Here is a 268887-nt window from a genome sequence, read left to right as displayed (position 1 = left end):
TCAGCAGAGGATTATGAATTAATTCTGTACATCATCTCGCCGTAACTTTTGAACGTATAGATGCTAAGTAGCTGCTACGAGCTAGGATCATATGGAAACTGAATATGCATGAGGTTTGGGAAGAAGCGCTGGCTGAATGCGGTCTTGGATCCTGGCCGCTTATCGGCGCATAGGGTGCCACGGAGTCTCCCCACAGGATAGATCACAGAGGATGGCGTCTTCCGCTTAGAGCCCCACATACACATCACACAGCCAGAGGCCTCTCTGTGAGGCATAGCAAATCCAAGGCTCCCATGGCGGGGCTGTATGGCAGACTAATATTCACAGTGTCTTGCCTCTGTGCTCCCTTTCTCTCGCGGATCAAAGGCTGAGTAGATTCCATGTTGTTTGATGTGCGGTGAAAACACAAGGCACCTGCAGAACGCCAGCTCCTCCCCAACACATGCACATGTTCATGTATAACACACACATACAGGCAGACACACTAACACATGGGCATGTTCATGTATAACACACACATACAGGCAGACACACTAACACATGGGCATGTTCATGTAGAACACACACATACAGGCAGACACACTAACACATGGTCATGGACACATACAGATATGTATATAAAGATAAATAGCTGAATATACATTCACACAAGACACAGTGCATAAGCAGATACTTTACACACATATATATACAAATGCAATAAATATATGTATAGACACACTTGAAAACACACACACACACACACTCACACAAACACACACACACACACTCTCTCACACACACACACACACACACACACACACACACACACACACACACACACACACATACACATACATACATACATACATACACACACACCAGTATCATGCAACTAGCTGACTATCTCAATCTACTTTCACATTAAACTGAGTCAATCCCTCCTCTTAACTCCATGACTGTTAAGAAAGAATATGAAGATATGTACAGTCTCACATGCTTAAAACCCTAAAGTAACCACAGTCTAACTTAAATCCCTCATAAGAGAGAAAAAAAGAATGTAGGATTTGTAAGCCCACTGCAGTCTGCGCTTATCAGCTCAAATCCCTCTGTTGGCTGCCGTTCCAGAAAGTTTTGCGCCAGGCCGCTCCGAAAGCACTGAGTGGTGTAACCGCGGTGACCTCAGTGCCACAAGAAAGTATGGCAGACCCTTTCTTTCACTGAACATTTAATCACGTGCCGCCTCTACGTCTGTTTTTGCAGCTTACCCTGATGAAAAAGCGAACTTGGCCTCCCTTGTGAAGACTTACTTCATGGTAAAATCCTCCTTTAAGGCTGTGTTAAAGTTACATCGAAAGAAAGGCGGTGTTAGCATTTTCTAAACTGAGATGCTTAAGTGTAAGATTGTGTAAGAAGTATTCGGCGGGCCTGGATGACAGCACAGGTGGAAGAAGCAAGTTTGGGGCCTGGCAGGAAGGCTTGTATAATGAGACACACATCACTGTTTTTCACAGATCCCTGTGAAAACTGCACTGAGGAGCAATAGGCCAGGGGGTATCAAAAAGGAACACATTATTTTGATGAGAGTGGGGCATTCAGATCAAAGGAATTCCTTTGCTTTCACACACAGATACTGCGGGCAGTGCTCACACACACACACATGAACATACAAATGCAATCTTACTTATACCTTATGGAGAAACGCCCACCTCCCAAACACATGTACACACACATACACAAAGGTGTGTCATGCGGTGTGACTGCTTGAGTAGAATGAGCACGCGCCCCCTGTGAGCGAGCAACCGGGACCAATCAGCATGGTAATTAAGGTTTGTTCGCCGTGCTCTCATTCCTCACGAATGTTTCGTTCCTTCCTCCTCCTTCTCCCCTAGATTCCTCTCTCATCCCTCTCTCCCCCACCCACAATCAGGCGAGCACATCTGTCCACATCCATGGCACACTGATCTCACCTTTACTTGTGTGAAATGCATAAAACCAGTGACAGGTTGTGATCTTTTGGTCGCATTTTATAATAATAAACTTTATTTATATAGCACCTTTCATGCAAAATAATGCAGCTCAAAGTGCTTATAAGTGTCTTTAGGTACTGTGTACATAATAAGTAATTAATTAGCATCATGTCCAAGTTAGGGATGGGGTTGGGGTTAGCGTCTAATCATCTAAGAAGATGTGTTAGTTTTAGGTTACGTTTATTAAAGCTACACAAAACGGTTAACTAATAACTAGAGATGCATCTCCTGAGACATGGGAATGAAAACAGTGCACAGGAAATTGGGACAAAATTGTGTTGAAGAAACTATACAAGAACACATATATCGATGAATAGAGATATCATCTGTCATCTTTACATGACCATAGTCACTCTTCATACTAGCTATCCTAAGTAGTTAATGAGTGGTTAGTTATCGTAGATATCACCCTTATCAGTTTTGATTAAAAGAAACAAAACATCAGCTATAATGTAGGCTGTAAATAATCCGCAGAGTTGGTGGTTTCTTATTTTATTTAAAAACTGGCAGAGTGAGTGACGTCACAATATGCGAACAGGGAATTGCAACCATTTTTACATGAGCACTGCAGGGGATCCGAACGAATGTGTCAGAGTTGTCGACATCTCCAAAGAGCAAGGAGCAGAAGCAGCACCAAAAATGGGTGGAATAAAGAAAAAAAAGAAAAAAACTCTAGAAAAGCAATAGTGTGATTGGTACGGAGGGAATTTCAAAAGGATTAAAGGACATAGTTAGAGAGGCCCACAGTCTCCATATTTTACCTGAATGCAACGTCTTTTTAATTCCCTGCGTGAAAGATCCAGCTTAAGGCCAAAATACTACTGTACTGCGACTGCCGCAGCGGCTGGCCACGCAGTTGTATCGATGGACTCGTTTTAATTTATGGTTCTCCAAGGGTTGTGCTTGTAGCAAAGCAATTCACCGCCAGAGTAATAGGTGGAGCAACGTTTTTTTTCTCAAAAACGACCTTAGAGAAGCCTACTTTCCCATGACATCTGTGGGCGTGGAAGTCGAAGGCTTGCGTAGCCTTGTTGGATAGTTAAAAAAATTGGGAGACGCACGCAAGCACGCGAGAAGGGGTACGAAAGCACACAAGGGGCACGCAAGGGGCTCTTGCGCTTGCATGTTTCTGAAAATGGACAACCATAAATTTAGCTTTAGAGTGCATGAGAGAGGTCTACCCTGATGTACCCATGACCCTGTGGGCTCCTCTCTCCAGAAACATCTCTCACTGACCAAAAAAAGTATTTAAAGGAATCCAATCAGGCACTTAGCAAACTCAATGGCTGCTAATCAAACCCACGTCCACTTCCCCTCTAACCCTGCTCTCATCCACACTCAGCCTGTGCCAGATGTGCATTGTGGCCTCTAATTGGTCCAAAGTGAACTGCACAACCCCTCACGTGTGGCCAAATGTTTCAATGTTTTCTGGGCGCACAAGGGCAGTGGCAGGAAATCCAGGCCCCGGAGCAAAAGTTTGTCACACTCTCTCACTCTCGCTCTCGCTCTCACAACACCTAACAGAGCAGCTCTTTCCCACGCCATACAGGCCGACTGTAAAAGCCCTCTCCCAAAATGCACGTGTTCAGCTCCCACTGGTATCAGCCTCCACCAGCTCTCTGCTGGCCATTCATATGTGTAGATATGTAAATGTCACAATGTCATCTATATTAATTGCAATTAGTGGGAGGCTACTTATGTATCTGTGCACCTGTGTGTGCGTGTGTGTGTGTGTGTGTGTGTGTGTGTCTGAGAGAGAGAGAGAGAGAGAGAGAGAGAAGTAGAGAGACACATAGCTAGAGAGAGGGAGACTGAGAGTCTGTCAATGTCAGTGTTCAACTATGTGTGTCAGTGAGTTTATGTGTGTGTGTGTGTGTGTGTGTGTGTGAGTGTGTGTGCGTGTGTGTGTATGTGTGTGTGTGTGTGTGTGTCTGAGAGAGAGAGAGAGAGACAGAGAAGTAGAGAGACACATAGCTAGAGAGAGGGAGACTGAGAGTCTGTCAATGTCAGTGTTCAACTATGTGTGTCAGTGAGTTTATGTGTGTGTGTGTGTGTGTGTGTGTGTGTGTGTGTGTGTGTGTGTGTGTGTGTGTGTGTGTGTGTGTGTGTGTGTGTGTGTGTGTGTGTGTGTGTGTGTGTACCATTGTTTGCCTGTGTTTATTCCTGTGTGTTTACCATCCATGTAGGTATCTATCACTCACCGCTCCGGCTGCGCAGCATCCGGGCGGAGCCGTTGGCCCCGTGGGAGGGGTGGTTATTCACGTTGCTGTCCACTGTGTTCACTTCTACTCCCGGCTGCTTCAGCAGCTCCTGCAGGGTCCTGGCAAAATAAACACATCTTTGCTCTAAACACAGTTCCAATAGGATAGGAGTAGTGCCACAGTCAGGGTTTGGTGCATGTTTTGGGGATGTGCATCACCGTACATGGAAAAGGAAAACTGGTCTGTCATTATTTAAATGTTGTTATTGTTAATAGCAAGGGATTTGAGGTCAGGTATGTTTGTGTCTACAATATGGTAAAATCACTTAGATTTATTGGCAAGCCATTTAAAAAATGTATGGATTTTAGCATTTTATGCGTTAGTCTTTGGTTGGAGTTTATCCCCGAATCCCAAATACATCTACTTTTGTTGTGTTTAAATACACAGAGCTGAATGTTAAGATTAGAGAATGGGGCTTATACCAATTAATTAATAAAGTGTGGTTTGGACAGCAGCAGGAGAAAGAACAGAGCGACTCTTTAAATACAGTTTCTGTTTCTGAGCTCTTATGCTTGTTTTCACTATGGTGCAGGTCAATACCACTCTAAATCCACAGAGACCATACATCCAGTCAGAAAAAAAGAACAGTCTTAGCCGTGTGTGAAAATAACTGCCTCAACATGTCAATACAATTAGTCGAGTTAAGTGAGGAATGGCACATCCCTGTGGATCAGGTCAATTGGTACTATGCTGACATTCTAAAGTAGACAGGAGGTTGAAGTTCAAATTGTATTTAGTATTCCCCCTTTGACTTGCCTCAAAACTACATATTCTCATAACAATATCATAATGGATGATTCAGGGACATGAAATATTCACTATAACCTACAGGTTTAATATTTCTGTGGTCAGGAATATAACCTCTAATGGGGGTCCACTTCCACACCATCTGTGTGTGTGAGTTTGTGTGTGTTTTCACCTTCCCTGCGGGATGTGTTACTGTACTGCCGTGTGAAATGGGATGTAACCCATCCCCCACTCCCGACACACACACACACACTTTGCTGCACACGGCTAGCTATACAGGTTGACAAGATCCAGTGTGATGTCAGGATCACTCCCTATTTGTGACCTGCACCCATGAGAGCTTTGTCCAGAGAGAGAGAAAGAAAGAGAGAGAGACAGAGACAAAATGAGGACATCGGTACATTATTACACAGTCCGATGGTAGAGCTGCGGGAGCAGGACCATCTGTGCCGCAGGAGATATCTACCACTGTACTGTTGAGGAGTCAAGCTAAAAAAAAGGAAACTCCCCTGAGGCACAACAGCTTCCATGAATGTTTGAAGCCCCCTTGTGTGTTCATGTGAACTCTGTTCAAGAATCCTCCCACGTCTCTGCTAAATGTTGCTACATCAACCACATTTGCTTAACTGAGTGAAAACTGTCCAAAGGTTCAACCAACTGAGTTAAAGGGAAACTTCAGGATTTTTATCCTGGGCCCGATTTTCCCATATTTTTAGGTCCATATTTTTACAAGGGACAAAAACTCGGTCCAGTATTGAGTGAGAAAGCTATAACCGGCAACCACAAAACAGCTATACAATGGGGCAAGCATCTGCGTCGAAGCAAAACGCTTGTTTCCGCCACCGACAGGCTCATAATGTTATTATAAGGGTCTGACTACATGGAAAAGATCCCTAGAGAGGGCCTAAGGCCCAGGGTAAAATATCCAGAAGCCTCCATTTAATTTGAGGAGAAATGACTGAAGCCCCTGACACATCAAGCTGATGGTCAGCCGCCAGGCAATGTGAGGCCATCGATGAGCGTCTGCAGTCCTAGTCTTTGTGATGTGTCCCGCACCATTGGCATTAGTAGGAGCCCTGTCGGTAGCTTTTCAAATGATTAAGCATGTTGAATCGACTGAAAAGCTAGTAATCGGGGCGAGAGAGATTATTTTGATTTAATTTATCTCTAGCTCTTGACACCGGTTCAGGAAGGCCCCTTGAGCCTGTCGCTGTAGTAGGCCTATCCGTGATTGCACCCATTTAGTGCGGTTTCTCCTTATTTCTACTTTTCCACAACCAAAACACCAAGGGCTGACAATGCCTGTGCCATTTGCAACTTCTTCTCAGACATATTCTCGATTAGAAGTAGCTATATTACGAAGCCGTCTGTGGAGAGTGCAAGTGGTGTGAAAAAGGTAAGCAAACGTTGCTTTGTTCATGGTTTGGTACGGAGACTTATCTTCTCTCTTGCAGGCGCAGAACATACGTGCTAGTTGGTCGTTGGCTGTAGTCTTTGCGTTGTGTTCAAGTGCAACTTTCGGCCCAGTCAAAGACGACATCGCTGTTAATTCTTTAATGTCGGTTTGGTGTGGCCCTAGCTTAATACAACACGACAGAACTTATTCCACAGAGAAGATTGCGAAAGGTATTCTTTTTTTTCACTGTATGGTAGTGACATAGTACTTTTGCATGCTTTGTCATGCTTACAGGAATTAAGTCTTTAGGTATCACCTCTTTGAGGATTACTGTAGTGGAAAAAGGGTTTTTACTGTTAATTGCTTCAGTTATGCCATTACGCCTCAGGTAATGTAATTATTCTTGTTTTTATCAGTAATCAGAATTGTCATCAGGAACCCCATTTCCAAGGGACACACTCCAGCCTCATTAGATCTCCCTTGACGGGCCTACAATGACCCCTAACCCCCAGCAAGTCAGTCAGCCACGTTCTCCTGCGGCCACGGTGATGCTGTCATACTTTCACCCCTGTCACCGTGGGAACAGGGAATTCTCACGGAACACACCTACCACAGAGACCTAGAGTAAACACCCAAGGCCAAGAGCCAGCATCCCCTGTGGGCAAACTCCCTGGTGGGTCGCTCATCTGATGTTGGGATTCCAGATAACAGAACTTGGAACGAGAACAAGCAGGCGCCACTCGACAACAAAGACTGTCATTCAGGAAGGCAGGTACCCCTCGACAGCAAAGACCTTACTAGGTTGTAAGACCTTACTTTCATCATAAGGCTTTTCATCATAATTATGCGCCAATGGCTATCAGTGTACCACTTATAAGCCTACTTGGAGAAATCTGTTGTTGTTGTCCCTTTGCCAAACTGTAGCTGCCCACGAGGGACAGAGGTGTCGCTGTGAGTGTCAAGCCCAAATATTATAGTGCGTAATGGATGCCAAAAAAATGAGCCTTCAGGCTATGCCAGCGCTGGGTCCCTCATGACAGACTCAAATTTGTGTAATAGTGCCCCGCAGGCAAAAGATGCACTGCTGCCATGCCACTGAGGACCGAGAGGTTCTGCCTAGTACTGATACTATTCCTTTAGTGAGCAGGAGTTTCACTGCTGAATGCGGCTGGCCTGTGGACTTAAGTCAGCTCAATGGATTGATTATTCCCCACCCCATCTCTGGCTCGCTCTGACTTCCCCTCAAAGTCTACAGCGCTCCCTCTGTTTCAAGCTTAACCTGTGTCTTTGTAATTATTTAACTCATATATTCTCTGTCGTGCTAGCTTGATCTCTTTTGCACTCTCTCTCTCTCTCTATCTCTTTATCTCTCTCTCTATCACATTCACACATACACACACACACACACACACACACACACACACACAGCCTGAGGCTCTCCATCCTCTCTGAGTTGCTAAATATTTAGCTGATTCTGACACTTCGGTTACATCAGAAAAGCATGTCGACATACCTACAATCCAACTGTGCAAGGAAGTCCTTTTATGTTTTTATAATGCCAAACGTATCCTTTAATTGGTGGAAGGGAATTGGTATCTAATTGGACACTAGTGTCTTAAAACAAAGCCAAAAGCTGTATTTAGAGCATTGTAGTAGCCTTTACTTCACATTATGAAAGGGGAAAAAACGTTACATTCCACTTCAAACCTCAGTACTCTCCTAGATTAGTTGCTAGTACACTCCAACACAAGCCTTCCCTAACCCACCCCACATCCTCTGGCATTATGTAAAACACAACTATCTTTGCTCCTGGGCCCATGCGACATTATCATCCTTTTGTGGAATGCAGCATCTTATCGCATTATGAGGAGGAAAGCTGTAGACTGCTTAATGCTTCGTAGCAATAAATTATCCCCCCTCCCATGTCCATGTCCAGATCTCTGATATCTAATTAAACACACTCTCCCCTTGTCCTCATAGGAGAACTCCGACAGCCCGATAAGTCCATTTCATAATCACTTTGCATATCCAATTAACCTGACATGAGCATTAACACATTGGACTGTGAACGAAAAATGTTATTTAATACGAAACTAGAACAGACATTTATCGCTCTCAGCTCCTGGTGTGTATTCTCTGTCAATCCTAATGTTCCTGCGATAGCATCAGCTTCACTATCACTTTCCCACTGGGCAGAGTTTAAATTAGCACTGCCAACTTCCTAATAAAGAATAATGATATCACAAAAAGGGAGAGAATGAGAGCAAAGGAGCTAAGTATACTCTCTAATGCACAACACGCGCCGATAAATCTGGACGTCCTCTTCGCCCTTCGCTAATATTGGGCATCAACCTCTTGCCTTATTTGCCCTTACTTTCTCTTGGTCTTTGTCTCTATCTTTCTTTCGTTCATTATTTCTTTCTTTCTTTGTCTCTGTCTCTCTCTGGAAGGCAGTCAATCAGTCAGTCATCCAATCAATTGCCCCTCCTCGCTCCTCCTCTCTGTTCTACCCCCCCTTCCTCTCAACTTCATCGGCAAGCCGGTTTAACTTCGCTCAGCTTCATCTGTCAGGTGGGATTAGGCCAGTGGTGCACAGCTCCTGACAAAGAACCGCTCCCTCCATGTCCCTCCCTCCCCGACACACACTGCCATTAATTACAACATGATATGACAACTCACCTTCCCTTCATCCCTCTCCAGTGACAGATTAATGACCATTTTAGTTATGTATAATAATGGTAAAAACGGGACAATCAGATGCAATTATCATCCGTCACATCAGCTTTCATTCAGTCTGGTCATCTTTTTGTCACACATTAATGGTTCTTTGTCACAGACATGGATTAAAGGACAGTTTTTTTTTAAATTCATGGATATTTTTGTTGAGATAGAAAGAAAAATACAAGAAACGTCTTAGTATCATTTATTTGATCGTTTAAGTCCCTCTTGTCACGTCAAGAATGAACAATGACTATCAAAGTTTGGCATTGTGTAGGGGAATCAATTCCTTCAAGCTTAGTTTGACGTTTATCCTTGTTTTATGTGAATGCTACAGCAGAAATTCATGATGAAAAAATTCTTTAATCTAAAAATCAGCCTATTTAATTTCCCTCGCCCTGATTTTCGAAATGCCTTGATGACGTTTCTATCATAAGGCAAACCTGGCATATTCTCAAGCCTTCTTTTGTAAACAATTGCTAATACTATCTGCGCAACCACAGCAGTGATATGCTAATCTGAACACAACGTGTGATTATCTCCATGATACAAATGCAAATGGAACTAGAGACTGAACTGTACAGCTTTTCTCCTGCTCCTTCCACAGCACCAAATACGATTCTGTGATCCTCAATCCAGCACAATCAAAGCAAACAGTGGAACACACTTTATTTTAACTTCCTCTTCCGTCTGGACAGTCTGGGCAAATATTAGCTCCAGGTGAAGCTCAAGTCTTGAGCCAAGTGGACCTACATTCATAAAGGGGACAGCGACACTGATCCCTGTTTGTTAACGGATTGGCCCCAAAACCTGACATCAGTTTGACAGGGCGCAACGGGGCTCCAGAGGCTGAGAGCAGAGGGGAAGGGTGGGGAGCCGGGAGGCAGGAAAGGCCAGCGAATGCCCACCGCGACCCCACTGCAGTGGGTGAGCAGATTAGACGAGAGCACCATCACCCAAATCAGAGAGACAGAAAAGACCCCCATGAAGATGAGACACTTGCTTTCAGTGTCAGGATGAGTTAGGCCAGTATGGAGCCATAGGAGAAAGTGCAGAGGGTGCAGGGGCTGGCGGGGTGGGGGTGGGGGGGTCGGAGGTTAAGACATGGAAGGTAAGAAAGGGATGGCTGTAGTTGCAGAGGATGACTGTGGGTAAATTAGAAATACTGACAACTTCTTGCAAAGTTATTTTTTTCTTTTTTAAACAGCAGGTTTACTCTGACTCATGCACTTTTGATGTTATCAAAAAAAAAGAAAAAAAAAGAAAAAAAGTCAGTCACATTGAGGCCCGAGCATCAATGGATAGAATATTTAAGAAGTGTTGCTCATCAAAGAAAGAGAGACAGAGAGAGAGAGAGAGAGAGAAAGAAAGAGTAAAATGCAGAGGGATGGACAGAACACAAGTGAATGAGTGAAGTGGGAGAAATCGCAGAGGGATGAGTCTTTCCTGCCTTGACGCACGCGCATATGTTTTCCGTGCGCGTCCTTACGCAGGGCTGTAGATCTGTTCTTTCACAGGGTCAGAACCTTTCAGTGACTTCGCTACACATTATATAACATGATAACTCAAAGGCCCTATGTCCTTGGGGAAGAGCGTACATATACACTCAGCGCTTTCTCATGGGCGGGGGTTGGGAGTTGGGGTGCTACACTACACATTCCCTGGCCCAGATTGTTAATCTCTGCCTTTCTCTAGGTGCAAAACAGCATGGAGGCCGTGCTGTTGCCTGTGGCCATCCCCACGGCTGTTTTGATGTTTTCTCTGAGTGGTGATGTCAGCTGCACTCCCTGGCGCTAAATGTCGCCGTCATGACTCCTCCTGGCAATTTCAGCAAGGTATACTGTATTTGACCAGTACTCTGGAGTTCATTTGGTGAAGGTCATGGCTCTCAGATAGAGATATTTATTAACAACATGGACAGCACATGCTCTCTGCAGTATATTCCCATATACTGTATGCTTGGGCTTATTTTTTTATTCCAATCTTTGGATTCTGATAGACTGTCGTAATGACAAGGGAGAATGCACACGGGTTTATTTTACTGAAATAACTCTCACCTGCTAAAGAAGAAATACATGTGAAATTGGAACAGTCTTGCCTGCAGAGGGGCTAAAAGGGAAATTGAGTCCATAATTAATCAAACGGTCCCCACAGACATTGAAATCACTTTGGACATTTTGTTTTCCCCATTTAGAGCCACCGGCTTGGAATACCAACTTTTTGTGGCACATTTTCAAAAAGCACATTTGTGGATACAATTCATAGCATTAATAGTCTAAAATATGAATGTGTTTGTTTTAGATAAATGAAGGTCTAACATTAGGAAAATATGCATATGAGCTATCCCTGTGGCTAACAAAACATGCCCAGGGCTGTTATTTGATGCCATTGCAGTCTTCTGTACACATTTTAGCAACCCAATATAAATCGTTCTCTGTGAACCAGAGACTACAGGGAAAATCAAAACTTTCTCCTCATCTCTGAAGAACCTGTGGCTGCTCATGCATTAGCCTGGCAAACACCTGCACCGTCTGCACCGGCAGATCTGAGGTCATTCAACAGAGGAGCACTAGCGAGAGACTCTTAAACTGAAATTTAGCTTTAATCTCTTTGCTCGGCGCTAATCTGAAGAAAACTGTTAATCTTGTAAGAAGTGTTAATCTTTGAGGATGTGTTAATCAGTAGCGGGGTGCTCTATTTTAGAGAGGTGGTAACCTTCTGGAAAAAAACTGTTAATCTTCTGAATTGTGAATTCGGAATATTTATTCTGGGGGAAAAAAGAGGAGGATGTCTATTAGGAATAGAGGGAGTCACGTGAAAGTGGGTTTTTTATGAAAAAAGAAAACAAAACCTTTTAATGATTAAATTATTGCAATAGCCCAGCTCATTATCAGAGGAGACATCCATTGGAATTCAAAGTAACTGAGCCAGCCGTGTATACGCCTCCTCCCACTGTCCTCTGATTTCTGGGAGATGAGGAAGGGGGGAAAAAAGACAAGGACAAATACAGAAAATGAAGGAGAGCCCACGACCATGAGGGGGAGAAAGGTGACTACAGCCAGGAGGAATGGAGAGAGAGAGGGGAGAAAGAGAGAGAGAGGGGGGAGATGAAGCAGGAGTCTCTTTGTTCCATATTTCTGTTCTTGGCAAAGAAGTCCTGGGGGTGGTGTAACCTTGAGCCAGATATTTACACTGATTGCATTACATTTCCAGTGTTATTGCATTACTTTTCAAAGAGAAGCTATGATCTGTGAGAGGATATGGGGAGGTTACCCACACCTATTATTTTCTTTCATCGTTTTTGTTTTATCGTCACTGTTATCATACGACCACCAAAGAAAAAGCTATTATTTGATTGTTTTGCCCAAAGGGAATTCGGAACCTTCAAGACCCCCTCTACCTTCTAGAATGCAAAACTGTTATGTCATCCTGGGACGCACAAACGTGCGGCTGAATGCTAAATAAGAGAAGTCCCCTGAGAGAGTGAAGAAGAGTTTAAAAATCCAACGCAAAGACAACTGTGCTTTCCATACTGGCCCAATGTGACCCAAGTGAAGTGACACGTAGTTCACAAATAACAGAACTCCACTGAGAGAATTAGCAAGTTCAGAGTCCCAAGCCAAAGACAACTGTAGCCTACTTTTCCTAACTGGCATCAGTTATCATTGCTGTGGGGATATGTGAAGCGGCGGTCCACAAAACCACTTTCACAATTACCCTCACCACCAGAAGTCCTAACTCACACACCCACAAGCCAAGCACTGGTCCCACTTCCATCTATCAGACCCCCCTCTTGCCCCCCGGCCTCCCCTTCCTCACCTGGTGTTGCTCAGGTCATTCTGCCCCCCTCTGCTCCTCTCCAGCCCCAGCTTGGTGAAGATGCCCACCAGCACCATGATGGCCACCACGCCGCAGATGATGTAGACGATCATGTGGGTGCGGTCGCGCTCCACTTCCATCGGGTCGGTGACCGCGGCCTCGGGCTTTCCCGTGTTGGCCCAGAGCGGCGTGTCGTAGTTGGAGCAGGAAGTCTGGTCCAGCCGCTGCTGGCGGAACTGGCAGCAGAAGCGGTAGAAGCAGGTGCCGCAGCAGTACAGGAAGACGCCCGCCGTGCAGTTGAAAGGCGGGTCCCACTGGCCCATCACGTCGTAGTAACCCCGGCAACGCATGCCCGTCGTCGGGACCGTGTCCTCCTCCACCTCGGCGGCGGTGGGGGTGGTCAGGGTCAAAAGGGAGTCGTCCACCGACTCGGTGGTCGCCGGAGTGAAGGAAGCCACGTCCGTTTGATTGGTGGTGGCGGCCATGTCCAGGTCGGTGGTGGTGTCCTCCTGGGCCAGGGACGCGCACCCCAGTAGGGACACGAGGAGAACTCGGAGCAGCACAGAGTCAGACATCATTCTAATCCCCATCACCCTTAAACACACACAGTTCACAATTCACCAATAGAGAGATCCCTGAAGGGGGTAAAAGGAGCAAGGGGTTAGTAAGTGTGTTTTTTTAAGCGGTGTTGGTCCACCTGAAAATCAAAATTCCTCCCCAGAGACGTTCAGTCTTTTCCTCATTACGGTTGTTGGTGGTGTTGTTGTTGTTGATGAAGATGATGATGTTTTAATTATACGATGACACAAGCTCAGAAATGGTTTTCCAAGCGGGAATATTACTCACATAGTTGAAAATGTCAGATGAGTAATGCAAAGCCAAAATAATATTTACAAAAAAACTTACATAATTTAATATCCTTGTTGCTCAACATCCAAAAAACATCAAAAATTAGAGATAAGGCATTAGCCCCTCAGCAAATTTCAACAGAAAAGCAGCCTCTTCGGGTTACTGAACGACTCATCTCACGTCAAAATTGATCTCAGTCAGAGCATCCCTGAGAAAGTTGTCACTTCAACGCTACTGCCTTACCGTAGCCTTCTCAGTACCGCTCACTAAAAACACATTTGTCTTGTTTACCTTTAAAGTACACTTCAGAATTCTTCATGGACCTGAATGTAAATCCCCTAACAGTCCTCTCTCCCGCACTTGTGTTTAAGTTCCGTCCCTTTCCCAGGAAAAACATCCTCACCTCCACAGTTTTCGACTATATTTCCTCCCTCTTTCACTTCTAGATTATCCCGAGAACGTCAAAGACAGGTAAAGGCTCAAACAGGTGCTTCGCTCTTTTTAAATCCAGTTATTGCTGCTCAGGGTGCCGGTGTTAAGCTCCGGGGAGAAAAAAAAAAGAAAGCAACAGTTCTGAATCCAAATGAAAATCCCCTCTTGTATGACAGAGCAGTCTGCACTCCACTTTAGTGCATCACACAGAGAAAGAGAAAGAGAGAGAGAGAGAGAGAGAGAGAGGAGGAGAGCGAGTGAGAGTAGTAGCGTTCACATCCAGCTGCTGCTCACATTATCCCGGGAGGGAGAAAGAGAGAGAGGAGGGGATGAGAGAGAGAGAGAGGAGAGAGAGAGAGAGGAGGGGATGAGAGAGAGAGAGGATAGAGAGAGAGAGGAGAGGGGAGGGGAAATTGCAACTTGGCTATTGAAGGATGCTTCCGAGCCTTTGTGTGTGTATGTGTGTCTTTTTTGTGTGTGTGTATGTGTGTGTGTGTGTGTGTGTGTGTGTGTGTGTGTGTGTGTGTGTGTGTGTGTGTGTGTGTGTGTGTGTGTGTGTGTGTGTGTGTGCTTGTGAGTGTGCATGTGCTAATACATTTCTGTGTGTGCACTCTGATTACATTTGCACGCTATATACGTCACGTTTCTGATAACTCTCATGTCTATAATGACCTCCCTGGTCCGTTCACGTGCGTCTGACCCCGTCCCGCTTTCCCTTCATGTCAGTCCTTTCCCATTCCCCCACTCACATAAACCGCCACAGGCTGCCATCCACACCTCAAGATAAATACATTTGTATGGAAATACGGCTTGTGAGTCTGTTCCGCTGTGATAAGAGTCCAAAGGGTTGTTGACTCTGAAGTCCCCTCTTTAAAATTTCCCACCTGTCATAGCTCAAAGTGATAAGTCAGAGGCGCAGTCACTGGTAATCGTTTTGCACAGCATGTGTTGGAAACAAATGACTAGAGTCAAAAGTGAAGACTGTTTCTGTTTGTGTCTGTTCTCTCTCTAGTTTATCATTTGTCATAAATGTTTTTTTTTACCTGCATATGCTCGTATATAAGGAGGGAGCTATCACTTCAGGTTCGTATGAGTAACACAACAAATGTTTACATTAATATATTTCCCCACACCATTCCAAGAATTGATGATTTTGGTGAAGCACTGGTGATTGAAAAGTGTTTTATTTAATAAAACAAGTAGCTGCACCATTCATCAAGATTATATAGTGATGGCAAAAAGTGTTCAAAATAACATCTGCTTGTCACGTCAACGCTTACTAACCTATATGATTCTACAAACAAGCCCATTTCAGTCAGGTCTTTGTCATCTGGGTGAGACTCCAGACAACCCTCGTGTCAACCAAGTGACTTCACTCGTCTGATGTAACTGCTGTATGACAACCCTTTTATTTATTAACGTTTCCCCCCTTAGCTCAACATTGTTTCAGTCCCATTCTCTGTCACAGGATGAGCAATGAGGAGAGTGCAGGTGCATGTGCAGGTCCAGGTGATAGCCGACCTCCTCCTCTTCTGTCCCTCTCAGACAAACGCTCTCTCATCACCTTCCTCTGGTGTCCATTCCCTCCTGGGTTCTTTCCCCCCCCCCCTTTTCTCGTCTTTTGTTTGCCTTCTTTCATCTCCTCTCCTCTGGCTCTTTCCCTCTGTGTCATCCCTCCCCCCCCCCCTCTTTATTGGGCCTTTATCACTCCCTCCCTACCTGTCTCCAGACTCCTTTGATTCAAAAGATGAGTGGCAAAGCTGCAAGAGAGTCTGGTGGCAGAGTCATGCTCGGGCTGCTTGTGTGAGTGTGTATAGTAGGTGTGTGTGTTTTCTGTGTGTGTGGGGCTGCTTGTGTGAGTGTGTAGGTGTGTGTTTTCTGTGTGTGGTCTCGTCTCTAGTCTCTGATTTGCTCTCTTTGTTCTTTGTCTTTGTACAAAAAGGAAGGAGAGAAGTAGGGGAACAGGCCAAAAAGTGACTGTTTGTGTGTGTGTGTGTGTGTGTGTGTGTGTGTGTGTGTGTGTGTGTGTGTGTGTGTGTGTGTGTGTGTGTGTGTGTGTGTGTGTGTGTGTGTGTGTGTGTGTCTGAGAGGGGGGAGGAGTGGGCTAAGAGAATGTGCACCAGGACAGACACGGTAAGTGATGTCAGCCAGCCCAAAGGCATAGAGAGTGGAACAGACAAGACAGACCTCAAGGACAGACACACAGAACACAAGAGATAGAGAGAGAGAGAGAGATAAAGAGATAAAGGAGAGAGAGAGAGAGAGATAAAGTGGGAGACGGGTGTGCTGTTTTGCTAAAAGGTTGCGATGTTGTGAGGTCTGAATAATCGCCTCTCGCATTAACGTTCATCTTGAACTAGATTCTGGAGCAGAAGTGCCTTTAGGTCCCGGCAGCAAACACGCTGAATGTGCCCCCCAATCAGTATCGCACAGAAGATGGGGAGGAGATGCTGCTGAATTTTTAATCCTCTTTCTTATTCGTTGACATAAGGATCGCTTACAATACCCCCTTATTTTTCCAAGGGCCAAGTTCTCTTATTCCGGCTTGAAGTCAAGACAAAGCTGCAGTAACACGCTCTCGTGCTCAGTCCCCTCAATGCCACTGTGTGTCCATCCTCTCTGTCTCTCTCTCTCTCTCTCTCTCTCTCTCTCTCTCTCTCTCTACTGATTGTCCTTCTTCCTCTGGTCATCTCATTTCCTTATCTTGTTTATCACTCTGGGTCAAGCTGTTGCCGTGGCATCAACTCCTCACTGAGAAACTGCGGATCTCTCTGCATCTTATTCCCCCCTTTCATGTGCATCCAGACCCATAAATCCCCCCCCCTCCTCCTTTTCCACCCTTACTTTCTTCCCTCTGACTACAAAAAAAGGAGCACACCGCTGACTTACACCACGGGAAATGCTTGGTGTCGGTTACAACGCCTTGGATATTTCAGATAAAGTTGCTGTTGCGTGAAATATGCCCAACTCTCTCAGATTGAGAGGGGTATTAACAGATCCACTGCACACTGCCAATGTCTATTTGGGCTGATATGATGGGAGAGAGAGAGGGGTGAGATGGAGGTTAGTATTAAATGAATGGATTGGGGGGAGATAAAATTCAGCCATTTGGAGGGAGAGCAGCAAGCCAACGCGGCTCTTAGGAAACTGGGAGATGGGGCCGTATGGATGTCTGGTAGTGGGACGCAGAGCAATGTCCGTCTCTCAATATTATTCCATCAAATGCATTTAAAGAGTTATATGTTCTATATTCTATATCACACCTCAAGTTCTGTTTTCATTTCTGCCTGCGTTTAAGGAGGAGTGTGCTGTCTGCTGTCATGACGGTGAGGAAAAACACACAAACCCCCTCTCAGTCTCAGAGAATGTTCTTGAAGCATGGCTTTCTTGTTGCCGTAGTAAATAAACACAACCACGAGTCCCTAAGAAATTAGTGTCTGCCGATGTCCTTGCTGAGTAACGCTTCCAAATGTGATGGTTGTGTAGCTTGGGTCATTAATCTTTCCTTAAGTCACGGATCAGGGGGAACAGTGTAATTAGAGCGCATCAGTTAATGAGCAAAGAGAGGACGCTTTGATGCTACACAGGGGAGATGTGGGAAATAAAAAAGCCAAGCTAGTGGACTTTCACCTTTGATCTTTTATGAAGGAAAAGGGTCAAAGGGACCACGAGCAGCACAGTTCACCATTTTGGCAGCCAATAGGGTTCACTCATAAGGGTTCCTCACAGTTCTCATTGTGGTGGACGTATTATGGAAGTTCTGAAGGATAGTCCCACCAATAGTTAAAAAATGACATGTCATTCGTTCATGCTTACAACATGTGTTGAGAGAATATGCACCCCTAAATAAATCTGTGATTCATTAATGGACATGTGAAACATGTGAAACAGACCAAATACTGACAACGTAAGCACTAAGTTAAGAGGTCTTACAAGTCACGCTTTGGATGAAAGCGTTTGCCAGACACCATAACATGTCATGATGCACGCTGTGTCAGGCTGATTCTGGATCATCCAGAAAACTGTGCAGTTCATCACTTTAGTGAATGGTGTCATGAGGTCATCTGAAGAGTACGTCAGTTGGGAGATGACTCATGACTTCAAAGGTGAGGACATGTCCTCCTGGACAGAGGATTAGTCTTTCATATCGTTAGGAGTTGTGGGTGTCTGAGGCCAAGCACCTGTGGTTTGATATCTTGGAGCCCAGATCTGATCAGTGACTGAAGTTTTCACCCTTTCTCTTTTGCTCCTCTCTTGTCTTCTCTCTCCTTAGCTGAACCTAAGACAACCAGCTGCACTGTCCTCTGTGGACGTTCTTCAGCATTCTTCCAGTCTTCTGACTGATCTGATCTGAACCTGCTTGTTAACCTGAATACGACTCATGCACGCATGGTTCTACACAGAAATGACAGAGCCAGTCTACTACGTCTCTTGTGGTAAAACAATTTTAAAAAGACAAACCTAACGCTATAGGTTGTGTGTATTATGCCCTAATGCTGTTAACTGTCACCACAAAAGGAACAGGCCTCAAAAAGGTTCATGGGATGACATGATGATGTGAAAAAAATATAAAATGACATAATTGTTCCCTTTGCTGTCCTTGCTGTAAAATGTCTTTCAGCCCAACCTAAAATGGCAACATCTACAATGGGGGGATTTTAAAGAAATGTTAACCCTTCTCCTCAATTCCCCAACATCCGAAAGAACAGTCTTTTCTTCCTCATGCAAGAGCCTCCAAGAGCCTCCTGAAGAGGAATATTTCTGAAAGGCATCGCTAACAGTGCTCCTGCACGGAGTCAAATTCAGATCAGTCCTCGTGGCACGGCAGTGAGGTTGAGCTGTCCTTCTCTGGCATGACTAACACAGTGAGGAAACACTTGCCATTACAAGGGTACAAACCACTATGGTGTGGTATAAATTCAAAGCATCATGCTATTCACAGATTCACAGTAAGAAGCATTAATCACTGTGTGTGTGTTTTTATATATATGTGTGTGTGAGAGTGTGTGAGTGTGTGTGTGTGTGTGTTGTCAGTGAGATATTCCTGTCCTTTTTTAATGAAGTTGTAAACTGGAACATGGAGTGATGCCAGTGTTGACAAAGACAAAAAGAGAGGAAATTGTCATACGATGAAGAAAATCCAACAAGCAAAGTAATTTACAGAGGTAATTGGATGACAGGGAGAGCCTTTGGTTTCGCCTACTCCACGTCCTTGAGAGAAATGCTGCTGGTAGACAAAGCCAATCAACTAGCTAAAAGGTTAAAAAGGGAGGCCAGCCTTAATGGAAAAACAGTAGATTTTGACACATGCCCTGTCTGCCCATATTCATCTTTCTCTAGTGTGGTTCAGTTTTTGCCCTTTACTTTTGTTTCAAGAAAAGCTTCTCTTATTATCTATTTTCTATATTGTCATACTCCATACCCAAAGAAAATACATTAAACCAAATTCAGCTGAGTTATTTTAAAACTTAGATCTAGCCGTGTGGTTTATCAGACCATTTCCTACCAAATGCAATTATTAGGGAATTTTTATTCACCGTGACTAAAATTCATTTCTGCATTGGATTTATTTATAGTGCTTGATTTTTATGTTTGTGGTATCTCATCTAAAGCCTTAACATCAGAATAACAGTTGATTCAGTAGTTCTCTTTCTCTTTCTTTTTCTCTTTCTCTCTCCTGTTCTCCCCCCTCCCCCCGCCCCCAGCTTGATCCTCGTCTGAGAGCTCAGTACTAATGCATTGTAGTATTGATGTGGTCAATCGCTCGTAATGTTTAACCCTGATTTAACTCCGTGTCTATAACTAAATGCGGACTCACAGCGTCCCGGCCCGGGCCACAGCCGTGCCCCAAACACATGACTACAGCTACGCAGATCATCATAAGAGAGATCACCACAGATGGATTCATAGAGGTGGAGAGCTTCATGGAGAGAGAGAGAGAGAGAGAGAGAGAGAGAGAGTGAGAGGGAGAGTGAGTAGTGGAGGGAACTCTCATTAAAGATCACCGTATATGCAGAACCTCCATCCAATTAGGGGAGGGAAGCAGAAAGAGACAGTCACAGCCCGAGGCCAAACCAGCCGTGACTACCACTGTATGACAGAAACTCCCTGAGAAAGAGGAATGAATAGCTATAAGCATTCCTTTCAGGTCAGGTAATCCAATGACATCCTTATGTCATCGCAATGAGACAATTCCGGTTGTGACCTGGTGTGCCATGCACTGTGTGTCCTTGAAAACATTAAGTTTTTTTCCCCATTTGGCGCTAATAGTTGCATGGCATTTGCTTTGCATCCACAGTCGAACAATTATAGCTTTCATTGTGTGCTGTGTGAGAGGATCAGAGAGGAGGAACAGAATTACACATTCAGCGCTCCTGGCTCTGCTTATGGCAATGTCTCCGCACGTTTAAACAGACATGAGTTAAAATTCATGGAAATTTCTTTTGTGATCAGAATTTTTTTTTTTTTTAAATAGTAAATATGTCCACTCGATGCGTTCATTGACAATTAGGAATGCTCAGGTGAGTTGTGTGTCTGTCTGCAGGGCCTGTGGACGGCCTCTGAGGGCCCTCTGTCAAACGTGACCTTTCTCTGGTGAAAGGAGATGCTAATGGCCAGTCACTCAGATGGCCTGAGCTCTTTATAAGCGAGAATGAGTTCTGGAGGCACCTAAAGTCCATTGAGGAAAGCTGTCAATCACTGCAGGTGTTTTACTTTTAGTTTTTTTTTTACATCATATTGGCCATTTCAATTTCAGGACGCATTCTTCACACTCTCAGACCATAGGTGTATATCAAGGTGGCTGTAAATGCTATTTTAGACCGGGTCATTGGCTCATGAAATCTCCACAGCCTGCGCTGTCAATCAACTTCTGAATGGCCGACTGCATCTAAGGGACGGATTCATAGATGGTTATATCTGTATATAAAAAAGCCTACTGATAATAAGAAGAGCAGATATTCTCCAAGGCCCATTCTTGATTTTTGAGATGAAGTCCTACTTGTGTGTCTGCATCTTCAAGCTACTTAAAAAAGAATTTACATTTCTTCAAGTGGGTCCACTTCAGGAAAAGCTTTTGACCTTGTATTTTAGTATTCTTTACAGGATTCTATAGGCAGTCCCTCCGGGATCTTGCAAGGGTTTGTTGTGTTCGTTATGGCCAAAAGTGACTGAATTCTCAAAAATGGTGGTGATTTTGAGGGAAATAAAATCCATTCCAAATAATTCAGAAATTCCATGGCTTTGGAGGGTTTTTTATTTGAGGAAATATTGTGTCACTATGACAAAATTGCAATACGCAATTCCGTTTTATTTGTATGTTTATAATAATTTGTTCCTCTTGCCAGTGGATGGGACCTCTATGAACCAGCAACCACAGGACATTCCCATCCCAAACTGTCCACTATTGACCTTCTTGGCTCCATATCTGTCCATCACTGAAAACTACTCTTCAACCGAATAGCCCCATAATCAGTATCCTGTCATGCAATTTAAAGAAATGTGTCCTTATGGGGTGAAAACATGGATGGTTGAACAAAATGGAAGATCCTGATTTTAGTCGCTCAGTACAATATTGATATGATTGATCCACCACTTTTCCTGTATACTTTTGCTAAGTAATGGTGTTTGTCCTTCAATTGCTAGCATCAATGTGAGAGCTGGATTACTGGACTAAATTGATTAGCGGTGTTTGCAGTCTCATTACATTCATTTTGTGAGGATCATTGTGTAATTCACACCATGCCGCACACCGACATTTTTTCTCAACACAAAAATCCACTTCATACAAAAAAAATTCTGATCTACGGTAAATCAAAATACGCTTAAATCCAGCAAATGAAAAGTGTTACTTTCCAGATGCTGAGCTACTGGTGCTGTCACCTAACATGAGAAGAGCAGTAAAAGACAAGAGGGAAGCGTTTGAAGCTTAAGTTCATGTAAAGCAGCTTTCGAAAACATGTGACAACAGCACTGTACAATCTGTTTGAAGTCATGAACCAAATGCATACAGAACAGGTCGTCCTCACAGAGGTCATAACTGACATGTTGGTGAAGATTAGATCTTATGGCCGCTTAATTCTCATCTCCACCAAACAACAGCAAAGCTGTTCCAGGAGGGAAATGGTTTAACCCTCATATCTGTATAACCTCTTACATGTATGTGTACAGTGAGTGTATGGGTACAGTCGTTCAAGTAGATGAATCCGTTTCCCTCCTGGGAGTTTTGCCTCTTTCATAGATTTCACCCAACTCTGGGTTCACATCCTCTTCTTTTCCTTCCGAAATCCAGCATCTAAAAATACTGTAAGCTGTGTTTTTGTCTCTGCTATTTTGAAGTCCCAGGAATAATCAGAATAACAAGCATGGAATGGATAGCTGGGATTGCTATAGCACTTCAAACATGAGCTGCCTTGTGGAATAAGCTTGAAAGGAAAACAATAATGTTACCCCCTGTGAAAAAAAGATGGAGAGCTGACTAATGTAACACACAGAGAGACCATCTCTCTCAACAAACTCACACTTCAAAATGTCGATTCCACATCAAATACTTAATTTCTCTTAGACCTCCTGTCACATTTCTCTCACAGCTAAGTGCTACGGCTCTGCTAGCACTAGTGTTTGATTAGCTCTGCTAAGACGAGGAATCAGTTAGGTCTTGACTCTCTCGGTTCTCTGGTATTACGGCTTCTTTTTCACAGAAAAAAATGGGTCATGAGCCATTTTTGGGAGTTCATAACAAAGTCATTGACTAAACGTAACTGATTTAACATGTCGTGTTCCCTTTCGTTGACTTTCAAAGTGAGTTGGGATTTGTTTAAAAACAGGCGCTTTGAGCCAACCATGTGTAATATGACTGTAGGCTTCACAGAGAGAGAGAGAGAGAGAGAGAGAGAGAGAGAGAGAGAGAGAGAGAGAGAAAAAGTGAAGGAGAGTGGAGGTCAGGAACAAAGGCGGCAGGAACGAAGTTGCATGACAGCACAGAATTACTGAAGGGAGGGAACGGTGATGGTGGTGACAGTGACAATGAAGAAGAGGCACCAGAAAGTGATTTAAAAATAGTGATTTATTTAGAGTGAATGATTCAGACGAAGAGCTGTTCAGCAGGAATTGATTTGCAATGGGCTTCACAGAGAGTCCTGCTTAATCTCTTTGTTTGGATGCTTCTGGCAACCTTAAGGGTGGGGGGGGGGGGCTTGAGTGGTGGCTTCGAAGAGATTTGGACGTGTGAAATAGGGAAGATGGAAGGAGAAGGGAGAGCAGGCATGCTAGCGTGGATGGGGGGATGGCAAAAAAAGGAAAAGATAAAAAAGAGGGATTAGAGCTCAGAAGAGAAAGAAAAGCTCATTTTTAACACAGGAAGAGATTCGTCTACCTAAGATTTGTGAGTCTTTGGGAGAAAGTGGGGTTACAAGCGGCAAGCCAAGTCCACGTCAGTCCCATAGGCCTCTGTGTTCTCTTAAAATCCTAGAAGTTTTTAAATGTTTGTTTGAAACACAGGGTGGTCAGATATCTGCTGGTGCATTGATAAACGTCGTCCCTACGGGAGAAATGAACAGGTCAACTAATTTTTGAAGATACTGGAAACGACCTCATGCATTTTGGAGTTACTGTTGAGCATCAAATCCCTGAGCCACTGTATTCCAAAACCATCAAAGAGCAATTTACCAACCTCACAAATAAAATCTAATTTGGAATCCCTTTGTTTCCTCATGCAAAAGCTTGCAATGGTAATTAGAGCTCTACAGGACTGGCAAATGGATTAGTTCATTTTAATAGGGGCTGTGCAGCTATTTCTGTGCCTTCCTGCTATTGGTTTCTTCATACAGTAGCATGATGTCAATGTAAAGCATGGCACTCGTGCCACTGTAGAGCGTTCTGCTCTTGCTTCCTTTTCCTTTCATGCTTGAGCTTTGCCACCCTGTCCCTCTGCTACGACCCGTCATGACCCAGACCGTAAGTATGACTCTGATAAGACTCTGTTGGGTAACTTTCAGGATTATCCACTACAGAAATCTCCATTCATTTTCACAGACAAATACTTGAACAGGCTATTCGTGTTCTTTTTCCAGTTTAAGAGGATGTCAGTGAGCTCATTTTATATTCAACCCCCCAGAAAATGACCTGTTTCTTTGCCCTTGCCATCCTTGGTATTGGGTTTCCTTTGCAGGGATGATGAGTGAATCACTATGCCGTGTGGGGGAAAGGAATTTCAAAAGAATTTCAAGTCCCAGTGGGGTGAGAGAGTCAGTGAAAATGGGGGCTCCTGAAGTGGAGAGCAAAGACAGCACCTGTTGCCAAAAGCAGAAGCAAAGCTTCCCCACATCTGCGATTAGAAAAAAGAGGTCACCACAGAGCACCTGCAGATTTGGCAGGATTTCCTTCCAACCCTGTGCTAGTTTTTGCCCCAGCATACATAGTCAGCACTGCCAGTCTCTGGATCACTTCCCCTAATTCACCTTTTGTAGCTAATCGATGGATTGCTTTTTAGCTGATGAGATGAAACAGTCATGTTTGGAGCTGGAGATCATTGGCTGAGGAGCCCACTGACCAAATGAGAGGATGTAGCTGACTTGGTGGACTGGGTCAACGGTACCAGGAGCTGACCCAGAACATGGATCTGGCCCACATTCGGCTCACACCTGGCTCAGCCCAGGACCAGGTTTAGTTCCCGAGTCAGCTCCTCTCTGGGATGAAAAGAAGGAGAACCAGGGGGAAGACAAACGCCATCGGCCAGCGAAGTGCTCCTCAGCGGGAGGAGACTCCTCCAGATACACCCCCACACCCACCCCACCCCAGGGCCAGAGAATTCCCCTCAGTACCCGTTCTCTCCCAGCCTGAGGAATGAGCTTGAGAATGATAATCAGGCCTTAATGAGGAGATATCTTCCTGAACACGCGCACAGCCCCCGGTTTCACTCTCACTCAGTGATAAGTGGGATCTTGACTGGCCAGATTAACTGCAGTGGTGAAAAAGAGTCATTACCAGCATTATCTCCTGCTCACATTGCTTGCTATGTATTGGGCTTGACTCGATCTAATCACACTCATCTCTGGTTCTAATGCATGTTAAAATTAACAATATATTACCCCATTAGAGGCAGTGCCAGCGCATCCCTAATATTAAGTGACTCTGGAACTGGTCTGTATTCAAGCCAGATCTGGACTTTGATACTTTCTTGGATGTTAACGTAGAGATAATGGAAGGAAAAATTTGGTGTTTCGAGAGATTTAAGAGCTATACAGATCAAATTACCAATGGCAACACTAAAGAGCATGAATAGTTCCTTTTGCATTCACCAAGTGCAGTTAGTGTTCTACCACTCTCTGTTGGACAAAGTGTTCCAAATCTATGGAGGGGTAATCTCTGACTAATAGATATAGTCACATGTACATCTTACAATCAATCATTAAAGCAATTAAAGTAGACATGGGAATTGGTTCACCAACACGAGCACTTTTCTATTTATTTTTATGGTATTATTTTGGTTTACACGGCCAAGAATGTAGTGCATCACTCATATCTAGCCAGCCCAGTTCCTCTGCACACACAGCAGTCACTGTGCTCCAGGGAGTAGAGATACGGGTATGTGTCAAACTGCCTTACAGTTTCCACGGTACTCAACTACCCAGGGAGTCAAAAAATTTCATTTCCTAATGTCAAAATCACTCCAGTGTACAAAAGCTTACCTCCCAAGAAGCTTCCATAATGCACCATAAAAACCAGCAAGCATCATCCCCAGTTGTCATTCACAGACACTCCCGTGTCACACAACATTAAAGGTGTGCTCTGGCCATGTTCCCCTCCCCCGCTTCTCCAAACATAGTTTGCTTAGTTTGCTGCTGTGCCTACACAGAGCACTCACATACGGTACCAAGTATAGTGCTGATGATAATGTCGACACCAAGACGAGCCCAGCATGATGATATCATACAACTTAGCTGTTCCAAGTGGGAGAAGAAAAGGTCCTGAATTTTAAAGTGTAAGTTCACCCCCAGCTGTGAGTCTAGCTCAGTCCACTGCATAATTTTGAAACATGCTGAAAAGTAGGCAAGGGGCTGGGTCTTCACTCGTGTGAATGATGAGTCTGAATCAGCAAATGACAATGAGACTTACACTCACGGGCAGGGGCTGGAGGAGGTGGGCCGCCCATTTCGTGATGTAGATATGTACCAAATGGTCGTAGATACATCAGCATTGGCCTTGGAAGCAGCTGGCAAGGTTCAGGATGATCTAAAACAGTAGATGACGTGTTGAGCCATTTTCAACCCATAAAATGCAGATTTTTATATATCAATACATCAATACTAACATCAACATTGATGTGTTTCATCATCCATATTATTTAATTTACAGCTAAAAATAAACACACTTTGCATCGAATCACCTTCATGAAACCCAAGGATATATACAATTAGATACAACAGTAACAAATGATTGCAAGACAGTTCTGGCAATATTTCTACTCTTCTCAGTCACAATTCATGTCATTTGAGTACGCAGTGAGAACATGAGTGAGAGATCTAAACAATGCACTCATTAACTACAAACCAAACAGGTTGACTAATCAAGACCTGATCATGGAATGCAGGTTTTAATTGTGGGAACAAAAAAAACTGATTTAACTAATGAGTGCACCCTCTCTGTGTTGGTGTGGTGAATGGTAAAATCTGATATGAATATTCAGCATCCAGTTGTTGAGCTGAGATGAAAACCTGCATATTGATTTAGTGAGTGTGTGCTTTGGATGCAATGCATGTTTCTCTTCGACACAGGGCATGGTTGTGTGAGTCATAAACCTCACTTTGATGAGGAGCAGATGTTGCAGTAAACATCAATCTTTTTTTCTCATCTGCATCTAAATATTTCAATTAAAGTTTACAGATTACAGTGTCAGTCCAACACACTCTATTGCTGCAGACATAACTCTTCAAATAACATAGCCTACAAGGAGTAAAAGACAGTGCCTTGTCATCAACAGAAAGAATACGCCATTGAAGGTATTATCATAAGAAATTATGAATGCCTTGAAGAATGTGATGCTCTTGAACATGAGGCCATGATTTTTATAAATTATTATTATTTATTTATTGCACAGATCATTCTCTCATGTATGCCACTTGACTGTTAGTCCTTGACAAGACACTACACTGTGTTCAGCTCATGACTGCAATCAGAAAGTGACCACTAATTCACTTAACTAACTCCCAACTTTCTTAGCCCATCTTTGTCAGAGTGTAATGTCCTTCCGTTGTGTTAATTCCTGAGATGGGGAACACTTGAAGAAACCCCTGCCTCTGCTGGTTAGGACAGCAGTCAGTCAGTGGTCCTAGTCGTTTTCTCTCAACGGCAATAGAGCAAACGGTCAATCAAACACTAAAAAAACCACCCACTGATCATTTTGATGGTCCACTCCACACTAAGGATGCGTTTTGTGTTCTCATGTCAACTGGCAACTGTCAATATCAGCCCATTCCAAACACCATGTCAAAATGGCAGTAGGTTGGATCTTATGCAGAGGTGACGATAGAGTCGAGTGCTATTAGCAATGTGCTGGGCCTTACAGCCCACCCCTCCCCCCCGACCCGAGTCATCATTTTCCCCCTGGCTGGGCAGTCTTTCTGCTCCACAATATGCTTTTTTGTGTGGAAATGTGCACAAATTGCCCCCACCCCTCCCCCCCACGCTCATGCACTCTATGAAGAATGGAACAAAAAAAAAAATCTACAGATGGCTATCACTGGAGCATTGCGTAACCCAAGCGTAGCCACAGAACAGCTATACTCTAAAACACATACTTGCGTAATGGGTCAATTGTTGGCAGGGTAGAAAAACCACCCCTGTCCCATCTCAATTAATGGAGACCACTCACCACTTCTTGCGCCCAGGGCGAGCCAGTTAGTTTCGGCACTGCAGCTGAAAATGACTCAGATCTGGCTAGTTACCCGCCTGAGCAAAATGTTTTGAACTGATGACTGATTTTTAGAAAACATATGATACATTTTTGTGTTACTGTGTTGTTTACAAACATGTTTTCCTCATCCATTCTACGATGTGGCAAATGGCATTTATTTCAGCCTTAGTCCGTCATTGCCTGATATGGGTCTTGCCTGATATGGGACCGGATAGTATAGGACTTTTATTTTACTTTTATTTATGTTTATTAGTTGGGATTTATTTTCCCCTTCTTCTTGTAGTAATGTTTATTTTTCACAATTTTTCAGTGTACTCTGTAGTTGTGTGTTATGGGCTCTCCTGTGCCGGAACATGTAGTCCCAGAGGACTGTAGGCATTTCCATGTTCTTCAACTTCAGAGATCTTTGTTTTCCTGTTGAATCATATTCCTTATTTTTTTTCTATCTATGTCAAAGCTTATTTTATATGTGTTCTCACAATACTGTCCTACACTCAGTAGTTGTCACTTGTGTGTGTGCAAAAGTGACTTGCCAGAGAGCAGATGCAGAGATTCCAAATTCCAAATTTTAAGCCCATTATCCATATGTGACTGAAACTTGTGTGACTTTACATGTGTGTGTGTGTGTGTGTGTGAGAGAATGTGTGTGTGCATGAGGGCGTAGCTATGTCCTCCTGTTGTGATCTCGTAAAGGGGAGTAGTTAATTAGTGGCGTGGCCTCAAGCTTTATCTCCAAGCGAGGCTTTTGTGTGTGTAGCTCGTGGCTCAGGGATAAGTGACATGTGGACAGCCACCCCGCGAAACACTGAGTTGTGGCAGTTGCCTGGCAGACTCGTTTGTCCTCTAAACTGCGAGGCAGTTTCTCTTTACACACAAATGAGTTTCATTTAAACCCATAATAGAGCAGAGGAAATTTTGAAAGTCATTTCAAGACATGTTAAGGCAGATCATTACTGGCTCATGTAATGGTAGAAGACCAATTAAAGCATCATTAGCATGTTAAGTGGGCTTGACATATTGGCATCAATGTGGCCAAACGAGCTTAGATGTGTCGGTCCCAGGAGTAAGTTAGTACGTGTTTGAGAGCTATAAATGAGACGCTCAATTCTGCTGATCTGTCTTGCGAGGCCAATGGGAGAGGAAATAGAATATGGCAGTGGTGATGCAATTTATCAGCAACCTCCTGAAAGTGTGCGTGTGTGTGTGTGTGTGTGTGTGTGTGTGTGTGTGTGTGTGTGTGTGTGGACTAACAATATTTTGTTATTCTTTTTATATGTAGATAGTGCATGAAGTCAATGTGTAGGAGCTAGATATAACAATATGTGTATATGTACAATATATTCAATGTAGTATTCCAAGAAGTCTAAGCATGTTAGATTCTGCTAGAATTGGCTACAGGTGAACGCCACGCAACGCCACACCACGCCCCAGAAAGTCAAGTCACTTAATTTTAGTGCCAACAAAAAACAACAAATTGTTAAAAAAGTAAACTACTTTTTCCACCAGCACATCGCACACCAGGACACAGGGTGACCAGGAATCATGTTTATCCTTCTATCTCAACCCTGTTTTGGTGCCTCATCTTGCTATTAATATCTATGCATTCCCTTGCACTGTTTCCCCACAACAAAACTCTTTTCAGAGAAATAAATGGTATCAAAACACTTTTCAGCAGGATGGCTGCCCTGTGTGGCGAAGTGCAGACCGGGTCAACCTGCCTGTACATATACTGTACTGTACACCACTGCTTAAACTGGCTGGCAAATCTGAGCAGATCTCCTGCACCCCCTGGTGGTCATGCTTTACACTACTTCCTCATGTGGGTCAGGCACAGTGGCCTGTTGAACTCCTGTGTCACACCCTTGAAAGTAAACGGAAAGGGGAACTTTAGGGGAAAGGGGAAACGTTTTTTCCTGGATTTGTGTTCTAACCTCCTCCCGTCAACACTCGCCCACAGTAGACAGAGTGCTCATTGTAGGGTTCTAAAAGTAGACACTGAATACATTTATTGAGCAACAAAGCCATTGTGTTTTTCACTGAACTGACTTCAATGCTTTTATTATTTACTGCTATCCACCAGGCCTTGTGGGTTACACCAGTAGGAATTGAAGATTCCTTATGGTTCATGTTGCCTTTGAATGTTGAATGTCAGTCAGTTGTCACTGAAGGCCACTTTTTGAAACAGGCCAGGACCATATATTCCAATTTCCATGAAACTGCCTTATAATAAAATAATTTTCTAGAAGCGAGAGATGACTGGCACATCAATAACAACCAGACTCAAATATTTTGGCTTGGAGTATTTATTTTCGGTATCAGTAGAGGTGAATAAATGGATATAGCCGAACAATAGTAAAAAGGTTTCAAAACAGAGGCACTCTTCTATGCAACATTCAAAGAGGAGGTAAGATATTGAGGTTATTACTGAAAAAACACCAAGTGGAATGACACTGAGATGACAGTGTTGCATTATATAATTAATACATGTTTGTATTACAAAGTTTAAACATTTAGAAAGTCAAGTCTTGGTCAAGTAAGGGAAAAACATGAATCCTTCCTGAAATAAATTACAACACATTTTCACTACAACAACTGCCTGCAAATGACAGCGCCGTTCATGAAGTATGCAACATATTATGGCATGTTATCGTGGTGCACTTGACAATGCTACTTTCTTAAACGAGTTCACATGGTCATAATACACTCACTGAGGCATAGGATGAACAACAGATCAAATGCTTAAGTCAGTGTAAATATATTAAATATATTAAATTGTAATAATAAATTTAAAAGCTATTAGTCTGGTTTGTCTTACGTTTAGCTTACATAAAGCATTAATGTTGACTGCTCTGTTCCAACTTTTAATGCTTGGAGCCAGACTGTATGGCTCTTGTCCACTATAAAGAATGTCTGTGATAACGACGTCTCTTGTCTAAGTTTATCGGCAAAAAGCCACGTGGAATTTCCCAGAATGCAACAACCAAACACCTCAAGCGGTAATCAGGTAGGCTTCACTGGTGGATATCAAGAGACATACACTGAAGCCAGAAATCAAACTCTAATTCTTTGCCACTCAATTTCAATAAAGCCAACAGTCAAGAACAGTATCTGTTTAAATTCTCAAGTAGAAACACCACATAGAGTGCTGTCAATATTTTCTATTAAGAATGCAAACGTCATTTAGGAAAACACAGAATCCAAACACTAACAGTAATAGCAAATCGTGATAAGACTCGAAAACATTGGTAAGTGGGTGGAGGTGGTCAGTAGCATGAAGCATATCTTAATATATAGAGAGCTTAATATGGGATGTCTCTTACAAGCAAGAATTCCATGACGACCCTTTCAGTGACATAACAGTCCATGACCAAACCCAAAGTGATTTGGCCTCAAGTCTAATTCATGGTTCATAGGCTGACGGATAGCATATTGTACACATAGCTTGGTCAGGAACACTACTCTTACATTCTAGTATTCCTGTTTTGTGGTCTTAAATGTTTGCCAGTGTAGAGCATTGCTTGGTCACAAACCAACAAATTCCTGATACTACATGGCATATAATGTCAGTCAAATATATCTCCTAAAATCCTCAAAACTCACGACCTGGCACTATCCTCTTGATACTTAACTTTAACCATCCAGCTGTCTTCTCTGCCTCTTTCAGAGTGGTGATATGGTGCAAGAGAACATAAAATACTGATGATAACAATGATTATAAATAGTTAAACACCCAAAATGAGATGAGGAACTAAGTAGATATTACTGACAGTTGTAGAGTGGTGTATAGAGGAGAGGAAGCCCTACAGCTCTGACCCTGCAGTCCTGAAGTTTCTTTCCAAGCATACATTCATCTGTGTCTGAGCTGCTCTGATGCTGTAAGGATCAGCCACACCAGACCACCAGGTAGAGGGGTAACACAGGGGGGGGGGGCTGTCTACTTCTGCTTCTGCTTTCCTATGACACTTTATTAACAATCACAACACATAATTAACAGATTGAGCATAGTTTCGGTCACGTCTCCACTGGGTAAGAACAGCAAGGGAAAAAGATGTTTGCTGCTTGTCAATGTTTTGCAAGCACACTTGCAAAAATGATCTGGTCACACTATTCTAACTGTAAATTTAGGATTTGAGGATTTGTTGACATGACCCCGGCACTTTCACAGTAATGTGGTCTGCATGACTGATGCGTTTGATCTAAACAAACTTTAGAGGGCACAGAGAGGTGTGAGGTGCTGAGGAAGTTGCACTTGGGCCCTGTTCTAAAGCAGCACCAACAGGTCAGCTTCAGCATCTCCTCATATGAATGTGAATAGAAATACAATACCAGCTTGGCACAACACAGTATGGTTACAGTACTGTTTGGCTTAAGCCTGTTGGTTATAAACTAGCTAATACGACTTCTACTCTACCCAATGTGTTAATATAATCAGTTACATGTTTTATTTAAACAATGCTCTACGTAAAAACAGACTCCAGAGAGAAGGACAGGTTTTGGTCAAGCTGCTGGTGGTGGTTAGGGTGGCTATGCTCACTCCGCTGAGTGGATACTGCGGATGGATCAGAGCTGCAGGACACTCTCCTTGAACCTGGCCTCTATCTCTGCCCGTAACGCCCGTTAATGGAGTTGCTCCCGGGTGGGGTGATGGCCACGGAGTCCAGCAGGGGGCGCAGTGCTTGACCAAAGGGCCTACGGGGAAAGGAACGGCAGCAAAGATTACTTACGAGGCTGCTAGTCAGTTTTTATACAATATGTACAAATAACCCAATTCTCTGATGCACGGCTGTATTTTTGAAGGTGTGATGCATAGCTGTATTTCTGAAGGGGACATGTAACCATCTGTAGTGTATACTTGTGGTGGAAGGGATATGTAGTCCTGTTGCGTCCTGTTACCTAATGCTTTTCATATATTGTTGGTATGGGGCTGTGAAGCACTTTATGCTTCCATGCTTGATATGTGTGCTATAACTTACTATCCCCAATATGTGTTATACATATTTAGAGAAAGGCATGTGTTTCTCTTAGTTTCCTGTATGCAGTCTAATGAAAACTGGGGGGGGGGGATAAAACACCCTCACTCTGATAATCTGATGCAAATGATTGCGCCATCAGTCATGACACGTAATCCCCTCTAATCAGCTGTGTTCCTGTCACACATCAACACAAATTGCACAATTCAGTCAACGGTGAACGCATGCCCACTGCAAGGTGACTCACGTGGAGAGAACTTCAGACGGCAGGTCCGTGATGTAGGACGGGATCTTGCGGCCGGTGAGAAACTGGGCCACTTCGTTACTGAAGGTGTTGCAGTTGTGCTCAAACAGTTTGTAACTCTCTGCACTGTGATGGGTGAGGAGACAGACAGGGAGAGTTGCTTCAGTGAGACGCTTTCTGATGCGTGTTCTATATCAATATGTTCATTTTGTACAAATAAAAAAACTTAACTATGTCATTATGAATAAGGCGAATGGACAAAAGACTGGCAAAACTAAAACGTCGAAGGGCTCAGTGTCCAATCACAATAAAGAAATGTAGGACAGACAGAAGACAACTAAAGACATGTAAACCACAAATGGGATCACACTCAGATCAGTTCAACTGAGCCAACAACACGAAAGACCAGGGCACCTGCTTTAAATATCGTACAACAGGCAAGTTCAAAGTTGTGCAGAAACGGTGCACTTTTCACCAAAGATGTCCTTTTAGTGCCTCTTTTGTTTTGGATTGTCTGTAGAATGAAAAAACTAAATTGTTACAAAAACAGCTATGTTATAGAAAAGCCTCTAGGGGGACATCTCCGGCCTCTGGAAAGCCAGTCTGTGTCATTAGGTTTAAAATTCTGACAGTTGCAGAATGCATTATGTTGAAAGAAACAATGACTTTTCACTTGCTTTTTGGTTACCCAACAGAGACTGATCAAAATGTAAGGCAGGTCAACACGCCTAGAGAGATGCAGTAATCAATTCACAAGTTACAACCAAATTGCCAGACTCACCTATAAGTAGATTCCCCAAGACTTGTTAGGTAGTTCATGAAGAGATCATCCGTCACCTCTGTCTCTCCTAAATCCACAACAGAATCAGGATGCCCCAGAAATGTACCACCCTAACACACACCAGGAAACAAATCCAGACAAATCAGGCACCTCCCTTTTCTTTCACAACTTATCCCACCGTCCTATTCCTGGTCTAACTACATCAAAACATCACTAAAATATTTGAGAGACCAATTGTTTAGTTTACTGTAGTTTGACAAATGAATGTCTCTTACTGGTGGACAACTGGAGATGCCTTCTCCCCCATAGAAAAACTCCTCTCCATGGATCACAACTGCCGTGTGCCTGGGATGGAAACACACAACACCTCACCCTGTTGATACTGGATCCTAGTGTTAATGTTGGTGTGTTATGATGTTAGTGTAAAGTTTCAAAGCTTTCTTTTATTCAAAATACTTACCATATGCCGTCCAGCTGTTTTCCTGTCAATGAACAAAATAATTATCAACAATATAGGCAGGCACAGGAGGCTAATATTTTGCGATAAGCTATGGCAGTTGTTTCCTTGATACTTATTATCAAAGAACAAACTGCCTAAGAAGAATGCGTTCTTTCACTTTCTCACTATCTGACAGTTGTAGTCAGCTATCTTCAAAGGTGGTGTTAGCGAAGGGAAGAAAGTAAGTTGCTAACTAGTTAACTTGCAACAGCAAATCTCACAGTGTTGGCAGCCTAGTTTTAACAAAAACAACTTAGAAAAACCACTATGCCCACATCTGACCCACCACTTACCCAACATCACTGAACTGAGTTGACGAGCCATGCCTTTGGACAGGTCGTAGATGTACAGTTTAACACTGAAACTTGTGTTTTCCTGGTCCATATTACAGTATGAAAATATTTTTAGTCAGCTTACAAACGTTGACAACGTTACCAAACTGGAGAGACCCTTAAAGGTTTAGCCACCTCGCTAGCTAACGTAGCAACACTTAACTTTTGCTATCTCAGAAGCTCAAACACATTTGTGATACGACTGATATTAAGAGAACAAGCCAATAGAGACTGCACGTATTCGACCGCTTTTGGTACGATTCTTAACCTTTCTATGTATCTAAGTACACACAAAATATATTTAAAACGATACAATGTATCCAGTATTAGGTCAATATTTGATGTAGTCCGTGCTGTGTCACAGTGACTCAAACTCCGTGGTGTTACTGTTATGACAGAACAGACCTAGGTTTCTAAACAGGAAGTAATAGAAGTGCCTCTAGGCGGCGACGTGCTCTCTTTGAGTTCCAGGACCTGACACACCAACGAGGAAGACGTCGCGCTCATTCAGCGCTAGAAGCAGACTGAAGCTGCGCAAGTCTTAAGTTGTTTTGATCTCTTATTGTCAGGACTAGAGAGACAATTGCTTAACTATTGTAGCAAGCCACGTTTAATGCTATCACAGGCTTGAGGTATGTGCCATACATTATCAGGTTAAAAGAATTAGCAGATTATCAATTCTGTGATTACTTGTCTCAGACTTTTACTTGTTTGTGCTGGCCCTGTGCAAATCAAAAGTTAGCTCTATCTATCACATGCTAGCGCAGCAACATTAGCTGCAGCAAGTGTTATTTCTTCCCGTATTTCTCTCTCTCTTATAAAATGTTATAAAATGAATTACTTTATTCATGAATATTGTTGTCTTTTCTCTAAACTGCTCTGTACAATATAGCCAATGGCTGAATGGGGCGCGTATTTTCGGAATGAGGACGAGGAGTTGGAACAAGAGGAAGGCGATGAGGGCGGAGGTAGTTTTGGCTGTTGAATTATTAATACGGAACCCGTTATTGAAATAAAAGTAAAGTGAAACTGTGATGGTTTTCAAGGCAAGCATAATATAATTGTTTTTTCTTTCAATTTTTCAGTCGATTATAAAAACACTGGGCGTGACAGCCTTGTCTTCCTGGTGGATGCGTCCAAAGAGATGTTTATAAAAGGGGAGGATGGAGAGCCGTCCAACTTTGACATGACAATGCAGGTATATGCTACTTGCGTCTGGTGCATTTCTTTTTCTCCTTACTTGTGGTATTCTTCTCAACGACATGATATTTTTTACCTGTTATGGTTTGCCGTGTACATGCATGTTTGTGTGTGTTTCATGCTTTGTTGTCTAACATCTATGTTTGTTTGTTTTTAGTGTATACGTAGTGTGTACATGAGTAAAATCATAAGCAGCGATCGAGACCTGGTAGCACTGGTGTTCTATGGTACAGAGAAGAGCAAAAACCCCAGAGAGTCCTTTAAGCATGTTTACATCTACCATGACCTTGACTCACCAGGTGAGAAGCTGTCCCTGCCCTGCTCATTGTTCTGGCTATCCCTGCGCACCTGGTTAAAGACACTGTAATGCTAATAGTCTTGATCGGCTAAATACTGTGTATTCAACAAGTTCAGTTTGGTATACAGAGCAGAGATACAGTATATGGAATGACATGGAGAGCAGAGAGGCCCCAGAAGCAGGATTATAAACTACTGACCTACAGGATATAGCAATTCCGATACATTCAAGATGTTTATAGTACCAGATAATTGCCTACTCTTCCTGTAAGTGACTCCAATTGTCAATTGCCAACTGGACTCGATTTGTCACCGTCATGCATGTTTCATGCTTTCTCAGGGGCCCGCCGGGTCCATGATCTCGACAACCTGCGGGGGGATAAGGGTGCCCAGCTGGCAGCTCAGGAGATGGGCAGCGGGCAGACGTCCCTGGGTGATGCGCTCTGGTGTTGCTCCAACCTGTACAGCGACATCAAGCTGCGCCTCTCCCACAAGCGCCTCATGATCTTCACCAGCCGGGACTCCCCCCATAACGATGACAGCAACCGAGACAGGACCGCACGCACCAAGGCTACAGACCTCAAAGAGACCGGTGGGCTTACTCTTTGTTTGAAAAGCAATGCAAAACCACAGCTCCAGCATGCAAGTCTGTCCTTTAAAAAAAAAAAGACGGAATTTGTCAGAGGTGCTTCAAAGTAATTTATTTCTGACTATTTAGAAGATTTGGTTCCAACCTAATCAGGCACCGCGGGATGTTTGAATGTTAGAAAAACATGAGTTAGTTTATTTAACTGGTAAACCTAACCTTAAACCCTCTATAGGCATGTAACCCAGATGTATGTCTTAATATTCTGGCTAATGATCCTTACTTACTGTTTTTCACAGGTGTGATCATAGATCTGATGCACCTGAAGAAGCCAGATGGATTTGATGTTGGTCTGTTCTTCTGCGACATTGTGAGCCCTCCTGAAGATGATAGTGAACTGGGTCTCCAACTGGAGCCTTGTGGGAAGCTGGAGGACCTCCAGAAAAGAGTCCGAGCCAAAGACATGAAGAAGAGAGCCCAGAGCAGGCAAGTCAGAAATATCCTCAAGGCAGCCATATACTGCACAGCAGACAGCATTAATGTAAAATAAAAAATTAAGCGAACTCTCTGTTAATGCTGGCCAATGTTGTCTTTTATAATGACATTGCAAAGTTTGTGGAGAGATTAAAAATTCAAGTTTGACATTATAATCACTGTTCAGGAACGGTTTACATATTATGTTAAATTGATTGACTTAATATAAAGCTCTCTGTGTCTGAGGCTTACAAACTATCTGTGGCTCTCAACTCTCACCTAGGTTGACATTCTCTTTGGGAAATGGTGTGAAGGTGGCAGTGGGTGTCTATGTGCTGGCAAGAACTGCCACCAAGCCCCCAGCCGTCCAGCTTTACAGAGACACTAATGAACCTGTGCGAACTAAGACCCGTCTCTTCCACACTCAGACTGGCAGTCTTCTGTTGCCTAGCGACACCAAGAGGGCCCAGGTAACTTAAGTGGTGTATCTCCACTGATAATTTGGGTATCATAACATGAGTACTTGTTTAGACAACATTTTTACCAGTGTAAAACTATATAATATATTTACAAAAAACATAAACTTGAATCTTTATCATTTAGAATTATATAAGGGGGTATTATTTAGAATGTCGTGTAGATATGAAATGTATTAAACTGGTGTAGACATGAAATGTAATATATATTGTAATTTTGCACTTCATGCTATGATTCATTGTTTGCTTGTCTATGATAATGATATCTGACTCACATACATCTTTGATCTGCTCTTCAGGTCTACGGACAAAAGCAGATAGTGATGGAGAAAGATGAGGTGGATGAGATTAAGAAGTTTGATGATCCAGGCCTAGTTCTGATCGGGTTCAAGCCCATGAGCAAGCTGAAGACGCATCACCACATTAGGCCCGCAGTTTTCATCTACCCTGAGGAGGAGCAGATCTCAGGTGAGTCGGACCAACAAATGAGCTACTTAAGCAAACATGACATGACTTAGCAGTGGAATAAAAACATATGGTTCACCTAGAAGTAGTTTGACAAATTAATTTAAAATCTGCCTGTCAGTGGTATAATAAAGAATATTTTTTTTCTAATAAACATTTAAAAAGTAAGCACATGCAAGTAAATGAAAAGTTATGTATCAAACAGAATAGCCACAAAATCTGGACAACGTAAAAGTGCATTGGGTTATCCAGATGTTGGATGTTGGTTGACACATGACAATCACCTGAATGCCATATCTGGATGCTTGATGAAGGTGTTGGTTATGTAGCATGTTATCTGTTCTTATTTGAATAGGCATGATTAATGAAATGTTCTAGTCAGTCTGTATGCTTGCTGTGAATGTACAGATATCCACTTAAATTGTAGACTCTAATTTGTATTACAGTACATCACTGATTTCTAGAATACCTTACCATTTTATCACACCATGCTTATTTTTTCTGCTTCATACAGTCCTCCTGTGTATGATCAGAAATGCAATGTCAAATGTTACAGTATGCATCAGTTTGCCACTTTGTCAGGTATATTTTTATAGGCAAGGATCACCCTGTGAAAAATATATTGTCAAGACATTGGTTAGCATGCTAGCAAGGATGCTAGTTTGTAAGGTTTTGGTTGCCTTTTAGGTAGTTAGCGTGCTAGTTTTCAACCAAAACTTCTTATTGTTGCTTTAAGTGTAAGAATGATGGAATAATTTTGAATCGTGTTTATACGAACCCAGAGTTCTTCTCTTACTCTCCCCTGCAGGCAGCTCCTGTGTGTTTGTGGCTTTGCTGCACCGATGCAGCGAGAGGAACGTGTTCGCCCTGTGCAGGTACATCCCCAGACGGAACACCCCACCTCGCTTTGTGGCGCTGGTGCCCCAGAAAGAGGAGCTGGACCAGAGTCAGGCCCAGGTCAAACCCCCAGGTAAGTTACCATCTCTGTGACGTGCAGTTGTACGACTATTTGTGTTTGAATCATAGTCTTTCTGGCTCCTATTAGTTGAAAAAAATCTTGTATTGTTTCACTTGAGGCAAATAGGTTAAGTTATTTTTCTCTCTCTCACACACACACACACACACACTAGGAACAGTGAGCAGTGAAATTCAACCTCTGCATTTGACCCATCCTCTGCATTTTTGAACCTATCCTATACTTGGGAGCGGTGGGCACATACACACTAGGGGCAGGCACAGTGGGCAGCAGCTGCACTGCGCCCCTGGAGAAGTTTGGGGTTCCTTTCTCAAGGGCCCTACAGCTGTGGATGTTGAGGGAGGCGAAAGCGCTGTTAATTCACTCACTTCTCTTACCTTTAGGCCACGGCTGCCCCCGTCTTATGACCATGTTATTACTCTTACACTCTACCATTCTAAATTGACACACATATTTAGATAAGTATATCACCAGAAATGGTATTACATTTGTGCTTTGTGTAAGAAAACGTATTTTTCACCGTGCCTTCCTCCAGGTTTCCATGCCATCTTCCTGCCTTATGCAGATGATATACGTACCTTAGATGTACACGAAGGTCCCACGGCAACAAGCGAACAGATTGACAAAATGACAGAGATTGTGCACAAGCTTCGATTCAAGTACAGGTACGCTTACATCTTCTCTACAAGCACAGCTCATCTGTGAACTAACCCAGCTATGTTTTCTCATTGCAGAAGAGGTTAGGTGTTGGTGAGAACATCAGTAGCCCTACCCAAAAATATTCTAAAAAAGAATATCTCTGAGATACGATACCCTCTCCTGTTTCTCATTTAAGGTGTGATGCATTTGAAAATCCAGTACTGCAACAGCACTTCAGGAACTTGGAGGCTTTGGCCCTGGATCTGATGCAGCCAGAAGATATTGAGGATTTCACCAGTAAGGCTTATTCATAATCATTTCTATATACTCGAATAAATCAATCCCACATGCACTCAAATCATGTCAACAAGCTCTGACCCAAGCACTCAATCTTTGTATTATAAAATGCACTTGCTCTTTTTTTTGCCATTACTCTTCCTCTCCAGTGCCAAAAGTCGAAATGATGGATGGGCGTGTTGGACTGCTTGCTAAAGAATTTAAGGAGCTTGTTTACCCAGCAGACTACAACCCAGAAGGAAAACCCGTTGCCAAGCGCAAACTCGGTGAGATTTCCTCAATTTCCACACAAAAGAATTCCTTTACCCTATGATAACTGTGAAAACCGGTTTGAGAACTTCTTCTACGGTTCATGTTTAGATCTGTATTTCTTTGTCACCCTCTTCACAGCTGAATCAGGAGGCGGGGCAGAAAAGAAACCCAAAGTGGAGGTGTCCGAGGAGGAACTTCGTGCTCATGTAGAGAAGGGTACCCTGGGAAAACTTACAGTGCCTGTGCTGAAGGAAGCCTGCAAGCTGTTTGGAGTTCGCACCACAGGAACTAAGAAACAGGAACTTATTGACCATATCACGGCTTGTATAGCCAAATAAGCTGTTTAAATAGCCACTTGTGTATGGTATCAGGGTATTGAGTTAAACAAACAAAAAAACATGTAAGATTCAATTGTTAGTTTTGTTATTGCATAGTTGTTGATTGTAATAAAATTACGGACGGCCCATTTGTGTGATGTTTTATTTACCTATCATTGTCACACTATCCCATCTCGTATTTCCCGCCCTTCTAGTTCGTTTGGTTGTGTAATAGACCTACCTAATTAATGAAATGTCTCAACTTCCGTATAGCACTAGAGTAACTTTGACGAATGACTAAAAAGAACATGTTTGGACATTGAAAGAAATACTCGTTTTTTGTAACGATATCCATGATTAAGAAGCACAGTACCGCGTTCACTTATGTAGCCTTAAGAAATTCGAAGAGCAAGCTGTAGCACATGATTGGGGCGGCGCTTTGTTTAGGGCAAGCGTCGAGAAAACATGGAATGTGACTGCAGACCTGACAGCCCCTGTACGACGAGCTCAAATTGCGGAGATGAGTCCAATATTGAAGCATCAGTCAAAGGTGAGATTAACTGATAAAATACCAAGTTTTTCAGTGACCGCAACAGTAACCATAATTTGTTTAGGGCATCAGATGGAGAGAACGACTCAGTAAAAAGTGAAGGCCAATTAATCGCATTGGCTTGTATTAAAACTCAACTTCGAAAACAAAATATTCTACTGGAATTCGTGGGCTGGTCCGACATTCTGATGTAGGCTAGATCGTGTGGACCCGTGAACAGCATCATCAACAGTCCGACTGTATTCGAAAGGGCTCTCAACTCACAGCTGATACAATGGGCTCAAAACGCGAGCGATCACTGACTTTTGATTGTGTTGTCTTTTCTCTAAGATGGTATTCAGTGTTGAGGCACAAAGTGTAGCCTACACTCATACACTGAATTTAACCCGTGCCTAGTCAGACTATCCAAGTTGCCTTATAGAACTTATTTTCTCACTTGGCAGTGTTCGGTAACCTACAAATAGGTTATCCGTCTCTTTACCTTTACGTCAATCCGTAGGCTGCGTATCTGAAATTCTCTACGTTATCCTATTATGTAGCCGACACAGAAGCACCAGGGTTTATATACTCCTGTTGCTCATATACCTATTCCCATATGCCTCACAACTAATGTCGGAGTATTCTGACTCTCGTTAAGAACGTAGTGTCCATACAATTTGATAACATAATGATAATATAGTCGTAGTGTCCAACACTAGGAGCTGTGAAGATATGATAGTGTAGTACATTAAATTCCATCTGTGGGATGAACTGCATGCGTAGCTGTCACTGTCAGCATCAACCATCTGACAACTTCAGAAAGCATGTACGTTTGAATGGCCAGCTTGACAGCTAGATCCAACTGGCTGGTCTATGTGTACACCTGTAGGGGTTGAATGTAGAGAAGTCAATTTTGAAATTGGAACAGTTTTTGAAAAAAGTAAGATTGAACCTGTTCAATTCAATCCCAGTCTCAAGATGCTCCTGAAACCTTCTCTTCACTCCACACTTCAACTGGGGGTGCAGTGAAGTTGTCTCCTGGACTATTTATAAGTTGACAGTTTCCTCAGTGATTGAAGTGACCAATTCATATAGAAAGACAATACAAAAATAAAAACATGAAAATTAAAATAGAACCCTGAAATGAACAGAAGTTGGAAAATCCCTCATTACAATACATCCTTACTGTGTGTGCTGCACAACCTGAAATGGCAGGATGTCTTTTGATTGAATTTACATAGCTATAGCTTTAGCATAGCTTTATTATGCTCTCTCCTCCTTAGGTCTGTGGATAAATGCCAACACCTTGTTGACGGGATTGATTTCAGTTGCGGGCTTTCTTCTCTTCAGATGCTCACAAGGTCAGTATCATTATGCTGCTGTGTGTTCATAGTTTCACAGACGCACTGTGCCATGGGACATAAGGCAGTGGAACATGAACAGTATTGCATGATATGCATTAATGTGTCCAAGCCTAACTGTCTTCTTTGTCACAGCAAGTTATATCACTATTTCTATGGCTGCCAGCCTACATAGTATCCTACAGCGACTTTTGAAGCATTAGTCTTATGAGAAATATAATCAGTAGTAATGAAATGTTCTTGATATTGCCCGATATTTCAAACTGAGTACTTTGAGTCTTGTTTATTTCTCTGCTTGTATAGCCCTCCCAGGATGGTTTAGTTGGCCAATTCGCATCATATGTTCCCTGACTGGTAGGTAGTAAATACGTAAGAAACTCACATTGTTAAGATAACGTATTTACAGGGTTTTTGTGCAATTTTAAAAACGTTATCTTCAATCCTTTAAAGGCATATCATCCGTATGGAGTTGGTTGACAAATCTTGTTAAAGCTGTCCGTGGTATGTACCAGTTTTGAATGAGGAATATATCTTATATATTTTACCCTACATATGATAATATGTCTTATGTATAATAAGGAAATACCCGTCTTTGATCTGTGCAAATTGATGAGATGATGTTTAACCTTTCATTATGTGCTCATCGTGTTTACCTATTGTCTGCATTTTGTCATATATTTGTGTTATCCAGCACATGCACTGCTTTTGTCCAAAGTTCAAAATAATCAATTATGAAGCTTTTCTTATGTTTTCGAAGGATCAGTTCCTTTCCCACACAACTTGTGTAACTTTCTCAGTGCCAAATAGATTAAAGCATAGCATCTAAATAGCATCTAATAAGGTCTATTTTTCAGGGCTCCAGACACTATTTAAATGGCTTGGTCGCCTATGGCACTTCCTTGTTGGTGAGTATTGCTTGTTGGTGGAACTTTCAATGGCTTGTATGGCATTGTAAATCTTAGGCTTAGACATATTGTTGTCGTTGTGCAAGTCGTAATAGTACCAAGAGTGGAGGTTTTAAAATGTATTAAGTCAAGTAAATCATTTTTACAGTGGAGAGCAACCCACATCAAGTTCTGGAAAAAAAAAGAAAAGAAAAAATTAGGCTTTTGACAGGCTTTATTAATATGTCTGCCTGTGCATTTACACCATTTTTATTGTTTATGCGTTTATTTGAAAAGGGACAGTATACATTGATAAACATTTCCCCCCACAAAATGTAAATGCACCGGAATTAGCTAGGTTAATTCGTTTTCATATGTTGCCCCTTGGCAGGGCATGACAGAGAGATACGGAAATAAAAGAAAGAAATAATAATAAAAAAATGATATAACTAAAAGAAATAATAACAATAAAAGAAGATAAGAAACAGTTTGACAAAACAGTGCAGTTAAGAAAACTAATTGTAAAAACCAGACAGACATACAAGGTAAACAACAGTGTGACAGTATTAATCCATTACATTTTAACACCATATTTTTCCATTAGACAACGTGCGAAATATGTCTGGTTAACAGATCATTGTTCGTTTTATCATTTGACAGACCATCGTTTACGTTTGTCATTTCATTTTTTATTTTGGGTTTTCTCATCACACAGCACTGCTTGCAAAATTCAGCTGGGTGCCAGCTCTCTTCAAAGCCATTGCAGGTGATTCCCAACCACAACTACCATCTGTATGTCAGTGACAATATCTTTCTCTGTATCTTCAATCTTTTTGTGTGTGTTTTCGCCTAGGTGTACTGATATCCATAAAGCAAGGGCTGGAATTTGTAGTGAATTTAAAGCAACATGTAAAAGGTAAGCCAGTTCAAATGCAGATCGCAGAGATTTGTCGTTGTAAACTGTGTGTTAAACATTTAGATACGTCCTTAAGTAAACTTTGTGTTGGTGGAGTTGGTTTTATTCAGCATTTCCTGTTCGTGTGGTAAAGGTGGTAATAAAGAGCTCATGGGAAGCCAGGATATTGAGTAAATATTTTTTGATTCCCCCAGGGCCATTTAAAAACAAAAAGGCTCAAGCACGACAATCCAGGAGTCCACCTCCTGACCAGGGTTTGCGACTCATTGTGGTCGGGCCACAGGGGAAAACCCGGAACTCTTTGGTCAGCATTCTGCACGGCTCTGGCACTTCCCTGACACATGAAGACACTCAGAAGTGCAAGAGGTGGAGAACAGAGATAGATGGAAGAGAGGTAACAGTGGTGGAAACCCCAGACTTACTGGGCAAAACCCTGGAGCCAGCACAGAGAGCCCGAGAGGCCTTACGCAGCCTTCAGAAGGCCAGCCCTGGTCCGCACGCCTTCTTGCTGGCCCTTCACTGTCCTGGCACTACGGCGGGAGACTGCAGTGACGCGGCTAATGCCTTGCATGCCTTAGTGGAACTTGTGGGTGAGGGGGCCCTGAGTCACGTGCTGGTGGTGCTCCTCACTGAAACAGAGGGTCGTGGAAGGGCGCGCAGTCTGTCTCAGTTGCTGGAGGAGGATGCAGGAAGCCTCAGGGAGACGCTGTCCATGTGCGGTCAGAGAGCTGAGCTTGTGGACGGCTCGCAGGAGAGCGACGGCGGGGACGCGGTCCCAAGGCTGCTGGAGAGGGTGGTGGAGATGAGGGCCCTGCAGGGCCACTACGTCCACGAGCTGCAGCGCAGGGAGGAGCGGATCAGGCAGGAGCTGCTAGCTGACATGGCCCACGTCCTGACACAGAAGCTCGAGGGAAACTGGGGCTAAAAGCAGACATACGAGGCCCTGTCAGACAAACAAGGACCCTGAATCATGAGATTTGTTCGGTTGATTTAGACTGTTTGATTGTGACTACAAGCTGTCTGTTTAGTCTGTACACTGGATTTTACACTCACACTACTGGCAAATCTTAATTTGTAGTATTTTTGAAGAATGTTAAAATTCCTCCAATGTCAGGAAAAGTGCAATGTGTGTGTGTGTGAGAGTGTGTATGTTTTAAAACGTCTGCATAGTTTTCATATGGCAGAGCAAAGTAACAGTTTGTAAATCTGGCATTTGTACATCATCTTGCATTTTCTGTATATTTGTGTTAAGGACCCCTTTAATAACGAGATGGTTCATCTCAAATTTATCCTACTAATAAATTGTCAGAAAATGTTGGTGTTGTAATAAAAAGGTGAAATGAAAAGAAGACATGAATCACCACTGATTCATCCATGAAAGCAAAGTTGTAGGTCCAGTCCAAAGCATCTAAATATTTTCTTTCATCCACTAAACTCCACAAACTATATTTAATGCCACTGTGAATGACGTGCAGTTTGCGGAGTTTTTCGCACACAAAAAAGTGAAGTGCACTACAGCGTGTGTTGGCCTTTAGGCCAGGCTCGGCTGTGATTCCAAATAAGCCCTTTTAAAAATAGGAATCATATTTCGCAGTGTTTAGGGAGGGACCACAGTACGCATGTAGTGCGTGACGCAGACTGTGACAAGCCAGCAAAAGGCAAATTACGTTGTGCGCATGCTCATGTTAGAGTGCTATAAGGAAAAGTGGTAAAGACAAAGGAATAAACAACCCAAGGAAAGAGAAGAGAACACAAATCAGAAGGATATTACCAGTCCATACACAGCTACTCCGCATTAAGACACAAGTAAGTGAAGTGGTGATAAACCACGAATGTGTGTTTTGGTCGCTTTTGCCTAATGTAATCAAACGAGTAGGCTACTCTACACACCACTACGAACAAATATATTAATGGAATAAAAGCTGCAAATTACCATATTTCGTATATGTTTTGCATTTTAGCGTGTGTTTGATAATCCTCCGTGAAATGTTAGGTTGTATGAAACGTGGCTGTCCTGGCCTCTTGATTTCTGTTTCCTACCGTGGCTGCTGCTGCTAGCAGTCATAGCCAATCAGCTGGTTGAAATGTTTGACCCCCCTCATCACAAACGTTATCTGCTTTTAAGTTCACTACTACAAACCTATTTCATCTCGTTCTAACTAAAGTAGTTTCCTCTATGTGTTGTGCTTCTGTGGTGTTTACAAATGTTGTAATTTGGCTTTTCTCTGTAAAACCACGTTATGAGACCAATAACATTTCCTTCGTTTCTGTCTCCTCAGCAACATCTGACTTGAAGAACTTTTGACTCGAGTTTTTGCTCCACGAGCCAAGCTTTCGCTTCCCTTTCAGTCCATTCAGAGGACAGCTGAAACTGTCATGTTAGTGTCTGTGATAACCACCGACATGGGAAGAACTGCAATTCTATGAGTCCTAAAGCAAAAGTTTGCAACAGACACAAAATGGAGCCATACCAAAGAAGATAAACACAGTTGAAAGTTCACCGCCTGGCTCCAAGCTGTACCATATCAGTCCCTCTCTCCTGATAACATCATCAGGTCTGAGTAGCCAGGGAGACCTGGCTTTCCATTTTGCCAAGTGACTACCATCCCCTCCCCTTGCCACACACCCTCAGGCAACTGAAAAGTTGTTGTGGAGATGGTAGTGTTGGCATAGCAGTGGAAAGGAATGGGGAGTGCGCCATGTTCTGGTAAGGGGAGGGGGGTAGGAGGTCTTCAGGAGCTGGGTTGTATGCCATGGAAGGTGAGCAAGCAGAAAGGGAATGAAGAAGGTGCTGGCAGTAGGCCAGACAGGGAAGAAGGGACAGATTCCGCCGTGCCCATCACCCCTCCGCCACCTCCTGCCATTTACCACGAGAAACAGCGGCGGGAGCTCTGTGCCCTTCACGCGCTCAACAACGTCTTCCAAGATGGAGCGGCCTTCACCCGAGACGCGTTGCAGGAAATCTACCAGAGGTAAGGAAATGGGAATATTGCAGGTTAAAACAAAGGGGAAGAGGGCTTATCAGCAGGAGCACAAGCTGTTCAATAGTTCACCTGGGAATGTGCTGCACTGCACTTTTTAGGTTTCGTAGCTTGAACACACCTGATTCATCAGACTCATTACAGGGTTTGTAATCAGGAATGTTAAGTTCATTAAATAGATAGACCTAAGACAAGCAGTACTGTGCATCCCCAAGAACATGATTAAGCACCAACGCTACAGATCACTAATTCACAACCATCCTCCTGGTGTCTCTCCAGCGCTGTTATTGAATTTGTCCTGTCAGCTTCTGCATACACTGATAAACTGTTAACATTCAATTGATGCTGTTGAGGGAGGTCTGAAACGAAAACATTTTGGCAGTAGTCCTGAATAACGGTGTCTGAAAAAACAGCTGATATATTGGCTGTGCCTTTTTTGGTGGTGGTGGTGAACGGTGTTATAAGTAGCCAGCTATAATATAATATAATAATGCCAGCTATTACAAACAGAGATTCCCAGCAGAGCAAAACAGTGGGAAATTATCCTTTTGGCAGAATGCACATGTTTAATAAAATAGCAATATACACTTGGACTTAAATAAAGAAGCTGGCAGTGGAAGAGATCTTAACCTCATCTGTACTCTCTCTCTTTCTCTCTTTCTCTCCTGTTTTTCTCTCACACATCCTCACTTTCTTGCCTGCATATTTGTTTTCTTTCCTCAAGACTCTCCCCCAGCACTTTGGTGACGCCACACAAAAAGAGCATGCTGGGTAATGGGAACTATGACGTGAACGTCATCATGGCTGCCCTGCAGACTCGTGGCTTTGAGGCCGTGTGGTGGGATAAGAGAAGGTAATCGCTGGTCTCAGTCTTCATTATAATGCCACTGTATTATTATTTATTTATTTAATGTTTCAGTACACTCAATACATATGCATGGTCTCTGCCAGTCATCATGTAAACACTCTTGTATCTATAGGGATGTTGGAAGCATTTCTCTGCCCAACGTTACTGGCTTTATACTGAATGTGCCGTCAAACCTGCGCTGGGGTCCGTTACGGCTGCCACTGAAAAGGCAGCACTGGATTGGAGTGCGGGAAGTTGGGGGTGTCTTCTACAACTTGGACTCCAAACTGCGGAGTCCTCATGCCATAGGAACAGCTGACGATCTCAGGTACTAGGAATTATTTTCCATTTTGAGGGGCTGTTGTAGTGCAAAGTCATTGGGCCATGTTTGAAGGTATATCACAATGCTGAGGATTCATGGGTATTGAGCTCATCACTTAGGTTGTTTTACTGCTAGGCATTGAAGAAGGCCATATGGCCACAATATAGGGGCATCACAAATGCTGCATGACTTCAGGTTTTTTAATACAAGCTTGAATTTGTGTTGCTTCATGTATATTACCAGCATTCAGTGCTACATCGTATGCCTTGCTCCTCTGTCAGCTCCTTTGAACTGATGTTCAGAAGTTTCTAAAAACCATTGTACAACATTGGTCAATACATTCTCAAATGTTATCAGGTGAAAAATAACCTTCAGTACCTAGAGAATCCACTAGGAGGCTCTACTTTGTAAAATCAAAGTTGGTTATCATTTCCTTCCATCCTAGCCCTTTCCTCTGATAAAAACATGAAGGAAATGAGGGAGAAATGCAAGGAGGATGGAGCAATCAAGGACAGACATACATGAGAAATGAGATGTGCTTGCTCACTCAAGCATCACTTTTAAGATCAATTACTGATGACCCAAGAGCATCACCTCTTGGTAGACCTAATGGATCTATAATTATATACAGATTAGATTAGATTAGATTCAACTTTATTGTCATTGCACAGAGTACAGGTACTGAGGCAACGAAATGCAGTTAGCATCTAACCAGAAGTGCAAAGTAGAAGAGTGCAGAGTATGTGCAAATGGTAATATAAATATAGATAAATATAATATGGTATGATATACAGCATATTTAAGCGTCTTTGAGAACTTTGAAAAGCTTTATAAATGTGATGTAGTATTATTATTATAAGAAGTCAATCAAAACCTAACTTGTACTGTAGCCTATGTAAATGTCATTGGAGAGGCAACAGATAATAATGAATAATACGGGTTGTTGCAATGATTTGTGCCTACATTGACACAGGTCAATATTTAATTGTATTATTCAGCATCATTATTTTCTTTGTCTATTATGCCAAATGCTAACATCACAATTGCAGAGGTCTCGATTCAAATCCATAAACTAAGCTACACATGTTATAACATGGATTCCAATCTGAATAGAGTACAGAAGAATACCAGTTATTACAGTGCAAAAGAAAGACACTATTGCACGTCGGCAAGTATTATTCATATAAACCAACCTTCTAAAAACAGCATGTTAAGAAGGGAAAGCTTCAATTATTTTAGGCCTAATTCAATTCAGAATTAGTTTATGTCGAAGTCTGACATTGTAGACAATGTTTCCCTAGATAGAAGGCATACCATACTACAGCTGTTGAAATCTGATAAAGCATGGAAAATCTCTTAACTAATCCTGTTAATGAGGTGTGATATTTTGCTGCCCTCATGACATGTTTTGAATGTTTTTTTTGTTTTTTTCAATACGATCATGTAGGCAACATTTGACTGATAATTTCTCTTCATTCATAAACGGCTACATCTTATTTTAAATTGTAGGCTGACAGATATGAAGAAAGCGTAGGAAAAACAGGGGAGAGGAATTTTCACCTTGGGCTATACCTCACACATTCTGAAATCTTTGCCTAGAGGCACCAAAAAGGACTCTTCACGCCTTGTAACCACAGACATAAGACCCATCTTTAAAAAGAGTTCTGTATAGGATGCTTTTGTGTTTCCTCACTCATAGGTCTTCTGTCCTCCTTCCTCCCTCCTCGTTCCTTATCTCCTCTGGCAGCCATTAGAGAAATGAGACCTCCATCATGACATCACACTTTGAACAATTTCCAGGGCACGAGCTGAAGGACCGAGGAAGGAGGACAGAAGAAGCATGCAAATAACGGTATGGGATGCACCTCAGGTGTCATGTGAATACATCAAGGTCATTCTGTTTTTTTTTTCCTTTCCCTCTGTGGCAATGACAACAGGAAGTTCCTGCGTCACCAGCTTCGAGGGAAGAACTGTGAACTCCTTCTGGTGGTGCCAGAGGAGGTTGAGGTCCATCAGACATGGAGGTCTGATGCCTCTTGAATGTCTCTTACAGCTTTTTCGTCTCACTCCAGCAGTGGCTCAGGAGGGAAGGTTGGTCCAATCAGGGAACCTTTTTCCTAGCAGTTAGGATTTCCACTCCACCAATCACAGAAGCACACTGGCCAGCCCCTTCTTCTGTTTACACGCCCACTGCTGGACTCAGGCCAATCAGACGGGAGCAGTGAAGGTAATGGACACACAGGGATTTGCAAATCACATTCAAGAATTCACAACACTATACTTATTGATGACGATTATGTTTGGTGTTTGGAATTACAGTATGTGTATGTATATATATATATATATATATATATATATATATATATATATATATATATATATATATAAAACTATGGAGTATTTTTCAATGTTACTTTTGATTTTCTATGGTCTAATTTGAAAGTGAGAAGTCTTTATACATCTGTACCACATCGTTGTCCCTGTAGCCTTCTCCCTCTGCCTCTCTCTCTCGATGCGTCAGCATCTCTCCTCTCAGTTCTCAACCTCTTGTGTCACTGCTCACGGTAGGATTTGTTTGCTAGGCAAACAAGACACTCTTTCTCGCCCCAAAAGACAGAGGAGTAATTTCACTGAAGTGTTTTTAGCCTTGTTCCAGCTCATCCACAACTGCTTGGAAAGAAACACCCAGAATTGCCTGTGTAAAAACGTTATCTTTCCATATGAAGTTATATAGTTACTGATAAGAAGTACCCTGTGTAATGCAGTAAAGCATGATGACGCCTTCAATGGATGTTAGATTCACATTATGGGAGGTTCTGTTACAATGAGATTGTTACTCTAAAGCCTCCAGTGCATGCAGATCAGCTCTGTTGATCCCTTACAACACTGTACTGAATTCAAAAGTTGACCAGTAAGTTGTGTAGGCCCTTCAGGAATACCGATATCTCTTGTTCACTTGCCAAAAATGCCATATTTTTTTAATTCATGGATGAGAACTTTATGTTTTTACAAAATGCATACAAGTTAGCTTTGTCAAAAATGTACTTTGGGTCAGTCAATGTGAAAGTTCAAAACAGAGATTGAAGTTGACATTTGTTTTGTAAGTGGCAGCGTTTCTTGCCGAAATAAGACTTGTCATTGAGAAGGCTGAAGCAGTGATGATGATGATGATGATGGTGAGTTGTTTGCAGTGTTTGGTATTTGCTGTTGTTTGGTATTTGGCACTGGGTTATCAAACAAGGAATGGAACTGATATGGCCTCAAATGGTGACCTAAAATATATAACTCTACTTGAAGAGGAGTGGAATACCGGCCCTTAAGTTCTCTCCTCCTCTTGACTATATGTAGTTTCTCATTTAAAAGAAATGCAATATCATATGTAGTAATGAGAGCATTCCACTCTATGAGGTGGCTAAATTGAAGTCCCAAAGAACCATGATTGGACATCCGAGTTCAAAGGCTCAACATTCCACACTACACATACCATGGTGCTTTGGGAAAAGGGTAGTAATGTTTTTTTTTGTTTGTTTGTTTGATTGATTATTTGCCATGACAATCTGTCACTGTTGCCCTTTTTTATTTGGGGCGTTTGGTTAAAATGTACTTGTGTGTATGTTTTGTTTTTCGTTACGCAAATAAAATGCTTGTATTGGCACTTTAATAAATGTATGCTGTCATCCTTAAAGATTCCAAAGTAAAAGCTTAAACCTCATAGCATGTCTCTGCGAGGGCCTACTACCAAAACATGTCGCTCAATGCGATACTCTCGTTAAGGTCTTTAACTTACTGTCCCTGTTACAGCAGCAATATTTATACAGTTAGACATCCATACGCGGAAGGCGATCTGTCAGTGACGTGCGCGAACCAATGTAACCTCAGTTTCGCGCCGGCAAATTGCCGTAGATGAGATTCGAGTGGCGAACGCGCTTGGGTAGCACGGGGACGCGCCCAACAGTGCAGATGTGTCGCAGATTTGAAAAGTCATTCCATACACAGATAGATATAGTAAAAGCTGATGGAACAGGCAGCAGAGCATCGAAACTGAACCGAAAAAAGATCAGGAATTAGAAGGGGAAATCTTTAGTGAATGCTTGTATTGCTCTGATTGTTACTGTTATTTTGTGGAGGAGAGGAACGCATTTAGCGAGAAAACAGCAGCAACTATTTTCTGGGAACATACGAAGAATGAACTTGACAGGAATGGAGCTGTCAGCTATTGGGGAACAAGTGTTTGCTGTGGAGTCCATCATCAAAAAAAGAATAAGAAAGGTAATAAGCCGCTAGGGAACACCTTTGGTAAATTTAGTGAAATGACAGCCACATATTTCAAATTCTAACTAACAATATAGCAGTTTTCTATACAAATGCCCTGCGTAGGTAACCAATAGCACGCACGACACACTAGTTTAGTTCTGTTACTGTTTTAAGCCATTAGATATATATGGGGGCGGGAACTCGGGAGTGCCCCTTTAAAGTAGGAGTGCGTTGCCATTGCATAAACCTACATGCTACGGTAACCCAACAGACACGTGAATTTGGTTACACAACGTTAGGAAACCCTTGTGCTGCGTCTCGTTAGCTACGTTTGAATCTGTATTTCCTGCAACGTTATTCTGCGAAGCGTAATAAAACGGCATATGCGAAGAGATAGTGAATTCAGCTGTTTTGTCCCACTGGCAGCATGTACTGGTGAAGTCTGTCAACTCATTTCTAGTTTACAAATGTCATGTAACCCGTTATTCATTTTACTACAGGCTATATTTAAGATGACGTCGCAGAAAACTGGTCACAAAAATGGTTGTCATTGGAGTAGCTTTATTAATATAGGCCATTAATATTTAATGTGTCTCTTGCTATGAATTACATGACAGATATCTATAGGCTAGTTGTGAAAAGTCAATGTGGAAGTAAACATGCTTCTTGGAGCGTGCGCCGGTAAACGTCATGATGTGGGAACGGGAACTGTAGAGGGGATGCACGCGCCGTTGATATTCTCATTGCCTACATTTCCCACTTTTCCTTGCTTCGCCAACACAAGGGCCTCTCAAAATATTCTAGAATGTTTGGATGTTGTGAGCTATTTGCGGCGTTTGAGCGCCCCTAGGATGTGCTTTTTGACGGGCAGGAGTGCGCTCGTGTTCGATGATGTCATACCAGGAAATTCACTGGGATAACGTCACCTTCCATTTGCCCATAGACATATAAACGTTTGCCGTTTTACTTTCTCCTCATCTTCCATAGGGGCATGTGGAGTATTTGCTGAAGTGGAAGGGATGGCCCCCTAAGTAAGTAATATAATTTTTAAGATAATAATGTAATGGACATTAAAGTCTTATATATATTGTATTACGTTGGGGGAAATGATTAACAACCCCCTCCTGTATCATAGGTACAGTACATGGGAACCTTCTGAACACATTCTGGACCCACGTCTGGTTCTTGTCTATGAGGAGAAGTGAGTTCACGTAACCCTCATTGGAAGCCAACTTCTTGCACTGTAAAAGCACTATGAAACCCTTTGTTACTGTACATGTTTTCGCCCTTCCCTCCCCTCTCTCCTCATCTCGGTCTGTCTCACCCATACTGCAGGGAGCAGAGAGACAGGGCACTGGGTTACCGGAAAAGAGGACCGAAGCCCAAAAAGCTGCTTCTGCAGGTTCACTCAAGTGCCAACCATATCCATTGTGTTAACGGAGTTAGGAATATTAGTTCCTCTCTTCTTTCATGCTCATCTACCGTCTCTTGTTTGCTTCTAGAATGTCTACGCCATGGATCTGCGAAGTGCACACAAGCCTCTGACACAGCCCCCAGCCCGCTTGCGGCTCTCCCTCACACGAACGCTGGACCCAGAGTCACCCACCTCCACAGACCAGCACTACCAGTTGGCTGGAGGGGGTCTCTATGACGGGCTAGCCCAGCACAAGAACAAACAGAGGCTGGCACAGTACGTGTGCGTTCCCAGTCACCCACAGACACCCACACCTTCCCAGGGACTGTCAGAAGAGGACTGGGAAGAGGAGGAGGAGGAGGAGGAGGATGAGGATGAGGAGGATGGTGACAATGAAGATGATGATGAGAATGGGCCGGAGGAGGCCGAAGGGGAAATGGCGATGCAGGGAGATGCTCTTAGCAGTAAGTGTGTTAGTTGGTCAGGCAGAGCACACATAATCATCACACTGACCTTGATCACAATTGCCTCGGGATATGGCAGTGCTGTTTGTCAACCCTCCAGCACTGTAGGTGGCTCTACTGGGCATACCACCAGCAAAGCTCCCGAATCCAGCATTAATTCATAGTTTACCATGTCAGTTGATCAGATGTGTGGGCTCTGCTTCACAGACAAGGACTAAGCTTAACCTTTGTCGTTGTCTGGAGAGTAAGGTCAATGAAGGTTTATTTTACTTCAATAAATCAGGTTTTTACAAATCATTGGCGTGTTTGTTTGAGAATAAAAGTCTTGAGGTTAACTCTTTGCCAGTTAATGACAGGCCACTCAAAGGAACTTTAAAGTAGTTGTCTGGGGCTGCTGATAAACAAGCCAGTGGTTATAGCTGAGACAAATATAGACTATTTGGGGGCATGTGAATTAACCTGTAATATGTGAAGAAGCCTGTTGTAGCGAAGACCAGGGTTCCCATTTTATTCCCATTACCATAGTCTGGGTTTGTAATCCTGGGGGGTTCTCCCATCCCAACCCTTTCCCTTGCCTTAACCTGGGTCCGTATTCCAATTTCTACCCTTAGGGTTAACCCCAACCCTCCCACCCCTTACCCTGGATAGCCTGTGTCCTGCCATAGTATAATGAGATTGATGTTTAGATAATTAGTGCATCGTTCAGACGCTTGAGATATGCATGTGACATTTTTTCGAGGTGTATCTTGAGGTGTATCTGTTGTTTTCTGTGGTATTGACATGTGTCTTATTCCATTGTGAGAATGGAAGGGGGGGGGGGTCTAGAAAGCCAGACACCACTGTTGAGCCTTCTGATGGTGTCATGGGCTTAATTAATTGAAAAACTGACGAAGGAAGGTACAACCCCAGTGAAATGCTCACGAAGCCACCTTTGTTATTGTTGTTGTTGTTGTGGTAAGTATGGTTACGTTTCGTATGAAGGTTGTTCACCCTGTTGTTAGAATGCTTAGGCTAGGTTGTTGGGTATGAGTAATTGCATGTGATGGTGAGAGATATGGCAGCTGTGGGAAGTCCCCAACCAATAGCACAAGGAATTTAGCATTTCCTGTGTATAACTAAAATTACCTGTCCAGAGCAGCCAGTGACTGCTGTGAGTAGGGCAGCTGACAACAAGGTAAAAAATACCATGTGACGGCTTGGAAAGACATCTGGCAGGAGGGAATAGACCTCACTGGGGCTACTTTGGGCTAGCAACCTGCAACAGCATCTGTGGCAAATACAGCCAGGTAGATGCACCCAAATAAGCTACAGAGGATCAGACCAACAGAATACCATTGAGAGCAGGGGTAATGGATGACTCACAGGCAGACTACATGGCTTCAACTATGAGAAAGGGGATGAATATGGATACAGCCATTTCAGGGGATAAAGTGAAAGCTCTTCAGATGTTTGTAGAAGTGGATGGAAGAAGGAAACCACTGAAAGGCTTGAGGATCCACTAGAGGAGGAAAAAATGCCTGGATAAAAGAGAATAGGGCCACTTTATTGTCAGTCGGTCGAAGTATAACCACTTGAGGCGGTTGAGTGCCAAACACAGAATATCAGTACCACTGCTACAGCTGAAGGAGGATATGGCACACCTGCACAGAATGGTGGACATCATGCAGCTGTTGAACTGCAGGGACAGTTCAAGCAGATTAGGAAGGAAACAGAAACCAAAAGTTAGATGACCAGGGGTTTCTGAAGTCAAAGCATGGAGTTGCATTAATGATGATTTTTTTTAAAGATTTTCAGAAGGATTGAAGGGTACAGCAGAGAGTAAGTGGAATCGCATGGGTGAGGTCCTCTATAATTATGGCATGGAAAGATATGGAGTTTGTCAGAAAGCTATGAAGGAAAAGCAAGGTTAAGTCAAGATGACCGGTCGAAATAGAAAGGCTGATTCGAGAGAGGAGACCACCGAAGAAGCGAGCAGATGAACAGAGAGAAGGTCTTTGGCTTTGGCTACGCTAAGGAGGGCGGAGCTCCTCAGATGGAAGAAGAACAAGCTAGGGCTGCATACAAGGATATTTTTGTGAAGTTTGTGAAGTCTTTATTCACTCGAGGAACCAGGACGTTTGATAGTTGAAAGAAAGTACCTGGAGGAGTATCTTTGGATTTGGATCGGTGCCTAACAGTCTGTTGTGGAAGGCATTCAGTTATTTTCAGGTCCCTGAAAAGATTTCAGCTTTGGTCAAAGCATATTTTTAGGATATTCAGTTGTGCTTCAGTACAAGTAACTACACCACATCCTGACAGCATTTGGAGATAGTTAACATCACTGGATGCACCTTTTCACCATTGGATTTCACCATGGCAACGGAGTTAATGATAAGGGGCATCTCAATGTGTTGTTAGTGGTGGGAGACTGCAGGATGTCACCCGGTTGCATCCCATCTGAGTTTATATAGACAACCTGAAGACACTTACAACAACTGCTCCATGCACCCGTTGGCTGTTAGCCAAGTTGAATTACAATCTGAAATGGATAAGGATGAAAGTGAAACCTAGCAAATGTGGAAGTTTATCTTATCAGTAAGGGGAAACTGGTAGAAGAGAGTTTTTATATCGATGGTGAGGTGACTCCTCCTATTGTAGAGAAACCGGTGAAGAGTTCAGGCAGGTGGTACAATTCCAGCTTGATTGACCGAGGACAGGTTGAAGAGCTTAGACAATTAATTGTATAGGCTAGCGGTACCATTGATAAGCCCTTCTTGATTGGTAAATTGAAATTGTGGTTCTTTGTTGTAATTTGGAGAAATTTGAGAGAAGCAGACTGGACCACTGTGACCAGACTGGAATTGATTTTGTCACAGTTGAAGGATCCAGTGGTCAAGAACACTGCTCCAACAATGAAAACAGGGATGGGGTGAAATCCACAACAAGTGGTTTAACATACACAAGGTGCATTACAGCATAGAGATATCATTGGGCAGGTGCAGAGTGGAAGAGCAGGGTTTGGGTTAGGTGACAGTAGGAAAGCATGGGGTAAGGCCACATTACTAGAGAGGAGGCAGATGGTAACCAGCTTTGTTCACAAGCAAGAAGAGGAAACTGGACCAGAAGCTTCTCAGGCACAGCAAGGCCAATGGATGAACTTGTGTAATGTTAAGAAGAGAAAGATCATCTGGAGAGAATTGTGGGCTATGAATGCTAACCACATTAAATTCATTGTTGGAGCCACATGTTGGATTATAATAATAATAATTTAATAAACTTAATTTGTATAGCACTTTTCCTACAGGTAGCGCAGCTCAAAGTACTTTAGTCACTCAGACCAAGGGAAAAATCAAACCAGTAAAAAGAAGAAAACGATTTAAAATCATATAAGTAAGAGAATAAAAAACTTTAAAAGAATAAAAGTAAGTAAAAGATAAAATAATTTAAAAGGTTCTAAAATTGCATTTCTTTTGGCTTTGGGAGCAATTAAGAGTATTTCTGTTTTGTCTTCATTTAATTTAAAAAAGTTATTGCTCATCCATTGGTGGATTGCAGACAGACAGGTAGCAGGGATTATTAGGCTTGACAGAAATGTATAGTTGTGTATAATCAGCATAGCTATGGAAGTTAATATTGTGTTCTCTGATGGTATTACCAAGTGGTAGCATAATTGTTATAGTATAATGAAAAGAGATGAGCACTGAGACCGCTTCCTTGTGCAACACCAAACAATATGTGTCTTTGATATTTGTATATATCTCCAAGGCTAACATATATTGTCTCTGTAATGTAAGTTTGAAACCAGTTAAGGGCACAATCAGAGACAACCCCAGTTTTCTAGTCGATTGAATAACATATTGTGGTTGATTGTATCAAATGCAGCACTGAAATCTACCTAAATACGAATTGAGACCTTGTTTGCGGCAGCAGTCTACATCTACAATCTATGATCGATTACTATTTTAGTGAGAGCAGTCTCTTTACTGGGTTTACATTTAAAACCTGAATGGAACTTTTATTTACAAAGTTGTTTAAAACTATGAGCAAGATACTTGAAAAAAGTAAAGGGCAGGTTCGATATAGGCCTGTCATTACTGAGCACAGCATTATCTAGATTTGGTTTGTTCAGTAGTGGTTTCACAACAGCAGTTTTTAAAAGCATTGGGGAATGGACATTTTTTTTTTTATTATTTAGTCAGGAAAACACCGGTGAAAGTTGACGGTTTTCTCTGTCTTACAATCTTACAGAGTTCAATCATATGTATCCCTGGTGTTCCTGACAATACCAGCTCTAATTGATGTTATTTTGCTATTGAGAAATTGTGCAAATTCTTCACATTTACAGGCAGAAGCAAAGCTAAGCAGAGCCGCGGCACATAAGGGGGGGCCCATCTGCTTGAAGTCGGCCGGGTAGAGATAGAAAAAGGGAGAGGGGGCAGTCAGGAACATGACAGACGAAATCATACACGTATCAGGATCAGCATGCTAGCATACATGTGGTAAATGTACACAGCATACATGCAGTAAATGTACACAATACATACATGAAACACAACATGGTATATACATGATGCATACAAAATTGATAGAGGATTAGGTGGGGAAAGAGCACTCAAGTAATGTAGAACAGTATACAGTGTGTTCATAAGGCTGAGTTTTGTTGTTGTTGTTGTTTTGAGCACACAGACACATCAAACGGCTACAGGACCATATGTGTTCTATATGACAAAAAGTGTATTTGATTATAATCAAGGACTGCGCCTTTTAAAAGGATTATTTGTGTCATGGTCTTAAAAGGTGTTAATGCAGTTAACATTTCCCAGAAAAAGCGAGCTGTAAACAAATGGAATGTATAGTCTGAAACAGGCAAATGGTATGCATATCAGACATGGGACTTTTTTCTACAAGCCCAAAAAATGTAATGTCAAGAATCGTTTTCATGTTCTTTGACAATGAAAGCTACATACAGTGGGGAAATTAAGTATTTGAACCCCTGCCGATTTCGCAAGTTTGACCACTTGCAAAGAAATGTGTGATCTACAATTGTAATAGTAGGTGTATTTTAACAGTGAGAAACAGAATATCAACAAAAAAAATCCAGAAAACTGCATTTTATAACATTTATGACTTAATTTGCATTTGATGCAGAAAATAAGTATTTGAACCCCTAGCAAAACATGACTTAGTACTTGGTGGAATAACCCTTTTTGGCAAGCACAGACGTCAGACTTTTCTTGTAGTTGGTCACCAGGTTTACACACATCTCAGGAGGGATTTTGGTCCACTCCTCTTTGCAGATCCTCTCCAAATCCTTAAGGTTGCGTTTTCAATGGGAGGGAATGAGGGAATGAGGTTTAAGCCCAATATTCCACGTTACATGGCCCCATCCATAGTCCCCTCGATGCAGTGGAGTCGTCCTGTACCCTTGGCAGAGAAACAGCCCCAAAGCATAATGTTTCCACCTCCATGCTTGACGGTGGGGATGGTGTCATATTCAGCATTCTTCCCCCTCCAAACGCGGCAAGTCGAGTTGATGCCAAAGAGCTTGATTTTGGTCTCATCTGACCACACCCTGTCTCATAATCCTCCTTAGAATCATTTAAGTGTTCATTGGCAAACTTCAGACGGCCCTGTACATGTGCTTCCTTGAGCAGGGGGACCTTGCGAGTGCTGCAGTACTTCAAACCATTACGGCGTAGTGTGTTGCCAATGGTTTTCTTGGTGACTGTGGTCCCAGCTGCCTTGAGATCATTCACAAGCTCCCCCTGTGTAGTTCTGGGGTTATTCTGCACCTTTCGGATGATCACCGATACCGCACGAGGGGATATCTTGCATGGAGCCCCAGACCTAGAGCGATTGACAGTTGTTTGGTGTTGCTTCCATTAACGAATAATCGCACCAATAGTTGTCTGCTTCTCACCAAGCTGCTTGCCGATGGTTTTGTAACCCATTCCAGCCTTGTGCAAGTCTACAATCTTATCTCTGACGTCCTTGGTCAACTCTTTGGTCTTGCCCATGGTGGTGAGGTTGAAGGTGTGAAGTTTGATTCTTTGGACAGGTTTCTTTTATACACGTCACCAGTTGAGATCAGGTGTACCTTGTTAGGCCTAATGAGGACTAATCTGTGTGCTTCTTGGGCACATAACTGGTCATTGGGAGCCAGAATTCTTGCTGTTTGCTTGGGGGTTCAAATACTTATTTTCTGCATCAAATACAAATACAGTCATAAATGTTATAAAATGCAGTTTTCTGGATTTGTTTGTTGATATTCTATTTCTCACTGTTAAAATACACCTACCATTACAATTATAGATCACACATTTCTTTGCAAGTGGCCAAACTTGCGAAATCGGCAGGGGTTCAAATACTTATTTTCCCCACTGTATTTCACCATTGCAGCAATGTCAATAAATTGAAGCCTGTTGGACCCCAACTCCACCCCTCTTACAAAAACTGAGCTCTCCCATTTTAATCGGCCCCCAGTGCATTGGTTTACCAGTTGTCCTCTTGATCTTGAGCTTGTATTTGCTTTTCTCAGGACCTGGATCAAAGTGCTGGTCACCCATCGCTCAGCCAGAGGAAGTGACTGCATCCCAGATATCAGAGGGCTGGAGCCCATTCACGAGCGCAAAGGACATCACTGTGACGGACGTCACCATCAACTCTCTAACTGTGACTTTCAAAGAGGCCCTGACCGCCAAGGGCTTCTTCAGGAGCTGGGGGTTGGAATTCTAAGGAGCTCTGGCGAATGATGAAAGGACAAAGGAGAGAAATGGAGAGGAGGGTGTGGGTGTGCGTAAGGAAGAAAAGCCTAGGCCTTTTAAGCCACACACATTTTTAAAAAGGGTCCTTTTGTATGACACACCCTCCCTCAAACCTTCACGAAGGTATTTTTGCAGTTGAGACACAGTACACACTTACGTAGGTGCGCATAGCAAACACAGTTAGAACCGAGTTAGTCAGCAGATTAATATCCTCATTCCGCCCACTCTTTGTTGTGCCCGCGTGCATGATGGCCCCAGCGAACATAACAAATGGAGTTAGAAACTTTTTCAGTTCCGGAGGCTTGTTTGTAGAATCTCTCAATCTAGTTTGGGTAGTACCCTGCCCTGTTTTCAGTGATGTTTACAACATACAAGACAGACGAGGGACCCAGTTATTTTTAGAAGTGCTGGGCTGTGCTTGTATTACCCGTCAGTAGTTTCTCATAAACAGAATTCTTTCACAAATCTATCTATGGTCAAATAGTGTCAATTCTGCTTCAGTGCCAGGTGCAATGCTGACATGCAACTTCCTGCATCAGTATCACAGAACTGATAGAAAGAGGGGCAGTTGTCATTTTTATATCAGAAGTTTGGATGAGAAATTGTTCGTTTACACGGTGTTGACTGTGTTCAAGTCTAAAACACTGGCAGTGACTGTTGCACTGAAAAAAAAACATTATCAACAATTATCCACAGCATGTGTCATTTGCAACTTCATTAACAACTTCACATTATGGCTATGTAGGCCAAAGGTATCCATCCGGGTAATAGAATGTTAAAGAACGTTTATTAAAATCACTATTAAAAGAAAATGAACAAGACATTTCTGGGGACACCACCCGACACCAACCTACAGTGCTGTGTTAAACTGTTCCTTGGCACTTTATGGATGAACCAGCCTGCTGCACCCCAGAATTGGGAGTAGGGGCATATCTATTAGGCGTAGGGGCATATCTATTGGGCGTAGGGGCATATCTATTGGGAGTAGGGGTACACCTCTATTGGGAGTAGGGGCACACCTCTATTGGGAGTAGGGGCACACCTCTATTGGGCGTAGGGGCATATCTATTGGGCGTAGGGGCACCTCTGTATGCTGTTGAGAACACCATCTTCTCTGGCAAGCATTTTTCAGTGACATCTCAAGTAGTCATGTGACTAACATCTCATGTCATGTGATGATCATGCAACGACTTTGTGTGTATTTTTGCCAGTTGGTTCGTGTCACACCTTTACAACTGGTGGTGGTGTTTGGTTGAACGCTGAATTGTCTTGTTCATTTCTCTTTTTAATAGTCCAGTGATTTTAATGTTTTTAAACAACTTCCCATTATGTTCTTTGGACGTGTTGCTGTCACATTTGAGTATTTGTTGTTAATATTGTTACTTTGAAGCTTTCTCTTTCAGACATGCAGCTTTAGCAAATCCACAGGAGTTGAGCACACAACCATCCTTGTGGCATCACTGTTCGCGTAGTTCCATTCAGAAAAGGGCATGAACATCCAGTCAAACCCACAGTAAAATCTGTTATCATCTATAGGAGGGGTCTGTTTGTAGAGATTAGGAGTTCAGAACGGCCTTAGCTCAAGGGCACTTTAATCCTGAGGGTCCTGTGAATTTTGAATGTATTTTATTATTCAATAAGGGAGAGTTATTGTTGCTGAGACGGGTGGACTGACAAAGTGGTCTTTCAACGGAGGTGATTGTGTGTGCTGAGGCCTGTAATGTAAGGTTTGCTCAAATATGACGTTTGAAGCAAGCCTACTGGGTTTTCAAAGAGCACCCATGGAAAGTCTTGATATTGTGCAGTATAAACATTTTAGTCTTTGTATGTGGATCTTGTTACAATTGTTGCCTTTTATAGTGAAATAAACTTGTGTCCACTCTTTCCTCATGGCAAAGTCTGAGTTTCCTTGCCCACAATTGTACCAGTAGAATGAAAAGAATGATTGATGGAGAACTCAATTAAAATGTGTCCTTTTTAGCGGTTGTTTGTCTGTCCAAAGTCCTTTCTTGGCTCAACCGGCAGGTAGGACGTTCAGGTACAAAACCAAACTTTGACACATCCCCTGAAAAACCATAATAAAAACTTAATTAATTTAAAGGACTGCTCAGAAATGCACTGAATATGAAAGCATCTTCCCTCCTCACAGCACATGTCTGTATGTCAAAGGAGGTTGTGATCAGTCTGCTCACACATTACTTAATGCATTCATATGGCAGATGGCGTTCATGCCGCCAGATCAGATGATCAACCACACACACACAACATAAACTAAAGCAAGAACCGCACAAACCACCTGGTATATTTTCCAATGGTACAAACATACTTTAATGTACAATTAAATAATTGGCAAAGAAATCTGACCACCAAAATAACTTAAAAAAGAATAACTACTGACACTGGAGCAACAGTTAATTAGTTCTTTTTCGCTTCTGCTCAGCAAGCACCATAATGTGTCAACAAGGGGAGAAAAAAAAAAAAAGAAAGTGGTCAAAAATGTTTTGAACACTAAACAAATAGCACATGGTCTTTTTTCCAGTCTCTCCTTTGAAAAATAGAACAAAAAGAAGGAAAATAACAAACCAAAAAATAAACTGTTCAGTTGCCATGGTTTGTACAGTGATTCAGTATCTATATGTTTTTATATATGTAAGTATAAGACATTTCTTCAAATGGCATGATAATTTCTCAGCAATCCCCAAATGGGACGTATACTGTATAACCGCAGTGCCATCTTGCATCCCCAATACATCTTTGAAAAAAAAGAAAAGAGAAAATCATTTAATTTATCAATTTACGTAGCTTCAAGTTTTTAACTTTCAAAAAATAAAATTAAATAATATATCTATATATAAAAGACAAGAGTTATTTCTCCATGTTCTTATAAAATAAGTCTCAAGGCATATTGCCACGGATTCCGCTGTGGTTATTTCCCAACCCTACATCAACCCTTAGAGAAAAATACTAATCGACCAATTTTCGATTCTATTTATATTAGCAGTCCATCTTATTCCTGAAATACACTGTGGGTCTCCACGATAGCATGTCAACACATTTTCTTTTCTGTGTGTGTGTGTGTGTGTGTGAGAACAGCTAAGTGTTTATTGTGTGAAAGAGAGTATTGGATACGCACCAGTCATCATTTCAAGTGCTGAAATGTACACAGAGAAGGCGCATTGGTGCTTGTTCAGCCTACACTCGACCACTCCAAAAACACGCTATGCTTCATTTCTCAGGTGAAACCCCTTCCCTCTAAACTGCCTGTACTTCGGCTGCTCCTACCAGCATGAATCGGAGGGGAAAACGCTGTTAGAAAAAAGTTAGTTCTTTGCCTACCCATCAGTTTTGAAAGTCTGTACAAATTTTTTGTTTTATCAATTTACATTTTATTACAAAACAAAACAACAAAAAAAAAAAAAAAAACAGTATTTAATTATTAAAGTCCACAGTTTGTTTTTCTTTGTACAGTAAAAATTATTAAATTAAAATCCCATAAACTCAGCACACAGGAGAAAACGAGAGGAGAGGAAGTCGGAGCGATACTTCCGGGGGGAAGGAGAGAGAAGGAGAGAGACAGAGTGAGAGAAAGAGAGCGGAGAGGGAGAGAGCGGAGAGGGAGCACAGTCAGTGAGATGGCAAAACAAACCAAGAGAGGCAGGGAAATAGGACCGGGACAATCCTTCCCCCTCCACCCTCCCAGATGTGGAGGGACTGATTCCTTGCGACGCTCCCTCCTCCTTTTCTCCCTTTAAAAAAACGGTTTCCTTCCTTCTCCAGGTCTTTTCGGATAGGCAACAACACAATGTCCTGTACTGAAGCCTTCCTCTAAAGCCAAACGCTGAGGCCTGCAGTGCACCTAGTGTCAGCAGTAATTTCATGGTTCTAGTGAGAGAGATGAGACGGAGAGAGCCAAAGACAGAGCGAGAGAGAGAGGAGCGCACATTCATGGGAGAGGGTGCTCTAATGCAGGGGAGCAGTGACACGCGTAGGAGGACTGACGTTTCCCACGCATCCCAGCAACAGCCCAGCATCAGTTCCCTAGCAACACTATCAAAAAGTTTTAGATAAGCCCCACACCCCTCATGAAAAAGGAAAAAAAAAAAAAAAAAAGAAAAAAAAAAGTTAACTGAAAAGATGAACTCATTGTTGTCCTTGCCTTATTCCGGTCCTTAACAAAAATATATTCTTTGTGAATTGTAAGCAGTCTCAAACTACATATGGCATAAACCGTCAAAAAAAACACAAAGTGTAATGGAAAAAAAACTTGATATTTAGACCAATGAAGATGAGTAATATAATAAAAAAAAGTAACTGCAAAAATGAATACAATCAAGACTGCTTTATGGAGAGAAAAAAAACCCAAAGCTATTATGTTCACTAACTTTGCTCTTTAATTTTTACGCCACTTTTAAAATCTTAAAAAATATTTGTAAAAAAGGCAGACATTTTGACCCCAAAAAATAGTACTTGTGTCATATACTAAGGAAGGATATTGCCCAACCCTTTTCACCCATACCCATTTGAACACAATTGGCAAAAATATATATTAACAGCAATAACTTACCATTCATTTATTTAATTAATTTTTCGACTTGTGTATTTAATGAAGCATCTCCCATAGGAAGTTCAGTTCTTTTCATTTATATCAGAAAAATATTAAATAATAATAGGACACCCTTAAACTGCCCTCACCCTACGGTGCCTGTGGCAGTTTCCAATAGCATGGAAATGCTACATAATGTCTAAGCCATTCATATTAGTCCCCAGATCCTGGTTGTTACCGGACAGCACGTCGTTCACCCCAGGCCCATGCAGTGCCCCCATGCTCCCTAGCTGGGACAGCATGGCGTTCTGATCCGACCCAAACGGGCTTTGGTCCATGGCGTTAGGCTGCTGTTGTTGCTGCTGCTGTTGAGGGGGTGGTGGAGGCACCATGCCAGTGTTGTGGTGCTGGGGTAGGTGTCCGGGGTGCGGGGAGCCTGTCTGGGGGGAGATGCGATGGGGCGAGGGTTGCGGCTGCATGCGAGGGGACGGGCTGGAGCGTGGCGGCTGCGACTGGGGTCGTGGCGAGGGCTGCGGCGAGCGCACCTGGTTGCTGAGCGATGTGGGCAGTTGCTGGCTCTGCAGGTGAGGCGACTGGGCGATCTGCTGCTGCTGCTGAGGACTCATGGGATTGCTATGCTGTGCCGGAGAGCCCCCGCCCAGGTGCTGCTGCAGCCTCTGCTGGATGGCCTGGAGGTGCATCGCTTGCTGTGGGCCGCCCTGTGGGGGTTGCTGCTGCTGGACTTGAGCCTGCGGATGTGGGCCTCCACCTCCAGGGCCTCCTCCGCCTCCTCCTCCATCAGGCCCCTGAAGCCCAGCCATGGCATTCTGCTGCTGCTGCTGTTGTTGCTGCTGCTGCTGCTGCAGCTGGAGCTGGTGTTGCTGATGCTGGAGCCTCTGTTGGAGAGCTGCAGCCACCTGCTGGTGGGACATGGTGCTGCTGTAGCTCTGCTGTCCTCCTGGAGCCCCCTGTGGCTGCTGCTGTTGTTGCTGGAGAGCCCCAGGCTGAGGCTGGCCAGGCTGGTTGGGGTAGCCTTGCTGCTGCTGCTGAGGGAGAGGCTGCTGGAACTGAGCGTGGTTGCCCATTTGCTGCTGCTGTTGTTGTTGTTGTTGCTGCTGCTGCTGCTGCTGCTGCTGCTGCTGCTGCTGCTGCTGAAGCAGTTGCCTCCTTAGCAGTAGTTCTCTGAACTGGGGGGAGATAGTCGGCATGCTGGAGCTTTGGCCTGGCATGCCTCCTTGTTGTTGTTGATGCTGCTGCTGCTGTTGTTGTTGTTGTTGTTGTTGGAGAGCTGCCATTTGCTGCTGCTGTTGTATGTTGCCAGCCAACAGGGGGCGCTGTTGGAGCTGCTGTTGTTGTTGTTGTTGTTGTTGTTGCTGCTGCTGCTGCTGTTGTTGTTGTTGTTGTTGTTGCTGTTGCTGCAGAGAACTCATAGAGGCTATGGCTGCTCCCTGGCCCATGTGCATACCCGGCTGGGGAGCTCCGGGGTTCGCGTTGACTTGCTGGCCGTCCATGACTGCCGGGCCGCCACCGGGCGATCCGGGCATGCCTGGGCCGCCTCCCGGTCCTCCGCGGCCAAGGTACCTGGGCACCCGCTGCTTGATGAAGGTGGCCATGAGCTGTGGGTTGGAGCGCAGGATGTTAAGCACCTGCTGCTGCTGCAGGGGGGAGCTGGGTGAGCGCAGGGTTCGAAGAAGATCCTGGAGGGCTCCCTGTGGAAGGTTGCCTGGACCGGGCCCAGGCCCAGCTCCAGCAGGCCCGCCGGGGCCTCCCATCATCCCCATGGGCCCAGGCTGCCCTGGCTGCTGTTGCACCTGCTGCTGCTGCTGCTGCTGCTGTTGCTGCTGCTGCTGCTGCTGTTGTTGTTGCTGAGTGGCCATCTGCTGTTGCTGTTGTCGCTGCTGCTGGGCCGCCTGCTGAGCCGCCAGCATGGCCGCGTGACTCATCTGGTTTATCATGCCCGGTCTCTGCTGGGCGGGCATGCCTGGACCGCTCCACTGTTGTTGCGGGCCACCCTGCTGCTGCTGTTGCTGCAGCATCTGAGGTGGGAGCTGGCCCTGAGGTCCACCCTGCTGGGAAGGCATGCCTGTGCCCGCCATGGCCTGCTGCTGTTGCTCCATCTGTGCCCGAGCCTGTGCCGCTGCAGCGGCCGCCGCCACCTGCGGGGGCATCCCTTGGCCGCCCACCATTCCCGCACCCGTGTGGCCCACCTGGCCTTGAGGCTGGCCAGCCTGATGGTGGTTGTGTGGGGACATCATACCGGCCTGGTTGGCCTGCCGCTGCAGAAGCTGCTGCTGGGCATGTTGCCTCTGGGTCTCGGCCACGCGCTGGATCTTTAGGGCCACCTCCAGAGCGGCCTGGGGTGGCCCCGAGGGCTGCGGCTGCTGCTGCTGGGGCATGGAGGGCTGCTGGGGCATCCCCGCCTGAACCATCCCTGGCTTTCCCATGGACACTTGGCCCGGGGGCCTGGCAGCATACATGGGGAGGTTGTTGGGGTGCTGCATCTGTTGGACCGATGGAGGCTGCTGCTGCTGCTGATGCTGCTGCTGCTGTTGTAGTTGTAATTGTTGTTGTAATTGTTGTTGTTGCTGCTGCTGCTGCTGTTGTTGCTGCTGCTGCTGCTGTTGCTGCTGCTGCTGTTGGTGCTGCTGCTGCTGTTGTTGCTGCTGCTGCTGTTGCTGCTGCATCATCTGCTGCTGCTGCTGAGGGGAGTTCATCATGCCCCCTGCCCCGGGCATCTGCTGGAATCCAGGCATCTGGTGGTGCTGGGGCACCCCAGACTGCTGCTGCTGCGGTTGCATCTGAGGCTGTGGAGTACCCCCTCCACCGCCACCCATGCCTGGCTGGGGCCCCGGAGTGACCGGTCCTGTGGGCGTCTGCGGCGTAGGTGGCTGCGTGCTGGGCGTGGGTGTGCCTGGTGCACCGCACTCCTCGGACCCCGGTGGCGCTGCCGCCAGCGCGCCTGCACCCGCACGCTGCATGCTGGCCATGCGGCGGCGCAGCATCTGCGCCTGCTGCAGCCGGTGCTGCAGCTGTTGCTGGCGCAGCTTCTGCTTGATGTTCAGGCAGAAGGGCACGGGACACTTGTTCTCCTGGCAGTGCTTGGCGTGGTAGCAGCAGAGCGCGATGAGCTGCTTGCAGATGGGGCAGCCGCCATTGGTCTTGCGCTTGCACCCCTTGGTGTGTTGCACCACGCGCTTCATCTTCTGGCACGAGGGCAGCGAGCAGTTGGCGTTGCGGCACTGGCAGGCGTGCACCAGTGACTGGATGCAGCGCTGGATGCTGAGGCGCCGCGAGTCGCCCGGGTTCTGCACGGTGGCCGCTGCCTGATTGTTGCTCTCGTCGTCCAGGCCCAGGCCAAGCTTCTCCATCTTGTGCACGTGGCCCTTTATGTTGTAGCAGGCGATGCACAGATCGTAGTCCTGGGAACACAGAGCAACCAGGAAATGGTGTTAAACCATGTGGATTTCAAACAGTGCCAACACTAAAAGCTTTGGACCAAAGACAGCCCATAACTGCATGCACACTACATTTATAATTCCTTTCGCCATTTATTCTGCTCAAGAATAAATCCACCTTTCACTTGTCTTGGACTGGCCTCTATGCCACCTTAAATATTTTCAAAACAAGTAAAAACCACACGCCGTTTCTCACGCATCCTCCAACCTGACTTTCCAACTCCTCAATCAATAAGCCTACCGTCTCTCCAACTGACTACAGTTCTATGAAAACATTAGGATGATAAGTGGCCATTTCCCTCTGTGGGTCCTCACCTCGCAGACGGTGCAGTGGTAGCGCGTCTCCACGTGGCCCTTGCACTCGTTGCAGGTGTAGACGAATCGGTCCTGGCTCTGGTTGTGCAGCTCCACCAGCATGCACATGGAGCTCCACTTGGAGCGCCGCAGCGAGGAGAACTCCAGGTGCTTGTCGCGCGCTATCGTCAGGAAGGCGTCGCGCCCGTCCATCAGGTCGCACGCCATCAGCCCGTCGGGGTCGGAGATGGGCGGCAACGTGTTGCAGGTGGGTCCGGCGATCAGCCGGATCACGAAGAACACCTAACGGGAGGAGGGGAAGGGGAAGGGGAGAACAATCAGAGCGGTTGAGAACGTGTTCATTTGGTGTACTTCATAGAAACACCAAAGTCTACAACAGGGTGGCAGCAGAGCCAAGGTTGCACATTCAATTCACAGATAACACTGTGTACTAAATTAGTTCCCACGCTTTGAGCCTTGCGGCTTAAACAATGATGCGGCTAATTTATGGATTATGATACCTGTGACTGTATACGGTGGCTTTGTGGAGCTAGCATGGATGCTTAGCTTCACGCGATTTCTCAGTATCTCTCAATAACTTAACTAATGTCAAAATAACCACAGTCTACCGGCGTAGACAGAACACAACTCAAAACACTTTAGAAAATAAAATAAAAGTTTACAACAATACAAATCCAGTCTTTTCAAGTTCTTTAGCTCACTGATTTCAAACTAGCGTCTTTCTTCTATCTCGCTGTCTTCAATCTAACGTTCTACCTGAACAGGAAGAACTACCTCATTTCTGATGACTCTTGCAACTGTGCTCTTTTAAAGCAACAGTGCACTTATCGTAACTGGCAAAACTAAAAATATGCATTACTATTGTATTACTTTTGATATTCATTTTAGCCTGTGTAAAGTTAATTTGTTTCAATGTACTGGTAGGCACCTGCGGCTTATAGACATGTGCGGCTTATTTATGTTCAAAATATATATTTTTTTTTTATTCAGTGGGTGCGGCTTACATTCAGGTGCGCTCAATATTCCTGAAATTATGGTACTCTGAATAGCCAAGTCCCATTGCCAAAAATACTTATTAGTGCTGTCAAACGATTAAAATATTTAATCGCGATTAATCGCATTTATGTCATAGTTAACTCAAAATGTATCGCGATTAATCGCAAATTTTTATCTATTCAAAATGTCCCTTCGTTTATTTATTTTTTCCATCATTTTATTTTTATTTTAATGCCCTTATCAACATGGAAAAGTTGATTGGCTTGCTTTATGCAAATGTTTTATTTGATTGAAAACCAATAGTGCCCAACAGGGCGGTACAAAATAAAATTATTAAGTGCACATTTCAGGTAAACAAGGGCTCAGCCTATAGTGCAGTTAAACCATGGCTTAATATTTTCTTTTTTTCAAGTTTGCTGGGAACATAGCAGTCAGGCCTCTTATTTCAGAAACATTGAACCGTAACAGTTAGGTTACCAATAAAAGGTAAGCCTACTACTTCTTTGCTTTCAGCCAGCTGCCTGTTGACATTTTCAGACAACAGTGAAGTTCGCTTCTTTTGCACAACACAACTTTTAAAAGTAAACTTTCCATTCAGAAGCTTTTTATCATCCATTTCGCCGTATCGCGCTCACCATTCACTCAAACCGTAACGTTAGCCTACTACACAGTTTGCGAGGCCAAAAAGAATGTAAATCTAAATGTTTTTTTTAATTTAAATCGCGTTAATCTCACAATAATAAAATTAACGGCGTTAAAATGGGTTTGCGTTAACGCCGTTAATAACGCGTTAAACTGACAGCACTAATACTTATATATACCCATATTCAGCAAAATAATTACACTGCCAAACATAGCTACAGGTGGGTTAGTGACCTACCCTGACAATTTCACAGTTTCAAGTGTTATAGGCTGAATATGTGCGCGGGGGGAGGGGGTGTGGCGGCGGAGGTTACAAACATGAAAACAAAACGGGGGGGTACGTAGCTGGAGATTGAATGTCTGAAGGGGTACGGGACTGTTCAAAGTTTGGGAACCATGAATCTAAATCAACATATGTTGCCTAGGATACCTCTTTGTGCTTCTCCATGCAGGCGTAGAGCTTCTGGGAGAGGTCGTTGGATACGTTGGGCATCCCGGGTTTCTTCTTGTTGGCTCGGCTCAGGCTGCTTTTGTTCTTGCTTGTCTTCTTGTTGTTCTTCTTCTTGGCGTTCTTGCTATCACCTTTAGTGGCCTGTAAGAATCATAATAAAAGACATTCATGTGTTTAAGTTCTGTGGCACCTTTTTTCTTCGGAAAAAAGAAATCAAAAGATAAAAGCACTTGACATGGAATGCAAAAAAGAAAACAATGAAACAAAAGTCGTGATGTTAAAGTTGTTGTTTTTTTTTTTCTTCTTTTTTTTTTTAATACAAATCTGACAATTCTACATTACAAGTATTTATTGTAATGGAGAGACACCACTAAAAAGATTTTCCTCTTTCAGTCAGACAGTAATGGAGACAGGCTCATTACTGTGGCGCGCATTAAAGAGGATGCAGAACAGCAAAATAGCCAAACCTGTTTCTTGGATGCCTCTGATCCAGCCCACCTCTCAGAAAGCAGCTTATTCTGGAACGGATGGGGCCGTTCCAGTCTGAACTGCAAGTTGCGCTGATTTAGGATACCAGATAATACATCTCTAGCTTTTATTAAAGGAGCCCGGGACATGCATGACACTAAGTAAATAAGTGACGGCTCCCTGCCATGTTCCCTCCAGTGCCAACAATGCACCAGAGACATGCATTAAGGACCTGGGAGACGCCAGCCTGGTCTAAGTCCATCAAAGATAGAGACTCAAGGTCACACTCACGTCTACGCTCTCGTTGGAAGTGCTGTTCTCCTCCCTCTTCCTCTCCTCCTCCTCCTGTTCAAGCTCCTTGATGCTCTCCTCCAGGACGTTGGGCCAAAAGTCACCTTCGAAATAGGGCAACTCTTTGGCACTGGTCAGGCGGTCCTCCGTGGCCTGTTTGAAGATGTCCTGAGAACACAAAACAAAACATGGCGGTCAGAACAAAAACAAAAATAAACAAACAAACAAACAAATCCTTGAAACCTCTTTTGAAAGTCCAGCGTGTGTCTATAACGAGCGTCACACTCATTGCTTACCTTGTAGTCATGCACGATCCGCTCAGACACGGCCTTGTCCAGCATCTTCTTGTACCACTCCTGCAGTCTCTTGGGCTTAGGGATCTTCTGATCCATAGGGTGACAGTGGAAGATGTAGTCATCGCCCTCACTGGGTGGGCAAGCCCATATATGCCCCGTGGTATACCTACACACACAGCGAAGTCATTAATAAGCTTAGGACATCACTGTCAGAGACATGGAGAGACAGCTTTCAGTTTCTATGCCTGTGGAATACTCTGCCAGCAAAGAATGGCTGAAACGGTGGAAACCTTTAAACGTGCACTTAAGACATACCTCTTTAATTTCGCCTATCACTCTCTGTAATATTTATCTGTTCTCAGTGGTCTGTAGTTGGTCTGCTGTACATGTGTGCGTGCTTTCGAATATGTTTGTACTAACATGATTTTCCAGAGGGATGAAAAATCCATGCGTCTCACACAAGTGTTTGTAAAGCCCCCCCCGCCCCCCATTTCCTTCTGTGAGGCGCATTGTGTTACCTCCTGGTATGAAATGTGGCGTATGAATAAAGTTTAATTTGATTCGTCAAAGCCAGGGCTGGAGTCAGTCAGGAGAGGTCAGAGGTCAAGCAGGGTTGCAAAGCTTGGTTTACTCACCCCAATTTCCTCACGTACTCCAAGTACCCGATGAGGATCTCGTGGTACACTGTAGTCCTTAGAACCCGTGGCTGGAAGAAGTGGACACTGTCCAGGTAGGATATGTAAACTCGCCTACGGGAGAGGAGGGGACAGACAAGGTCAATAAAAAGTCAGCATAATGGATTTACTTAAGTCCACTGAAAATGAAAATCACCAGAGTCGTAAGGTACCGCACTTATTTTCCTCAACCGACTCATTACTCTAGAGACGCCTTCATTGGTCACTATGGTATAACTTCAATTGAGTGAAACTTGCCTCTGATTGGGTGGTGGGGCGTCCGAGCCATACTCCTGTACATGCATGCCAAAGAAGCAGACGTCTGCCCCATCGATGTCCTCAAACGCAAACAGAGCTTTGGACCGGTACGGAAAGGACTCTGACATTTCTCCACTGTCCACAAACCTGCAGCCAGCCAGACACACACGCAAACACTTCATCAATCTCCCCATCCATGATAAAAGCAGTGATTCTGTGCGGAGATTAGACTACAGGCCATCAGTTGATCTCTGTCTGTGCTCACCTGGACTTCATTCCTGGTTTGACCTCCACGACCTTGTCGGAGACGTGAACCACGCGGATGGTGACGTCGCCGGACTCGGGATGAGGCGTCCGTCTCAGGTAGTCGTTCACCCGCGACTCCAGATAGCTGCCGAGTTTATTCTGTGGCAGCCCTGGTGAAGGACATAACAAGAGATAATGTCAGTGAGGGAAGGAAGAAGAAGTTAACACAGATGCTAAACGTGATGGTCCAGCGACATATAGCAACTCTTCCACTCTGCATACATGGTCCAGGAGGAAGGTCAGGGGCGTACTTACTTTTGGCTGCATATTTGTTCTCCTTCCGTGTTTTATTCGATTTCTTCAGACAGCCATTACATACGAATCTGTAATACACACAAGATGGACAGTGTGAGTTCAGACTAGAGCAGCTGAAGACGTGGTGAGATGTAACACCAAATCGAGAATGAGCCAGAACACAGAAAGATCATTACACTCACCCCGATGGCCAAATCGTATCATGGTGCAGAACGCAGATTTGATGCATTTTACGCCCACAATCCATACAGGTTGAAAACCTGCAGAGAAACGCACAGGAATATCCAAGAAATTAGATGAATGGGAAAACGTAATTAAAATATAAATGACATTACAAACTATTACACAGATTTAAAGGGCTACGTGTATTTTGTTAATATGCCGAACAGAACTGCCCACACCATACACCCAGAAACACAGATGAATTAACTAGTAACTAAACACGTACATTTCAGGATCCAGTGTGTCATTCTTCTTCTTCTCAAACTGTTCTTTATTGATGGACCTGAAAAAGTAAAAACACAATATAAACAGTCCTAACAGACACAAACAACTTTCAACAAACAATATGTCTTTACACGGACATACTCCATAATGTTGAAGGACTTCATTCCATTTATGAATTCAGATTGACAAAAAAAAGATAAGTGACTAAGTGATTTGTTCTTTTGGAAAAACAAGGGTGTCTTGTAACCACTCTAAAATATCAAGGAGTTACTCTTTTTTTCTTAGTATCCAGGCATAGGTCCATCTGAAGGTTCTTCTGTTTTAGGTTCAGCCAAGACTTTTGGAAGCCACTGAGTCAGAGTAGTCCAAATGACCACAAGGCCCTTATAAGTCATACAATTAGTCAAAAGCTTTTGCCAACTCAATCTTCAGGAAACTGAACTCCCACAGCAGCATAGCCAAGACTCTGAAAATAACTACAGCCAAAGGATAGGATGGGATATTTCTGAGTCTTTCAACACAACAGGACCTCAAGCCAATGAAGCAGGGGGGAAATCAGATGGGAAATGTGAAGGTAAAAAGCAATTAAGAGAGAAAATGGTGATATATATTACATTGATTTATCATCACTCATTTTCTTGGCCCTCGTTTCTCTAACTAAACCTCTAAATTTAGTCACGACAGTCATATCCATTTGATTTATATGTAGATCATGAGCAAAGAGGCCGCTTCTCCAACCCTTGTTTCCTTGTTTTGAAATAATGCTGATGGTTTTCAGGTGTAATTATTTTAAAAACTGACATTTTTCCACAAAACCGAGCTGCATTAATCCCCTGGCAATTTAGCCTCTTCACTCTGCAACCCAAATGCAAATGCCTGCTCCAGCACATGTATGCGCCTCCACAGAGCCTGATGAATACTGGGCTTTACCCAGGACGCTTTATGAACCGCTGACAGGTTGACATTTTGAGGAGTGGAGCCGAATTTCCTGGACCCTACTCTGCTGTTCATGGAAAGTCTCCATTGAAAATGTAACTCAGTCCTGGTTCCTAAGTGTGTGTGTGTGTGTGTGTGTGTGTGTGTGTGTGTGTGTGTGTGTGTAGGGGGGTGAGGTTTAATTACTGGAGTTGAACCTGCCAAAAAGACTGTCTGGGGATGAAGGAAGGAAGGGGGAGGAGGATGAGGATGAGGATGGAGAAGAGGAAGAGATGGTACTCACGTCTGAGGCTGGGTGGGGTCATCCCCCAGGGACACACTGTCACCCTGGATCTCGTTGAAGCACTTCTCGCAGAAGTGGTACCTGTCAGCGATAAGCCCAAATTTTGGTGAACTACACCGTTCGGCCAAACAGCAATCACAGAGAGGGCACGAGGACGCAGCCACCAATCAGGGCAGGGCGGGGCAGGGCAGGGCGGGCCAAAGGGTAAGCAGGCACAGACGGGGAGCGCAGGACAGGGTCGTCGTCAGAGCAGCCAATCATGATGCAAGATTTACAAAGGGAAGGGTGGGAGTTGGGATAAGCAAGGAGGGAGGGATGGGTTGATGGTTGATTGGATGAAAGCAAGCCATGACAAGCAGACAGAACAAAAAAAAAAAAAGGGGTGGGTGGGGACATTAACAAGGACGGGGGGGGGTTAAAAACCAACAGGGCATGGATGGGGAGGGAGGGTGGGGGAGACAACACCACGTAGAGACACAAGACAAGCAGAAAGCCAAAGCAAAGCACAGATTAGCGTTTGTACAGGTAATGAAGGTCAAACCAGCACACCTACACAGCAGTGGCACAATCTGGGGGGGGGGGGGGGGGGGGTGTTAGGGGAAGCGGGACTAGGCGATGGGAAACAGTCATTTAAGGACACATGAGAACACTGAACACACAAGCAGCAGAAGCAAGGCTGTTCCGCCAGGCAAGCTCATTTTAAAGTTGGTGCCCTCATTGTGCCTGTATCATTGCATTTACTCTGCTTTAGCTCACTTATTAGTTATTGATCATCTCCCTTGGGACCAATTCATTCATCTTAAATGTGTTTCAGATTAGTGCCATCATAAAAATGACAACAGAATAAAAAGTACCAACTTTTAAAATGGCGGGAATATTGCAGACAGAACAATCACATTGAGAAGTTGATTGGTGGATAAAACCTCGGCCCAAGATTGATAACATAACAACTTACATTACATTCGGCATAACATTTTGACAATTATGAGACCAATGTCATATGTATATCATTCAAAACATTGAACTTCAAAATTTCAACAAAAATGTGTTCTTTCCACAATTATGACTTAGCACAAAACTAATATTAACATAATTAATAAATATAACTTTGGGCTGGACTGTTACACTGTGGTGGAGACTAGATGATAGTTGGCTTGGACCACGTTTACAAACAAACAGCCATGAGTTTGTACTATACAAGTCGTACTGAATGTTATGCTTACCGCGCAGGCCTACTAGCAGTGGAGTAAGGTTGCACAACCCAGCTATGGGTCTGCTGAGTCAACTCTCATACTTACCCTTTAGTCCAGATGGACACTACGGGGCTTTACACTGTGTGCCTGCGAGTGTGTGCGAGAATGTGCACGCATTCGTGCCTGCATGTTTAAGTGTGTGCGTGTGTCTGTATGAGACAGAGAGAGCGTGCACATATATGTGTGTGTGTGTGTGTGTGTGTGTGTGTGTGTGTGTGTGTGTGTGTGTGTACTCATACCTGTTCTGATAACTGAAGTAAGCAGCATCTCGTGGTATAGTGCAGAGCTGCTTGCCATAGCAGCATAGAGTTTGGGGAGAGAACTCCAACTGTAAATGGTGAGAACATTTAAGAGAGGGGGAGAGAAAGAAAACGGGAAGAGGAAGAGAAAGACAGTGAGTGGTGAGCAACCCTTCCTTGTGCTTGTGAAACAAATGGTTTTGGTAAAAGCTGAAACAAAAACAGGGCTGGGCTCGTCATCCATAAAAACGTTGCGCAAGCAAAAAGGAACACACGAGACAGCGGCTGCCGCTCTGAGCTTCACCCCATACATTTTGGAACGCATAACTTCGGCAAAGGCTCTTAATTTTGCTACTAAATCATCTGCATACACCAAGTTCAAAAGCCTCTCTCAGCGCCTGAAGCAATCACTACTGAGGCGTGTTAACTGGCATGTGTAGCCAGTTGCTCTGATGGTATAGCACAACCCCCCCCCTCATCAACAACAGGAGCTAATGCGGTGAGCTCTCTGGCATTTAACGCTCAGCCTGGCATGGCTCTCCGCGGCTCACTGCTCCGACAGGTGTGAGGAACCGCAGCCCATCCGCTGGGACTCGGGCCGACATGGACCTGGATGGCGGCGCGAACGCCACGTCCCTCTCGCGAGCAAGGGCAAAAAAGGCCAAGTGCACAGCCACACGAGGGGAATGGGAAGAGCTGTCAGCTTGTGCAGGTCTCAAATCAAGCGAACACAATGGTACGTGTGTGCGCTAATATCTAAATGTAAAAAAGGGTTTCCTACAATCACTCTCCAAAGGCCTTGTAGATCTCTAACACACATTCTACACTCTGTCCACACACACACACACACCTTTCTCCCACAGCAGTAGCCCAGCCCCTGCATGACAGGGTCGATCTCCTGCTCGAAGACCTCGGCCAGCTTGGAGCAGTATTTGTAGACGCGGGAGGTCTTGCGGTTGTAGAGCCAGGCGTTGTTGAACATGAGCCAGATGTCATCCACGTACTGCCAGGGCTCCTGGTACTGACCCGTGTCCAGCTTTCGCTTGATGGTCGACAGGTCGACAGGGTTCTTCACAATATCGAAGTAGTCCTGGGGAGAAAACAACGCCAAAAGTTTTTACAAGTCAGAGGAAATGTAATCAGAGAGCTGTTCCACTTACGCAGCACCTTCTCTTTGAGAATGGCTGAAGAGTCTGCCAAGGTACATAAAAACATGATGCTACTAGCCATTTGTTTTAACTCCATGTTGATAAGGAACCTGATAGTCAGTTATTTTCTTTAACAAGTCTCCACTACTCAATGACGGTGCATCGTGCCATCTTATGATGGCGCTCATAGGAACAGATACATTTTAGAGTACTGCTTTAAACTTACTACCAACTCTGGTCTGTGTGATTAAGTTTGTCCCTTCTCGACTGCTGTACACTAGACCTTTGGTCTAGTTTAATTCCATTTTGAACTCTTAATGTCCTTTTAAACGTGCATATTTACACCTATTCGAACAATTCTTCTTAATAGACATGATCTTTAACAGACAAAATTGATGCAAATTCTGTGCCATTAAGCCTGATACCAAATCAGCACTTCAACTCAAAAGTGTATCTTAGATCAGTGGTACGTACAGGAATGCCCAGCAACCCTGGATCCACAGGCTGACGGAAGGGCAGAGACTCTGGATCCTGGCGATACAAAGACTCCAGTGTGGGCATGAGGGCTTGCCGTAACTCCTCTGGCTTGAAGACTGCACACAGGAATAAAGTCAGATGTTAGAGATCAAAAGTCAATGAAATTAGTAGGACAACCTGAAAATAAATCCTTACGTTAAGGAGATTTTAGGAACAACCATGAATGTACCATAAATAATAGTTAATGATACATAATTGTAAAAAATAACTATTCATAACCATTCATGTTACATTCATCTCTGCAGCTTTAAACGCTTGTTTAGAAACATTAGTGGTAAAGAAAGAAGAATGCAGTACACTGGAACAGTCCAGGATAAAAACAGTGGATGTTTAATAAAAGGGCACTCAGTCGTACTCTTCTTCTTGCTCTGAGCTCCGGCAGGAGAGGAACTGGTGGTTGATGTCGCTGATCCATCCTCTTCTTCTTTGGGTTCTATCTTCACTTCCGGCTTCTTGTCTTCCGCTATGGATGATTCCATAGCGCTGCCTTTTCCACCGTCACTTGATGGCTCCTCCTTCTTTATCTGAGAGGGCAATTCAATTTAACAGATTTAACACACGTCCACCTAACAATTCAACATATAGCCAGTAATACATGCTATAACCGATGCCATTAATAGACACTAAATGAACCAAAATAAGGCCACATGATCCTCACATCTGGTTTCTCCTCAGTCTTCACGTTGCCCAGTTTTCCGATCCTGCCTCCCGTGGCCATGTCCTCGTCGTCGTCCTCGTCGTCATCGTCCTGCTGCTTCACCTCCATCTTGGTGTTGTGGCCGGATGTCGCCGCGTCTGCCTGCTGGGAGGAGGCATCGGTGCTGCTAACGGAGGCCGGCGTGGCTACCTGCCCGTCGAGGTGGAGCGAGCCTTTCTGGGACAGCTGGGAGGAGAGGAGCAAGAGTCAGGATGGAGACAGAGGAAGAGATTCCAAAACTAAGCCCCCTTCACACATAAAATGTAAACATTTATTTGTTTATTTATTTTGAGCCCCTGTGGCACCCTTTCCTAATGACATAACAACTAACAAAGATGTTCATGTATCCGTTTAACCTGGCCTGTAAAGATACTCACTGGAGTGCGGGGCAACTGGGGTCCATGTCCGGCATTGGGGGTGGGCATACCGGTCCCTGACCCGACCGAGCCGGGTCCCCCTCCCATTGACTGCGGCTGGCGCATCTGCGGAGGCTTGTCTGAGCCGGGGCCCTGGGACATTGGGGGGAGGCCGGGGGTGTGGGGCTGCGGTGTCTGGGAGCCCGGGTGCCCCTGAGGCGGGGTAAGGTGTGGGGTAGGGCTGCGGCTATGGCTGCGTGCGGGTGAGGGGGAGTTCTGGCGGACGGGCGGGGGGCAGTGTGGCATAGTAAGAGGCTGCTGCTGCTGCTGCTGGGGGGGTGTGGAGGAGGCGGAAGGAGGGCCTCCGCTGCCGGGGCCCGTGCCCATGCCTGAGGGCATCATGGAGCCCACGCTGCCAGGGCCACCGGCGCCGACCGAGCCGGGCTGGCCGAGGGGGCTGTTGACGGGCATGGAGGGAGGAGTGGACATCGGAGACTGCTGCTGCTGCAAGAGAACAAACGATATACAACCGTGACATAAGTGATGTTGCCAGTCAAGAGCAAAAAAAAAAAACTCAATGATGTCTTTGCCTATACACTGTACCAGTATACAACATCTAATAAACAGGACTAGATTAGACAGACACAATCTAGAGTTACAAACACAGTCATTTTTTTTTTTTGTAAACAACTCAATGCATCATAGACATAGAACTAATGTGCTGACGTTTGACAAGTCTGAGAGAGAGATATGCACATGACGACATATCAGAGGTCTCTTACCTGAGCCATGCCAGGCTGAGTGCCAGACTGGCCCATGTTGACACTGACGTTGCCGAGAGCTGGACCGCCGCCAGGGAACTGGCCCTGCACTGGAGGCATGTACTGGTTCTGCAGCTGGGAAACGTTGGGGGGCTGAGCCATTCTCGCTCCTCCCATTCCCATCTGCTTAGGAAGGAAACACACACACACACACACACACACACACACACACACACACACACACACACACACACACACACACACACACACACACACACACACACACACACACATTTTTAACAGTCAGCTTGTTAACTCTACTGACATTTGCACACACATTTGTCATTGACATTTGTCACACTGACACCACTGCACACACAGAGAGACAGACAGATAGAGAACCGTGTCATTAGCGGCACCAGCTCTGTGAGTAGTGACCAGTGGTCAGCAGCCACGGGCGGAGGGGGCTGGTCAGGGCACTCACCTGGCTCATGGGGCTGCCGAGCGGCAGCGGCGGGGTAGACCTGGGGCCCATGCTCATCTGGTTAAAGGGAGGCATTCCTAGCGACCCAGGGAGGAAGAGGAGGTTAGACAGAAACAAATGCTTTCGTAATACAGTCGGAATCGAACTCTTTCCCCACATTTTTTAAAAAAAGGTAAGGAACCCCACTGCACAGATCCTGTGTAAATAAAATCCTACTGGTACAATGGCCATTCATACCTGCAGGGTTCCGGTTCACCATTTGGTTGGGCCCTGATAAAGGACCATCTACAGATAAAGAAAGAGGAAGAGAGGGTTACAGGACACTGTGTGTATTGTGAATTAGTGCAGGTGGACTAAGACAGGGCGTAATGTGTTTTTTATTGGTGTTAGACTGAGAGGATGAAATTGCATGTACACTCACTAGGGGGCAGTCCCGTTGGTGGCGCTGGCTGACCCATGCCAGGAGGGACCTGCGGCAGGCCGCTGGGGGCCATGCTCGGGTGAGATCCGGGCACGCCCTGCTTCTGCAGACGCGTCCGCCGCTTCTCTTCCAGCTCCTTCTGGATCTTATAGATCTTCTCTGCCAGGAGATGGTAGTACTCAGCCTGAGGCAGAAAGGAGGAGAGATAAAGAGACTTAAGTTTAAAATCTTTATTCTTTATTTTGCACGCAAACCATTTTCAACCAAACAAAAACACACAACTTCACTCAGGCCATACACCAGTGGCCAGTCATACCTGACACCACACTACTGGTGAACACATATAGGAATGCAGCGTTTGTCTTGTGTCTGAATGAGAGGAGTTGCTGGACGGTGGAGGACAACCACTTACCCTGCTGTTGGCAGACTCGTACATGTCCCCCTCCACCTTGCGTGCGTACGCCACCAGGTTCTCCATCCGCCGGTCCTTCAGAGCTGCGGGGTCTGGTGTAGGGAAGATGGCCTGAACACTGGAGGGCAAGAAGAGGATTAGTGAACAGGTGGGATGAACTGGAATAGAAATGTAACTTAAGAAATGTGACAGTTCATAGAGAGAGAGAGATGATGAAGGTCGGTAGTATACAACTTCTGATGTAAGAAAGTGTGCGTGCGTGGGTCTGTCTCCATGGCTTACAGCTTGTGGACGAGGTGATTGCGCAGATCCTGTGTGATATCCTCATGCCAGCCCTTCCTCATGCCCCCGGTGGAGGCCGGATTTGCTGTGGGCATGGTGCTGTCATTCATCAGGCTACAGAGAGGAAGAGAGAGAGAAAAGCCATCCTGTCAGCCACTACAGGCCTATTGATCATGAACAAAGCAGCTGGGATAATATAAATCAAATTAATTTTCTAAAACTTTTTTTGTGTGTTTAAAATGTCTACCAACATAGGATTCGGCCTAGCTGCTGTTTACCTCAATAACTTATTGTTTCTACAGTTTCAGATTCTGTAAAAATGATCATTTCTAATAAACGCTTTACAGCTATTAATGGGGAAAAAGACACAGGTCTATCTCTATAGGGATACAGTCAGACACTTGTTATAACATTATGAGCCTGTCAGTGGCGGGAAACAAACGTGGATGCATGCCCCATAAGATTACATTGTATAAGTTGTTTTGCAGTTGCCGGTTATAGCGTTCTACCGCAATACTTTGTCGTTTCTGTTCCTAGTGAAAATTTGGACTGAAAAATAGGGTCCAGGTCAAGAAACCCCAAAGTTTCCCATTAGCAAGTTAGCAACATAAAATGCTAAGCTTAGCTCAAGCTGATTGGCGTCTGAGTCAGCAAAACAAGACACTCGTCTGCTTCCTATTCGAGAGTATATCTTTTACTGCTGTAACTTGCGCTACTGTCTGTTCAAAATATATGCAAAGAAACCTGGCTGTTTGCATGAGGGTTTTTTTGTTGCATTTTTCCCGTTGTATCAAACTCGTAACGAACCGTGATGTCCAACCCATGGTGTGAACTGAGCCCTGACTTCTGTGTACCATTACACCCCTACCATCCATGTTGTAGTTTGAAAGGGGGTGCAGCCAGTTTCTACCTCACCTAAACATCTGCTTATTGTTTGGAGGCTTCAAAACACACCAGGTTAGTTTCTTCAAAGTCTTACAAGTGTTTCCATGAATCCCAGACCTACAGGGCATCTGTGTTGGTTGATTGCAGGATGATTAAATGAACAGACCCACCTCTGAGAGCTCATGTTGAGGTGCATCATGGTGTCCTGCAGAAGGTTGCCCTGCTGGCTGGCTGACTGGTTCCCCACTGCTCCATTCACTGGGTTTCCTCCTGAGAACACGAGAGATATGTGAGCAGAGCGAAGATGAGCAGAGCTTCTACAACACACACACACACACACACACACACACACACACACAGACGCCTGATCTACTCGAGAAAGAAAAAAAAACACACAGAGGTTTTCTTTAGACACCAGCGTGATGTCTAATATAATAATTTCTGATCAATGATCCAAGTAGGGTTAGTCCAAAGAAATGTCACAATCGTTGTGGCATCGGGAAAGTTCACCTAGTTCACCAATTCTTCACATCTGCAAGCTCTCACCAAAAACAAGAGGCCATTTGGGACACAATTCAGTTTTCCGCTCTGTTCTCCCCAGTGCTATTAACCAGATGATTAGATTCCCCAGCAGGAAATGAGGATTCATTAAAAAGTGATTCACCTGCTTTTCGAGTCCTATGGTATGGCCGTCAGAAACACCATTTAACGTAAGAGCAACTTGCTCACAGATATTACAAAAAAAAGTGTGAAAACAAACACTTAAAGTGGAGTGCTCTATCTGCGTCATTCTTCCAGGAGTTGCTACCCAACCCTAGTGTTGCCCCGCACCCACAGAGAGCCCTTACCCATGGCATTGAGGGGTCTGGACGAGGGCTGGTTGGGCTGAGAGGGCAACTGGTTGCCCTGGTAGGTGAGGCCCAGGGCGGCATAGGCCCTCTCGATGGAGCTGGGGTCAATCTGGCCCGCTGTGCTGAGGTTGGGGGCACTGGGTTGGCCGCCGGGCACTGAGCCCAGCCCGCTGCCTAAGCCCACCCCTGCAGAGCCCACAAGAGCTGTGAGGGGAGAGGCAGTAGGAGAGGGGGAGAGAGAAAGAAAGAAAGAAAGAAAGAAAGAAAGAAAGAGAAACAGAGAGAAAGAAAATATGGGGGAAAAGTAGAGGAAGAAAGATTTATTGAAATTTAGTAATTTAGCAAAACACTAAAAGAAGACACACAGGCTAAACAACAAACACATATCATTATGAGAAAGATTATGGTTGTCTCAGTGACAAAATCTGAACCGAAACAAACATTCTAGAAAGACATGAAGGTCTGCTTTTGATCTGGCATCTCAACTTTGGCAGACGCTATGCTTTGACATATACTTGTTTTAGACACAGAGCACAGCTGCCCAGCTCCAAGATGAATGACATAATTCAGGTCCATCTCCAGTGTCAAGTTGCCCCAGTACATTCATCACGGTGATTTTATTTAAACATCTACATGAAGAGTAGAATCTGATCTGGAAATGATCCTGCCAAGGTCCATTCAAACGCCCGATCAAATTCCCAACTAAATCTGTGCTTTATTTTTATCGAAAGTGAACTGATATGGGTGGATCTCAAAAAAATACAGGGCATGGTAGTTGGCATCGGATTCCCCTTCAACCCATGCGCGGCTGCCAAAGTTGTACTAAGAATATGCTGAAATGTCATCAGGGAGAGCTGGCTGTCCCTGCAGCATGTCAAGAAGCGAGAAGCGTCTGGAGGTGGAGTACACACACTCACACTGCTGATTCCTCTTGTCTCCGGCATTTTTCAGCGGCAAACACACGGGGCAGTCGTGCCGAGTGCAGTTCTTCCAGTGGGAGATTATCTGTCTGGACGAGGCACAGTGCGCCACTGTGGAGAGAGAGAGAGAGAGAAAGAAAGAGAGAGAGAGCGAGAGCGATAAAGGTCATAGGTTAGGATCAGAAGGATAATGATGGTGTGCTGAACTACAACGGAATTAAGACAAATTTACAAAACAGTATGTTATATATTTCTTTTGAGTTGAAGGATAAATTAAACTCCTCTAAAAATGTAGTTTTTCCATTTCCATATCCCACACAAGTTCTCACCCTGGCAGGTCTTGCCGGCCTGGCAGTGGGTCATGTGGTTGAGGACGTTCTTCATGGTGCGGCAGTGGGGCAGATTGCACGGGCGCATCTCGCCGTTGGCCTGTTCTCGCCGCTGGCACTTGTGCGCGTGCAGCAGGAGCACCAGCTGCTGCTGGATCAGCTTGCGCTTCTCCGGGTCGGCCGTGGGGGGCACTCCAACCCCACCCACCCCCGGGGACGTCCCGGGCACACCAGCCGGACCCAGGCCACCCTGAGCGTTGGGCACCATACCCACTTGTCCTGACGAAGCCGCTGTGGACTGCTGTGAGGTCTGTGGTAAAGGTGAAGAGGGACAAACACAGAGGGAGGGAGAGAGAGAGAGAGGATTACATTGCATACTGCAGTTCAGTGGCCAGAAGTTGAAGGTGTCTGCTCTGGTTTCTATCAGCGAACGTTTCAAATGATTCCACCTGAAGTCGTTTATCTCTGTTTACACCAACACAATTAACTAAATAAAATGTAGTGTAAAGCGTGTTCCACGGCCTAAATTAATGCTGTACAGCAGATAGAAATTGTGTATTTCTACAGATACTGTGCATTTCTAGTCAGCCTCCTTGACATGAATGAGATGAAAAATGTCAGAGTAACATTTCTGAATTCAACGTTTTTCATTGAGCTGTACAAGCTCACACAATACATTGCCCTTGAAAAGTGTTAACAAATCAGCTCAATATACAGTTGGAGAGGGTGTGATGGAGAGAAGAATGGCAGGGGGAGAGAGAGAGTGAGAAATGGCACTTTCCCACTTCAAATGTAAACCATGCCAACACTAAACGGTGAGTAAATATTGAAAATAACACTAGACAGAAATGGTACGAAATTCCAATTAACAATTAATCCATTCATATGATTTAGGGTTTATCCAGTACAGCATGCTATCAAAAAATATTGTATTGGGCCCGGAATAATCTCAGAACTTTTTTAATGTAAAAATGAGAGCGAACAGAGGCAGGCAATCACTCCTGCTCACAAGCAGAACATGAAAAAAAGAAAGAAAGAAAAGAAAAAAAGAAAAAAATATCAGCACGGCAGTTGTAGGGTCAGTTCAGCTTGGGAATTTCCTGCTGCTAATGTGCTTGGAACCCAAAGCACAACCACAGCTCTGCTCAGAGCTGTACAGTACAGTGGCAGAAGAGAAACAAGAAACAAGAAGCAAGAGAGCGAGAGAGAGAGAGAAGGAACATTTGCATGCTGGGTTGTAGCTCACCATTCCAGCCATCCCTTGCATGGGCTGGGTCTTCTTCTCCAGGCTGAACTGAGCCAGGCTGTTGGGCAGACCGGATTTGTTCTGGAGCTGCGGGGCCAGCCCAGCTCCTCCCAGACCCTGGCCTGCGGACTGGCCGTACGGGCCTCCATAGGGGCCCGCGTTTCCCATCATGCCCATCTGAGGAGGAGCAGGGGGGTGGAGATGGAGTTATGGAGAGGGACAAAAAAAAAAAAAAAAACAGCAGTTAGCTTAGGCAACATTTTAAAAGGTGTTTAAATTTCTTCAGCTAATTCTCACAAACTCACTACATGGCCATTAGGGACAAAATGTGAACTGGACCGAAATCATCTGCATGTTATTACATCCTGATAATAGTTTCAATTACACCAAACACAACTGAAACAAGGGGAAAAAAAGAGTACAGAAAGTCAGACGAAAGAAGCAAACATCTCAAAACTCAACCTATTAATCGGTGTCTGTTAACAAAAAGAAACACCACGGCCGTTTATCAAAATGTAGTACGGTACAACACAGTAGGAGGCATCGGCTGGAGACCCAAGCATGTGACGCGTCAATGACGCCATAAAAAACAAACAATAAAACGCAACTACTTTCACTCTGGGTAGGTTAATTCCTCATTCTGCACTCTGTGTGCTACTTTAAATAACAAGGCTGCTGTACCGGAGCCTGAAGTGAAACAGCCATTTCGTTCCAGAGGGGCACTAATTCACCCGAGCTTTACTGCTCATCTGCAGCACCGGGGCGACAATTAAAACCGCCATCTTCTTGGGTCTGCACCACACACAGACCACTCCTCATTAATTAGACAGGTAATTTACACCTCCATTAAGACACCAGAGATTAGACTGGACAACTCAATTGTAACACCGGCGAGGAAGATGAATCTCATCTGGTCGACTTTGAGCTCTCTTAGCAATGGGATCCTTGTATCTCCTGTACAACACAAACCACAACTTCCTCGTTGGAGGAGGTTGGACGGGATGGAAGCTTTTAGTTTGTAAGAGGAAATACACAATCAACCTAGCCTGACACACACCACTACTAGTCCACAGCAGCATCAACAGTTTTAGGTCTTCATTACTGTCAATGCACAGATCGAGCAAAGAATTCTGCATATAACCACCATTATTATTATTTCACTACTTCAGGGAACTACCTCAAGGCCTACTTAGAACACAAACATAAAACAGATTGGCTGCCGGCCCTGTTATTACTTTATGGGATTCACAGCCTTTTCATTTGAAGCTGGCTGGCCAACATCTCCATTCTACTCTGACATTCCCAACACTGAACTATGCCCCCTTTCCTTTGACTGAATGGATCCGCCCACGCAGGCTAGGCGGCACGCCTGCAGGGACTCCTACCTTGTTCAGTGCTCCGGGTTGCTGTGCTCTCAGTGCATTCTGGCCGGCCACTCCTGACTGCTGCTGCTGAAGCGTCTCTGCCAGCAAGTTGCTGTTGCTGCCCATGCCCTGGTTGGAGTAGCCCATCCTGGGGGAGCCGTTCATCACCTGCCCCCCCATCCCCATGCCCTGCTGCTGGGGCGTGGGGCCCACTCCCTGCTGCTGTTGCTGTCCGGCGCCCTTCTGGGCGCCCATCATGGCTCTGTTTATGCCGCCCACCATGCCAGCCATTTGCTGCTGCTGCATCAGGTTGGACTGCTGTGGGGACATGTGCTGCTGCTGAGACTGGGGGCCCATTCCCGGGTGCCCCGGCGACATCTTCATGTTGCCGAGGAGCCCCATCCCTGGCCCGGCCTGGTTGGCCCCGGGGCCTCCCTGCTGTTGGCCCCCGGAGGTGGGGTTCCCGGAGCGGAGGAGCTCAGAGAGCTGCTTGTGCTTGGCAGCGGCATCCTGGCCTCCGGCCCCAGCCATGCCCAACCCCATGGCTCCAGAACTGGAGCCCGGGCCCAGGCTGGTGTGCAGCTGGTTGAGGTCGCTACCATTGGCCAGGCCCAGCTCCGAGGAGCTAATAAGTTCATCGGGGAGGTCGTGTTCCAGGTCAAAGAGAGAGCCAAAATCTGCAGGAGGGAGGGACAGTCACATAGACGAAGACACAGAAAGATAAAGATGGAAGGGAGGGGAAGAGCAAAAACTGACATTAGTTTGGGGTCCAAAACCATGAAAGGGTTTCCATCAAAAATTACTGACAATGACGGACATCACTTTTGCACATGATATAATGCAAAGTCCAGAAGAGCTGCAAGGCCATAATGTCGTCAAAGACTAACTTTTGCCTTGTAAATGAAAGTGACAGAAATAAATAAATAAATAAATAATAATGCAAAAAAAATTATGCTTATTCCAACATGCACTCCAAGTCTTTTGCCGTTCCACAGACGAAAGACAAAAAAAAAAAAAAAAAATCTCTTCATGGCCCCCTCTGTGTGATGCCCGAAGCTCAATCGGACGTTTTGCAAGTAGCGAGCAGGAGAGACACTTCCGCCATTGGGTGTCCCGGGGCAGAGCCGACACACAGAACAGGGCCAGTGTGGGGTGGCAGTCCCCTGGGCCGTCCGTGGTTTAACCGGGTGCCAGAGGCTGAGTGGATGTTGTAAGGTCGTGGCACTGAGCCGTAGGGAGGTAAACACTGGCGCCCTGCTAAGAGCAAACAACACTTACGCTCACACACACGTACGCCCACGCACGCACATACACACACACAAGTACACGCTTCAACTGCTTACTTAAGGGGCAGACCTTAAGAGTAGGAGAGATTTCTAGAGTAAACAATCATATTTCCCCGACATATCAGGACATAAACAAGCAAGCAAGACCACCAACCTGACAATCACAAGCCTTGCACTTTGAGTACTGACAGCAGCACGTGGGATTTTTTTTTGTCAATCAAGTCAGAATAGTTATGATACATTTGGCTGTTAAATGATGGTACTGCACAAACGGTGGTCGGTCATCCAATCATTTGCTTACGTTTATGAAAAGCACACATGCAGAAAAAAGAAATAAAGAAAAGCATGAATGTGACAATATCCAAAAATCCATGACTTTCCTCTCTGCCTGCCAAACACTTCCCCACCTTTAAAAGCCCTCAAGCAGCTCTCAAGTAAAAGGAACCTGCTCATGATGAAACACACATTCACACACCCATACGCATACAGAGCTATTGGGATCTTTCAAAGATGCGTTTCAATACACCTGAACTGCACACAAATCACACAGAGTCCCATCCCACAGGCAGGGAAGCATGCCAGGATTGCTTACGTTATAAACCGCTCTCCCTCTATCCTTTTCTCCCTCTATCCACACTGAATCAGTCCACAGCATGAGAGGTGGCGACACAAGCGTGCCTAAAGCCGATTCATGCACATGACAAGCGTTCTTCTGCAATATCTGTAGGAGCTCAACAATTTACTTGCTTTTGCTTCTTAAGAATTTTATCATGGCACTGCCTTTTTGGGGCCATTTAAATATCATAACCACTGCAAATTACCATTCTCTGAGTGTGTGGAGAGCTGTTATCTGATGCAAAATAATTGCCAATGCACCCCCACACACGTACACACGCACGTACACACGCACGTACATACACACACATACCATCAACACAGCCAGACTAATATGAGCCAAAATGCATACATCACTTCAAACGTCTTGCTGACAAATGGGACTGTCAGCCATTTCGGATCACAACCCGTGTCCCCTGCTTTTAGAACTACGAGGAAACAATAGGATGAAAGGCTCAACTTCATAACTTACGAGAGTGAAAGGCATAATGGGGCAGTTCCATGGCATGGAATGAATCTTGCTAATACGATGGTGTGGACATCCCATTTGGATTATTATTCCAACAAATGTATTGTCGGCCACAACATGTGAACAGGAATTAACGATCCAAACAGTGTTAAATTATGCATAATCGGTAAAAAAAAAAAAAAAAAACCGAACATCTGCCATGGACACGGATAAAAGAATCACAGTGGTCTGGCATGGTGAAGCAATGGCTAGGGCTATGCGCAACACAGATGAACATGAGTGTTTACAATAAAAGACGAGGGTGTCATTAGCATGCAAGACTACTTTTACACACTTAAGACATTAACATTATTTGTTCATAACTTGTAAATGAATCATTATGCACTTTATTTTGTCAATTGTATCATCGGGGACTAAAGTTAACTTATGAGATACCCACTATCTGAAACACTTTTATACAGCAAAGTCCACATCCCATTCAATACATTCACAACTTCACTTTCCTGTAATTTTGTGACACTAGGCATGGATCCCTAATTTCAAGTGCAAAAATCGGAAGGGAACTCCATCCCAGTCGATTGAAAGTGAACAATAGAAATCAAGATGCAAAGAAAAAATGACCGCACATGACTGGTGATTTCTGAAACGAACTTCACGCACTTTTTCGTTCTCACAAGTGGCCTTATATACCACAATCCACTCCACTCTAAGGACTTCGGATGACCACTGATGAAGTTTGCTTTAGGGTGGCATATTAACAGGGTAACAAGTTGAAGTTTGTCGTGTTTGCAAGCTGCGATGATCAAGCTCAGTTAGCTTGAAGCCATCTACTAGCCAGCGAACTAACAATGGCTGGGTGCACTGCTAAGAGTTGCATGGGCCTGCGACACATCAATCTGTTATTAGCTAGCAGCTCGTTTGGACTGTAGAGCTAACAGAAACCCATAATGCTTGCCAACTTAGAAAACCCTATCCGATCACGACGAGCTTGTACATTTCTCCAGTAAACAGTGATGAGTGAAGAAATTACACTGATTAGCAAAGTCGAACAAAGTTTCCGAGATGATTGACTTGCTAGTTGGCTAACTAGTTTGCTAATTAGCGTCGAATGCCAAAGGCTAACCTAGCCAATAGGCTTTTTGTCGCTCATGTTGTCGAAGCGGTGTAGCCATTCTAGCTAGGTTAAATAGCACCTAAGCTAAGACTATGCATTGCTGATTGACGGACAAAGTGTCATTACCAAATTCGCCTGTGCTGTTCTCAAAGATTTGAGGCAACACTCAGTCAGCTAGTTGGAGGAGTTGTAATGTTTTTATGGTCAGGTGAGAAAATATTATCTACAGTGGCTTGAAATTGAACTTCAGAAGCAACTTGCAAATTACTCAGCAAGCGTCTTTCATAAACTAACGTTGACTAGCATTAAGAAAACAATTTTGAAGAGCGAAAGCTCTGCCTTGAAAATTGACAATTCTCCAAGACACGAAGAGTGGATAACTGGCAGTGACTAGTCAGGGAGCATTCAAAACAATCATGGAAGTAATGCAATAAATTGAGCAGCTTAACCTCTACTAATAGTCAAAGAGATAACACAAACTGGCTCATCTGGCTAACAAGCTAACAGCATTAAAGAGCTAGCGACCAAAGCGCTGGCTAGTAGGCTAGCTGGTCTACTGTGTCAAGCTAGCGTAAGCTAGTCCTGTTTAAGTCCCACATATAAGCTAGCAAGCTTGGTAGCTAGCTAGCTAGCTTGCTACGACAAAATAGAAACAATCACTCGTCATTCCTTCAAATAAATATTTTAAGAAGCATTGATTATTAAATATGAATTGATTAAAATATACGAGACAACATTAGGGAAAATAAGTATTATGTTTACCGTTTCCATCGCTGGCGGAGACAGAAAGTGCCGGAGAGGATAGTTTAGGCCTCTTGGCTGAAGGCGGGCCAGAGTCCAGAACGTTCTCGGCCATATTTTTTACGAATTAAAAAATATATATCCACAGAGATAATCGCCTTCGCCTCTTTTCGAAGGTTGTTTTTCGTTTATCTTCTTAAAATTTGACTTTTCCCCCTCCTTTTTGGGGACGAAGGGGGGGAAAGTCCCGTGTACAAAATACTCCTCTTTCCTGGGTTCGCCTCTCGATTTCAGCTTCGGCGTATCAACCCCCCTCCCCAGTCGGATTTTTTGTTCTTTATAAATTTCTGCAAGCGGCGGAGGAGGGAGGGGGAGTCGGCGAGAGAGAGCCACACGTAGCGGCTTTCGACCAACTCGTAAACAGTTTTCATGTAAGGAAATTGTCCCAAAGAATATGCTGTGTTGTGTGTTATTTGCCTTTTTAACCACTGTTCGAAAGGAAGTTAAGGATTATTTGGGGATCCTTATTACGCCGTGTGTTGGTATAACAGTATCCGAAAAGACGTTGAAAGCCAACAGAATATGTCCTTACCTCTGTAAACTATTTCTAATTATCTTTAATTCAAAGTTATTTTACAGTTTCCTCATAGGCCTAATCGTTTTTTATTTATTGGTTTATGGTGCATTTTTGCACCAACATGCTATTTTTTGCACCCAGCTCAATTGGAATTAAAAGGCAGATTTAGGCTTCCCTGTCTCAACACATGATTGTCATTTGGATTATAAGACAAATAATAAAACACATGTGCAGTGTCACGGTGCCATCATAGCTTGGGACCACACAGTCAAAAAAAAGTGTATCCTATATTTTTTTTACTTAACCTTCATCCAAACTAATGATTGTGCTGTTTATCCTTTGAAGCACCAGTAGACCAGGTCTGTGTAACTGGATTGCACATTACATGTCACATTAGGCCTATCAAGAAATTAACTCATGTTATAATGCAAGCAACATTTTGAAAACTAATACATACAATTCTTCCAAGAGCAAAATTAGGGCAATATTTCACATGTCTACCTTTTTATTCTGTCATAATTAGGCCAACAGTTGATAAATCTATAATTTTGCTTTTACTCATCCTTCTATAGGCTTATCCCAAAGAGGACTGCAGTATTGGCTACAAAGGGCCTATTCTTTTGATTGAATGTCATATTCTCAAACATTTTTTGCCTCCCAGATTCAGAAAACATCTTGATCTTGCAGTAGTACCATAGTGATTTATACTGCTCAGTTTAGTTGACTTGTACAAAGCTGTTCTGAACAATTCTGAAGATATGCTGATACGACGCTAAAATGCTGTACACCAAACGTGCATTAAGTAATTATGTGAGTGTTGTTCCCAGTCGATATAATCCCACAGTAACCACAGTAAGACCCAATAAGACAAAATTAAAGACCGGCAAAAGCACCTCTGGAAGATGAGTGAAGTGTTCCTGAAATCTGGGCAACATGGGTATAAGTAAATGGTACCTTGCTTTTCCTTCATACTCACAATCTATACAAATACTATCAGAATCTTAGGCAAAAAACTGAGCTATACACTGCTTTGTGTCTCAACTTTTGTCACAACGTTTTGCATTTATTTATTTCTTGGATGCTTTTATCCAAAGCTAAATACAGTAAGGTAGCGTATAGCCCAAGCAGTAGCAAATTAAGTAGATTGCATGTAAGATGATTGTCATAATGCTGGGTTTCATTTCCACAAGTGGCATAAAGTTGCGGGTGTATAACATAAGGCCATAGGTGTGCAGGAGGGACTACAGGAATGCAGTTAGGCCTACATAGACTGGTGGCTGAGAATTAGAATGTACATAGACTGGGGCTGACCTAATTTAAATTATATAACATTGGAAATGGGAGTTTCAAAATAAATATTTCAAAAGTTGGTGACTATTTTGGTTTGAGTTTGTACTAATAAGTATATATTTTTCTTTCAGCAGTTTGTTTGGTGAATCAAACCAAATCATTTTGTGAAGATAACCTTCTATGTAGTTTCTGTAAGATTAAGTTTTATGAAGGATACAGAAGTGTCGAAAGCACCCCATCAGAGTATCCACATTGGTGCATTGACTATTGCTCTATAGCACTCACTAAAGGCCCTTAGTCCAGACTGCACAACTTTTCAGTCGATGACAGTAAAGTGCTAGTCACACGCTGTTGGGGGGGGGGGGGGGGGGGGGGGGGCTTATCATGCTCCCATGAGGGAAAAGACTGGTTGTGTATTGAACAAAAACTAGTTGCAGATGTTCGCAGACTATAATCTCAAGGACATTGAGCAGATTTGATTTCTAAACATGTTAGTGACTCCAGTTGTGTAATCTGAATTGAATTATGCTGAATTGAGTTCCCTCCCCCCCCCAGATATAGTGTTAAATGTGAAGTTGCAGACAGTGATGGCAAAGGACGAGTTTCCATCCCTGACAGTCGCGTAGTTTTTATTTTATTTTTATTTTATTTGGCGATCGCACTTACTTTCTGCAACTGAGCAGTTGTGTAGATTGAAAGGGCCTGAACGGCTTTCTGTATTGAGTGTCACTGGATCCTTACTCTAAACAGAAACAATGTTCCTCCAGCTCGTCCCTTGGATGTATATCGAAAAACTACAATAGGTAGTACTGTAGGATGAATTAATTGACATGATATTTGACCTTCCCCTCATGGTCAGCCATTTTTTTCACAGCCCACTATATCACCCATACTCTGTCAGCCTTCCATGCACAAAAAGGCCCTCTTTAATAAGCTGACTATAGGTATTTATATTTAGTGGACTTGTGAAACACTGTACTATAAGTGTGTGTCCAGAATAAATAATCACCTGGTTGTTGGATAACATAGTCGTCCTGTTAGTTAGCATGAAGCAGGTCCAGTCAGGATACACTAGGTGCAGCAATGCTAGTCCAACTTCCCTGTTTCCAATGTTTGATTCCTGAATGTAGCAAGTAGAATTTTGTTTTAGTTTTTTTCTGAAAGAAATGTATTTATAGAAAGACATTAGTTCTCATACCCTCTCAGTGAAAAATAGAAACAGTTATATGGACGTGGTCTTGTATCAAGTGGATTTCACAGGTGAAATCTATTAGAGAATAGCTTTCACATGGTATGCTGTATTCAATCAGTCAGAGACTTGTCTACACAGACTGAAGCCTCATGACAAGGAGGAGTGGATTTTTCACATCTTTACTTACTTTGCAAAGGCATTCCTATTCCGCTGGCCTTGTGTGAATGGTTGTGGGATTTTAGTACATTCCACTACAGTGACAGGTGGTCATAGTCAATATTACAGTACAAATGTAAAAAATTACTGCAAAAAAAGATCTTAAATCAAATAATTGTCCTTATATAATTGTCTTTAGTACTAACACATTTTTCTTAATCACGTATAACACATTATGATTTATCTTCTTTATAACTCTGATTAACATAAACATAACATATCATAACATTCCCTATGCATGAGTATCTTGTTCAGTCAGAAATTTCATATGAATAACATGGCCCTCAGTTTATTTGTGGGTAACAGGAGGATAATAGATATAAGGCAGTGTTACATCTGTTGCCTGTACAGTGAATATGCTGTCTTTGGTGTTGATGAATACATTGTCCATCTAAGCCTTTCCCCACAATTAAGTTATATGAATCGTGTTATACACGTCTACGAACTCCGTATTGCTGCTTTAAAGGTTATTTTTAGTCTGTACAGACTTTACCAGCATTAAAGACCCCCAGAGTACCACATTTCCTCAACCACACTTGAAAGATGGTGTCAAGTACTCCTCCAGCATCTTCTCACTTGTTTTGTGCCTCGCAAAGTCTTCTCTGTGATCTGAACACCTCAACTTAGATTTCTCTGTCCATAACATCTTCCACCCAGTATCCGTTTTCTTGTATCCATGTTTTCATTTGCCTGTCTGAGATATGGCTTTCTCTTTGAAACTCAGCCAGAATTCCTCTTCACTGATGAAGATAAGACTGGTGTACTCTAGGCACTATTAAACAAAGCTGCTAGCTGAGGACCTGTAAGGCATCTGTTTCTGATGTTATCCTCCTGCACAGTTGTGCACTGGGGCCTCACACTTCTCTTTCTGCCCTAGTTAGGGCCAGTTCTGTGAAGGATGTGTTGCAAAATATCTTTAATTTCTTTCATGGTCTCCTTTCTATTATAAAATTCATAGTGGTCATTAAAGCTAGAACATTGTGTTAAAGCTTTTGAGATATCTATATTGTCACTTGTCACATGTCTATAATGATACTTGATATAATAATAATTATGTAAATACCAACCATTTGGTCAAGCTGACAAAGAAGAAAGACAAAGATTTTTAGTTATACACAGGAAAAGATGTTAAATTCCTTGTACTATTGGATGAGGACTTCCCACAACGGTCAGTCCTCTCACTGTCACATGCAAGTACACAACAACCTAACCTAACCAATATAACAAATGCCCAACCATAGATCCTGAGCAGCAGGATACAACAACACACAACTGGCTGGTGACAGCCACAACATATGCCGCCTGTTGTATCCGGGATCCGTAAAGGTCACAGTACAACATGCGTTGTACAAGGCTGCTTTTCACAGTACAACATGCGTTGTCTGTAGCCCACTACTGCTAAACACAACAACATGACCGCCCAACCAAAGCAGCACGATACAACAACAGCAAAGCTGTCTTTGAGAGCATTCACTGGGGTTTTCAAGCAGGCACCTTCCTTCATTAGTGTTTCAATGAACTAGGCCCACGACACCCCTAGAAGGCTCAACAGTGGTGTCTGGCGTCCCACACCTACCCCACTCCATACTCATGATGGGGTAGACACATGCCACTACCAGAGAAAACAAGCGATACACCTCAAGAAATGCTCGACAAGAGTTCACATATCTCAGTGTTAGCTTAGGTTAATTCATGGCCTCAAGTATTCTGCAAGTGCCTCAGCCACAACCATTGCCAGAGTAACTGGTGGATAGGTTGGTTCATTGGTTTCTGGGCAGTCCACTGGTGAGGTAGAGACAAACGGCCCACTTTTTTGCCACTTGCCTTAAAACATTTTAAAAATGTCATAAATGTAACTTTACCCCTCAAAACTGACATGTTACAATAGGACACTGTTACAAATGTCAAGGACCTGTTTGTCCTCAATTCATTGCAACTGCCCTCAAGGTATTCATTGATCTTAAATGTTAATTGAAAATATGTAAGACAGATATGTTTAGAGTAGTCATGTACAGAGTATTGCAAGATGGTCCTGAAGAATGCAGCCTAGTATAGACATCTCAGGTTCAACTGTAGTTCCTGTACCCCAATCATTGCTTGACTCCAAAATTACCATTTACAGGCCACTGGATGCACAGATAACTAGGACACAGGTGGCAGGTCTTATACTCTGACACAACATTTACACTGACGGTTGACAGATACGTTAACATAAAACAGAGCTAAACTAAGGCATCAAACAACAATAAAACGTGGACGACATGATAAGAGTTACTCACAATAACACCAGACACAAATGGGAAGGTAAAATCACATTATTCCAAGAATGCTGAATTACCGAACACCAGTTCCTCGTTCGCAAGGCATGGTGGGAGCTGTCTCACCCACATACACACATGGAAGAGCAAAGCCCCTTGCAGGCTATACTATAGAAACGAAAGATGTATGTTGCATACATATGTTAAAATCACTGTGTCACTAAAGCTGATTTTTTGCAACAACACAAAAAAAGATTACAAAAGCAAAACCTTACAACTGTACCTGGTCTCTAATAATAGGGGCATCTAAATGGGTTGTGGCTGGTGAGAGGTGGCAGAACAGCAACGGGTTACCTCCCATTTTAGCTTATATGGATGGCATGACGACATCTGCTCCATGTTCCTGTCAGCTGTTTTCAGCTAAATTGAACAATATTCTGAAATGGGCAAGGAAACTTAGCTAATGTAGGAGTGAATTTATCAGGGAAAACTGGTGATTGATGGTGAGGTGATGGCTTCTATTGTAGAGAAACCAGTGAATAGTTTAGGCAGGTGGTACAATTTCATGCTGAGTGACCGAGGACAGGCTGAAGAGCTTAGATAATTCATTGTTAAGACTATCATTGCTATTGATGAGACCTTCTTGCCTGTGAAACTGTCTGTGCCATGTGCCAAGACCAGCCTGGAAATGGCTTTGTCACAGTTTAAGGATACAGCAGTCAAGGTATATTATAGCATAGGGATAACATTGGGCAGGTACAGAGTGGAAGAGCAGGGTTTGGGCCTGGTGACAGTTGGAAAGCATGGGGTAAGGCTACATTGTCAGGGAGGAGGCAGATCGTAACCAGCTTTGTCCGTGAGCAAGAGAAGGAATCTAGACGAGTAGCAACGGCTTCTCAGACAAAGCAAGGCCAATGGAGGATGTTGTATCCTGCTGCTTTGGTTGGGAAGTCATGTTGTCGTGTTTTGCAGTAGTGGGCTGCAGACAACGCATATTGTACTGTATGTAGAGTATAGATATGATGGTTGTAGTGCACCCTGTTGACATAATACATAGGCTAGGTTCTTGGATATGAGTACTTGTGGGAGGTCTCCAACCAATAGCAGAAGGAATTTAACTTATTTTCCTGCGTATAACTAAAATGCCTTTGTGTACTTTAGTGTATTGTCTTGGATGAATTTACCTCAGGTTTTTAAATCATCCTTACTTGCAAATTTTTACTACGTTACTTACAAAAACATAAAAAAGCCGGTGCAAGATTTGAGTAAGATCACTAAAATAGTCACTGACATAGCACCCCATTCTGTGCCTGTAGTCAATGGCCTATGGTGTGGTGCTGGAGTGCATAGACATACATATGTCCATGCTGGAGTGGGCACTCAAAGGAGAGTGCCTCCCTTCCATAATCAACTACAGCCACTGAGTGGGGTAGTCAGAGACCAGAAGAAGAGGATGGTACACACTGACTGTACGGACAGTCATTTTCTACAGTTTCTTCACAGTTTTTGAGGTAGACAGATGCAGGTGTATCTCTGTAGGGATCCTTTCCATGATGTCAAACTCTTTTAACCTTTTAATAACATTTACGAACCTGTCAGTGGCTAAAACAAGTGGTTCACTTTAATATGCATGCTGGCTCCATAGGATTCCATTGTAAAGCGTTCTAATTCAATACTTGACCGATTTCGGTTTTGATTACTCACCCTCCTACTAAACCTCCTACAATTCCGGGTCGTGGCACCAATGTAACCTGCGTTGTGTGGATTAGCACAGTCCCGCATCAGACTCGAGCTCTCAACCTCTGGTGTGGGAGGCGGGCGTGCTAATAAGGAGGCTACATTTTTTTTTTTTTTTACCCTTCAGCAGTTTTGAACATCCTAGTAAAATAATGTGTCCATCAACAATGTATCTAAGATTTAAAAAATCTTTGTTATATTCTGTGAACACAGATATTCTTTAGAACGTTAATTCTACAACATTCTAAATTATGGTCATGGTACCTGCTGAAGGGTTAAGGTGTCAGGGAGTGAGGTTTGCAGAGTTGCTGACTTGCTGTGAGAATCGGCGAGTGATCAAAACAAGTGTATTTTTTTTTGCGTGAGATACATTGAAGTTAATGATTTTTCCCATGCCAGCGTCAGACAGGACATACAAGCATGCATCTCATGTCAAAAGCGTCAAAAGCAACCCTGGATTTACTCACTGCACAGCACTGTACCTGCAGTAGCGTGCAAGTGGGGTTGTGTGTTCCGGTTGCGTTTCCTGATTGTGTGTAGTTCCCATAATTTTGTGTGTTCTCTTTTGAAGTTTATTTTGTGATTAATGTTCGAATTTTGAATGCATTCGTACTCCCTTTTGTGTTAATGTCAGCGTGTACTTTCTGTTTGTGATTAGAGTCGGTGTGTTGTGTGCAGGTGTAGTGTTCCTGTACCCTTGCCCTGTAGATTATGTCTTCTTACAACATCCCTACTATGAACGTAAATTTGCTAATTCACCAAGCTATATTACCCTCCGCCAACGACTGACTAGTCGACACATTATTAAGGCATGGATGTGTGTGATAGGTCGGGGAAGAAGCCGTGGACTTGAGCGAAGCGGGCGGTGACGATATATCACGCTTAAAAGCTAGGTTCTACCGAGATTTGAACTCGGATCGCTGGATTCAGAGTCCAGAGTGCTAACCATTACACCATAGAACCTCTGTAGACTACGCCAAGGTCTCGTCACAATTTGTAAAAGTAATAGTAATAGTAAGTCGCCTGAGAAATATCTAGGTATTAGCCTGTAGTAATGTGTTTTTATTGAGGAAATGGACTAAAGTCAGCTAGTCAGGACAGTACAGTCTATTTTGCAGGAAGAAGGCCACAACATGTTGTTATCATGGTGGTGGGCCTACAGCTGATCAGTATACACTGGGTGGCGATGATGAGCCATTTAGGTTACGATCTTGTGTGTCCACAATTCAGTCGAAGAAGAAATTGGAAGATTTTCGAGTGGAGCATCAGGTGAGTCTTTTTGGATGTTTTTCCAGCCTGTTCTATTTGTCGTTAAAACATTTAATTTTGTATAGATTTGCCATATTGTGTCAGAGTAACCCGAAGGCTAAACATAGCCCAACATGGACGAATTGTCTTTATCTTGAGAAAAAAACACTATAGAAGACTGTTGGGGTTGTTCGAGTGCATGGACTTCTCATGTAAGGGCAGTTAAGCCTCTTTCTGTTGGACGACTTGGTCCTCTCGTGTAAAGGCCATTTTTCTGTTGGGTGGCACTCTACGAAGTAATTGTAGCTAATGCAGCTGTTGTGGGTTGTACATGGAAATAATGACAATGAGCACTGCTGAATCGTCTAACGTTACTACCAGTCTCTTTTTATCCCACTGTCTTTTTAAAAGTCTTTTCACGAAGCAAATCAATAAAGAAAAACGTAATGGACTCTTCTAAGCACACAGCAAGGTAGCAGACAATGTTGTTTTAGGGAAACACAAGGACATGTTGTTGTATTTGCTGTTCAGTAGAGCTATTCATAATCTAAATACAGTATTTCAAGAACGGGGTGGGGTGCATTGTGCTTCCCCATAACATTCATTCACCAACATTAAATGAACATTAGATTGCTTTGAGTTAAAGCTCACTATCCTCTGAAGAAATTCATATTTCTTACATTGTAATCTCATGCATTTCATTTTCCATACTGAACCATTCTCTTAGACTGTGAAACGGCTACCACCTTTAACACAAGGATATTCCTAGCAAACTAATTTTTTTTTGTCCCTTTAGCATCCAGTATCAGACTAGGCGGAGAACATGCCAAACCGCTGTTGTGCGTATGGCTGTGGGAAGTCCTACGATCAGAATGTGACACTCTTCCGCTTCCCCAAAGAACCTGAGGACTTTAACAAATGGCAGAAGCAGGTCCAGAGGACCCGCAGCAACTGGTTTGCTAAACCCTTTTCCCATCTGTGCAACGAGCACTTTGGTAAGGAGTGCTTCGAACCCAGATCCAACGCCGTCAACAAGACAATGGGAAACAAAGGCTTGAAGCTGAAGGAAGGGGCCGTCCCGACTGTTTTCATCCGCCCCCCGTGTAGAGCCTGTGGGGGCCATGGTTCCTGCTGCCCAGTGTGCACCCCCAAAGGAAAGAGGCAGGGTCTCTGCATTGAACCAAGAGACGCTGGCACGGTGTGTAACAGCAGCAGAGAGACTGGTTTCATGAAAAAATAAATGAAGAAATATGTATTATGGTTTAATCTCCCTCTCTTACAGGATGATGGGCTTAAATGGGCTCCTGTTTTTGGGAGTTCAGATTATGATGAGACGGAGGAGGAGGAGGAAGAAGAAGAGGACGACGACGACGATGAAGATGAAGAAGAACCCATGGAGGGAGAGGAGGAAATGGAGCCATTTGATGAAAGAGAAAAAGATCTTCCAGGTGAGAAGAAAGGGAAAAATTAAAAGTGCATCCAGATGTGCTTCACCACTAATTACTTGTGTGTCAGTGGACCTTCAACAATTTGGAAGATGAAGTTTGTAAAATCCTCCTTTCATTCTGTTAGTTTTGAATTACTCAGCTTTTATTTTTAATTCTTCCACTAGCCACTGACAGCACTTTTGTTTGTTATTTTCCTGTCACAACTACTACCTCCTCACTCCCTACCTACCCTTTCCCTCAGCTGTCTGTGAGATGTGTGGGATCACTGGCACCAAAGGCAACTTCTACTCCAGTACCAAGCGATTCTGCAGTGTCTCCTGCTCACGGTCCTTTTCTTCCAACTCTAGGAAGGCCTCCATTCTGGCTCGGCTACAGGTAAATTGTGTCTCTTTCTCATATATACCCACACTCTCTCTACCTTTACCTCTTTCTTTCCCATTTGTACTTCTCTATTTTTCCTTCTATCATAACCCCCTTTTCTGTCTGTATCCCGTTCTTGGCAAATTAGTGTTTATCCAATGTGGGTGTGATCAAACTGAGTTTTAGACAGTGAACCATTGGAAGTTTTCAAAGTAAAAATCACTTTTATTGTTATTAACCTGCATTTGTCCATGGTTTGGAGCAGAGAAGGATGGATTATCACTTCACAGTTTTGTAAGCACCGCATAACTAATCACCAAGCCAAAACACACATAGATCAGCTTTTATTCCAGCTTATAATATTCCAAATGTGCCATTTGCTAAATCGTGAGCACAGAACACGCCACCTGCATGGAGTGTTCACAGTGGCGTTAAATCTATTGCGGTACATGAAAAACTTTGACCTTCACTTCAAGTGCACCATAAAAATTCTGTTGAGTTGACTGTTGAAGTCTTCAGACGTAATGGTTGTACCCTTTGAAAAAGGTTTGTTGGCTACTATTAATAACTGAGCCGATCCACGAGAGATATTCTGGGTTGTGTTTGTCGCTTTGCTCCAAGACCACAATTCTTCTTGAATCGAATAGCTCTGAGCGAAGCCGCTGATGAGCTCTTTAAGAAACTGGCCAATGATGGAGGGGATTTGTCTGTGTGTTTATTTGTGTATGTACAGGGAAAGCCACCCTCAAGGAACGCTACAGTGCTGAACAAGACTGGTTTTACAGGTGGCCACCTCCCACAAACTCTGTTACCCCCACAGGATACTCCAGCTATTCGGGAAGATGGTGAGAAAGGTGTCCTTTTTCTTCACTTGTGCCCACAACCCCACTCACATACGTACATACACTCGCAAGCTGTAAGGTCCATGATAAGAAGCGCATTCAATTCCACAAATTCTTGCATAGGTGACCAGGGTTTGTGAAGAGTCCAATCAGACTCCAAATCAAATTCATGTTCAATTCCTAGAGAAGTAAATGACGCTGGTTTTACTGTAGATTCCTGATGCTGTAGAGTACACGATTGAGACAAGCCAAAGTGTGTCCATGGCTCCAACTTCTAAGCATAGCGGAGAGATAAAAAAAGTGTGTGTAGTCTGTGGTGTGTGGGCTTGACTGCCTTTCCTGGATTAAGCCTGTATGTCTTGCCTCCAGTAATTGCTGGAATGAAGTGTGGAAAATTCTGGAAACTGAGAGTTTTGATCAGCTTTTTCTTGTCCATGATCAGTTTTGGCTCTAGCACTCTAGCACTTTTTTGGGTTCAGAAAAAATAGAAATATTATAAGAAACCGAAACTAGACACTCCAGATGCACAGAATTTTCGGAAAATGTAATGATCATTACTATTGTGGGTATTGAAACATGTTCCTAACACGCATCTCTGCTTCTCCACCTTCCCCAGTAGCAACAGGTAGTTTTGATTGGGGTGGTTATCTGGACAAACACAACAGCCCTGCAGCATCAGTGTCCTCCTTCAGACACGTAAGGCTCTTCCATTAAACATTAAGTGATGTTTCTTTAGTCCTATTCTATGATCAAGTTTGGTTCTGGCCTTTTGTATTCCCATCTGGGTTTGCCCCCCAGAAGTCTCTGTTGGGTTCTCATAGTGGATTATTGGTGGTGGGTGTGGGTGGATGATGTCAATTAAAGCTTTTGAGTTTTTCTTATATTCTTTGAATGACCGATTGTTTGGTGTGTTGGTCAACACGCACAAACATGAAAACTTGAGTTCAGATTCCTGTTGTCAACAGGTTCCCCTCACAGACAAGTGGGACGACATCAGAAAGGGCATCAAAGTGGAGATAGTCAATAACAAGGCAACTTTACACAGCAAGGTCTATTGGATCGCCACTGTTCTTAAACTAGCAGGTAAGACTGTGATGTTGCCCACTGGCCATTGGCACTGATTGTTATTGATGTGAGACTGCTCATGTTACCTCTCAGGTGGTTTTGTGTGGTTTAGTCTGTCATTGAAGCATTTCACCCGGTCAGCTGTGTGGTTAAAAACATTTCATGGTTGTGTCGTGCACTGAGAGTAAAAAAAAAAAAAAGCTTTTGACCAATTGGTTGTGTTGGTGTTTTTGTATTTCTGACTAGGTTATGATGTTAAGCTTCGCTTTGAGGGCTTTGAAGAGGACAGCAGCCATGATTTCTGGTGTAATCTGGGCAGTGCTGACATCCACCCCATCGGCTGGTGCGCTGTAAACAGCAAGCTACTGGTGCCCCCACTCAGTGAGTCAGTGACATCACAAGCCAGCATTCCCCAACAGCAGTTGGCAGAGTCCACGCTTGTTTAGCAAAGTCTCAGACTTGCCTGACTTTTGTCCAACTATCTCTGTTGATCACATCCAGCCTGGACTAGTTTACAGCTCTCTTTTTCTTCCCTATTTGTTCACAGTAGTATTATGATTGCATAAACAAAATATAGTTGCTAAATACACAACAGATCTACTGGTATTCCAGTTGTAATCTAATATCTATTTTGGAATGCAGTTTGAATAATAATAATAATAATAATAATAATAATAATAATAAATGAGGAATGAGGCATGTTCTGCTGGTGACAACCAGGACAGTGCAGTTCCAGGGTCTAATGTTTGGTGGGGCTTTGACTCCTCCCTCCTGACAGCCATGCATCAGCAGCTGGAAGACTGGAAGACCTATTTGATGAAGAATCTGGTGGGAACCCACACACTGCCTGTGGACTTTCACATCACGGTGAGAGTGACAACTGTACACCTCCTATTAATGCTTTTACTGAGTGTCAAAGCTCCATGTTGTCTTTTTCAACTGTCTGCCTTTTCTCCACATCCCCCTCCCCTGATCTTGGATCAGTTGGCGGATGCGATGCGATGCCCCTTTCGTCAAGGCATGCGTGTGGAGGTGGTGGACCGGGCGCTGGTGAGCCGGACAAGGCTGGCGATGGTGGACACGGTGATCGGGGGTCGACTGCGGCTCCTGTACGTGGAGGGCGGCCAGGTGGCCAAAGACCAGGAGTACGCTGATTTCTGGTGCCACATATACAGCCCTCTGGTGCACCCGGTAGGCTGGTCCCACAGTGTCGGCCACCTCATCAAGGATGCAGGTAAATAGAGGAGTTAGGTGAATACAGTTAAGATGTTCTGCTTCTGCATACTCATACATGTCTATTTGTTCATCTTCTTAGAAGTGATTATTATTTAAAGTATTATATTATTTGTATTTAATAGTTTTTGACCATAATCAAGGTGTGATGGTGTTTGGCCTTCGGATGGAGTTCTTTGTGCCATTGGTGCACTATAATTGAGATGGAGTAGTTATGAGTAGAGCTGTTATCATAGAGTCGTTCGTTATTTGATACTCATAATGGATGTGAGCGGTGGCAGAGTCATGAAGTCTGTGCCTCGTCAATGGTTTGTTATACGCGATTTGTCAGGATTGTAAACATTCAAATATGCAGTGCTTTTGTTTGACTTTTGTAATTTCGTTTGTTTGTAATAGAATATCCTGAGCAGTCGCCAGCACTATGCAAGTTTTCTGAAAGTTTCCCGAGCTTATTCAAGAAGGTGAGAGAGATTTTTGCCTGTGGGTGTTAGGATGAAACAGGTTCATGTGTTACTGCGTAAGTTTTGTGATCTTTTAAATCTCGTTGACACATGAATTATACCATCGATTTTGTATACTCTATCAAAGTATGCTTTGTGTATTACTTTGTGATGCTGACTGTGATACTAATTACTAGTGATACCACTGAAATTATACTGACTGCATGTGTGTCTCAGTCCAGGACGGTGTTCATGGAAGGTGGGTTTTTCGAGGAGGGGATGAAGCTGGAGGCCATTGACCCACTGAATCTTGGGAACATCTGTGTAGCAACTGTGCGCAAGGTTGTTCACCCCTCCTTCAGTCATAAATAGTTTTTCTGTCATGGTATTTGGCTTCCAGGAAGTAGGATTCATTTCTGCATAGTAATCCATTTACAAAAGGTCTGCAATACACATTTTGGCATCAGATACTAGCCAGTCTGATCTGGTTTTAGTGTAGTTCCTATGCGGTTCAACACAATATTGTAAAGCAAATTCCTTTGGACCCTGAAAATGTTTGTGATTAACTGTGTAATTCTCATCCTGCTCTTTGCATATTGTAGGTACTTCTGGATGGCTACATCATGGTGGGCATTGATGGTGTTGAGATTGGAGATGGCTCCGATTGGTTCTGTTACCATGCCAGCTCGCATGCCGTCTTGCCCACAGGATACTGTGATAAGAATGATATTCCCCTCACCCTCCCTCCCGGTAAACCCAATCTCTCTCATTGTCATATGACGTCAAGCACCCTTTGGTTTAGCTGGGCAAAATGTCCAAAACAACAGCAAACTTAACGGACTTCAGGGTTGTAACAAATCATTGCCTTTAACTCATTGTGTGTTTGAGTGTGTGTGTTTTTCCTTAATTTTTTGAAGATAAGCCTGTAAGTTGAGGTGTGTTTTCATATAAGAGAATAAAATACACAGTGATAAACTGATTAGACATGTTATAAATCAGAAGAAGTGTCATTATTAGGTATTTGTTATTCTTCTGATGTCCAACAGGTCACCAACTTGCAACTTTCAGTTGGGTAAAATATCTGGAAGAATCGGGTGCTGTAGCTGCACCCAAAAGGCTTTTCAACACTGTGAGTGCTTTGAGAACTCCTCAGTGAGAAACGTGTGTTTTTCCAGCATCTCTCTGAATGCTAGAAAATGGGAGAGGTGTGAGAGTTAATCAGGTTTTCATGTGCATGTGTATCGATCTGTCTTCAGGATGAGGTGGGCCACGGCTTCATCCGTGGCATGAAGCTGGAGGCTGTGGACCTGATGGAGCCGCGGCTGGTGTGCGTGGCCACAGTGCAGCGCTGCGTGGGCCGCCTGCTGCTGCTGCACTTCGACGGTTGGGAGTCGGAGTTCGACCAGTGGGTGGACTGCGAGTCTCCAGATATCTACCCGGTCGGCTGGTGCAAGCTCCATGGTTACCAGCTTCAGGCGCCTGTCAGTCAAGGTATGCGGAGGACGAAGACAGTGGCATCATATAGTTGGATTTCTTGTGGTTTCCCCTGTTTAGACATATACTTGTTACAAGTGCTTGTACCTATCAAGTATCATGTTGTCAGTCATCTCGCAAAACAGTCAGTCCATCAGGTGCACATTGTGTTGGGTTTAGGTAAGAGTAACAGGAACAGTTATGATGGTGTCGTGTAGTCCTTTTAAGCACACACACCTACTGCAGCAAGGCATGTTTCCTGGAGATAAAAGAGCATGGGCATTCTTGTGACCAAAAGAGTGGACTACAACTCATCATTGTGAAGACAGCCTTAAGTGTAATAATTTAAAAGAGTAACAGAACACGTGAGTTTGTGAAACATTTGGCTGGGTCTGTTTCTTGCCCCGGTATATGTGAAACCACTCACATCCTCAGATCGTTCTTTTTGATGACTTTTTCTAAGGGATTTTGCCCACCAGCCACATGGGCAATTGAGTGAGCCTCAATATTGGTAGTCAACATATTTTTTGGTGACCCAAATGTTTAAAACCATGACAAAATTAGCATTTTATCCAAACTTGCCTCTACTATTATAATCTAGCCTTAGGTCTAGTCTTTATTTGTTTCGGTTGCTATAATTTCCATTTATGTATTTGCATTGTTACAGGGGTAAAATAAATGAAAAATGATGATGGATGTGGCAGTAGATGATGTTATTTGAATAACTGCATCTGCAGACATTGGTAATGGATCATGAGGGTGTGTATGGTCTTTTCGCAGAACCCTTGCTGGGACAAGAACGCAAGAAGACTAACAGACCGTACTCAGGAAAAAAGAGTAAGTCTGCGCTGAGCAATAGGCAGCCTGACGGCATCGAAAGTGAGTTCATATCAGCCTACTTGAGTTCAATGGGATTGGGTAATGGTTCTTAATATTCCATATGTGTAATAATTTTAGCATTGTTATCTGTCTTGAAAATCACTCATTTATATTTCTGTATATTTCAAGGAACACTGTGCTTGTAAGTTGAAATCCTATCACACCCACACGGTATAATAGGCAATGAAGTCCGAGGCATTAAGACTCTTTCAGACTATATGACTTCAGGTGCTTCAGTGACAGTACAGTCTGATTGTCACTCAGCTAACACTACATGACTGTCTGAACTATATGTCTGTCTGTCTGTCTGTCTATATATCTATCTATCTATCTATCTCAATCAATCTATTTATTTATCCCTCCATCCATCCATCCATCCACCCGTTCAAAACCGATGCTTTAATCTTGAACATAATCTTAAACATTTTCAATTTCAATCAATCAGTTAAGTTTTTTTCGCCCTCAACCTGTGCCCCCCCCCCCCCCCCCCTGCTGTAGTTCATTAAGAGACCTACCAATTGAATCCACGCCATTACTGGGTTTGGGTTGATGGCAGACAGGCTCTGGTAACCCCATAGACATAAAACACGTCCGCCATGTTGGTCAGGGCAAAACTGACGGGCAAACCAATGGGAAGCTGCAGTTATTTCGGGCTACAAAGCACTCTAACTTGGTAATTTCTCAACCGATGGCCATAAATGTTGTTTTATATTTAAAAATATTTAAATAGTTTGGATACAACTACTTACGTGGTGGAAAATAAACAAAAACGTGTCCTAAATACTTCACTTGCACTTCTTGTGGAGTCCGCCTTTACTCTACTTCAGAGGTCTTCAACCGGGGGTCCGCTATCTGGTGCCAAAAGACGTTAGCTACTTGCCATAACCATACAATTTGAAATAATTGATCGTTTTGTAATTTCTCGGAACAAATGCTCCTCGTCAGACACCACTGATGGCGGTTCAGATGATCTACCTTCAGAGGATGCCTACATGAACAGCCAAAAGCGTTAACGGGAGAAGACACGTAAATATTCAGAGAATTATCTGAAGTTTGCCTTCACTTACAAAGAGACCGATGGTGAAGAATTAGCAGTGTGCGTGGTTTGCTCTTCCGTGCTATCAAACGACACTATGAAACCATCAAAGCTGCAACGACACTCAAAGACAACCCATGCTCACTTGAAAGAAAAAAAACATTTAATATTTCCCGTTTAAAATCTTGAGGGCCAGCAGACCTTGGTGAGACAATCAGCCAAAGTGTGCGAGCTAGCTTTAAAAGCCTCTTATCAAGTTGCATTACGTGTCGCTCAGACCAAACAGCGATACATAATTGTGGAAAGTTTAATATTGCCAACAGCTAGTGATATGTGCAAAACAATGTTTGGGAAGGATGAGTACGTAAAAAAAAAACTGAAAAGCATCCTAATGCCCGCCCTATTGATTAATTGGCAGCTGTTGTGAGGGCACTACTAGTCGCAAAACTCCCGAAGGCAGATTATTTTGCACTACAATTAGATGAATCCACCGATGTGTCAAACGACGCTCAGCTTTTAGCTTTTTTGCGATTTGTCGACCAAAATGAGATGCAGAAGGAATTTTCGATTCTGTAAGCAGCTGCCTGGAGGTAAAAAAGTTCAGAGATTTTCAAAGTGATTGACAATTTTTTCCGTGAACATGATATACCCTGGCCAAAATGTGTCGCGATGTGCACAGACGGTGCAAGAGCCATATATGACGCACTGCATGCTTCATAGGGAGAATGTTGTTGCCAAAGACATGAATGATGAATTCTCAAACGTCAGATCTCTCACTAGGTATGAGATATTTCATCCATACTTAAGCTTCTCAAGCTACTCAATTCTTTGTCCCTCCCTAATTGAATACAGAGTGACGGCTAACTGTAAGGGAGAAAAAATTTCAATAATAAACAGAATAAATTGAGATGAGTTGTGTGTCACAGATGATTTGTAATTCTGTTCAAACATGTGTAGGAGAGTGTGTGGGAGTGTGTGTGACTGACACTTAATTCCAAATAAATTATATGAATATGAGGCCCAAATTTGGGGCGGCGGGGGTGGTGGTCCCTGCTCAGTGTCTCTCTCAGCCAAAGGGTCCTTGGGCTGAAAAAGGTTGAAGACCCCTGCTCTACTTTGTGCTATGTCAAATATGATATACAATATGTAAAATAGATAGAGAACTTAACTATTAACATAGGCTGATGTTTTCTCTTGCCTGTTGGTGACCTGGTTCCAGTATGGTAGGCCAATACTCTCCCAGGCATGGAAGCTGACGAGGGCAACTGTTTATTCTCATAATGTATAAAACATACAACAGCAGTGGATGCTTATCTCTTATTATTGATATTGGAATTCCTGAGCTTTCAACGAATCAGAGGAAAACATTTTTTGAGAAAACATAAAGGTGCTTATTATCCCCCCCCCCCCCCCCACAATGAAAATCGTAATTCACTAGCGTATGAAGATGCACCAGCGTGTGTGACCTATGGTTTTTGCTGCCTGTCGTATTCTGCGGAAGACAAAGAAGAATCATAATCATAAGAAACAAACACAATAGGGTTCTTTGTGGATTCCTAATTAAACTTATCAGCAGGTCTCCAGTAGTTTTATTCCCGGGAAGCAAACATACTAATGAAAATGTGCATCTGTACTGTACGCCGTTTTGGATAAAAAAAACGTCTGCTAAATGAATAAATAGCGAGATTGTTTTTGTCTTGACCCTGAGCCAGTGCTTCAACATACTGTACTTTCTATACTATAGCATACCTATACTTTCGACTTTATCCCCTCCAAATCACCCTCAGAAGAGTCTTTTCTCTGTTCACTTACATATATGCATGTTGAAATCCAATTGTCAAGCATACACATGATAAATGCGTTCCCAAATTAGTTTGCCCAGCTGTGGTAAAATGGAAAATGGTTGGTTGTTGGAGTTCCTTTCTTAACATTCTGTCATCTGTTTCAGGGAAAAGAATGGTGAAGAGGAAAAGTAGCTCCACCACACCGCCCAAACAGCCCCAAGCGCAGGACGAGGCGCCTTCCTCAGACAGTCAGGTGGCCATCGACCAGGTCATGCAACTGAAGACCGAACCAGAGGAGGAGCCAAAGGAGGAGAGTATGTGTGATTCGACTTACTCATATATATACTTGTTCGATACAGTATACTTGTTCACTTTACTTGTTTGATACAGTACTCTCCGATACTTCATAGGGTTTACTTCCTCCAAATATAAATACTTGTTCGATACAGTACTCTCCGATACTTGATAGGGTTTACTTCCTCCAAATATAAATACTTGTTTGCTATACTTGTTCGATACAGTACTCTCCGATGCTTAATACGGTTTACTTTCTCCCAATATAAATACTTGCTGCATAAAAGTTTTAGCTCTGAGAATTCTGCCAGAGTTTTGACAGCTCTGAATTTTGCCTTGGTACGACCACTTGGGTTGCACGTTGCGCAGGTATGTATTTGTCAGTGATTTTTCTTTTGTTAATTTTCTCTAATGTACGTTCTCTTTTGTTACACCTGCTACCGCAACAGTAATTGCCGTGCAGGTGAAAGTGGAGGAGATGGAAACTGAGACCCCCATCAGCTGTTACCCATCAGGCACTGAGACAGACACCCCAGAGCTACCAGTGGTTGTCAAGCAGGAAGAAGGCGTGACAAAGGAAGAGGTCTGATCCTCATTGACCAGAACTGCATATTGACGCACTCAAGACTATGAAAAAACTCATTCCCTGTGTTGCCTGTATTCAGGCACTTCAAGGCAGATGTGCAGTGCTCGTTTTGATGATGCCCACTATGTGACTTTTGGGCAGACTGTGAAGAACAAAACCAAAATGATGGACATCATCCTTACCTAGTGGTTGTCTGAGCTCACATTCACCCATTCCAACTGTTCAAATGAGTCCTGCCTATTGTGTTTGTAGGCTGTTGCCTTCACATTCACAGTGTTCTTAAAATACAGCTGTCAGAGTCCACCGGTTGTAATAGAGCATTTGTTATTTTAGTTGGAACCTCAGTTACATCACTTTTACAGTTGGCTAGATGATAAATCACATTAAAGTGAACTATGTGGAACTTTGTAATGCTTTTGAAAGGTTTGAGTTTTGTCACACTGTTGTTGGTAATTATCTTCAAAATGTTGCCATTGCAATGCTGTGTAATCCAATAAGACGATGCATCTTCACAACATCTAAGTTGCTCTATCAAAGATTCTGTTGGAAGAATGAACATTTTTATTGCCATTGCTTTTATGCAGCTCTGCTGGAATAACATAATCTAACTGTGATGGTTTACTGTTAGTCTGAACAATAACACTGGTTTTAGGCTAGCTCGAATTACATTCACAACCAAATGAATAGATGTTGAAAACAAGACATCACTTGAGTAAACACTCCTTACTAAAAAAAAAAGGGCAACATTGTTACATGATCAACATCACAGTTATCCAATACATACTGAATATGTCCTTATCTCTGAACGGTGGCCACCTCAGAACACTAATATATGAATGTAGTTTGAATACAAAAATCTGGAAGTGAGAGAATCTAAATCAACGGACATCCATGTGTGGCTCCAGATGTGTTGTCCTTTGTAGTAACTAAGCTACCACTGAATATATGTGATGGATCCTGCATGAATCACACCACTTTCCTCTTCTTAACTGTGGCTTGCTTTGCCAGCTGTGGTGTCTGGGGCTGGGTGTGCCTCTTGCCTGGCCTGGCTCTGGCCTTCATCACGCGGACTACCTTGGGTCCGTTTAGGAGGGCAGGTTTGGGCTTGGTGGCTTTTGGGGGCTTGGAGGTGCGGGGGGCTTGTGTGGAGGATGGCCTCTCGCCTGGACAGCTCTTGAAGATGTGGATGTCCTTGACCCTTTGACCCTTCAGCTCTGGCGGGTGAGCGCAGGTGGCTCTGACCTTCAGGTTCACCTTCTCAAGCCACCTTAACAAACACACACACAAGAACAGCAAACGGTAAGGTAAGGTCATAGTGCAAACAAATGCATCAAAATCAACCAGGGACACAGCCAGTTTATTATTCAACACTATTTCTAGGATGGGTTACTATTATTTTGGTCTTTGGTCTATTTATTGACATAATACTATGCATTTAGTTCCATTAACTTGTCTCTTAAGAACTCACACTTGCTCTAGCCAATTTGTAATTCACTGGTTATCTTGGAACAGTCTAATAAATATATGAAATGGGTCCCGTCATTAAGGTCCTATAGTTATTCAAATGCAATACATATTTAGCACAGAGTTGTGCATACCAGATGTTTATTTAGACCTCAGTGGTGTGATCTGAATAAAAGCAAATCAGAACCTTTTCTAATTTACACCACCAGGGGGCAGTCTACACCTGTGGGCTTTGTCAGTATGTGACTCACTTGCGTAGAGGCAGCAGTGGGCAGTCACAGTGAAAAGGGTTCTCCGCCAGGTTTATGACCTCCAGCCCAGTCAGAGGCCTCAGGTCGGGCACCTCCTCCATGTAGTTCCCCTCCAGGAAGAGGCTCTGCAGGCCAGACCCCAGCCCAGACAGAGAGTCCTTAGACATCTAGGAGAGGAAGTGTGGAGAGGAGAGGTTGTTAAAGAGGCACACAGGACTTCCTAAAATGTACTTTTAATAAGACTGATGATCTGTATATGACTTTCTGCACAAAGTAACCCCTTCCAATTACATGATTTACACAATATTTCATGGTTACAGGTGCTGTATTTATCAGTGCTGACTGCCAATATTGTATGTTAAAATGTCCTTGTCATGCCTCTTTGGACTTGCTCCAGCAATTCTGCCCTAGGTCACCTTTTCCATCATGTATCTTAATCTTGTTTGTATCCATAAAGTACTTTACTGTTTTTTTATTAGATGATCATAGCCATCTGTTGGAGCCGCAGCATCAGAGCCAGTGACACTAGGAAACTGAACAGGCTGATAAAGAAGAATGGCTCTGTGCTGGGGACTGTTCTGGAGTCCTTAGAGTTTCTTGTTGAATGAAGGATGTTGCACAAGCTGCTCAACATAATGGACAGATAGCAGAGTGTTTTCAGTTGGAGGCTCCTTCAACTCCACTGTAATAAGAACTTCTACAGGAAGTCAATCCTGCCCACTGCAATAGCAATATATAATGACTCCCCTCTGTGCCGGAAAAGGACGCTTATCCTCTGAGTGGCAATGCACATTCTACTTTTAATTTGCACAGTTAGAGCTGTATCAAATTCTATTTTTTACACACACACACATACAGTGGGGAAAATAAGTATTTGAACCCCTGCCGATTTCACAAGTTTGGCCACTTGCAAAGAAATGTGTGATCTATAATTGTAATGGTAGGTGTATTTTAACCGTGAGAAACAGAATATCAACAAAAAAATCCAGAAAACAGCATTTTATAACATTTATGACTTTAATTGTATTTGATGCAGAAAATAAGTATTTGAACCCCCAAGCAAACAGCAAGAATTCTGGCTTCCAATGACCAGTTATGTGCCCAAGAAGCACACAGATTAGGCCTAACAAGGTACACCTGATCTCAACTGGTGAAGAATCATACTTCACACCTTTAACCTCACCACTATGGGCAAGACCAAAGAGTTGACCAAGGACGTCAGAGATAAGATTGTAGACCTGCACAAGGCTGGAATGGGTTACAAAACCATCGACAAGCAGCTTGGTGAGAAGCAGACAACTATTGGTGCGATTATTCGTAAATGGAAGCAACACCAAACAACTGTCAATCGCTCTAGGTCTGGGGCTCCATGCAAGATATCCCCTCGTGCGGTATCGGTGATCATCCGAAAGGTGCAGAATAACCCCAGAACTACACAGGGGGAGCTTGTGAATGATCTCAAGGCAGCTGGGACCACAGTCACCAAGAAAACCATTGGCAACACACTACGTCGTAATGGTTTGAAGTACTGCAGCACTCGCAAGGTCCCCCTGCTCAAGGAAGCACATGTAAAGGGCCATCTGAAGTTTGCCAATGAACACTTGAATGATTCTAAGGAGGATTGGGGGACAGGATGTGGTCAGATGAGACCAAAATCAAGCTCTTTGGCATCAACTCGACTTGGAGGGGGAAGAATGCTGAATATGACCCCAAGAACACCATCCCCACTGTCAAGCATGGAGGTGGAAACATTATGCTTTGGGGCTGTTTCTCTGCCAAGGGTACAGGACGACTCCACTGCATCGAGGGGACTATGGATGGGGCCATGTAACGTGGAATATTGGGCTTGAACCTCATTCCCTCATTCCCTCCCATTGAAAACGCAACCTTAAGGATTTGGAGAGGATCTGCAAAGAGGAGTGGACCAAAATCCCTCCTGAGATGTGTGTAAACCTGGTGACCAACTACAAGAAAAGTCTGACGTCTGTGCTTGCCAACAAGGGTTATTCCACCAAGTATTAAGTCATGTTTTGCTAGGGGTTAAAATACTTATTTTTTGCATCAAATACAAATTAAGTCATAAATGTTATAAAATGCAGTTTTTCTGGATTTTTTTGTTGATATTCTGTTTCTCACTTTTAAAATACACCTACTATTACAATTATAGATCACACATTTCTTTGCAAGTGGCCAAACTTGCAAAATCGGCAGGGGTTCAAATACTTATTTTCCCCACTGTATATATATGTATATGTAAATATATGTATATGTATATATATTTATTTATATATGTTTTACCTGCCTTGGTATCTGTTTTTGTCTGTTTATGTATGCTTTGTTATTCATGTGAATTACTGCTGCAACACTGCAATTTCCCTTTGGGAATCAAAAAAGTAATCTATCTATATATCTATATATCTATCTATCTATCTCGAACTAACTAACCAACTAAAGGATGACATTCTGGCACCACCTACCTTCTCTAAACCCATGTTGTCAAGATAAAGGTGTTTCAGGGTGACCCCAACTGGCCGGAACGCCTCAGCAGCCACCCAGCGAATGGGATTCCCAGAGAGGCGGAGCTCACCCAGGCTGCTGGCCTTGGATAGGGCATCGCTGGGCACGTCCTTCAGCTTGTTGTTCCCCAGATGGAGAGTGTCGAGGTGAGGTGCGGGGTCAAAAGCCCTCGGAGAGACGCTGCTGATGACGTTTGAGGTGAGGTACAGCCCCCTCAGGTGCTCCGCACTTGCCAAAACCCCGGCCTCCAGCTTCCCAATGGAATTGTTCTCCATGTGCAGTGCCAACAAGCCGGGCAGCAGCTTGAATGCCCCCTTGGGGAACTGGGTGAAGCGGTTCTTCTCCAGGTGGAGGTAAGTGAGCTGTGGCAGGCCCTTGAAGGTGTCGGGACTGAGTGAGCTGAGGTCGTTCTCAGACAGGTAGAGGTAGATGAGGCCCTTCATGCCATTGAAGGCCCCCGTCTCCAGCTCGTGGATCTTGCAGCGCTGCAGGTGGAGGGAAACCACTTCGGGGATGCCAGGGAAACTGTTGCTAGGGAGGTAGTGGAAGTGGTTGCCACGCAAGTCCAGTAGGCGAGTGACTGGGGCAAAGCCGCGAGGGACTTTGGTGTGGCCTCGGTTCTCACAGGAGGAATGGAAGATATCAGCCTGTGAAGGAAAACACCTCAGGTTCTGGCCTCAAGATCAAACCCATTAACATTAACGCATATATCTAGCAAATGACTAGGCTTAAAGCAAATGTATGTAGGAATGAAACACTTTTTGAGGTATATTTTTATATGCGACTCGTTTGAGTATCATCATCATATTCATTTTGATGGTATATGGTTGTGAAGAACAGACCTGTCATACCCTCTAGCCACCCAGGTTATGCACTATGTAGTTATGTGGTCCGAGTCAGACCACCACGCAAAAATGGTAAGAAAAGCTTTCATAACTTATTATATCGCCCCAAGACACCAGTTAGCATGCTAGCAAGCTTTTATCAGTGCCAACTGTGCTGCTGTTGGTATTTGCAAGCCAAAGTTAGAGTTTTTTTGCAAGCCTTTTTGGAGGTTAACTCTAGTTATAGACCAAAACTCCACACTGCTGTTTAAATAAACTGGGAATCATTCAATTGCACCTTTCCAGTCAACGATAATGTGTAATACTGCTCTGTAGGTCATTCTATTCAGGAATATTTTACACATAATGCTGCTACTTTTCAAAACGTTTTTTTTTTGTCTTTCATAATTCTCCACAAAAACAAATCCGACAGCTTGGATCCGACCACCCAGCCATGCTTCTCTCACCTCACAGTGGCAGTCATCTGGACACTTGACCTTGTTTGGGGGTGGAGTGGTGGGCAGGGTAACCCTCTCCTGCTCCTCCAGCTCAGCCTTCAGCATGGCCTCCTGGCTCTGACACCGCAAATTCACCGGCTGCACTGCCTCCAGGTTCTCCCCGGACAGGTGAGGCGGGCCTCCACAGGTGCCACCGAGTCGTACCTTTTCCCGCAGGGCCCACTCCCGCAGCGGCCGCAGGTAGCAGCTGCAGTAGATGGGGTTCCCAGCTAAGTTGATGCGTGTTAGCTTTGGGGAGCCGGCAGCCAGCGGCTGCAGGACGCGCAGCTGGTTGTGGCTCAGGTCCAGGTGAGTGAGGCTCTTGGTGGGGAGCACAGCAGTGTTGGAGAAGTCCTGCAAGGACATGTGGTCCAGGAGGAGGTGGGTGAGCTTGGACATGGAGACAGCGTCCTCACCCAGGTAGGTCATGGGGTTGTAGCTCAGATCCAAACGTGTCACCTCTGGAAGTCTAAGAGGGAAGGACAAAAAGTATATTGAAATGTGAATGTGTTGTAGAAGGACAGTTTTAGCCTTCAGGTAAATATTCCCTTGATAACACTCATCTCACATCCATTTGAACTGCAGGTGATCTTGCTCATAAATTCATAGGGCCTCTAAAATGTTTACACTTTAGTACCTCTTCGTCACAGTTTGGCCCCTAACAGATTTTTTTCGCCTACATTATGTATTGTACAACCTGCATTTCGACCGAATGTAAATGACTAGTCAAGATCACCTGGTCATAGTTTCGGTTGGGAAAAACTGGAGCTCATTGTGGTCCAAGCTGAGTCTTGTGAGAGTGAAGAGGCCAGCGAAAGCCTCGAGGGCCAGGTTATTGAGAGAGTTGTGACTAAGGCGCAGCCACTTGATGTTTTGTAGGCCCTGGAAGACCATATTGGGCAGGTACACCAGCTGGTTGTGGGTGAGGGAGAGCAGGTTGAGGAAGCCAAGCTGAGAGAAAGCCCCCGGCTTGATCTCCTCCACCCTGTTTCGGTCAATAAGAAGCTGCTTCAGGGAGGACAGTCCATCGAAAGACTCCTGATATGGACCAAAGAGAGTTAAGATATGAGGTGAATTTCATGCTACATGGTCTGACAACAAGGCACATAACAATGTATCACATTGATTAAATGTATTATGTACGACTGTATTACATGTATAATAACTTGTTTGTAAACAACAGGGCAAAAGCCACCTGAAAGAGAATTTCAATGTTGTTGTTGGCCAGGTTCAGAAAGACGAGCCGACCCAGGCCACGAAATGCGCCCTCGCGCACCGTGCGGATGTTGCTGCGCTGCATGGACAGGTGGGTAAGGTATGGCGTGTGTTTGAAGGCATTAGTAGGAAGCTCCTGGATGTCGTTCCCTCTCAGGTCTAACTTCACCGTGATCTGAATGGAAACAGAGTTGCTTCTTGTCTTATGTACGAACCAAACACCTCAGAAATTACGCCATGTTTAAATTATACCAATTGTGTTAGAATCAATAAGTACTTCATGACGAGGTTTATTTTAAAAGCAATACAAACAGAACTTTTCGTGCTGTCAAATAATGTGCACCATTTTGAGTGCCATCTCACCTCATCAATAGTCGGGGGAACCGCCGTTAAATTCTTGTTGACGCACGCAACCGTGAGTTGTACTGTGTCACATACGCACAATTTTGGACATTTGGCTGAATGCGCCCCAGGAATCCCAAGTATTAACAACGCCATTACTGGCCAGAAGGAGACGTACGATTTAAACATCTGTATAGGAGAAGAGCAATATTTGTAAAGTTAAACAAACAACTCCTAAATCTGTCTGTCTTGAAGTAAAGTAGCAGAGGTGACAATATTTTCATAGTAATTAAAGAAATGCGTGATTTTTCCGAATCATTACCTTAATCCTGTAATCTAGACATATTTTTGGATTAGCCTCATTTTTTAGCCTTCTCAAAATTCTGGTATGCGTGGGCACACTACACGGTACTGTCCTAGCGGTAGAATCGATATAAGACTACGATTTTACACAAATGTCCCAATGCAATACCTAAAATGCACAAACAAGTAATGTCTTTCATGGGTTAGATACATCACTGACCCGTGTCGGTCATATCAGACCCACAGTTTGTTAAGCAGAATGTATGAAGTAAGAGTTCTCTTCGCGCAAAGACCATGCGCATGAAAAATTCCCAATAGGCTACACAGAAATAAGACCCAATCTCACTTCAAAATTAAAGTAAACAGCAGAGCACCTATTTGAAATAGGTTAAACAGTAGGGACGGTAGTAGGCCTATACATTTTGCACACTTGGAACACGTAAACAACTTACACTTGTATAATCAGATGTTTGCGGTAGCTGTCCAGTGGCACGGTTTGTAAGTGCATCCATCAAAGTGAGTAATCCAAATTACACAGGAGAAAGAAATGAACAGCTACCACGTCAGTTAAAAAAAAAGATAAAACAACCCAACATTATAATAAAAATATTCAGACACCTAAATCATGAACACAGAAAATCTTGACTCGGATAGGACAAAATATGGTTATGAACCCAAGAAAGGAACTCACGCAAAAGAAATGGAAGCCCAAAGAATTTTTAGTCGGCAAGGTATGTGTGCGGTGTCCCCCAGGGGAGCTCACTTCAGACCACAGTTTAGCTGGCAACGTCGGCTTTGCACAAAGGCGCGCAGTGTTTTCACACTGGGCACTGACTCGCGGCTGCGGACTGTCTCTTATAAATAAACCATAGAACACAGTATGTTGTAGCCACTGGGGGTTACACTCTGAACTGAAAACTATTTTTCCTGTTGCACATTTCTATAGCGTGACCACGCAAAACCGCAAAATATATAGCGTAGTTACAAACACCTGGTTTACTCAAGAATTTCCCCGCAGGAAACTTTCTTACAAAAAAAGTTGTCCCCAACAAAACTATCTACCGAGCCTGAAATCGTTGTGAATTTAGTTTCGTTAATATAGCCTCCTCAGTCACAAACTCTTGATCCGCTTACAGCCGTATGTTCTCTCACATTGTCTGGTCTGTACAACAGTCCTCCCTTAGCTGTTCCCCATCTAGAATAAACTTCTTTTATCCCCCATTCAGGCCGACCAACGCTCGCTAGCTCCATTCCTATGCGCGTTCAAAGTGCTATAGAATTCTGTGTCTCAGCTTAAGAAAACAGTACCATACAATGTCGACTCCAGACAAGTGAAAATATGCTGTACACATTACATATGAACCATGAAACAACCAAAAAGTTCTACAACCATGTCATGAGTGTACAAATCTTAACGGGTTTGCAACCGGCAACATGTAATTGGCAACTACCAGCATGAAGAGGAAATCTACATTACATAAAAACATTCAAAGGGATTCTTCATCTACAAATCAAGGGGATTCTTTTTCACATTGAAGATATGAAACAATACTTTAAAATGTAAACGCACTTGTATCCATTTAATTGAGTGGCACTGAGCATGTTAAAGTCGATACAAACCACAAACATGAACCAGTTCAATACAAATATATCATGGTCATAGCTTGATAATGTGCACAAGACAAACTTATACCTAAACTCTCTTATACCTGATCCTTCTTGTAAGGTGAGTTAAATGTTATCAAGGCATGCATCAGCAACCTTGCTTTAATTTCTTTCCCTACTTCAGTCACCTGAGTATATATTTTGTTATTGTCAAATGCTTTCTAAAATGCATATGTACACTCACATAATTATTTTCACAAATTAAAATCAATTTAAAAAACAAATAGAATTGAAATTGGAATGTGTAAAGCAGTGCTGCACAATAGAAAAACACGCAAAATGGTTAGTAGTCACCTTTGTTATGTTTTCTTCCCTGTTCACCTTATGTCTATTGTTTCACTTTTTATTATTTTTTCCCCTTTAACTATAAAAATATACATTAACATGTAAAATAAAAACAAAATGACCTCCATTTTTGATTACACCCAAAACTCCCCTCGTCCTGATCTACACTTCATATATAAACGAGGCACTCAGTCGCATATCTTAAGTCGTATTATTCAGTCTTTTTTCAAATCTACATAAACAGATGTATGGTCCTCAAGGTGACCTGTATTTGAGTTTGCGATCAAAGACACTGTGATAAAGTAGAGCGCTGTGAGCTGAAAAGGCTAGCCGCATGTTCTTTGTGTTACACACACAAGATGCATGTGCTGTGTGGATATATGTGAGTGGTTTTCACCTCTGGGCATGGGAGGATGTGGGTTCGGTTGCAAAAACAAGTCTTACTAAACTCATCACTACAGTTAAAATGCTACGTTTCTACAAAATAAACCACGGGGGAATCTCAAAGAGCTATCAAAGTACATTTGTTGCGTTTCAGCAGCCTTTTCTGAGATCGGCAGTCCAATGGTTGCCAGGCTCCTCCATGAAGCTTCCATGCTCTGGTCTCTTAAGCAGCAGTCCTTCTGTCCAGTACGGCCTGTAGGGTCTCACGGGCACTGCTACAGCTGGTTAAGGCTTTGCCACTTCTGTGGGATCACACACATTTTAACACTGGCTTCACTGTAGCGACACAATGGTAAACTATGTGATCCTTGACTACTAAAGCCTTTATGTCATGCAGGGCAAGCTTAAAGAGGTAGTAAGGAAATTGTATCTAAAAGTAGCAAGCACTAGCAACATCACAACTGGTACTGATAAAAGCTGATTTATGTATTTTGCACAATGTATTCTGCAATGTTGTGCTGTTAAAGCCATTTCGAACAAAGGTAATAACACAAAAAATATTTCATTATTACATTTGAAAAGTGTATTTTGGTTCACAGTGTGAAGTGGTGTATACAAGAACTGTGTTTGGGTGAATTTGCCCATAGATTAAAAACGTAGGGAGCCATATGTCATTCAGACAAATACATTTGCTTTCAAGTATTGACAGCTGTTCACCTTTTCATTTCATGATTGCATCAACATCAATTACACTTCACACTGTGAACCAAGATACACTTTTCAAATGTAATAATGAAATATTTTTTGTGTTATTACTAGTGCTGTCAGTTTAACGCGTTATTAACGGCGTTAACGCAAACCCATTTTAACGCCGTACATTTTTTTTATCGCGAGATTAACGCGATTTTTTTTTTTTTTTTAGATTAACATTCTTTTTGGCCTCGCAAACTGTGTAGTAGGCTAACGTTACGGTTTGAGTGAATGGTGAGCGCGATACGGCGAAATGGATGAAAGAAAGCTTCTGAATGGAAAGTTTACTTTTAAAAGTTGTGTTGTGCAAAAGAAGCGAGCTTCACTGTTGTCTGAAAATGTCAACAGGCAGCTGGCTGAAAGCAAAGAAGTAGTAGGCTTACCTTTTATTGGTAACCTAACTGTTACGGTTCATTGTTTCTTAAATAAGAGGCCTGACTGCTATGTTCCGAGCAAACTTGAAAAAAATAAAATATTAAGCCATGGTTTAACTGCACTATAGGCTGAGTCCTTGTTTACCTGAAATGTGCACTTTATAATTTTATTTTGTACATTGTTTGGCAATATTGGTTTTCAATAAAATAAAACATTTGCATAAAGCAAGCCAATCAACTTTTCCATGTTGATAAGGGCATTCAAATAAAAATTAAATGATGGAATAAATAAACGAAGGGACATTTAGAATAGATAAAACTTTGCGATTAATCGCGATTAATTTTGAGTTAACTATGACATAAATGCGATTAATCGCGATTAAATATTTTAATCGTTTGACAGCACTAGTTATTACCTTTGTTCGAAATGGCTTTAACAGCACAACATTGCAGAATACATTGTGCAAAATACATAAATCAGCTTTTATCAGTACCATTACGTGAAGTAATCGAGTCCCCTTACTTTGACACAAAGGCCTGAAGCACATCTGCATGGTCCAGAGGGAAGTACTCCTGCTCCACAGAATGCGACAGCGCCAACAGGTGACCAGGCATCACACTCACCCTCTGAGCCCTGCCCTCTCCCTACAAGCATAAAGCCGCATGGATGAAGAATGCAAAGGCACTAAAATCTACATGCATATCCCATGCATATCCACACTCAATAGTATGGAAAACAATGTGTGTTACGTAGGTATTGACAAGGTATACAAGTACGTTTTAAATAGGTATTTGAAATTACCTTCACTAAAATCTAGTTTGGGACTGATAGGGATGGTTCCATTATATTGTCAATTGCAATACTACAGTAATATTAGGGTGTCATTTATCTCTTTGCAGATGGTTCTGCATAAGGATCTATACACCTATATGGAGAGATATATCTAATTATTTACAAATCTCCCATATCTGATCAGTTGAATTACATTTCGTCAGTTACATCGGTAATATTTTGTGCATCCAGTAGTCCAGAATAACACTAAAGGCCACGTACCTTCAACAACCCCAACATCACCATAAGAGAGGAGAGGAAGCTGTAGGACTGAAAGCAGGAACCTGATAGAGCCTTCTTCAAAAGCGCATCTGTTGGGCAACACCGAGATTGTAATTAGCATATTCTTTATAGCATGAAAAATAACAGCATTTTGTTTTTCCATTAAGAAATCAATGTTTTATATAATCCAGACCCATCCCAAAAGGAGGAGCAAGTTGTAGCTATGTTCTCCAATACTAAACCCAATGCAAAATGCAGCAATCAGTAGACAGAAAACACAAGCTCCTGTTAACACAGTGTTTTAATATCCCAAAAATATTTTGGATGCCATTGCTATGCATCTTGTAAATACTGCTGTACCGCTGTGGCCCTCTTACCTGTGGTTTCCAAGACTGCTTTCTTCACTTCAGGTTCCTCTTTATACACAGAGCAAATCTTCAGAAAAGCATCAGCAGTCTTGCTATGATCGGAGTAATCCACCTTACAGCGAGAGAACATAATCTCATGACGATCCTGCATTCACTGAATTCTACTATCCACAAGACAAACTGATGATGAACTTTTGTTTTATTCCCAGTGACAGCACAACACCCATCTTTTACCTGCTGCTCTATGAGAAGTGTCCTTTTGGCTCCAAGATCCAGAAGCTTCTCTGCTGTGGGTGAAGAGAGGAAGGCCTGGAGTTCTGGACAACAGGTGGGTGACACCTATGGTAAAGGAGGACCAGAGATGGTCAAATGGCAGTTTAGTCTGCTGGAGAAAAACACAATAATTACACATACCTGTACCTTGCTTTTGGTCATGTTGATATGATGACTTACATGAAAATACTGATTAACTGAAAGAGGGAAGTGCTTTTGGATTCCATGGGCCTGTTAAGTGCTTACCGGGTCTGGCTTCACAGGGCTTCCATTAGCGCTTGATTCACCCAGACCACTCTCCTCCAACTCCTCTTCGCCACTCTGTTCCCCTATTTCTTCTTCTTCGTCATCATCTTCATCCTCATCTTCTTCTTCATCGACATCATCATCTTCTTCATCTGGCTCACCTTCATCATCGCTATAAAGAGTGAGTTTAATTACACTTTCACATACCAATGCATATATTATACACACATGTAGACATACATCTGTACAGAAATCACCATAAGACACTCAGGACATGTTTCAGAGAGATTAGAAGTTTTACCTGAGTGAGCCCAACATGTCTGCCATGTTCATGCTCTCCACAGCCTCTTTAACTGCTTCGCAGCCTTCTTCACCAAAGCAGTTACCTACACACACACACACACACACACACACACACACACAAAATATGTTCTACTAACTGCCTACGAAACAAACTCACAATTAACTACCAACTGCAAGGACACATAGCAATTAAATTAATCAATAATCATTATGCTAATGATTTTGAAATGTTTGTACTGGCTTATGGCCATGCAGTACCGTTCAAATCCAACTTCTCCAGGTGGGTTTTGTCTTTCACACATCTGGCTACTACCAGCGCCGCAGCCTCTGACAGTTCACCAAAGGACAGGTTCAGCTCCTGGGCAACAAAGTCACACAAGGGCACAAGCAGGTTGACATCACAAAACTATTGCAGTATGCATGTCAGATTTGTATGTTTCTCTAAAATCCCTGTCAAATAACCAAAAAAATAATTTTTTTTTTTTACTTCTGCTGGAATATGCGCAAAAACATATAGAACCATAGTGAAGAACTGTTTTGGTCCCTTGAGGTGATTCTCTAAGGTCTTGGGTGTGCTATAACCATAATAGTCACTTCATTCATATAAACAAATAAACAAAACATTTATGACCCTATCATTGTAGTATCATAAGGTATCAATGTGAGTGCTAATGGCCTTGAACCATGCATATGCAGAGGGGGGACTGTTTCCATCCCTGTCCAAAGCCTTTTCACAAGGGAATGTAAATGCAAACATAGATGTTGACGCAAATTACACTCCATAACTGTCTAATCAAAATTGGGAACTGAAACCATTAAAGCAGTAATACAGAGTTCTGTTCCAAAACAAGTAAGCTAACTACCTAAAAGGCATGCAAAAACCTTGCAAACACCACCAACAGCCCAGCTGACACTGATAGAAGCTTGCCAACACACTAGCTGATGTCTTTTGGCAGTTTAGCTGGCAATGTCATGCGTGTGAAAGCTTTTCATCCATTTTCGCAGGGTGTACCAGCCCGTTCTACACAGAACTACATAGGGCATATCCTGGATGGCTAGTGGGAAAGACACAGGTGTTTATCTGTCCTGTACATGACCATAAGCTATCAAAATGAATTTTAGGATGGTACCAAAACTAGTTGCCTATAAAACCATATCTCAAAAAGTGTCAAATTGTTGCATAGTGTTACTTTAAATTAACGTGTTCAAGAAGGCCAAAGGGGGGGTGGGAGGTGCCTGTGCGGCTTAATATTAACGAGTTCATATTCACACATATTAACACGAGTTCATCACATGCTAGCAGTTGCCAAGTTGTTAAGATGGTTCCCAAATGGCACCAGTAGGCTCGTATTACGCAAATGAATACCTTATGCCTACTCTCTCTTGTTGATCCAATGCTCAGCTAAACAGGCTTTAACACCTTTTCGGTTCTGTTCAGAACATTTCACGTATTTTAGGTAATTAATAAGGTAGGTATTAATTAGGTAATTTAAGTAATTAGGTAACAGTAATTGTATTTATCAGTGCATTAATTGGAAGGAAAAGCTTTAAAGATTTGTGAGGGTTAGTGTGGTAATGTGGTATGAAGATTGGCTTTGAGATTCTCATTTGTCTCAGCTTCGGCGACAATACCATGGACTCAAGGGGCTAAAGACACACTGGGAAATGTTACATGACCAAGACAAGTTTCTGACCTTGACAATGGGCAGTCCATCCCTCAGTGCAGCACCGATGGCGATAGCTCCTTCAGACCGCACCAGGCAATCACCAAAGTTTATTATTTCGACGTTGCGGAGGTTCCTGAGGGCCTGAGCACATGGCACAAGGTATGACATGAAAATGGTTGTATAGCCTAATACAGTTTTAGAAAAGGTCACCCCTTAAAGATTGGGGCCCTATTTTTAATTTTGTGAATATGTGCTTGAGAATGCAATTATCATTTGTTAAGTATGGCTGGTAAATGCCCACATATATGACTGACTTCACTGTAGACCCTCACCTGAGCCATTGACAGTGCCCCTCTCTTGGTGAAGGTGTTGTCATTGAAGTTCAGTACTCGGATATTAGGGTTCTGCAGCATGGCTTCAGCCAAAGCGGTTATGCCTTTGTGGTTGATCCCATTTTGTGGCATATGGACTTCCTCTAGACTGCCCATCAACTGAGACAGACGGTTATAACAAGGAAGAGAGCGAGAAAGAGGGAGAGAGAAAGGATGACAAATTAGGGAGGAACCTTATTCCATCCTGCACATCAGCAGTATGTTTTTGTTGCATCCTAAACTGTTGCATTCAAAAAGGTCCATCAGACAGCAGACAGTGTACCTGGAAAGCCTTGGCCAGTGCCTTGGCGCCTTCATTCTCCAAACGGTTCCTGCCTGCAATGAACATCTTCAGACTCAGGGGGGCGCCTGTGGCACTGGACTTCTTATGGCACTTAATCAGTGCATCTGCTAAGATCTGTAGAAAGACCATAGTTATTGTTGACAACATCTACAAAAACAAACACTTAACACAAATGGTTTAATCAAACACACTTAAACAAATGCACTAGTAGAAATCCTGCGTTTACATAAGAGACACTTCAGACGCTGTATTTTACAACCCATATTAAGAATGATTCATGCACTTATCATAACAGGCATCAGACATGGCCCAAACTCATAGTAAGTCATGTAGCTTTAGTATAAGTCTATCCAGGTCTCCTGGATTTTGCACAAAACATCTCCTGGAGAGGAGTAGTGTAAAATTCTGTAAAAATGTCAAGTGTTCTTGAATTCTACACACACATGCATCTCCAGTTAAATTTCAAGTGCATAATCCTGCAGAAAACTTCAAACTTTTTCACCATATGTGCAAAATAGACGCTGCTGTTGGGGCTCAAGCAGTTCTGTATAAATAGAGTCCCCCCACCCCACCCCACCCCACCCCCAAAGACGTGGTGTTGATGTCTCACCTTGCCTCCTCCAATACCCATGCCACAGTTATTGAGTTTCAGTTTGCGAAGGGTGTAACAGACTGGACTCTTCAGAAGGGTTTCAATGCCCTTTACCCCGTCTGGCCCAAAGGCATTGTCACTCAGGTCCAGTTCAGTAAGTCTGGCTCCTGATGTCATCAAGGCACTGCCTAACGATCTCTATGAAGGAGAGAAAATCGACGCCATGAGTGGAACAGGTGAGAACTCCTAATCACCCATTTCTCACCAGTTAATATTGGACTGAAGACTACCACATTATGGACTCACCAGGGCAGCAGGGATTTCAGACCGGAGGCGCCCTGTGAACATGTCACTCCAGTTACATTTCTGAATGAGAAAGGAAGAAGAATTTTAATTGAAAAGCTATTTGAAGTATTAGTATGATAATATAAACAGGAGGTACAATCATGTCCAGATGACCCAGGGACATGCTCCAATTGTTTATATCAGTAGTAATCAGTAACATAATAGAATGTATAGAGTTTGCATGAAGAAGGTACCTGCAATTCACTTTTGCTCTCCAGAGCCTTAGCAATTGCTTGTGCTGCCTCAACCCCAATAGTATTTCCTTCAAGCCTCAGAGCTCGCAGTCCCTGGAACTCCTCTATGGCACGCACGATTTTAGCAACTGTTGAGGAAAACATGCTGCTCTGTGACAACAATAACCCCATGCCTACAAAGGTGAAGTGCTTCACATGTTGCTACACATTTAGATGTATTGCTATTTACATGACTATGAGGAATGAGACTCAGCAAGTACAGAAAAAACAAATCACAAGATTCTACACTTAGGCTACTTTATTCTGCAAACAAATACAGCTGCATTTCTCTTACCAGATTCCGCATTGTCCAATTTCAGGCCTTGTCCCTTATAGCTTAACTCTCCATCACCCACATGCGTTCTGGCCAGTGCCTCTGTCAGCTCGTTGATGTCTTCCGACGCCATTTGGTCAGCAATCTGTCACACACGAGAGTCAAAAGGGATTCATAAAAATGTAACTCGCTGTTAAGTGGCTAGACAACTGAGCCAAGTATCGCTAATCCCAGATAATTAATTAATAGATAGATAATCAGTACCAGGGCACGTCAGTAATACGTTAAGCATAGACCAATAGCAAAATAACAAGTGATTAGGTTAACTAATGCAATTTAGCCATAAGTTTTTATCAGATGTTACAACATCTGGACCCATTAGCTTAACGTTACCCGCTAGTAAAAAGCTTCAGTATTTAGTCATACAGTGACAACCACGTTAGCTGTACCTAGAGGTTAGTCTGTGATTGCATAACTTAACGGTAACTGCTGGCAAATCGTTTAGTCAATTGATACTGCGACGGACAGATAACAATAAAATGAATACCAATATTACGATAGGTTAACAGTAAAACTTTAGTTAGTTTACTGTGTCTGCTTAACGTTAGCTAGCTACCCAGCCAGCTAGATAAAAATCGATATCAGCAACGCTAGCTGACATTAGGAACCGGCTAGGTAGCAAGCTAGCGCGGAAGGGAACTAACATTAACCTGTAACGTTACAATTGACAACTTTAACGACATAATTAACAGAGCGACAAATAAATGACATCGCATGGCTCTCCTATAACTTGATACTGTTCCGACATAACTAACCGCACTAAATAACATTATTTAGGACCAGTCAAACTCACCGGTTACCAAGATTGGTTTTGTTTAAAAACGACACAGTTCTCAGACCTCGGCTTCCTCCCGCGCGTTCTCGCAACAGGTTGAAAACTTCAGCAGCGTGAACCATGGTGCTCACGTAGAAATTGGGAGGAGCTTGTGCTTGAGATGGCCTCATGATTTTGTTGGCAAAGACAAATCTTTCTGGTTTTCTATGGTTCGAGCATTGAGTTTGAATAAGTGACATTTTTTAAATAATTAATAACAATAAGTTTGGCCTTGTACCAGCCAAGGCAGCATTAATTGTGTTTTAACTAATTACATTAATTTGATTAATGAGTAGGCCTATTTGAGAGTAAGAACATGAGTGAAGTGTGTCATTGTGTTTCTGTTTTTCCCAGCATACTAACCGAACCAAAATTACTTTTCAAGATGTAGGTCTCAGCATTGCCTCAGACCTACATTTTGTTCATAGAATTAGAAACTCATTCTAATGCAGACCTACTGTAATTGGCTAAAACATGTTAGTATGTGTACATAGAATAGAATATATTTATTTGTCATTGCACAAGTACAACGAAATTAAGGTAGCAGCTCTCAGACACATGCTACATGCTTTTGTACACGTGTTTTCAAGTGTTATTTATATACTATAGTTAGAATGTATACATTTATCAGGTGAACCAGGGAGAGCTCTCATTGTGGGTTGGTCAGATGATTGACACCTTGTTCCACAAGAAAAAAGAAGGTGTGGCCTGAACACATTTATGGGACCTTTAGGCCACATTTTATTTTGTATTGAATTTCCTTAATTGGCACAGAGTTCCTTCATATTAGTACATTTTACGTATTTCAGTATGAATTACTATCGAACAGACTGTTTCATTTTACAGGGATGTATGTAAACATTTCAATAAGGATTTCCACATAAGGATTGCCATAATAATTCATAGGATAATCTACTTTATGGCTTGGATTTATTTCTGAATTAAAATATTTACTAATAGGGGGAGCTGGATAAGCTTGCCCTTACAATATTATGTTTATCTCCAGTTTGAATATGACTCAATTTCTCAGCTTTGTAAACCACACAATTTGGTGTTTTTTTGTCTTCTGATGGTGTTTTGTTTTGTTTTGTTTAAATTGACTTTAGAGAGTAATCTTTCAAAGAGTTTCTGCAGACTCGAGTGTCAGGGTAAGGCCTATGTTGAAACATCAGAACATTTTTAATTTGTTATAATTTAGAATCTATGCATTCAATTAGAACATATAAATGCAGAAATAGATGGCATGGGAGGTAGGCTACTTAATAAAATGCTTATGGTGGTAAGTGTCTTTTCTTGTAACATTCCTAAAACATTCGAAAAATGCTATCCAATTGCTCTATCCAAAGCTATTAGAACACTTCAACCAAAGATAATGTCATAACGATCTATATTTGCTACACAGGTGGTTTGTAAAGAGACCTGAGGTGAACTGTGGGCTATCTGGTTGGTTGGTGTTGCCAGACAATGTGATGTTGCTGGTAACACCAGGGTGTCACTCATCCCCAGGACACTTCCCCAACTGGGAACTGGGAAAACAGTATTTTGCTCCCTCCTGTGGTCATTTCCCGACACCACACCAAGCTACTCAAACAGTCCTCCCTTTAGGACCAAGCGACTACATTTATCGAGTCGAATAAACTTAAGCGCAACTTGGTGAAAACGACCAAGAGTGAAAACTCTCACATGTTCCGTCCAGATTCAGGAGCTTCTATGTGGGACAAGAAGACACTGTGAAAGTATGATTCTGGAGGAATTGAAGCAATAAACTACATTATCACCTGGTAGTTTTACAGCATAAAGGATAAATATCGCTCTAAAGCAGATTTTGGACAGATTTGTCCGTGGTGGGTTGCTCACGGTAATTTAGCTAGCTGGCTAAGTTAGCATGCACAGCGTATGTTTAGATTACTTGTAAAGGCTAGAATATAAGCGGTTGATCTGTGCATAAGTCATGTTTTCATTGCTATAGAAATGAATTGACAGTATTGTTGTTCGGCATCATCTCTAACATGTTAGCAATCAGGCAAAGCATATTACAACTACTATCGATTTGCTAGCTGTATATGCTAGCTATCCTGTCAGCCTAGCGTGAGCTTGATGTCCACGACATTCTCTCAGTTGTAACGTTTTATGGAAATTGAAATTACTTCGTTTGTGGAGACGTTCAACTGCATGTTTGCTTACTGGTATGCCTCTAACGTAAAATGTTAAGAAGGGGTTTAAATCTGTCAGTGATTGCACCCATTGTGCCCAGCCTAGAATGTAAACAAATCCAAACTTGACAGTATAAGCTTGCTACCTTATGTTAGCAAGTCGTCAGTTGTGTGCTAGCCGTGCAATATGGTTGACGTTGGCAGACATAACTATTGGCGATTGTATGCAATATTTTTGAGTACCATACTCTTTCATCGTAATATGAATATGGAAAGTTTCACAAATGTGTCATATTTAAAAAGCATTACGGGATTCACCCGCAAATCAGTAAGTTGCACTGGATGTCGGTCAAATTGTTACTCGAGGGCGGGGTTGGTTCACAGCCTCTCGCTAGCTTTTTGTTAGGCCTGAAAGGAAGTTAAAATGTTTTTTTTTCTCTTTTTTTTCTCTAGTGCTTGCATTGCAGTTTAGCTCGTTTGTATCTCACCGATGATAATATATCGGTAGCACATCAGACAATCAGCTTGCTGGTAATTTCTTGCGTTGTATGATTTTAGCCAGCTAGATCAGAGTTTGATGTAAGTTAACGATCTAATCGCTAACAGCTGGTCATTTTGTCATTTTTAGCAATGGATCCCGAGCGACAGAAGAGAAAAGAGGAAATTCAAAAAGCGCTGGGTTTTATTCAGTAAGTTAGATACCCGTTTTCATTCATGAATGCTTTTATGTTAATTAACCTTAAGAATTAAACCACACGTACAGTGTTGTTCGTTTACTGTGACTGTCTTTGATGTAGGTCATCATTGCCTTTTCCTGAACCTGAGGGCTATGAGGTAGGTATTGTTTTTTGTATTAGTTTAAGACAGCTTTACTCTTGCTCATAATTTTATTTTTACCAGATCACGCTTTCATTGGCATTTATGTTGTTGTTTTTTCCCCAGGCATTTTTGACCCAGCTGGTGTGCAATCTCCTGGATGAGGGAAATGCAACATTTAGGGATGGGGAGTGGAGACAGGCTGCAGTGAACTACAGTGAGGGGGTCAATGTGGCACGCTATGCCCAGTCAGAGGCATTGGTCATTCCCCCTGAACTGTTGGAGAGCCTCTATGTAAACCGGGCCGCCGCTCATCATCACACTGTGAGTCTCGCTGAATATGGACACTTAGAACTGTGTCATTAGAACATATATACAACATTTTTTGACAGTGAATAGATAATAACCATCCATTTGTACATTGCTTTTAAAGTGTGACAAGTGGCAGTTCAACATCCTCAACACTTAACTGATGGTTATGTCTCATTCAGCAGAGATTGTTTTAACGAACATTAAACAGAATTTTCTGTCTCTCTCTGTCTCTCTCTCTCTCTCTAGGGAGACTACGAGCGTGGTGTGCAGGACTGCGACAGCGCGCTGTGCGTGTCTGAGGGCAGTCGCCGGGCGCTCTACCGCAAGGCATTGTGCCTGCGTGAAATGGGCCGCCTCCGTGAGGCATATGAGTGTGGCACAGGATGCCTCCTCACTGCCCCGCAAGTAAGTGCCCCCTGGTGCTCTAACCCCCTGGGTAATAGTGCTCTGCCCCCCTGGGTAACAGTGCTCTACCCCCACAGTACCTTGAGTTGGTCTGTGGCATGATACCTACCTGTGTCAGAATCACTTTAAATAATTAAATTAATTTTGATTTGTTAAAAAAAGGTCCATTAGTAAAACATTAATTGAATGTAAAGTGATCAGAGACAGGTAGGAGGGAATGCATGCACTTAGACCATGTAGCAGCATGACCAAATGTGCTTTTGTACTTTTACTCAATCATTAGAGTTATTAGGAGACTGCAGGGTTTGTCTCATTACTGCATTTCTCATTAGTTGATTTAATTTTTTTGTCCGTGAATGCCAACCTCGCTCCCTCCTTTTCTGCTCTCTAATTGCTCTCAGGACAGACAAGTGAGCGAGCTAGCCCAGGAACTGGCCAATAAACTGGGCTTGAAGATCCGTAAGGCTTACGTAAGCCCACAGGTGTGTGCGCGCGCGGTTAAAAACCCTTTTGTGTATGCATGAATGGTTGCAGTAAAATAGACACTCAGGAAAAGTTCGCCCTGCAGTTTCATACAGTCTGTATGAAAAGCAGAATGAATTTCTGATGAATCCTGGTGGTACTTGTGATGTGTTACATCCTTTTGTGCAGGTGGACTCGAGCATGGCTGGGTCTGAAAGCAATGGCGATGGGACTCCTTCCCCCGGGGAGGTAGGTGATCTTTGCCGACATCATGATTTGCCGATACTAATTTTATAACCTGACAAAGTAGTGGGCTCTAAAACCTCCAAAGTCAACCTCCTTTTGAATTATTTTCTTCAGATGTCCTCCAATGGCCTGGAGTCTTTAAGTGAAATGGGATCAGGTAATGCAACTAGATTCTTTTTGTACTTGGAAAAAAATGCCCTTTACATTTTGAGGAAAACTAAGTCAACTTGAAAGTTTCCAACATTTAGGCCCTCATCCATTCAGTTTAGTTGAGTTCGGTTCCTCAGATGTGTTTGCATGGCTTGGCATGACTTGCACAATAGTGTCAAATGAGATTTCCTGTTATAGCTGTCTGTCTCTCTGTCTTTTCCCTCCCCCCTCCCTTCCTTGCTGCAGACAGTGCTCAGTGCATCCCTGCCCCGCTGGCCACGCCCATCCCTGTGAGTGACGATGCAGCCCCTTCCTCCCTGTCGCCCAGCATGCCCCCCGAGACGCCCGAGAGCCCTGGGCAGGGCCTGGCGGGCAGCGTGCAATTCTCGGTGCCCGTCTCCGAGCACATGGGCGACTGCGGCGTCATCAGTGAGGATCTGGACAGCCTGCTGGACTGCCTCCCCAAGGGATCTGAGGTCAGCTCGGTGAGTAACCTTGCCATGGTTCCCCTGCACCACCACCCGAGAACACAGGATGGAAGGGCAGAAAGGAAGAGGAAGAGGACAAGTTGGGTGGGGTTGGGGGTGGGGGGGTCGGAGGGGAAAGAACAAGAAGCGAAAAATGGAGAGTAGAGATGAGAAAATGGTGGAAAAAGGAGATAAGGGAGAGTGAGGAAGGAAAGAAAAATGAAAAGAAGATAAAGGTCTGGGGAAAACAGACGAGGGGGAACTGATAAGAAGAGAAAGGGTACAGGACGGAGAAGGTCAGAGGGGAGGAATGAGGGGAAAAGGGCAGATGAAATGATGGGCAGGGTGGGGGTGGTAGGAGGGAGGGAAAAGAGAGAGCCCAAGAATGTGCAACAGGAAGAGGAAGCGCAGAGGGAGGGTCACAATGGAGGGCTGAGAAGTGGGTTAGAGTTAACATTAGAGAGTTGGAGAGTATATTTATTTTATTATTTTATTATTATAGTTTGTTTCTACTATGTTTTGGCACTCTGAGATTCTTTTGAATGAAGAGTGCGTTACAAATAAAATGCATTATTATTATTATTATTATTATATGAGGGTGAGAAGTGGGTTAGAGTTAACATTAGAGAGTTGGAGAGTATGGGAGGGGAATGAAGAGCAGCCAGCAGAAGCTGAAGTCATCTGCACTTCCCTGCAGGGCGTCTTGTGTTTCTCGTCAGTTTCTGTGTCTGTCTAGATCAATAGCACACTCCCAGGATGAGTCAGCAGTAGATGACATGGCGGACAGTGATATGACCCCTCGTCATTTGTTTGAGATGCTTGACTATACTCAGGGTAGTAGCTGTGATATTGCAGCCGATAGACGTCATCATATCATTACAAAAAACTTAATTCGAGTGTATACTTATGATATTTGCGCATAGCAGTATTTTAACAATCATATCTTGGTTTGAACCTTTTGAATGGCTACATGTTTTGCATATGCTGCACCTGTGAAGCCTGTCAGCCAAGTTCCAAGTGTTGTTTACTTAGATTCATTGCACATTTAAGTCCTGTGGCTGACGTATTATGACCTTAATTTGACACCCTGACAAAGGCTTTAACCTATAACCACCGCCAAGCCACTCTTAAGCCTTGCTGCTTGTTATCTTGCTTGTGCCCAGGGGCGGACTGGGGGGAAAAAAGTGGCCCGGGAGTTACTGTCAGACCGGCCCACTCAATACACGGCGCGCGGCCCACTCAGTACACGGCGCGCTGCCCACTCAGTACACGGCGCGCTGCCCACTCAATGCATCGCACGTATAGACCAGTCAGTGGCCTACTTGGAAAAATACCCATACACTTAACATTATTTTGGATGATTACAAAGAAATTACATCATATATGTTTTTTTTTAATAACATTTGGATCCACCAATTTACCTGGGTGGACACATGGAATAAAATGATACTGGCTATTGTAACACTCCAAGGTAGGTATAGTTTGCTAGATGAATAGGCTTAACTCTGGGCTAGTATTGTTGTGTTGAAGGTGCATAACAAAACAATAAGTTAAGTAACAGAACCTAAACTAACTCTGCTGGCCCGGGTGCATTATAGTCACATGATAATAAAAAACAATATCAGTATACTCATGTGTTATTATGACCTTACTATCTAATCTAGATAACATATTAACATTGTTTATAATGTTAGTGTTGTGTGTAACACGGTGATTTTAGCATAACAAGCTAGCTGGTTAGAAATTATAAGATTGCCCTCTTTACAACTACCACCATGGATAGCTTGCTCATCGATTGTAAATAAGTGACTACGGCTAACATGTTAAAGTAGATCATCTCGATGATGACAATAGCGCCAGCTTGCTTATTTTACCAGATCATAACGGTCTCAATTTTGGACATTTTTCTACCTAACGTTAGCTAGGCTAGTTGGTAGTGAACGTTACCTCATCTGTGAAAAGCAAGCTAACATTGGCCAAGTCAACGCCACAACTTACCTTGTATCACTGTCACGCGAAATAACAGTCGTAAATGGCCCAGAGTTTTCTTAAATGCAATTCCTCAAAACTACCAGATGCCCCACGGGCCGCTCTGTGTTAGAAGGGCTGACTGCACACGTCACTACGGTTGCGTGCCCTGGCGGGGCGTGTATGCAAATCCAGGTGCGTTTAATTTAAGAATCCTCATCCTCAATCTGCACAGCTGAGAACACTTCGGCTGTGTAATAACCCATTTTCAGGTGTTCATTAATAAGGTGGAGATCGTTTCTTACGTTGAATTTCTGAAGTCCGTAAGAACACATTTCAGAAGACACTTCAGAACATTTTCAGAATAGGCACCATGAGTGTGAATACAGATCGCGAGGAGGAGTATAAAAATCAGTCAGTGATTTAAATTTTATAGTTAGTAGAGGAAATTATACGTGTTCTGAGTAGTATGGAAAATAGTTGAACGTGCCGGCGGTGTCAGTGAGAGGGCCGGTCGGTGATGGAAGTGGGCCGGTATTTTGGACCATCCCAGCCTCGTCGACCCCGGTATCCCCGATGGCCAGTCCGCCCCTGCTTGTGCCTGATCCCTATACTTCTCTCCCCTTCTCCAGAACACTGTCCAGGGAGCCATTCCCACCAACCTCCCGAACACGGCGGTGGCCCTGCGGTCTGCGTACCCCTCCAGTCTGCCGGCCCCTTCCCCCCAGCTGCCCGCCGCCTACTTCAGCTCGGCGGTCAGCCCGCTCTCCCCCCTGGAGCCGTTCGCCATGCTGGGCCAGAGTGAGGCCTCCAGTCAGAGGCTGGACTCTCTGGGCTTCTCCACCGGAGCCGGAGCCACTGATATGGCAGGGAAGGGGGGCGTAGGGTCCCCCGAGTCTGGGGGTTTGGACTCACTGTCGGAGTACACCCTGCCTGGTGAGTGGTACAGGATGGCCTGCTTTTTCGGTGTCCTAATTATGCTGGTTGGTGATTACACCAAGGGCCTCCATTGACCTTGCATGTAAAACAACTGCTATTATGCAAGCAGCAATATCTTTCAGTTCAGGACTTTATATAGCTGTGGTTTTATCTGTGAACATGGGTTTAAGCCGTGTGCAAACACTGATATTGTTGCTGACCCTTATGATTAAGCTTTATTGCATTGCACAGTTGTAGCCTTTTGTGTGCTTTGTTTGATTTGCTGGTTCCTTATTTCTCTGTGTCAACCTCGGCAGGTGGCAGAATCAATCACAGTTTCATCCCAGGACTGCGCAACCACAACTCGTCTCACACGGTAAGGCCCCGTCTGCACAGAAGAAGGAACATCTGTTATCCTTGGGAAATACTATCAAGGCATTTTTGACTTTTACCCACTAAAGGACTTTTAAGCCCCATGTGATGAATACAAAGACAGCATGTGACTGACTGTAATTAAATGTCTTCTGATAGCAAGTAAGGTTGTCAGATTTCCACGTGCACCAGGCATGGGAAAATACCTGGGTCACTTACTGTTCTGCCCTCTGGTTTATTTAGGTCAGCAAGGGTTGATGTACATTGCTTTGAGGAATTTGACGTTTCATGTTACATTAGATAGTTGAAATGAGGATGGACTTTTACTTTGATACCATGGTGTGCTTTGTATCGTGATGGAGAACTTTGCGGCAGTGAACAGGTTACGCACAATGGTGAAAGCCTCTCTATTGTATTACATTTTCCTCACACCCTCGAAAGTATTCACCTGACATATCAATAAAGGAGCAATGCAATCGCTTCCTGGCTCGTGAAAATCAAGTTTGGCTGACTGTTTAGCTGCGTTAACACACTGGTTATGTAAAACACGTAGCGGGAACAGTACACTTACCATAATGGGTAATCCCTGAGTCAGTACTGTTCACATTACTAATTCCTACTCAAACAATGTTGCTGGTGCGAAGTTAACTCCAATGTAATGGAGTGGATAATAGGTCCGTAGTTTCTGTTTGAAGTTTGAATGGTTGTACGTAAATGTATATACATATTAACATGTTTTCCCCCTTACAGAATGGTCCCACTGCCACCAACCTCTCCCTGTTGTCCAGGAACCCTCTTGCTGCCACACATGAGTTCAGACAGGCTTGCCATGCCTGCTACAGCCGAATAGGTACCCAGAATTGCTACTGATTACTCACAAAATGTCCAGTTGGGAGTGATTACTTGGCCTTTTTGGAGTGATTGGTTGATGTTATGAGCTAAATATTCAAAAATCGAAGTGAATGTGAATGGTGATCTTTTACCCCCGTTTTTAAAATCCATGCCAATTTACATGAGCAATAACCTGCCAATTCATGTGAATGTGAACCAATATTTTACAGTCCACTAATTAAATTCCTCCCAATAATCAGGGCCCCGGGTGATGGACTACAAGTACCAGCCGGAGGCGGCCCACCGCTGCAAGAGAGACGTGTTGCTATGTCGCCTCAAAAACTCAGACGACCCCACTTGGAAGAGGGTGCGACCTCGGCCCGCCCGAAACAACTTCCTGGGCGCTTTTGTCCTCTGCAAAGGTAGGAGTGTCTGCTCTGATGATATTTAATGCTACACCATTCTGAAGTATTGATTGTAAAGCTCTGCCCTCAGTCCTCAGATTCAAATGGTTATTTATGTGGAGAAAACGTAATTTGCTTTTCATTCAGTATTGCTCTTAGTCGATTCCCCACATTCCCTGAAAGGCATGTAAACCCTCCGGTCAAGTTACCATCAACTGGCAAGATGAGGCTTGCATTTCTTCTTCTCCTCTCATCCCTCTGTTCTCCTCCTCCCTCTCGCCCTCCTTTTCCTCGTTCCCTCCCATCCACAGAGGTGCAGGAGCGGCAGGAGTGCCAGTATGGGGAGAACTGCACCTTCGCCTACTGCCAGGAGGAGATCGACGTGTGGACGCAGGAGCGCAAGGGCGCGCTGAGCCGCGAGCTGCTCTTCGACCCGCTGGGCACCAACGAGCGACGGGCACTGAGCGTCACGCGCCTGCTGCAGCTGCACATGGGCATGTTCATGTTCCTCTGTGAGGTAGGGCGTGTTCGCCCGCACTTCCCAAATAGCCTAGCCTATCCCTTGTATCAATCCAAATGATCCCACTGTGCTAGCAAACTTGTGTTTTTAGATCGATAAAACCTTTTGCAAGCATTGAACAGACAAATACCATGATCTAGAGCGAACAACAACACACCAAGTAATGTAACTAACGTTAGCTAGGTTGTGGGTTAGCAAACTGTCACTACAATTACTGATTACACCTTTAATCAGTACACTTGTATCCTCTTCTGTCTCTCTCCCCTCCTCCCTGCCCTTCAGGAATGTTTTGACAGTAAGCCTCGCATCATTAGCAAGCGGAGCAAAGAGAATCTGGCTGTCTGCTCCAACCTCACCGCCCGCCACCCTTTCGACGATAATAAGTGAGTAAATGCTGTTCTGCTCCCTGTCCTTGTCAGCTCTCCAAAAATCCTCCTATCTCCCCCAGTAATGGCTCCCAAATTCAATTTCCCTGTCCTTTTTGTCTGAGGACATCGCCTGCTGTCTGATTTCATCTCCTGTCTCTGCTCTCTGTGTCTCGTAGTTTTTTTCTGTCCTTCATTACTTTCCACTGACTTTGCACCTATTACTCACATTGTTCGTTTGGTTTAGTCTTCATATGTTGCATATGTTGTCTGTCCCCTATATATATTTTCTTTTCTTCCCATGATTCCTCTGTACTCCTGTCTTCCTTTAGACACTGTCCCATACTGTTCTTTTATCTCTACTCCTGTTCTCCTGTCTTCCTTTACGTGTGTCCCATACTGTTCTTTTATCTCTGCTACTGTTCTCCTGTCTTCCTTTACGTGTCCCATACTGTTCTTTAATCTGTACTTCTGCACTTATCGTCCATCAGCAGTTTTTCATTCCACTGCTACTATCTGCTTTCCTCCCCTGCTCTTGTATGTGCTGGTTCACCTTTGTTGTCCTTTCTTTCTCCTCTTCACTCTCTCTCTCTCTCTCTCTCTCTCTCTCTGTGTCGTCCTCTCGCAGGTGCCTGGTGCATGTGGTGCGCTCTGCCAACGTGCGCTACAGTAAGGTGCGCCCGCTACACCCACTGTGCCAGTTTGACGTGTGCCGGCATGAGGTGCGCTACGGCTGCCAGCGCGAGGACAGCTGCTCGTTTGCCCACTCCGTCATCGAGCTGAAATGCTGGGTACTGCAGCAGGACACGGGTACATGCTGTCACACGCTCATCCTATCGCCTTGGCCTCTTCCAACTCTTTCCCACACACTCACTGACATTCACACACTCACTCTCACCCATACACACAACCATTTGGGGGTTGGCAGGCTTTATGATGCTAGCACGCCTTTTCGCCCTTTTTATTTTTTTTATTTTTTATTGAGCAATGTGTTTACTCTGTGTGTGTGTGTGTGTGTGTGTCATAATTAGGCATTACCCATGAGGAGATGGTGCAGGAGTCCAAGAGGCACTGGCAGAGGCTGGAGCAGAATGCACAAAGACAGAAGGTGGGGCTGTCAAGGGTGAGGGCACAGTGCTATCATTTGTGCCCAGTCATTGTGGGCCCACACTGGGCAGACCTGTAGGCTAATGTTACTGCTCTGCCGACACACTTCCCATGTTGGTTGCATTATGCTGGAATGGATATACATGCTGAGTCATTGCTGGTGTCTTACCCCTTGTCTTGTTTTTTAAAATGTATTTCTTCCTTCTGACCAACTTTCTCTCTTTTCTCACTTTTTCTTTCATTTCTCTCTCTCTCTCTCTCTCCAGCCCCAGCACATCCCTCAGCAGCCAAGCGGCAGCAGTGCCTGCAACAGTGGTGGTGGAGGTGGTGTCGGGGGCATGGGTGGAGGCGACGGTATGCTGGGCGTAGGTGGGATGGGAGGAGGAGGCAGCTGCGCCCGCGGCCGAGGTCTAAACCTTAAGATGAAGTTTGTTTGCGGACAGTGCTGGAGGGAGGGCCAGGTCAACGAGCCTGACAAGCAGCTAAAGTATTGCACAGCAAAGTCCAAGCACAGGTGAGCTGCCCTTACCATTAACAGTTGGTGGGAGTTGGTGATTGATTGTATGGGATCTGATGGAGGGGGATGTGCGTGCGTGCGTGTGTGTGTGCGTAAGAGCGAGAGCGCACATGAGCAATTCTGTCAGAGGCTGAAAAATTATGACAATTATGATATCAGGTTTCCCACAGTCATAGAAATCCTGGAAAAGTCATGGAATTTTAAAATCCCATTTTCCAGGCCAGGAAAAGTGATAAAATTCAGTAAATTCATTGAAAGTTTCGTAAAAGACATGACATTTGATTTTGTTGTACCAGGGGCATTGGAGTTATAGGAGATAAAGTATGTACATCTTATTGTATATTTTATGGATTAATGCAAGTCACAGTGTGGGAATAGAGAGTAAGGAGTGAAAGCACATTTTATCCAAACTCGTTTTGTTGTCTGAAACTTCCAAAACCTCCAAAGCCTTTACAATGTAATAGTGGAAATGAATAGGAAATCTAATTTTAGTTGTCACACACAGTGACCAAATTTCTGCGAGGCGGGCATAATCTTTTGAAAACATCAGTGGCCAAAGCCTTCGTAGATACAACGTGATTAGCAGTAAGTGCTAGCAATCTTAGAGGAAGTAATTCACTTTGCCGGGGAAGTTCTTTTTGCTTAAACGATATTTTACTGATTACGATTTCTAGCCTAACTTGTTTTGTAGTGTCATTGCTTTGAAAATAATCTCGATTAGTAGGCAAAGTGAAGCGTATTTAGGTTATTGCTTTTGCAAGATACAGTGGGGAAAATAAGTATTTGAACCCCTGCCGATTTCGCAAGTTTGACCACTTGCAAAGAAATGTGTGATCTATAATTGTAATAGTAGGTGTATTTTAACAGTGAGAAACCGAATATCAACAAAAAAATCCAGAAAACTGCATTTTATAACATTTATGACTTAATTTGCATTTGATGCAGAAAATAAGTATTTGAACCCTTAGCAAAACATGACTTAATACTTGGTGGAATAACCCTTGTTGGCAAGCACAGGCGTCAGACTTTTCTTGTAGTTGGTCACCAGGTTTACACACATCTCAGGAGGGATTTTGGTCCACTCCTCTTTGCAGATCCTCTCCAAATCCTTAAGGTTGCGTTTTCAATGGGAGGGAATGAGGGAATGAGGTTCAAGCCCAAAATTCCACGTTACATGGCCCCATCCATAGTCCCCTCGATGCAGTGGAGTCGTTCTGTACCCTTGGCAGAGAAACAGCCCCAAAGCATAATGTTTCCACCTCCATGCTTGACGGTGAGGATGGTGTCATATTCAGCATTCTTCCCCCTCCAAACGCGGCAAGTCAAGTTGATGCCAAAGAGCTTGATTTTGTCTCATCTGACCACATCCTGTCTCCCAATCCTCCTTAGAATCATTTAAGTGTTCATTGGCAAACTTCAGACGGCCCTGTACATGTGCTTCCTTGAGCAGGGGGACCTTGCGAGTGCTGCAGTACTTCAAACCATTACGGCGTAGTGTGTTGCCAATGGTTTTCTTGGTGACTGTGGTCCCAGCTGCCTTGAGATCATTCACAAGCTCCCCCTGTGTAGTTCTGGGGTTATTCTGCACCTTTCGGATGATCACCGATACCGCTCGAGGGGATATCTGTCATAGAGCCCCAGACCTAGAGCGATTGACAGTTGTTTGGTGTCGCTTCAATTAACGAATAATCGCACCAATAGTTGTCTGCTTCTCACCAAGCTGCTTGCCGATGGTTTTGTAACCCATTCCAGCCTTGTGCAGGTCTACAATCTTATATCTGACGTCCTTGGTCAACTCTTTGGTCTTGCCCATGGTGGTGAGGTTGAAGGTGTGAAGTATGATTCTTTGGACAGGTTTCTTTTATACACGTCACCAGTTGAGATCAGGTGTACCTAATGAGGACTAATCTGTGTGCTTCTTGGGCACCTAACTAGGCATTGGGAGCCAGAATTCTTGCTGTTTGCTTGGGGGTTCAAATACTTATTTTCTGCATCAAATACAAATAAAGTCATAAATGTTATAAAATGTAGTTTTCTGGATTTGTTTGTTGATATTCTATTTCTCACTGTTAAAATACACCTACCATTACAATTATAGATCACACATTTCTTTGCAAGTGGCCAAACTTGCGAAATCAGCAGGGATTCAAATACTTATTTTCCCCACTGTATATATTTTGGCTGCAAAGCAACTTGTAATAGCAAGTAGCCTTAATCATGCTTTTCCTCTCAAAATGCTTGAAAAGTGTACTTTTTTCTTTTCTCCGAGGGTGACACCCCCACCACCCCCTAACTGTATCATCATATCAGCCAGAAAACATATAACCCAACAATCCTCCAATGTAGCTATTCATGGTTGCCAGCAGCTTTATTTATATGCAGGGTTTTTCCTGGGTCAAAATGGGTCTTCGGTGCTCCAAAAAAAAATTTGCGCGCTGTGTGCCCAGTCTGTGTTACCATGTCACCTTATTAGCTTACATTTTACCATTTCATAAATAATGAGAATATGCTTCAGGAAATCATTTTGCTTCCACTTTAGATTCAAATAGATTGACAATAGTCCAAGCCCCATGCTGCTATCATGTATGGTTCAAAGATTATCAAGGTTTACCTCTTTACATATATATGCAAACTACTGAAATGTATATCAATAGACTCTAGAACTAACCAGTGGTCAGAAATGGAACACACAAATTATGAGATTCAAGTTTATCTATTATTACTATTCATTTTTATTATACAAACCTACATAACATTCTTTTTGTTTTTATTATTAAAACTGTCCACAAATATGTTTAATAGTGTGTTTAACTTCTATTGGCCCACCAATGGAGGCTGCGTTGGAAATCAAACTTTTGTCAGCATTTTGAGTGGACATTTCATTTGCATTTGTACAGGTGTATTCGTGCACGTCGGGCTGGCCCTCGCAGCGGAACGACAGTTTACAACCGCACCGGTTTATCAATGATAATATTAATTCGAGATGCAACACAAATCTATCCGCTCTCCTCCGAACGAGCTGAGCTTTCATTGATAAACCAATGCGGTTGTCTGCCTCTCCCGAGGCCCCGCGGTCTACTGGTACTCGTTCAAACGGGTAGACAAATCAAATAATAGCCTACACCTGTGTAGGTCCTCAACATAGCAGATATTTTAATACATTGAAAGCCATGAATACTGAAAATGGAATGTTATGTTCAAAATCACCGCCAACTGATGAAGTCCGGATGCATACGCAAGTTGAGTGATTGGCAGCTGGCCGCTCTGTGCATTCGCGCACCTCACAGTTGCGTATTGTTCAGACAAGAAGACACGCTTATCAACTCGATTACTATTGATCAAAACAGAACGAGGTTTCGGCTGTAGCCTATACTTGAAACAAACTATTGAGACCATATTCGCTTACATGCATTGCACGCGTGATGAATTGCGGCTTAATGGTGTTTTGAGCCCTCACCGTCGACTTCAAGGCAGCAGCTCACCCACCCCCTGAGCGAAATAATTCATATCTATAAATAACAGCTCACCTTTATCTTTTTAACCAGATTTGTAAACAGGTCGCGATCAATATTTTGCAGTACAATAGGCTACCTTGGTTAAAAATCGAATTACGGTAGATGCATGCTAGCATTGCGCTAAATAATTAGACAGCTAACATTAATTAGTGGTGTTAACATAAAGTCAGTTATTGTATATGGCATTAATATTATTCTAAAACACCTTCACTAGTTGTTTTAACCAGATTTGTAAGCAGGTTGTAAACAACATTTTGGAAGTGCCTTGGTTTAAAACAGCTAAAAGCTAGCTACATTAAGTTGCTTGCTCAAATCTCAAATTCAAACCAACGTATTCTCAAGCTTGGAGCTGCCTCTGTTCAATGATTGGCTCAGGGGGTGGGAGGTGGGATGCGCCTTCCAGGCAGCTGCTGCCTTGAAGTCGACGGTGAGGGCTCAAAACACCATTAAGCTGAATTGCGCCATGAATGACAGCTATTTATTTATTTATTTATCGCGGACTTTTTTTTTTTGCCTTAGGCGCTCGGGATTTGTTGTAGGCGCTCGGGAAAACGGCTTAGGCGCGCGCCCAAATTTTCTCTATGCAGGAAAACCCCTGTATATGACCTATAAACGTAATATGCATTGATGCTGCTGCTCCTGAAATACATACTGTATGTATGTAGGACTAATGAAATGTATTATGTTTTTTTATTCTTCCATGGATAATATTTCGTTGTGCAATTGTCTGCAGTGTGATCTAGTTTCCACTTGAATTGACATACTATCAGAAAAGGAATGAAAAGGTGGTTGTTTAATTTTCATTCAATAATTAGGCCCACCATGTGGACTAATGGACGTAATTTTGTGGATGTGTAAGTTGTGAAAGGTCATGGAAATGTCATTGTATGCCATGGAAAGGTTTTGAAATCTTATCAGTGAAAGTGGGTGGAAACTCTGTGATATTGAGAATGAATGAATCAGTGAGGGACTCCAAGAAGAGTGGGAGGTTTAGGATTAATGGAATCATTCTGAGGTTTACGTTTGACTTCTGAAACACCACTCTCCTTTTGTGTAAGGGGGGTATTTTCAGGTGAGTGGTGTAACGGGAAATCTCCTGTGCCTTCTGGGTCAGTGACTCAGCAGAGGCAGCTGTGGTAGACCCACACATGATGAGGAACACTTAGGCAAGGCACAGCCCAGGAATAGCTTTTCTTTTTATTTGCGAATATGACGAGTGCACATTATTGATTTATCTGTCTGTGTTGTCTCTCTCTGTTTTCATTTCTTCTCCATGTTTTCCACTGCCCCTCTCTCTCTCCCTCCCTCCCTCTCTATCATTCCTCGCCTCTCGCCTTCCGTTTGTTCTCCTCCCTCCCTTCTCTGCCCAGTTGGACCAAGGAGCGCAGGGTGCTGCTGGTGAAGTCCTTTGAGAAGAAGAAGTGGGTGGTGGTGCGGCCGTTGCCTTTCTCGCGCACCTACCCCCAGCAGTATGACGTGAGTCGGCAGTCACACCTCCTACGGGCAGATTGGCTGCAGCCGGGGAGCTGCTTGCATAAGTCCCCTCAGCCTCACTCAGCCTTTAAATCTGGCAATTGAATCTCACTTATGTCTCAGTATGTGATGGTCAATGGCCTTTAAGAAAGTTAAGGGTTGGCCATGATCAAATTTCACTTGCTCTTGTGAAATACTCCTATATTACGCATTTTGCGGTGTGACCACATAGACAAAAGCACACAGAAATATTCCCTCTCCGATAGACTCTTACACAAGCTTCCTCCCCATGTGTCTGTCATCCCCAGATGTGTGTTCACGTCATGAAGCAGAAGAAGTGTCACTACATTGGGAACTGCTCCTTTGCTCACAGCCTGGAGGAGAGGGACGTGTGGACCTACATGAAAAACAATAGCTGTGAGAACATTCCTCCTCTCTAACTCCCTTCTCTCTCTCTTTCTTTCTCACTCACTCAATCACCCTCCCTCTCTGCCAGTCACTCCCTTGGAACTTGGTGTTCTATTCATCTCATTTGGTTTGTGTGTGATTATGAGCGTGCATACCTTGGGTGTGCAGCTTTAGTAAGGTGGCAGTGGGTACAAAGGTTGCCTTACACTAAACAAGCGTTTTATAGAATTGAATATGTGTGCACACTTTAGCTCAGAGCATGATTACAGGGACTTTATTTTCCACTGTAACCCCGTCTTTGAAATGTCTGTCCCCGTTCACAGTGCGAGACATGCAGCAGATGTATGAAATGTGGCTGGCACTCACCAAACAGAACCGCAGCTCCGATGGAACGCTCATAACCCCACCCCCCGAAGAGAAACAGATCACCATGACAACAGATTACGGCGAGTCAATAGTGAGTAATGGGTGATGTCTTGGTGTGAGTCATACCAAAGATTGTAGACTACTTAGTGACATCATTCGAATTGATTCAAATGATTGTGTCTACTGGTGCAAAAACGTCTTGCGTCTTTCAGATCCACATCTTTCAGATATGGAATTCATAATTTAAAAGGTCATTTAACTTGGCTAGCTTAGGACACTACAGGAAGCTATTAGTGTGGCTTGTGTTGTTGCAAGAAAACTTGATGAGTTTCAAACGCAGCTTTAACTACTAACACCAGTTATGTTAGCTAGCTAGTTATGATTTCATAGAAACAACACTCCTGCATTTAAAAATGTTTTGAAAAGGTCTGGAACAGGGCGATCTAGTGCACAGCGATCAGGTGCATTCTAGTGACTGTATAGTAACTAAATAATCCTTTGAGCATATAGGTCTCCACCTCCCTGAATCCACTTACACAGTTTGTCCCAGCACGCATGATTCCAAGTTTAAATTTCAGCTGTAACACGTGGTTCAGTACCTTTCTGGAGGCTATTCTGTTGAGGTGGATTGCATTCCGTGTTTTACTGTGGTCACAGAGCTTCCTTAATGTATAGTCTTCAGGTTCTTTTTAGTCTTTATGCTGGATTTCTATTATGACTCAACACAGTAATGAGTGTGTGTGTTTGTTCATGCGTGTGTACATGTGTTTTCTCTCGGCAGGCAGGGCGTAGGTTGTCAGGCAGCGGTGACCTGTGACCCAGGCCAAAGTGAGGAGGAGCTGACCAATGAGCAGTAAGAGAGGATCAGGTTACCTGCAGCAGCAGCAGCAGCAGCAGCAGCAGCACCAGCCTGCCCCCCAACCCATCCCCACCCTAATCCACCCCAACAGCAGTTTGTAAGCCCCTCCCTCCCAACACCACCATACATTTGGAAAACCTCAGGATCCCTCGCATATGAGAGGCAACACAACCGTCTGTAGGACCAAATTGCACAAAAACACAGCAGTGCGTGCACACACACACACTCATACTAACTCTCGCAACATCCTCACACCCCACCGTTCCCACCCCTGCGGTTAAAAACACCTGCTTGGCAGCACTGCTCTGAGATAAATTATAAAAGGTTGGCACGTTCGCCAGTGATATGTGGGGACAATCTGATAATCAACCCCTCTCTTTTTGTGAAGAGGAAATTATGCCAGAAATTATCTTTTTGTTTTTCTTTTCTTCCTTTTTTTGTTTGAATATAAATACTACTCTGGTTGTCTGCCATATTGGCAGAAGAGTATGAATGTATTAGCCAGCCAAGGCCATAATAAGGAAGTTTAAAAAATATAAAATAAAAAAAACCCTCAGACACATTGAAAATTGTGGAATGTAATGTTATTTGGCAAACCAAGGTGAATCTTGGAGATATTAGATCTCATGTGAAAACACCCCCATCTTCCCACCATCCGAGCCCTACCCTAAGTCCTACCTCACCCATTAAATTGATCAAGCTAGCATGTCATCAGGCTGCTTGCCAACCCCCCTCCACCTTTCCCTGAGGGCCCTACACATGTCTGTGCGCTCTCAGCCTAGCAGACCCACATGCAGGCATGCAGATAATCCTACGCTGGAAGGGTTGTTTGTTGCCAGTCAGCAGCACTTACCTGAGCGTCTCCACCGCCCCAAGCTCAGGCAGCTGTGGCTCCAGTAGTTAAACTGTGGCAGCCATGTTCTATTTGGCTCGCAACCTTCTCCGTCACTACTCAGTGAAAGGTCTGCAGGTAAAGACACTTTGTCTCGCATAGGTAGACCCCCCCCCCCCCCCCCCCCGAAAGGCTGTTGACTATCGTTCTTCGCCATCCCTGATGTCTGTTAGCGTCGGTTTGTCCACAAGTTCAAGTATGGTCTGGCTGTGACATGAGAACATGGCCTGTAGCCTTCCAGTGTTAACTCTGTCCACACTGGTGAACCCTGAATGCTGAGGATTTGTTTGCGGGAATGGATTAGGATTACAAGAATAGTCAAATAATGCACCATTTGATGTGCCTATCTAGAGTTATAACCATTTCCAAAATATATAGTCAGGGCACGGCAATATATGCCTCAGGAGTCTGGGCAAGCTTTGTCCTTACCTACGTTAGAAAGGTATGTGGAGGTATGTCTATATTCACACATGTTATACACATACATATACATATTTACAACTATCGCTATATTACTAATGATTATTGATAACTTAGCCGTTAAGCTTAATTAAATATAACCTGACCTTGTATTGATTACATAGAAACTCTTGTTATTGAGCTATGCTATATGACATGTATTGCTGATTAGATGACTAGTGACCTTTTTTTTATTTTTATTGCTTCTGTGAGGGTCATTCCGACAGCCTTGAGTAAGTTTGGCCAGGCTCTGTGGTCATAGGAGGAAAAAAACAAAAAAGAAACAAAAAACTTTCTTTGCACAAGCAAGTGTATGATCAACATCCAAGAGAAAAAAGGCAGTGTCTTCTGAAAGGGCTGTTGAAATACAGGATATCTTTACTTACTTGTGGAGACCACGTAGCTAGCTGGCAGCCCTTCTCAACCGCTGAATCAGCTCCTGTCAGTTGATCACATGCTGTATGACACCATAGAGTTTGGCTGCTTCTGGAATGGCCCAGGTGTATGCTTCACTGAGGGATGTATTACTACTACTATTATTATGATGATGACTATGATAATGATTGCTCTATTATGACTATTTCTATTCTCTTATATGCCATTGATATACGTATACGTTAATTGCGATGTATAACTCTCTCTTTATATATATAAATATTATGTATCCATGTATGAATATTATACTTAATGGTAAATAGATGTCCATGTATGCTAAGTGGGCTGTCCATAAAGGTACTGATAGAAGGAGAAGGGGGCACCTGGGAAAATTTGTTGGCAGAGTGAGTGACGGTATCGGTTGCTTCATTATGCCAGTTTTCTGTGTGACTTCCCCATCACTGTTGCACAATGAGCTTAGGTTGATTGGGCAGTAGGCATTTCATAGGATAATTAGAAGTTACAGAAGTATACATGTTATAAACTTTCCGGAAAGACGAACCCATTTAGATTCTTGACGAAAAAGGCTTAGGGCGCTAGTTTTGATTCCGTCGATCGGTCAGTCAATCAAGAGGTGGGAAGTTTGAAGAGTTCCCTGTCCCCCTGCCCCAAGTACTCTGTGATGATGTAATAATGCAACTTCCCAGTACCTGAGTTGCATAAGCTGCCCATGACCGCACACAAAGCATACATTGATATTTATGTTTGTCTGCATAGCGCCTTAAAAGATATATACATATACAATTATAAAATGCCCCTAACATATATAATCTTACTCTTCCAATATATGATATAATGATATATATATATATATATATATACACTTAGAAACTCATATAAGGAAAATAGGTAACAGGTGATGGATGTGTTTGTAGTGATTTTCTTTCTCTCTGGTTGTTTGCAGAGTGTGGTTGTCTGTTACGTGCACAGCCTCTCTCCTAGCCTCCCCTTAAAAACTCTATCCTAATTTAGACCATCATGAACTAGGAAGGAATGAGGGAGGCAGAGCAGTGCGTCAGACCATGGTCTCTTTCAGTTTATGTTCCAAGCTGGAGTGGTTATCCCTCCCTTTTCATGGATGAAAGGCCTGCTCCACACGTTTGCAAACAGTCATATCAGAGGACTAGGATTTCTGACCACGGCTGAGAGAGAAAGAGAGCGAGAGCGAGAGAGCTTGGAGAAAAGATGAAGAATCACTCCCCACGACCCTGTCCGTCCCTTCCCAGTTTATCTTCACAACGCATTCTGAACATGGAACTAGAATCTTTTGGGTTCTTTTGGAGATTAAGATCACGCGTGGTTAGATGATTTATGTGTTCAGCTCTTTCAGCTAAAGAAAGGAGTTTTTTTTTTTTTTTTTTTTTTTTTTTTTTGTAAATCAGCCCACTCAACACACTGGTAAGATTACTCACCCACTGTCATGTAATTTCCTTAACAGGGTGTTCAGTGTATAATTTCAACAAGTCCCCTTCAGTAGGTTATGTTTCAACCATGTTCAGAAGAATAACAGTGGAGAAACTCACCTAGTTTTATTACAATTTTTTTTCTTCAGTGTCTTGGTTGGCTGAAAAGAATCAGGGTTTTCAAAAAGGTGAAAAACAATGCCTCTTTTTGTACTGTGTTTTTACATTTGTTTGTTTTTCATTTCTCCTTTTTTCCCTGGTTGGAAGAGAAGTATGATCACATTGGACCAAATCTCATGGAAGTGTTTAACAATAAAGAGATTGTTTTAGAAAAAAAAAGGTGTCGTCGTATGTTCAATTTTTGCAGGTTATGTCTAGCAGATTGAGGATTGTGTGTCATGAGTGCCTGTGCTGACCAAACATTGCAAGAACTCTCAGTGGAACCACTGAATAGTTTACCAACAATACCTGAACACTTGTCCAACACCAACGTTGAAGAGGGGGAAACATGACCTTGCTTAGGCCTGATGATAAACAGCCGTTATACTATAAATTATAAAGTTTATAGGCTTTATGGCATTCATGGGAGGGACTGGTTATTTGCCACGTGCTCTAACTCCTTAATCTTAAATGGAATGCAACTCTGTAGTGTAGTCTCTCATGTAGTGATTGAAATCAGTGTGGTCTTCTTTCTAAATTGGTGACAGTATCGAAAATGTTCTATGGATGTGGTGCTTTAGAGTGAAAAGATATTAAACGTGCTGAAGAACACCAGAGGTCCCAAAAACATGCTCACCCATTGTCAAGTAGATTTGCAATATTTTGAGCTTCGATTTCGAACATTTGTCCATTATCACAATAAGCAATACGGTTAGACGGTGCTAAATAAAACTCTATGCAGGTTTATCGGAAATCGTGCTTGAATCATTTCATAACAGATTTTATTTTTTATGTTTGCGTAGCTTAGATAACCAGAAGTTGAATGCTATTGGCTTTCGCTCTGAAAATGACGTTGCGTAGAGTCAACCAGAACCTTACAATCGTTCCAAGGCGGTGTTTTTGCTACCACTGTGACTACTGATTGGTCAAAAAACATCAAATCACAGTGAGTACAGCAGATCTGGGCGGGATTTGTTGAGTAACATTACGGACTTTGGAACTTGTGGGCTCAAGGAAAGTTTCAGAACTATTGGCAGTGATCAATTAGACCCTTTGGACGCTACATGTCAAAACCCTAGCCTTAGTCAGTTATAATAGTCAGTTTGTACCCTACGATGTCTTCAGAGATTCCGGAGATTTTCAAAGCCTTGCTTGAGTATCCATTCTCAATCCCCAACTTTGATGACGGTAAGAACTAGGCTATACATTCAACAACATGTTTATCATGTTTTTTTTTTTGCTCTGAGCTTTGCCGGTCAAGTTGCCTTGGAGGAGAAGCAGTGACGGCAACATGCTTGCAAATTATGCAGACTACATGAGATCCATGTAGCCTTAATGTTGAAAACGTTCTGGGGAAAACTCAGTCAGACTCTTCAACATCTTAAAAGGCTAAGCAATCCGAATTACATGGTGTATAATACAGTCTGTCGGGTGACAGAAAAACAGTCGACCAGTGTCAGTTTCAACACAAAACGGAAATCGCACAGAATAAAACACGCATCTCTGTCTGAAAATCTGTAACCACGCGGTCTTCATAATGCTGACTAAACCACCTGTGGCTGTCGCGTAGTTCATCTGAATCCTGAATGCGTGTGAAAATCAGGACCCACGGAAATATTTACATAAAGTATAAAATCGATAATTGGACTTGATCCGCTATATTTCGTAGCTGGTATTTATCAGTGTTTCTTGAGTGGGCGCCCTGTATTCCTCGAAATGCAGCTTTCAGGTTTACACTCTGTCCCACATTATTACGTAACTTCATATCAGGTTAGAACGCACTGTGTCGACATTATTTGATAATTTTTTTGGGGGGGGGGGGGGGGTTAGAACCCATAGCTGGGACCCCGATGTCCTTTGAGTGGGTAATGCATTCAGAGTGTATTAATTAAGAGAGTGTACTGTGGATATAAGTCTGGATAAAGTGTCAAAACCTGCTCGAAAGCAAATGTAAAAAATCAACTTGAGTGAAAGTTAGGAAAGGTCCTACTGTGCCGCCCAAGTCACTATTTGTATCTGATGTAATTTGAGTAAAAACATATTTCAGTTTAATAATATAACTTTGTGTAGGATACAGGTCAGATTACACATTTACAAAATAATTTTAGTACAGGTACTCGGATTGCTGATCCTAAACCAGAAAACTATAGCCTTGTAGTAGCCTGTCAGTCAACACGACAGCTGCAGTAAGTTCTGATTTGTACATTGATCAGCATTCGTTAAAAGAAATCCAAGGTGATTATCAAAGCGTTTGACATGGCCAATGCAGCCTTGAGTTGTCTAATTTGGTAATGTGCAGGGGAGATTGTACTTGGCCAACTATAGCCTCTGGAAATAATAAAACGATTAAGATTCTTTACTACTTTAGGACAATTGGTTGAATCTTTTCGGGTTATCACCTAGGCCTACCGTAAGTGAAGTCAGGCAAGAAGGTGTCTGTCAAATTGTGTGCGAAGAAACACAACTTTGAACTACCACTAGGGTGTGCCATTTACTCTTCTGAATTGTCATTCAAGGTCATTAAAGTCCGTGACTTTAGGCAGACAGCCTTGAGAGCCGAGGACTACAATTAATTAGTAAAGGCTTTAATGAACAAGGTGAACTGTGCTTTGGTGGAAGACAGTTTGTGAACATAATGTGGCTATATAATCATGATACTGGGTAGGTTAGAGTAGCCGACATACAGCATTGCCTAAGTTTTGCTGCTGCAAAATGATACAAACGTGACAGTGTCCTAGGCTACTCTCGGTTGTTTGTATGTCAACATACGATTGTTCCACGTATTCGTCTGTGTGTGTGTGGGTGGAGAGTGTTCAGTACAGATCTTGATGTGGCAAAATTGTCGGTAGCCATTGGTTAGTCCGAGAGCTTCGAGTACGATGGCAGGTCGAGGTCAGGCCCTGTGTAGGTTGTGTAAACAATTTCTAAACCAGTCACAATAGAATCTGTTGGTTACTGACGGAACCTGAGCTAAATTCGTCCTTTATTATCACACCACCCCTTGTTTATAACCACGCCTATGGTCTATGGCTAGACCGATTGGGACATAGTGGCATATTTACGTAAACGTTTTTACACGTGTGTGGACATGTGACGTGTACTTTTAGTCAATTGACAACAGAATGTAGGATCATTCACTGCGGACTACCAAGTCCTATGAGTGCGGTAAACATTTGTATTCACTGAGGGGTAAATGTGTGCTGGCATAAACAATAATATAATAAATAAGTATGGCATATATATATGGCATATATGGCATATATATAATAAAAGTATGGCAGGTTGAAATGTTGCCTATTTAACTTGCGTGGCAGTTGGAATATCTGGGAATTACCAATTTAGGCTTGAAAGAATATGACACACTAAAGTGGTCTTGTGTTCTACAAATATATGCTACAATACTGTGCGTAATAGTGTATGGAAAACAGGCTATATAACTTTTCAGGTAGCCAATGACGATTCTCTTTAAAGCCATAAGGGTGGGGCCCTGACGTATGTACTTATATATTTAGATTGAAAGAGCACGGGTAGCCTATCCAAAGCCTGAATTTATTATTTTTTTGTAGAATAGGCGCGGTTTCGCCTTATTATTGAATCAGCGAAGGATGTGAATCGGGCTAGTTCGGTCAGAACTGAAAGAGAAGCAGAGAGAAGTCGGTAATTACGCAGAATTGTAATACTCATTCGGGGATCACAGGTTAACGATTACAACTCTGTGATGTCTGTGGAACCCATCACAGTCACGCTGGGAACAGATACCAGCACATCTAGTTCCTATTCGCTGGCTTTAAAGAAAATACTTGAAATACCCCCGCCGAATTTACTCGAAGGAGACGACGGTAAGCTGTGTTACACTGTATTGTTTGGGGTAGGTGCTGTCTACTCGGGCAACATGTGAACAGCCATGTGAACTGTCAACGGCGTATTAAAATTGCATTTACAGGGTATTGGTTCACAAAATGTGGATTATAAATCTTTCTCAGCCCAAAGGTCGTCGCAAAACTGTCAATGAAGACACGTACTGTGACGTTGGGGGAAGGGGTGATGCTGGGGAGGCTATTTTGTACGCATGCGGATATGTAGAAGCTTCATGGCCACAAATTGTCAAATAGCACATTAGAATTTGACTACTTTGTGTCGATAAATAAAGAAGCACCTACCAGATATGGTATGTAAATACACCAAGTTTTTTCCGTTTCCTTTTCTCGAAATTAAAGTTTTATGGGTTGTGTAACTGTTCTCGGCTGTTAAGTGCCTCTCCATCCAGTGGTGTCGCACTTTGTCGGATGGTGTTGGAGACCTCATGAAATTATTTGGAACTCGTTGTCCTTTTGAGTCGGTATATGTTCTAGGTAACACATTCAGGGTATGTTAATATGAGAGTCTGGATAATGTGTCAACCTGCTCAAAAGCACACGTAAAAAAATCAACTTGAGTAAAAGTAAGGAAAGGTCCTACTGTGGAGACTATTTCAGCAGGTACTTAGAAGTTGTAGCCTAAGTAACATTTCAGTTGAATAATATACCTGTGTGCATAAGCAGGATGCATAGTGTTAAAACATTACAAAATTATTTTAGTCTAGGAAACTTGGATTTCAGTAACGCAGTAAAGTAAAGCACCGCCTCCTAAAATAAAACGTGTATGAGTGATGTTGGATAAAGTAAGTACTGATCGTGTGTGTGTGTGTGTGTGTGTGTGTGTGTGTGTGTGTGTGTGTGTGTGTGTGTGTGTGTGTGTGTGTGTGTGTGTGTGTGTGTGTGTGTGTGTGTGTGTGTGTGTGTGTGTGTGTGTGTGTGTGACCTTATATGTTGTAGATGTTATAGGTCCATGCTTATTTAAATTTGTGTGTTTCAGAAAATGACAAAGAAAAGCTGTGCACGGGAGAAGGTATGGATGGCATTGGAGCTATCGCTGGGATGGGACCCTCAGCTGCCCTAACCCCTGCCATCTGGGACAAAACAATCCCTTACAATGGGGATTCCTTCCACCTTGAGTACATGGACCTGGAGGAGTTCTTGATAGAGAATGGCATCTCCGCAAACATTGAAGAAGGATCCAAGAAGAGCCCGAGCGAGGGGGAGTCTGTGGCGGAGGCCGAGACATCATCTCCTGTGTCCAGTGTGGTCAGCAAAGCTGAACTGCTTCCCTTTCTGGAGCTGGAGCATTGTGAGGAGGAAGTAGTCACCGGGGAGAGTGGATCTGCCACAGGTCAGCAAGACTGTTGTTATAAACAAGTATGTATCTGTAGATTGTAGTTCAGACACAGTGATAGGCTCCATGCAGTCTAACGTGGAGTGTCTAACATGGCCTAATGTGATGGATGATTTTGTACTTTTTATTCTTGGTATTACTGCTTAGTTAGTGCTTTAATAAATCAAATAAATCCAGTTTGCATGTCATGGGACTTGATGCAAATCAAACATACTTTTTCTGGCTAATCCTCATCTCCTTCCACATGGGATCATAGAGGAGGAGTGCATGACTCCTGAACCCGTTGACCCAGATGAAATCGAGGTGGAGGTGAACTTTGAACCCGACCCGACAGACCTTGTGCTTTCCAGCGTGCCTGGTGGTGAGCTGTTCAACCCCCGCAAACACCGCTTTAGTAGCGAGGACCTCAAGCCACAGCCAATGATCAAGAAGGCCAAGAAAGTATATGTTCCTGATGAGCAGAAGGTGAGTCGTGTGGGGAAAAGTCCTATAACGTTACATGATGTATAAACACTATATGATGGCCAGTGGTGTAGGGCTTGTGCTGTGGGTAAACTTCAGATAGATGCTGACAACCATGGAATTTGAGCCTCAATACTAACACACACCCCTCCTGTGTCAGAGGGATCGGGTTTCGAGTACAGGGTGGGACTGTGCATCTCGCTGTGCAGGTTGCATGTATATATAAATGTATACAGACAGGCTGTATAAATGTGATGATGAAGGTGAACTATCATGTAGTGCTCGTGAAGCCTAAACAACTCCATGCCTGACTCGTTGTGTCCCGTTTTAACCATTGTGTACCATTGTTTTCTTTACCTTTTCTCAGAATGACAAGTACTGGGAGAGGCGGAAGAAGAATAACTTTGCAGCCAAACGGTCACGTGACGCCCGGCGACTGAAAGAGAACCAGATCACAGTGCGGGCGGCCTTCCTTGAACGAGAGAACACAGCACTGCGGCAGGAGGTGGCCGAGCTGCGGAAGGAAAATGGCCGCTTCAAAAACACAATGTCTAGCTACAAGGCCAAATATGGACCCCTGTAAGTCTGTACGAAAGGTCATGGCTGGGTCATGCACTCAAACGGGGCAGGGTCACCGGGCTTAACCCAGGAGAACCCAGTGCTATTATGTAGCTCTTTAACATCCAGGCTAAATTCAGTTTTCCAGTCCTCACTCTTTGCACCAGTGCATTATACATTCTCCCCAACAAGTACCACAAGTGAAGGAATTTAACATATTTTCCTGTGTAGAAGTTAGAATTTAGAAATGAGGAGGATGGGGTTGATGAATGGTTATTTTCTACTGGCACCAATGCCACATTATGTCGCCTAATTAGCCTACACTGTTAGCAGGCAAAAAGGGGGAAAAAACATGTCTGTTTTACACATCAAATCAATCAGAAAAGTCAATGGCAAATCTGGGTATGACCTCTTCCCCCAAGACTGACCTACTCTTTCTCTTCTTTTTCAAGTGCACCGGCAGAAGACCTCTAGATCATACTTGTGCGTGTCTATTTTTATGGGATCGGGGAGGACTGGGTTATACAGCATACAGAAAGTGTAGTGTGTAGAATGCATGGGGTGTAGACTGCATACTGCTTTCAAAAGGCGAAGAGGATGAAGAGAAAGTCAGTGGCTGGATTATTGTGAGTTTTAAGAATGTGAGCCGTCTCTATGATGGTTATTTTTATTGTGTTCTTTTTATTTGAAACACTTGCCTTTTTTGATTTGTTCATCTGTGTATGTACAGTGTTCGGGGGTTTCAACTCTATTTTTTTTTTTTTTTGTTCTATTGACATACTGCAGCAAAGTGTGTTCTGTTTCATGTTTTATAAATGGACGAGGACTGGTCCAATGCGAGGTGTGAGTAACAGTGGGTGGGCAATGGGATAGGATGAGCACAAAGATCGGCCTGAAGTGGTCAGCCACGGCTTGCGTCAAAGTAGATTTGTCACTTCTATCTAGTAATGAACTCATTTGCTTCCTTGTCATCTTTGTCGTTTGACTTGACTTTCAAATTTCACTGTCGAAGAAATTGATGTGAATGAAAGCAATCAGTGACTAAACTAATGTTTGCATGTTCTCCCCGTGTTCACAAGGGGTTTCCTCCACTAAAAACCCCAACAGAAAAAAACAGGTCTGTCCCTGACCAAGACAGACGGTTCACCTCACCTGGTCCCCGGGCGCTTAAAAAAAGCTGCCCACTGCTCCTGGGGTCCTGGAGGAAGGACAGTCCGGAATGGGATAAATGCAGAAGATAAATTCACAAACAACCTCAGGCCTGTGTGTCCTGTGTCGCCTCCATGTATTCACGTGTGTTGCAGTGTGCAGTGAGTCGCTTGTGCGATTTAAAGTCTGACAATTATATTATTTTGTAATTTGTTCACTATCAGACAGCAGTCTTTAAATGCTTCCATTAGAGGTAGATATGCATGGTCCCGGCATTCGTGCTTGCAGTGCAGTGTTGTGTACAATCTGTCTACCTGTGCTGTTTATTCAAACTGAACATAGAGTCTGATGTTTATTTGTGAAAACATATCACCTGTTTGTCCTGGCTTATGTTCCAACGCATGTACTTAGTCAGAGAGTTCATCTTTGCGAAGATGAAACCATACCAAGTAATTTCTTCACAGGTAAACTGCTTTGCTTACTGTCTGACCTGGGTGTTATTTTACCAAACAAGATTACTGACTTATCCAGATAACTGCCCTACGCTAAACCAAAAAAAATGGCACTGTGTCAGCTTTGTGTTTTAACAGTTATCCAGTTGACTCAGAAATATTGCTTGGTAAGACATCCTTTTTAAAAATGTTCAATATGTGCACTTTTGTTGACTGTATAGAACCACAAACTGGTTCACCCCTATACTCTGGGATCTTATGGAGGTCATCACCTGACTGTACAGCACATGTGAGAAGCCTCCTCCTACAGCTCATGTTCCATATTGAGCGTAACACGCAAGTGGCCTCAACTGAAATAGAACTGGTTAGCACTTTGATATATACTGGGTCACAGGTCAACCAAGATGGTTTCTTCACCTCAGCCACCGACAGTTCAGGAAGTCTTTGAATTACTTTTCTGCAGTAGAAAGAGGGCAGCACCGTCTTAGACGAGGACCCAAAACCCTCAAGTGTCTTAAACTGACTCCATACAGCACTCAGTGTTGCCTGTTTACACCAGGCTCCAGCGTGTAACATATCAGGAACCAAACTTGGATTCTCAGTTAAATCCTCTGTTGTCTTCAGCCAACACGTGTTTTTGTTTGTTGCCATAGTGTCTTCATACTGTGCTTCAGTAGTAAAATAGAGCTCAGTGTAATTACAAGAGGCATGTACTTGGTGTAGTCTTCATCATCATGAGTCCAGGATTATTTATGATGATTTATAAATAAAGTTCTGGAGAAGCCCATGGGGATGATCACCCCATTTCTGCATTCCAAGAGATTTAAACCTGCTTTACCTCTCCCTATGTCATGTATTCTGGAGTAGCTAAGCATCCTACCTCTTCCATTTCACTAGCTCTAAGATCACATTACCCCATATCCACGCAATCTCCACTGTAGGCATCCCAGGACCACAGCCAGCTACCAAGCCAAACATGCATGTTATTAGTGCTCTAAATCAAGCATCCTGATGGGCAAACTAGTGAAATGCTCCTTCAGTCCTTCCAGGAGTTTGCAATCTTATGTTTTCACAATTTCATGCAAATTTCTGCATAAAACATTCATGGAATTTCTGCATTTGATTTTATTTAACAGAAAATCACAGCAATTTCAACTGCAATTTTTGGAGATACCTGCAGCAAATTCAGTCACTTTTGGTGATGATAATTACAACAAACCCACTCAAGGTCCTGGAGGGACTGCTCTTTGCCAATTGAAGAGGTGGGTTTAGCTTCACAAAAAGGGAAAAAATTATTCACGCATGCATTAGGTTTAACTGGACTCAGGGATGTTTACCATTAAAGTTAAAATTTTATCATTTCAATGAAAGCTCAGCCATGTGTATTTCTGTCTGTGCATTGCCACCATATCCTCTGCTCATCTACAGTTTTCTATTTACACTATTTGAACTGTTATCACATTTCCTATGATAGGCTTCCAGTAATTTACAGCAGCATTAAGAATAAAAACATCAGGCTCAATAAGAATCACTTGAGCTTCCTGGCTCGCGATTCTGGCCATCTTTTTAAATGTTTTTTTTTTTTTGTTAACTTTGGAAGCAGCAAGTTCTGAAAGAAAACACCGTTATACAAGCCCTTATTTTACATTGGCAATGCATATGCCTCTTTGTAATGTTTTTTTCTTGCTTTCCAGTTTTTGTTCTGTATAAAGCAGATCGTTCCTGCCTTTTATTGTGATGTGTTGTAAATATAAATTAAAAACCTAGTGATAACAAGGTCACATTTACTTGTGGTTGTCTTACTGCGATGGTCAATGCATTTTGACAAAAGAGCTAGGACTGACAGCATTACTTCCCTGTATCAGTTTTCACTCCAGATGCCAGGCCAACAATGTCAAGACTGAATGTACTGTGAGGACTTCCTTTTAGACTCCTTTTATTCCTCTAAGTTCACACACTTACTGTCTTACCTGTGTGTCCAGTCTTTGTGTTTTCTGGATCTCATTTCTTTCAGGTGTTTCACTATCTGGTATTATTTTACATTGGTCAGACTTTGCAATGTAAACAGGAATATCAATAAACCTTGAACAAATAATCAAAATTAATATTGGGGTACCTTATGTTTACACCAGTCGCCATTATAGGCAAATGTTTTTTTTTTGTGTGCGTGTTTTGACAAAAAAAATGTTGCTAACTTCAGATCAGACATTCAGTGTTCAGAATTGAGCAGATTGAGACAAAACAGATGCCCCAACAGCATAGCTATTCTTTCAGAATGATGCACATTTCTCTTGCTCAACATGAGGGGAAATAACAATATAGCTTGATGGCATGTTTCGGTTTATGTTTCAATCAATAAAATCATAGCGCAGTAGCCCTGTGAAAGCGAGGCATCCATGACTTGGTTCTAATCCCTACAGCTAGTAATATAACAAATGTCAACAAAAACTAAATCGCATAAATGCCTTCAATGTAGAGCCCTTTACATGAATTCCTGCAGCAGATGCTTTACACTCACACTCACTGCAAGAACACAAATCACTGGTAATTGTAATAAACATTGTAATAATAATTCTTGTACAGTGTCACTGTCATTCTTGTGCAATGAGAGATCAATTTAACATAAAAAATGAATATCAGAGAGGCTTGCTTTCTGAATGTAGCACATAATAGGAGTAGGAGGAATATGTGTTGTGGTCTTACATGTTGCTTGAGAAGGAACACCCTTTTGTGCTTCCTTCCTCTAACACAACTGACCCACTACTGCCTCTAGACAAAAAAAAGAACAATATTTCTGTAAAAAAGAAACTTTATTATACCAAAAAACCCCTGATTAAGAACAGAAATGTGAACTTCTTGGCTAAATCTGAATCATCATTCTCCACAGATGACTCGTCTTTTCTTCACCTCTTCTTAAAGCCATACTTTTTCCTCTCGTAGAAAAGGTCAGTCTTGGAGCTTCCGAGATTCACAATCTTGGGACACCCATCACGCTGTGTAAGGATGCAAAAGGAGGAAATGTCATAATAATATTCTCATATATAGAACAGAAGTCCCTTTACTGACACCAGCATCCGTTTGTGAGTGTCTAACAAAATGTAGGTGATGGAGTTAGTCATTATAATGCACGTATTGAGATTAACATCATCACAAAAAAGGTAATTAAACATTATTATTTATCTTTTGTCCACCCATCAATTCCCATTGATCACCATTTGTTCAAGTAAAAAAAGAATCAATAACTAGAAAAAAGAACTAAAATAACTAAAAGAATCAATAACTAGATTTGAGTCCTTGTTGTCTCGTTATCAACTAGAAGTGATACACTAAATAGACAGACATACCAGCAAGAAATGACTGACCAATATATTCAATTTAAAAAAGATATAAAGATGGCAAAACATAAGTATGTGTGGATCATGAAGGTGTATACTGACATCTTTCTCTTGGATTGTGCATTCTTTGCAGTAGTACGCATCTGACACGCCTGGTCCTCCACAGATCACACAGCGTCCCTGGTAAGACCCATAGTTGCACTCGTCACAAATCCGCACTAGCGTACAAGGTCTTACGTAAGAATCGCAGATGACACATTTTCCATCACCTAAGACAAACAGAAAAGAATGACACCATACCATGGAACATCATAAAACATGCATAACTGCACAACACATTATGAAAAGAACATTATTTGAACTACAGGGGTTGGACAATTAAACTAAAACACTGGCCAATATAGTGTTTGAGGTTTCACGCCTGTATAGGCATGGCCTCGTGGCCAACCTTCACTGATTTCCCATTCCATCAGTAAGAGCAAAGTGTGAAGTTTGATTTAGCAGAGCAATAGCACAGCTGTACATAAAACATTGCAATCCACACAATGGGAGACATATCAGAGTTCAAAAGGGGACGAATTGTTGGTGCGCGTCTCGCTGGTGCATCTGTGACCAGGACAGCAAGACTTTGTGGTGCATCAAGAGCCATGGTATCCAGGGTAATGTCGGCATGCCACCACGAAGGACGAACCACATCCAACAGGAGTAACTGTCGATGCAAGAGGAAGCTGTCTGAAAGGGATGTCCAGGTACTCACCTGGATTGTATCCAAAAAACATAAAACTGCCAACTCAATGCAGAATTAAATATGCACCTCGACTCCTGTTTCTACCCAAACTGTTCCTCAGGAGCTCCACGGGGTCAATACTCATGGTCGGGCTGCTATAGCCAAACCTTTGGTCACGAGTGCCAATGCCAAACTTTGGTTTCAATGGTGCCAGCAGCGCAAATCTTGGGCTGTGGACAATGTGAAACATGTATTGTTTCCAAATCCGTGAGAGTTACAGGGTGGAGAAGTCCCAAAGATGCTTATCACCCGGACATGCCCAGAGTGAAACACGGAGATAGATCAGTGATGGTTTATGCTGCAATATTATGGCATTACCTAGGCCACATACTTGTTCTAGATGGGCACGTCACTACCAAGGACTACCAAACCATTCTGGAGGACCATGTGCACCCAATGGTTCGAGCATTGTACCCTGAAGGTGGTGCCGTGTATCAGGATGATAATGCACTAATACACACAGCAAGACTGGTGACAGAGTGGTTTGATGAACATGAAAGTGAAGTTGAACATCTCCCATGGCCTGCACAGTCACCTGATTTGAATATTATTGAGTCACTTTGGGGTGTTTTGGAGGAGTGAGTCAGGTAATGTTTTCCTCCACCAGCATCACGCAGTGACCTGACACTGTTCAGCAAATGGAATGGCTCAAAGTCCCTCTGGCCACTGTGCAGGTCTTGTATCCGTCAGCTCCAAGACAAATTGATGGTGTACTGGCGGCAAAAGGAGGCCCTACACCATACTAATAAATGATTGTGGTCTAAAACCAGGTGTTTGTTTCATTGTCCAACCCCTGCGTATGTTAACGGTAAAAAAACGCATGGAAACTGAACTGTAAACACAATTTAAAACCAATATGTAATTGGGAAACAAACTTACATTTTTCACATAACCTCCCGATAGCTGTAAGACAAATAAACCACACAGCAGATAAGTAACTTCATAATTACTTTGAGCATGGGGAAATTCAGGCAACAGGCAACAACACAACCAGTGTAAGGTTAGCATTTCGCAGCACGTAAGTATGCTAGCTAGCAGGCAGTCTATGATAAGCATTAGTCAAGTATTATATTACCAACTCCTAAACGCTGCACTTTTATGAACGCCACGTGAAAAGTGGTTTATTTATGATTTCTTAATCGAAATGTAAGTACTACCTCTACCAATGCCATCACTGATATCTTGCATATCTATCGTTAGCTTTCTAGCCTGGCTAGCTAAAGAACGCGGCTACCCACTGTAGTTTATGTTACACTCTTCATAACCATTTGATAATTTCAGATATATCAAATAAATTAAATCACACAGTGGAAGTACACGTCATCTCACATTACTTACCGACACCAGCCTGTTTCCTGCAAAAAATCAAATCTGGATGATGTTTAGCCATTGTACTTAAACTACCAACCACAGACGTTCAGCACCAACGCCGTGCCGGATATGTCCTTTGAACTTTCACCCGAGGAAAACTTTAACCTTTCAACTTAAGGAAATCTACTTTGTCGAATTAATTTATTATACCGTAGATAACACTAAATGGCAATTTAGTTAATATTATTAATATTACTGAACACGTACTAGAAATACCATTCGACGATATGTGTCGGAATTTAACAAAGTCAATCTAAGTCAACAAAATTATAATATCGCACATGTATAAGATGTGTTTAATACATTTTACAAAAATTTGGACTCATCGCCCTGTTTTTGTTATCATATTAAAATGTAAATTGTAAAGGTTCAGATACTATGTGAGGAATGAGTGTTATGGGTACCATGTGACGTCACTGTGTTTCAGCGCCGCCATATTTGTGTCCGACAGAGAATCAGAATCAGAAAGGTTTTTACTGCCAAGTAGGTTTTCACCTACCAGGAATTTTTTGTGGTACGTTGGTGCAAACAATAAACATACACAATAAACAATAAACAATACACATATAAAGTTATTTTTCAAACAGCAGGAGTGTGCAAATAACAGTTCGGGTAAAGTGTCCGTGTTCAGGGGCGGGGGTCCCAGGCCTTGTTGATGAGGCCAGCCGCAGACGGGATAAAGCTGCTCAGGTGGCGTGAGGTTTTGGTCGTGATGGACCGCAGCCTTCTGCCGGAGGGGAGTGGCACAAGGAGTTTGTGTCCAGGGTGGGAGGGGTCGGCCATAATCTTCCCTGCACGCCTCAGGGTCCTGGATGCATACAGATCAAAGTTCAAAGTTCAAAGTACTTTATTTGTCATTGTCACAAAAACAACGAGACAGTAGAGGCAGCAACAGACAGCTAAAAATTGAAATTGCTGTGGACATTAACTGCCACAGCTAAATAATAATAAATAACAATCAATGAATAGATAAATAAATATCCCTGAGTAAATTAAAAAAAGAAATATATACATTGAGGTGCATCAATAGTTGCAGGGTGGAGTGTTAAGAGTGCAGTCTATGAGGGCGGGCCGGGCCGGGCCGGGCCGGGGGGGAGGTTGGTCTTGGTTTTGGGTGAGCTGTTGAGAAGCCTTATTGCACGAGGGTAAAAGCTCTTTGCCATTCTGGAGGTGCGCGCTTTTGTTGATCTGAACCTTTTCCCTGACGGGAGTAGCGGGAACAGATAATGGGCAGGGTGGGAAGGGTCCGTGAGGATGCGATTTGAACGCTGCAGGCATCGGGAGGAGGAGATGGAATAGATGTCGGGCAGCTCTGCTCCGATGATCCTGCCTGCTGTTTTAATCAGCCTCTGGATGGCTGCCTGCTCCGCCTTTGTGCAGCTGGAGAACCATACGTTCAGGCAGTATGTCAGCACACTCTCTATAGCGCAGCGGTAGAAGTTGCTCAGTAGTCTCTGAGGAAGGTGTTCTTTCCTCAACTTCCGGAGGTAGAAGAGGCGTTGCTGGGCTTTCCCCAAGACGGAAGCTGTGTTGTTTTCCCAGGACAACTCCTCCGTCAGCGTTAGACCCAGAAACTTAAAAGAGGTGACTCGCTCAACCTCTTCCCCGTTGATGTAGAGTGGGAGATGGTGATTGTGCTGAGCAGACTTCCGGAAGTCAATGATCATCTCTTTTGTTTTCTTTAAGTTGAGACTGAGGTTGTGCTCAGAACACCAGGCTGCCAGGTTTCCCACTTCTTGCCTGTAGGCAGCCTCATTGTTGTTGGAGATGAGGCCAAGCACTGTTGTGTCATCTGCAAATTTAAAGATGTAGTTGGATTGGCAGGAGGGAGTACAGTCATGGGTGTAGAGAGTGTATAATAGTGGGCTGAGCACGCAACCTTGTGGGGCGCCAGTGCTGATGGTCAAATTCGAAGAGTGGTGCTTCCCCAGTTGTACTCTCTGTGTGCGATTGGTCAGGAAGTCCAATACCCAGTTACACAGTGTAGCACTGAGGTTTAAGTCCTGAAGTTTGGAGATGAGTTTGCCTGGAAGGATCGTATTGAAAGCAGAACTGTAGTCTATAAATAGAATACGGATGTAAGTGTTCTTTAGCTCCAGGTGCTCCAGTGCAGTGTGAAGCAGCAGGGCTACTGCATCCTCTGTAGATCTGTTCGCTTTGTAGGCAAATTGGTGTTGGTCAAAGGAAGCTGGTGTGATGCCTCTTATGTGTTTCAAGACCAGCCTTTCCAAACATTTAGCAGGTATGGGGGTGAGAGCCACTGGCCTATAGTCGTTCAGGCATGTGACCGCAGTCTTTTTTGGCACAGGTATGATGGTTGATGCTTTGAAACATGGGGGGACATGAGAAAGGGCTAGAGAGCGGTTAAAAATGTCTGTAAAAACCTCTGTCAGCTGGTCCCCGCAATTCCTTAGTACGCGGCCTGCCACACCATCTGGTCCTGCCGCTTTCCTGGGGTTGATGGTTTTCAAGCAGAGTCTGACCTCGTGGGGGCTCAGAGTGGGTGCAGCAGCGTCAGAAGGTAGGGGCAGAGGCAGCTGACCAGTGTTGTACCTGTCGAACCGTGCATGGAACTGATTCAGCTCTTCAGACAGGGTAGCACAGCTGGACGGGGGGGATGACGCAGTCCCTTTGTAGTCCGAGATTGCCCTTATTCCCTCCCATACTTGTCTCGGATTGGTGTGAGTGTGGAAAAGTTGCTCAACACGTTGCCTGTGCTTGGCTTTTGCAGATTTTATGCCTCTCCTCAGTGCTGCCCTGGCTACGCTGTACGCTGGTGCATCACCTGATCTGTAGGCTGCGTCTCTGGCCTTTAATAGTGTACGCACCTCTCTGCACATCCATGGAGAGATGGTAAATTGCAGCCAATCACATTTTCCGCAGAACGAATGACACGCTGCAGTCTGCTTTTGTCCTTGGCGGTGGCAGCAGCGTACCAGATGGTGATGGAGGAGGTGAGGATGGACTCAATGATGGAGGTGTAAAAGTTCACCATCATTGCCTTTGGCAGGTTGAACTTCTTCAGCTGCCGCAGAAAGTCCTCTGATGTGCCTTTTTGGTGAGGGAGATGATGTTTAGCTCCCACTTGAGGTCCTGGGAGATGATGGTGCCCAGGAAGCGGATGGACTCCACACTGTCAACTGGGGAGTCACTCAGGTGATGGGGGTGGGTGGGGCTGGGTTCTTCCTGAAATCTACAACCATCTCCACTGTTTTCAGCGCGTTGAGCTCCAGGTTGTTCTGTCCACACCAGGTCACCAGATGGTCAATCTCCCACCTGTAGGCAGACTCATCCCCACCAGACATATTAGGGTCACAACCCACGGTCACAACCCACAGAAAGTTCAAAACGCTTAGGGGATATGTTGTGCTGTTGGATGCGGATGCGAAAATACTACATTTAAAAAGTCTAAATTTGAAGAAACTATAAACAGAAAACAATACTATTATTATATTATTATTATTATACTATTACTATATATTAACATTTATGACTACCTAGCTACTATTGGTTACAAAATTCTTATAATACAATTGGAATAATTGTTGAATCGAGCACAAATGTGGCAGCAGGCTTCACGGAAGTGACGTCTTTGGTACCCACGATCAAATGTCTTCATAGAGTGACGTCAAGATTTCTCGTCACATCTTTGTCAGTGAACAAAATGGCAACCTACTGCTTAACTGTCACCCGGCTTCGGGTAAGTGATAACTTTTCAGTAATTGTTGATAAGTCCGTGTTGTGTTTCTCACTCGTTTAATTTTAGAAATATGTTTAGTTTCATATGTATAAATGACAGTTTCTGTAAAAGTTTTGCCCCTTGCGGTAGCTGGCCTAACCTAGCTGAATCTCAGGTCACCGTGTTCTGAGAATCTAGCCTAGCTTGGTAGCTAGCTGGCTACGTTTGCAGCAAGCTACTGTTTTACCTATTTGGATTGGGTGAAAGTTTGTCAATTATATGTTTATACCCCTCAGTTAGAAAAAGATGTAGTCTGGCAAACGTATTATCGCAAATTCCTTGAGTGACAGCCAAAATGTCTTCGTCCATCGTTGTTGAGAATCGTCTTAGGTTAGCAAGGTTAACACAAGGTGACAAACAAGCTAGCTGGCGTTAGCTATCTCTACGGAGCATAGCAACCACTCAGTGCTGTGGGCGCTGGCTGTGTAGAAGACGAATATTAGACGAACTGAAACAATGACTATGCGTTTTCGTAGAGGGTGTGTATATTTAACATATAACTCATGTTCTCCCGAGAAATAAAAAATCGATACTGTCACTTAATGCCTCTAATTTGTCAATATATGGTCTTGTTGATTGTTAACTGAATATATCATAACGTCAGCTAAACGGTAATTAACCTATGAAGCTCTTGTGACGTTAATTTCTCAGCCAAGAATATTCGATAGGGTCATTTTCTTTACTTTCTGTTGTTTTTACCTGATCACCGTTAAATCCAAGGTTAAATCTGTATGTGCTTGGTTATCATGACGTGGCCTGTAATGATCTGAACAGCTGTCGGAGTAGCGATGTTGCGATGTTTTTGCCTTAATACTGGTCAGATTCATTTGACCCATCCTGCTTAAGGAAATTATGAATCCACATCTACTCAAAATGTCTTGATACTGGGCCTTAGCCAAGCAGCACTTTTGAGTCCGCTCTTACGACCATTTTTTGGTTGTCCTTAAGTGACCCCTAAGGGAACGTACCCCTATCTGCTGTATTTGAATGTAACTATACCATGGTACTGCTGTATTGCCATTTTCTCTGTTATGTAATGTCATCTAGGCTAGTGTAGGAGTGAAATCTGGCATTGTTTATTTTACGCACACAGCCTAATGGTACAAGTGTCAGATGATGTTTGCCTGCCCATGCTTTGAATAGATAAACAGAAGATTGCCTCTTTAATGGGAATAAAAGATAGGTATCTATTCACAAACAGATTGATTCGTGAGAGACGTTGTAACTGGTTCTGATGGAGACAGTATATTTGTACAGATGATACATTTAAATAGTTTGTGGTTGTGGTGCTCTCAGCTGAGGTGAGACACTAATGACGGACTTTTCAGCCATACTTTGGTGGGTGACGATGTAGGTTTGGTTCTAAAAGGGATGTAGAGTCTAATTATGGTCCATGTAGCTACAGTTGGTCAAAATTGACTTAATGACATGGCAACAGACAGACAGCATATGAGGTTTTGACATGGTACTTCATTGCAAAACAATTGATTGAGAGGATTAGCTAAGATAATTATTGAAATGTTTCTGTATTGGGGTATTTCTCCGTTATTAAACAACAACAACAACAACAACAACATATATTTAGATTTGCTGTTTATGTGTGTACCTTTTTAGCTAGCTCTGGGGCAGGGTGCCCGCCGCATGCATGTGGCTGCAGCCCTCAACGCTAAGGCCAAAGTGTCCATGAGCCGCTTTGAGCCTACCTCCCACATCAACTATGAGAAGCTCCAGGCCAATGTCAACATTGTGCGCAAGAGGTAAGTGCTGTGCCCCCACAATGCCTAAATGCACCAGTGTTCTTGCCTGCTAAAATAAGTTGGTTGCTTATGATCTCTGTAAAATGTTGATATCCCAGTCATTGTTTTTGACACGACTGCTAGCGATTTGTCCACCGTATGTCCTCTTGGCCTCAACAGGCTCCTCATTTGATTTGAACCCATTGACCTGTATGACAAGCCTTTTACAGTTCTTGCTTCTTTCTGTTGGTAGGCTCAACAGACCTCTCACCTTGTCGGAGAAGATTGTGTACGGTCATCTGGAAGACCCCCATGGACAGGAAATTGACAGGGGCCGCACATACCTGCGTCTGCGGCCAGACCGCGTGGCCATGCAGGACGCCACGGCTCAGATGGCCATGCTGCAGTTCATCAGCAGTGGCCTGCCCAAGGTGGCTGTGCCCTCCACCATCCACTGTGACCATCTCATTGAGGCCCAGACTGGTGGACCCACGGACCTGAAAAGGGCAAAGGTAAGAATGGGGGTGGGGGCAGGGTTTGTGAAGGTGAGGGGTCATGCAGATTTAGATTTTAAAGCATTTTACTCCTGATCTTTTAAGACATGAAATAGAAATAACTTAATAATAAATACAATCTTTGGAAATATCGATGGTATAGAGAATTTCTGGATTATTGCCATCCCCACTGAACTGAGGTTGCTTTGACAGAACAAAAGCCATTTTGTGGGTGCTTGTATACAGCACTGTCATGTTTTTTTTTTTTTGTTCATGTTGGAATTTAGAAAATCATGCCCTGTATTTCTTGGCAGAATTCATCATTTACTAACTGCTGCATAAAGGGAATATCACACTCAAGGTCATGGTGGTATTGTATATCATCATAGCTGTGATAAGCAGCAGTTACTCTGTGGCCTTGTCTATCCGACCTAAACACAGCCATGAGGTGTCCCAATTCTGTCTGATTGCCAGTCCGGTTCAAATCTGAAGAATTATGCTACGTATCTGCCTATGCACGGTAAGAGGAGAAGCGCTGAACTACTGATCGTGTGTGTTTTGTCTTTGGATGTGACACAGGACATTAATAAGGAGGTTTACAACTTCCTTGCCAGTGCTGGTGCCAAATATGGTGTAGGCTTCTGGAAACCAGGCTCTGGGATCATCCATCAGGTAATGAAGCCAGTCTTCAAACTCTTCCTCTCTATCAGCTAATGTCGTAAGAGTCACATATCTCTTTCACAGCTTGATGAAGAATGAGTTTTTGTAATCCCTGCCTGTAGATCATCCTGGAGAACTATGCCTATCCTGGAGTCCTGCTGATTGGTACAGATTCTCATACGCCAAACGGCGGCGGTCTTGGCTGCATCTGTATTGGCGTGGGTGGTGCCGATGCCGTGGATGTTATGGCTAACATACCGTGGGAGCTGAAGTGTCCTAACGTGAGTTCTTGTCTTATCTCTCTCCTTCATCTCTCCCCATAGTGTCTTCATTTTTCTCTTGTCTCGCCACTGTGGTTTGACCTACTTCATTAAAGAAATGTCCCTTAGCAGACAGAGCCTTTAAAATAGACTCCGGTTGCTCGTACATTAACATTTCATTGTGGAGGATGTTGTTCTTCATACATTGTGTGATCATGATTGGTGATATTTGTGAGTTGAGTTCACAATATGAAGCCTTTTGTTTGTTCAGGTGATCGGTGTGAAGCTGACTGGTGCTCTGTCTGGCTGGACATCCCCCAAAGACGTTATTCTGAAGGTAGCAGGCATACTGACTGTAAAGGGTGGCACTGGAGCTATTGTGGAGTACCACGGACCTGGTGTAGACTCCATCTCCTGCACAGGTATGATGTCACATGAGATTGGGTGTTTTATGTGTGTGATCTAAACAACCTTTAAGCACCCATAGAGATCAAAGACAAATGATTGACCTTACAATATTATTATATATTATTCTCATCAGTAATTAATATAATGAATATTGTTCTCATCAGTGTGTTGTAATTTAGTTAGGGCTAATACTCCACACAGTATGTAATTTATCTAGTTATTGTGTATGTTAGAGTTGGAATTCACAATTGTATGATGCTGTCATTTTATCCCTTGCTGTTATCTTGTGCAGGAATGGCAACTATCTGTAACATGGGAGCTGAGATTGGGGCCACGACCTCTGTTTTCCCCTACAACCACCGTATGAGGACCTATCTTGAAAAAACCGGACGTGGAGGTAGGTGCTGTCCTTGACCTCTCCAGTTCCTCACCTGTAACTGTTCAGTGTCCAAACCAGCACAGTTTGCTGTTGGATGCTGCCTAGTTCTAATGATATTGTGAAATCATTGTTATGAATTGTAAACGCTGTTTTGTCCCGTTCACTTTAGAAATTGCTGCTCTGGCTGATGAGTACCAGGACGTGCTAGTGCCTGATGCGGACTGTAAATATGACCAGGTCATTGAAATCAACCTGAGTGAGGTCAGTCCCTTGAGCGTTCGTTCGTTTAAAAAAAAAAAATGTATGGTCCATTACTAGGTATAGAAGTATCAGTTCGGGCTTGTCTTGTTCATGATTATTCTTCCCTTATTCAGCTGAAACCCCACATTAATGGACCCTTCACCCCTGACTTGTGCCACCCTGTGTCTGAAATTGGCAAGACGGCAACAGACAGCGGATGGCCTCTGGAGGTCAAAGTGGGTAAGTACAAGCTGTAGTTCCTGTTTTGGAGCTGTTTAAAGTTAGCTCAGTGTCACTTGAAACCATCTGAACTATAATTCCCATGTCTTAATTGTGCGCATCTCTCCCATTCTCAGGTTTGATTGGCAGCTGCACCAACTCCAGTTATGAGGACATGGGCAGAGCTGCCTCCCTTGCCAAGCAGGCTCTTGACCATGGCCTCAAGTGCAAGGCCGCGTTCACAATCACCCCAGGGTCTGAGCAGATTCGTGCCACCATTGAGAGAGACGGTTATGTAAGTACTAGGAAATGGACAGCTTTGGTCAATCACATTTTGTGATGTGACAGCTTAGGGTTTATAGCTGCTCTGTTATAAATCAGATGGGTAAAGGTTAAATCAAACAAATCATATTTCCTGGTTTGCCTGCAGTCCAAGATCCTAAGTGACGTTGGAGGTGTGGTGCTGGCTAACGCCTGTGGACCCTGCATTGGCCAGTGGGACAGGTACTACCTCTCTACATCATCTAACATATTCAACTGTCTGGTTTTAGTATAACATCTGGGATGCATTTCTATGCATGGATCTTCACTGGCCTCATGATTTGATTTGATTATGATTCAAAGGGTATCAATTTAGTTATTAAACGATTTTCGATGCATCATGATGCATCTTGTCCTTCATGTTTTATATTCAGAAATACAAATACTCTATTTTCCCCTTCCATTAACTGTCCTATATATAACAAAAATATAACATAAAAACAACTGGATCTTACAAGATCAATGATGCTCCATAACACAAGAACAGAAATTCATATGTAGGGCTATCGGGTAAATACAGACGTGGACAAAATTGTTGGTACCCTTTCGTTAAAGGAAGAAAAAGCCACAATGGTCACTGAAATAACTTGAAACTGACAAGCTCCAATTTGGTCTCATCTATCCAAAGGACATTCTCCCAGAAGCCCTGTGGCTTGTCAATATGAAAAATAAAAATACTGAAAATGAACTAATGAAAATCAGACATTGCTTTTGAATTGTGGTTCAACATAATAATTAAAAAAATTAAACTGGCCTGGACAAAAATGATGATACCCCTGGAAAAGATTTAAAATAATTTGACCATAAGGACATGTTTAAACTAAGGTGTGTCCTCTAATTAGCATTACAGGCTTCTTCAAACTTGTAATCAGTCAGTCTGCCTATTTAAAGGGTGAAAAGTAGTCACTGTGGTGTTTGGTATCATGGTACCACACTGAACATGGACCACAGAAAGCTAAGGACAGAGTTGTCTCAGGAGATTAGAAAGAAAATTATAGACAAGCATGTTAAAGGTAAAGGCTATAAGACCATCTCCAAGCAGCTTGATTATCCTGTGACTACAGTTGCACATATTATTCAGAAGTTTAAGGTCCAGGGGACTGTAGCCAACCTCCCTGGACGTGGCTGCGAGAGGAAAATTGATGACAAATTGAAGAGACGGATAATACGAATGGTAACCAAAGAGCCCAGAACAACTTCCAAAGAGATTAGAGGTGAACTCCAAGGTCAAGGTACATCAGTGCCAGATCGCACCATCAGTCGCTGTTTGAGCAAAAGTCGACCGAGGAGGACACCACTGTTGAAAGCAAATCATATAAAAGCGAAACTGGAATTTGCCAAAATGCATATTGACAAGCCACAGGGCTTCTGGGAGAATGTCCTTTGGACAGATGAGACCAAATTGGAGCTTGTCAGTTTCAAGTTATTTCAGTGACAATTGTGGGTTTTTCCTTCTTTAAATGAAGGGTACCAACAATTTTGTCCACGTCTGTACATGGAAAACCTATTGAGGAGAAGCATGGATGGTATTTGGCTGATTTGGGTTTAAATTCGGTTTTTTGAAATGCCTTATGCTGACAGGCATATTATTTAATTGCATTTTTTCCCTCTAACCCCTCAGGAAAGACATCAAGAAGGGAGAGAAGAACACCATCGTCACATCCTACAACCGTAACTTCACTGGCAGAAACGATGCCAACCCTGCCACCCACGCTTTTGTCACCTCCCCTGAGGTACATCAAGGACATTCTATGATGTTCACATGGTCGCTGCAGATTGTAACCTCTAACGCTTTCAGTGAAGACAAGTAACCTTTGTCCAAGTTCTGTCTACCTGCTCCTTATCTCCGTTGTGTCGTCCCTTTTGCCTCCAGATCGTCACAGCCATGGCCATTGCCGGCAGGCTGGACTTCAATCCTGAGACCGACTTCCTCACTGCCGCCAATGGAGAGAAGTTCAAGCTTCTCCCGCCCACTGGTGATGAGCTGCCCGCCCGTGACTTCGACCCTGGTGAGGATACCTACCAGTACCCACCGCCAGACGGCTCCAGCCTCCGTGTGGACGTCAACCCCCAGAGCAACCGCCTGCAGCTGCTGGAGCCCTTTGACAAGTGGAGCGGCGGCGACCTGGAGGACCTGCAAGTCCTCATCAAGGTAATCCGCTCAGGCTGAACATTTGTTGCTGAAAAGTTGGTCACCCTCGGTGTAATTCAGGGGGTTCTATTTGTTCAAATCATGTACATTTTCCATAATAAATCTCTCCACTGTTAGTGAAAGAGACTGAAATCATAATCTCTGCAATCATTTTCTCAATTTCTTAACTATTGGTGTGTGTGCTACCCCTCCCTCACAGGTGAAGGGAAAGTGCACCACAGATCACATCAGCGCCGCAGGGCCCTGGCTCAAATTCCGTGGTCACCTTGACAACATCTCCAACAACATGCTCATTGGCGCCATCAACCTAGAGAACGGCGCCGTCAACAAGATCAAGAACCAGCTGACTGGAGAATATGGCGGCGTTCCTGATGTGGCTCGCCACTACAAGGTAAGCAGAAGTACCCGCTGGAGTTAAACAGTAATGTAGTGCTTGTATGTGCCTCATGGTTGTTCTACTGACCTTGAGTTAACAGCGCTGTTGGTGGTGATCATCACAAGTTTAAAAATAGCAGTGTGCCCCTTGGCCTAAATGCCAAACACCTTGCAAAGTGTGAGTGCTGAGCATATTGTGGGTGGCCTACTGTTTTTTTGTTTTTGTTTTTTTCTTCCCCTCACTGCTGTGTTGTTGTTGTTCTTCCCCCTCTGCAGAAGAGTGGCGTGTCCTGGATTGTGGTGGGGGACGAGAACTACGGCGAGGGCTCCAGCAGAGAGCACGCCGCTCTGGAGCCACGCCACCTGGGGGGCAGGGTCATCCTCGTCAAGAGCTTCGCTCGGATTCATGGTACACGACACTCACACTAAAACAGAAAAAATCCTGCTCACACATGCATGCTCGTCTTAAAAGAGGTTCCTTACACATGTCTACCTATAGATTTATAAAACGCCTGATTGCAGTGGTACATGGGAGGAAGATCAGAACTTGTTAATTTGTTGTTCAGTGTCCCAGTACAAAACAGCCGTTGCCTACAGCTCCATAGTCTCTATCCATTTCCATATGGCTTGGCACTTTACATTTGATTAAACCGATCACAGTATTATTTCAGTTAGTTAGTTTTTGGTAATTGTTACCCAGAGCTATATAAAGTATTACAGCTTTGGGGCTAAAGTGGATGCAAACATGTACACATTTTTGGAATGATGCGTTCCATACAATTGATATACAATTTCCAAACTATCATTTCACTGTCTTTATACCTTTTTATCTGGATTATTTTGTAAATAATGAATAATGAAGTTAGATTTTCACGGCATTTATTTTCGGCAGTAGCCTTCAAACTGGACTCGCACAATATGGCATATTTGAAAGGCCGGAACATACAGGTCTGGCTCAGCCAATAGAATGAGGACTTATGCAGCAAGTGATTCATTTTGAACACTGATCATCGTGCGATTAGCCAAGTTAGACGTGACCAGCTGAATAGGCGCTGGTCGTTGTGCATAAATTGCGATCGTCACCGCCAAGTGTTTAAGGGTTCGAGGCTGACCAGTAAAACACAAGCTATGCACCCTTCGTAAGCATGGCCCTCTGTGTTTGATTAAAACATAGACACCAACCATTTGTCTTTTTTTGTCTTTTTTTTTTTTTCCAGAGACAAACCTGAAGAAACAGGGAATGCTGCCTCTCACTTTTGACAACGCTGCCGACTATGACAAGATTCGCCCAGATGACAAAATCACAATTGTAGGCCTCAAGGAACTTACTCCAGGAAAGGTGAGTAATATGTGTCAACACTGCCTACAAAGCCACTGTTTTTGTACAGGGTTCTTGGTTCTATGAATTTAGATTTACATTGAAGGGGTAGTCTGCGATTCTACTCCCGCACACTTTTTCAAATTCATCTAATTGCTCCTCACAGTCCTCTAGCTGTCTATTCAGTGTTTGCGCTTAAAAAAACTCTGGTCTTCGTACACAGTCCTGGCTCTGTAAATGGAAACAAACATAGTGGGTTAGACCAAGCCATAAACAATCCCAGCCAATCAACACAGTGTTTCAGGAGCACGTAAAGGGTATCAACAACCTTTTGCGAAACTGAATCGCAGACTCTAGACTCTCAGACTCTATTTTTTATTTGCCTATAAATGAACCGATGGAATAATTTCAATTTACAGGGTAACTGTTACGGCTAATGACAATTGGTTGAAGGGTTTTATGTCATCTTTTTCTTCTTCTGTTTAATTTCCTCCATCCAACTGTAAAAGACTGAAAATGGTGTGAATTTGAGATACTATGTTCAGTCTCTGTTTCTTTTTTTGTTGTTTTTTCCCCATCTCCAGCCTTTGAAGGCTGTCATTAAGCACCTTGATGGCAGCACAGAGAGCGTCACCCTAAACCACAGCTTCAATGAGACGCAGATTGAATGGTTCCAGGCCGGCAGCGCCCTCAACAGGATGAAGATGATGCAATGAGACGGGCCTGACAGAGAGAGGAGGGGTTATATTCAGGGGAGCAGAAAGTGGGAGATGTCTTTTGAATAGTCCAGTGGGGTTTAGCAGTTCCATAACTGGATGTAGACCAGGGATAAGTTGAAAGCCCACCCCTCCAATAGACATTCATAATCTTTTAACCAGACCACCATGACTACATGAGATGATTTTTTTCCGCTGTACAGAGAGGTCACTCACAAACACCCTCATTGGCACAGGAATACATGAAGACTATTGCAGCGCAGCAGGGGATGTGGCTCAGTTAGTCACAGGACTGGGTACTTGTGTGCAGTTATGCAAGGTTCTCCTTGCTACCTTTTGTTGATGGTTAAGTCAACTGAATTGTCAGACAGCCGGTTCTCTGTATTTATTTCATAAAGGGAAGCTCGTAGTAGAGCACAAAGTTGACATATGTACACGCAAACACACACACACACTTTACTGTCAATAATTTCAAGATGGTATTCATTTTATGCCTCAAAATGCTGCTGTCTTGTCAGTCCTGCTGTTGTCATTTTGTGGCTTTTTAAATGTCCTGGACCTGTTTTTAGTGCTGTTTCAATACTGTACTGCAATGGACGCTGCATGCAACTTTGTGCTTGATGAATTTTAGTGACCAACGTAGGCAATTCGTTCACCAGTTGTCTGGCTTCTTGGCCTAATTCAGGATTAAATTATTGCTCCTTTGATACAGCATGTAGAAAGTGGTTGGACCTGTCTAAACTATGAACTGGAAAGGATTCTCTGGTCAGTCAGCTGTAGTGGTACACTGTCATATTCAGGAAGGTCAGAACCATCTGTCCATTAATTCAAATTCTCTGAAATGTCAACAGACTCCTCCCACTCATGCCACTACCGCTACCACTTCCACCAGTATCGCAATCAGTCCCCTAAGTGCTCACTACCCATATTGAATTCCTCACATGTCAAAACTTCCACTATTGTAAGAGTATTTATTTATATCTTCTAAAAAACTCCAGATGTGCATTAACCAAGTCAGAACTGTCCGATCATCTGACGATCATGGCTCAATGCTATCGCAGCCATGGTTGGACCTCCAAACTTGCGTCTGCCCTTTTAACACCCTTTTTTGTGGGGTTGTGTATTTCCTCTTTAAGTTTTTGTCATAGAGCTAAACCAATGATTAAACAGATGCCTCATCTGGTCTCCTATTGGCCAGCAGTGATTTGTGCAAGCATACAAAAAAAAAGTTACTGAAATGGCCCAAGCTACTTTCTGTTCGGATTACTTTAAAGCAAAAACTCTGTGATAAAACTCTGTGAGCAGTGATGCCCCTTTTTGTTTTCATATGTATCTTTCCCAGTCACTCACTCACTCTCTGACTCCCTCATACACTCCTCCTAAGTGTTCAGCTCTGACGGTATTTTGTTGAACTCTTCTCCCTTTGTTAACAACTGGACGTTGTGTCTGGTTCCATGTATATTGACATTTTTCTTTTTTTTCTGTCCGTTTTATTTTTGTTTTGAATTTATTGGCTGAATTTGGTCTGACTGGGCACTGGGTTGTCATAAATTTAATTTTAGAAAGAACAGCGGTGTCAGTGTGTGGTGTGTGTGTGTGTGTGTTCTTCACAAGTGTGGCCAATCCTGAATGAGAGTAACTGTTCAAGGTTAGGGCCTTGGCTAAAGCACGATTTTTTACATCTTAGATTTCTCTCACTCCTGTCAATGAACATGCACAATCAGTCGCCTATCCCTGACATACTGAACATGATGAAAGGCTGTCAAGGCTACAATATAGAATATCACTCTCTTAAAAGATTTTAGCTTAAAAACACCTGATGTTAACCTTAAACAAGCTGATTTTAAATCTTACAGGTGGGAAGTTGTTATTTAGCTTGAATGAAATTTCTTGTGTGTAGTTTCATTTAAAGTGCAAATATGTAATATATGTTGGCTGACTGCAATGTATATAAAGTCAGAATGTCTTGTTGCCATCCTGTCCCTATGTTTATTTTTTGAAGTTTTTATCTGTATTATTTTTCAATACTCATTATAACTGAATGAAGTGCAGCAATCCTTCTGCAGTGAGCACGTTCCTTCATCATCGTTATCGCAGTAAAGTAAATTTGAAGTATAGGCTGTCATGGGTTAGTCTAAACAACCACGAACATGAACACAGCCTTTAACATGACACGTAGCTCAATTGTAATTTAGACTAATATTGGCCAATTTCGATGCTGTTAATATGAAACATCGTGGGATAGAAAATGCTGTTTTGTTATCCCGTGTATTACAGTTAACACAGACAAACAAAACATCTGTCTACATTGAATTAAGGAAGGAACTTTGCCACTTCTTGTTTTAGGTTTCATGTTGCTCAATCAAAAGTGCAGCTGTGCATCAACAGAAAACGATGGAAGCGCTGCAAAAGTTGTTCAATTACATTTTTTTCATCATCCTTTAGTTCAACCATTACTTAAAAGCTACTGATCCTATTTAATAATTTCAACTCCGCTTGTCTTATTTTTTGCATTTGTATCGAAACATTTCTCATCAATTTCTATACTGCATAGTTATCCCTCATCATGTAAGCTTTGGGCAACGTATGCCGGTTCCGCAGTTTGCATAAGATAACAGTTCAGTACTGCATGATCATCAGTCGTTCACTCATGCTTTCAGCATTCTGCACACTAGCCTACATGTTCTGTCTTTGAGCCAAACTGCTGAAAACAGCAGAAAACCTAATAGTCTTTACGGTGAACAACATATGCATGTATTTGGTACGCCATCACAAATAATTCATGATTTTGCAGTGTATATTAGACAAGATAATTCTGACAACAAATGTAGCCCATCTTCAACCCCGCCCCTTTCTTTCCTCTGTGTAACCACTGTCTGAAGCGGAGTTGCCCATTTCGACAGAGCCATAAAGGTAGGCTTTTTACGGTCTTTACCTTTCCCATTATAGCCCAGTTTGGTAGGCCTGGTTGGCTAATAATGATGCGATGGACTACTTTGTCTGTAGCGCTCTAACTAAAGGTAGATTTACATATTTACGGAAGAGCCATAGTAATTTGTATTCGTCTGGGATGTTCAGGTTGGGCTGCATTGTTCCATTCGCTCATTCACTTGTTTGAGCTCAGACTTGTGAATACCCACCTATGATTTAGTGAACTCGACTGACAACGATATATTAGTACAGGTGGCTATCAAACCTACACTTTTTGACGCCATTCTTTTACCGGTGGAAAACCTCTCGACTCCAAATTCACGTAAGTCATGTAAAATGACTTGTGAGTATTTTAATCGCCCTGCATTCAACCCAGTTACCTACACTAAAGGTTTCATACTCGCGTAAATAGAAAAATCCAATGTTTTACAAATTGGGTTAATATGGAGTGAATATGTAGGCCGCCAAAGAAGCGATGACTTGTAGGCTGCGTTTGAGACGTGCCACCCATACTGATGATGATGGGCAGAAATACCATTCGTCCTGCCACCCTACAGACGCCCTTGTCTTGCTGCTGAAAAGCAGCGAATCTTTCCCTGACCAGGACAATGCGATTTCATTGGAGATGAAGCGCAGGCTTAGTCTATGTGTTCTTATAACGCCTTTCTCTGGAGCATATGTGGCTATGATCTGGCGCTTAGATCAGGTTTTCAAATAACTTGCTGCGCAAAGAGCTATTACAATGTTCCTTACAGTGTAATTCCACACGTTGTAACACGTTTGAGGTTGATTACGACCAACCCAATCCCCCGCTTGACGTCATATATGAAATGCTTTTACAAAAATAGGCTATAGGCTATTTCATCTACAATCATAGACTAAGCCTGAACGGATTCAGATTATCTCGCAAATGTGTAATATCGTATTTACCTGAATGGGTAAAGCAAGTGTTAGGCTACAGCTTGACCCTTTTGCTTTACCCCGCAGGAGACTAAATATAGATCGCTGCACTTGTTTGATCTGGACTCGTTGACGCCATTTGTTTCTCTGTCGTTTGAGAGCTCCTGAATGCTTTCAGAAATTTGATGAGATTCAGTTGGCAGCGGTGATGTCCTGACCTTATGGACTCAACATTGTTATAAATGGAGTGAAGGTCGTGCGTAATACCATAAAGAATTAAATCCCTAGTTGACTTGCCTCTCAATTCTCTGAGCTCTGTTCATCAGAAAATTATATATGAGCATTATGGCTTTGACCTATGGCATTAGTCATAGTCCAATTTAACTGTGATGACGAGGTGGACCAGGCAGTAGGAACTGCCCTCAGTGGTTTGACAAGGACTCTGCTTTTCTGTCCAACTAAATATTTCATGTATTTGACACACTTTTGAGATTGCCTCTGGCATGCATCAGCAGCTCATTCTCTATAAAAAAAAAGTCTGTATCTCAGCAGCACTGTCACATTGGCCCGTCCACCTCTTTTGGCATGTGTCATAATCTCTTAGCCTACTTACACAGTGAAGCATTCATCTTCTTTTCTCTCCCATTTCTCGCTCTGTTGTTCTACCTGTCTCAACCACTGATTCTCTTGCCCCCCCGCTTTATTTCTTGGTGTCTTTCCTCTAAAGATCATTTCCGATGACCCTCTAGAACCCTGATATCAAACTCCTCCCTGGTGGTTCAGCTCAACAGGTTGATCCAATCTGGATACGCAGATGGACTGACACACCTGTGACTACAGTACGCTCTGCTGTGTCCAAGCCACCTGGTTTGTCTCAGAGGATACCTGCCCCATTTCCCTCCCCAGTCATGGCCAACACGGACCCCTCGTCTCCAGCCAAAGCCCCGCTGTCCTCCACACATGCCCCCCTGACCCTGTCCTTCCCTTTCTTGAGGGAGGGCAGCCGCGTGTGGGAGAGGAGGCCGCCCAAGTCCGGGGAGCTGCCCAGCCCTCTGCCCACCAAGCGTACCCGCACATACTCCGCGTGAGTCATGCTTAGAGGGCATTCACACTCACTGAATGTCTGTCACTGGGGGGGGGAAGCGTGTGAAATGAACATACTGTACTTTCAAATTCCTCACACTATTGGCACAGGTTATATTACATGTGTGTGTGTGTGTGGTTGTGAACATGTATGTGTATTTTTACTCATATTCGTATGTCAATGGCAATGAAAGAGAGATCCATCAAGTTCAATAGCCAGATTACTGAGTTTTCTCTGACCTTTTGCTCGTATTTTCTATATGCATTGTTTATCCTGTTCTCCAGCACGGTACGGGCCACATCAGGGCCTGTCTTCAAAGGAGTCTGCAAGAGCTTCTCCAGGTCACAGGGCCATGGTTTCCTCCGGCCGTCTCATGGAGGAGAGGACATATTTGTCCACATCTCTGAGTAAGTACCAGGGATTGGAGGCAGAACACTAAGTTCTTTGCCATACAACACCTTGTTATTTAACTGCTAACTTGTGTTATGCAGGATGATGTAACTCTCTTAAACAAGCTAATTATACGATGTATAACAAGCTAATTATAGTATGTAGGCACCCATTAATAAGCTACAATTATTCACTGCAACACTGTGAAACATAAAGGTTAATCACTTTGAGGTTGTAATACATCCTTTTCTGGTTAGCATTGAGGGTGAGTATGTGCCTGTGGAAGGGGACGAAGTCACCTACAAAGTTTGTGCTATCCCACCCAAGAACCTGAAGCAACAGGCCGTGGATGTAGTCATCACCCACCTGAACCCAGGGACAAAGCATGAGACCTGGTCTGGCCAGATCATCAGCTCCTAAACCCACCTTCATGCTTGGAGAGGGATTCTAGTCCACACAGAGACAGACTGCACAGAGAGAGAGAGAGAGAAAGAGAGAGAGAGATAATAGAACAGGATGGAAAGGGGGAACATTCAGCACAAAAGATGGCTCGGGGGAGTTTAAATGAATATGTAAAGTAACGAGGTAGCGTGGTAACGGGGGCATGAGCTGGGATAGGACGTTGTGAAAGAAGGTTGGCTAATAAGTGGGCTATGGGCTGAAGCTGGAATGAGGGTTATGCAAGTTCAGTTTTTTTTCTCCCCAAATTCTGGAAATGTGTGGTGGAAAAGTGTGTGTGTGGGGGTGGCGGGGGTTGGGAAGTCTGTACACAAAGGGATCCTGGCAGAGGTAATGCTAAATGTGGCAGGCAAAACATGCAACTACTGTGAAACAAAAACAAAAAAGCAACAATTTCTTCCAGATGTTCTTTGTTTTTGCATATTTATTTATTCCTTTTTTCATGTATTTATTTTGCATTTAGAGTAACCGTTCGTTAGGAAAATGTTAAACTCTTCTGAAATGCCATGACCACTACGTTTTCACTGTCCAGCACTAGGTCAGTACGTATTCATAACATGTCTCATTAATCAGTGAAAAATTACTAACATTTTAAATAAATAAATTAAATACATTTTAAATTAAACAAATTAAATGAACTCACCTTTTGTAACTTGACAATATGACAGTTGAAATCACTGGTTTACAATTTCTAAAGTGTTACCATTTGATTACATTCTTTACTGCTGTGTCACATAGTCCTCTTGTCTTCTCTGTACCCATATAGAAAGGCACCACAGTATTACTTTCATGCTTTCAAGAACATTTTGGTCTTTTTTAAGTTTACTTTTCTGGTTGACTCATAGTTTATTGTATTATGTTACAGTGGCTTGTCTTTGTCATAATCGAGAAATGTTTAATAAATAGTTTTATGATTCACTTCCTTTTCTAGCTTGCTTTTTCTAGATTTAAAGTCTTTTTTCCAATAATAATAACCTAAATGAAATTATTAACGGAAACTCAAGTACAAAAAATGCCTTATGCAGCAGTCACGAGGAATCTCTTGTCCTCAATATGTTGTGTAACAGTTTAGTGGGGGAAAAAACCCAATTGGGCCTCATACCCCACACACAGGTTGCTCCTAACGCATACCTTGTCCATTTGTGAAAATTCAGATCTCTTCCCGAGAGCAACTCCAACCAATGGGAGAGACATTCAGCATTCCGTTACGAAATTCCACAAAAGTTCCCACGTCTGTTAATGCACCACACTGTGAAGTTCAGAATGGGTCAAGTGGTTGAAATTATTTCACATAGAATTCATGGATTGTAAGAGTCTCACCTTGAATCTTTGGCAATTTGAGCCCTGCCATGTAACAGAGAGTAGGAGCTCTTGCAGTAGCTCCTCTCCCAAATGATTCTGAATAGCCTGAAACAAATCATCAAAGACACACTTGGTTAGCAGCAGACTCCCCTCTTTTCTTTAGTGATAGGCTTGTAGGTTTTTGGAGGAACTTGGAGGCAACCATTTCTTTCCTTCTTCCCTCTTTTGAGATGAGCTCGCCATCCTTAAGCTGAACAGTTCAATTTTCCGCAAAGACATCATCAAACTTTTGCAGAACTAAATTGAAACATAAAATGTGTTTTGTTAGTCACAGTTGGTTAGTGAAGGAAGCTTTATATTGCGCAGAAACTGGTACCAAACTGTCATCCACTTCCCCAAGCATGTTCTGCTAATTTGGCATTATCAGACCCACTGACTACACCCATCGTCACATTCTTTTGCATGGTTGGAAGAAAGTAGTCAATTACAGGACTCGATTTTCTGTTGAGATAAACACACAGACACACACACACACACACAAGGAAATACACCTATTTTGGTGACATTATAAATTAACCAGATTCCAGCAGATTATGACATCATTTCATAACAATGTTTTAAGTGCTAAGAGGTCAGCCAACTCGAAAAGGATCACAGAGCACAAGTTGCGCTTGGCATTCAGCGTTTAGAATTAACCAGCTTCTCCTCGTAAACGTCATGGTCGTCAAGTTTTTGGTATGACTCTGGTGATGGAAACCTGGATGCAACAGCCAATCACTATCCGGCCTGGAGATCACATGTGTAATTTAGTTTTGTTTATAAACAAGGACCTCAGATGCAGATTTGTGGTACTGTATTGTGGTTCCGCACTATTGCGTATTAGACTGAGAACAAATCTGAAAGCCAAATTCGGCTCTTAGATACATCAGTCTTTTGTGACCTATTATGATAAGTTGCAATGGACGTTGAGTCATTTTGACAGGAAAGGTCTTTACATTCTCCAATAGATGGCAGACAAAGCTCAAACAATGATGGGTATGAAACCTTAGGTCCTCCTTCCAACCAGGATTGCCACCTGCATGTAATAATACAGTGAGTTTATGACCAATTTTAGCAGAACTTTATATTTTCTTTCTTCTCCCAAACACAGCTGTTCATGGAGCCAGAGCCTGTTATATTTAGATTTTAAACCTACAATGATTCAACATGCTCTTGACCAGTTATACTCTGTGTACATACCTGAGAGCTCTCCTCCCCCAGAAAGGGTTTAACAATGGTAAGACAATTAAGTACCATTATCTCTAAATACCATTATCTGAATTGCCCTGTTCCTGATATTTAAATCATGGCAACCCTGAGGTGTCACATTGATATATGAGGCTGTTTTAAAGCGGAGCAACAGGGCGTGTGGGAAAAACAGAGTAGAGAATGTAAGATGTTGTCATTGGGGATGTGAATGATAGAATTATCAGATGCTGGATTGCATTTTTTGTTTTGTTTTTGGGCAGTCCTTTGTGTCAAATGTGAGATGTTTGAAATAATGTTTTGTGAAAAAAAGATAGCATGGGTGAGTTTAGTGACATTTAAGTTACTGTAACATTTTATATATTATATATTTGGAATTTACAAATCAGTTATATTTTTTCAGTTGGTTCATATGTTACCTTAGTGCTCAAGTCAATACAATTGTGAAGTCAAACACCACAAACAGTTTTATTGCCATCAGTACACAATCTGACTGCTTTTATAGCAGTTAAATTTATCACCACCACACAGGTCATTCATTTTATGGTTGCTGCAACCTTTGTTCTTTTCATGAATGTTGTTCCCTCTCTCGGTCATATTACTGGTTCTAGGGTTTTCTTCAGAGTCGTCTACCTCCATCTTCTTTTCTCCACCATCTTGTTTTTCCCTGGTGAGCCTGGCTGCTGGAACCAAACTTAATTGCTAATAAAATCTCACACGCTCTAGGCCTACAGCTGTAGTCCACCTGTTTAACAAGGTCCACACCATCTCCAAAATCAGTGTTTTACTGTGGCAGTCAATATAAATGTTTCCAGTGTTGCTGGAAGTACAACTAGTAGCATATATTATGAACTCTTTTGGTTCAAAAGAAAATAATACAATTCTGTTATCACTTTCAGTTTCCAAATTCAGAACCACTTTCTCCACATAAATGCAAAACAAATGTATAGGTTACCCTAGATGATTACCATCCTTTAAGAAATGTACTGAAACAAATCACACAATGGCCTTATGGGGCTGTAAGCTTGTGCTTGGAACTTGTGAAAAAAACTAACCTATCTTTTTTTCCTGTGGTACACACATGTGATAATGTATTATTACATACCAATTGATACAATATACATTTCAGCCATTTAACAGCTAATATGTGGTGGTGCATTATGTGTTTACACATGCTGGTGATGTATTGAGCCACAGACTGAAATCAAACGTGAGCCGTTTGTCTGTTGTTCATTAACGCAAGTCGAGGAAAGAATAGGTGCGCAACCAACCAGAGGTGAAACACAGGTGAACAGGTAGGGTCTTCAAAGTTTAGACAAAGACTGTCACTTATACCTTGACCTGTCCCTGGGAACTTGGATTACACGACATTTGACATCTATTTAGTCGATGGAGTTGTTAAATGGTCAAAACTTCCTCACACCAAAAAACGTTTTGGGCTCTACGACAAAATGAGGACGGGTGGCAACATTTGCAGACTACATGAGAAATGAAGCTGAATGGCTGGACGAGTTTGGAATACGTGAAAAGCAACACCTAGGAGGTCTGTTTTAGCAACATATAGGCATACAAGGTCTATTTTCTTTACATTTGAAAATGACCTCTGAAGGGATTTTCGCCTTCCCTGCCAACCCAACCCAGAGAGGACAACTGGTACATCAAGTGTGGTTATATATCTGCTTGTTTACGTTCATTCTGAATGGCTGTGATTCCTTCAACTTGGGTTGTCTCAATGGAACCACAACCATTAATGTTGTATTACTGGACGACAACCATTCACCGTGGAGTATTGATTTTGTGAGAGAAGCAGTGGATCAAGCTCTTCTGATTGACAGCGCCATCAACTATGAAAAAGGTAAATGTTTGTGCACAATGAATCTGAATCACGCACTAAGTTGAAAAAATTTAGTATTTTTAGTTTTAGCCTTAAGTAGCCTTGACAAAGTATGAAAAAAGGACAACAGGGCAAATAGTATGAATATGCCCACTAAAGGATGAAATAGGAGTGAATAAAGTTAATCTAACTTTTATTAAAGGAAGGGAAGTCAATGTATCAGTCATATTCACACTGCAAATGAAATTAACTTTAAAATTAATCAATCACTGAATATCTTCCCATGTGTAAACACAATTTAGTAATTTGCCTTATGGTATACTGATTGCTTGAAATGGAGTTGTAACTTGACAGATAAGCGAAGACACTTTTTTTCCCCGAGTTCCTTGGTTGTTATTATTCTGTTCAGTTCCTGTTTTAAAGAATAATCCCTCTCAACTGTGCCTCTGTCTCAAGGCTTCGATCGTAATCTGACTGCCAACTACAGTGGGTTCCAGACAGAATTTTACCGGCAGAAAGGCTGTCAAAGCAGCAGCTGTGAAGGGGTCCAGATCCTGAAGTCTTTGACTGTACGTGTTTCCCACATTGGCGCATATCCTGTTTGTGCTTTAGTCAATCAGGTTTGGCCAGTGATTTATCAGACATGGCTTTGACATGGCATGGCATTCTATCAACTATACCTTGGGCGAATTTACAGAGTGAAATGTTGTCGACATACAGAAACAGGACATTGGACAGACTATTGGGGTCACAGGCCTTGCTTAGTAGTCTTTGCTCAAAAGGTCTGTCACATCAAACTTCAGGGCATTTGGTACAAGCTTGTTTTCCATGGCCACAACCTTGTAATCCTTTTTGACAACATGGTTTGACACTACAGTATATCAGTTTGAGACTCGATGAGTCCAAAACAGAGGGTTATTACATGTTGAGCAACCAGACCATGCATGGTTACAGTTACCGTCCAATTAATTAACAGTCATTTAAGTTTTGGAATCAGCTGTTGGTATCATTTGTAACCAATTGAACAGACTTTAATGTAAAAACTAAACTAACTACCAAGAAGGCAACTTCTCCTGAGAACATTTGGTTTACCATGGAAATACTGTATATACCTGAATACATGAAAGCTGTTTAGTTTGATCAATTTAGAGAAAATGAAAGAAACAGACTAAAATGTGTTCAAGCCATAGATCTAGGACAAGTTCTCCTATGTTCAAATACAAGTTTGCGCTGTTCTTGTGTTTTAGGAAACTAAAGGTGCTGGCTGTGTGTTGTTTGGACCGACTTGCACTTATGCAACCTTTAACATGGTGGAGTGAGTACTGAGTCTGTAATAGATGTAATAGACTGAGTCTGTAATAGATATCCCGACCCTTAGAATCCTAGGACCCTTTACCCAGTGTTAGTGCATTCATATTTCGATTTATAGTTTAATCAAATTCAACTTCATTTCCTTTATGACACCCCCTTGCAATTATTCATAGCATTCCCATTCATGTCATACAGTGGAAGTCCTTGTAGTTGTGTAACTTGTATGCTTATAGTAATAGCATGGTAATTCAATAGACTGATGGTTAAAAATCTTGACAGAGAAGATTTACCTCTGTAAAATAGGAGTGCAATGTTGTGAGTCTGTTCTACTGCTTGTCTCAGCTGGGACGTAGGTCTGAAGCTCAGCGTGCCGATCATCTCTGCTGGAAGCTTTGGCCTGTCCTGCGACTTCAAGGCCAACCTCACGCGCATACTGCCCCCGGCCCGCAAGATCTCCAGCTTCTTCAGACACTTTTGGAACCACACAAACTCACTCAAACCAATATGGACGACGACATACATCTACAAAAAGACCGAAAACACGGAGGACTGCTTTTGGTGAGTGCCCATTTCTCTCCCTCTGGTGGCCTCTAAGGCACGAGTGTCTTGCAGACTTGGCACTGTCAGTTATGGCATTTACAGAGCTTTAATGAGAAAACACTGGTGCGTAAATGCACATTTTACAGCCAGATTCTAGCTGCACTGGCCAAAGTTCCTAGAAATCCCACTAAACCTACAGAAAAAGGATTTTTTACAGCCTACACAGTAAAAAAGAAAACAGTTGCTTAACTTTAAATAGCACTACCTCTGTACTGACGAACACTGCAACTCAAAAACAAAGGAAACCTTCACTTGATTTATCTTAGTTGATCCGTATTCTATTTTCCAAATGGATACTATTTTATTATTTGCATTTTCAGACAGATAGACAAACTGTTTTTTTATACTTTTGTGGATATTATGATGTTCATGTTCAGAGAACATAAGTTAATTAGTGAACATAAACAAAATAGAAACACCAGCTTTAAATATCACTGACAGTTTATCTATTTGTGGCTCATAGTTTGTTCGGTCTGCTAAAGCAATTATACTAGTCAAGGAATCGTAATATTTTCTGTTTCCAGGCCCTCTTTTGGAAAAATAACAGCATCTTAATTATGTTTTCAATTTCGTTGGATTTCTCTCTGTCTTCAGGTATATCAATGCCCTGGAGGCAGGATCAATGGAATTCTCCTCGACCTTAAAGAAACGGAGCTTGCTTCGAACAGAGGATGAACTAAGGAAAGCTTTTGAGAATAAACAAAGGGAGAGCAATCGTAAGGACATTTCTCTTCCTCACTATGACCACAATCATAATTCAATAAAAGCATAGAACTTACTATTACCAACATTTATTAAATTCTAATGGAACATTAACTGTTGATACTTGTTTTTTGGTGTAAATACTCCACATTGACCATAGACGCTCACTGACAAGAGTGGCAAGAAGTAACCTTATTCTTAACCCCCTGTTCAGTTTAGAATGTATAATGAATAACTATAGACGTTAGTGGTCAGATACAACTGCTATATTTCAGGTGTACACCTCCAGAAATGCTATTTTACATATCGCAGCTCTGTTGAAGAATCCCCTCTATCTTCCTTTTATCTCTTCTTTATCTTTATCTTTAGTCTTTATCATGTGCGGATCCCCCGCTGACATCATCAGGCTGAAGAATGCATCTGGTGTTGTTGATCCGGCTATTGTTATATTCCTCATCGACCTTTACAAGTCTGTGCCACATCTAGTTATTCTTGTTACATCTAGTTATTCTTGTTCTCATACACTTGAGTAAAAGACAGTAGTGGGCAGTCAATATACTGAGTATTAACAGTGATGTTGTATTCCAACAGTGAGCAGTATTACAGAAATACATCCTCTCTGGCTGAAATGAGAAATGTGCTGGTACTGACCATGCCCAAGTCAAAAAATTACACAATTCTAATGAATGATGACAGCAACAAAACGGTGAGGAGTTGTAACCCTTTTGTGAATATATGTATGCTTTTGCATGGTTCCCTCTTTTTTGTGTTTCTTTCCTTAATTGGTCACATCCTGTGGCTTGAGGTTGTACCATTGCTATTAATTCTGCCTGCCTTTTTTTATTGTTAAAACTCATAACGTTGCTAGTCTTTGCTCACTTGTAAACTTGTCAGCCCATATTCATATCATCATTCCAGTTGAAATATCCATTCACTTTAGTCCTAATCCATTGCTTTGAATGTGTCCCATTCCAGTTCCCTTTTTGAATTTGTACTTTTTATCCCACAGAGAAATTATTACACAGCAGCTTACCATGATGCTGTGCTGTTGGTGGGGAAGGTGATGCGGAAGATCTTCAACACATCAACCGGAGAGCTTGATAACAAAGAAGAGCTCAATATTAATTTCTTCAGAAATAAGACTTTCCAAGGTACGGGAATTTAAATGTATTTATTTATTAATGTTTCATAAGCTTGTTGTTTGGTGAGTCTAAAGGTCTAGAGTCTTTTTTGATAAATGTAATATATTACACACAAGTGCTAAGAAGCAACTACCGTTATAACTGTGAAAGTTAGATGGATTTAATCAAATTCAATACACACACCATTAAGTTTAAAACAAAGACAATCTAGTTCCTCCCTTTCCTGTTTTGGGATGGAGTGGCGAATGCTTGTAAGGGCCAGCACCTCACTGACAGTGTTGTTGATCGCCTTCTCACTCCATAGTGAAGCATAGGCCATCGATAGTTTAGTTTTAGATAGTTTCCACCGTATTTGGTATCCACATGTTCTCGATGTTTGGGTAATCCAGTTGGCCCACCCACCTCATTCGCAGAAGCCATTGTTTACGCTTCCTGCACCTGATTTACCGTAGCCATGACTCACACTTCCTCCACCTCCTTTTATTTATTGATTGATTTATAATTCTTTATTTAAGGGATAGTTGAGTACATTTCACCAGCCACAGAGAAATAGCCTTGCAGTTACAAAGAGCATTACAAGTCTGAAACACATGAACAGCCTGACTTAAAACCCTATGCTATAAAATTTCCAATAAGTATTTTACATTCTGTAAAAGGGACACATAGTAACAAAGATGTGCATTAACATGCCGGGAGATAATCTAGTAAATTATCTAAGTTTTAGAATATAAAAATTGATTAGAAGACCAGGCAACCTTTTCCTTAGACAGTAGGGAAAAAAACAACCAAAGGATCTATTCATTTGGTTCATAGTCCACAGTGTGGCAGTGACTGTTGTACATAGGAAACCCATTCTCGCCATAACTTCATTTGTAGGCAAAGCGATAAAGTATTTATTTTTTCGTTACGTAGACTTCATTAACTACATCTGTCCATTCCTCTATTGTGGGGGAGTCAGGGGGCAGCCAACGCCTAGAGATGGGTTTTTTTTACCAGCAGATATCAGCACACCAATAAAATAATCATTGAAGTGCCCAGAATGAAAGTCAACTTTTCCTAAAATAAAAGTGTTTAACTGGAAAGGTGTTTTCGTGTTAAATAAGCCTTTCAATGTTTTGTCCATCTCTGACCAGAAATGTCCAAGGTAGCACGTTTTCCGTTGACATCAATATCATAAGTTAATAATTAAATGGTCATTTTAGCTAATAGAACCAACTGTAAACCTAATAATACTTAAGTCCCTAATGGTCACAAAGTCTGATCTGATGATCAATTTGATGACTGTGGTGCGATAGATGTTCAGTGGGTTGACCTGGTTCAGGTGTTAAACTCTGTGGAGCCACACCCTTGAAAATAAATGTTTCTGTTTAAGATATCTTATTTCGCCCTTTGAAAAGTTTATCGTGATTGTTTTTTATTCCAAGGGTTTGTTTTAAGTATGACTTCAGTGCCATTGTGATGAAGCAAACCTATTGTTCAGCATATAACCACAATTACCTCTCTGAAGACCACTAGGAGGCGCTATTGTCGGTGGACTGGGGTCTGCACCTCTGTCAAAGTACAAAGTGCTTTAATGTACATAATGATACATAATGTAAGCCTTTGGCTTATATATATGAAAGTGAACGCAGTTAGCTGTGAGGTTTGGTGGAATATTACCCAATATGGACACAGGAGGTTCATTGACAGGCCTATGTGTTACGTGTCTCGCTGATGTAATTGGGAGCAGAAAGGCTGTTTTTTTTTCAGATAGGGCCATTTAATCTTAGGGTTCAAAGGGCCTTTTTAAAAAGATATTAATAATCTTTGTGAGAGATAACTTAAAGTTGGGCTCTGTGTGCCGACAAAGACAGTACAGAAACCTTTAGAGTTGGTCCACTTGGTATCAAGCGGATTTAGAAGTAACTTTGAAAAATCCTCATTTTATGACTTTTGCTTTCAAGAGTGCTTCACAAGTGTAAAATCTTCTCAAACTAAAACTGTAAACTGTAAGAAGCTGCAACTATAAGAAGACAGTGATAACATTTTGCTTCTTTCATAGGTACGGTTGGAGAGTACCACCTGGATGAGTACGGTGACAGAGATGTGGACTTTTCTGTGATTTATACCACCCTTGATGACCAGGTTCGGTTTCACATTCTGTGTACTCAACTACATCTATGGAAACAGACATCATCATTTATGCTCTCTGCACTATTGAGAGGCCAGTTTGATGTGTGCTCGTGTGCTGTGTTGATCTTCAAGTTTATTGACGAATCTGCCATGTATCTTAGGCCATCTAATGGGTCTGCAGCAAATCTCACCATACAATTTCCTTTCTTTTCCACCAGTACAAAACCCTCTTTGGATTCAACACCACTACCAATGTGACCAGAATCTTGGACCTGACACCTCACTATGTCTGGAATGGGAGACTTCCTAACGATAGCCCTCTTTCTGAGTCAGGTACTCCACAGTAGCTCACTGTCATTCAGAATTCCCTCTCATTTCTCTTTGCATAATCAGTGTTATGTTCCTGGATGAGTCACAGGGTGTGGTGCTTATAAATCTGAGTGTATCAGATAGGCAGACATTATTTTAGTTGCAATGTTTTATTGTTGTATTGTCCCTCCTGACACATGATGCTCCCAGATTTGAGAATTAAAAAATTTAATGACAAATTGGAAGATGTGGTAGAAAAAGGCTACAAACCTACAGGTAGAAATGAGCTACAAACCTACAGGTAGAAATAAGCTACAAACCTACAGGTGGAAATGAGCTACAAACCTACAGGTAGAAATAAGACTGATTGCGTGGGTGTCCACAGGTCTGCAGGATCATGACGTCATTGTAATCGCCCTGGGAACCACAGTAGTGGGAGTCATGGCTTCAGTGGCTTTCATCTTTTACTGGTGAGCTGACCAACCAATCACTGAGCTGAACTTCCAAAAACACCAAACACATCTTTACACTGGAAAGAACACTAAAATACAAAATCTGAGCGCTGATCAGGAATCTGTGATTGCCAACTAAAATTCAGATAAGAACTGACTGATATTGATCTGCCCTTGGCCTGATCTAGAATCAACACATACCTGTAAAGTGTGAACCATTATTTGAGTATCAATTCAAGGCCAAACTGACATATTGCATTATTGTCTGAGCTTGAATGGAGATTTGTGTGAACAGATAAAGAAGCAGACTCTGGTAACTAAGTGTGTGTGTGTGTGTGTGTGTCTTGTAGGCAAAACAGGTCATATCGTCGCATTCAGAAGAGGTGGTCTCACATTCCCTCTGACCTAGTCAACCCGCTGGAGAACAATAAGCGGAACATGGTCTCCCTGAAGGTGAAATTAGTCAATCTATGACCATATAATTGAATGGATACTATGTTGCATAGATCAGGGGATTAGACCTTGTATGACTCCAGAAAGACTGCCATGTGGTGGTTAGAGGAAACCACATGTGCTTGTGCTTGTGCTTGATAACTACCAGTGCAGCTCTCTCACACAAATATCTCTTTGGTTTGGTTTCAAGATTGAGGAAGACTCCCATAAAGACAAGAGCCATAGGATCCGACGTGCACGCTACGACAAAAAGGTTTCATTCTCCTCGACTTTTGCTGCTTTCAGTCACCAATGTTCTGTATTTTGTTATGACTCCAATGGCCTCCTCTCAACCTGAAAAGCAACATGCATTTACTTGTATTTATCAGTAAATGAACATGATGGTCTCTCTCCCTGATGAAATTCCTTAACTTTCAGGTTGTGATCCTGAAGCAACTGGTTCATTCGGAGGGCTACTTCAGCGAGAGCCAGAGGATTGAGCTAAACGCTGTGAGTGGAGTCCACTCACTCACCTGCATCAGTATCTCTGCCTTCATTTTAATATGTGCCCAAAGGAGCCAGCCACAGTGTCAACATGGATCCCCATCAATGAAAAGCTAAACAATTATTTTGTGACATAGACATTCTAGTGTGACATTCTAGTGTGGCTTGCTTTATTCTTGTCCTCATTGCTACATGAAATGTCTGTGTCTTTGAATCACTGTTGCTGGGAATGTCACTTTCACCATGTTGAGTCCCCTGGAAATGTTTTGTGAATGTTGTTATGTTATTGCATGGTTTTTAAGATGCTTGTTCTCTTTAGCTTTTACATATAGATTACTACAACCTGACCAAGTTCTATGGCACCGTGAGATTTGAGCAGGACGTGTTTGGTGTGTTTGAGTATGGGGAGAGAGGCTCATTGAGGGTGAGTTACTGTTGGATTTTGGCAAAAAGAATGTTCATTCGCTTGTAGGATTTGACGTTTTGCCAGAATCACATTTCAGTTTTGTGTGTGAATACAGTTTAAGCTTCTGTCTGCAGTATAACTTTTTATTTATCTCCATTGCAGTATGTCCTAAATGACAAGATCTCCTATCCAGAGGATACCTTCATGGATTGGGAATTTAAGATTTCTGTCATGTATGATATTGCCAAGGTAACATTTTAGTCTGCCTGTTTTTGTTTGTGTATGTAGACATATTTTTTGTTTTTGTTTATGTGTTTATGCTTTTTACACCTGTGTTGGTCGTAGAAACCTCACTAAGTAAATACAAACTGTACCTGTTTAATAGGCCACCTGTTCATGATAAACCTAAAACCAGTTATTCACTCTGTCTTGAATCCAGGGCATGTCTTACCTCCACGCCAGCAATATTGAGGTCCATGGACGCCTGAAGTCCACAAATTGTGTGGTGGATAACCGCATGGTGGTCAAGATAACAGACTTCGGTTTCAGAACCATCCTCAGCCCTGGCCGAGGTAGAGTTCTTTGCTAAAACTATTCTCAAAGCCAGTGGCTGGAAAGCTCCCAATGTGATCACGGAAGGTTCAGGATTTCCGTTTTGTAGTGATTGTGACAAAGGATTGAGATTTTGAATGTGGAAATTCGTCTATGTGTTCATTTGAACTTTGTTGCTTTTAATTTAGAGTGTTAATTTAAGTTTCTTAGCCGCTAGCTCTGTCTGTCATTTATAGCGTCACGGACCATGGCTATCTCGTTATATCTGGGTTATAAATCTGGCTAGTTGAAGTCACTAATTACTTTATTGCTGTAGTCTTCTTATTACAAAATGATAATATGATACTCATCCTCTTGAACAATAGGAAACATCTCTTCCTTATTCTCTCTCTCTCTCTCTCTTTTCTTCTCAGACCTCTGGACGGCGCCAGAGCACTTGCGCACACAGGGCATGTCTCAGAAAGGGGACGTCTACAGCTTTTCCATCATAGCCCATGAGATCATGCTGAGGAAGAACACCTTCTACACGGCGTCCTGCTCAGACCGGGCGGGTGAGGATCCGGACCCTATTCCTTCTGTCCTATGGCAACAGTCGGAATACTGTTTACATTACCACGATCAGCTTTTTTAAAGGACGAATTCTACCCCCATTTACTTACTGTTTTTCCCATAAATGTGTTTTATTTGGTGTATGTTGTCAAATGTAAATTACTCCCAGCATACGTATACGCCACTAGATACATAGTAGTAATGTAAAGTGTCATGAGCATGAGGAAAAGCTATTTATTTGTCACTTAATGAGATAAGAGACAAAAGAAAACTTTACTTTTGACTGGACTGCACCTATTTGTCCAGCAAATCAGTAGAATAATCTTGGGTCTTGTCAGTGATCGAATCGCATCTTTGATTAATGTTAGTCTAGTGTTTTATGTACACTTGGGTCATTCAGAATTTAACCAAAGATTAGAGGAGTAAGCAAAGCTTCGACCACATGTAATGTGCCATAATGCCCGCTTTCTAACACAGAGAAGTTGGCCAGGGTGCAGTATCCTGGTGTGTACAGGCACTTTAGACCGGACCTACACTTTGACACAGCTGGAGAAAGCGAGCTGGAGGTAAGGGACCGGTCGGTCGTGTATGTATAGATGTGGGTGTGTAGTTGGGCATGTTGGGCATGTTGTGAGCATGAAGATGTTGTGCACGTTTATGTGAATGTATATGTGTGTATGTAGCGTGCAGAGTTTGCCTTGGATATCGTATTTTTTACATACATGATGAACTCAGGTGTACAAGCTGGTCAGAAGCAGCTGGGATGAGGATCCAGAAAAGAGACCTGACTTCAAGAAGATTGAAATTACACTGGGCAAGATCGTCAGGTACCTCCTAAACAAAACACTCGGCTCTCATCAATAACGGCACCCATGTGTGCCGCTGTGACCTACATTGTGTGCTGTGTGCCAGATCCTTTCTGCTCCCATTTGTCTCCATTCATTGAGTCTGAAGTGCCTCTCCTGGGCTCCTTCTCTCTATTCCTATGGCATAAATCAGTGAGGCGGCTGCCCTCTAAATGGAGCAGAGAGAGGACTCCATAAAACACTAGCCATGCCTTTAGAAATGTCCTTAGAAAATGAGCTTGGCTTTTCATGTACTGTAATCATAATGCAATGATAGTTGTTTGTATGCAGCGCTTCGAAAGTACAAGAGCTCAATTTGCTGACCAAGCACCGCAGAAAGAAGTGTAAGAAGCAGTGTAAGAAGCACAGCAGAAAGTCTGTAATATAAATCTCTATGTATCTATTTTATTCAGTAGCCTTCACAATCAGGCCAATGAGAGTTACATGGGCAACCTCATACGCCGGCTGCAGATGTACTCCCGTAACCTGGAGTACCTGGTGGAGGAGAGGACGTCCCTCTACAAGGCTGAGAGGGACAGAGCAGACAACCTCAACTTCAGACTGCTGCCTGGGTCAGTACACCTCCCACCAGTTCCCATCCCTAGGCAGACGAGACAGCCAGCAGATAAAGGACATATGGGAAACATAAATTAACGAGACGAGATGAGACCAGACGAGACGGGCCAAATGAATGAATGAGAGGATGAGGGGATGCATGAGTGATTACAGTTATGGGGCACTATGGAGCTCAAACAAGATGGGGAATCAGGCTCATGTCAACTATTTGGATAGAAGGGAGGCTTCTCATTGATATGAATAAATATGACTCAATTACATGATTAGCAGAGAAGAGGTCTTGATGTTCAAGCCAACCAGAGATGTATTTCAATGAGTTTGAAAGGTTGAGATATTTTTCCAATCTGTGTTACCTTCAGCCAGGGGGATTTACATGTATTAGCTTATCCAAATGTGGTAGTAGATGTTACCAGTGCAGTTCTCCCTGGCAGATAAGCCTAGGTGTTTTGCAGCGCTAGAGTAAAGCCTTTGCGGCTGAGCTTTCTAGTGATTGTTACTATGCCAACCGCTGTAGGCTTGGGAGTTTTTTTAAATCATGGTTGCCAAGGCTGATCTGACTCTTCTCTGTCTCTGACCTCTGACCTCTGACCTCACAGCCCGGTGGTGCGCTCTCTAAAAGAGACAGGCAGCGTGGAGCCAGAGCTCTTCGACGAGGTCACCATCTACTTCAGTGACATTGTGGGCTTCACAACCCTGTGCCATTACAGCACGCCCATGGAGGTGGTGGACATGCTCAACAACATCTATAAGAACTTCGACAGCATCCTGGACAACCATGACGTCTACAAGGTAAGAGCATTGGACTGAGAGACAGAGATTAGATCAGAATAGATTAGATTCAACTTTATTGTCATTGCACAAAGTACATGTACTGAGACAGCGAAATGCAGTTTAGCATCTAACCAGAAGTGCAAAAAAGCAGTAAAGTGCAGAGTATGTACATACAGTATGTATAGTGGTAATATATAAATAAATAAGAAATATGCAGTCTGAACAGTATTGACAGTATAACAGTGGTAATGAATACGTTAAGATATGTGCAGTAGAAGACTATAAACATGATCAGCAATAGCAGTAGGTAGTGCAAATAATATATAAGCATATATAAAGTACAGGTGTAAGTACAAGTAATGGTAGTAGTAGATGTTATATACAGAATAAGGTATGAGGCATGATATGAATCAGAATCAGAATCAGAATCAGAATGGGATTTATTGCCAAGTAGGTTTACACCTACTTGGAATTTTGTCTGGTGTGAAGGTGCATACAGTAAACATAAAACATAAAAACATAGAAACACAATAAGTACTACACATAACATAAAATCACAAATAAGTACTACACATAAGAAAAGTACTACACATAAGAACCAAAAAACACAATATATACGATACAAATATATAAACAATGAATATAAAAAAAAGTGGAAAGTAGAGTGCTAAAAGCAAAACAGGAGTGCAATGTGGATGAGCAATGTGCAATGTAATGTGTGTTAATGTAACACAGACTTAGGGTGTGGGGGTGGGATAAGAGTCCAGGTCAGGTGGGGGTCCCGGGCCTTGTTAATAAGGCCAACTGCAGCCGGGAAGAAGCTGGTTTTGTGGCGTGAGGTTTTGGTCCTGATGGACCGCATCCTCCTGCCGGAGGGAAGAACCTCAAAGAGTTTGTGACCCGGGTGGGAAGGATCGGCCACAATCTTACCTGCCCGCCTCAGGGTCCTAGAGGCGAACAGGTCCTGAAGAGATGGAAGATTGCAGCCAATCACCTTCTCGGCAGAACGGATGATACGCTGCAGTCTGCCTTTGTCATTTGGCAGTGGCAGCAGCGTACCAGACGGTGATGGAGGAGGTGAGGATGGACTCGATGATGCAGGTGTAGAAGTGCACCATCACTGCCTTTGGCAGGTTGAACTTCTTCAGCTGCCGCAGGAAGTACATCCTCTGTTGAGCTCTTTTGGTAAGGGAGCTGATGTTCAGCTCCCACTTGAGGTCCTGGGAGATGATGGTGCCCAGAAAGCGGAAGGACTCCGCAGTGTCGACTGGGGAGTCTCTCAGGGTGATGGGGGTGGGTGGGGCTGGGTTCTTTCTAAAGTCTACAACCATCTCCACTGTTTTCAGAGCATTTAGCTCCAGGTTGTTCTGGCCACACCAGGTCACCAGATGGTCAATCTCCCACCTGTAAGCGGACTCATCCCCACCAGAGATAAGCCCAATGAGGGTGGTGTCATCCGCGAACTTGAGGAGTTTGACGGACTGGTGACTGGAGGTGCAGCTGTTTGTATACAGGGAATACGGTGAATACACTATGGACAAGATATGTACAGTAAAGACAGTGGTATAAATATGAAAACACTATAGGTGAGATATATACAGTATGGACAGTAGTATAAAACAGTCTAGTGCAAATGTTCAGTGGCTGGAGGAAGGTGTGTGGCGGTCCAGGCCAGGGTTGAGGGGGGGGGGGGGGGGGGGAGTACAGTCACTGGAGGAAAGTGTGTGGGGGGTATCCAGGAGGGGGTGGGAGTCACCGTGGTGCAGAGTTCAGCAGGGTGACAGCCGCAAGAAAGAAGCTTTTCCTGAACCTGCTGGTCCGTGAACGGAGAGTCTTGTAGCGCTTCCCAGAGGGGAGGAGGGCAAACAGGGTGTGACTGGGGTGAGAGCAGGCCTTTGCTGTTGGTTGTGCTGTAGGTTTTACTGTAGGCTTTGTGTGTGACCCAGTCTAGATGAAAGCTGTTCACCCTCGTTTAAGTGTGTAGATAAAGTGAATAAATGAGTAAACAAACTTGCTCATGTGCGATAATGTCATGTACTGTATATGAGAGATGACATGCCCATACAGCTCTAGAACTCAGTAATTTAAACTGGAGTTTGTCTTGATGCTCATCCCATGTGTGTACATTTCATGACATCACTAGGTGGAGACGATCGGTGATGCCTACATGGTGGCCTCAGGGCTTCCTAATCGAAATGGAAACAGACACGCCAGAGACATCTGTCGCATGGCGCTGGACATCCTGGCCTTCATGGGCACGTTCGAACTATGCCACCTGCCTGGCATTCCTCTTTGGATCCGAATTGGGGTGCACTCAGGTACCCCAACACTGGTGTGCCCATCTAACACGCACACACGCACACGCACACACGCACACACATTTGATTTGACTTGATTTCTTTCATAGAAAACCCTTTTAAAGTGGTTCTTTGAGGGCTGTGAGTATCTCTGAGTCCGTGGGAAGAATGATCCTGCATGTGTTGACGTATAATCTTAATAATGTGCATTCCCATGAGTTGTCTCATGACTACTTAACTACACCGCCTTGTCAGTTGGGTCAGTTTTTTAGTTATGGACAGGAACCCATGACTGTTTCCCCAAAAGAGGTTAAATACTTCTGAGAGGGTATGACTGAGTTGTTCGGGAGTTAATGTGCAGTGTGTATGTGTTTGTGTTTGTTTTGGCAGGTCCATGCGCTGCTGGTGTAGTGGGCATTAAGATGCCAAGGTATTGCTTGTTTGGTGACACGGTCAACACTACCTCCAGGATGGAATCTACAGGATTGCGTAAGTTCTGCTCAGATATGCTGTAGTCTATGAATGACATAATGAAGAATCTCAGCTTGTTTGTTAAGCGCTTTCATTTTCCACTGATATTTATTATAGCAGTTAACCATTGGATCTTATCTGGTGTTGTGAACCTGGTGATAACACCAGTGGTGTAGTCCTGTATACATGAACACCTAGTACGTGGTTTAGTGACTCAGTTAACTCAGAGGTAAACCTCCTAATAGAAGAGCCCTCTGGCTTCATTCTCCGGGCAAACATGAATAAAAGTGACTACACACACACGTGTATAGGACTTTGTGAATGTGAATGAGGGATAATTTTAAATGGGGAAATAAAACTCCTACAAGTTCATGTAAATAGAACAATGGAAATAGATGCTATGGAGATGGAACTTTGACCCCATTGTTTGAGGTTAAATAGTTGCAATTTGATTTGTAAATCTTACCATTTTCATGAGTCAGCTGTATTCTAATGTCATCTGGTGTTCATTAATACTTGAGTGCCTTTGCGTCTGTAACATAGTCTTCTGGGTTTCCCCTCAGCTCTCCGCATCCATGTCAGTCAGTCAACCATCAACATTCTGGAGCGCACAGACAGTTCCTTTGAGTATGAGAAAAGGGGAGAGACATACCTCAAGGTCTGAAGCAGTCTCAGACCGTGTATTTAGAAAGTATTCAAAAAGGATTCACTTTTTTTACATTTTGTTATGTTGCAGCCTAATGCTAAAATCGTTTAAACTAATTTATTTGCCTCATCAATCTACACTCAATAATGACAAAGCAAAGACAGGGTTCTGGAATTTTTGGCCTTAATTCTAAGCTTCAAGTCTGGAGGAAACCAGGCTCAGCCAGAGTGATCATTGGGTTCTTGGTCACCTTTCTTACCAAGGCGCTTCTCCCTCAATTGCTCAGTTTGGCCAGGTGGCCAGCTCTGGGAAGAGTCCCGGTTGTTCCAAACTTCTTCCATTTAAGAATTATGGAGGCCACTGTGCTCTTTGGAACCTTCAGTTCAGCAGAAATAGTTTTGCTGCCTTCCCCAGACCTTTGCCTCGACACAATCCAGTCTCTGAGCTTTGAAGGCAGTTTCTTTGACCTCATGGCTTGGTCTTGCTCTGATATGCATTGTCAGCTGTGACACCTCAAATAGGTGTTATGGGGTAGATTGATGAGGGTAAAAATAAATTAAAACAATTTAAACAAATTTATAACAAAACATGAAAAAAGGGTGGTCTGAATACTTTCTGAATGCACTGTTTACTGAATTACATGTTATATTGTACATTCTATACTGAAAATGATATTGTATATTTATTATAAATATAGTCCATAACATATTCACTAATTACCCACAAATGAGATTAAAGTGATGTTCATTTCAGGGGAAGGGCAAAGAGATGACATACTGGTTGACTGGAGTCAAAGGACAGGACTATAATTTGCCAACACCCCCAACAGCGTGAGTTTATCTCTGATCCTTACATAACTTTAGACTACAGCCATCTGCGAGCTATGGCCTTATCATTTTTTTTAAATACATCCTAAGGGGCTGAGCACTATTTAAAAGTTTGTTTTCACTGCAGATTGTACATTTACATTTAAAAGTGTATACTTACTCATGTCATTTTAAGTCTTAATATCTCTAGCTAAATGTCAAAGAACCCACTGATATGCATTGTGTTTATAACCCCCTCCGCCTATGATTACACCGTCATCCCTCTCCTGCAGGGAGAACTTCCAGCGTCTGCAGCAGGACCTGGCAGAGATGATCCGCACGTGTCTGGACAAGCGGCTCCAGGGCCCGGAGAAGAGGACGACTCTGTCCACGCGCCAAAGAAGGGTGGAGCCGTACGGCGGGGCGACGGAGGACGAACAGCCAGAGTACCTGCACCTGGCTACTGTGGACAACTACAGCACCTACCTGTAGACCTGTCCACACCCCCATCTCAATAAACTCCCGAGAGGACAGACATGTCCATGAAAAGGACTGATGACACAGACACGTCTTTCATTCCCACTCACGCAAGGACACAGCCGACTGACAGAGATATTAGCGACTGATTGTTGTATTGACGTGGTTGATTAGCTGTATCAGGTGTGACAGTGTGCCTGAGGATGGTGAGGACCTGCGGAGACGTTTAGTCACTGTTGACAGTGTAGGTATCCATTCTGCTTACCGTAGCCCCAAGTGAATGTTGATTGTGGATCTTACGCGCAGAGACGGCTTTTCATTTGATCTTAATCCATTCATCTGCCAACAGCTTGTGCACCTTTAGAGGAAAGGGGTGAAGGACTCATGGGCCGTGGTCCTCAAGGAAGATGTTCCACCCAACTTGCACCACGACACACACACACATGTTCTGCATTCAGAAGTATAGAGACTTAGTGGTGGTCAGATTAGTGACTGGTAGCGCTAGCAGTTACTAACGTTACGTGTGCAGGAATGAGTGAATGAATCAATACATTAATGAATGAAGGGGGAGTAATGAATGAAGATATGAAATGTTTCAAAGTAGGGGCCTAGAGGTGTGCATTCACAGCAGAATGCATTTCACCTCACCAGTAAGTAGTTAGTAAAGAACATATGAGGATTCACTCTTAGATATTCCTGTATGATGGATGATACCTTGAATGGATACAAATTATCTTACGGATACACTGTGACCTAAACTGCCTAAATTTAACTTTCTTTGAAAAACGGCACTTTATAGACTTTATAGACACTGTATTTATGTTAGTTTTAAGTGCCTATTATGGATTTTGCAATATACATTTGAATTCCTTAGTACTTCTCTAGTACTTTGGTAGAGTTTATGTTTAATTTATCACTTTAATGATGCCTTGTAGCAGCTGCCTAAACAGCTAATCTGTTCCCCTGGCAGCTGCTACGAGACTAATTGTTAGGTACATGCCAATGATGATATTGTATTTTGAGCTCTCATTTGTGAGCTGACCATCATCTTTTAAAGAATACATATTGTGCATGATCTGAGAGTTGGGTTTGTGATTATTTTACTTTATATGTAGTAACTTAATTTGAAGAATTCCGACCACAATCACCGAGTATTGGAAAAGAAACTTTTATTGTAATTCTACTCAATATACTTGGTATTTACAAGACTAGACCATCAGTATACAAGGACATGCTCTAAGGACATGCCCTGCTTAGCATGGTACTGATGGTAGACTTGGAACTGGTTCACACCTCTTTAGCATGTAAAACAAAGAAGAAATATTGCTAAATTTATAATGCAGAATAATTACCTATAGAATGTCTGTTATACATGGGTTCGGTAAAGTACAGTATGACAAAGCACAATGCTGCAGATGTTTACAGTATTGAAGTATTTAACCATTTTTTAAACAGACGGACTGTTTGATGAATGAATATGAATGAAAGTCTCTTGTGAACCGTAACAGTAAGCAGAAACCAAACGGTACACCAATGTATAAATAACTTAGGAATGTAAAATCATCCATGCAGATACTAAACGCTACCAAACACTCGTTCACACACAGACAATACTCTAGATCCTCAAGGTCCAGAAGAGAATCTGCTTGTTGGGTCTATGTGACCAAGAAGTCTGGGGTTTACAGTAGGGAGTTCTAGAAATGTCTGAGGTCCAGACTAAGATGACTGCTTTACACCAATAATTCTCAGAATTTTCATTAAAGACCTCCATTCCCTAACTTAGATACTGGAACATGCTGACAAACAGAAATGGGGTTCAAAACATACAAAATATAACAAAACTAAACCTATTTGCAACACAAAACTTACAAAAATATGTTCAAAGAAAGTAAAAAAAACACACTGACAATTAATGACCATATTTCCCTCGGCATGCTATGAGCAGCATTCATGGGAACACCAAAAGCAATCCATTGAAAAAATAAACAAGGCAAATGATAACTACCTTAAAAACTACATCACCCATCACCCTTCCACCCCCTTTTGTTAAAAAAAACCTAGATCTATGAGTCTCCACATTTCCCTCTTTGTGTCACACATGAAACCTTGAAGACAGAAGAGCAGATGTACAAACTTCTCAGTGTTTCTCACCCTCTCCCTAGTTCTTTCCCCTGCTTACGTGTCAAACTGATTTGAGGCGCTGTGATTGAAGTAGCTTTCCTGAGGACCTGTCTGTGCACTTCTGCGTCTGTTTGTGTCAGCAGCTCAGCAGTCTCATGTTGGGCTCTGAAGGACTAGCGATCCCACTGCTCCCTTTAAACTCCACGTACAGCAGTCCATAACCCCACAGGTTAATCACAGAGTTTGAAACCAATCCAAATGAAATGACTGTGGCAAATCGATGCACTTCCCGGCCGGATGCTAGACCTGAGCAGGGAGGAGCTTCTTCCGCCTCACCACAGATGGCACGATGGTCAGTGGTCAGAAATAAATCCAGCCTCCGGTCATCCGGCCAGTGGCCTGCTTAAACGCAAAGCCATGCTTATATGAAAGATCATCATCTACAATGAGTGGACTATGTTCAAAAGAAAACAAAAACAACGTATACCATTTCCATGAACACTACCTACAATGAATATTGTGCAAAATGCAAACCTTTATTTCAGTATGACCTTGAAAGTAAGTACCCGGTAATAAACAGTTCTGCCAGTAAGCTTGCAACAGAAATTAAAATAAAAACCTTCCAGAAAATACCCTACGTAACTGTCTTAATGGTACTTTGCACAGCCCACCACCACTTCCTTTGGTTTCCCTTAAATGAGTGAGAGCATCCACTCCCCTTCCCCACTGGACTCAATTCAATTCAATTTAATTCAATTCAATTCAATTTAATTTATATAGCGCCATAACAATACAATTGTCTCAAGGCGCTTAAGAGGCTGGGCCAGTCATCTGTCTGTTGTGATTGTACTTGGCCTAGGACAGTGATGGATTTACGACTCACGGGAGCATAATGTGAATTGATTGGCCCAGTGTTGTGCTTGGCTGACAAGAGAGTTATTGCCAGTGCGTCATGGGATTCGGGAACGATGGGAGGAGAAAAGATACAGCCACACACACATACAAAGTATGCTCTAGCACACACAGACACACGTAGAACTGATTAAAACTCCAGTCTCTAAAAATACTCTCTGATAATCAGAATAGAAAAAAACTAAATTGTAAATATTAACAAATGATGCTAACTAAAGAACGATAATAACAACAACAACAGCGGTACAACGAAAAACCTGCCACACAAACTATCAGGCGACTGTCTTTCTATCCTGAGCTGCCATATAACATGGAAGTCTCAGAATCTGACTACAACAGCATGCAGGGGCTTGAGTGAATGGTGCCCCCGGCGCGTTAGGCAGAGTGGTGGAGAGACAGCTGCCTGCACCATCAGTCGGGGGCCCCCGGGGCTCGCAGGCTGCTAATGATGGGTCACACCAGGGCTCACGACCCTCCGCAGAAACCCCCGCTGAGCGCGCTGTTGGACCGACCATGATTGATGCGCCAAATTATCCTTACAGACGTGTAATTTCCTCTCGAGATGCGGGTGCGTTTTTGTTTCTCACTCGCATTTAGACGGGAATAATTGATCAGACAAGCATTGATTTCTGTAGCTATGAGCCCTTGAGACATCTAGGAAAACGTTTGGCTAAATATGAGGATGAACGACGCGTCATTAATTCTGGAAGCATCCAAATCAACAAAATCAAAACCGTGAAACCAGAACGCTAAAATAACGAGGCTATTAATAGTTTGTACATCCAGTTTACAAACCCATTCTAAATTGTGCCAACTGACATCATATTAAAGAAGAGTGTAGAATAGTGGGGATCCACTGTCTAAAGTACGTGGACTCTCCCAGTGTGCAGCCTAAACGCCCTCTCCGACGCCCACAGAAGGTGAAGTTCGACCCAAGCCAGTGCAAGTGCCTGAGTGTGTACCCAGCAGAGCACCATCACACCCCCTAACTGCAGGCCAACTCAAGCCTTCCTCGACAAAGGGGTGTTCCTCTGTAACTTCCAGATACACACACACACGGACAGGTATCCAGGGTGGGGTGGCGACACCATCAGACGTACTGTGTCATAACTGCTATGCATATAAACCTGGCAAACACTTACACACAGAAGATCTACAGGGGCTGTCGTTCATGCAGAAATACTTGTGTTGTGGTACAATACAGCCAAGGGCCATTTGTGCATACATGGATCTCAAAAGCCACGGACCTCAGCTAGTGCCACGCAGGACAACTGTGTTTGTCTAGACAGAAGCTGAAGCTGGGACCGACGTGGAACTGCGATGGTTCTAACCTGATACAGTATTAGCTGCCTATCAGGATGGGTATTCACCTCTCTTTGGTTGAAAACATTACTAAGGTGTGTTCCTCTTTGGTAGGACTTGCAATAAGATCCCCCCTCAGCTGTTCAAATGAACCAATTTTAGTGTCACGTCTTTCTTTTTCATTCATATTTTTAAACTCTTTGTAGTGGATAAGAACGTTTTACTAAGTCTTAACATAGGTCTTTATAGGGATTTTCACTGATGTTTGTATGTAATAAAAATCATTCAAAAAAAGGCCAGCCACAGCAACAGTGCATCACTGCAGTTATGAACCCTCAGCACACAAACAGGATAAATAAAGAAAATAAAAAATAATCAAATCTGTGTCTTCCTACATCCTGGATCCATTGATCTGAAAGAGCTGTAACACAAAGAGCAAACACAAAGACACTCGTCAGAAAAGATGTGCACACCCACGCCCGAGAAAACATATTCCTAGTTCAAACCTAGTTCAAATCTAGTTCAAATCTAGTGCAAACCTAGTGCAAACCTAGTGCAAACCTATTTCAAACCTAGTTCAAACCTAGATCAAACCTAGTTCAAATCTATTTCAAACCTAGTTCAAATCCACAACACAACAAACACAAGACCTCACTGTAGCATTACACAGGCTACTGCTAAGAAGCTGTTGTTGTGTGAATTTGCTGTGAATTAGATGGCTGATGATGAAGCATAGATCACTTTTGCACAAGCAAATGGCATGTTTCGGATGTCGGTGCAGGTGAAAATGGCACATGGCAGAAATGACAGGGATTTTACCGAGCGCTTTGATGTGTGTGTGATCTGGTTACATCACCTCCATAAACTACCCCCACACCCACACACACCCCACCCCCACTAGGCTTTGGGTGACATCCTGCGAGGCCATCCACACATGTGTCTGGCTTTTGCCCCTTGGGGTCTATCTGGCAGTGCTGAAGAGGCACTTGAGGGCAGCAGCAGTGTGTGCGTCCCCTGGGAGTCATCTTAACCCTGACGCTGAATATCTACCACCTGGATCTGCACTGTGCTTCCCTGTTCTGTGGGAATGTGTGAAATGTTTCTCTGAGTGTGTGAGAGAGTGTGTGTGTGTGTGTGTGTGTGTGTGTGTGGGGGGGGGGAAATGCCAGAACACTTCTCTGTGGATGCTTGTGATACTGCATTTCACTGGCAGTCTGACTTGTTTTATCTTGAACCCTATATTTCAGCTTTTAGTCAAATTCAGCTATATTTTTTGGAAACTCAATAACATTACATTAAGGAGAATGTAACTGCTACCAGCAACTTTGTTTACATTTCCTATATCTGTGCAGCGATGAGTATAACCCACTGGCCTGTTTATGTTTTTGGCTATAAGTAGGACTGGAATGTAGCGTGGAGCACTGCCTCTCTAGACCCGGGGGCAGATCGAGATCAATGGCGCACTGTTACAATGGGGCCAAATCAGCTGAGCACCAGCATAGGCGAAAAAGAAAGGGAGAAGGAGAAATGGGAAAGAGAGAGAAAGAGAGACAGAGAGAGAGCGAGAGAGAGAAAGAGAGAGGGCTCTCTGTGTCACCACTTCTGTTTACAAGGGTCTATCCCATGTAATCAACAAGACTCTTAAGGTCATGAGGGAGCCTGGGCCTTATCAGGAAACCTTTTGGCTTGTTGTCTTTGCTCTTGAAGTGGGCCTATTTCTACCCCATGAGCATGAGGTGGATAGTTGTGACAGAGATTCCATTCTTTTTGCATCTCAGCTAATATTAGATATATACGCGTATATGTTTGTTTATGTGTATGTATGTGTATATGTATGCGTACGTGTATGTATTTGACATTACAATAACACAGAACCATTACTTAAATGAGCCAAGGACTGCCAAAATGTGATTGACATAAGCCTACTATTCTGACTATGCATGACAGAAAAATAAATTTTATTCCATTGCACTGTATATATCAAACTAGTTTAAAAATACGACTTATAAAAACACATTTCCTCATGTTTTAACCTCATTATAGCCCACTGATTGGAGCAGTGCACAGCCGCTCAGTGTAATTTTATGGGCGGGAATCAGGCTAAATACAACGTAATCCAATGACAGAGAGAAGCCCGGCAGCCTCCGCACACCCACCCACCCGCTCCCTACTGCAGTGATGACTCACCCTCCTCCCAGAGAGATGCTCACAGTTCCAGCCCTGCTCTGGCATCCCCCCCCCCCCCCCACCCCCACTCTACTGAGGTATCAGTATCCATCTGTATCTATCTGAGGTGGGACTGATCACAAGTCCTCTTGTATGGAACTCTAGACTGGTGTGTATTGGTCGGTTAGCTCCGTGTACAGAATGAAGAGCACAACTAGTGTTTGTAGTTCTGAACACGCAAACATGTGATGAGATGCTTTTTTTTTGGTTACAAAGAGACACATGGAAGACAGTTGTGGTTTCCCATGTTTTGACTCAGATGCCAGATGTTTCTAAGCAACATACAACATCTGGAGCATCCTCTGGTATCCATCCTTGCTTAACAAATGTGTCCCTCGGTCGGTTTAATTATTTGAGGATATTTGAGCAGGGCTGGAACAGATGTCTCAGTATAATTCAGCTCTCTAGGAGGAGGGCTCCAGGATCAGGGCTACGGTGCTACAGCTACAGCTACGTCTACCAAACAACAAAGCACCACTGCAAGCATGCTGGGGGTCGGTCCTCACCCATCCGTGTGTGTGGGGAAGCACGAGTGCTCTACAGTGGTCTGCTAGTCCCTAATCCACTCATTGGGGGCGCCATTTCTCTCCCCTTCCTCCTCCTCCTCCTCCTCCTCCTCCTCTCTTGCCGTGTCCTCCTCCTGTGCCTCCGAAGGCTTGTCACACACAGACACAAAGACACACACACACGACAGGACAACAGAGAATGACGACAGGACAACGAGAATGGAGAGAAGTCAGATGAGAATTGAGGAGAGTGAGGGAGTGGTGGGTGGGTGTGTGTGTGTGACGTGCACAGTGCAGTATGGGATGAGTGTGTGATGAGTGGTGGTGTGACTGAATGACATATTACGTGTTTTCTTCCAAGTCATGAGGAGACGTTAATACGGTTCCTCATACAGAAAGCCTCACATGGCGGGATGAGAGTATGTGAGCAGACTATGATGATTGTTGATGACTGCTGAATACCTGCTGGCTCTGCGCACTGCATGTTTAAATGTGTGAGTGGTTTTGTGTCTTTGTATGTAACTGTGTGTCTGTCTTAGTGGCCCCTTCTAAAACAACTTAATCGATTAGAGGTACTTATGTCGTTCTGCGAATCAATCTCAAATCTCCTTGTTTCTCAGCAAACAGAAAGAATAGAATGGCTACTTCCTTTTGTACACATTTGCAGGTGCAGACAAAATTCTATTCAGGTTCAGTGAGAGCAAAACATGCTCTGTGTGTGTGTGTGTGTGTGTGTGTGTGTGTGTGTGTGTGTGTGTGTGTGTGTGTGTGTGACTCCAACCTTGGTCTTGTGGGTCTGCTCTGTCCCCAGGCCACCACCAGGTGTGTGCAGCTCTTTGGACACGACACACAGGAACTCAGCCTGGTCCTCTGTCCCATAGCTGTACGATGAGCCGATGTTCACCATCTATCAACGGGAGGGAGATATAGAGAAAGAAGGAAAGAGAGAGAGAGAGAGAGAGAGAGAGGGAGAGAGAGAGAGAGAGAGAGAGAGAGAGAGAAAGAACAGGAGAGCAAAGGAGAAGGAGGGAGAGAAAGAAAGACAGGGAAGGAGAGCAAGAAAGAGAGTGTTCCCTGTCACAAGCAGTGCTACATTTATCTGCCACTCTATATAGAGATCTGGGATGGATTAAACAGGGAAATCAGTTTAAATTCAGACTGGATCAAAACATTTCACATTTTGCCAACACATTTTTGTGGGCAGGCGACTCAGCTCATTGGACAGCTTTGAGACCACCTGTTTACGTAAAACGCACTGAACACTGGGTAGGGTTCAGGGGATTTTGTGTTGAGGACGAAGTTAAGGACGTGGACAGTAGGGAAACGGAGAAAAAGGGGAAGGGTGGGGGGTGGGGGTGGGGGTCAGGGAGGTTAATCAACTCAGCGTCAGTCCAACCCACAGTCCAGAGCAGTCCGGGGCGGGGCTTTCGGCAGGAGCGCACGCTGACCTGCTCAAACTTCCAGCCGTCCGACATGGTGGAGACCATCTGCGTCAGCTCCTCCTCCTGACACTGCAGCACGCGGTACACGTGTTTGGGAGGCACATGTTGCTGGATGGAGGAGAGAAGAGATGGAACACAGGAGAAAGAGGAGAGAGAAGATAGAGGACGGATCGGAGGAAGAGGAGAAGGAAGGATGAGGAATGAAAATAGGGGAAAATGAAGTGAAGTATGGTGGGAGGGAGGATTAAGGGGAGGATGAGTATAGATAGATAGATAGATATATGAGTAAAGATAGATAGATAAATATAGAAAAGTAAGAAAACGATAGCAATACAGAGAGAAATGTACAAAGGTTCAAAATAAGGATGAGATAGCATGAATTGGTGAAATGAGAAAGAGAGAGAGAGAGAGAGAGAGAGAAATAAGGAGGTGAGTTGCGGTTGGAGAATGATGCCGGAGAGGGAAGAAATAGCGCCCAGCAGGGGTGGGGGTGGGAGCGAGAGCAGAAGGGAGAGTGGGAGAGAGTGAGAGAAAGCAAGAGAAAGGGAGAGAAAAAGAGAGAAAAAGAAATATTACATAAGCCTGTAAAAAGAGAATCCGCCATGATAATCCAGTAAAACACGGGTGAGCTCAGCCCTCAGTCAATTGCGCGCGAGACAAAGACACACTCAGCAAGAAGAGGAAGTTGCACAAGGATCCATCTGAGCTCTTCTTTTTTTTTGACTTCGCAGAAACGGCTCGTTTTCTCTCCTTTCAGTCTTTTCATCTAATTTCCCCTCCCACACTCACCCTCAGCCTCAGTGTAAAAACCACCAGTGGCTTTCTGTTCCTCCACATGACTTAACACAGTGAAAGGGCTAGGCCTGGCAGAACAACATTACATCTTCACATGTGGTCAAAGGTCACACTTCTTTTGACATACAGTGGATTTTTTCAAACATACTTCTGCTTTCACTACATTGGCGATGTCCCCTGTGGCCCAGGAGGGGGTTATGCACAAACAGGTTTCACCTTTTATCAGTGTGTCAGATATTCCGCCTGGATTCTATCACCATGCTGAACACTATCATACTGATCTATAACAGCCTCTTCACAGATCTATAACAGCTTGGCACACTCGCTGGGTGAACTCAAAACTCAGGTCCCACCGAGATTCGAACTCGGATCGCTGGATTCAAAGTCCAGAGTGCTAACCATTACACCATGGCACCCCTCTGCTGGCTGGTGACTGAAAGTGAGATGGACTCACACTGCAAGGAAATGGACAGGCTGTTCAGGTCACCAAATCCAATGGCCCATAGTGTTTTAAAAATCCAATGGCTCATGGCGGTTTAAAAAAAAAAAACGTAGGTCCCACCGAGATTTGAACTCGGATCGCTGGATTCAGAGTCCAGAGTGCTAACCATTACACCATGGCACCCCCCTGCTAGTTGGTGACTAAAAGTGACCTAGACTGAGACTGCAAGGAAATGGACAGCCTGTTCAGGTAACAAAATCCAATGGCCCATGGCGGTTTAAAAATACAATGGCCCATGGTGGTTAAAAAAAAAAAAAAACTCAGGTCCCACCGAGATTTGAACTCGGATCGCTGGATTCAGAGTCCAGAGTGCTAACCATTACACCATGGCACCCCACTGCTGGTTGGTGACTAAAAGTGAGCTAGAGTCAGACTGCAAGGAAATGGACAGCCTGTTCAGGTCACCAAATCCAATGGCGGTTTAAAAAAAGGACAAGGATCCTCATTAGGTACCTTAATGACCTGTTTGTCTCAGTGTAAAGCTGCCCTTGTGCTATTTATTGCCCCTACTAAACTTCTCCCATTGATTCTACATTTGCCCCGTAAAGCAGCAGCTGGGTGCCATTACCTGGGTCGTCTTACTGTCCCGCTCCAGAATGCGCTCCTTTATGAGTTTAATCAGTGGCGTGATGTTGTAGAACTCGGCCTCCTCCAAAACACCTTGATAAAACAAAACATCAGTATACAACATTAGCATGAGAACAAAGGTGCACAGACTCAGTGAGTGATGTATTCAAATATGTAGCACTCCTTAAAACCCTCACACACAGAGACTGCCTTACCCTTATTACAGAGACTTATTAGAGATTATATACCGGTAAATATAGTTTTCTGACCAAGGCTCATATTTGAATGTCCAATTTTTGTGTTACACAGACTGAGAGTTGATCTGACCAGATCCTATGTATATGTATCCTGTTTTCTGTATGACTATCACAATAATGGTGTCATGAATAATGCAGTAGGTACTCTAAAGTGTGAGACCTTCCTCTGCCAGCTCCTTGTTGTAGACCAGCTTGCCATGTCGCAGGTAGTTCAGGATGGGGCCAAAGTAGGTGGGGTCCCGGTCGATCACATAAGCGCCCGTGTCATCCTGTGAAGAGAGGCATAGGGAGAGAAAACACAGTCACCAGTCTATCTGCCTTCCCCCCACCCACACACACACACACACACACACACACACACACACACACACACACACACACACACACACACAGACACCAGAGCAGCGTTACATCACACACTGTACTGTGTGTGTCCTCAGGGATCTAGCTCACTGAGTGGGAGAGGAGAGAGCTGATTTAAATGGATAAGTACAGCAGTGCTGGAAGGGAAGAGAGAGAGAGATCGAGGGAGAGAAGGAGGGAGGGAGAAAGAAAGAGAGAAATATAGAGAGAGGGAGATGTGCGAGAGAAAGCTGGCTGAGAAAGCCTTGCTTGTGTCATCACAGCGAGTCTCATTGTGACCGCTGATGTGTGTGTGTGTGCGCGTCGGTGTGTGTGTGTGTGTGTGTGCGTGTGCGTGTGCGTATGGCTGAGTGACTTAGCGCTGTGAGGGCCAAGTCAGCTCTCTGAGCTACTCAGAGCCTGATGCACGCACTCCGCTTGGCCTTTTCGAGGAAGATAAGGGCTCGCCTTTCTCTTTCTCTCGTTTTCGCTCCCTCTCTCCCTCTCCACATCTCACTCAGGCCGCTCTCTCTCTCCATTACGGTTCCACAGAGTGCTTTACACAGCCCGGCCCCAGGCACCTCTCTTTACACTCAGAGAAAGACAGAGATTGAGAGATGGGGTGGGTGTAGCGAAGAGATTAGATGCTAGGGGATGGGGTTGATACACTGTGGTATCATCTTGCAGTGGCAAGAACGGTACTATATCAAATTTCACGCATCAATCTTTAATTTTTAAATGAACAATGCTTTGAACGTGATATCAATGTAGTGTAATGAGCTTCTGCTTTTATGTCTGCATGTTACTGAGAAGTCATAGTAAGTCACATTTACAAATCAAAAAATAAATATATTTTGGCAAAACTATCATCATAATATAGCTTAGTGAACAAGAAAACGTGTCAGAAAGGGAGAGGAGTTGGAGGATGATGCTCTGCACAGACAATGGAAGATTTGGCCCTGGCAAAATGGCCAGGATAAAAAAAAGCTTGAGGGGAAAAATGGAGACAAAGTAATGGTAGAGAAAGAAAGAGAAAGACAGAGAGAGAAAGATGGAGACTGTCTGACAGAGACAAACTGAAACCTAATGGAGAAGGAGCGAGCAGGGAGAGAAGAGAGCTCGGGGAGGTAAGTGATAATAGATGGCCTATTCCAGAAAGGAAGAGTGCAGAAGTCACATGGCCGTGCCGTGACAGGCTAAAATAGCGGCTGAAGGAGGGACCGAGAGGGGTGAGAGAGGGGAGATGAAGGCAGAGAGGGAGACAGAACGAGAAGGACCAGGAACTCTCAGGCTAGGCACAAGAAGTGGATCCATGGGAGACGGCAATGCGAGGCCACATGCTGAGGGTTCAGGCCTGTTTTTTATAAATGCCTGAGAAGATGCTCTATACAGCAGCAAACAGACGAAAGATGTTTTGTGTACACACACACACACACACACACACACACACACACAAAACATACAACATACAAATCATATTCTTGCTAAATAGAGGATCTTGCCTTGCATCTATATCTCCATACTTTCACATACTGCAATTCTGCACATGTAGGCTTACAACAACAACAACAACAAAACAAGTAACCATTGTGCAACCTCATACGAGTTCCTTCCTGATTCACTCACTGACACAAACACAACACGACGCGACGCAATGCGACACGACACGACACGACACGACACAACACGACACGGCACAACACAACCTACCCTAAGGAGAGGAGTCTATTCTGACTGACGTGACTAAAACTGATAGCAGGCGAGGTCTGATGACACCTGTGTGACATTCACAGTGCTGACTGTCATCAGGGACAGTTTGTCCTTGCTGGCTTCACACTCTCTTTTGAGCTGTATAACTGAAAACTGTGGGGGCAGGATTTGACTAGCAAAGCGACCGCGCGTCACTCCCCCCTCTGTCTGTGTGTGTGTGTGTGGGTGTTTCTTTAATAGGACCACTGTTGACGGCACACATGATGAGGAGCATGTTGGTTAATGATGGAAAATGTCAAGCCCCATCTCAGGTTAATGCTCCACCAGGAAATCTGGCGAACGAGCCCCTATGGGGGAACTACTATTTCCCACAGGAAACAGATGCCTGGCTAAGCAAAACAATGGCCTTGTTTATGCCTTACACACCATAAAAAAAAAGAATTCTCTCTCTCTCTCTCTCCATCTTTCAGCCTGCTGCTCCCTCTCTTCATATTCTCCCCTTCTACTAACCTCATTACCTAAGCTCTTCAATTATCACCCGTAAAGCTAGAGGGCGAGAAAACAGCACTTGCTTGGCGAAGGGCGGGAGGAATCTCCTCACAGCATCTGAGCCCCACCACCCACCCACCCACACACCCACACACACCCCTTCCCAAACATAGTGTTGGCCATGCAGCCTGTAATTAAGGCGGAACAGATGCAAATGTACAGGCCCCCTACACGTCAGAGAATATCTGCCATTCAAACACCACCCTGTGTTTACATGCTCAGCTACAGGAGAGAGAGAGAGAGAGAGAGAGAGAGAGAGAGAGAGAGAGAGAGAAAGCAGGCCAGTTTGCAGATTCCATTCCGCTGCCTAAACTGTTCTGGCGTGATCAAACATATCTTATCCTTACACAAGTCCTGCAGGATGTGGGGGAGACTTTATTGCGGGTGCAAGTACAGACAAGTGCTGCAATCTGCCTGTGAAATATTACAGCCACTGAAACTAGTGTTTTCCTGACAACGCTGGTTGAATGCGAAAGCCAGCGCAGGACACCCCACCCCGGGCAATTCTTGACCTTTCCCCGGTCCTGTTCAATAATGGATGACGCGGATGTATGTTTTAAACTGGTTCAACTGCCCTCTGATCAACAGGAGGGGGCAAGAGTGACATTTCAGATGGTCTGTTTGCTCTGAGAAAGGGGAGGAGAGCGAGAGAGAGAGAGAGAAATGATACAGATGACGTGGGAGACATACTCACACACACGCATATGACACTACAAAGGCCTTAAGACAAAATAGAGACCAAAAACAGAAATGTCAGTCGAGAAGATCGAAAATAGAACGTAAAATGGGACAGATCTATTTCTGGATGTTAATAAAGATGGCTACTGATCATATGTGAGGGGTGAGGCATTGCCAGCTAACATACGTTTTTCTGCTTGCACTTTATGAGTATGGGTGTGTAAGTGTGTGTGTGTGACAGAGAGATTCGGAAGACTAAGAAAATGTTTATATAGTGGGTAAGTCTGAGTATGTCCACAACACACTGCAGTTAGTCCAAAACACGAGCTCCACAATGCCCCTACAGTGATAAAAATCAGCCAGTCACCAGTTTGGCTGCCAAAACACTGAGGGCCTGAAACTGCACTGGCACTTGTTGGCTCTATTTTGGGTCTGTGTGTGTGTGTGTGTGTGTGTGTGTGTGTGTGTGTGTGTGTGTGTGTGTGACACCAGGTCACACTCAGTGATATGAGACAGAAGCTGTCTTTTCCACAAACACATACACACACACCCAGCATGGAGAGACTGTGTAGGCAGTGTGATGTGTTTAGTAACTGTAAAATACTTGACTAACAAAGCCAGGACATAAGAAGATGGACTTCAGAGGGAGATGTAGAAGTAAGTGGCAATTAGAGCCCACAACAGCACAAGTGGTTAAAAGACATTTTTACAATGTAATTAAGAACCGATTAGAGGGAGAGAGGACGAGGCAGGCAGAGAAAATGGGAGGAAGGGTAGGGAGAGTGGAGTTGAGTAGAAATGTTGTGGCTGCTTATGTGAAGGTCATAAGTAGACTCCCAAGCCTGTTCTACTCATCGTTTCACCGAGTGAACTGATGCACGGGAAACCAATTTGCGCAAGACAGCAAAAAAAGAGAGCTCCTACTCTCTCTCCCTCGCTTTCTCTCTTACACACACAGAATCTGAAATGTCACTCTGTGTGTGTGTGTGTGTGTGTGTGTGTGTGTGTGCGTGTGTGTGTGTGTGAGAGAGAGAGAGGATGACGGTTTAAGTGTAAAGGGGAACTATGTTTTTTTCCAGGCAAAGGGCATAAGACATGATGTATAGTTTGAATGAGAGTGATGCTAGGCGACATCTGAAATGCATTCTGAGCTAGGAAGCGGAGGCATGGCTACAGCAGCTGCATGAAGCTGCACCGCACGTGTGCACCCATCTGACTGAGAAGCTTCATTTGGCCAAAGTGATGCTGTTGCTAGGGCAACTAATCAATTAGACCTTGGTCTTTGCTAAGGAGTCAGACAAGATGGCAAACGGCAAGGTTTTGTTAAAAAGGAAGGGGGGGAACAAATCAACATATGAATCTTGCCTTACCGTGTCAGAATGCAAGTCTTGCTGCTGGCACAGGCGATAGAGGAAGGAAGTCTGTTCTTTAAGCAGTGTCTGCCGTGTTGTGAGGAACACTGTGCCGCCAACATTAAGTCGGACCCATTTGCCATTGTTGGCGCTCGCTGTGTTGATTCCCGACCCGTTGCCAATGGTTTGCGTTTCAGCCCCGCTGGTCTCAGTCGCGGACGAAGCGGTAGTCGTACTTTCGGTCCCTTCGCTGTCTTTGTTGTTATTATTGTTGTTGTTATTATTGTTTGGGTTAGCAGGGAGTGATCCGGATTCCGATATAACATGGGACACCGCTATTCGTTTATCTTCTGTTGCCATTAGGAGAGAGAAATGGCAAAGATGTGATGCGTACCCTGACGAACTGTTCCCACTGGCGTTAGACTAGCCTACTTTGTCACTTGCAACCTCCTCCAACGGTGACTTCTCTTCGACTGCACATCACTCCGCCTAGTTATCCTGTTTATGCAGTGCCGTGGTGCATTGTGGATGTTGAAGTTTTAGAGGCTGCTGAAATTTGCACATTAAGAATGTTCACAACAGAGAGTAAATCAAACCTAAAAATTGATCAAGACTTCAGGGATTAGGACAAAAAATAATATCAATCGAATAAATCACCTCTTTAATACCGTGTTGTGATATTGCATGTCATACTGTTGCATGTAAACAATTATTGCAAGATTAAGGCTGCCAGTGTGATCGCCTCATTATTTGGTACCCTATAGTAGCTTTAGGACAATATTACACAATATTAACAGAACTGGGCTTTAATTAATGCCAAAACAATACATGAATTAGTCTCAAACACTGCGAACTCAGAGGGACAAAATATCTGCACTAAACAGGTTATTAAAACATCAGAGTGAACCTAATCCATTTGCACAGCAGGCATCTTCATACTGGTGGATCTTGCAGAGCATATGGTGGATAATCCCTGATTTACCCCAAAACAATGTAAAATTCAGCAAAAACAAAAACCTGACTTTTTGTCATTTATAACGTGTGCAGTGCAAAACTACTTGCCATAATGACATAACCTAGTTAGGAACTTAAACAAAACTACATTGTTGTGCTATCTTGTTAATACCAGAACTATCATTTAAGGGGCAAATATTGATCCTTTTTCATTGGCCCAGTGACTACCTGCAGTGCATCTTCATTTTTGGGTCGCTTCAGTTGACTAGATTAAAGTGAAGTCCAGTTATGACAAACTAGCCATGAGTGTTCAGTGCATTGTCTTTGCGTTCCACTAGATGAACCATTGGGAGTGGGAGACCTGTTTGGGAGACCAACTCAGGGCATGAACAGAATAGGCTGCATGGTGACAAAGGTGAAGTTATATGTCTGTGGAAGCCCCACGTGGGAGGTGCGGTTGAACCTTGCCCAGGAGAAGGGAGGGAGTCCCCCCTGAGTGGTGGGTCCACTTACAGCTTCAGTCACAAAGTTCTGAGCCTGGTGGTAGTCAGTCACCTGTGAAGACAAAAGGGGAGGGGTGGTGGTGGGGGGGATTTAGTAATGCGTATGGCGTTCCCTCATTAACTCAAAGTATATATGTGTGTGTGTGTGTGTGTGTGTGTGTGAGAGAGAAAGAGAGAGAGAGAGAGAGACAGAGAGAGACAGAGAGAGAGAGAGAGAGAGAATAAAGCAGATAATAAGGAAGAGATTGTTCCTATTGTTCAAGAGGATGAGTATCATATGATCATTAGTGACTTCAACTAGCAAGATTTATAACCCAGATATAGTGCGATAGCCATGGTCTGTGACGCTACAAATGAAAGACAGAGCTAGCGGCTAAGAAATTGACATTAACAGAGAGTATGTGTGTGTGTGTCTGTGTGTGAGAGAGAGAGAGACAGAGTGTGTGTGTGTGTGTGTGTAATACACGCCTGTATGTCCTAATAAACTAACATTTTGGAAGAATTTAGATTTGTATCTCTGCCCATACCTTGGTGTCATAACAGCCTGCAGGACGTGGTCTCCTAATCCTTAAATCATTGCGACAGCAGATGGTTTTGCAGGGGTGCCCCTTGGCATACGGATCTCTTTTGTAGTCTGAAAGGACAACGCAAATTCTAATGACATTTAATTAATCCAAACCAGGGCCGAAATTAGCTGACATTGAGTCTAATGCACAATGGAATACATCTCGATGTTAAATAATCTAATTGTAAAATGAAATAAATTGAGTAGATCAAGACAATCAATATGTACATATCTTAAACAGACATACGTCACTGCAGATAATAGGGCAGATATGTACATATTGATGGTCTTGATCTACTTCATTTATTTAATTTTACAATTAGATTATTTAACATCGAGATGTATTTTAAATTTATTTCATTCAGCACATACTATTGTATCGCATGATGTGTTTCATGGAGGCCCAGCTGAGGACTCTGCCCTGGTCCCTGCGGAAGATCTTGGCCCTTGGACAGAGGTCATAGGAGTAGTCCTCCCCCAGCTGGCTCCACATCAATCCATAGCCACTCAAGTTGTAGATCTCCGGGTGAAAAGGGACATTGTAGGAAGCCCAGTATCCTTATAATGAAATGTGCAGAAATAGCACAACAAAAGAACAACCATAGAAATGTCACAACAATAGCACTGACACTGCCAGACCCATGTGTATATTTTACATAATTGTGTGCTTGAAAATGCAGCATGAGAAATGAGTATTTGCTATTTTTTTATAACTTTCCTTTTTTGAAACTAAAAGGCTGCTTCACCCAAATAATCAAAATTTGAATATCTGAAATCTGAAAATCTACTTTGATGTTATAAAATCAGCTATACATGATATCATCATCATCATCATCATTAAATGAACTGGGCTGTCATGGTGGCTCTCTGTTTCTGTGATGATAAGCAAAGGTGTTGGTATAAGCTTACAAAATTAAAAAAAGGCCTTGAATCACCTTGTCGCAGAGCCTGGGTCTGATCCGAGGACACCACCAGACCAGGGATCTGCTCGACCACAGTCAGTGCCCCTTCTTCAATCTTCCTGCCCAAAGTCACTTTGTTCAGGTCTACCACCATGTACTGGTTATTGTAGGTTCCTTTAAGGTAAAGGCAAAGCCCAGTTAAAGGATGAGGACACAGTGTGCTGAAACACTAAGTAGTTCAAACCTATAGTTTATATAGACTATAATCAGCTCAGTCCATGGAAACAAAGAGAAGCCCGTATCTTTATAAAAGCTGTTCTTACATACAGTAAGATGCAAATATAAAATGTAGATTGTTCACATCTCCATATGGTATTACATAATTCTGCTCTTATACTTAGTACAGCTCTTAAGTACTGTGCATTTGGAGACAAAGGTCAAAGGTCATCATTTTGTTTTTCAAACTTTACTTCATCTACATTTTGCATTCAACAGGGGACACTTATGCCGAACCAGTAAGGTTTTAATATCCATAGTGTAACATACCATGCCATCACTCACCAGAGTTATACTTTGAGAAAATATTAGCCCATTGTTCACCGGTCCATGCCATGGCATTTGCCAAGCGCACCCTCTGCCAGGCCAGCAAGCTGTGTGGCGTCACCGAGGAGAAGAGGGAGGAGTTGAAGACGCTGTTTGTGGTCTGGGTCATGAGCAGCCCGCTGCCCAGCAGGTAAAAGTCATCGAGCGACGTCAGAAGGCCTGTGTTGTCAAAGTGCATCGTTACAAGGCCCACCAACATCTGCAGCTTCACCCTCACCCAAAGCATCCAGTCATCTCTGCTTAATTACCAGGGTAGCTGCTGAAGGACATCTTGCCTGTAGCTATGGCTGCACTGGACAGCCAAAAGTCCCAGTGCTTGTAGATGCGCATGGAAGCAGCGTATGTGTACCAGCTTGAGTGGGCAAATAAGAGGTTTTCATAGCCTGGCAACATCTGAGGGTAAGAGGGTACACCTATTTAAGAAGGAATTCAGGGAAGACTTTCTAAACACTGCACTTATGGCAATTCGGTTGCCGTATTACACATATAAGTTTTATATAAGCACATATATCATACTTATATGCAGAGTACATATAAGTGTAACGGTAGCCAGCGGGTACAGTGCTGTGCAGTGAGTAAACCTCATTCCCTGACACCTTAAGTGACGTGCTAGCAACAGATGCTAGCACCCATGGGTTTTAACCTGCCTCCCATGCCCGAGGTTATGAGTTCGAGTCCGGAGCGGGACTGTGTTTATCTACACAATGCAGGTTACATAAGCACATTTAAAACATAAATAAAAATGTACCTTTCACTTGAATGCATGCAATACTGCAGTGTGGTATGTATATGACACCAAAGCACTCATCAGTAACCAATTTCACTGTTGATGTTTAGATGATCCCCTATGAAAAACACTCATTCAGATGCCATGTGAAACACTACCACAACCTTGAACAAACATGGTTTTCACAATCCTTTTTCAGAGACCAAGAGCTTAATACAGAGAGCATACGAGCTTCTAACCTTGATGAGAACTGAACAGTGACCCATGGTTGGTTTGCTGAGTAAGTCAGAGAGGTTGAATATGCGGGATCTCAGGGTTGGTATCAAGTCCAGGAGGTCCCCAATTGCATTGAGGAACTGTATGGCAAATATCGACAGCGGCTACAACCACACAGAAGGTGAGTATTTTAAGTAGGTTAGGTAGGTTAACATCATACACATGCATGCAAACTCAAATTCAAACTAAAATAAGAAAATACTTTTCATGATAATGCAATGATCCAGATCACTGATAATAAGCTAGATATGAGTGCATACAGTTGTAGTACCTCTCTTTGCTGGCTCTTAGCCCAGTCCGCTGCTCCCGCTTGAAGCCCGTCCATCTGGGCAGCAACCAGTCCTGCTTGCTGCCACAAGGGGTCGTTTTTGTTCAGCTTCACTTGTTCTCTAGTCCATGCGTCCTGCTCTCTGACAATAGGTGTTGAGATAATAACAACACAGTTAACCAAAAAAAAAACTTTGACCTCTGCCATCTGAAGTGGAAATTCGTTTTCAAATTTGCATATTAAAATATTATGAGACAGAATAATATACATATTTGGTTGGAGAGAAAGAGATGGGTTAAATCATAATGTATTTTCATTTTCACATTGTGAAACACTTTTTTTTTAGAGATTGACATAATGGTGCCCCCATGCAATGAGGAATTTGTCTGAATTAGTCTGAATTGTAATTCTGAGTTCATCCTCTCACATATCTTACCTCATAAAATTTCTCAAGGGTGTCAGGATTCGCTTTTCCTTTATCAGCTGAGGGTACATGTTGACGTAGTGATTGAACATCTGCCTGAGTACAAAAAACAACTGAAATCAGGTAAAAAAAATCAATGTGTTTAAAACAAAGCTGCGAAATGTCTTGAAATAATACTCACTGTGCAGTGAGGTAACCTTCCAGGTATCCAGCCAAGAAAAAAGTGACCTCATCAGGAAGGCGGCTCTTTCCGTGCCCAGCTCTTATTTCTAACACACTCCAACCAGTGATGGACAAGCTGTCACTGAAGTATCCATAGGCATCCCCCATGCTGTCCATGACACCTTTTCTCAAATAAACTGTCTTCTGGGTGGCATTCCAGTTCACTGTGGCTCTCTGGGTCTCTTGTGTGTAGATGCACAATGGAACACAATGAATCCTGATACATACTGACTGTCAGACAATCAGTGTTTCAGCTACTTTCACTGCACATATATACATCCTTAGCCTACAGGCTACATGCACTTCAGGTACAGATCAGTGTAATCCACCTAATACATCTTTATGGCTACGTATGTCAAAGGTATTCAAACCAAATCAAACAATACTATTCTTTTTCATGGTTACGTAGGCATACCAGTCAATCTAGTAAATCTATTTGTCCATACAATATGTCACAGATTTCACAAAGAGTAGGCTACAGGGCAGATCTGCGATAGATGACTTACCATGGATTCCTTGACAGGTGGCAGCCAAGACAAACTGAATGATCAGGTTTTGACCACGTAAAGCCCACATGCTGTCAGTTTTATTTATTCAGAAGTATAGCGTCTAAGAAAACTAAAGAGACTGTTATAACCCAACAATATCAAATAGTGGCCATGATCCGTAAATATCCAGGTCGAGAAGTTAGACTGAGGGCGTATGAGTAGGATTTGTGGCTGTGAGATGATTGGAGGATCTGCAACCTTCATTGATTCAATTGGCTGGCAATCCGCGTATATTTCGTAAATCCCTTCAGGACGAAACAAGACCCCTCCGCTGCGCTATAGCCTACATTATCTCCAATTATTCTCCAACAACGGTTTTGTTGATAGGCTAGTTGGTTGCTAGCTGTTGAAATTCTCTATGGCTTTGAGAAGAACAGACCGATTTGTTATGAACATTGTTACGTGATATTCTCTTGGTCCGAATTGAAATCTTCGTCTTAAAACGAAAACGGATCACCCCAGATGGGACTCGAACCCACAATCCCTGGCTTAGGAGGCCAGTGCCTTATCCATTAGGCCACTGGGGCTATGCGACAAGCCGTATGACAAGATTTCTATTTAAATGTATCAGCATGGAAACTTTCTCCACAGCTGCCGAAGGCACGGCCAGCGAAATGTTTCCGGCTTCAGTCAATCACGTTCGCGCATTATGAAACATTTTGAAACATTTCGGGCAATCGCCGTGGCGAATTGTGAAACATTTTACCATTCACGGCAGAAATGCTAGAGGGTGACGTCACATTGCTGAGGCTGGACCTAAGGGGGCGGGTAAATCAAACAGTGTAGCAAACACTCTGACTTTATTTGTTATCTGACTGGAATTTTGCTAATTCTCATCAGCATTTCATTTGCTAATGTTATCTGTTAGTGCTGTATGATATAACTTGATTTTTTTATTTAATTAATTTCAGCCGCTATAGGCTATATATAAATATATATATATATATATATATACACGAAACTTAAAATGTCCACAGTTGTGGGTTCGTATCCCGTCTGCGGTGTGTCTAAATTATATATAAAAAAAACATCCACAGTCGTGGGTACGTATCCCCTCTGCGGTGTATCTAAATTATTTAAAAAAATAAGCCCTTAGATGGCACCGTCATTATAAGGCCACTGGAATAATTGAAATTACCCGTATATTTTCTACTAGGAATACACATGTAAAGAATACATGTGGAAGGCGTCACTGCCATAATAATGCTGTTGATACTTGGCACATGCGCTGTTAGGTGCTGGGATCAGTGCACATGCGCGGTAACTAAGCAAAGTTGTGGTTGTAGCGACCATATCTATGGTAGTGACCACACACTTCCGTCTCTGTATGTACACAAAAAGTGTTAGCTAGCATAGATGCTTAGGGGAACATAGCTATCTGCATACAGATTGGCTCAGGGTAATTCTGTAAAACGAATAATTAGAGCTTACGAGGGTTTCCTAGTGTCACATTTGGTATTTATTTTGATTCAACGAGCTAACTTTAGGTAAGACTGAAAGCAACGTATGCTAGTAGCCAGAAGCTATTCTGATCATTATTGCTAATGTTATTCACCTGTGACAAGCTTTGACTTTGTCGAAGTATTTTGTGACTGAATGTCTACGTTGCTCAAATGTAACGCGAGTTAGTCAATCGTAGTATTCTACACATGCTTAACGTTACTCATAGCGTTAGATACTCACTGTCACGACAGTCAAATCTGGGTAACATGTTGTTAAGCAGATTTTGGGTCAGTTCCGACATAGTTTTGTTAATCATGGATGCCAACTGTTGCTGACTTATTTCTGTGAACGTTCATTTAAGAATAACCATAATTTACAAATTTGCCTTGTCTTGGCTTACCTTGTAACTCCAGAGCCCTTTGTCTTTGTTACAGTGTTGCGACTCGTCCTTTGGGTTCAGACATCATGCCTCTATTTGGGAACACCTTTAGCCCTAAGAAGACACCCCCTCGCAAATCAGCGTCGTTGTCCAACCTACACACGGTTAGTAGCTCAAGTACATACCATATGCTTGGTGCATACTTATAGTCAGTATGAAGCTCACTACGAGTATTTTTGTTCATGTCTTCATACAGCTGGACAGGTCTACGAGAGAGATAGAACTAGGTCTAGAATATGGCGCCCCAGTAATGAATATTGGAGGCCAGAGTTTGAAATTTGAAGAGGGTCAGTGGATTACAGGTTAGTGCTATCACGGGTCAGTCTATGTGGCAGTATTTGGTCAACTGTTTGTAATTTTATATATAATTTTGGCAGTGGAGATCTGTTGTAAAGCAGCAGTTGATTCCGTTTATGTGTAATTTGTCTAGAATCTGGAGGAAATGTTTCGGGAAAGGAGTTGCAGCGGCTGAAGAAGAGGAACCAGCAGCTGGAGGAGGAGAACAATCTGCTGAAACTCAAAGTTGACCTTCTTCTTGACATGGTGGGAATCTACTTTTAAGAATGGCTCTTCTTGAGCGGATCTTAGAATCTAGAAATGTTAACAAGTTTTATGTTTCTGGATTTCGTCTCTTAGGTTACAGATGGGAGACAGTTAAGGGAAGCAGAAAGGAGATAAAACATATAAGAGCTTAGACTGAGGAAATGGCAAGCAGCTCGCAGAAGTAGGCTACCTGCAGTTCAGGCACAAAGCAGCTTTCAGCAGTAGTTAGAGTTAGGTGCTCTTATAGGCAAAAAGGAGGTGTCATCATTTCATCATTTCATCATTTTCTCTCTCCCAGTTGTCTGAAACCACAGCTGAAACTCACCTCATTCATAAGGAGCTTGAGGAAGTGAAGAACCATACCCGGAGGAAGAAGTAATAAGAGGGACAAAATGACTAGTAGAAGCTATTGGGTGTGTTTGTTAAATATGTATTTAATGTAGTCAAAAATTGTTTTGTACACTTGTAAAATACTCTTAACATTTCCTTTAAGTAATACTTTTGTAAACAAATGTAATTTAAAAAAAATGATTGAGATGCTTTGCAGAATATTGATTGCGTTTTAATGTTTGTTTTTATACCTTTTTCTTACAATTTTGTACACAATGTTGTGTTAATGGTCTGTTGTTTTACACAAGTGTATGTTACTCAGTAAAATGCATTTTGAACAAGTTTATTTTTTCATTTTCATACATTCCATAGACTAAATACATAATTTAATATGCCATTACAGATTACTGTTGCACCACTTTAAGTGGTGATTAAGTATAAGGTGCAATAAGAGTTTTTAAAATGCTTAAACCCTTTCAGGCATGGAACAATTATGTATTTCAAAGCAATTGTTGTTCTTGTGTCTTCTTGCGTTTCTGAAACATATATTGACAATTAAGAGAATCATGATATGTAAAGAAGGGCATGAAAAGGGCTGAAACTGAGACACAAGAAGTGTAAAGTGGTAATTGGGCTGTTTAGTCCCTGTATTCTGTCAGCCCAGAAGGTCATCTAAATAGTGGCAATTTTGTGGTTTTATGAAATTGTGTTCTTGTTAACTAATAGCAGACTTTTTCTGTCCAGAAATGATTGTAGTTTTATTAGCATAGTCTTTGTGATTACATTCATTAGATGTTCACTTGATCATTGCATCTATCGCCACGCATATGAGTTCAGCATCAGATTAGGTCGCTGTATATCAGGAAGTGTTGGATGTAATCCTAGAGACCCACGTCGTTACAGTAAACAATCAGGCTCATTATTTTTGCTGTTAAAGAAGGAGCTTACAAAGGGGTTTCGTGTGCTTGAAAATGTACACACAGATTTACATGGATTTCTGCATGTGGTCGGAGACACGTACTTCACTGGGGGATTGCATAAGACAATGAATCCTGTATGCAGGCCTGTGTACGTGGGGCATGTTACCCGGTTAGCCCCTCTTGCTGGGGTAAATGGTGAAGGGGGTGGTAAACCTTTCTCTCACCTCTTGGCAATACACGGAACTGAAGGTTGGTTTAAAGGGGGGGACGTGGCTTACAGCGGCTTATTGCACCTTAAATCATTGGCACGTTTTTTTTTTCTGACCAGCTGCATGCTGATAATACATTTGTAGAATATATAAAGAAGAAATGACTAAAAACATTTATTTGTAATAAAAACAACATTCAGGGTTGCAGCAGTATCAAACCTGTGTGTGGATACCAAAGTTTAATTTGTTTCGGCCAATTAAACATGCAGATTGAATGAATGAGGAAGTTCTGTTGCAGAAATAAAACTGTAGATATGAGACACAGAGGGCATCATCACATATCACTTTTACAGCAAATATCAATTAAGAATTCAACATACACATTTGAAAAAGTTCATGGTCACAAGTTTGGTAAAGCAGTTGAATCCTTTGACAAAGGAGTAAGCACCTTGTTTTCTACTTCATAATTATGGTGTATTTCAAAATAGAATTTTAAACTACCCCTAGTACCACCCTTAATATAGAAAAAAACAATGAACTAAGCACATTAGGTCCCATTAATCAAAACAAGATACTGTCATTTATTTTGTATTAATGAAAAAATTATTATACACGTCAGAATTGGACTTTTGCCTACCATACATTTTGAGACAAATTCCTCATTTTGCCTAATTAGTGGGAGGCTGTCAAGCTTAGGGGCGGGGTGGTAAAGAGTATAATTGGCAGATCAGCACAGTCAGAGCGACAAAAATGAGCAAGTGACCGAGTGGTACCGTACAGGAATGAAGAGATGATTAACATAGAGAACATTGACTCCAATGAACATCTAAGAAAGTCCTCTAACATCCGAAAGCCACATAGCTTTGGCATTGACAACCTGAGAGCGCAAGAACGCCTTACTTATGTTGTACAGATGTAATGACGATACTCATTTTTATCAAAAATGAATCAAACTGGTATTTTTTCTTTAGTTTCAACTGTCTGGACGACAGTCTAATGTTGTGGTGTCACAGTGGATGTTGAAAGTTCTTCAGGTGGATCTTGGAATCACAGGTAAAGTTACAATTTGTCTGTTTTATTCATCTTCAACTGGATCTAGCTTCTAAAAAAAACTCTAAAAATGACTGATGCAGCAGGCAACTTTGTGAACAAAACAAACATTTGTTATTCAGGGACTGTTATCATAGAATTGGATGGGGACTGTTAGACTGTGACAGAGAGGGGTCAATGGAGAAATATCTATGTGATTAATTGTGGCGTCAGGTTCATATATTAAACACATTTCATATACTTTTCCTGTTACTTTGTCTGCATTAAGCTATGTTGCAGCAAAATAATGTTTCCTCCTATATAGAGTGCATTGGGTCTCATCTCATACTCGTTTGTGTGTATGAGGGTACATGTGAGTTAAGGAGAAAAAGTGTGTTTGACGCAGATTACCTCTGGGCTGTATAATTCTAAAGGAGGATTAGTGGGAATTCCGGCTACAAAGAGAGAGATTTTTTACTTATGGTAATGCCTGTTCAGATTTGTGTTAAATAGATCAGTACACAACAAAAAGCTTACACATGTCCACATCCATGACACTCATATTAATTGAAAGAACAAACATACATAGCGAAGTCAACTGAATAAATAGTTATCTGAGAGACCTCTCTCTGAGCCAATTGTGCTGCCGGACAAAGATTAGTCCCGGTCATAGGCAGATTATGAGTAAGAAAGGGTGTAAGTACAAAAGTTGGCATAAATTATTGTAATAAACTGAAATCTGTGTCAGTATCACATTTCCGCACCAGCTCTTCGGTTGAGCTTGAAGTCTTGCATAACCAAAGGTATAATTAGGCACATACTGTTCACATCCACCCAAAGAATAAAATCTTTGCAAATAGTATTTAGAACATGGAGTTCATTGGTTTATCCATTCCTAGTAATTAACACATAAAATCCTCTGTTACAGGTGACTTGTGTGTGAGAAGAGATGGGATCCAGCACAGCAGAGAGAGAAGCCCCAAGACCCCCAGATGGTGGCTGGGGCTGGGTTGTGTTGATAGGATGTTTTGTCGTCACGGGCTTCTCCTATGCTTTCCCCAAAGCTGTTAGTGTTTACTTCAAAGAGCTGATGCGAGACTTTGGTTGTGGGTACAGTGACACAGCATGGATCTCTTCCATCATGTTGGCCATGCTCTACGGTTCAGGTTAGATGGCATCCTCAATTTTAAGAAACTGAATACTTTGATTATGGCTTTTGTGGCATTCCCTATGTGACAGAAGACATCGATATTGGACATTGCAGCCAAGACAAATCTCAAGTTAGTAGTTATAAAACAACATATTTGTAATCATCTCTGTTGTCAGGTCCAGTGTGCAGTATCATGGTGAACAAATTCGGATGTCGTCCAGTGATGCTGCTGGGAGGGCTGTTGGCATCAGCAGGAATGATCAGTGCTTCCTTCACGACTAACATCATACAGCTCTATATGACTGCTGGTGTACTGACAGGTGTTGATGCCTCTCTTATCAAATCAAATACTTTTGTCTCTCTCCTCTTGACATGGCCTGTCTTTCTTGTTGAGTTTCCACTCATATGTTATTTTCCATTTTTGCCACATACTTTAATGGTTTGCTATTTTAGAACTAGTAAAAAAAAAAATTCTGATTCAAGAACCAACTTATGTAACTCTCAGATACTATAAAGCATAAATAGTTTTTAAAGTAACACTATGCAACAATTTGACACTTTTTAATGTATTGTTTTATAGGCAAATAGTTTTGGTACAGTCTTCAAATTCATTTTGATAGCATATGGTCATGTGAAAGATAGATAAACACCTGTCTTTCCCACTAGCCATCCAGGATGCACTGTAGTTCTGTGTTTCCTGGCTGGAACACCTTGCAAAAATGGAAGAAAAGCTTTCACAGCATGACATTGCCAGCTATACTGCCAAAAGACACCAGTTAGCTTCTATCAGTGTCAACTGGGCTGTTGGTGGTGTTTGCAAGGTTTTTGCATGCCTTTTAGGTAGTTAGCGTGCTCGTTTTGGAACAGAACTCCTTATTGCTGCTTTAAATCAGATATTCTGAATGTTGAAACAATCAAACAATCAGCATAACATTTTAAGAAATGGCAAATTCTGATATGTCAATCTCTCCCTAGGTATCGGCTTAGCCCTCAATTTCCAACCCTCCCTCATCATGATTGGCACCTATTTTGACAAGCGCCGCCCACTAGCCAATGGACTTGCGGCAGCAGGGAGCCCTGTGTTTCTCTCGGTCTTGTCCCCGCTGGGCCAGGTGCTTGTGGAGAAGTACGGCTGGAGAGGGGGCTTCCTCATCATGGGTGGGTTGCTGCTCAACTGCTGCACCTGTGGGGCTATCATGAGGCCCTTGCTTGGGAAGCTCAAGAAGGTGCCAGCCGGGGTGGAGGCCAATGCTCAGGAGCTGAAAGAGATGTTGCCGTCAAAGACTGGCAAAGAGAACAATGGCGTGAAGAAGAGTCAGAAACCACCAAAGAAGAAGCTGTTGGACTTCAGCGTGCTCCGTGACAGAAACCTGGTGATTTATATCATTGCCAAGTTCATTGTTGTCCTAGGCCTGTTTGTGCCCACCATTCTCCTGGTGAACTATGCCAAGGACCAGGGTGTGCCTGATCGGGATGCCGCCTTCCTGCTCTCCATCATCGGCTTTGTCGACATCTTTGCACGACCCACTTGTGGTGTGGTGGCGGGCCTGAGTTGGGTACGACCAAAGATTCCCTACTTCTTCAGTATTGCCCTGATCTTCAATGGTCTCACAGATGTCTGCTCAGCCAGGAACACCAGCTACATGGGGCTGGTGATCTTTTGTGTGTTCTTTGGACTCTCCTACGGCATGGTGGGAGCCCTGCAGTTTGAGGTTCTCATGGGAATAGTTGGAACTGGTGGTTTCTCCAGTGCTCTCGGGCTGGTGCTGCTCTTTGAGGCTGTAGGTGTACTTATTGGACCCCCCTCTGCTGGTGAGTAGTAGTCTTGCAGTCATAGCACTAGGTGCATGGTTAGTTAGCCCTGATCTTTCCTGCCTTCTGGCTCTACGTAAAGTTTAAATCTGGTCCTTTACTAGATTTCGATTTCAATGAAGATAGACTCCTATCTTGATTGATTTGTCTTTGTCTTTGCAATAATTGTTTGAGAAATTGTTTTCGGAAATACATGTAGCTACGCTTTATTCTGAGATTTAACCATTTTCTTACTCATTCACAGGACGCTTGGTGGACGCTTTCAAAAACTATGAACTGATTTTTTACATGGCCGGATCTGAACTGCTAACTGCAGGTGTGTTCCTGGCTACAGCGTCTTACTGTTGCACAGGGAGAAAGAAAAGCAGGGACTCACCGAATGTAGAGGAACCAGATGTCGAGGAGGAAGTCAACCATACCAATCATGACTCAAACAATGCTCACCAAGCTGCTCTAAAGGATGAAGAAAGCTAAGATCCAAGTAGACGAAGAGAAGATCAATGAGAAGAAGAGAACCCAAGAAGATCAATGAGAAGAAGAGAACCCAAGATATAATAAAAGTTATAGGCCTACATTCGGTAGATGTCTTTTGGCTAAAAGGTCATTTTTCTTGGAACTGGTGCATGAATGAGGTGGTGCTCATTTGTCATATTCTTCAGTTGGATTCACATTTTGTGTATAAATCTTATTTGTTGTGTGTCAAACTAAGATAAGACAGTCGCCCGCTTATTACAACAGCATGAGTACATCCTGCAAGATTGACAGATTCGGTCTCAACATCTGCTCAAAAAGCAGCAACTTGTAAATATGTTTGTGTAGGCCTATGTCTTACAGATATATGAATACTGTACATTAATACCTCAATCCAAACCTTCTGTTGTTTTATATCTCCTTTCTGCAATAAAAGCATATCAAGCAAGCATAATGATGCTCTTTTTTTCTAATGAATAAACGTTTTTGTCTGTTTTGCTTACTCTTTTCTTCATGAATATGCCACCCCGCAGAAAACATATGAGTGCGTACGACTTAACCCGGGGCTGCACAGTGCTGACTTAATGTCATGTGACAAGGTGATGTTCCACAGACAAAGTCAGACAAAATTCCTAACCAGCTCGCATCACGTTAACCCTTAGGAGTCAGTTATTGCCTGTGGGGAATATGGAGTTTTTTGTAAGGGTATGTTTAGATTTGATTTAAATAAAAAAACATTTTACTACATTCCTTTTACTCATGTTTTTATTGCTGAGGTCTTCTAGAATATAATCATACATGCCACTTTTGCTTCAATGTTTTTAGTTAGGGGAAATATACAAAAACATCAAGGCATGTCAGACTACCTAAAACAGGCCTTAGATTAAAACCTCATGAGAGCAAGGCGACTGCCGTTTTTGACGTCAGGTGCTACAGTGGCTCTCCATCCGCTGCATCCATGACGTCAGACCATCCCCCTTGAATCTCCCGTCATGACAAGTATGATGTGCGTTTCATTAGTCTAGAATACGTAGTTTTAAGACATTTTAAGAAATATCTGGATCTGATATGTGATTTCTGCAACAGTGGCACTGAAAACCTTTTATTATACGGTGTTATGTTGTGCTAACCTATAGTGTAAGCTGATGAAAAAATGTGCAGAAGAAAACACTTAACAGTGAATTTATGAGACCTGCAATGCTGACTTGTTGACTGTATATCAGGGGTCTTCAACCTTTTTCAGCCAAAGGACCCCTTGGCTGAGAGAGACACTGAGCAGGGACCCCCATCCCCAAATTTAGGCCTGATATTCATATCTTTTACTTGGAAGTGTCAGTCACACACACACACACACACACTCCCCTACTCATGTTTACATTTACATTTAGTCGAAAAGCGACGCACACGGGAGAGAACAATCAAGCCACGAACAATAGAGACCTAGTGTAACAATAAATACTATTTTACATAAGAAATAGAAAAAAGCAGTGAGATTCTGTGGCATCATCAACCCCAAGGGAGGAGAAAGTGGTTAAAGGAGGAAAAGCAGAAGAAACCAGTGAGGAGAAGTGGGTGGGAGAGAAGTTGCGGAGATTGCGGTGGAACGAGATCATAGGAGGGGATGCAGAGGGTTGTTCAGCGAGCCGAACATTGAACCGTATGAAGAAGTGGCCCGCGAGGTGCAGAGGGGTAAACATTAGGTTGTCCGTGGTGCAGTTTCGAGCAAGAATGAGATCAAGCTCTTTTCCCGCTTTGTGAGTTGGAGGAGTGGGGACCTGTTGTAGGTCAAATGAGTGAACCAGGGTCCGGAAGTCAGCTGAGTTGGGATTATCAAGGTAGATGTTCATGTCACCAAGGATGAGCATGGGACATTCATGCTGAGGGAGCAGGGTGTCAAGCTCATGTACGAAATCGCCCAGTTGTTCTGGTGGACGATAGATGACGACCACATAAGCTTTAACCGGAGCAGTCACCATAATTGCATGATGTTCAAAGGAGGCATATTTGTTTGAGGGCAGCAGTGGAGTACATTTCCAGTTGTTGGAAATTAGCATGCCCGTCCCACCTCCACGACCAGATGGCCGGGAGGTATAGGAGAATGCATAGTTGGTGGAAAGCGCAGCCGGGTTGCATTGTTTTCAGGTTTGACCCATGTCTCAGTGAGAGCTAAGAGCTCTAAGGAGAGGTGGTTGGCATAACCAGAAATGAAGTCGGCTTTGTTGACTGCAGATCGACAGTTCCACAGGCCAACAGAGATGGAGGTTATAGCAGATGAGGTTTGTTGAAATGAGCGGAGGTTACGCTGCCTTTTGTTATGCTGAGACCTTCTGTAACCGAGAATGTTTGAACAGAATTACACATCATCTGTAACACACAACTCGTTTCAATTTATTCTGTTTATTATTGACATTTTTTCTCCCTTTCAGTTAGCCATCACTCTGTATTTAATTAGGGAAGGACAAAGAATTGAGTAGCTTGAGAAGTTAAGCATGGATGAAATATCTAGTGAGAGGCCTGACCCTGGTGAGTGGCACAGAGCTAGTCTATTCTGGGGCAGATGGAGATTGTGAGGCAGAGTGCCATTTCAGCCTTAGGCTGCAGTCTTGACCTGTATTTGCTCTTCAGGTAGGCAAGAGAGGGAAATCCACTTTCACAAAAATATGTAGCAAAAGGTAAAAGGCTCCTTATTGCTTTTGCTGTCAATTGAGGGAAGTCTTTCTGGCAAGAAATCCAGAATTGGATGAATGGTCGTGTGGCGTATGTATTCCTGTATGTGCTGTCAGTGGATAGTCTTGTCTTCGCGCCACAACTCAGCCTCAGAGTGTTTCAGGTGTGTGAAAGCGGCCATTGCTGCTAATGAATGACCGCAGCAATCAGTGTTGTGTGTCCTGTCACAGTCAATCGCTCCATTTTCACTACCTTTTCAACACTGAGGGCGTGGTAATCATAGACATGACATCCCCCTATTTCTTGGCATTAAACTCTTAGTAACAGAAAGTACAACTGATGATTATACTAACAATACATTTAGTCATTTAGCAGACGCTTTTGTCCAAAGCGACGTACAAGGGAGAGAACAGTCAAGCTACGAGCAATAGAACCTGGTGTAACAATAAATACTACCTTACATAAGAAATATAACAAAATTAAATAAAAAAGAAGAAGTGCAGAAATGTAACTGCTGTAATTGTAAGTTACGCACTAGTCGAAGTGCCAGTAAGGACGGGAAGTGCTCTCTGAAGAGTTGGGTCTTCAAAAGCTTCTTAAAGGTAGAGAGGGACGCCCCTGCTCTGGTAGTGCTAGGTAGTTCATTCCACCAACGTGGAACTACAAATGAGAATAGTCTGGACTGCCGTACTTGCACAGACGGCAGTGCCAAACGACGCTCACTAGAAGAGCGCAGCATCCTGGGTGTAACATTTGCCCTTACAAGAGCATTTAGGTAGGTGGGAGCAGAACCATCAAGCACTCTGTAGGCAAGCATAAGTGACTTGAACTGAATGCGAGCAGCTACAGGCAGCCAGTGGAGGTCAATGAGTAGCGGGGTGACGTGTGCCCTTTTCGGTTGGTTGAACACCAGACGCGCCGCCGCGTTCTGGATCATTTGTAGTGGTTTCACCACGCAAGCCGAAAGGCCCGTTAGGAGGGTGTTGCAGTAATCAAGGCGGGAACTCACCAAGGTTTGCACCAGCAGCTGGGTGGCATACTGGGTTAGGTACGGCCTGATTTTGCGGATGTTGAATAGCGCAAAGCGGCAGGACCTAGAGACAGAGGCAATGTGGTCCGTGAAAGTCAGTTGGTCATCAATAATGACCCCGAGGTTTAATGCTGTTTTGGATGGAACAAGAGATAAGGAGTCAATATTGATGCTGATGTTGTGGTGGATGGCCTGTTTGGCTGGAAAGACCATCAGTTCCGTTTTGGCCAGGTTCAGCTGAAGGTGGTGATTTTTCATCCATGTGGATATATCAGCAAGACATTCCGAGATCCGCGCCGAGACAGTGGTGTCCTCAGGAGGGAAAGACAGAAACAGTTGAGTGTCATCGGCATAGCAATGATAGGAAAAACCATGCGAGGGGATGATAGGTCCCAGCGAAGTGGTGTAAATGGCAAAGAGAAGTGGTCCCATCACCGAGCCTTGGGGCACCCCTGTGGTGAGGCGGTGAGGTACAGACAGCTGACCTTGCCATGACACATTGAACGAGCGCCCAGTGAGGTACGATTCAAACCAGGAGTGCGCCTTGCCAGAAATGCCCATACTTGACAGTATGGACAGAAAAATGCGGTGGTTGACTGTATCAAACGCAGCTGATAAGTCAAGCAGGACGAGAGCTGAGGATTGAGCTGCTGCTCTAGCTGTTTTTAAGGCCTCTGTCACAGACAACAGGGCTGTTTCGGTGGAGTGACCGCTTTTGAATCCAGACTGGTTTGGATCGAGGAGATTGTTCCTTGATAGGAACTCTGTGACCTGTTTGGAAGCTGCCCTCTCAATGGTTTTTGATAGGAGCGTGAGAAGTGAGACCGGTCGATAGTTTTCCACCTGAGTGGGATCGAGAGACGGCTTCTTGAGCAGCGGTGTTACCCGAGCCACTTTGAATGAAGAAGGAAATGTTCCAGAATTAAATGAAGCATTAATCACCTGTGTTATTGCCGGTAAGACGGCAGGCGATATGGCTTGAAGGATGTTGGATGGGATGGGGTCCAGCGGGCATGTAGTTGGACGGCTACCTGTTAGGATTTTGGAGACCTCACTCTCGCTGAGAGGGATGAAAGAAGGAAATGATGAGCCATTGACGGTTGCGCCCTTAGGGGGGGAGACAGTTGGTCGAACTGTTTCCCGATGGCTGCCACTTTTTCTGTGAAAAAGGAAGCAAAGTTATCAGCAGTGAGGTTAGTAGCTGGGGGAGGAGGAGGAGGGTAGAGCAGAGTTTTGAAGGTGGAGAATAGTTTCCGAGCGTCAGTTGCACCGTTGATCTTGTCATTGAAAAAAGTCTTCTTAGCAGCAGTGATGCTGGATGAGAAGGAGGCCAGCAGTGTCTGGTAGCTTGCAAGATCGTCCAGTGCTGCAGATTTGTGCCACTTTTTTTCAGCCGCTCTGAGATTGGAGCGCTTCGTTCGGAGGGTATCACTCAGCCACGAATGAGACTGGGTAGAACGAGCATGTCTGGTGGAAAGTGGACACCAACTGTCCAAGCATGAGCTCAGAGTGGAGCAGAGTGATTCCGTGGCATCATTGACGCCTAGTGAGGAGAAAGTGGATAAAGGTGGAAGAGCAGAAGAAACCAGAGAGGAAAAGTGGGTGGGAGAGAGGTTGCGGAGGTTGCGCCGGAACGAGACCATCGGAGGGGGGGACAGAGGGTTGCTCAATGAGCCGAACATCGAAGCGAATGAAGAAGTGGTCCGAGAGATGCAGAGGGGTTACCGTTAGGTTGTCCGTGGTGCAGTTCCGAGCAAGGATGAGGTCAAGCTCTTTTCCTGCTTTGTGAGTTGGAGGAGTGGGGACCTGTTGTAGGTCGAACGAGTGAACCAGGGTCTGAAAGTCAGCTGAGTTGGGATTGTCTAGGTGGATGTTCATGTCGCCAAGGATGAGTGTTGGACACTCATGCTCGGGATGGATGACAGCAGGGTGTCCAGCTCATGGACGAAATCACCCAGTTGTCCTGGTGGACGGTAGAAAACAATCACATGAGTTTTAACAGGAGCAGTTACCATAATTGCATGATATTCAAAGGAGGCATACCTGTTTGAAGGCAGCAGTGGAGTGAATAATGCAGCTATTGCCTACTAAATCATATTTCAGTAATTTCAGTATTTCAGTAATTATCATTTTAACTTAATTTTCTGACACCTTTTAACAGTCAGCTGTTATAAAATTAGCTAACATTACCACACGGGAAACATTTATTTTTTTCTTTAAGAAATTATTAATCACTGTATCTTCAAATCATTACCAGTAAATTCTAAATCAGTATATCTTTACAGTATCTTCAAATCATTAACTAATAAATTCATAAAAACATAGTCGGACAATCTACTGGGTGTTCGCTTCGTATTTGTGTGTCAGAGTCATGCATGGACTCTGAATATCAGTGGCGTGTGTGTTTTCTTCTGATGCCTCTTTGATTTCTGTGTCCTCGGCTTCCAGTATTTCCCCCTTTTCTTGAAATGTCCCTTGTTTCAGTCCATTTCTTTCATATTTCTGGTGGTGTTTCTCGCATATCGTGCTCCTGTTGGGGATTCCACTACCACTTTATTTCCGGTCCTGCTGATGATTTTATGTGGTGTTGGTTGAATGTGGTGGAGAACTTGTCAGTTTTGTCTTGTCTCAAAAGTACAGTGTCACCAACACACTGACCTCTGACTGCGCGTGTCTGCATACAGCTTACTTTTAGCCTTTTGCTCAGTGTCACGGTCACATACTTCCTGATCCGTGTACACCTCAATCAGTTCAGGTAGCTTTCCTCTCATCTTTCGTTTGAATAGCAATTCAGCCCGGCTTTTACCTTTTGTTGGATGGACGATGCTTCTGTAGATTGTCACATTCTTTCTCAGTTTTTTTTTCCAATCCAGTGAATATTATATTATATTATGCATACAAATGTAATACATCGGCTTTATATCAGTTGAAGAGATTCTCTTCATCTCTGACCACTACATGTGCATATACTTCAGCCTGTTATCTTGATATCTTCTTAAATCCATAGTGATGAAAATACATTTCTGTGAAAGGATAACCTAATTTGGCAATCAATCAAAAAAATGATTATTCAACTCCCTGTAAATCACTCTTTATGTCCTCCAAGTGGTTTCAATTGGTCAAAGAATCCCATTTCTCTGAACTTTTTTGTTGGCAAAAAATCCTCCATGTGGTGAACAACCTAATGAAAATATTTGGCTTTTTGAAGAATGTATAAATTCATTGTGGAATGCTGTATCAAGCCATTATAGCAAGCCTATTCAACTGGTGGCCTGATGTTTTGTGTTTTTGCTGTCTTGATTTGACTCTCTGTGATCGCGTTGTGTGAGTTTAGCTCGTGAGTCTTTCTCCTGAGAACTTTGTTACCTCCTTTTGAGTCTTTTTTCCAGGAACCTTTGTAAACCTGTTTTTAGATACGTTTTGTTGTAACTGTTAAACTGCCTAGACTGAGTTTTACTCTATATCAACGATAATTTGATAATGAACTTGGGGTGGTGGAGCAGTGAGTTGAGGATGTCATCGCATTTGATGACGATAGTAGACTGGTTGCCTTTGTAATTGGCCAATTTTCACTTAGATCACACCCACTCATATTTTCGGTTGGATTGGGTACTTGTCATTCAGAGCATGTTTTTTTATTCGCCAAACCGCCATTCCCATCCGCTAGTGTTCGTTTGGCTCTTTTACGGAGTGGACGTCGCATTGTCAGGCAAAGGCCTCAGCATACGTTGAAAAGAATTTAGCTACATTTTTACCTAGGTTATAGTCAAGTGGGTAACGCGGCTGTTTTTTCAATCTGTTGTCATTTAAAACGGTTTTAATTCATTATTTTAACTTTCAAAACCTCATCAACAGCGGAACATGCCAAGAGGTGGTAAGTCATGCGGCTCTTCAGATAGCTGGCTAGCCTGGTAGCTAGCGAGCTAGCCTTGCTAACGCTAGTTAGCCAATTTAACATCAACTAACATTACTTTTAGGATTGAATTTAGCAGCTGCTTTTAAAATGCTTGTTAGCTACCCAGCTAACGTTGGTAGTTTAGCCGGTCAGGTTATTTCTCTAAATCATTGTGGAACAGAGCTGAAGTTGACATGATGATGTAGTTATTCAAGATCATGTCATGTCGAAAACTTGATAGTTGCTATTTAGCTTTGTGTTAATAATTCAGCCAATGTTTGATACGTTTTCATAGATTGTTAGCATTTTAGCTAGGTGTCATTAGCGTTCAGGACGCCATGCTGGGAACCTGCTCGTTAACGTCATTGTTGCTAGCGCAGCTTGCTAAGTTTTCACCGGCCCACTTTCACATATGGTCACATCGATACTTTACCGTGCGTTGCCTTAATCAATGACGTTGACCTGAGTTTTCCACGCTCAGATTGTCCGCAGTGCTGCTGTTACCTGAAATGAAAACCGAATGTTTAGAATATGTGAACATATTTGCCTTGTTGATCCTCAGTTGGTCTTCACAGCATGAATAATCGACTGGTCATGTTTTTTTCAGGTAAAAAGGGCCACAAAGGCCGTGGAAAACAATTCAGTAATCCCGAGGAGATTGACCGACAGATGAGGGTGCAGAGAGAGAAGGTAAATTGACGTTGTTTAGTAACAGTAATCTATAACGGAGAGCTGACTTGCTTCTTGATGTTGTTTAGTCATCGTCGGTTGACGTAAACCTGACGTTATGTTCCATAACTGGACGCTGAACTGAACTACGTATGTCATGTTTGTGCAGGAGGCAAATGAAGGAGTGGAAAAAGAAAGTGGCTCAGATTCTGAAGAAGAGACTAGCAGCAGTGATGACGACACTCAGGTAAATATCTTGCCATTCATCTATATTTAAAGTGTCTGAGTAGTTGCTCTCATGCAATTGCAACCCTGATCTATCTGTCTGCAGTTGAATTACATGAGCACTCAATGTGTATGTATCGTTTCATATACCTCTAACCTTATAGGCAAAGAGAAAAGGAGTGGAGGGTCTGATTGAGATAGAGAATCCCAATCGTGCGTCTCAGAAGAGCAAGAAGGTGACTGAAGTGGATGTCGCTGCACCAAGAGAACTGTCACGTCGTGAGAGGTCAGTGCTTCATTTTGCCCACCTTGTGGGTTATCTGCTGCTCAGTTGATGACGCACTTCTACTATGATCCAGTGGTAACTCAAGGAGGATACTAGGTTATAAAGATGTGTGACTGAGTTTTAAATTTGTCATTAGTTGGCTACTGAATAAGTATTGATTAGGATAAAGGAGCACAATTTCGTATATGTTTGTGACTGTACGTTACTGTGTTTTAGGGAGGAGATTGAGAAGCAGCAAGCCAAAGAACGCTACATGAAGCTGCATCTTGAGGGGAAGACCGATCAGGCAAGAGCTGACCTTGCCAGGTTAGCCATCATCAAAAAACAGAGAGAGGATGCAGCTAAGAAGAGGGAGGATCAGAAGAAAGGTAAGAAGACAAGTAGCATCTTGGCAACAACAGCCTCTTTTGACTTGGGGGAAGAGTTGGGAATGCATTGGAGTTCTATTGGGTAGCCTTTAGATGGCTGTGTACATTTAATATTCATTCATGAGCAAAAGACCAAAAGTTGTTTGCTGTTGGTTATGACCCACCTTACATTTTCTGTCCTTTTGTTCAATTTCAGTAAAAGAAGATCAAGACACAAAGTCCAAGCGCTAGCCCCGTCAGGCGTAACGGGCTGGACTGCTCTACGGGGAAGGGAAGGGAGGGGAGGGAACCAGTATCTAAGGAGGGAGACAGCTCAGGGTTGCCCACACATTCTTACCCCTTGTAGCCCCTCCACCTGTGTGCAGAGTGGCTGGGGCGAAAGGGGAGAGGGGGTGAGGGTGGTCTCTTTTTCAGGAGTCCTGAAGGGTGTGAGGAGTCAGGCTTGGATCACGTGTCGTGCTGGACGGGTTGATGAACGGTCGGTGGGATGGTAACGCCATTCTGCCCTGTGGCCGATTCTAAAGGTGCCCTCATGTTGATCTTGCCCTGACTCTTTACTGTGTCCTGATTCTTATGCTGCTGGGAGTTCATCCTTGATTTTTAATTGTTTTCTTTTTCACGACACAGAAGCTGTTTACGTCAGGTTGAGACAGGGACATCTTACAAGGCTGGGTTTGGACTGGCAAACATCAGTATCAACAGGGCAACGCTATAGCATAATTTGAGCACGTGCAACAAGTTATCGCTTCCTGTCCTGTTCTGGCCTTTTACATCCACCTCATGTGTCTTGTCTCCGTATCAATGCATAAGATCACAAATTTGAAAGGTTAAATTGATAGTGAGAGGACCGTAAACGCACTAACAACTCTGATGGCATGCAATGCTCATCTGCAACTAGTTTTCTTCAGGGTGCTTCATTTTACCAAATTAAACAGAAATGTACGTACTTATTTTTTTTTCATTTTATTTCGGTGAGATGCCATTCATAAAGGGTAACTGGAGTAGTAGAGAGGCCTTTTGGCTACTATCAAGTGTAGAGGCAGAGTGTGAGTGATGCTTAGTCTGAGCTATGGAGTAGCTCTAGAGTCTGCAGACTCGTCACTGTATTGTCTCAGGGAGGTCCCAGTTCTTAGTTCAGTAATGTGCCATCAATGACCATTGGGGTGTGGATTGTTGGATTCGGTTAAGAATATATATGGGGAGCACAGAGAGATGAAACATCTTAATTGAAAGTAATTCATGAAAATGTTAAATTGGTTTTGAGAGAAAAGCTATCTGGAGCTGTAAAAACAGGTTTTGTGTGATTCATCCCCCAAGACAGATGAGCTAACCGGGGACTTGAGTGGGCTAGTCTGATTGGACAAGCGTGTTGTGTTCCTGTCCTTAGGAGTCATGGGAAACGTGAACAGACACACACGTGGCACTTCACACAAATGACAGCACTGAGGCAATAAACACTCTTATTTACCTCATCACTTCCCCAAAGCAGACGTGGGCATTCCTTACCTCGGAGAGCCAGAGAGATGGACTCGTGTAGTTGCATCCTTTCTGTCAAGTGACCCGTAAGCAAGGTTATGTTTGTGTGGTTGTCCAGTAGCCCTGCCTGCCCTTAGGCATTACTTCTGGTCAGGGTTCACCAGAACCTTTTGCACGGTGGTGGTTCAGGTATACAGCAGTTAGCCTGTTTGCCATTGTAAACAGGATAAAAGTTAAAAAGCACTTCATCCAGTTCCTGTCGTGCATTCCCCTTTGTTGCTTTGTTGTCATGTGCTCGCCTGGAAATGGGACCTTTATTTTTGTTTTGTTGCCTTTCAGAGTCTCTGAGGACCAATTAACTGTCTCTACCCTTGTCATTAACATCCTATGCTTATGCCTGTACATTAGGAGGGACCTTAAATGCCTTGAACAATGAGGAAGCAATATTCCCTTAATCTAACATACGTCATTACTTTGGAAAATATACATATATATACAGGACAAAGTGTTATAAAGAACATTTTTAAAGAACTCAAGGACTGAATTGTATACTAGAACTGTTGGGACTGGTAGGAATTGTACTTTTTTTGGTCAACTTGTTGTATAGAAATAAATCCATGGACTCATTATAAAAGTGATCCTGTGTTTTTTTTTTTTTTTCTCCCTCGTTTGTTTAGTCTTTTTCACTGTGTGTTTTGTAAGTTGTGAAGTGGCTGAGTTTTTCTGGTACCTTCCACAGTTCCCCATTAACTCTGCAAAATTTCTGTTCTCTATTTCTGTACCACCTGCGCACAGGTGAACCTCATGGTTAACCTTTGAAGGTGAGGTTTGCAGCACTGCCTCTGCTTTAGCTCTTGGAAGAGGCCTGAAGCTGGCCGTCTTGAGCCCTCTGAAGCCTAACCCAACTGGGTTCTGAACTGTTTCCATTGCTTGAGAAGGTTGACCGTCAATAATAATAATAATAATAATAATAATGCATCACATTTTATATAGCGCTTTTCACAGTTCTCAAAGATGCTTAAAGTCAAGGCAGTCCTGTAAGGTCAACCTGTGAGAGGAATGATAATGAAAACTGCTCATACTAGAATTCAGTATCAAGACAACAAGCATTTAAACATAATGTAGTCTCCACTGATGTAGTAGACTGCTACTATCAATAGGATTTTTTTTGCTGTCAGAATTACCCCACTGATTTTTCTTCAGAACAGTCAATGCTGAAAGTTAAATATGATTTACATCAAATTAATTTTGTGGCGTTATCAAAATCTTTATCACAGCACTGAACAGTTTTACCACTTCAGTTAATTTTACCCCATTTTAATGTGTAAAACTGGTAATCACAGAAGTATATATTTAGCATAGTGCCTTTCAGTACTGTTCCTTTGCCATGTCAATTACTTCAGCAATCCAGGGTGAGCCAGTTGGCCGCATACCTAATTACACAATAGAAATGTCACTCATGGATATACAAACAGTTTATTCAAAAATCTTTCCTCCTCTGTCTATCCATTTCTACTGAGGCCCAGAAGCTTTGACGTGTATCTCTGACAGGGATTTTCCCATATCACACCAAGCTTTTGAACTTGGTGTTTCCTACAGACCTCCCTCTACCTTTTAACCCCACACTGTAACCAAAAAGTTTGAGGTTTAGTTAGCTGAGAGGCCTGCTATCTTTGTCCCATAGGGTAATCATATTTCTCTTAAGTGTGACAAGGGGCCCCATGTTGTTGCCAAACACGGGAAAGTATCTTTTTCCTCATGTCTATGATTCTAACACTTGATCATTCTGAAAGAGATTCTCACTGAAGATGATGCAACCAGAAAGAGGCTTGAGGTAATCGAGAAGAAATTTTGCGGTATCCAGTCTTTTGTCCCTCTGCTTAAGCAGTCAGTTGCCTTGCAGCGATTAGAGTCTTTAGTCGTATTAGTCTTTAGAACTGGCACAAATGTCTTTTTTGATGATTCTTCTTGTAGTGCTGCTAACACCAGCATTGTTTGCCATCTTCTGAGTATTGGCTTTGATATAATTATTTTACTTTCTGGTTACCTTGAGAAGTATCACCACTAGGGGGACCAGTTTACAATGCCATGCTGACAGTGGCTCTAGCGTTTGTCCAGTCTGCCTTAAGAACGGGCTAACCCTCAGGGAGAGGCCTTTGTTAACCTGTCCTTTATTTTAATGGTTTAACCTGAACCTTCAACTATAGCGGTAGAATCACTAGTGCAGTCTTATACAGGAAACCATGAGCACCATAGACCCTATGGTGCTCAGTAGAAGAGGGATGTTTCCTCTTTTCTCTCTCACATCCTGCCGGGGAATGTATTTCTTGGAGTCCTTTACAGAAGCGTGACCCCATACATAAGAAAAAGTTTGACAAGATGATTTGTTTCTCTTGCTCTCTCAGTCATGAACACATGTAGCCTACATTGCTGAGGACTGTTACACTATGCCTTCAGACGACATCCCTGTTGTCTCTTTCAGCCGTCTATCTCTACAACAGAGCCACATAAATACCAAAGTACACAATTTTTTGGTGTGTTTATGTAGGAAATGTTGAAGGAAAAATGTTTACTTCTCAGAAACGCTGGTCATATTCTGAATGTGAAACCTGACTCAAAACCTGCATGTACTTTGCTGTCAGTAGAGAACGGCTATATAGTTCTCCCATATATGGTTTCTATAAAGGAGGACTTTATGTATAATAATAATAATAATAACCATGTATCACCCCATACTACTCAATTCACATTGACATTTAGATGGTCTTGGTTGCTTCGAGTTTCACAGCGTCAAACCTCCTTTCCCCTTTTGCAACTTCCTCTTTCATCTATGAGGTATCTATCGCAGACTAAAAAACTAAAACCACTTGCTGAAACATCTCGGCAAGTGTCGACTGCTTCTGGGGGTGACTGCAGCCTGCCGTGCTTTGGAGGTGACCAGAACCAAGTGAGGAGATATCAAATAAGACCAACTCTCTTGTGCTGCTGACCCGAAGATATACACATAGGAGCCACACAGGAGTTTTTTCCCCACCCCCCAACACAGGGTGAACTCTCCGAAAACGATGTTGAAACAGTTCAGTCTCTTAAAACAGTTTGGATCAGTATCAAAGTAAGTGATGAGATTTCTGTTGTTTTGAATAGTTCAGTCGTTTGTTCCTCCTAAGCTTTCAAGAAATGGAAGTATGAAGAGGACAGTTTTATCTCAAATATAAGTCAGTGCATCTTTTCCACAGTGTTTCTGTTTCACCTTTGCTTCACTCACTGTTTGTCAAGGGGGAGAACAAAGAAAGTTCTCAATCCAAAGCTGTGGTACTTCAAATCTCATTTAATTAATGCTGTTCTTCATAATTCAGTTCAGTCAGTCTGCTGGCTTTTTTCTACTGAGAAGGACAGATGCTTTCATACTGTCCTCAGTGAGCAATAGATGGAGCTTGGCAACAATATTGTGTGAAATGACGTGTGATCATATATGTAGATTCTCTCTCTCTCGCTCTCTCTTTGAGAGGAAAAGCGAGTATATGTGGATTTTCTGATGTGGATCTTGTGTGAGTGTCAGGTTTTTTTTTACGAAACCACCAACGTAGTTGGCACCTCCATTCAGCAAAAGCCCATTGAACTCCGAATCACACTTACAAAAGCCGCAAGCTATGCTTCTGTGACCCACAACTATCTAATCTGGAAGAGATAGTAATACAAAACTAAATGCATTTCAGTTGAAAAACTTCCTATCAGCCAGGTCGCTTTCAATGGGTTGTATGTTGTATGTGTGGGTGAGCGTGTAGGCCTCTGCGTGATGCATGTGGGTGCACGATGTCTTGCTAATACAAACTGCAGAGCATAAGATGCAAGTATTTTGCAAGTGTCACTGACACTGACGTCAGTGTGGGGTATGTTCACACACATCACGCAAGCTATGAGGAGTCTGCAGTGGCACCAAAAGCACCCATCACCCCTACATGGCTCCTTGCCGAACGCATAGACAGACAGCAGATACTCGATTGCAAACTGAGTGGGTGGTCAAACGGTACAAAGATGCGTGTGCTCATGCCTCAAATACATAGTAGACTGGTGACTCACAGGGCTCAGTGTTTGTCTTTTATCTGCCGTTTTCCATCCAGACTTTCTCTTGTAAGTTCTGTTTTTGTGTTCGTGTGAGACAGAAAGGAGTGTGACCAAAAGCTGAAATGAGAGTGAGGGCTAAAGAGGAACATGTTGCTATTATCATAGATTTGTATAACACACAAAGGCTCACACACACACATTGTGAAAAAAATATCTGATCCCTCCCATTAAGGTCCCATGAACTAACCAGATGCATGCAGAGAGCACACACAGTCATCTGCGTAGAACCTGCCAAAACCTCAGAGTGTGAGGGTGTGGCATCTTCCTCTGATTCTGTTGTTAGTGTTCTTACAACGTCCATTTTGTATAAGCTCTGCTTTTGATGAGACTGGTGGAGATCTCATCCTGTGGTGGGGTGGGTGTCAAGTGTTGTATCATCTCCATTTAGCCTAACTGGTCACATGATGACAGTGGTTAAAGCTTAGAAATGACCAAAATAAGCAGCTTGGATGTTTCAGGTTTGGAGTTGACTTTGTAAAGTTGGAATGTATGATATGTTGAGCACCTCTCTCTCCCTTTCTAAGTGAGTCTGTTATCAGTCTGTGTTATTTGCTTTGAGTGCAAACACCAGGGGGTTTGTTGGCCAGACTTTCAGACAAGGGGTAGACTGATTTCTTAACTGCATTGTAAACTGAACGATGTCCAGGGTAAAAACCCTGAACCAGGGTCATTCTGGGAAATCATTCTGGGAAAAGATCCTCCTTGGTGTGTGTGTGTGCACGCGTGTTTGTGTTTGTGTTTGTGTTTGTGTTTGTGTTTGTGTTTGTGTGTGTGTGTGTGTGTGTGTGTGTGTGTGTGTGTGTGTGTGTCTGTGTCTGTCTGTCTGTCTGTGTCTGTCTGTCTGTCTGTCTGTCTGTCTGTCTGTCTGTCTGTCTGTCTTTCTTTCTTAGGTGGATCCAGGTTGCCACAAAAACAGTCCAGCTTTGAACCCTCTGACTAAAAGACTGTATCTGTCCTGAGTAGCACCTGATGATCATCATGTAGCATGGCGGGAACAAAACGCGTGTGTGTCTGCGTGTGTGTGGAAACTGAAGGAGAGAGGTGTGTGTGTGTGTGTGTGGAAACTAAAGGAGAGAGGTCAAAAGAAAGTGTGTGATGGTGTTCACAGCCTCCCACCCACTTCCCCCTCTTTCACTGTGGCCTGCCTCCTAACCACAGCTGCGCTCACTGGCTAAATTTGAACTTGTGCGTATGAACTACCAAAATAAAGTATCTATCAGATATTTCGGTTTAAGTAGGACGCTGTAAGAGATAACTGTCAGTTGCTGTCTTAACCCACCCCCTGTTTATCTGACGTTCAGTAACCTACAGTCAAGATTAGGTTAAAACTATGTGAAATGGATACTGTTGGTTCATTCTGTTGGCACCTAATTTTGGGTTCATTAAAAAGATTAAAACACTGATCTCATTCTTGCAACACACAGGTCACAAGATGCAACAGATCTTTTGTCTGAGGATCTGGTTATGGTAAGTTGCCAACCCTACACTGATGTGTGATTGAGCTGGTCACTTATGACCCTTGTGGCAATTGTCCCCAACACACACAAATCTTAAGCACTTTCACAAAATCTCCAAAATCCTCTCTTTAGGACTTTCTAATTTGAATCTTTTGTCTGAATGAAGTAAAAATTCAGTCAAATCCATTTCTACAACAAGTTTAAGTCTTGAAGTGGTGTTTTACTCAACCTTTTCTCTCTTTGTTGCTGTTCTCTAAACTCAACACCTGGCTGACTAAAGGTGGAGCAGCGGGTGGAGCCCACAAGGAAAGCTGCGCAGATTGTCCACAAAAAGCTGTTGGCCTGCTTGCAGAGCCACCAAGGACTGGATGCCGAGAAACGCATGGTGAGATGGATGCTACAAAGACACCAACCAAACGGTTGTAATTACTATAATGTCTCCTTATTTCCCTGAATAAACTTTACTGTGAATTCAACTACTGAGTCTCTATCCCTTGTTGCTTATTAGAAAAAACTTCCCATCACGATGTTGTACTTCGCCATGGCTGATTGTTTAAAAGACTTTGATGCTGAATCATCTATCAGGTAGGGAGTTTTGAGACAATTTCAACCTCCTGTATGTTCCAAACCCCTTTTCATGGATCTTTATCTGTACAAAAAATAAAACTATTTTGAGTGATGTATTTGTTATATATCGTAACATTGCTTGTGTTATGGCATTTCTGGGTGGGTTATAGAAGAGTGTTGGAGATGTGCTGCTCTGTGCAAGGCCACCTGGCACAGACGCTAGCAGACTTTGAGCTGAAGTTGGAGAAGGAGGTTCTGGAGCCCCTTAGCAAACTCAGTGAGGTGAGCCCTTGGGCCTCTAAGACACAGCTTTGCCTCAGAAGTTACTAGAATTGTGCTCAGTTTTGAAAGCCATTAATCCGTGTTCACAGGAGGACCTGCCGGAGATCTTGAAGAACAAAAAACAATTTGGCAAACTCACAACAGACTGGAATGCTGCTCGGATGAGGTGGGAGTCAAATTCACTTCCCTGTGTCTGGTCTGCTGCTGCTATAACGGAGCTCTCAGTAACATTTCTCTCTCCCTTTCATGTTAACACACACACACACACACACACACACACACACACACACACACACACACACACACACACACACACACACACACACACACAGGTCACAGGCCAGCACAGGCGCCCAGGCTAAGCAGGATGGACTGAAGGAGGACATGGAGGAGGCTTGGAGGAAGTTGGAGAGTATCAAGGTCAGTTCATCATTAGTGTCAAAGACCTACATGACCCTATGCCATATCTATTCAGGCTGTGTTTCAGTTGTGGTCTGTAAGCTTATACTAATGCACAAGTGATGTTATGTGTTATGGTTTTTACTTTACCTCCCCTTGCAGGACAGCTACTCTGCAGACCTCTACCTCTACCGAACCAGAGAGGATGACTACGCCAACTACTTCACACGGGTAAGCTTCCTGTTCCTAAATGTTTTCTCAGCTTGTGTTTGTGTTAGTGTGGCATGTGTGTGTATATGTATATCCATACAGACTGTCTATATGGATGTAAGATTGTGTATTCATATATGTGTGTATGTTTCACATGAGGCATGTTTCTGTCAGTTACTAGAGCTCCAGGCTGAGTACCATGAGAGATCACTGGACTTCCTGAAAAATAAAATAACTGCAGTCAAGGAAAACCCCAGCGAGCCCGGTAGGTTTTTTTAAGTCTATGATCTCAAGTGATCTCATCACACACATATGCATTTGTGTATATCTATATTTTTGTCTGTATCTACATTTTACAAAAAGGTCCAGGGATTCATTCATTCATTAGCACATTTATTCTTTGATTTATTTCATTCACACAGACTCTCCACGGTGGCCGTCCTCCAGGAAGGTTTATGGGGAGGCGCTCCTCACGCATCTGAAGAGCTGCGAACGAGACATAGCCGCACCCATCCAGGAGTGTGTGGAGATGCTGCTGCAGAAAGGTGTGAAAGAGGAGGTGAGGACACACAGACACACAGACACACACACACACACACACACAACCACACACACACACACACAACCACACACACACACACACACAGACACACACTCAAACAACCGCACCCACACTCACACACACACACATACACAGACACACAAAACACGTGTGCATTCGGTATATAAACACACACAGACACACAAAACACGTGTGCATTCGGTATATAAACACACACAGACACACAAAACACGTGTGCATTCTGTATATAAACACACACACACACACACACACACACACACACACTACATCTGTGTAAAAGCACACCCACCCGCCCAGACACACATTGAAATCACACTGTCTCCATGTCCTTCTCAGGGTCTGTTCCGGTTGGCAGCTGCTGCCTCCGTGGTGAAGAAGCTGAAGAATAGTCTGGATGCAGGGATGGTGGACCACAGCGAGTTCAATACAGACCCTAATGCTGTAGCAGGTCTGACAGGAGGGGAGGGGGACAGATGGACAGACAAACTAATAGATGGATGGACAGTGAGCTAGCTAGATAGTATGGACAAACAGACAAAGAGATAGATAGATAGATACCACAATAACTTAGGAAATACGTGGTTGGAGGAAAGACAATGACTTAAGGATAGAGAGCGAAAGAGGGTAAAAGAATGAAAATAGTGTTGACACATGACCACTTGTGATATTTTCTGTTCAGTCTTAGGTGAGTTTATAAATAGCCTTGTCTCAATGATCAGTTAAGTGGTCTGGTAATTTAAGTTTAGACCAAGGCCTCAGTGAAGGTAGATAGAAATGTAAGTGCTCAGCACACGAAGAAGACAACACAGTGACAGTAGACAACAGATACAGTAACACAACACAGTCATAAAACTAAGATGATGTGTTTGGTCGTTGTGATATCACTACAATAATAATATTTAAGTATACATGTTAGGCTGGTACATGAAATGTCATATTTATTGTGATTATTCAGTGTGAGATTGCAAGAGAGAAACCGTATTAAGAGGCAAATGCTGTTCACACTTCTCTGGCCGTTGAAAAGTAAAAAGAAATACATTTGAATCTGTTTTTTTTCTGCTTCCACTACTACTACTGCTGAACTTTTTGTTGCCATAAAGGTGTAATTCACTGACACACCAAAGACTGTATCCAAACACAGGTGTTGAGTGTACTACTTTTTGTTTGAAGGTCTTTTAACTTTCTTTGAATTTCCTTCTCTCAGGGGCTTTGAAGTCTTACCTCCGAGAGCTTCCTGAACCACTTATGACCTTTGAACTGTATCAGGATTGGTTCAAAGCTGCAGAGTAAGTTCATTAGTAGATGAAAGTTTCATATGTTAAAATGAACGGAAATATTACGGGAGATCATCTTTTGTAACTCTCTGGTTACCCTTTAGGGAGAAGGAGCTATCTGACAAGCTAGAAAAGTTCAGAGATGTACTGAAAAAACTGCCGTCAGAAAACTACAACAACCTTCGGTCAGTAGTACTCACTATTATGTTGTCCTGTATTTTTTTGGCATATCTGTAGCTAATATACTAATATGCTGCTGTTTTGTTTTCACAGATACCTTGTGCAATTTTTAACATGTCTGTCTGAGTACCAGGGGCTGAACAAAATGACACCCAGCAACATTGCCATAGTACTTGGGCCTAACTTACTCTGGCCTAAAATTGAGGGGTTAGTTTTTGACCATTTGCCCATTTGTGAATGAAAATCGTTCCCTGCAACAGTACTGAAGCTACAATATTGACAACAAATGTCTGAAAAGTACAGACATATTATCTGCTATAGTTTCTTTGGACTTAGTGACTCATAGAAGCTCAATGTTAGATAAAAGGTCTTCAAAATGCCAGTCAAACATAAGAATTCAGCTACTTGGCTCTGTAAAGCACAGACAGAAAAGGAAGGGAGAGGCAGAGAAGTTTTCAAATGGCCGATTGTGTGTTTTAGACATAACTAATTAAACACTTCTCTGTTCATGTCAAAGGGAACACTCTCTGTTGGACATGGCCTCTGCCTCCTCAGTCCAGGTTGTCATGGTGATAGAACCCCTTATCCAGTATTCCAAGAGCCTTTTCCCTGAAGGTAGGATAGAGGTTGTGTCTACATGCCTTGAAATATAACAAATTGTCCATGTGCCTTATATTTGTTGGTGTGATGTGCATGTTTGTGTGTTTACCTGTTTTTAATTTACAAATGTGTTTGTGCAGAGTTACATGTTTTAAAACACCCATCTCTGGACTTGCTTTTAAGAACCAGAGTTTGAGGTCCCAGACCCTCCTCCCAGTCCAGGCCCAACTGCTGCAGAGGGCAATTCCTCAGAGGGAGCCCCCCCATCCTCCCCCCCACCTTTACATCCCAATTTGTCCAAAACTGACAGGTACATGATTAGATCAGACCAAATGAAAGCATTTTTACTATAGAATTGAAAACAGTTTGGTAGGGTAAAATGTGTCTGATGTAGATGTATCTGTGCTTGTGTAGATGAAGATATAGCTTGTGACTTATTGTGACTTGTTCATTAGTTACATGATTCTGTCCTCCTCAGTTCCGGTGAAGCACAGCCGAGTGGGCTTCGGCCATTACAGAAGTCTGACTCTGTGAATCGGGGAACAATATCATGGGAGTCCTCGCCTTCAGACCCTGCTGTGGAAACGGTGGGGCCCAGTTTTGGCGGCCAAACCCCTAACCAGGGTCCCAATCCTGCCCCTCGCTCCATCTTCACTCAGGCTGGGGTGAAGGAGCCGAGCCCCCAAGACACCCTCACCGAGTTGCCCCCCAGGCTGAATATCTCTAGTCCTTTCAAACGTGAGTGGAAATTAATCCTGCTCCTCTACTGTCTATCACTGTCATGAAGTCTTATGTCTGAGAAAGAAGTCTTGACCTAATTTTGCCTTAATCATGCATCCAACTAACTGATTTTCAGCCACTGCTTCCAGCTGTGAGTTGAACTAATATGTAAATTCATAGGAATTCACTTTCTCAGACTGTACTTTCCCTTTCCCAGCCCTATTACCATGGTTACCTGGTACCATATGCAGAGCTCTGGTCCATACATTTTCTATCATTATTTTTGGCACCCAAAACGACACAAAGTTCCTCTGTTGACTATATTTGAGTAACAACAGAGTTGTTCCTCATTTAAACATGGGTTTACACAGAATATATTACCCTATACGCAGTGTGTCAGCGCAAGTTCTTGTGATGCTGGACTAACCTGAATGTCATATATATTTCCTCTCCACAGCACGGCGATCATTCATGCAACACAAGCCCCCCAACTCCTCCAACCTACCACTGGGGGCGCACAAACCCAAGACTCCTGCGCCTCCCAACATCCCTAATGTCTCTAACATACTTCAAACCAAGCCTTCTACGGCCTCTTCTGTTCCTATATACACATCCGTGGCCTCTTCTACCCCTGCTGTCAGTCCTCCGCCCCCATCCGGTGCTCCAACCAACAAACCTCAAGCCCCGGTCAAGCCTCAGGCCCCGGTAAAGCCTCAAGTCCCTATCCAGAAGAAAACGGTTGTGAAGAAGGGGACGGTCCGAGCCCCGAAACACGCGCCTCCACCCCCCCCACCATCAGTACCCAAAGCGCTGCCATCCGCGGCCCATTGAGGGTGATTGGTCCACTGAGAGCAGTGTAGCTATTGAATGAGTTCTAGCTGCGTCCTGTGTAGCTCTTTAAAATATCTGGTGGTCTGACCGGAGATGATAAAGCCTAGTCTCAAAGGTCAGTGAGGCTTGTCTTGAACTAGAATTGTCACATGGTAAGGTTTTCATTTGTAAAGATTTACTCTGTGTTGTCTAGTGCAATTGTCCATTTAGATGTTAGTTTTATAGTAGGGCCACCATAGAAGGTGAGTTCGTACACCTGGCTCCATCAAATCTTTTCTGACTTAAGTCATCTAAAGAAGGGTATGCTTCAAAAAGCAAGTCAAAATTATGCATATTGTTTGTAGGACATTGAGTGTCTCCTTAATATGCTCCCTCTGGTGGGCTTTGTGTTAACTGCATCAGGCTGTGCCATTGAAGCAACACAAACATGTACATATAGTGATTGTTTAAGCTTATTGAAAACCTTTATTTTTATTGTTATCATTATTATTTTGTAATTTTTCTCTTACAAAATGGTAATTTACAAGGGTTGACCACACATATACCACACATGGTACACTTGGCTGTACATGTTTGCACATACATGTATTTGATTAAGCATATAAGAGGACTGGACAGGTCTTCCTCTCTCGTGTATAAAATTGCATAATAAAATTGCTGGTAATCCAACCAGTTACATTACTTTAAGGATCTTTATTGTTATTTGAAACAATAGCTCTGGTGAAATGTAGAATATTTGTGTACATGTGCATTTTCATTACTTGCTAACAAACAGAATATAAAAACAAAAACATCTCCTCGGAAATCACATTCAAGTCACGTCTCTAAATGAATCGGTCACAGGACACCTTGAGGATCCTGAAGCACCCACTCTCAGGGTGTCATTAAGGAGTTTAGACCCATGAAACAGGAACCATAATAAAAACCTTCTAGAAGGAGTTTTGATTACAAAGACACAAACCATGATTACAGTGAGAGGCTCAGAAGAAGTATGGCTATTAATATCCCTCCCATAAATGTTCTAGATACATTAGTTTTGATCTAGTGTCTTATTTGAATAACAGAGTGAGGCAGTATCTCTTGCAATAGTCATATACTATAATGTTTATCACTTGTGCATTCAGCATACCAACAGTGTACATTCAATACAAATATGGACACAGTTGACTGGTGTAGTGTTTGGACAGAGTGTTTGTAGTTTTTGGACAAGGTGTCAAACCCTCATCATAACTGTCCTGAGTGTGAGTAATTTGTGCACAGAATGTCCACCAGGTCAAACTGCTGGCTCAATAGATAAGCCTGATAAGTGATGACAATAGATTCTCCTTCCACTGCATACAGTACAGTACTGGGGGGTAACATGATAGTCTACAGAATGATGTTACCATAAGCTGACAACTTGGTTGTTTCTGACTCCGGTATAGCATTTAATGGTAGTGGCTAAAACTTCTCCATCAAAGAGGAATGTTTCACACCTTTTCATTACTACCAACAGGGACTGGTAGGGATCAATAAGTAGCTCAATTACTTTCCTCCTCAGACCATAATTGAGTTGAAATTCAATTAGATTTTTTTTTTAAAAACATAGAAACGGTGTTTGTAGAAAACCAGTTATTTTCTAAAACTCTGAACTGGATGCATGTGCTGGTGTCCATCTCAAGTTTTAACCCTCCCTGGATGCTAGACTTTGATCTCCTCCTCCTCGTCCTGGAAGGGGTACAGCGCCTTCCTTTGGGCCGGCCTGATTGGGTCCACGAGGGGGTCGCTGTGGTGGAAACCCGACCCGGTTCCGGACCTACCGCTGCCGTAGTGACGTGCCAGCACATCAGTGGCCCTCTGGAAATTATCGGCGTCCATCCCCTGGTTGTGGTGCCTGCTGCCGCTGCTGGTGCTGGTGATGCTGCCCCTACCGCTGCTCCCAGCCCCCAGCAGAGGCCTGTCTGTGGAGGACCCTCGGAGAGACTCGTCCTCCCCCCAGTCCAGCCCGTACAGGGCCTTGCTTCCGCTGTAGTCTTCCCTCAGAAGGGAGTCCACCAGAGACACGGTGGCTGAGTCCACCTCCATGCGGTTGTGCTGGGAGTGGCCGTTGGTGGGGGCCGTGACCGGCAGGGTGTAGGGAAGGTCGGGCTCCTCGTCGTCATCAGGGACAGCATTGTCATGCTCTCGTTGGCTGTTAGGGCTGTCAATCAGGCTGAAGACCTCACTCATGAGGGAGGGGCCCAGGTCCAGGGTGAAGGAGGTGAGCGAGCCGGAGAAGGAGAGGGAGTCGAAGTCGCAGCCAGAGCCTGAGGCGGGAGGAGAGAGGACAGGCAGGTCGGATAGGGAGCCCCGCGAGGTGTCCGGGGAGCAAGTGGAGGAGGCGCCCTGCTGCTGACGCTCCGAACGGGAGAGGCGAGGCAACGTGACGAAACCAGACTCCACACCTGCAGAGGGCAGCATGGAGGACGACATTGAGAGGCTGCAGAGGAACTTAAAGGTGCAATACATTGTCAGAACACAAGAACTTAACACAACAGACGACCCCAGATCAAAATCTGCAGGTACGATAACTACTGCATTTTCTTTTCCTTCAGAATTAAATCATTGTTAAATTTAAAGAGGCATTTTTCTTTTCCTGACAACAAAAACTACACACTGTACCTTCAAAAATAATTATTTTGAAGGTGGCCAGACGAGGCTCATAACATTACATAACTATTGTGGTAAATCTATCTCTTGCTCTGAATTTTTGTATAGTGTCTTGTAGAATTCTAGTCCTCCACATCTGAGGTTCAAGTTCATGTAGTCAGGTGAGAGGTACTCACAAACACTGAGTCACGTGGGCTTTGACTAATACTGAAAATTATCAGTTCTTATTTGCATCAAATGCGGAAACATGAATGAAGTCCACTTTTACATGTCTGTAAGTCCAATGTTTAAACTATTTCCTTTCCCACAATTCCCCACCAGGTGGTGTCAGTATAACTCAAGCAGTTGAACTACCAGGCTTTGGGGGCTGGAAATAATCTAGTCTGTTACAGTTGGCCAAACTTCTCTTACAAGAAATGTGTAAATGTGTAATTAATGTCCTATATCTAAACCAATAAATTCTCTGTAGCACGTAAAGAGTATTTTTTTCAGTTACAATCACTCTCTAAAACATGTTGGCAGTAAGCTGCAGTGCTGTAAAGTGAGTTTACAACTTAAACTCCTGTAGAGTGCCCAAATTAAGATAATTACTCTAGGAATTCACAGAGCTCTGTTAACCTACTCACACATGTTATATGCATCTAATCTGTCCTTTTTCTGTCTTTCATTCTCTTTCCCATGCACTGTTTGCCATGGCCCCTTGCCATGATCTGTTCCACAGTTTCAGCTGCAGCCTGTACCTCCTAACCCAGGCTATAGGCACAGGATTTATGACACCGCGGACGGATGATTTGACAAAACACGTTGAAAGACACAAAGGAGTATTTTTAGCGCAGGGGGAGAAAGACTCTATCCAAGCAAAGTTGTTTATGATTTTGTGTGAAACCACGACGGATGTCTAATTAATCAGCTAGGCCGAGAGTGAAATGGATTCTCATAAAAATAGCAGAGTGACTCGTGGGATCTATATTTCAACACCACGCCCAACGGCTCGACACCGGATAACAAAGGTGGAGACCGGGGGGAACTTAAGTCACACGCACCCGGGAATGAACCCACATGCAGACTGCACGTCCAAACAGGCACACATACATAGATCCAGAGACACAACTACACACTGTCTACATCTATCTGAGACTAACTCTCAGACTCTAACTCACTCTCTGTCACACACACACACACACACACACACACACACACACACACACACACACACACACACACACAAACACACACACAGACAGACACAGACAGACACACACACACACACACACACACACACACACAAACACACAAACACACACACAGACAGACACAAACAGACACACACAAACAAAAACCTCTTCAAAAACACTGGCGAAATGAGTTATGTTGAAAGTGAGGCATTTCTATGAGACAGACATTTAGAATTAGTCATGAGAGGTGACGTCTCGGTGTTGTTATCTGTGGGTTTAAGGAAGGTCATCTGTGTCGTGGGTTTCTCTAACGATACCCAAAACTGTGGCAGCATGCTGGCTATATATGGACATGTCTATGTCTCTTCACTTTGAAGGCAGGTCAGCTTTGTATGTATATTTGGTATCTTCACGGATCACACCACAGAAGTTATTTATGCTGACAGACACAGTCTGAGGACATTCGTGTTACTGATACAGGCTCTTTGGTGTTTACCACATTAAAGCCAGTATATGGAGGTAAACAGGAGACTCACAGACACAACACGTTTTGACTCAGAACAGATACCTCGACAGATACAGTACACATATCGTGTTGTAGGACTTTAGGTCATCTTTAGGTCAAATTGTCTGACTCTTTCTTGATAGAGTACTGAAGTAAGTTCACATGGAATGTGGAAATATACACAAAACTGTGTTGAAACAACACTATGCAACACTATTTTGTCACATGTTTTTACAGGCAACACGTTTTAGCGAATTCATTTTTGATGATATATGGTGGAGGATATTAGGACAGATAAACACACCCGTCGTTTCCAGAATCTGTCCAGACTGTGCACTATGTAGTTCTGTGGTCTGGGACAGAGAACCAAGTGGGAAAAAAAACGTTCACAACATGACATCATCGCCAAAAGACAGCAGTTAGCATGCTAACAAGCTTTTATCAGTACCAACTGTAGTGTTGTTGGTGTTTGCATGGTTTTTGCCTCTTAGGTAGTTAGCTCACTAGTTTTAGACCAAAGCTCCTGACTGCTACTTTTTGTGTCCTGTATTAAAACCAGCCCCACTGACGGCTAACAACATGCAGGACTCTGTTTAAAACACAGTACAGCTTCAGCTGATTTCATCCCTTCAACCAAGAAGTGAAGGACTTGGGACTGAAATCAGTTGGTTCAGCATCTGATTGACATAAACACCTGCTTGCTGCTGGCTGTCAGTTGGGAATGGCTCGACATGAGTGTGACCTACTACTGCTACTTGTGTGACATACCGTAGGAGTAGCCGGAGTCCTTAGGCGAACAGGGAAACAGCGTCTTTACGAGGCACCCATTAGGCGAGTCCACATCCAGCCTGGGCAGAGAGATGGCGTTCTTGATGATTGGCGAGACAGCTGGCGGTGAGGGGGACAGGTCCTTGGCCCCTGTGGCCGGTCCCTGTGGCCGGTCGGGGGTCTTGCGGACGTGGCGCAGTGTGCGCGTGAAGAAGCCCTCGCTCTTGCCGGGCGTGGAGGGGGCGGTGTCGGCAGCCGTATCGCCGCCCTCGCCGTTGGCCCCCGAGCCCCCGTGGTTGCTGAGGAAGGAGGTGTCGCCGAACACGTCTCCCCGGCGGCCCACGTGCATGGTGTGGCGGAAGTCGCCGAGCGGCGGGCTGATCATGTCCGCTGTAAGCTCGCCCTTGAACTTGCGCTTCCCGCCAGAGCTGGACACCAGGCCCTTCAGGCCAGAGAGTTTCCCCAGGTTCATGCTGCTGGTGATCACAACCGACTTCACTAACAAAAAAATCCTTTAGGAAGGGTCTGAAAAGTTGACTCTTTCAGCAAAAAAAGTTCCCTCAAAGTATTTCAAAGGCACTGGTCCAAAACTTCAGTATTCCTCAGGAGGCCTCTCCTATGCCGTTGTTCCAAAAGAGGAGACCTGAATGTGGCAGGACTATGTCCCTCGTTTACCTCAGTGAAACCGCTCAGTGATATAACAGTGCTGTTTCAGTTGTAGTTCTCCTACTGACGTTTTTCTGTGCTATTCATACCACTAAAGTACCATTTCTGGCACTGCTTGTTGTCCATATCCAGAAGGCCTCTGTCAAGAGAAATGGGAGTTGAAAATATGCATGTCCCTGGTTGCTGGAAACCTACAGCGGGTATGTGGTCAGGGCTGCCGGGCTCCAAAGTTGCTCTGGGTTTCTGGTTTATAAAACATCAGTTTAGAAATAAATGTAGCTCCAGATGGAGATAGCCCTCCAGTCAATGCCTGCAACCATTTACCTCCTCTTTACAAAGACAGCAAGATTTCTCTCTATTTGCTTATTAAGAACACACAATTAAACGAGCACTCATATGCTGCTATTGGCAGTGAGCTTTAGTTTTTGCTCACATTGATTGATTTGGGAGTACACTTTCTCTGGGCAAAGTCCACTGCTCTAAAAATGTCTGTAATTAAATTCCACTGACTCCTCTGCCAATGACCCCTAAAATAGCCAACAGACAAACTCTCCAATCCGGTCTCCCTCACAAAAGAACTACGAAGGAACTCCAGTGCTTCCCTTTCCTGGATTAGTCCATAATTAAGAGCACCTCCAGAAATGGGTACAGTTCCTTCCTGAGGAAAAACAAACTATGTATTTTATTATAAAACAAAACACTACCAAGTGCTCCTCATGGGCTTAAGCCGACTAAGTTAAACCAACAGTTCAATGTTTTCAAACAATTACAATTATTTTCAGTGGAAGTACCTTTTTCTTTTTTTTACTTAAACTGCCTGTGACATTTGCTGTTACAAGATAAGAAGTGCACTAAGAAAGGCCCTTTATTGTTACACATAACTTGTTAACTTAACACAGCCAACACAGACACCATTTACTTTCTATTTGTTATTGTAAGGCTGCAGAGTGATGGATATCGTTCCTTAAATATTTTGACAAAGTAGCACACATTTATGAGCTGTCGTCGCTTTAAAAAGCTTTTCTACCATGAACGACCGCCCTGGCTGACTAGCACGGCTTCATTAATGAATCATTATGTGGAGTCTCCGTGGGATCGCGTCAGATATAAGGCTGCCTTCTAATTTGCACCCGACCACCCTTGCTCTGTCCGGCCTTTGATTTCCCCTTACACTCCTTTTATAGCTCCACCGTGACTCAGTTCAGTGGTAGGCCTGGTGCCAGAGACACAGATCTCAAGCCACAGCTGGGAGCTTGCACCAGACCCTGGTGACAGCAGCGGCCACGCGGTTTGATCTGCCGCGCTTCCCGAATGTCATCATTCATCCAGAACCTGCTGGCATCTCTCCCACCGCCCCAGGTCTCATGCGCTTTTGCATGCACAGACCTCAAGGCAGACTGCAAGTCTTAGAGTTCTGTGATGAAACTAAAAACTGCTCCCCAGTGTCACCAGCCAAAACAACTCTTCACAAATGCCAAACTCCTTAGTTTCTTAGTGTCTCACAGTCTTAGTGGGTCAAAGGAGGTGAGGATAAAGCCTCAGACAGTGACACCTCCTTAATTTTCTGTCTTGAGTGGGACTCCCTTAGAATCTTCTCAGTTGCCGGACTCTCACCCTTGTGCCATATCGTGCTACAGCAGACCTCCTCTGACCAGCTGAGCTCCTAGAACAGGGCCGCCACTTTATCCTCATACACAGTAAACACACACAGCACCCCCAGCCCCCCCCCACACACACACAGCTTCTCTCTGGCTTGCTCCCCTCCTGGTCCTTTGTTGTCAGAGTTAAGCAAATCCAGTCGGCCGCTCGGCAGGCATTGCAAAGAAGATGGGAGTTTAAGGAGGGGAAAAAAAGCAGCTAAGTCTTTAAAAGGCAATAAATTAAATGAAATAATCTGGATGACAGTCTGGGTCTTGAGAAGTACAAAAAATGCAGATGCTCCTCTGGGATTGGCCTCGTCCTGGATTAGCCTCTAATCTCAGAGTTCCCTCTCATGTGGAGCGCCCCTCTGATTCCCTGTTCCCTGCACTGCCTCCTCAGTCCACTGGGATGTTTGGCTGCATCGGCTGGGAGAGATTCTTCCACTGCTGACTGCTGAAGGAGAAAGAGAGAGAAGTTAGAAAGGGGGGAAAAGAGAGAGGGAGAGAAAAAGGGGGGAAAGAAAGGGATAGCAAGAGGCAGACAGACAGAGAGAGAGGGAAGGAGGGAGGGAGGCATGGAGAGAAACGATGAGAAGGGGAGTCATGAAACGTACACTCACATAACACTTTTTGGAGATGTGCTTGGAATGTCACCCCGGGTGAACCCTTGGCAAACCCTGGCTGAAGTGGATCTTTGTTGACAGAAACGCTAAAACATACTGAAAGTACACATCATGCACAATGTGTGTGTCTGTGAGAGAGAGAGAGAGCGAGAGAGCAAGAGAGCTCAGACCGCTTGGCGCAGCTCGCTGGCGACTCTTCTACATCCTTAATACATCTATCAGACCAGGCCTGCTGTGTGTTTTGCATAGGCCTGGGGACAAGATGATCTCTAAAGCCCCCACCCCGCCCAGGAACAGATCTCTGAATGGCATCCCCAACCAAGCCTCCACACCCCTCCACCCCCACACAGAGATTGTTAATTGCATACAACAAGGTTTGTTCCGTTTGCTCACGGCAAAACAGCTCTCCTCTCCATCACATTATTTAAACATAGACCTCTTTGCATCTTTACCCTTTGACCCCCCCCCCCCCCCCCCCCGATCAGAGTCATCAAAATCAATGATGTCTTTCCCTGAGAGAGCTACAGAGAGGGCGCCATTCCCAGAGGAGCGGTAGATGTTCATGTGAGCCCATGAATCTGCAGTTTAATAGCATCCTTGTGTGTGTGTGTGTCTCTCTGTGTGTGTGTGTGTGTACGAGTGTGTGTGTGTGTGTGTGTACGAGTGTATGTGTATCTGTGTCTGTGTTTGTGTGTGTGTGTGTGAGGGCCTTCCTCCAAAGGATAGCACCAGGCTTTCTCCACCACAGGCAACCTTGTGGTCTGAGTCCAGAGCCCAGATTGGAAACAGGTTTAGGGGCTTTGGTTCCTCCACTAGGATGCCAACCTGGATGAGATGGGGTGGAGAACGTGGCCCGTTAAACCCCCCCCCAGTCAGTTTAATACAGTTTCCTGTTTACAGGAATTTGGTCGCTTCCAGCTGCACATTCTGATGATGTCATTGTGGCAGCCAGGTCAAATGCTTACACAGACAAGGGTTTACTTTATTAGTCTCTTGCAGTGTCTGCCATGGCTTCCATTTTCAATCCACCCTTCTTTTTCCATCCAGGAAAAAAACCCTCCCAACTTTCTCCCCCCTATATGCTACTGTTTAACTGGGTTAACCAGGTGAGCAAACACACAAGATAAGGCTTTGCATTTTTTTCATTCCTCTCCATGGCTGTGCTCCGAAAGCTACAATCCTCCAAGAGAATAAGAGCTCAGATACAGCTAAGCTGAGAAAACATTTTGACAAGCTTACATTTACACAAGTCTTACGCACGACCTGAGCAATTGTCTTCAAGTCAGCGGCTTCTCTAAAGCATTTGTGTGTTTCAGTTTGGTCAATGAGTAAGAGGACTTTGAAAGAGGGGTGTTGAGGGGATGGGTCATGACCATTTGGTGATGACAACGCTTGATGAACGAGGCACCTATGGTTTTTCATGTGAGGTAGGGACTGCCACCCAAGCAGTTTACACATCAGGCGTGAAAATAAATGGTGCTACTCAACAACTTTCACATCATTCCTTACCTTAAGTACACTAAAGTGAACTGTACCTTCCATAGCCAAGGCTATGACGAACAGACGGAGACTGTTGTAGGCAGCGGCCCACCGTATAGGCTTTGGTGCAGGCACTTGATCATCATATTTAAAAATGATAACAGACAAGTATAATTAAGCAATCCGTTTCTCACTCTCTCTCTTTCTATCAATCAATATGTATCTTAGACGGTTGGAATAGCACTTTCAGGAAATAGATAATAGCAGAACTTTAGAGAAACTCTACTGATTAGACCAAGGGAATGTTACAATAACTCTTCTAAATTATCTCTCCTCTCTTTCCTTCATCTCATGTAATCATTGTCACTGATACGCCGTGCACTGGGCGATACTGTGTGGTTCAATTAAATCCCGCTCTATCAGTGCGAAGGCTATGCTGTGTGGTTCAACTGAAACCAGCTCTATCAGTGAGACAGCATTAAAATCGATTGACAGGTAGGTTTACCTAAAAAAAGACACACTGCTGTCATTTCTACATCTACATTTAAACCAGTACATCTAAACGACATTTCTCACGGATATAACGCATTTAAAGTTAAAGATCTTAGCTTCACACAGTAAAGATGCACGAAGTGGCATGCTGTACCTCAACCAACTAAATATACTGCAAGCGCACAGATTGAATTTCATGCAAACTGATACGAATGAACGCACGGTCATGCCCTCACCACCTCCACAAAAACACGTGTAGGCTAAGTTGTAAACCTTAATTTTTCTTTTAGCACTATAGAATAGTTTGCAGAAATGCAGCTTCATAAAGGCATTTTAATAAAAACAGTATGTATAATTACAAACCACACTTGGAGAAGGTTCCCAATGTGCCCTTTTTGATCACCCAAGTTTAGCATGACAGAAATAGGCTAACTGTATGTTAATTATTTCTAGCAATAATATTACATTTGTACTCACCAATTGTGTAGTTTGATTCTAACCAAATAATCCAGGACAGTATTTAATATATTTCCCCTACAAACAATGACCGAACGAGTCTACACACTTCACAACATTATCAGAACACTACCAGAGACTTTTTTGAGCACTATGCCCGGAGTAGACTACTGTGAAAAGTCAGAGCAGCAAACCGCTACAACAGCGGACTACAGACAGCAGGAGAGCGAGTTTGGGAAGACGCCGCGCTGGGGCGGGGTCCTTGAATGAATGACTATGGAGTCAGCAAATCAGTGGCCACGTTCCCGTCCCTTGTCCAATTAGGGGAGCGTGCGAGGAAAGGCACTTCGATCAGTGAAATTCTGCTCGTGTGGGCTGTGGATCATATTGTCGTCTGTGGAATGGTATATCTCAGAACTTTTACTTTCGCATAGGCCTACCTGACTGCGCGTAAAAATGATCTAAAGAGATGGAGATTCTTCTATATCAATGTCTAAATCTGTGTAAGCTCTGATAGTCTTTCGAGGACCTCTATGCTTTTCTTCAATCCATATCCCGTCTTCGGTATGCTCTACGCTGACAGCCAGCTAAACTCTTCCTAAGAATCACGACTCTGAAGATATAGTCCACAGGTTTAATGATAGTAGATAGGAAGTGTAAAACTGAAATTTACAAAAGATATAGACAAATCAATTCTAGCATAAACATATACTCATTGCATACAGTTACGATAAATAAACATAGCCTATTGTATCTGACAAAATACACAACAAAGGAGAAAACATACCAACGATGCCTTGTGAAGGTCCAGATGTATGCAGGTTAGCTGTAGATAACACGAACATTAATATAATACGCTTGAATTGGCTGATTAACGGTGTCGTGAGTTTAGTTCGTTTGTCCTTATTTATAGTTATATACGGGTCACGCGATTTGACAGTTAAGGCTTAGTTCGTATAATGACAACTTGAAATGAAAACACTTATTGAAGTGCACGAACCACAACGGAAACATAATAGAATGTTAAACTGACATTGTAACAAAACATCTATTCTCGCACCTCCCAACCAGACACACCGTAACGAAACAATCCAACAAGCCAAACATGTGTAGGGGAACATGGGTGAAATTACTGGACTATGAATAAATGTCCTACACTGCTCAAGTTATTTTACTAATACGTCTAATTCTACCCACTCTGAATAAAATCACTGATGTGAGAAGTGACAAATGGGCAAAGCACATGGGCCATGTAATTATGAGTATGTGGTCAGAACCAGAAGTGGTTATCAGCTCATATGGGTTGTAGTGGTTGGCAGGAGACACCATGAAGAGACATACAGAGAGAGAGAGAGAAAGAGAGAGAGAGAGAGAGAGAGAGAGAGAGAGAGAGAGAGAGAGAGAGAGAGGCCCAGTGCGTAAGGTACGATGAGTGGCAACAGCTCCCTTGCTGCACATTTCAACAGGATACGTCCTTATCAGCAGGAACGCAGCAGTATCCTCACTGCAACCTCAAAGCCTTTCAGTCTGCAGGCAAGCAGTTCAGAGTCCCGGGTGGCCCCCGTCTTCAGTTTTTTTCATGCAGGGTTGTAAAACATGATGACAGTCTCTTTTTTTGCTCACTCATGGTAGAACCTCAAGACCCTCTTTAAACTTTCATCTGCGTCGTTAACAGATAAGTATCTGCTTGTTCATTGCAGGCCTTTCTTAGACCTTCTTTTTATGTCTGTAAACACGACCCGCTTCCAGAGGACAGCATGGGTAGGATCTGTGTTTTGTTCAGCGCTCTGTCACCTCCCCTCCAGATGGGGTTTGAATGGACTGGTATGAGGTGTTGGCGCTCTGAGTGCCCTCACACAGTCAATAACTCCATCTGTTTGTGGCCTAAGGGTGATCTTGCTGCTGCTGAAAATCTGAAAATTGATGCAGACCTGCCGTGTGATGTTGAGAGCCAAATGTGGATATTGATTGCTATTCATTGCCACTTTGTCACGCAGAGGATTTAGGGCGGTTGTTGCTCCATTTGTGGCACGCATTTGAGCAGGATTTTTACAACAAATGAGAGAGTACAAAAGAGAATATAGTCCATGTAGACTTTGGCAAAGTCAAGCATTTAAGCTTGTAACATCTATGACTTATCCAGTTTTTCTGGGAATATCCG

At 43.2% G+C, this 268887-nt stretch overlaps 23 protein-coding genes and 5 non-coding genes across 50 annotated transcripts in view; 14 read left to right on the top strand and 14 right to left on the bottom strand.

The window, feature by feature from the left end:
* The window catches only part of shisa8b (shisa family member 8b), a 34568-nt gene extending 20056 nt beyond the window's left edge, over window positions 1-14512 (bottom strand). Inside the window, exons 1-2 of the mRNA XM_031561398.1 lie at window positions 12951-14512; window positions 4211-4329 (exon numbers count right to left, since the gene is read on the bottom strand). Coding sequence (XP_031417258.1) covers window positions 4211-4329; window positions 12951-13540 — 709 coding nt within the window. The 5' untranslated portion in view covers window positions 13541-14512. The remainder of the gene's footprint in view (window positions 1-4210; window positions 4330-12950) is intronic.
* A 15918-nt stretch (window positions 14513-30430) lies between these two features.
* On the bottom strand, window positions 30431-35344 carry desi1b (desumoylating isopeptidase 1b). Its single transcript, XM_012814638.2, has 6 exons — window positions 34931-35344; window positions 34599-34620; window positions 34414-34483; window positions 34139-34248; window positions 33361-33483; window positions 30431-32832 (listed from the first exon to the last, which is right to left on the bottom strand). The coding sequence occupies exons 1-6, from the start codon at window positions 35019-35021 to the stop codon at window positions 32739-32741; spliced, it is 510 nt and encodes a 169-aa protein (XP_012670092.1). The 5' UTR covers window positions 35022-35344; the 3' UTR covers window positions 30431-32738.
* A 100-nt stretch (window positions 35345-35444) lies between these two features.
* Window positions 35445-41095, top strand: xrcc6 (X-ray repair complementing defective repair in Chinese hamster cells 6). Its single transcript, XM_031560907.1, has 13 exons — window positions 35445-35601; window positions 35862-35937; window positions 36055-36167; window positions 36327-36468; window positions 36807-37058; window positions 37352-37538; window positions 37810-37996; window positions 38302-38470; window positions 39276-39437; window positions 39979-40108; window positions 40279-40379; window positions 40529-40645; window positions 40770-41095. Exons 2-13 carry the CDS (start codon window positions 35865-35867, stop codon window positions 40967-40969), a joined length of 1833 nt encoding a protein of 610 aa, XP_031416767.1. The 5' UTR covers window positions 35445-35601; window positions 35862-35864; the 3' UTR covers window positions 40970-41095.
* LOC116218639 (GTPase IMAP family member 4-like) lies at window positions 41092-46035 on the top strand. Of its 2 annotated transcripts, XM_031560908.2 has the most exons (8): window positions 41092-41498; window positions 42761-42838; window positions 43142-43192; window positions 43289-43339; window positions 43693-43743; window positions 44438-44488; window positions 44576-44638; window positions 44833-46035. In XM_031560908.2, the coding sequence occupies exons 1-8, from the start codon at window positions 41414-41416 to the stop codon at window positions 45561-45563; spliced, it is 1161 nt and encodes a 386-aa protein (XP_031416768.1). In that variant the 5' UTR covers window positions 41092-41413; the 3' UTR covers window positions 45564-46035. The 2 variants fall into 2 exon arrangements, with proteins under 2 accessions (XP_031416768.1, XP_031416769.1); XM_031560909.2 differs by lacking the exon at window positions 44438-44488.
* A 212-nt stretch (window positions 46036-46247) lies between these two features.
* josd1 (Josephin domain containing 1) lies at window positions 46248-52449 on the top strand. 2 transcript variants are annotated; one of them, XM_031561290.2, is made up of 5 exons: window positions 46248-46444; window positions 46918-47610; window positions 48344-48472; window positions 48600-48794; window positions 50536-50707. In XM_031561290.2, exons 2-5 carry the CDS (start codon window positions 47324-47326, stop codon window positions 50540-50542), a joined length of 618 nt encoding a protein of 205 aa, XP_031417150.1. In that variant the 5' UTR covers window positions 46248-46444; window positions 46918-47323; the 3' UTR covers window positions 50543-50707. The 2 variants fall into 2 exon arrangements, with proteins under 2 accessions (XP_031417150.1, XP_012670015.2); XM_012814561.3 differs by lacking the exon at window positions 50536-50707 and adding an exon at window positions 50726-52449 and having other exon boundaries at window positions 46250-46444.
* Window positions 52450-52703: 254 nt separating this feature from the next.
* cbx7b (chromobox homolog 7b) lies at window positions 52704-63548 on the top strand. The gene is made up of 6 exons (XM_012814554.3): window positions 52704-53057; window positions 54030-54073; window positions 54178-54243; window positions 54378-54444; window positions 54545-54920; window positions 61438-63548. Exons 1-6 carry the CDS (start codon window positions 52974-52976, stop codon window positions 61632-61634), a joined length of 834 nt encoding a protein of 277 aa, XP_012670008.2. The 5' UTR covers window positions 52704-52973; the 3' UTR covers window positions 61635-63548.
* A 417-nt stretch (window positions 63549-63965) lies between these two features.
* On the bottom strand, window positions 63966-93320 carry ep300a (E1A binding protein p300 a). Its single transcript, XM_042703283.1, has 32 exons — window positions 92711-93320; window positions 88486-89141; window positions 87101-87277; window positions 85855-86164; window positions 85523-85636; window positions 84603-84809; window positions 83925-84024; window positions 82870-82983; window positions 82588-82705; window positions 82176-82359; window positions 81992-82039; window positions 81755-81831; window positions 81292-81456; window positions 80531-81013; window positions 80115-80339; window positions 79812-79980; window positions 79394-79512; window positions 78622-78861; window positions 77772-77860; window positions 76280-76360; window positions 75062-75118; window positions 74796-74873; window positions 74614-74681; window positions 74318-74468; window positions 74053-74199; window positions 73756-73869; window positions 73121-73286; window positions 72825-72992; window positions 72045-72206; window positions 69977-70258; window positions 68889-69625; window positions 63966-68741 (listed from the first exon to the last, which is right to left on the bottom strand). Exons 1-32 carry the CDS (start codon window positions 92802-92804, stop codon window positions 66395-66397), a joined length of 8247 nt encoding a protein of 2748 aa, XP_042559217.1. The 5' UTR covers window positions 92805-93320; the 3' UTR covers window positions 63966-66394.
* A 7148-nt stretch (window positions 93321-100468) lies between these two features.
* On the top strand, window positions 100469-113055 carry l3mbtl2 (L3MBTL histone methyl-lysine binding protein 2). 5 transcript variants are annotated; one of them, XM_042703169.1, is made up of 18 exons: window positions 100469-101228; window positions 102004-102405; window positions 102490-102655; window positions 102897-103030; window positions 103749-103869; window positions 104474-104553; window positions 104823-104940; window positions 105169-105303; window positions 105701-105789; window positions 105907-106156; window positions 106552-106616; window positions 106833-106937; window positions 107198-107345; window positions 107642-107724; window positions 107852-108086; window positions 108849-108905; window positions 111932-112081; window positions 112511-113055. In XM_042703169.1, the coding sequence occupies exons 2-18, from the start codon at window positions 102031-102033 to the stop codon at window positions 112648-112650; spliced, it is 2451 nt and encodes an 816-aa protein (XP_042559103.1). In that variant the 5' UTR covers window positions 100469-101228; window positions 102004-102030; the 3' UTR covers window positions 112651-113055. The 5 variants fall into 5 exon arrangements, with proteins under 5 accessions (XP_042559103.1, XP_042559102.1, XP_042559101.1 ...); XM_042703168.1 differs by having other exon boundaries at window positions 100470-101228; window positions 103749-103860; window positions 104477-104553; window positions 108849-108947; XM_042703167.1 differs by having other exon boundaries at window positions 100470-101228; window positions 103749-103860; window positions 108849-108947.
* Window positions 100851-100922, bottom strand: trnaq-cug. The gene has a single exon. It is a non-coding gene; the product is annotated as a tRNA-Gln (tRNA).
* Window positions 113056-113219: 164 nt separating the features above from the next.
* Window positions 113220-121518, bottom strand: chadlb (chondroadherin-like b). 2 transcript variants are annotated; one of them, XM_031560866.2, is made up of 9 exons: window positions 120752-121518; window positions 120513-120539; window positions 119779-119946; window positions 119396-119590; window positions 118937-119238; window positions 118171-118669; window positions 116840-117526; window positions 114363-114529; window positions 113220-113914 (listed from the first exon to the last, which is right to left on the bottom strand). In XM_031560866.2, the coding sequence occupies exons 3-9, from the start codon at window positions 119944-119946 to the stop codon at window positions 113614-113616; spliced, it is 2319 nt and encodes a 772-aa protein (XP_031416726.1). In that variant the 5' UTR covers window positions 120513-120539; window positions 120752-121518; the 3' UTR covers window positions 113220-113613. The 2 variants fall into 2 exon arrangements, with proteins under 2 accessions (XP_031416726.1, XP_012669936.2); XM_012814482.3 differs by having other exon boundaries at window positions 120513-121518.
* Window positions 121519-121612: 94 nt separating this feature from the next.
* On the bottom strand, window positions 121613-130512 carry rangap1b (Ran GTPase activating protein 1b). Its single transcript, XM_012814661.3, has 16 exons — window positions 130402-130512; window positions 129570-129693; window positions 129236-129363; window positions 129003-129062; window positions 128715-128894; window positions 128084-128218; window positions 127762-127920; window positions 127457-127570; window positions 126021-126120; window positions 125761-125845; window positions 125460-125631; window positions 125175-125279; window positions 124950-125052; window positions 124573-124661; window positions 124042-124163; window positions 121613-122696 (listed from the first exon to the last, which is right to left on the bottom strand). Exons 2-16 carry the CDS (start codon window positions 129679-129681, stop codon window positions 122618-122620), a joined length of 1743 nt encoding a protein of 580 aa, XP_012670115.2. The 5' UTR covers window positions 129682-129693; window positions 130402-130512; the 3' UTR covers window positions 121613-122617.
* A 1536-nt stretch (window positions 130513-132048) lies between these two features.
* Window positions 132049-149625, top strand: zc3h7bb (zinc finger CCCH-type containing 7Bb). 6 transcript variants are annotated; one of them, XM_031560637.1, is made up of 22 exons: window positions 132049-132158; window positions 133204-133264; window positions 133373-133409; window positions 133518-133715; window positions 133950-134108; window positions 134510-134590; window positions 134760-134819; window positions 134931-134973; window positions 135213-135451; window positions 138034-138337; window positions 138637-138695; window positions 139442-139541; window positions 139783-139944; window positions 140238-140443; window positions 140729-140829; window positions 141440-141621; window positions 141843-141934; window positions 142185-142432; window positions 147321-147426; window positions 147732-147840; window positions 148155-148288; window positions 148979-149625. In XM_031560637.1, exons 2-22 carry the CDS (start codon window positions 133206-133208, stop codon window positions 149012-149014), a joined length of 2715 nt encoding a protein of 904 aa, XP_031416497.1. In that variant the 5' UTR covers window positions 132049-132158; window positions 133204-133205; the 3' UTR covers window positions 149015-149625. The 6 variants fall into 6 exon arrangements, with proteins under 6 accessions (XP_031416497.1, XP_031416498.1, XP_031416496.1 ...); XM_031560638.1 differs by having other exon boundaries at window positions 132051-132203; XM_031560636.1 differs by having other exon boundaries at window positions 132051-132280.
* A 3775-nt stretch (window positions 149626-153400) lies between these two features.
* Window positions 153401-159224, top strand: tefa (TEF transcription factor, PAR bZIP family member a). Of its 2 annotated transcripts, none has more exons than XM_012814591.3 (5): window positions 153401-153592; window positions 157259-157612; window positions 157872-158080; window positions 158445-158656; window positions 159088-159224. In XM_012814591.3, exons 1-5 carry the CDS (start codon window positions 153520-153522, stop codon window positions 159107-159109), a joined length of 870 nt encoding a protein of 289 aa, XP_012670045.1. In that variant the 5' UTR covers window positions 153401-153519; the 3' UTR covers window positions 159110-159224. The 2 variants fall into 2 exon arrangements, with proteins under 2 accessions (XP_012670045.1, XP_012670044.1); XM_012814590.3 differs by lacking the exon at window positions 153401-153592 and adding an exon at window positions 155973-156243.
* Window positions 159225-163027: 3803 nt separating this feature from the next.
* On the bottom strand, window positions 163028-165823 carry phf5a (PHD finger protein 5A). The gene is made up of 4 exons (XM_012814592.3): window positions 165697-165823; window positions 165238-165261; window positions 163674-163840; window positions 163028-163229 (listed from the first exon to the last, which is right to left on the bottom strand). The coding sequence occupies exons 1-4, from the start codon at window positions 165746-165748 to the stop codon at window positions 163140-163142; spliced, it is 333 nt and encodes a 110-aa protein (XP_012670046.1). The 5' UTR covers window positions 165749-165823; the 3' UTR covers window positions 163028-163139.
* Window positions 165824-169327: 3504 nt separating this feature from the next.
* On the top strand, window positions 169328-180721 carry aco2 (aconitase 2, mitochondrial). Its single transcript, XM_012814589.2, has 17 exons — window positions 169328-169429; window positions 171083-171225; window positions 171458-171716; window positions 172278-172370; window positions 172481-172639; window positions 172890-173040; window positions 173319-173423; window positions 173575-173666; window positions 173780-173885; window positions 174002-174159; window positions 174295-174368; window positions 175807-175918; window positions 176059-176337; window positions 176537-176728; window positions 176989-177121; window positions 177930-178051; window positions 178615-180721. The coding sequence occupies exons 1-17, from the start codon at window positions 169394-169396 to the stop codon at window positions 178744-178746; spliced, it is 2346 nt and encodes a 781-aa protein (XP_012670043.1). The 5' UTR covers window positions 169328-169393; the 3' UTR covers window positions 178747-180721.
* A 540-nt stretch (window positions 180722-181261) lies between these two features.
* csdc2a (cold shock domain containing C2, RNA binding a) lies at window positions 181262-185428 on the top strand. Of its 3 annotated transcripts, none has more exons than XM_031561226.2 (4): window positions 181262-181659; window positions 183305-183661; window positions 183946-184068; window positions 184309-185428. In XM_031561226.2, exons 2-4 carry the CDS (start codon window positions 183486-183488, stop codon window positions 184469-184471), a joined length of 462 nt encoding a protein of 153 aa, XP_031417086.1. In that variant the 5' UTR covers window positions 181262-181659; window positions 183305-183485; the 3' UTR covers window positions 184472-185428. The 3 variants fall into 3 exon arrangements, with proteins under 3 accessions (XP_031417086.1, XP_031417088.1, XP_031417087.1); XM_031561228.2 differs by having other exon boundaries at window positions 181263-181659; window positions 183361-183661; XM_031561227.1 differs by lacking the exon at window positions 181262-181659 and adding an exon at window positions 181667-181999.
* A 2775-nt stretch (window positions 185429-188203) lies between these two features.
* Window positions 188204-205931, top strand: gucy2cb (guanylate cyclase 2Cb). 2 transcript variants are annotated; one of them, XM_031561223.2, is made up of 27 exons: window positions 188204-188912; window positions 189348-189460; window positions 190139-190206; window positions 190545-190760; window positions 191397-191518; window positions 191874-191973; window positions 192096-192210; window positions 192514-192655; window positions 194688-194770; window positions 194977-195091; window positions 195453-195537; window positions 195870-195972; window positions 196163-196225; window positions 196390-196461; window positions 196775-196879; window positions 197024-197110; window positions 197301-197433; window positions 197827-197964; window positions 198440-198528; window positions 198698-198789; window positions 199224-199379; window positions 199980-200172; window positions 202298-202472; window positions 202842-202940; window positions 203486-203580; window positions 204322-204398; window positions 204668-205931. In XM_031561223.2, exons 1-27 carry the CDS (start codon window positions 188654-188656, stop codon window positions 204864-204866), a joined length of 3294 nt encoding a protein of 1097 aa, XP_031417083.1. In that variant the 5' UTR covers window positions 188204-188653; the 3' UTR covers window positions 204867-205931. The 2 variants fall into 2 exon arrangements, with proteins under 2 accessions (XP_031417083.1, XP_012669937.1); XM_012814483.3 differs by having other exon boundaries at window positions 188205-188912; window positions 199221-199379.
* A 72-nt stretch (window positions 205932-206003) lies between these two features.
* On the bottom strand, window positions 206004-220602 carry kctd17 (potassium channel tetramerization domain containing 17). Of its 3 annotated transcripts, none has more exons than XM_031561224.2 (7): window positions 220131-220602; window positions 215642-215750; window positions 215226-215317; window positions 213319-213468; window positions 212700-212825; window positions 211919-212067; window positions 206004-209607 (listed from the first exon to the last, which is right to left on the bottom strand). In XM_031561224.2, exons 1-6 carry the CDS (start codon window positions 220470-220472, stop codon window positions 211963-211965), a joined length of 924 nt encoding a protein of 307 aa, XP_031417084.1. In that variant the 5' UTR covers window positions 220473-220602; the 3' UTR covers window positions 206004-209607; window positions 211919-211962. The 3 variants fall into 3 exon arrangements, with proteins under 3 accessions (XP_031417084.1, XP_012670012.1, XP_031417085.1); XM_012814558.3 differs by having other exon boundaries at window positions 213367-213468; window positions 220131-220600; XM_031561225.2 differs by lacking the exon at window positions 211919-212067 and having other exon boundaries at window positions 220131-220599.
* Window positions 214500-214571, bottom strand: trnaq-uug. The gene has a single exon. It is a non-coding gene; the product is annotated as a tRNA-Gln (tRNA).
* On the bottom strand, window positions 214709-214780 carry trnaq-cug. Its single transcript has one exon. It is a non-coding gene; the product is annotated as a tRNA-Gln (tRNA).
* Window positions 214920-214991, bottom strand: trnaq-cug. The gene has a single exon. It is a non-coding gene; the product is annotated as a tRNA-Gln (tRNA).
* A 156-nt stretch (window positions 220603-220758) lies between the features above and the next one.
* On the bottom strand, window positions 220759-226723 carry LOC105888743 (phospholipase B-like 1). Its single transcript, XM_012814484.3, has 11 exons — window positions 226063-226723; window positions 225516-225738; window positions 225347-225430; window positions 224914-225052; window positions 224606-224746; window positions 223888-224032; window positions 223598-223798; window positions 223070-223210; window positions 222507-222692; window positions 222097-222203; window positions 220759-221621 (listed from the first exon to the last, which is right to left on the bottom strand). The coding sequence occupies exons 1-11, from the start codon at window positions 226130-226132 to the stop codon at window positions 221445-221447; spliced, it is 1614 nt and encodes a 537-aa protein (XP_012669938.1). The 5' UTR covers window positions 226133-226723; the 3' UTR covers window positions 220759-221444.
* Window positions 226559-226631, bottom strand: trnar-ccu. Its single transcript has one exon. It is a non-coding gene; the product is annotated as a tRNA-Arg (tRNA).
* Window positions 226724-227366: 643 nt separating the features above from the next.
* On the top strand, window positions 227367-229606 carry cby1 (chibby homolog 1 (Drosophila)). Of its 3 annotated transcripts, none has more exons than XM_031561348.1 (5): window positions 227367-227591; window positions 227982-228090; window positions 228183-228288; window positions 228417-228529; window positions 228623-229606. In XM_031561348.1, exons 2-5 carry the CDS (start codon window positions 228013-228015, stop codon window positions 228662-228664), a joined length of 339 nt encoding a protein of 112 aa, XP_031417208.1. In that variant the 5' UTR covers window positions 227367-227591; window positions 227982-228012; the 3' UTR covers window positions 228665-229606. The 3 variants fall into 3 exon arrangements, with proteins under 3 accessions (XP_031417208.1, XP_012670026.1, XP_031417206.1); XM_012814572.2 differs by having other exon boundaries at window positions 227380-227591; window positions 228828-229606; XM_031561346.2 differs by lacking the exon at window positions 227367-227591 and adding an exon at window positions 227674-227834 and having other exon boundaries at window positions 228828-229606.
* Window positions 229607-230598: 992 nt separating this feature from the next.
* On the top strand, window positions 230599-235024 carry slc16a8 (solute carrier family 16 member 8). The gene is made up of 5 exons (XM_012814486.2): window positions 230599-231041; window positions 231946-232183; window positions 232344-232487; window positions 233143-233979; window positions 234224-235024. The coding sequence occupies exons 2-5, from the start codon at window positions 231967-231969 to the stop codon at window positions 234451-234453; spliced, it is 1428 nt and encodes a 475-aa protein (XP_012669940.1). The 5' UTR covers window positions 230599-231041; window positions 231946-231966; the 3' UTR covers window positions 234454-235024.
* A 6784-nt stretch (window positions 235025-241808) lies between these two features.
* On the top strand, window positions 241809-245700 carry pdap1a (pdgfa associated protein 1a). The gene is made up of 6 exons (XM_012814630.2): window positions 241809-242021; window positions 242650-242732; window positions 242881-242958; window positions 243101-243222; window positions 243439-243590; window positions 243787-245700. Exons 1-6 carry the CDS (start codon window positions 242009-242011, stop codon window positions 243819-243821), a joined length of 483 nt encoding a protein of 160 aa, XP_012670084.1. The 5' UTR covers window positions 241809-242008; the 3' UTR covers window positions 243822-245700.
* Window positions 245701-245823: 123 nt separating this feature from the next.
* On the top strand, window positions 245824-256975 carry sh3bp1 (SH3-domain binding protein 1). The gene is made up of 18 exons (XM_031560633.2): window positions 245824-248178; window positions 250616-250658; window positions 250929-251033; window positions 251157-251233; window positions 251386-251497; window positions 251587-251663; window positions 251830-251917; window positions 252059-252127; window positions 252281-252371; window positions 252529-252665; window positions 253026-253137; window positions 253894-253975; window positions 254068-254148; window positions 254237-254350; window positions 254661-254758; window positions 254927-255053; window positions 255222-255481; window positions 255921-256975. The coding sequence occupies exons 1-18, from the start codon at window positions 248132-248134 to the stop codon at window positions 256292-256294; spliced, it is 2094 nt and encodes a 697-aa protein (XP_031416493.1). The 5' UTR covers window positions 245824-248131; the 3' UTR covers window positions 256295-256975.
* cdc42ep1a (CDC42 effector protein (Rho GTPase binding) 1a) lies at window positions 256968-266960 on the bottom strand. Of its 3 annotated transcripts, XM_042703137.1 has the most exons (4): window positions 266748-266960; window positions 264297-264395; window positions 261371-264130; window positions 256968-258717 (listed from the first exon to the last, which is right to left on the bottom strand). In XM_042703137.1, the coding sequence occupies exons 3-4, from the start codon at window positions 261840-261842 to the stop codon at window positions 257975-257977; spliced, it is 1215 nt and encodes a 404-aa protein (XP_042559071.1). In that variant the 5' UTR covers window positions 261843-264130; window positions 264297-264395; window positions 266748-266960; the 3' UTR covers window positions 256968-257974. The 3 variants fall into 3 exon arrangements, with proteins under 3 accessions (XP_042559071.1, XP_012670117.1, XP_031416494.1); XM_012814663.3 differs by lacking the exon at window positions 264297-264395; XM_031560634.2 differs by lacking the exon at window positions 264297-264395 and having other exon boundaries at window positions 261371-264127.
* Window positions 266961-268887: the final 1927 nt, after the last annotated feature.

This window comes from Clupea harengus, chromosome 23, assembly GCF_900700415.2.
Source record: "Clupea harengus chromosome 23, Ch_v2.0.2, whole genome shotgun sequence".
Taxonomy (NCBI): domain Eukaryota; kingdom Metazoa; phylum Chordata; class Actinopteri; order Clupeiformes; family Clupeidae; genus Clupea; species Clupea harengus.
Note: the sequence above shows the minus strand (reverse complement) of the source record. Positions and strands in the feature narration are given on the sequence as shown.

Excerpts from the sequence above, each read along its gene's own strand:
- desi1b (XM_012814638.2), bottom strand. The coding sequence starts at position 35,021 with ATGGACCAGGAAAACACAAGTTTCAGTGTTAAACTGTACATCTACGAC. Across the intron at positions 34,484-34,598 it reads AAACAGCTGGACGGCATATG|GCACACGGCAGTTGTGATCC; the intron begins GTAAGTATTTTG and ends TTTCCATCCCAG. Across the intron at positions 32,833-33,360 it reads CCGTCTGAAGTTCTCTCCAC|GCCCTTTGGTCAAGCACTGC; the intron begins GTGAGTCACCTT and ends CTTTCCCCGTAG.
- xrcc6 (XM_031560907.1), top strand. The coding sequence starts at position 35,865 with ATGGCTGAATGGGGCGCGTATTTTCGGAATGAGGACGAGGAGTTGGAA. Across the intron at positions 37,059-37,351 it reads TACAGACCTCAAAGAGACCG|GTGTGATCATAGATCTGATG; the intron begins GTGGGCTTACTC and ends TGTTTTTCACAG. Across the intron at positions 37,539-37,809 it reads AAGAAGAGAGCCCAGAGCAG|GTTGACATTCTCTTTGGGAA; the intron begins GCAAGTCAGAAA and ends ACTCTCACCTAG.
- LOC116218639 (XM_031560908.2), top strand. The coding sequence starts at position 41,414 with ATGGAATGTGACTGCAGACCTGACAGCCCCTGTACGACGAGCTCAAAT. Across the intron at positions 42,839-43,141 it reads TCTCTTCAGATGCTCACAAG|CCCTCCCAGGATGGTTTAGT; the intron begins GTCAGTATCATT and ends CTGCTTGTATAG. Across the intron at positions 44,639-44,832 it reads TTTAAAGCAACATGTAAAAG|GGCCATTTAAAAACAAAAAG; the intron begins GTAAGCCAGTTC and ends TGATTCCCCCAG.
- josd1 (XM_012814561.3), top strand. The coding sequence starts at position 47,324 with ATGGGGAGTGCGCCATGTTCTGGTAAGGGGAGGGGGGTAGGAGGTCTT. Across the intron at positions 47,611-48,343 it reads TTGCAGGAAATCTACCAGAG|ACTCTCCCCCAGCACTTTGG; the intron begins GTAAGGAAATGG and ends TCTTTCCTCAAG. Across the intron at positions 48,795-50,725 it reads GGAACAGCTGACGATCTCAG|GAAGTTCCTGCGTCACCAGC; the intron begins GTACTAGGAATT and ends CAATGACAACAG.
- cbx7b (XM_012814554.3), top strand. The coding sequence starts at position 52,974 with ATGAACTTGACAGGAATGGAGCTGTCAGCTATTGGGGAACAAGTGTTT. Across the intron at positions 53,058-54,029 it reads TCAAAAAAAGAATAAGAAAG|GGGCATGTGGAGTATTTGCT; the intron begins GTAATAAGCCGC and ends CATCTTCCATAG. Across the intron at positions 54,445-54,544 it reads CCAAAAAGCTGCTTCTGCAG|AATGTCTACGCCATGGATCT; the intron begins GTTCACTCAAGT and ends GTTTGCTTCTAG.
- ep300a (XM_042703283.1), bottom strand. The coding sequence starts at position 92,804 with ATGGCCGAGAACGTTCTGGACTCTGGCCCGCCTTCAGCCAAGAGGCCT. Across the intron at positions 81,014-81,291 it reads CTCAGCCTGGCATGGCTCAG|CAGCAGCAGTCTCCGATGTC; the intron begins GTAAGAGACCTC and ends GTTCTCTTGCAG. Across the intron at positions 69,626-69,976 it reads ACCACTGCACCGTCTGCGAG|GACTACGATCTGTGCATCGC; the intron begins GTGAGGACCCAC and ends CTGTGTTCCCAG.
- l3mbtl2 (XM_031560867.2), top strand. The coding sequence starts at position 102,031 with ATGCCAAACCGCTGTTGTGCGTATGGCTGTGGGAAGTCCTACGATCAG. Across the intron at positions 105,304-105,700 it reads GCTACTGGTGCCCCCACTCA|CCATGCATCAGCAGCTGGAA; the intron begins GTGAGTCAGTGA and ends CCCTCCTGACAG. Across the intron at positions 107,725-107,851 it reads CCAAAAGGCTTTTCAACACT|GATGAGGTGGGCCACGGCTT; the intron begins GTGAGTGCTTTG and ends ATCTGTCTTCAG.
- chadlb (XM_012814482.3), bottom strand. The coding sequence starts at position 120,572 with ATGGATGCACTTACAAACCGTGCCACTGGACAGCTACCGCAAACATCT. Across the intron at positions 119,947-120,512 it reads AAACATCTGATTATACAAGT|ATGTTTAAATCGTACGTCTC; the intron begins GTAAGTTGTTTA and ends TCTCCTATACAG. Across the intron at positions 117,527-118,170 it reads CAGATGACTGCCACTGTGAG|GCTGATATCTTCCATTCCTC; the intron begins GTGAGAGAAGCA and ends TTTCCTTCACAG.
- rangap1b (XM_012814661.3), bottom strand. The coding sequence starts at position 129,681 with ATGGCGTCGGAAGACATCAACGAGCTGACAGAGGCACTGGCCAGAACG. Across the intron at positions 128,219-128,714 it reads TGGGTATTGGAGGAGGCAAG|ATCTTAGCAGATGCACTGAT; the intron begins GTGAGACATCAA and ends GTCTTTCTACAG. Across the intron at positions 127,571-127,761 it reads GGGCACTGTCAATGGCTCAG|GCCCTCAGGAACCTCCGCAA; the intron begins GTGAGGGTCTAC and ends CCATGTGCTCAG.
- zc3h7bb (XM_031560637.1), top strand. The coding sequence starts at position 133,206 with ATGGATCCCGAGCGACAGAAGAGAAAAGAGGAAATTCAAAAAGCGCTG. Across the intron at positions 138,338-138,636 it reads GTCGGAGTACACCCTGCCTG|GTGGCAGAATCAATCACAGT; the intron begins GTGAGTGGTACA and ends CAACCTCGGCAG. Across the intron at positions 139,542-139,782 it reads TGCCTGCTACAGCCGAATAG|GGCCCCGGGTGATGGACTAC; the intron begins GTACCCAGAATT and ends CCCAATAATCAG.
- tefa (XM_012814590.3), top strand. The coding sequence starts at position 156,123 with ATGTCTGTGGAACCCATCACAGTCACGCTGGGAACAGATACCAGCACA. Across the intron at positions 157,613-157,871 it reads GGAGAGTGGATCTGCCACAG|AGGAGGAGTGCATGACTCCT; the intron begins GTCAGCAAGACT and ends ATGGGATCATAG. Across the intron at positions 158,657-159,087 it reads AAGGCCAAATATGGACCCCT|TGCACCGGCAGAAGACCTCT; the intron begins GTAAGTCTGTAC and ends TTCTTTTTCAAG.
- phf5a (XM_012814592.3), bottom strand. The coding sequence starts at position 165,748 with ATGGCTAAACATCATCCAGATTTGATTTTTTGCAGGAAACAGGCTGGT. Across the intron at positions 163,841-165,237 it reads CGGGAGGTTATGTGAAAAAT|GTGATGGAAAATGTGTCATC; the intron begins GTAAGTTTGTTT and ends TGTTTGTCTTAG. Across the intron at positions 163,230-163,673 it reads GCACAATCCAAGAGAAAGAT|CGTGATGGGTGTCCCAAGAT; the intron begins GTCAGTATACAC and ends ATCCTTACACAG.
- aco2 (XM_012814589.2), top strand. The coding sequence starts at position 169,394 with ATGGCAACCTACTGCTTAACTGTCACCCGGCTTCGG. Across the intron at positions 173,041-173,318 it reads AGACTCCATCTCCTGCACAG|GAATGGCAACTATCTGTAAC; the intron begins GTATGATGTCAC and ends TATCTTGTGCAG. Across the intron at positions 174,369-175,806 it reads TGCATTGGCCAGTGGGACAG|GAAAGACATCAAGAAGGGAG; the intron begins GTACTACCTCTC and ends CTAACCCCTCAG.
- csdc2a (XM_031561226.2), top strand. The coding sequence starts at position 183,486 with ATGGCCAACACGGACCCCTCGTCTCCAGCCAAAGCCCCGCTGTCCTCC. Across the intron at positions 183,662-183,945 it reads CGTACCCGCACATACTCCGC|CACGGTACGGGCCACATCAG; the intron begins GTGAGTCATGCT and ends CCTGTTCTCCAG. Across the intron at positions 184,069-184,308 it reads ATATTTGTCCACATCTCTGA|CATTGAGGGTGAGTATGTGC; the intron begins GTAAGTACCAGG and ends TTTTCTGGTTAG.
- gucy2cb (XM_012814483.3), top strand. The coding sequence starts at position 188,654 with ATGACCTCTGAAGGGATTTTCGCCTTCCCTGCCAACCCAACCCAGAGA. Across the intron at positions 198,790-199,220 it reads ACACTGGGCAAGATCGTCAG|TAGCCTTCACAATCAGGCCA; the intron begins GTACCTCCTAAA and ends TATTTTATTCAG. Across the intron at positions 202,941-203,485 it reads GATGGAATCTACAGGATTGC|CTCTCCGCATCCATGTCAGT; the intron begins GTAAGTTCTGCT and ends GTTTCCCCTCAG.
- kctd17 (XM_031561224.2), bottom strand. The coding sequence starts at position 220,472 with ATGGCAACAGAAGATAAACGAATAGCGGTGTCCCATGTTATATCGGAA. Across the intron at positions 215,751-220,130 it reads AAGACTTGCATTCTGACACG|GATGACACGGGCGCTTATGT; the intron begins GTAAGGCAAGAT and ends CTCTCTTCACAG. Across the intron at positions 215,318-215,641 it reads CAAGGAGCTGGCAGAGGAAG|GTGTTTTGGAGGAGGCCGAG; the intron begins GTCTCACACTTT and ends TGTTTTATCAAG.
- LOC105888743 (XM_012814484.3), bottom strand. The coding sequence starts at position 226,132 with ATGTGGGCTTTACGTGGTCAAAACCTGATCATTCAGTTTGTCTTGGCT. Across the intron at positions 225,053-225,346 it reads CCCTTGAGAAATTTTATGAG|AGAGCAGGACGCATGGACTA; the intron begins GTAAGATATGTG and ends ACCTATTGTCAG. Across the intron at positions 222,204-222,506 it reads ACACATCATGCGATACAATA|ACTACAAAAGAGATCCGTAT; the intron begins GTATGTGCTGAA and ends TTGTCCTTTCAG.
- cby1 (XM_012814572.2), top strand. The coding sequence starts at position 228,013 with ATGCCTCTATTTGGGAACACCTTTAGCCCTAAGAAGACACCCCCTCGC. Across the intron at positions 228,289-228,416 it reads AGAGGGTCAGTGGATTACAG|AATCTGGAGGAAATGTTTCG; the intron begins GTTAGTGCTATC and ends TAATTTGTCTAG. Across the intron at positions 228,530-228,827 it reads TTGACCTTCTTCTTGACATG|TTGTCTGAAACCACAGCTGA; the intron begins GTGGGAATCTAC and ends TCTCTCTCCCAG.
- slc16a8 (XM_012814486.2), top strand. The coding sequence starts at position 231,967 with ATGGGATCCAGCACAGCAGAGAGAGAAGCCCCAAGACCCCCAGATGGT. Across the intron at positions 232,488-233,142 it reads GACTGCTGGTGTACTGACAG|GTATCGGCTTAGCCCTCAAT; the intron begins GTGTTGATGCCT and ends ATCTCTCCCTAG. Across the intron at positions 233,980-234,223 it reads TATTGGACCCCCCTCTGCTG|GACGCTTGGTGGACGCTTTC; the intron begins GTGAGTAGTAGT and ends ACTCATTCACAG.
- pdap1a (XM_012814630.2), top strand. Across the intron at positions 242,733-242,880 it reads TGAGGGTGCAGAGAGAGAAG|GAGGCAAATGAAGGAGTGGA; the intron begins GTAAATTGACGT and ends ATGTTTGTGCAG. Across the intron at positions 243,591-243,786 it reads GAGGGAGGATCAGAAGAAAG|TAAAAGAAGATCAAGACACA; the intron begins GTAAGAAGACAA and ends GTTCAATTTCAG.
- sh3bp1 (XM_031560633.2), top strand. The coding sequence starts at position 248,132 with ATGTTGAAACAGTTCAGTCTCTTAAAACAGTTTGGATCAGTATCAAA. Across the intron at positions 251,918-252,058 it reads GGAAGTTGGAGAGTATCAAG|GACAGCTACTCTGCAGACCT; the intron begins GTCAGTTCATCA and ends CTCCCCTTGCAG. Across the intron at positions 254,351-254,660 it reads CTCTGGCCTAAAATTGAGGG|GGAACACTCTCTGTTGGACA; the intron begins GTTAGTTTTTGA and ends TTCATGTCAAAG.
- cdc42ep1a (XM_042703137.1), bottom strand. The coding sequence starts at position 261,842 with ATGAACCTGGGGAAACTCTCTGGCCTGAAGGGCCTGGTGTCCAGCTCT. Across the intron at positions 258,718-261,370 it reads GGACTCCGGCTACTCCTACG|GTGTGGAGTCTGGTTTCGTC; the intron begins GTATGTCACACA and ends TGCCCTCTGCAG.